The sequence below is a fragment of the Phaseolus vulgaris genome, chromosome 8 (assembly GCF_051622355.1).
Source record: "Phaseolus vulgaris cultivar YP4 chromosome 8, ASM5162235v1, whole genome shotgun sequence".
Lineage (NCBI taxonomy): Eukaryota > Viridiplantae > Streptophyta > Magnoliopsida > Fabales > Fabaceae > Phaseolus > Phaseolus vulgaris.
The window spans coordinates 17,455,531-17,727,718 of record NC_143505.1 but is presented as its reverse complement, the minus strand read 5'-3'; the positions used below and the strand labels follow the sequence as shown (position 1 = coordinate 17,727,718).

General features: G+C 32.9%; 11 protein-coding genes, 2 long non-coding RNA genes and 3 pseudogenes across 21 annotated transcripts; 7 read left to right on the top strand and 9 right to left on the bottom strand.

Annotated features, from left to right (window-relative positions):
* Window positions 1–54,762: 54,762 nt before the first annotated feature.
* LOC137826779 (putative receptor protein kinase ZmPK1) lies at window positions 54,763–57,204 on the bottom strand. The gene has a single exon (XM_068632917.2). It carries the CDS (start codon window positions 57,141–57,143, stop codon window positions 54,786–54,788), a length of 2,358 nt encoding a protein of 785 aa, XP_068489018.2. The 5' UTR covers window positions 57,144–57,204; the 3' UTR covers window positions 54,763–54,785.
* Window positions 57,205–88,710: 31,506 nt separating this feature from the next.
* On the bottom strand, window positions 88,711–91,395 carry LOC137826944 (putative serine/threonine-protein kinase PBL25). The gene is made up of 5 exons (XM_068633102.2): window positions 90,748–91,395; window positions 90,167–90,369; window positions 89,861–90,050; window positions 89,290–89,681; window positions 88,711–89,193 (listed from the first exon to the last, which is right to left on the bottom strand). The coding sequence occupies exons 1-5, from the start codon at window positions 90,869–90,871 to the stop codon at window positions 88,810–88,812; spliced, it is 1,293 nt and encodes a 430-aa protein (XP_068489203.1). The 5' UTR covers window positions 90,872–91,395; the 3' UTR covers window positions 88,711–88,809.
* A 33,445-nt stretch (window positions 91,396–124,840) lies between these two features.
* Window positions 124,841–125,804, bottom strand: LOC137824662 (CLAVATA3/ESR (CLE)-related protein TDIF). The gene has a single exon (XM_068630331.2). The coding sequence runs from the start codon at window positions 125,648–125,650 to the stop codon at window positions 125,294–125,296; it is 357 nt and encodes a 118-aa protein (XP_068486432.1). The 5' UTR covers window positions 125,651–125,804; the 3' UTR covers window positions 124,841–125,293.
* Window positions 125,805–127,771: 1,967 nt separating this feature from the next.
* LOC150025470 (uncharacterized) lies at window positions 127,772–138,579 on the top strand. The gene is made up of 5 exons (XM_090294050.1): window positions 127,772–127,996; window positions 128,295–128,447; window positions 136,879–137,269; window positions 137,707–138,507; window positions 138,563–138,579. The coding sequence occupies exons 1-5, from the start codon at window positions 127,772–127,774 to the stop codon at window positions 138,577–138,579; spliced, it is 1,587 nt and encodes a 528-aa protein (XP_090150176.1).
* Window positions 138,579–139,913, top strand: LOC150025469 (uncharacterized; annotated as a pseudogene).
* Window positions 139,914–140,063: 150 nt separating this feature from the next.
* Window positions 140,064–140,999, top strand: LOC150025468 (uncharacterized; annotated as a pseudogene).
* Window positions 141,000–158,168: 17,169 nt separating this feature from the next.
* On the bottom strand, window positions 158,169–160,837 carry LOC150025467 (uncharacterized). Of its 4 annotated transcripts, none has more exons than XR_016514566.1 (4): window positions 160,556–160,837; window positions 159,128–159,331; window positions 158,863–159,015; window positions 158,169–158,263 (listed from the first exon to the last, which is right to left on the bottom strand). It is a non-coding gene; the product is annotated as an uncharacterized LOC150025467 (long non-coding RNA). The 4 variants fall into 4 exon arrangements; XR_016514568.1 differs by having other exon boundaries at window positions 158,172–158,263; window positions 158,894–159,015; window positions 160,556–160,812; XR_016514567.1 differs by lacking the exons at window positions 158,169–158,263; window positions 160,556–160,837 and adding an exon at window positions 159,683–159,792 and having other exon boundaries at window positions 158,291–159,015.
* Window positions 160,838–171,247: 10,410 nt separating this feature from the next.
* On the bottom strand, window positions 171,248–179,873 carry LOC137823800 (phosphoglycolate phosphatase). 4 transcript variants are annotated; one of them, XM_068629073.2, is made up of 9 exons: window positions 179,686–179,873; window positions 179,040–179,214; window positions 178,297–178,572; window positions 177,952–178,162; window positions 177,265–177,411; window positions 176,021–176,145; window positions 175,310–175,514; window positions 174,257–174,510; window positions 171,248–171,569 (listed from the first exon to the last, which is right to left on the bottom strand). In XM_068629073.2, exons 2-9 carry the CDS (start codon window positions 179,147–179,149, stop codon window positions 171,401–171,403), a joined length of 1,497 nt encoding a protein of 498 aa, XP_068485174.2. In that variant the 5' UTR covers window positions 179,150–179,214; window positions 179,686–179,873; the 3' UTR covers window positions 171,248–171,400. The 4 variants fall into 4 exon arrangements, with proteins under 4 accessions (XP_068485174.2, XP_090150446.1, XP_068485175.2 ...); XM_090294320.1 differs by having other exon boundaries at window positions 178,291–178,572; window positions 179,686–179,844; XM_068629074.2 differs by having other exon boundaries at window positions 179,326–179,687.
* A 2,861-nt stretch (window positions 179,874–182,734) lies between these two features.
* Window positions 182,735–183,954, top strand: LOC150025466 (uncharacterized). Its single transcript, XR_016515174.1, has 3 exons — window positions 182,735–182,809; window positions 182,961–183,035; window positions 183,860–183,954. It is a non-coding gene; the product is annotated as an uncharacterized LOC150025466 (long non-coding RNA).
* A 671-nt stretch (window positions 183,955–184,625) lies between these two features.
* Window positions 184,626–190,769, top strand: LOC137823801 (vesicle-associated membrane protein 722). Its single transcript, XM_068629076.2, has 5 exons — window positions 184,626–185,014; window positions 188,504–188,645; window positions 188,757–188,877; window positions 189,085–189,147; window positions 190,375–190,769. Exons 1-5 carry the CDS (start codon window positions 184,822–184,824, stop codon window positions 190,522–190,524), a joined length of 669 nt encoding a protein of 222 aa, XP_068485177.2. The 5' UTR covers window positions 184,626–184,821; the 3' UTR covers window positions 190,525–190,769.
* Window positions 190,770–194,124: 3,355 nt separating this feature from the next.
* Window positions 194,125–197,672, top strand: LOC137827252 (vesicle-associated membrane protein 722). The gene is made up of 5 exons (XM_068633522.2): window positions 194,125–194,690; window positions 195,894–196,035; window positions 196,116–196,236; window positions 196,417–196,479; window positions 197,137–197,672. The coding sequence occupies exons 1-5, from the start codon at window positions 194,501–194,503 to the stop codon at window positions 197,284–197,286; spliced, it is 666 nt and encodes a 221-aa protein (XP_068489623.1). The 5' UTR covers window positions 194,125–194,500; the 3' UTR covers window positions 197,287–197,672.
* A 6,949-nt stretch (window positions 197,673–204,621) lies between these two features.
* LOC137825653 (protein SULFUR DEFICIENCY-INDUCED 1) lies at window positions 204,622–207,848 on the bottom strand. 2 transcript variants are annotated; one of them, XM_068631377.1, is made up of 4 exons: window positions 207,543–207,848; window positions 206,989–207,201; window positions 205,284–205,439; window positions 204,622–205,192 (listed from the first exon to the last, which is right to left on the bottom strand). In XM_068631377.1, exons 1-4 carry the CDS (start codon window positions 207,660–207,662, stop codon window positions 204,791–204,793), a joined length of 891 nt encoding a protein of 296 aa, XP_068487478.1. In that variant the 5' UTR covers window positions 207,663–207,848; the 3' UTR covers window positions 204,622–204,790. The 2 variants fall into 2 exon arrangements, with proteins under 2 accessions (XP_068487478.1, XP_090150582.1); XM_090294456.1 differs by having other exon boundaries at window positions 206,989–207,365; window positions 207,543–207,790.
* Window positions 207,849–212,476: 4,628 nt separating this feature from the next.
* LOC137825654 (protein SULFUR DEFICIENCY-INDUCED 1) lies at window positions 212,477–215,477 on the bottom strand. Its single transcript, XM_068631378.2, has 4 exons — window positions 215,177–215,477; window positions 213,975–214,187; window positions 213,661–213,816; window positions 212,477–213,122 (listed from the first exon to the last, which is right to left on the bottom strand). Exons 1-4 carry the CDS (start codon window positions 215,291–215,293, stop codon window positions 212,718–212,720), a joined length of 891 nt encoding a protein of 296 aa, XP_068487479.1. The 5' UTR covers window positions 215,294–215,477; the 3' UTR covers window positions 212,477–212,717.
* Window positions 215,478–233,285: 17,808 nt separating this feature from the next.
* Window positions 233,286–234,011, top strand: LOC137824663 (3-deoxy-manno-octulosonate cytidylyltransferase, mitochondrial pseudogene; annotated as a pseudogene).
* Window positions 234,012–234,226: 215 nt separating this feature from the next.
* On the bottom strand, window positions 234,227–240,100 carry LOC137826004 (Alba DNA/RNA-binding protein). Its single transcript, XM_068631841.2, has 8 exons — window positions 239,849–240,100; window positions 236,498–236,578; window positions 236,130–236,218; window positions 235,974–236,048; window positions 235,700–235,800; window positions 235,466–235,609; window positions 235,223–235,285; window positions 234,227–235,004 (listed from the first exon to the last, which is right to left on the bottom strand). Exons 1-8 carry the CDS (start codon window positions 239,969–239,971, stop codon window positions 234,535–234,537), a joined length of 1,146 nt encoding a protein of 381 aa, XP_068487942.2. The 5' UTR covers window positions 239,972–240,100; the 3' UTR covers window positions 234,227–234,534.
* A 19,794-nt stretch (window positions 240,101–259,894) lies between these two features.
* On the bottom strand, window positions 259,895–265,700 carry LOC137824024 (Galactose oxidase/kelch repeat superfamily protein). Of its 2 annotated transcripts, none has more exons than XM_068629445.2 (2): window positions 264,372–265,700; window positions 259,895–260,199 (listed from the first exon to the last, which is right to left on the bottom strand). In XM_068629445.2, the coding sequence occupies exon 1, from the start codon at window positions 265,521–265,523 to the stop codon at window positions 264,372–264,374; it is 1,152 nt and encodes a 383-aa protein (XP_068485546.1). In that variant the 5' UTR covers window positions 265,524–265,700; the 3' UTR covers window positions 259,895–260,199. The 2 variants fall into 2 exon arrangements, with proteins under 2 accessions (XP_068485546.1, XP_068485547.1); XM_068629446.2 differs by having other exon boundaries at window positions 259,895–260,134; window positions 264,372–265,638.
* Between the last annotated feature and the right edge of the window lie 6,488 nt (window positions 265,701–272,188).

The following is a 272,188-nucleotide window of genomic DNA, read 5'->3' as shown; positions in this document are numbered from 1 at the left end:
TGTCGGTGACTTGTCCTTTAAAGGCTCCGCAACGTCTAACTTTGCCTTCCGTAAGTCAGCGAACAAAACCACCAAAGAGTAGTTCACTCTGTGATCTCTGTAAGGACCGTGTTCTCTGTGAATTCTCTCTCTTCTCTCTGTGCGAAAACTAGCCACTTATCCGTATGAAAAGCGTACCCTAGAAATGAGCGTGGAACCCCTTTATATACCTTGTCACACCCCTAAGTTATTCGCGTACAAAGTAACTTAGCGTGTTTCATATGTTGGGTGTCTCGGGCAACCTCAATGTGAGTACCAGGTGCGGTTTGGACCAGCGCGCATACCAGGTATTCCCTGTCGCGTGAACGATCACCCCTTCTGCCCACGCACGCCATGGGCTACCGAGCGCCGACCGACTGCCAGCTTCCTCAGACCACTCTTGTGCATGGTACTGAAGGGCGTACGACTTCTCTGACTCCCGACGCCATGCCACACAAGGCTCGGCTGCAGCGCTCTCCCCGGGAATCCCCTCTCGTTCCCAGCTTAGCTGCGTGTGACACCACGACCGATCAGCCTCGTGGCTCACCTACTCGGTGATCGCGCATTCCCTCTGATCACCGATCTCCGCCTGATCGCTCTCTTCGAGATGCATCAGCTTCCCTGGCCCACGTGTCCCACTAAGAACGGCCCACGTGGCCATCAGTCGCTGACGTCACCCTAAACTGTGACCGACCGGATCAACATGCATTAAGTATGTTTCATCAAAGATCAATACTTTAATTTTTTTAATTTTTTTTTATATATTGAGCTCAACTATCCACAAGCTTATCACATAATCAAATGTACTAATGATACAAGAACTCCCTCACAACTTCTCACTACGTAATATTCTAATCTATGTAATTTAGACTATAAGTGAAACAAGACTATCTCCTTTCAATAATATATTTGTATGCTTAATACTATAAATCACTACAAATGACAAACTAACTCAACATATACCATCTAAGTATGTAACCTCAATAATATAATATAACATTGATGTAATTATCATATTTCATCTTAATATTCATGTTCAATTCATCCACGTAAACATTTATAATCATTTCAAATCATCAAACTCAATCAAAAATACCATATTAAAGTTGAGAAAATTCGTTAGACAAAGTATAATTTTAAATTTAGTTCATTACTCTTTGGTGAGATTTGCTAGGTGAATTCTCATAGTTGGACAAGAATAATGTAGAACAAAGAAAAAAACAAAACAATTGATTTCACAATATCACAAAGACAAAATAACGATTGTAAATTTAACAAATCAAAACTTTTAATCAATCAAAATATTCAAGCAATATAAATGATGAAAATCATTCAATCTTGAAACTTCCGGTTAATAAAATAGATGAAGATCGAGCTTTAACAGAATGATTGTAGAGTCTTTTTCTTCTTTTTAGCCTTGTAAAAATTGTATAGAGTGGTTAGGATTTATTGGGCCAAAGTAGAGTAGGATATAAATACAAAAGAGTAGGGTGTAAAATAGTAAAAGAGGGTGCAAATAGAAATGTAGGCAATGAAGACATGAAGATCCACATGTCCTCTTCTCAATGGAAAGTATTTTACTCCAATGAAGGCATGTCAATTGTCACTCTTCCAATGGATAGGATTTTCACCAATAAGGTGGTGACACTTGTCACATTCTCATTTGAGAGGTTTATAGATACTTTCTCTTATAAATTGGAGTCTCTTGTACATGTTTTTTAACTTTGATTTGAGTAAAGAAATGTTATCCAATTGTTGAGACGCTTCTACTTATTCAAAGTTTTCTCTAAAGTTGTCTTCTTATTGGAAAAAAATTTATACTCCTCCTAGTAGTGTTGGCTCAACCTCAATCTATAAACTAAGTGTTGGCCTAACCTCACTTAGATTCACAGTCATAATTTCCATCTCTTTCAAAAAATTTACCATTCTTCATGCTTCCATAATATCATTAATCATCTGTAGAAAATATTCAAATCAAAACAATGAAGAAGAAGAAAATTACAAATGAAGATACAAGTTAGGATTGCATCAATAAATAACATCACAATATTAATTTTGAACAAATATTCGAATATCAAACTCAACTACAACTTAATATATTCAAAATAAATCGCATACAACAATTAAGTTGTTGGAGCTCATACTCTTTAAGCCTTATTTACTTGTCATCTAATGTAGGATTACAACATTTAAATACAATGATAAAAACAAAGTTAAAAACACCACAAAAATATCTTTTGTTATTTACAATAATTAATTAGATCAAAACTAGATAAGAAAATCATATCAATTCCAAAAGCTTACATACACTTTAATCATATTTTGAAATCTCCCACAACAACAAAATAATAATAAAGTAGAGTCGGTAAAAAACAAACGTAAAGAGATGAAAGCCCGCATCTATGCATGTGCAATGCATCGACCCTTCTAGCATCAAAGTGGAAACCAATGCACATAGTGTTGGTCTAGTCCACACTAACTAGATATTAAATATTATAATATTTGGTTGATGCGTGGGCTTGGCAGACCAAACAAAAAGTAAAAAAAGTTAGAGTGGGCTTGACCCACGCATAAGCTCACACTAAAAAATGTAAAAAAAACAATTTAAATAGGTTTGACCCACGCATAAGTCGATGCTTAATTTTTTTTAAAAAAAATATTGTAATTTGGAACAAATCAATGGACACCTGAATATCTAAAAACAAAAAATTGAACATCCAAATATCAATTTCAACTCATCAAATTTTAATTTCAAACACCCAATTGAATTCAATCCTCCATCAAAATTCAATTGAATGTAAAATCTTAATTATAATACAAAATCCAGTAAATACTTTAAATCAAATCAAAATATAAGTATAAAAAATGAAGTTGTTATACTATTAGAATTCATATAATTGTAATTGTAAATTGAAAAGCAGTATGAAGCAACCATTAACTAAAATGTACAATTACATAAACAATTGTAAAAATTTAATTATATATAAATTTTAATTTAAAGTAAAATATAAAATGTACTAAAAGTAATAAAGAACCATTAGAAAATAGAAGAGAAGAGAAGTTTCATGCATTGGAATAAGCACTAATATGATCTATAAAACTAGCAAAATGCAAACCATTTTCATTTAGTACTGATATAAAATAATATAAAGTGTGAAATAATTAAACTTACATTTTAAGATTGAGTTGAAGGAAGGAGTTGGTGATCATATGGTCTTGTGCATAATGATGGTGGAATTAATTCTTTATTTGAAAGTAGTTGTCGTCTAGTGAAAAAAGAGAGTACATTATTAATCTATTGAAATAAATATATTTAAAACTTTTAATTTTAAAATATTAACTGAGATTAATTTTTTTAAAAAAATCATTTAAAGGTGTTTTGAAAATAATTTATTAAATTATGTGACTTAAAGAAATATAAATATAAATTAAAAAGTATTAAGTGCTATAAATTCTTAATATAGTTTGTATAATATTTTTAATTTTTTTTATAGAATTTAATACTGTCGAATTATACAATAAAAAGTCCTGCCATTTGAAGAAATAACCAATGACCTAAATTTACTACAATGATTTTATGATTGACATTATGTAAGAATAGTAGGTAACAAAGTTTTACCATTAATGTTTTTAAAATAAACTAACAAAGATTATTTGTTAAGAAAATACATAATAATTTTTTTAATATAAGCTTTTTTTTAGTTTTTTTTTTCTTAAAAAGATGGTCTGCAATTTGGAGAGCTAGGACAGCCCATCACTGACACACAATTAAGGCTTCTTCTTCCTACACCCCTACATGTTTCTTCCTGCACTCCCATAATTTTAAAAATATCGAAACTGGCATTCACCTTTTATTTGGAAAAGGGCACTGTGGTGGAGTATGTTACGGATTCATCAATCCGGAAGTGAATCAAGTTGTTTTCTAAATGAGGAGGTGTTCTTGAAGCAAATTGTTAATAAATTGTAGATTTTTGGATTGTTGAATCTGAAAGCCTAATTTATGTTATTGATTGATGGATCTGAAAGATTTACGGATTCCCCAATCCAAAAGATTTAGGATTCCCCAATCCAAAAGATTTAGGATTCCCCAATCCAGCGATTTACGGATTCCCCAATCCAGAAGATTTATGGATTTCCAAATCCGGAATATGAAAAAACAAATGTGAATTCTTGATTTCGTAAAATTACTGAACTTCATTGTCTGGAATACTAGATATAAACTGCGGAAACAATAATCCAAGACACTACCGACTACCAAAAAAAAAACACCTTCATGTGCTAAGAGTTGGAGCAATGTCATCAGTGTTCATAGAGAAATGGAATCCGTGTATGTAGTCTATGGACAAAGGAAGAAGAAAGAGTGGTGTGGGTTTTATGCGCATTTTAGGGTTTTTAAAAAATAATAGGATTATTTTTATCTTTGCATAATATTATGGGGTGCGGGATGCAGGAAGAAAAACGTAAGGTTGCAGTTAAAAACTGCCCACAATTAACTTATGAAAAGAAAGAGTGCATGTGTCGAAAAGCAAGTTTTCATTTCATTAATAGGTAAACCTAATATAATAATAATGAAGGCAAATATAGTGACCATAGGTAATGGCATCAGTGCAAAAATGTTTCACTAGGTTGTTGAGGGAGAGAATAAATTTAAATTGGAAATTTGGATTTTTTAATTTTTAAAATTTATTTAAGAAAAATAGAAATCTGATTTAAAAAATAAATAAAAATAAAAATTAAATTGAAATAAATGAATTTCTAATAGATTAGATTAGTGAAAAAATAGAGTAGTTTTGTCCTATTGAATTTTTTGCCCACTCCTCCTAATTAGAGGGCACAAACATTAATGTCAGATGTTATTTTGGCAATATCACTGCACCCGATCTTAGTGGAAAAGACGAAACTGTCCTTAAAAAAATTTCTGAAATATGTGTTTCGGATATTTTTTTCCAGAACGAAATTTTATATTACGGATTTTTTTATCTGGAATTGATTTTTTATTTTTGTTTCCGGATTTTTATTTCCGAAACACAATTATTTCTATTCTGGATTTTTATTTTCGGAATGTATTATTTTTCAATTCCAGATTTTTTTGTCCGAAATAGAATTTTAATTTTGGTTTCTGGATTTTTATTTCCGAAACTCAATAATTACTTCTGGATTTATTTTTCCGGAATATATTATTTTCAATTCCGGATTTTTATTTCCAGAATTAAGGGCATTTTTGGAAATTAAAAAAATATGTTGGGTGCAGGTTAAAAATGATTGGGTGCAGGGAGCATTTGCCTGTTATTTTTTGGTTAACTTTATTGTATTAGTGAGAGGGTTGCTTTTGGGCCCTTTTTTTTCTCAGTAGCCCATGATGGCTCTTACTGTGTTGCATCTGTTCATGTTGGACTATCATAATTTTGTTACTTGTTACACACACACACACACACATATATATATATATATATATATATATATATATAGATAAAATAAGAGCAATCTTATACAATTAAGCATTTAGAAAGTTCTTCTATACAAAAATGTGTTTGTTATTTAGGTAGGTCTCACAAGCCTTTTTTTTTAAACAACGATGTTTTATTCTTTTTCATTTGCATTTGGCCAATTTCATTTTAAATAACTTTTCATGCACATCAATGGAATGTGAGCGAATTATTAAAATAGAGGTTTGAGTGTGTGCGTTTCTGACTGACCCCAATGACATTAATTTTATGAAAAATATGAAGTTGAACACAGACACCTTTAAAATAAAATTTTTTATTCGGGTTCAGAATAAAACTAACAGTTATTTGTAAATTGAAAATTGTCAACCAAATTATCGTTTAAGTAACCAAAGTCTATAATGAACAGGACACAATACACCCACCCGAAATAACAGCTTTACTAAAGTTCGAATAGTGCAAAATAACTCTTCTAATCACATTTAAGCTAATCAAATAGTAGACAAGTTCAGTAACAACACTACAAAGAATAAAAATTGTTCAGATAAGTAACAACATACAAAATTCCTATGCTTTGGTTATTACCACTATAATTTTGATGCTCAAGTAACTAATATCTGAGTGAGAAATGAATGTTATCTCTAAGATTAGGCAGTGCATTTCAATTCCAAAATCAAATCAAATTTACAAGGATAAAAAATAAAAAATTTAAAATCACATTTAGAGGTAAAAAACAATTCCAAATGAAATCCACTGTAGCAACTCCTTAAGTCACTGCACCGCAAGAAATTATTTTTTCAAAAACCCAAATTTGGGGATGAACGGAACTGCAAATTTGGAGCTACAAGAAGGAGGAAATGGATGCTTAAAAAGCTCCCTTTGGAGGAAGAGAAGCTCACCACAGAGAGGAGGAAAAGATTAGAACAACAAAGGAGGAGTATAAGGCTGTTTTTCGAACACCTTGGAATGGTTGGGAATTTTGAGAATTTAGGGGAAAACAAATGTGGTTTATGAAAAATGGAATATAACTCTTAAAAGATGAGGCTTACTATTGTTTGACTTGAATGTGATTCTGTCTTCGTTTGAGCTGCGTTTACTGCTATGACTAATGTTCTGTGGATGTTTCGTAATCGATGAAATACTTGTCTTAATTACTGTGGAAAAATCACGTTAAGGGTTACTTATATTTTTCGTGAAGGGAACACGTGTGCTGATAAGTTGACTAATTTAAGATTTATTTATAAAATCATTTCATTGGTATAATAGACTTCCAGTTAATATGTTCTTAGAATTCTTTATGAATAGGTATAATTTACCTATGTATCGTTTTTGTTAACATATAGGTTTTGGTCTAGTCCTCCCATATATTTTTTGTATTTTTTTTAATAACTCTTTTCATGTGATGGCAGATGATTGTTGTTACTTGAGAGTTGAAATGTCAAGTTGCATAGTAATACCCAACATAAAAGTTTTTATAAAAAAAATTAAAAATAAAAATGAAATATAACACTTAATTTGTGTTATTCTAATCCACACATGTATTAATGTCGGTTTAACCCACATATATCTAATATCAACCATACACATTAGCATCGTACTAGCTCACAAATATATCTTGTTTCTATTTTATTTTTAATTACAATTCATTTTAATTGTAATTTAATAATATTATCAATAATAATAATATTAATATAAATAATACTACTACTAATATTATTAGTTATAATAATAATATCAGTAATACTAATTATATTAATTATAATAATATTAAAAAATATAATTATTATGAATAACAATAATAATATTAATAGTAATAATATAAATATTGATAATTATAATAATATTATCATTATTAAGAATAAAGGTGCACGAGATTCTTTTCTATTGTTAGCACTGTGAGTAAAGATGTCCGTGGATAGAATATTATCCTGTTGTTAGCACCCAAGCATGAAAGGTGCATGTGAGCAGGTGGTTTTCTGTTATTATTTTTACGCTTTCAGTAAAGATTATATTCTTGTGAGTGAATGCTGCTAGAGGAATAACTATAAAAGGGGTTTGAGACCCCCGGTAAAGGGACGCTGTTTTTGAGACTTAGACTCAAACTGATTACTATTTTTGAATGCTCTCACTGACTTATCGTCAGAGTGTGATTAACAGGTAGAGCCCCCTCTGTCCCAACAAAACGTTGTTCCAGTGCACCAAGAAGAGGCAGATTAGAAGCGGAGCTTACCCATCCAGGCAACCCGCAGGTCAACTGTGGGGCCTGATAAAACTTGATCCCATCCACATTTGTGTTTAAGCTTTTCAATGTGATGAGAAACACTAGGTAAGGCTCGCAGAGATCTGAAGGAAGTGATGCCTCCACTTTACACCAATTCGTGGAGACTATGAGGGCTCTTCAAGAGGCCAACGAGCAGTATAAACAAGAGCAAGAACGGATCCGAGAGGAAGCTAGAGCTAGTAAACACTTATACAGAATCGGCTGATGGTAGAGATCAAGGCCACCCGGGTAGCCAACAAGGAATTGCGCAAGTCCAATGAGGACTTTTGTAGAAATCTGCATTGTGAACGACGTTACACAAGGGAACAAGGTCTGAACTTGCCTTTGAGAGATAATCCCAAGCCATTTTCGTAGGCGATCATGGAAAAGCCCGTGCCAGCAGCTCATTACATCACACCCAAGATTGCCTCTTTCACAAGGATAAAGGACCTTGAAAATTATCTCTCGACATTCAATGCCCAGATCATTGTCTCTGGAGGAAAGAATGTCATCCGCTATAAGATGTTCATGAGTACTTTTACAGGTACAACCCTACAATGGTTCAGTGGACTTCCCGATGGTCACATCACCTTTTTCGCTCAGTTCTCAAGATTGTTTAGAGAACAGTTCTCTGTCAACCAGGTCAAGCCTCCTAAGTTGTATGACCTTTTCAATGTAAGGCAGAGGGAGGAAGAACCGTTGAAGGATTATCTGAATAGATTATGGTCACTGCTTTTGAGCAAGGGAACATGGTAGGATTGTTCAACGATTTGCTGATCAAAAATCCGGCGGATACATTTTCCGAGATACAAGAACGAGTTGTTTCCCACATTGAAGCAGAGAAGGTCGTAGTCAGAAAGAATGGCAACTCGCATTTAAAGCAATCTAGGTCTGAGGAAAGTGCTCGAGCTCAGCCCTTGCGAGTTAATGAAACCTCAACTGAGAAGAGAACAAACTCGAGGTACGTATCATACGTAGCCAAGAGGAACGAACCCAAGACAAAGGCTAGGGAGGAGTTGGTAACTCTACCCCAGTTCCGAGTATCATACAAGGAATTGTTAAGCATGCTAGGGGTAGTGGACAAGCTGAAGTTTCCCCAGAAGACCGACTAGAATCTGGGATCACTTAAAGATGTCTAGTGCGAGTTCCACAAGGCATGTGGGCATAATGTCGAGTGATGCATAGCCTTGGGCCACCAAATGGCTAGCTTGGTGGAGGAAGGGTTCCTGAGGAGTATCTTGTGGCTGACCAGGGAGAACCAAAAGGAGAGGTTGTTGAAAATGAAGCTTTAATGCCTCCAAATCCATGAAGACATCTTGAAGACTTTGTTGTTGTGTTTAGGGTTTAGTTCTAGGTGGTTTAGAATTTTCTATATCCACTCCTAATCAATTCACAACTGAATCAATCTGGTTTTTAAAAAGGGAAAATGTTTTTTAAAGCTAAGTGAAAAACAACCTGTTGATTTCTCGTTTTAATCGGTTGTTTTTCCTCAGCTTGTGTAAAGGGTCTTTGAAATGTTTTGGTTTTGGTTGACTTAACTTTCAAAACCAATTCAACCGGTTAAATCAACATTTCAACCGGTTAATTTATGAATTTCTTAACAACTTTTCATAAAACTGTTAAATTTGTTTTCAGTTATTTACAAACTGTTTTGACTCGTGTTTAACTAATTAAAACAACTAGTTTGATGAGCTATAAAATTGTGAGTACCCTTCCTATTTCAATATAGAAGAAGAGATTGAAAAAAGGTTTTAAGAGTGGAAAATTGATTCAAGAAAGCAAGATTGCCTTGAGTTGTGCTTTGGTTTAAGAGTGGATTGGGAGCAACTATGATTTCCTGTAATCATGTGTAATCTGTTCCATATTCTCTTGTAATTGTTCTTTAGTTTGAATTCTTGTAAAATGTGTAATCTGTAAGGTCAGAGGGTTGTTCTGACTCTGTGTGTGAAGTTAAAGAGGGTGTATGTTCTTGAGTGGTCAAGATCACCTCTTTGAGGTTGTTGTGTGATTGTAATCTGTTATTGGTTACTTAGTGAAATACCCAATGGTATTTTGGGGAATAGATGTAGCTCTGGTAAGGAGTGAACCAATATAATTTTTTGTGTGATCTCTCTCTCACACTCATTTAAAATCTGGTTGAATTGTGATTTTATCTCTGCTGCCATAAACAATCGGTTAAAACGTATTTTCAACCGGTTGTTTTTCTAATAACAGGTTTAACAGTTATGTTTTATTGGCTGATCTTATTCTTTTATCTATAAATCAATATCAATCTTCATTCTTAACTAGTATTTGCGAAAATCTTCCCTTAAACAATTCACCACCCATCTTGTTAAGGCCATTGATTCTTACAATTGGCATTAAGAGTTAGGTTCTTGAAATTTTCTTAAATTTTGTTTTTCAAATATGTTTTTTATGGCTGACAAGTTACCTTTTGGGGAAGGAGCTTCTATTAATATCCCACCTTTATTCTATGGTGTGAACTATCAATTCTGGAAAGTTATAATGAAATTTTTTATTCAATCTACAGATAAAGGAATTTGGGAAGCTATAGAGAATGAACCTTTTATTCCACAAGTAAAAAAAATGATGTGTTTATTGATAAACCTTGGTTTGAATGGACTGAGACAGATAGTAAGAAAGCCAAGTTTGACTGGATTGCAAAGAATATAATAACTTATTCTTTGAGTTGTGAGGAATTTTTCAAGATATTGTGCAACTGCATAAGAAATGTGGGACATTCTCGAAGTCACACATGAGGGTACAAATGATGTCAAGAGGGCAAGGAAGCATGCTCTCATTCAAGAATATGAAATGTTTAGAATGCAAAAGGGATAAACTATATCTGAAGTGCATAAAAGATTCTCTCACATTGTGAATCATCTTATGGGCCTTGGAAAGATCTTTGAGGAAGAGGATTTAAATATAAAGATTCTCAAATGTCTGGACAGAACATGACAGCCAAAGGTTATTACCATATCAGAATCAAAAGATCTAACATCAATATCTACAACCGCTTTGTTTGGTTAGCTAAGGGAACATGAATTGGAAATGAACAGACTGTTTGTTCAAGAAAATGAGGACAAACATGTCAAAGGCATAACTTTAAAGACAACTGAACATAGAAGGTGCCAAGAATCAAGTGATAGTGATGAAGATACACTTAGCTTGCTGTCCAAGAAATTTAGAACAACAACAAATATCAGTCTTCTATAAGGTATAATTCCAAGAAAGTGAATGATTTCAATGCTAACAAATACACATGCTTTGGCTATGGTGAGCAGGGACACATCAAGGCAGATTGTCCTAACAATGAGAACAAAGAGAAAACAAAATTCAAAGGAGAAAGAGGAGGCAAGACTAAGAAAGCCTATATAGCTTGGGATGACAATGAAGTGTCTTCTTCCAGTTCCTCTAAAGATGCAAAACCTAATATGTGTTTGAAGGCGTCAACATCAAGCATTGTAAGTTCAAATTCTTCCACCCAAGGTGATAGTTACTATCAACTTCTTGAGGTCTTTAAAGAGATTCATGAAGAGGCAAATAAGTTGGCTCTCACAAACAATAGATTAAAAGGTTTGAACAACTAGTTGGAAACTAGAGTTAAAAGCTTAGAAGAAGAGCTGGATAATTCCAGAAATGATTTTGAAAATCTTGAACTTATTTACAAAAACTCTGCTTGAGTATAACTCAAGTTCTTGTAAAAATTGCAAAATCCTTGAAAACAAAGTTTTTTATCTTGTGAAAATTGTGGATAAACTCACCAAAGGAAAATATAATTTTGAGAGTGTGTTATCATCTCAAAGTTGTGTATTTGGAAAATTAGATCTTGGTTTGTATAGACAAAATAAGAACAGTGAAAGTTCAAAACTGTTTTCAACCTTGGCAGAAAAACAATCAGTTAAAAACTCGAAACAACCGGTTGTTTCTTGTTTCTATTGTATGAAAATAGGGTATTCTGTTAGATATTGCAAACTAAGGAAGGTTCTTGTTCCAAGAAGCATATTAAAGTGCATTCCTAAGTTTCGTTAAGTTTCTTATGATCAAACTAACACTTATGGATCCAAATTTTTTAAAGGATCAAGTCTTGGCACTTAATATGACTTTCTTGTAGGATTATACTGTTGAATCAAGTGTGATCAAAAGTTTTGAAGAATCCAAATCCTAGTGTTTGATGGAAGGCTGAAGTTGCTTGGAGTTGCTGTTGTGTTTTAGAGTAGGATCTGAGTAGTTTATCGTTGTAATCCACTCTTTGTTGAATCTAAAGCTTAAGTGTTTTCAAATCCTTTAAGTTTAAAGTGTTTTTCAAACTAAGTGAAAAACAACCTGTTGTTTTGTCGAAACAACCGATTGTTGTACACTTAGGTGTTTTTGAAAAGGTTGAAAACTGTTTTGGTTGGTCGACTTGCTGTCAAACCAAAACAACCGATTGACTCGCACTTTCAATCAATTATTTGTTTGAAAATCCTAACAGAAACTGTTTTGTTAGTTAAGTGAGCTTTAAATGATTTTATAATTGAATACGCTCCTGATTTAAATGCATTGACCATTCTTTGAAAGCTATAAGTAGTTTGTTTAAGTTTTATAACAAACAATTAAGAAAGAAAAACAAATTTGAGTTTTTTACATATTGCTTTCAAGATTTTAGTTTTCACCTTTGAGCTTTGGTTTATCAAGAGAGAGTGGAATATGATTACATTTGTATTGATTTCAGTTCATTCTATAACAAGTGTAATTCGTTCTGAATACTTTGTACATTCTGGTGTTGTAAAGCCAAGAAGGGTTGTGTGCTCTTGAGGTTGTCAAGATCAACATTCTTGGTGTGTGTGCTGAGCCAAAGGAAATGTGTTTCTTGAGGGGATCAAGGTCATTTCTTTGGTGGTGTGTGTATGTAATCTGGTTTTGATTACTTAGTGGATTCCCCAGTGGTTTCTGGGAAACTGGATGTAGCTCTTGGTTTAAAAGTGAACCAGTATAAACTGTTTGTGCATCTCTCTCTTCCTTAAACTCTTTAGATTCAGTTGTTGTTGTTTTTATTGGTATAAACAACCGATTGTTTCTTCGAAACAACCGATTGTTTTTCTAGTGCTTTGCTGTTTTGAGCTTTGTTTCTTGGCTAACTGAATTCCTAATCTGGTTTTTTACAAAGAATTTCATTCTAGCTTAAAAAGTTTGTGAAAACCCCCTTTAAACAATTCACCCCCTCTCGTTTAAGGCCATACATTCTAACAATTGACATCAAGAGCTTGGTACTTGAAAAATACTAAAGTTTGATCCTAAAATCTTTTTCAATGGCTGGAGAACTATCATTTGAGGAAAGTGCTTCAATTAACAAACCACCTTTGTTCTGTTGTTTGAATTATAAGTATTGGGAGGCTAAAATGAAAATCTTTGTTGAATCCATTGATAAAGGGATTTGGGATGCAATTAAAAATGGCCCTTTCATTCCAAAGATTAAAAAGAATGGATCTTTTATTAAAAAAACCTTGGTCCCAATGGACCAATGAAGAAAGTGAAAAGGCCAAGTTTGATTGTTGTGCCAAAAACATAATAACATCTGCTTTGGATTCTAAAGAATTTTTCAGGATAGCTAAGTGTGAATCTACTAAGGAGATGTGGGATACACTTAAAGCAACTCATGAGATTACTACTGAATTAAAGAAATCGAAGACAAGAAGAAGAAGGAGGAAGAATAAAAAAGGTCTTGATCTATGCTTCATGGCCAAAAAGGAAGATGATTCAAGCCGTGTAAGTTCCTCTAATTCTTCAAATGCTGAAAATTACAGTCAATTGCTTCAAGCTTTTCAAGAAACACATGAAAAAGCTAACCGATTGGCTCTCTTGAACAACCGGTTGAAGGGAATGAACAACTTGCTTGAAAACAGAGTCAAATCACTGGAAGAAGAATTAGAAAATTCAAAAACAGATTTTGAAATCCTTTACAAAAACTCTTTTTGCAAGTGTGACACTCTTATTTGTGAAAATTGTGAAAATCTTGAAAAGAAAGTTCATTATCTTGTAAAGACTGTGGATAAGCTTTCAAAAGGAAAATCCAACTTTGAGAATGTCTTGGCATCTCAAAATTGTGTTTTGGAAAAGCTGGATTAGGTTTTAATCCACAGAACAAGCAAGACAAGTTTTCAAAGTCATTTTTTAAACTGCCAGAAAAACAACTGATTGTTCTGTCAAAACAACCGGTTGTTACATGCTTCAAGAACCATGAGTCTTGGTGGCAACTATTATGCTCTTGTCATTGTGGATGATTTATCTAGGTACACATGGACTCTCTTCTTAGAATCAAAGAGTGATGCCTTCTCTGCCTTCAAAAAGCTTGCTAGAAGGTTAAAAACACAAAAAACAACAACATTGGTTCTATAAAGAGTGATTATGGAGTGGAATTTCAAAATGAGAAATTCAGCAAATTCTGTGAGAAGATGGGGATCCTACACAACTTCTCTACACCAAGAACTCCTCAACAAAATGGTGTGGTGGAAAGAAAGAACGGATCTCTTGAAGAGTTAGCAAGAACCATGCTAAGTGAATCCTCCTTACCCAAGTATTTTTGGGTTGATGCTATTAGCACCTCTTGCTATATGATGAATAGAGTGCTAATAAGGCCAATCTTGAAGAAAACTCCCTATGAACTCTTCAATGGAAGGAAACCAAAAATTAGTCACCTTAGAGTATTTGGTTGCAGCTGCTTCATTCTAAATAATCGAAAGGAAAACGTAGGAAAGTTTGATGAAAAAGCTGATCTTGGAATCTTTATTGGTTATTCCCTCAATAGTCATGCATATAGGATCTACAACAAGAGGCTAATGACTGTAGAAGAATTTGTTCATGTGGTCTTTGATGAAGTTGATCGCAAAAGAATTCAAGTCTCAAAGAACAACACAAAAGAGTATGAGCAGAACATCAATCTAGAGAAGCTGGACTACTCTGCAGAAAAACAACTGGTTGAATGCTCGAAACAACCGATTGAAATTCTACAACAGAGTGAGTGACCTAAAGAATGGAGAATTCTTAGAGATCTGTTAGTGGAGAACATCATTGGGCAAATAAAAGAGGGTGTTTCTACACGTAGCTCTATCTCAAACTTCTGTATGCACACTGCTTTTGTCTCTCAAGTTGAATCAAAGTCTATTGAAGAAGCTCTCAAGATGAAAAATGGATGGAAGTTATGCATGAAGAACTGAATCAGTTTGCTAGAAATGATGTATGGTTTTTGGTTCCTAAAACAACTGAGATGAACATCATTGGATCTAAATGGGTTTTCAGAAACAAGCTTGATGAGGCTTAAGGTAAACTTGACATGATGGAATAACATGACTAAGACAAAACTTGACATGATTACAAAATTAAAAGACATATGATAAAAAATAACAACAAGTGAAAGGAAGCTTAAGGTAAACTCTAGGAAGGAGAATGCCATTCCAAAAGAGCAACCATACTTATATGAATAATGAGTGCCCTAAACCTTTTCACAAGCACTTGGTGTAACAAAAGAAAAAACAGCAAGAAAAACTCAATTAATACCTAAAACAGAAACTTAAATTGCAAGAAAAATAAAGAGCTCTTGAAATTAAAGTGCACACAACTCAACAATTAAACAAGAAGAACCTAAGACTCATGATACCACATGATGTGATTCCACTAGCCATATAGAGAATGATTCTTGACATTCTTAGGAATCACCTTGAGCTGGACATTATTTAGGCACTTTTCTTAGAGTTGGATCAATGTTCTAAGACAAGAACTCACCAAAAACTAGTACCAAATCCCAAACTATTTGGATGTTCCACATATTGTCAAATTGAACCAAAAGAAATGGAGGAAAGGCAAAAACACTAATTAACAAAACAAAACAGCAAGGTACCGAATAGAAATGCTGGAATTGAAGAAGAAAAGATGAAGAACAGCCAAGAACACAAATGAACCATAGCTACACATTAACAAGCTGAAATTGCCGAACCAAAACAACTAGGAAACAAGCTAAGACAAGGAAATTAACAAGAGAAGAAAGGAAGGAGAAGAGAATGCTCATGAAGATGGAAGAATGATGAATGATCTCGCCACTAGAAGTGTGGTTGCTCCTAGATGAGAGTGCTGCCGCCACTTGAGGACACCATGGATCCTTCAAGATAAGACTAGAGAAGAAGGCTCAAAAGCTCTCCAATGCTCACTCCAATTTTGAGTATAGTTTCTTTAGATAAATTCCAATCTGAATTTTACAAAGAGAGCACCTCTATTTATAGCCTAAGGTGCTGAAATGCAAGCAACACAAATTCAAAAATTTCCTCCTAAGAAACATCTAGAATCGACGCCAAAACCCAAGCATGAGGAAGGTGTGACTCCTTCCTTCACTTTGGCACCTCCTATTCTACTTCTACACCTATCTACTAACACACCCCCCCTAAAGCTCCTAACTAAAGACTAAAAGATGCTATAACAATAGAGGTTTCTAATGTTTCCCTCTAAGCACCTTCAACTAAAGAAATTACAAAAAGAGAAAATAAATGTCCCCTAGCTCCTAAAGCTTTGAACATGCTTCTTGTAAGCCTTTGAGGTGGGCTTTGACCTCCATGGGCGTCCTCTATTTGTGCCTCTACCTCTTCTTGATCTTGTTGATTGGCCTCCATGTCCTCTTGAGCTTGATCTCCGTCAGCAGTGGTATGAGAAGCTTAGCAATTTCCTTTTATCACATGGTTATGAAAGAGGAATGATTGACAAAAATCTCTTCATCAAGAAGTCAAATTCTGAAATTATCCTTGTACAAATCTATCTTGATGACATCATCTTTGGTGCTACACAAGATAGTTTGTGTGAAGAATTTGTGGTAGCTATGCAAGGTGAGTTTGAAATGTCTATGATGGGGGAAATTTCTTTCTTTCTTGGATTGCAGGTCAAGCAAACAAAGGATGGAATCTTTCTATGCCAATCAAAGTATTGCAAAGAAATTCTCAAGAAGTTTGAAATGGAAAGTTGCAAGGAAGCAAGCACACCTATGCCTTCAAGTTGTTATATGGATGCAGATGCTGCTGGAAAAAGGGTAGATCAAACAAAATACAGAGGTTTAATTGGTTCATTACTCTATCTTACAGCAAGTAGACCGTATATCATTTTTGTCATATGTCTTTGTGCAAGATATCAAGCAAATCCAAAGGAATCTCACTTCAAAGCTGCAAAGAGGATTCTTAAATATCTCAAAGGAACAACCAATGTTGGTCTATGGTATCCTTCTCACTCTCCTATACACTTAATTGGTTATTCAGATTCTGATTTTGCAGGGTGTAAGCTAGACAAAAAAAAAAACACAAGTGGCACTTGTCATCTTCTTGGATCAAGCCTCATCTCTTGGCATAGTAAGAAGCAAGCTTGTGTGGCTCTTTCTGTTGAATCAAGTGTGTTCATGCTTTGAAGAATCCAAACCCTTTTGAAGGTTGATGGAAGGCTGGATATGCTTGTTGTTGCTGAGTTGTCTTTAGATAGGATCCGGGGTAGATTAATTGTGTAAATCCACTCTTGATTGAGTCCAAAACTTAAGCATTCTCAAACCTTTTAAATGAAAAGTGTTGTTCAAACTAAGTGAAAAACAACCTGTTGTTTTGTCAAAACAACCGATTGTTTTATACTTAGGTGTTTTTAGAAAGGTTGAAAACTGTTTTTGATGGTTGACTTGCTGTCAAATCAAAACAACCGATTGATTCGAGCATTCAACCGATTGTTTGTTTTGTGACCATAACATAAAACTGTTTTGTGCTTTGACTGAGCATTAAATGATTTTATAACTAAATACGCTCCAATTTTAAATGCTTTGACCAGTCTTTGAATGCAATAAATAGTTTGTTCAGTTTATGTAACAAACAACAACTTAGTTTTAATCAAAGAAAAACATATTTGAGTTTTTCACTGATTTTGGTTTTGAAGAGTTGGAGATTGCTTTTGAGATTCCTTTGATCAAAGAGTGTGAGATAGGATTTTCATCTTCTATTGATTTCAGATCTTTTCTGTAACAAGTGTAATCCTTTGTACTTTGAAGAAACTCTGTGTGTGAAGCTGAGAAGTGCTGTGTGTTCTTGAGGTTGTCAAGATCAACATTCTTAGTGGTGTTTTGCTGAGCCAAAGGAAGTGTGTGTTTTGAGGGGATCAATGTCACTTCTTTGGTGGTGTTGTAAGTAATCTAGGGTCAATTGCTTAGTGGATTCCCCAGTGGTTTCTGGGAAGACTGGATGTAGCTCTTGGTTAAGAGTGAACCAGTATAAACCTCTGTGTGCATTCTCTCTATCCCTTGAACTCTTTAAATTCAGTTTTATATTTGTGAACTGGTATAAACAATCGATTGTTTCTGCGAAACAACCGATTGTTTTTCTAGTGTTGTGCTAAATTGCTTTATGTTTTTGGCAAACTGAATTCTGAATCAAGTTTTCTTGAAGTAATTTCATTCTATACTTAAAAGTTTGCGAAAACCCTCTTTAAACCATTCACCCCCCCTCTAGTTTAAAGCCATACATTCTTACACTTTCTACTGTAGAGGCTGAATACATTGCTGCTGGAAGCTGCTGTGCACAAATTCTTTGGCTCAAACAGCAACTTGCAGATTTTGGATTGAAAATCAGCAAGGTTCCTTTGCTTTGTGACAACACAAGTGCTATAAATCTCACCAAAAATCAGATTCAGCATTCAAGAACTAAGCACATTGAGATTCGCCATCACTTCATACGAGATCATGTGAACAATAGAGATTGTGAAGTGAAATGCATTGAAACAAAACTGCAACTGGCTGATATCTTCACAAAACCTCTACCAAAAGAAAGGTTTTTCTTCTTAAGAAATGAGTTAGGCATTCTTGACTCTCAAAATCTCTCTTAAATTTGTGCTTTAATTCTATTTGTGAAGACAAATAGGGGGAAAATTGGTTGGTTTTTGTGTTGTCTGTCCTTGATAATATGTTTCAAATTGTTAAAACTCTCAAAATTCTGAAATTAAAATTGTTTTCTACTTCTGCTGACAAAACAACCGATTGAATCGAGGAAACAACCAATTGTTTGTCTGATACAGTGCTTAGTAAATTGTTTTTCTAACCTACTGCTATAGATGTTGTATATTGCATAAAGTTTTGTTTTGCAGGAACTTCTTCAGATTCAAACAAGTCCAACACAAACAACCAGGGATTTGTCTTCATCAAATAGGGGGAGATTGTTGAATCAAGTGTGATCAAAAGCTTTGATGAATCCAAATCCTAGTGTTTGATGGACAGCTGAAGTTGCTTGGAGTTGCTGCTGTGTTTTTGAGTAGGATCTGGGTATTTTATCTTTGCAAATGTTGAATCTAAAGCTTAAGTGTTTTCAAATCTTTTAAGTTTAAAGTGTTTTTCAAACTAAGTGAAAAACAACCTGTTGTTTTGTCGAAACAACCGATTGTTGTATACTTAGGTGTTTTTGAAAAGGTTGAAAACTGTTTTGGTTGGTTGACTTGCTGTCAAACCAAAATAACCGATTGATTTGCACTTTCAATCGATTGTTTGTTTGAAAATCCTAACAAACTGTTTTGTTAGTTAAGTGAGCTTTCAATGATTTTATAACTGAATACGCTCCTGCTTTAAATGCATTGACCATTCTTTGAAAGCTATAAATAGTTTGTTTAAGTTTTATAACAAACAATTAAGAAAGAAAAACAAATTTGAGTTTTTCACAAATCGCTATCAAGATTTGAGTTTTCACTTTTGAGCTTTGGTTTATGAAGAGAGAGTGGAATAGGATTACATCTGTATTGATTTCAGTTCATTCTGTAACAAGTGTAATTCATTATGAATACTTTGTACATTCTGGTGTTGTAAAGCCAAGAAGGGTTGTGTGCTCTTGAGGTTGTCAACATCAACATTCTTGGTGTGTGTGCTGAGCTAAAGGTAGTGTGTTTCTTGAGGGGATCAAGGTCACTTCTTTGGTGGTGTGTGTATGTAATCTAGTTTTGATTACTTAGTGGATTCCCTAGTGGTTTCTGGGAAACTGGATGTAGCTCTTGGTTTAAGAGTGAACCAGTATAAACTGTTTGTGCATCTCTCTCCCTTAAACTCTTTAAATTCAGTTGTTGTTGTTTTTACTGGTATAAACAACCGATTGTTTCTTCGAAACCACCAATTGTTTCTCAGGTGCTTTGCTGTTTTGAGCTTTGTTTCTTGGCTAACTGAATTCCTAATCTGGTTTCTTGCAAAGAATTTCATTCTAGCTTAAAAAGTTTGCGAAAACCCCCTTTAAACAATTCAACACCCTCTCGTTTAAGGTCATACATTCTAACATATACTTCTAGGGTCAACAATTTGTAGAAGCTTGCTTGGAGTGGAAGTTGTTCAGAGTGAAGGTTTAACTCTGATGTTGTATGCAGTACCCCACATGATCTTTGGTTCTTGAACTTTTTTTATGAATTCTTTTTGTTGGAAAATTCCTTTTCAATCTATAATTTTCCTTAATCTTGCATATGGTTACTAACTATTTTAAGCATTTTTTTCCATATTCTTGCATTAAGTGTGTGTATATCACTGGATTTGTTTTTTGTCAAAGCTCTTTGGTTTACTAAAACTCATTTGCTGACACAGAAAAACAATCGATTGTTTTCACGAAACAACCGATTGTTTGTCTCCTGACAGTAATATGTTGTTAAAAGCTGCTTTAATTTTTTTTTTTTTTGTAGTGATTCGTGTCTCTGACTATTCTCAGGGTCGTTATAGGTCAAAGATGCATTTATTACTACTTTGAATAGGTTTCTTTTAATGCAATTACTACTCTTTATAGAATATATTCCTCTTTATATTCGAAATTAAAACCTTTTTAAGCCTGGTCAAATCATCATGTCATTTCTCTCTTTGTGCTTTCTGTTAGGGTCTGAGAGGTTACTTTATTGCCTATGATTTGATTCTTTTTTCGTTTGAATTTTAACCCACTAAATGCCAAAGTTTTGACTGCCTTTTTTGGTCATTAATAAGTTTGGTTATTAGTTGTTCTTTTTCACAAGAAACAACCAGTTATTTTCTCTTCTGCTCTAATATGTTTTTGCAGTTTGCCTACACTCTTTTTTCTCTCACTGAATCATGGAATCAACTCTTCCATCATCCAAAAGGATGAAAACAAGGGTTGTGAGAAGCGGAGGTAAAGTTGAAAGTTGGTTTGTGTGAGAAACAAAATTGATTGAGAAATACCTACATGAGACAAGTAGGAAAGTAATCAATACTCCAAAGTTGATTTCCTTCAGATGGATGAAGCAACAAAAGCTCATGGAAGTAAGGAACTTGTTGAAGGAGAAAATGTTGAAAAGATTTCTAGAAATGTCTGGAAACATATATCCAGATTTGGTAAAAGTCTTCTACACAAACCTTCAATTTGTTGGTGTTCTCATGTGAAACGGGTGGACATAAAAATTACCCATGATGTGTGGACTACCATAATTGGGCTAAAATATACTGGACTAAGGATCACAAAGGCAATATAGGAGTAGTTGAAGAATTCAACAAAATGCAGTTTTACAAAAGCTGTCTCAAGGATCCTCTCTCAAAGGTGAGGAAGTTTTTAGTATGAGGGCTAAAACTGAATGAGATGCTCACATCAAGGGGCAACAACCATTCCACTCTTTCAGAAGAAGATTTGGTTCTGATTTACTACATCATGAACAAAGTAAAGTTGAATTGGATCCACATCTTTAAGGACCACATGCAAAAAGCAACAAGGAGGAGACCAAGTTGGATCATCAAGTGGAGCACAAGCTGAGGAAGAAAATGAAGATGCTGCCACTAGAGACAAAACCTGCAGTTGAAAGTTTTGAAGTTGGACCAAGTGTTGCCACTAAACATGAAAGGATTACATCCATGACCCCATTTGAAAGGTTTATGGTGACTAGAATGGACAGCTTTGCAGACAACCAAAGGAGTCTTCATGAGTTATGTGATACAAGATTTCAGAACATGGATGCAAGATTTCTGACTTTGGATGAGCAAATTGAAGTTGTACAAAATCAACTTTTTGAATTGCAGTATGGCGAGGATGACTGAAGCCAGTTTATAGCTTTCTTTCCCATTTATGGTTTAAGTTTCTGAACAATTTATTTTCTTTTATATGGTGATTTTATCCTTCTTTCACTCTATTTGTGAAGAAAATAGGGGCCGACGTGTTTTGGGGTTGTAATGTTCTTATTCCTGCACTTATTCTGCTTGAACATTACCTTAACTATTTTTAGCTACTGCTATAACTCTTAATTTTTGTTGAAGCTGAAGGAAGCTTCTTCTCTACCAAGGCTTGATGTGTGTTTGATGAAGAAAATGGCTTGAGTGCTTTGAAGATTGTAATAGGTGTTTAGATTCATTTGTAATTAGGCTTGTAAGTGTGTATGATTGCCTTTTGCTGTGTAACCTATCCTAGATGCCTAACCAAGTCTAGATCAAGCACATGATGTGGTTAAATGGTTTTTGAAAAGCCTTTTGAAATGTTTTTAACAGTTTTAAAACAGTACACAAATAAATCTGTTTTATGGAGAAAGAATCTGTTTATTTCTTCTCTGTTAAAAAGGCTTTCGTTAAATAGTTTTTGAAAAGCTTTTTAAAATGTTTTTAACAGTTTTAAAACAGTACACAAATAAATCTGTTTTATGGAGAAAGAATCTGTTTATTTCTTCTCTGTTAAAAGGCTTTTCTAAATTTCTGTTAAGGCACCAAGGGAAAGCTCAGTTCGTTATTTCAGTTAAGCTGAGCTGGCCTGTGTGTTATACTTTAATCTGTTTTACTGTGAAAGAACAGGTTTATTCTTTGGTGTGCTGAAAAGGTTTTTCACAAGTTAGTTAGGGCACCAAAGGTACCACTCAGACAGTTATTTCTGTTAAGCTGAGTTGGCAGTTTTCACAAAATAAATCTGTTAAGTTCAAAACTGAATCTGTTGTTTTCTTAACTGCTTTTCAACTGTTTTTTGAAAAGAAGTTAGAAACTGTTTTCTATATAAACAATGTCTCTCTCACATGAATTAGTGCTGAGGAATTACGCTTTTGACAGAGATCAAACAATTTCCATGTGAGAAGAAGGATTGAAAGAGTTTTTGAAAGGCTTTCCAAAGAGATTTTCAAGTGTGCTTGTTCTAGGAAACCTTGAATCTTGGTGAAGGTGTTGGTGCAGTTCTGCAGCAAATTGAACTACTGGTTTTGAGTTCTTGCATCTTCTTTTCAGGTGTAATCTTTCCTTTATTCTGTTTTGTAAAGGTGTAAGTGTTAGTCACTCCTTGATAGAGTTTCTTGGAGTGCAAGGTGTGCTGAAATAGGGTTTTTCAGCATTGTGTGTGTTGTTCTTGTAGTGTTCAAGAATTGCTGGTTTTGTAAGTGATTGGTACTGTTTTTAGTGAATTCCACCTTGGGGTAAGGTGAGACTGGATGTAGCTCTGTATGAGTGAACCAGTATAAAAACGTGTGTATCTTGTATTCTCATCCCTGCACTCTTTTCTGGTTTTTTGCTTAATTCTGTAAAAAACTAAATCTGTTCTTTTTAAATTGAATCTGTTAATTCTGGGTTAAGTGAAAACTGTTCTTCCTGATTTGTTGAAGATTTCTGATTATAAACAAGGTTGCTGCATATAATGGTTTAAGTGAATTGTGAACAAACTGATTATTCATTAAAACCTAAGAAAGGATCATACTTCTTGAAATCTTGTGTTATGTAACTTTTATTGATTTCTAAGCATAGCTGTATCCTTCATCCTCACAATATTAAGCTGAGCTGGTTCTGTTATATTTCTTGTTGAACTAAATTTTACATTGAACAAAATTCAAATTGTGCCAAGACTGCTCTGAAGAATCAATCTGTTTCATGTAAAAACAATCTGTTCTTTTTGCCTCTGGAATACTGAAAAATTGTGTGTTCTTGAGAAAATTTTATAAGCTCAATTCACCCCTCCCCTCTTGAACTTAGACACTAATAGACCCAACAATTGGTATCAAGAGCTAGGGCTTGTATTTTGCTCAAGTGTGTGTATGATGTCTGAGTTTAAAATGTCTTTTGCTGAAGGTGCATCTATTAATAGACCTCCTATGTTTGGTGGTGTTAACTATGCTTTCTGGAAAATCAGGATGAAGATCTTTATGGAATCTATTGACATGGGAATCTGGGATGCAGTGGTCAGTGGACCTTTTATACCTATGCAGGTTGTCAAAGATGAAACAATAAAGAAGCCTTGGTCTGAATGGAGTGAAACTGAGAAGAAAAAGGCCCAATATGACTCCTTAGCCAAGAATATCATCACCTCTGCACTGAATATGGATCGGTTCTTTAGAGTCTCTCAATGTAACTCAGCAAAGGAGATGTGGGATGTACTAGAGGTGACTCATGAAGGAACTGATGATGTGAAACGGGCAAGGAAGCACTCACTCATTCAGGAGTATGAGCTGTTCAGAATGCAATCTGAAGAAAGTATTGCAGATGTGCAGAAACGATTTACACACATTGTAAATCACCTCACTGGCCTTGGTAAAGTCTTTGACAAGGAAGAGCTTAACATTAAGGTATTGAAATGTTTTGATAGGAGCTGGCAGCCTAAGGTAACAGCAATCTCAGAATCCAGAGATTTATCCAAGATGTCCACTGCTGCACTTTTTGGAAAGCTGATAGAACATGAAATTGAGCTGAAAAGATTGAAAGAACAAGAAACAGTGGAAAAGAAGGCCAAAGGAATTGCTCTGAAAACTACCATAGAACATGATACAAGTGAGGAAGAAGGTGATCCAGAACATGATGAGACTGTGAGTCTGCTCACCAGAAAATTCAGCAGATTTCTTAGAAAGAAAAACCGTGATAGAACTCAGCAGAGAAAGAGGTATTCCAAACAACCTATTGATTCAAATTCTTCCAATTACACGTGCTTTGGATGTGGTAAACCAGGTCATATAAAAGCTGATTGTCCAAACAATCAAAGTAAAGAAAAATCAGCAAGCAAGAGGAGTGACAAAGGGAAAGGTAGAAGAGCATATATCTCATGGGAAGAAAATGATGTATCCTCATCTAGTGATTCTTCAACTGAAAGTGAAAAAGCAAATCTTTGCTTCATGGTGAATGATGAGGGATCCAACTCTGACTCAGTAAGTAATTTCTCCACTGATTCCGAAAACTATGATCAACTGCTATTAGCCTTTAAGGAAACACATGATGAAGCAAACAGGTTGGCTGTTATGTGCAACAGATTAAATAAAGTAAATAAGGTACTTGAACCAAAGGTCAAAGCTCTTGAAGAAGAACTGCACAAAGCTAAAACTGAATTAATTAGTCTTGAATTGAAACTTGTGATAATTGCAAAAAGCTGGAAAAACAGGTTGAGTATTTGTTAAAAACACTTTCAAATTTCACTAAGGGAAGAGAAAATCTTGAAACATTATTAGGTTCACAGAATGCTGTTTTCAATAAAAATGGTTTAGGATATAATCCTGGAATGAAAGGCAATGTGAAAAAGCTGTCAAGTTTCTTTGTTCCTTCCAAAACAGGTTTTTCCTCTTTTAGTAATTCAAAAACAATGCATACTGCAACATGTTTTTATTGTATGAAATCTGGTCATGTATCTAGAACATGTAAGGCTAAGAAATATCTTGTTCCTAAAGGATTGGCCAAATGGCTTCCTAAGGAAAGGTGTTAATCATGCTGGACCCTAGACTAAAGGGGTACCATATATGCTAAATCTGTTTTGTTGCAGAAAAACAGCAGGAGAAACCAGTGGTACCTAGACAGTGGCTGCTCAAAGCACATGACTGGTGATGTGACTCAGTTTATAAATCTGAAACTCAAAGCTGAAGGGCATGTCACATATGGAGATAACAATAGAGGAAAAATTCTTGGAAGAGGAGATGTTGGTACTAAAGAGAATGTCCTATATGTGGAAGGGCTAAAACATAGTCTTCTAAGCATTAGCCAGCTGTGTGACAAGGGATACAAGGTCAATTTCGAAGCAAATACTTGTACAATTTCAAATGAAAATTCTGGTAAGGTGCTGTTCACTGGAAAAAGGGTAAACAACATTTATCTCCTAGACATTATAAAGAGCTGTTCTGAAAATGAGTGTTTGCTATCTAAAAATGATGAGTCATGGCTGTGGCATAGGAGACTAGCTCACATTCACACAAATCACTTGAATAAGCTAAAATCTAAAGAACTTGTTTCTGGTTTACCAAACATAAAGTTTCAAAATAACATATTGTGTGATGCCTGTGTAAAGGGAAAACAGATTAGAACTTTTTTTAAGTCAAAAGATATGGTTTCTTCAAATAAAGTTTTGGATGTTTTGCATATGGATTTGTTTGGACCATCTAGGACTGCTAGCTTAGCTGGAAATTACTATGCTTTGGTGATTGTTGATGACTTTTCAAGATATACATGGACTTTGTTTCTTGCTTCTAAAAATGATGCATATAAAGCCTTTAAGAAACTTGCTAAGGTTCTGCATAATGAGAATGAAAATAGGATAAAACAGATTCGTAGTGATCATGGGGGAGAATTTCAAAATGCAAAGTTTGATAAATATTGTGAAAAACATGGGATCATACATAGTTATTCTGCTCCTAGGACACCCCAACAAAATGGTGTTGTTGAAAGAAAGAATAGATCACTAGAAGAGTTAGCTAGGACTATGCTAAATGAATCTGGTTTACCTAAATATTTTTGGGCTGATGCTGTATATACTGCTTCTTATGTGCTTAACAGAACATTGATTAGACCATTTCTTAAGAAAACTCCCTATGAATTGTATAAAGGTAGGAAGCCTAGCATTAGTCATCTTAGGGTGTTTGGCTGCAAATGCTTTGTTTTAAATAATGGTAAAGATAATCTGGGGAAGTTTGATCCTAAATCAGATGAAGGAATACATATTGGTTATGCAATAAATGGTCATGCTTATAGAGTATATAACAAAAGATTGCTTGCTGTTGAAGAATCTATACATGTTGTGTTTGATGAAACAGATTTTTCTGTGCCCAAATCTGTTATGGATGAACCTGGTATGGATGATTTAAGAACAGTTATACAACAGAATCAATCCAGTGAGCTTGATGCTACTAATCCAAATTCTGTCAAAGAATCTACTGTGAATGCAGGACTGCCTAAAGAATGGAAAACTCCAAGGGATCTCACTCTTGACAATGTAATTGGTAAAATTGAGAAAGGAGTCTCAACAAGGAATTCACTCAACAACTTCTGCAGAACAGTAGCCTTTGTGTCACAGATTGAGCCTAAAAGCCTGGAAGAAGCACTGCAAGACAGCAATTGGATAACAGCAATGCAGGAAGAGCTGAACCAGTTTGAATACAATGAAGTGTGGACTTTGGTTCCAAGGAAGCATGAGATGAACATCATAGGAACCAAGTGGGTGTACAGGAACAAGATGGATGAACATGGAGCAATCACTAAAAATAAAGCAAGACTGGTTGCTAAAGGGTATAACCAAGAAGAAGGTATTGATTTTGGTGAAACCTATGCACCAGTAGCACGTCTTGAAGCTGTCAGACTTCTTCTAGCATTTTCCAGCATACAAGGTTTCAAGCTGTTTCAAATGGATGTCAAGAGTGCATTTCTAAATGGCTACATCGATGAAGAGGTGTTTGTATCTCAGCCTCCAGGGTTTGAAGATTACAAAAATCCAGAACATGTGTTCATGCTTAAGAAAGCCTTATATGGATTAAAGCAAGCACCTAGGCAATGGTATGAAAGACTAAGTGAATTTCTGCTGTCTCAAGGTTATAGCCGTGGCAATTCAGATAAAACTCTCTTTCTAAAGAAGAAAAGTGAAGATATCATACTTGTGCAAGTTTATGTAGATGATATTATCTTTGGATCCACAAATGAAGAGATGTGTGAAGACTTTGTGAAAACCATGAAAAGTGAGTTTGAGATGTCAATGTTAGGAGAAATGAATTTCTTCCTTGGTCTACAAGTTAAGCAACTCAAGGATGGGATTTTCATAAGCCAAGAAAAATACTGCAAGGAACTGCTCAAGAAGTTTGATATGAATCAATGCAAAGCAATCAACACTCCTATTTCAACAAGTTGTCAGCTGGATCAAGATTCTGCAGGAAAATCAGTGGATCAAACGAAATATAGGGGTTTAATTGGTTCCTTATTATATCTAACTGCCAGCAGGCCTGACATTATGTTTGTTGTATGTCTATGTGCTAGATATCAATCTGATCCAAAGGAATCACACTACAATGCAGCAAAGAGAATTCTGAAATATTTGCAAGGATCTAAAGATGTTGGATTGTGGTATCCTAACAAGGAAGCAAGCTTGTGTTGCTCTCTCCACAGCAGAAGCAGAATACATAGCTGCTGGAAGTTGTTGTGCTCAAACCTTATGGCTAAGGCAACAACTAAGTGATTTTGGTATTCTGTTAAATAACATACCTATAAATTGTGATAATACAAGTGCCATAAATCTGTCTAGGAATCCTGTCATGCACTCAAGAACTAAGCACATTGAAATTAAACATCACTTTCTAAGAGAACATATAGCTAATGGAACATGTGACATACAATTCATTGGTACTGAATTTCAACTAGCTGATCTATTCACTAAACCACTTGCTAAAGACAGGTTTCACTTTCTTTTAAATGAATTGGGTATTATTAGCTTGAATTGTCCTCTGCAGTGAAAATTTCAATCTGTTGTTTTATGTTTTAACATGTTTCGTTCCATGTTTCAGAAATCACAGCTGTGACTAGGAAAGAGAAAGATTTATTTTTCTCTCTCTCACTTTATTATTGACTGCTTTTACGGTTATTGACCAGCAGATTCATGCAAATTAGTGTGTGGGTATCCTAACTAATTGGATTTTGTGTAGATGCAACAGATTTGATGTACCCAAAATTAGGTTCCAAGATATTCTTACGTGAATCCACACCTAAACCTGCTGCACCATTGGAATAAAATCTGTAGCATATCTGTGGGATTTGATTTTTCTTCAAAATTCATTATTTCCAAAATCTGATTACATTGCCCTGAATTAAAATTTGTGCTTTTCAATTTTGGTTTAATAATTCTATATAAACCTAGCACAATTTAGCTCGTCTCTCACACCATCTCACTTGCACTATAAGCTGTCCAGGTGCACATTGCTTCACCACAGGTTTTGTTTCTGCTTTTGAATAATAATCTGTAATGTCTTTCTTCTAGAATTGCATGATAATGTGTTAATGCAGGGAAAAACAGATTAAGCATGGCATCCTCCTCACATAGAAAGAAGAAATCCAAGGAGCAATCTCAAAGCAGCCAAGGTATCCTGGAAAACTGGTTTGCTGGAAATTCAGAGGCAATGACAAGGTTCATACATGAAACTGGCAGGAAGCAAATCAATGTACCCAAGCTGCTTGAGTTCTCATGGCTGAGAGAGGAAAATTTGATAGAAGCCAAAGACTTGCTCAAACATCAAATTTCTGGAGATGAATGGAAATGTCTATCCAGATCTTGTGAAGGTGTTTTACTGCAACCTTGAACAGGATGGTAAAAATCTGGTTTCCCATGTAAAAGGAGTGAAGCTGAAGATCACTAGGGAAATCTGGAGCAGTGTGGGTGGAATCAAATATTCAGGACTGAAAGTGAGCAAAGGAAACACTGCTGGAATTCAAGGATTCAACAAATTGCAATTTTATAGAAGCTGTGTGAGGAATCCCACTGAACCAGTAGCTAGGTATCATGCAGGTAGCCTAACTCTAATTCCTAGACTCTTAACTCATATAATTGCTTGGCAGCTTACCCCTAGAGGAAGTAATCATGCTGTACTTCATGAGGAAGACTTGATATTGCTGTATTGCATCATGAACCAGCTTAAGGTAAATTGGGTAAGTACTATGGTTGAACATATGCTGAAATCTGCAAGACTACCTGATTATCGTCTTCCCTATGCAATATTTGTGTCAAAACTAATTGATCACTTTAAAGTGGACACTACCAATGAGAGGAATGACTCTATTAAGGCTACAAGTGAAATAGATAACTCCACACTCATGAAAATGGGATTCTATAAGGATGAAGATGGCTGGGTTTTTAGAAGGAATGCTGGACAAAGGGCTGAGCAAGAAGCTGCTCCTCAAGGAAATGAAGAAGAAGAAAATGCTGATGGTGTGCAACACATGGACGAATCACCAATACATTCTGCTGAACATGAAGATGTTGCTGCCACTAGTCAGAATGCAATAGTTGCATATGAGGCACCTGAGTACAGGGGTGAACCTCTGTCTATGTTTGAAAGACAGGTGCTAAGCAGGCTGGACACACTCACAGATGAGCAGAAGGCACACTATGAGATGACTTACGCCAGGTTTCAACACTTGGATGATCAACTTGAAGGAATTCAAGTGCAGCTAGCTGAGCTCTAGTACAACAACAAGTGATCCTATTCCTAAGTCTTTATCTTTCATATGTTGTTGAACAATTTGGGATTAATCTGTACTGTTTTTTTTCTGCACTGGTTTTTTAGTTGTTTTGTGGTTTGTAATGAACCTCTATGGTTTGTTGGTTTTATTTGAACTGTTATGTATGGCTATTATTTTTCTGTGGTATTTTGTGCTCCCATTCTGTTTGATGAATCCAAAGGGGGAGAAGAATAGCCTGGTACAGGTTCTGCTGATGATATTCACAGTGGCTGCTGATATGATTCAAATGTTAAATCTGCAGGTATATCATTTCTAAATCTGTTTGTTCTGTTTTGACATCTGTTTTCTTTGTATACAGTTCTGTACAGATTTGGTCATGATCCTTCTTCAAAGCTGTGCAAAGCAAAGGGAATTTGTCTCCATCAAACAGGGGGAGATTGTTGAAGCTGGAGGAAGCTTCTTCTCTACCAAGGCTTGATGTGTGTTTGATGAAGAAAATGGCTTGAGTGCTTTGAAGATTGTAATAGGTGTTTAGATTCATTTGTAATTAGGCTTGTAAGTGTGTATGATTGCCTTTTGCTGTGTAACCTATCCTAGATGCCTAACCAAGTCTAGATCAAGCACATGATGTGGTTAAATGGTTTTTGAAAAGCCTTTTGAAATGTTTTTAACAGTTTTAAAACAGTACACAAATAAATCTGTTTTATGGAGAAAGAATCTGTTTATTTCTTCTCTGTTAAAAAGGCTTTCGTTAAATAGTTTTTGAAAAGCTTTTTAAAATGTTTTTAACAGTTTTAAAACAGTACACAAATAAATCTGTTTTATGGAGAAAGAATCTGTTTATTTCTTCTCTGTTAAAAGGCTTTTCTAAATTTCTGTTAAGGCACCAAGGGAAAGCTCAGTTCGTTATTTCAGTTAAGCTGAGCTGGCCTGTGTGTTATACTTTAATCTGTTTTACTGTGAAAGAACAGGTTTATTCTTTGGTGTGCTGAAAAGGTTTTTCACAAGTTAGTTAGGGCACCAAAGGTACCACTCAGACAGTTATTTCTGTTAAGCTGAGTTGGCAGTTTTCACAAAATAAATCTGTTAAGTTCAAAACTGAATCTGTTGTTTTCTTAACTGCTTTTCAACTGTTTTTTGAAAAGAAGTTAGAAACTGTTTTCTATATAAACAATGTCTCTCTCACATGAATTAGTGCTGAGGAATTACGCTTTTGACAGAGATCAAACAATTTCCATGTGAGAAGAAGGATTGAAAGAGTTTTTGAAAGGCTTTCCAAAGAGATTTTCAAGTGTGCTTGTTCTAGGAAACCTTGAATCTTGGTGAAGGTGTTGGTGCAGTTCTGCAGCAAATTGAACTACTGGTTTTGAGTTCTTGCATCTTCTTTTCAGGTGTAATCTTTCCTTTATTCTGTTTTGTAAAGGTGTAAGTGTTAGTCACTCCTTGATAGAGTTTCTTGGAGTGCAAGGTGTGCTGAAATAGGGTTTTTCAGCATTGTGTGTGTTGTTCTTGTAGTGTTCAAGAACTGCTGGTTTTGTAAGTGATTGGTACTGTTTTTAGTGAATTCCACCTTGGGGTAAGGTGAGACTGGATGTAGCTCTGTATGAGTGAACCAGTATAAAAACGTGTGTATCTTGTATTCTCATCCCTGCACTCTTTTCTGGTTTTTTGCTTAATTCTGTAAAAAACTAAATCTGTTCTTTTTAAATTGAATCTGTTAATTCTGGGTTAAGTGAAAACTGTTCTTCCTGATTTGTTGAAGATTTCTGATTATAAACAAGGTTGCTGCATATAATGGTTTAAGTGAATTGTGAACAAACTGATTATTCATTAAAACCTAAGAAAGGATCATACTTCTTGAAATCTTGTGTTATGTAACTTTTGATTGATTTCTAAGCATAGCTGTATCCTTCATCCTCACAATATTAAGCTGATCTGGTTCTGTTATATTTCTTGTTGAAAACAATTTTACATTGAACAAAATTCAAATTGTGCCAAGACTGCTCTGAAGAATCAATCTGTTTCATGTAAAAACAATTTGTTCTTTTTGCCTCTGGAATACTGAAAAATTGTGTGTTCTTGCGAAAATTTTATAAGCTCAATTCACCCCTCCCCTCTTGAACTTAGACACTAATAGACCCAACAATTTTAACCGGTTAATCCTGTATTTTAATCGATTGTTTTTCTGTTGCTGAATGTTTGTGTGTGTAACTAGATTTTACACTGATTTGGTTGATGTTCCTCTTTGGAAATCACCTAGTGGAAACTGGTTATGTGATGCATGATATATTTAGAATAGATTATCTCTTGTACCTTCATCTTTTTGTGATTGCAGGTTGTGCCAAATTCTAAACAGAATTTCTCAAAGCAACCTAGGGATTTGTCTTCATCAAATAGGGGGAGAATGTTGAAAATTAAGCTTTGATGCCTCCAAATCCATGAAGACAACTTGAAGACTTTGTTGTTGTGTTTAAGGTTTAGTTCTAGGTGGTTTAGAATTTTCTAGATCCACTCCTAATCAATTCACAATTGAATCAATCTGGTTTTAAAAAGGGAAAATGTTTTTCAAATCTAAGGGAAAAACAACCTGTTGATTTCTCATTTTAATCGGTTGTTTTTCCTCAGCCTGTGTGAAGGGTCTCTGAAATGTTTTGGTTTTGGTTGACTTAACTGTCAAAACCAATTCAACTGATTAAATCGACATTTCAACCGGTTGGTTTTTGAATTTCTTAACATCTTTTCATAAAATTGTTAAATCTATTTTCAGTTATTTACAAACTGTTTGGCTCATGTTTAACGGATTAAAACGACTAATTTGATGAGATATAAAGTTGTGATTACCCTTCCTATTTCAACATAGAAGAAGAGATTCAAAAAAGGTTTTAAGAGTGGAAATATGATTCAAGAAAGCAAGATTTCCTTGGGTTGTGCTTTGGTTTAAGAATGGATTAGAAGCAACTGTGATTTCCTGTAATCAGGTGTAATCTGTTCCATATTCTCTTGTAATTGTTCTTTAGTTTGAATTCTTGTAAACTGTGTAATCTATAAGGTCAGAGGGTTCTTCTGACTGTGTGTGTTCTTGAGTGGTCAAGATCACCTCTTTGAGGTTGTTGTGTGATTGTAATCTATTGTTGGTTACTTAGTGAAATACCCAATGGTTTTCTGGGACTGGATGTAGCTCAGGGTAAGGAGTGAACTAGTATAATTGTTTGTGTGATTTTCTATCTCTCTCTCTCACTCATTTAAAATCTGGTTGAATTGTGATTTTATCTCTGCTGCCATAAACAATTGATTAAAACGTATTTTCAACCGGTTGTTTTTCTGATAACAGGTTTAACAATTATGTTTTCTGGCTGATCTGATTCTTTGATCTGTAAATCAATATCAATCTTCATTCTTAACCAGTATTTCCAAAAAATTTCCCTTAAACAATTCACTCCCCTCTTGTTAAGGTCAGTAATTCTTACAGAGGTCACTTTCAGAGACCAAGCACACGAGTTACCGACCCATGGAGATCTTTACACCATCTCGGGAGGATTTTTCAAGAGGAGGAAACTCTGCTTCCAAACGTAAGCGATATGCACGAGCAGTGATGTCTCTATAGGTGAGGAAACTTGATGACCCCTAAAGCCCACTCTCTACTTCACGAGCTCCGACTTGGAAGACATGGTTCCTCAAGAGAATGATCTGGTGGTGATATCTGTTGTCACCGTAGGAAGGAAGGTGCATAGAGTCCTGATTGATCAAGGGAGCTCGACTCATGTGATGTTCTGGGGAACATTCACTAGCCTGCAGTTATCCCCCGACCAGCTGAGCCCGTAGGATGGGTACTTGGTTGGTTTCGCAGGAGATCTGGTAGAAGTACGAGGTTACATTGAGTTAAGGACGATCTTCTCTGACGATATTGCAGCTAGGACGATCCCCATTACAATTTGCTTTTGGGGCGACCTTCCCTGAACAAATTGGGTGCAGTGGCCTCAACTATTCATATGAAGAGGAAGTTGCCTTCTTCTGAGGAAAGAGTTACTACCAAAAAAACCAACTAGAAGACAGTGCGGAAATGCTACAAGAGTAGCCTAAAGAATAGGAGAGGAACTTACGCAATTAGTGTTTAGGCAGGGGAGCCAGAATGGATTGTGGTGGCTGAAGTGGCCAATGAGAGGCGACCTGGACCTGCTGGACAGGTTCAGGAAAGGGAGATAAAAGGTAAGAATTTTATGCCCGTACTCAGAGGCTTTGTAGAGGAAGGTGAAGCTGAGGCAAAAGACCAAGACAAGACCTTGGCAATTCAAGGTTGACGACTTGGTAATGCGAAAGGCCCATCCTTACCAGTTAGAAAACAAGTTATCTTCGAAGTGGACTGGCCCGTTTCGCGTAGTCGAGGTACTCGGGAATGAAGCGTACAGGCTAGAAACCCTAGAGGGGGAGCCATTCCTTAAACGTGGAACGCGACAAACCTCAAGTTTTACTTCAGTTAAGATGTTTTGTTTTAATGATTTCTTTTTTAAGAATATGATGTTTAAGGTGATGCTCTTTTTCCCTTGAAGGGGTTTTTTAACGAGGTCATCTAATGATAAGTTTGTTCTTGGAATATGGTGCATTAGTTTTGTTGATTTACGTGAATGAGCACATGGGAAGACGACCTAGATCAGAATGAATAGAATCATTTGAGTATAGGTGCCTTGTGAAGATGAATTTGTTATTGAGCAAAAGGTAAGAAGACCTAGCTCGGAATGAATAGAGTCATCTGAGCATAGGCACTCTGTGAGATTGATCTGTTGTTGAGCACATGGTAAAAGACCTAGCTTGGAATGAATAGAGTCATCTGAGCATAGGCACCCTGTGAGATTGATTCGTTGTTGAGCACATGGTAAGATGACCTAGATCGGAATGAATAGAGTCATCAGAGCATAGGCGCCATGTGAGATTGATTTATTGTTGAGCACATGGTAAGATGACCTAGATCGGAATGAATAGAGTCATCCGAGTATAGGAGCCTTGTGAAGATGAATTTTGTGTTGAACACAAGGTAAGACGACCTAGCTCAGAATGAATAGAGTCATTCAAGTAAAGACGCCCTTTGAAGATGAATTTGTTGTTGAGCACCTGGTAAGATGACTTAGCTTGGAATCAATAGAGTTAGCTGAGTATAGGCGACTGATGGGATTAATTAACTCGGAACAGACCTAGTTACCCGAGTAGGCGCACAGTAAGATGACCTAACTTGGGAGCAAATACTATCAACGCTAATCGCTTGGTCGAGCATGAGTCCAGACTATCTCGATAAGGACGACGACATACCATTTTGTTGAGCCATAAGATAGGATATCTTGGCAGGGTGTGTGTATAAATGTCAAGATAAACAATGATACAGGTTAAGTTGAAGCAGCGAGTGGTTTGGTTGACCTAGAGGGGTGCCAACCATTAGAGATTTAACTTGTTTATTAAGAGATATTTTTGCCGCTTTGTACATTTCATCTCACTCAGATTAGCAAATTCGTATTATGCATTTAGTATGCGAAGTCAATTTGTTTGGCAAAGTATTTTTGCATGTATTTATACATCATAGGCAAGTCTGTTAACGCTCTAATAAGGCAGGGTAAGACATAACTCAGTCAGCCCAGTAGGCGCACTGCATTGACAAGTAATAAAGCACAGTAAGACGTAACTCGGTCACCCGAGTAGGCGCACTACATTGACAAGCAATAAGGCATGGTAAGACGTAACTCCGTCAACCGAGTAGGAACATTGCATTGGCAAGTAATAAGGCATGAAAGATGTAACTCGGTCAACTGAGTAGGCACATTGCATTGACAAGTAATAAGGCACGATAAAAAGTAACTCGGTCAGCCGAGTCAGGGCACTGCATTGGCAAGATATAAGGCATGGTAAGACGTAACTCGATTAGCCGAGTAGGCGCACTGCATTTGTACATAATAAGGCACACTAAGACGTAACTCGGTCAACCGAGTAGGTGCACTGCATTGACAAGCAATAAGGCACGGTAAGACGTAACTCGGTTAGCCGAGTAGGCACACTGCATTGGCCAGCAATGAGGCATGGTATGACGTAACTCGGTTAATCGAGTAGGCGCACTGCATTGGTAAACAATAAGGCATGGTAAGATGTCCTAGCCTAGAGTGAATAGAGTCATCCGAGCATAAACGCTTTGTGGAGGTAAGGTTATTGGAATTCATACATGGTAAGACGACCTAACTCAGTATCAATATGACTACCCGAGTATAGGCGCCCTGTGCGTGTAAATGGGTTATTTGGTGTCAGGTAAGTCAACCTAGCTCGGCGTAAGTACGTATACCCGAGCATAAGCGCCCTGTGAGATTATTTTGTTTATTGATCCACTTGAGTTAGCGCAGATAAGATGACCTAGCTCGATGTCAGTACGACCACCCGAGTATGGGCGCCCTGTGTGTAAACTGATTACCTAATGGCAGGTAAGATGACCTAGCTCGGTGTAAATATGATTACCCGAGTATAGGTGCCCTGCAAGATGAATTATTTGGTTTGGTGCTTAGCTCAGAATGAATAGAGTCATTCGAGTATAGGCGCCCTGTGATGAAAAATTTACTGTTGCATCATTTTGTTTGGTATATGGTAAGACGACCTAGCTAGAAATGAATAGAGTCATTCGAGTATAGGTGCCCTGTGAAGATGAGTTATTCAATTTGATTTGTGCTAAGACGATCTAGCTTGGAATGAATAGAGTCATTCAAGTATAGATTCTTTGAGAAGATGAGACTACTTTGTACGAAATATGATGAAGATGATCGAGCTTGAGATAAGTGGATCTACTTGAATGGGCACCCTGTGAAGTTAGGCATCGAGAAATCGATGCAGTAATTAGTTGAAGTAGAGAGTTGTTTTAACCACGAAGGCATCGCTACTTAGGGTAGATGTTCAGTCAAGGTAAATAAGTTATTACTTTCACGCTTAAGTTAGCAGAAAGTTGTTATATTACTTGTGTTAGGATGAAGAAAGTAAATTAAGTATTGGGGCATGCATTCATAGAGATGTAAGTAAACTCATCACCTACTCTCTGTGGAAGTGTAATGTCAGTTGCCAATGATAGTAAGACTCTTCGCCTAGGCAAGCTCGGCTCGTGCCTGGGGGCTTGTGTACTGGACAAGAGTGCCTGGGACCTCGGTCTAAGTATCTGGGTATGGTCAGCTCAGGTTTGGGCCCAAAAGCGGATCATGAGCTCGACCCAGTTTCGTTGGTAAGTCTGATGGAGAATAATTAAAATAGATAAAATAATAAGTTTGGTCATATATTAATATAAAGCTAATTAGTTAAATATATATGTTGATATATTAAGTTGTTAGAATAGGATATATGTGAATATACACAAAGTTGTCAGTTAAATAAATATATGCATAAAGTTGTTAGTTGAATATATAAAGTTGTTAAATAAGTGGAGAGCACCTCGAGAATAAAGGTGCACGAGATTCTCTTCTGTTGTTAGCACCGTGAGTAAAGGTGCCCGTGGACAAAATATTTTTTCCTGTTGTTAGCACCCAAGCATGAAAGGTGCATGTGAGCAGGTGGTTTTCTATTATTATTTTATGCTTTCAGTAGATATTATATTCTCGTGAGTGAAAGTTGCTAGAGGAATAACTATAAAAGGGACTTGAGACCCCTGGTAAAAGGACGTTGTTTTTGGGACTTAGACTGAAAATAATTACTATTTTTGAATGCTCTCACTGACTTGATCATTAGAGTGTGATCAACAGGTAGAGCCCCCTTTGTCCCAACGGAGCGTTGTTCCAGTGCACCAAGAAGAGACAGATTAGCAGCGGAGCTTGCCCATCCAGGTAACTCGAAGGTCAACCGGCAAGAACACACACACACAAATATATATATATATATATATATATATATATATATATATATATTTGGATAATCATCTAACTTATAAAAGACGATTTTGACAACAATCACTGTCTATTATGGTATTTTTTTTAACTAATTCTGATTTATGCGTTTCTTCTTCTTAATTAATCTGTTTATTTAAAAACTCAATCAGATATATATTCAGACATATTTTTTCAAACAATCAAATTATATATATTGATAAATCAATTACAAACACTAATATATTCCTATCTATCTAATTTATATACATTAGAAGCATGGTGTATCACTTAAATTTATATATTATTCATTAGCTATCTTAGAGTTATAGAAATTAACGAAGTATGTGGCCCAAACATTTATCACATAGTACAATGCTTCCAAATGTAGTGGTTGATCATCCGTAAAAAGCTGCATTACAAAATATGTTCAAATTACTGTTAAGGTACATATACTTTTATTATAAAGAATAATTTAAATATTATTATATGCTCCTAATCTTTTCGAATGCCTACTCTTATAATGGTAACCTTCCATTTTATAATGTAGTAGCCACACTCATAGCCTCCCGGTTATTTATTACACTACAATTCAATATAAATTAAAAGTTGACATTGATATTTTGATAAAAAATAAAGGGAGAGGAAAACATAAAATTACAAACCTTTAGGTTCAACCGTGTCGACTTTTGATAATTTGCAGTAGGTTGACATCTGAGTGAGTTATATCCACGACATGCCTTGATTAATAAAAAAACCTTGTTAGTAGACATTTACGTATTATACACAAGTAAGTTCATAATGTAATTACACTTCAACTATTTGCTTGAGATGTATGGTTGACTTCTTATGTAGTGAATAGAACCACACAACAGTGTTGTCAAGCACAAGTACCTGCAAGTGACCCCTACATCATCTATGAAAATAATTAGTAAATTAGTAAATATTTACAAGATAAAATACTAATAATTGACAACTTATAATTGAAGTTACTCATTAATATAAGGGAAAAGATATATTTGTTTTCCCTCTCCAATCAAAGTGTTGGTGATGTATGGGTGAGTTTTAACTTTCTACGCTCCAGTTGGATTAATGAAAAAGGGATCCAAGAATCCATAGACATCTTAATTCCCGTCATTAATAGAAACTCCAAACAAATACCTACAAGTAATTAGTTAAAGCATAATCAGTAATTTAATATAATAAAGTAAATTGAAATATAGGTGGAAGATAGTTATATCATAAAAAATTAAAAGATGGTTATATTCAGCTCTTGGTTTCGAGCTGCAAACTCTAACACATTTGTCATGTATGTTAGTGTTTCTTCAAAAAGAAGCGTCATCCCAAGGAACCTCCAATGAGTTTGTATCTATAGTCTTAGCAACCAATAATAAAGAGGTTATAAGATCGTCAATGGTAACCGAAAACTTCTTTTGTGGACCTGGTTTCCGACGAGGTTATTACAAAATAAAGAACATTTGTATTAAATTAAATATAATACATAAATATAAATTAATAAAATAAAATTAATTTCTTACCGGGGTTCTGGAATAACACGAATGAGGTGTTTGGGCCAGACTATGAATGTCAGAACTGCATCGACCACAATAGTTACCTCATTTGTAGGTAGAGGAACACGATCATTAACAACTTGTACTTTGTCCACCGTCACCTTCACCACATCAGGGGGAGAGCCACGTTATGTAATGTTGATGGCAAAGGCCCCAATATTTTTCCATCAAATGTAGTCCCTTCAAAGATTTTTCTAATGGCCACCATCCAAGGAATGAGGTCGTCCTCTAGAAGTAACTCACATTGGCTTATCTGGCCAATGACATCCCCTGATGTTGTAGGAGTTGCACAAATCCCCTCTGTGCTCTTGAGAATGGGGGCCACGAGCGGCTAAGTAGAAACCTGTTGCGATAGAAAATCCTGCCGCAACAACTGATTTTTCTCCTCAAACTTCTGTGGCATCTGTTCACTCTGCTAGTCAAAATTATGTTGCATCTTCTAACTTAAATCTTCCGTGATTTCTCGCCATAATTGATTCATCATTTCTTTGCTGGGCTCTGAAAAATTGTTGAATTCCAACCCTTTTCCAACTGCCTGTGCACGATCAGGGTGCTCAGGTTGTCCAATAGCTTCATGTTGGATATCTTGACGACCATGAGGTACAAAATTACCTTGGGTGCTTTGCTCAACCAAGGAATCCTGCAAGAGTCTAAAGTTATATAATTTTTTCATATAATTAATACTTTAAAAGAGATGCACAACTACATGAAAATAACTTATAATTTTTTAGACTATCCATGATTGTTGAGAACAATATGTATCCAATTTTTCATTCGCGCCATATTCCATTTTTGGTGGTGGATAGATGGAGATGGAGGTTCACTAACCCCTATATCATTTTCATAAGTTTGTTTGAATTGAAGGATCAATGTTATGTTCCAGCCATGCAAACAATACTGAGTTTGGCAACACAAAATGCATAAAAAATAAAAATAAAAATTACTACAAAAATTGAAAGAAAAATAGTAATAGTGAGGAACACTTTGAAGCATTTACACTATTTGGCTCATGGTTGGCCTTATCTTTGTTTTCCTTAACACAGCATTTATACTATTTGGCTCATGGTTGGCCTTATCTTTTTTTTCCTTAACACAGTCCAAAGAAACTTTGGCTAAAAGCTCCATCTTAGATTCATCATAATTTGTTTGGATTACAGGATCAATGATATGGTCTAGCCAAGATGTCCCTTTCCTTTTTTCTCTCACTCATGCCACCATCCTTCATTGTACCACTTTTAAGTAATTATCCTAGATGTGACAACCATTATAGTCAAATGTTAGAACACAAGATAAATTATCAATCAATTTTCCCTTAGAGCTTTGGTTGCTACATTTACCCATGGTTGAAGTTGTTACATCTACTTATAGAAGAAGTTGTTAATCCCTCACAAGATCTTTGTTCACCTTACTATGTTAGTTCATCTGATTATCCTTCCTTTCTCAATGTCCTGATTATTCTTGAGAGACCAAACTATCATCATTGATCTCGTTTATTTCAACTGAGCCTCATTTTAAAGAACAAGATAGGTTTCATTGATGGAACCATAGAAGCTCCCACTCATAACAAATTTAGAATCTAAATAATTGGTAGTTAAAACCTTGGTAGCTAATTAGATACCAATTTAGAAAATATTTATCAATAATAGAAACTAATTTAGAAATCAATCATTTTTTTAGTTTTTAAAATTATCTCTAATTTAGTCACTATAGCAACTAATTATATTTTGTCTCTAAATTAATTTCTATTTAATGATTTTCTTGTAGTGATTCCATGACTAATAAAATAAATATATAAAAAGGTTTTCCTATCATAATTATATTAACTATTAATTAGTTCCTAATGTCAAATATTTGAAATATCAATTACATATACCATGTTAAAATCAAAATTAGAAGTTTTAATACTTACCAAGAAATCTACAATCATAAATAAATTTTGATGATTCGCAATCAATATTTAACTTCTTTTTAACAGTAACTAACTCACTTTCAATCATCTAAATGAATTAGATTAAAACCATATTTCAAGACACTAGCCTCTTTCAATAAACAATTCCAATAAAAAATCAATTAATTTGGTTTCTCATAATATCTATCTAGTTACGAAAATTATAAAAATGGAAATCTCAAACGCGACTAGATTAAGTTAGAGGTAGAATTTAAAGTCATTCTCAATGTAAATTCAAAATCTGATAAATATTTTAGCTATGCAGAGAGTTTATATGAAAATATAATAATGTTTTTTATAAAATATATAATTCAAAAATTCAAGAGAATTCAAATCTCTTCTTTTTGCATTCTAATTTAAATAGTCTTCCAAATTAACACATGTACACTTAGAATAAAACATGCTAGAGAAAAAAAATATTAAATTAAAATAGGATCTATAATGTCAGAATAAACCAAAACAAGTGTATCCACCAAATAATAACTTAGGTTGTCTAAGCCAAAGCCAACATAAATCATAATAAATGAAACCTAAGACTAACACTTCTCCAATGCATATAAATAATTAAATAAATAAAAATTTAATCCTTCCCCTAATCTCAATTGCACATCTTATAGTAGATTTTCTTTTAGAAATGAGAATCTCTATCTTAGTAGATACAAAATATCTTGAGGACATACACTGTATAAGAGGAAAGTTGGATAAGTGGCTATGTATGAAATGGAAATAGGTAAATATGAAAAATAGAATGATATAAGACTAGTTATTTGGATCCCCTTCTTTGAAGAGGTATTTAATGACTGCCCAAGAATTGGTTCATGTTGCATATCTTTCTTTCGTATCTCTTATGGCATAATCATAGTGATCCAAGCTTGAAGCAGCAAAATACATTCAGTGGTTCCATATTCAGCAAATTGTCTGCTAAACAAAGTACAAGTCATTAAAAATTCAAAACCCAATACAAAGAAAATTCCAAATATGAATAATTAAAAATTAAAGATCCAGCCAAGAATCTGGGCCCAGCCGAAGAGGGTCTCTTCTACTCCTCTATATATATAGAATGTATTATTGTAAAACAGACAATATAATTAATATATATTCCTATTTGTATTTGTGTTTAATTACCAAATGAAAGTTATTGTCAATTATTTTGAAACTATTTTTCTCAATCAAAATTATGTCACATTTCTTGTTTCACTTTTATTCTTCTTTTAATAGCAAAATTGATATTAGCTTAGTTATAACAACTTTGTTAATAGCTTACTCTCGTATTTATTATTTATTGTTTCTATGTGAATTGTGATGAGTGAAAAAATATAAGTACAATTGCCGGAGGAATTTTGGGAAGAGATTGAAATAACATTATTTTATTTTAGTTCATTTTGTAAAATAATTTGTATATTTTAGATTGTTACAAAAATCAAGTGAGATTTACCAAGTTATATGATAAATTTTGAATATAAATTAAGATTCGTTTTAGGAGTGTGCATATAAGTAAATTAGAAGTAGATCTACAAGTATGATTATATAGGTATAACGTAATTAAACATTAATTCTGTATTATGTTTCTGTAATTTAATTTATACATTATCTAATCATATATTAGTACTATTTTGACTAGTTTAGCAGCACTGAGTTGAAAGCAGTCTTAGTTAGAGAAGTTTGGTCCAAACTACAGATCATGGATTCAAAACGTAGGAGTGAAGAAAGAGTTGTGACAGAAAATTCCGTGTCATTGGACAATTTATGGGCAAGACGTTTTGTTAACGTCCACCACATTTCCTTGAAACATCTATTTATATTCATTATTCATCATGCAAGGACCACAAGGGGTCAGTTACAACCTTCTACCAATTTGACCTTTAGTATATAGGTTAAGTTTCTCAATAAATAATTCTTAAGAAAAAAACTGTAACATCCAATTTTTTTAATACAGACCATTTTAAAATATATAAAAATAAAAAAATTTATTTATATTAGTTATAGAAATTAAAATCTTAATTATTTAGTTATTCATATACAAAATATCATTGTTTATTTAAATTTTTAGCATTTCATTCTTTCGCTTGTTTGAGATATTGATTCTTATTTTTTAAAGATTAGATATTAGTGAGATGATAACGAAGTAAATATCAATTTTTTTTTATTAACAAAGAATTAATTAAATTAAAGGGGATACTTCTGGGGTATCCCAACCCTTTACAAAACCTTCACAATCTATCCTAAAAAGCTTTAGGAAAACAAGGTAGAGAAGGTGTTCACATAAAGACCCTATAAACCAACTAACCAAGCATAAACTTCTATGTGCAGATAGGGACAAATCACATATAAAAGAGCAGAAACCTAGGCCCCCTTTCTCATAGCAGCATGGGATACAACCCCACTTCTCCACAAAGTCCACACGGGGTCCACTCTTCACTCACCTTTACACCTTGACCCATCCCACCTCCAAACCAACAAGGTCCATTTGCTGAACTGCTGTGACAAGTTTGGTGCAGTTCCACTCTTCAAATACAATTTTCTCCTTTCCAATTCACTCATTCAAGACTTCCCTACTTCGACACTTACCTCTTAAAGCTACACAGTTTCAAATAGCATTCAAGTATTGAAGACAGCTACACGGACAAGTTGGCTTCCATCATTAAGCTAATTGAAATTTGTTAGTTTTCAGCCTCAACCATTCTACTTTCCACTTGTAAACAGACTAAGCAATTGGAGCACACAACAGCACCACGTAAGCTTGAAGGCACTAAGGCATTCTTGCACCTTAACTCCCCAATGCAATACATCACCGAAAACCAGCACTTTGCTTCTAAAAACAGTGACCAAAATTCAAAAATCCCATACCATTCACATGGTTACCCTTTGCCTCACTTTTCACTGCAAAACCAAGGTCCTAACCAGAAAAAACAGAACCCAACTTTGGCACCTCAAAAGCTGCATCACACATCAGCAGGTTCAATAAAAACCTACTACAAATAGTGGCCCTTCCTAACAGGCAGCCCCTGCACCCTACAACAAAACCCATTCCAGCTGCCATCACATTTACTTTCATTAGTGTATAACTACAATTCCCATCCAAAATGAGTGAAACTCTCTTTGAGATTGATGATCCATGCTGCACAACAAATCCTACATGACCATTATCTTCCCCTGCATCCAACAAACATTACCCGCTCCTTCAACCATCTCATTCACTTCAACAACTTCTCAGAATTAAGAAGTAACGAAGAAACACCTTCCACATCCTATATTAATTGTTACTCCTTCTACTGCAGGTCCATGACTGCATCAAAATTTCTGATAAAATATCAATTATTGAAGCCCTAAACCCTAAACCCTAAACCATCACAATAATAACTGAAGTAAATATCAATTATTTCTAATAAAATTTACTTTTATGCTATAAATCTTCTCTTTAATATTTATAGTTTTATTGTGAGTGTTTATAGATTTCATGAGTTTTATGAGATGAGAAAATTTTCTTTCATAAGATCAATATTTGATTTTAATGCTTTGTCGTGTTGGATGTTTTTTAGATTATTAGAATCTTTCGAGTAATTTCATATTCTACCCAATCAAAGGACATACCTATAATTTAAAGAACATGAAAGTTATAATAACTTAACTTCTTCCTACTAGAGAGATGGGACCTAGAAAATTATTGAAGGTTTCGTCTTCTTCCTTCACTCGGGCAGGTTGCTAAGGCTTCACTATGATCCTTCTTGTCTTCGCGCTACTCCTTCGGCTCTCAGTCTCGGGTGAATGCCTAATGGGGGAGGTACCTGCAGAAGGCACTCCGACGCTCAAGTCAGTAAAGAGGGTATTCGGCACTCGGGTGTGTACAGTAATAATGGCGTACCTTTCTTCTTGGAATGTGTGTTATTTATATTATTTTAATGGGTTTACCTTATTAGGCTCGATTAGTGGAATGGATCACACTTATGGTTGCATTACCTAATTCTTAATGGTAGTTTAGCTTCACTGACCTTGGCTTGAGCGTTAATGGTTAAATGTGTCGGTCGACCAGGTCGTTTGTGGGGGTCTTAGTCAGCTCGGTCTCGTCCCATACTAGTACACTTGCCGCCTAGGCTCGAGGATGGATGTATCCGTTGAGTCTTTGATGGTGGGTGTCAGTCGGTTCCCCTTGGGTATGTACTGTTGGACTTCCCGAGGTGTGATGTGACCTCAGGCGGCGTGACATAACCCACATTAATGAGGGGTTTTTCGGGCGCGAGGCATTGTTGACCGTTGGATCCACGGTTGAGATAATATCGTTGTTTCGTATTCTGAGGTCCTTGGGCCCTATAAATAGTGGTCCCAACAGTGCCGAGACACTGTTCTTTTTATTTGTGAGTGCTCTGATAGCCGAGTGATCTCTCGCCCTTTGTTCTGTTAACCGAGTGCTCTATCGCCCTCCTGCTTTGCCTCAGTCTTCGACTCTGTTTAAGGTTAGTTATGTCAACCTTGTCTCGACCCACGTCCTCTTCTGATCCTCCTTCTCCTCCTCTCGTTCTTCCATCTTCTTCATCCTCTTCTTTTTCCTCTTCTTCTTCTGGGTCCTCCACTACCGACTCCTTGTCGGTCGGGGTGGCCGAGGTGCCACTCCAGGTGGAGGTTGTCAGGGGGATGATCCGGCCAATGCTATTGACCGGTCGGACTCTCCCCCGCTGGGTGTTTCTCTTGTGGACCTTAGTTGGGTGGACTCTAAGATAGTTGGGATCTCGTCCTCCTATAAGACCGAGGCTTTTGTATCCAAATTTTGGATAAGTGCCCAATTTTAAAGGCGGGCGGGCATTCTAGCTTCTTTAGCGTTGTGCCTTGCTCGTCCACCGAGAGTGTCTGTTTGGGGAGATCAGGTACCGGTCCCCCCTTCTTTACATGTATACCTGTCTCTTTTCACACTTGCATATTTTTCTTCCCTTTTACAAGTTCACAATGGGGGTCCTTCGGGCGCTCAATGTGGCTCCCACCCAAATTCACCCAAACACTTGGGCGTCCATTCAGGCCTTTCGCCTTCTGTGCAACGTCCTACGCCTTCACCCTTTTCCCTCTTCTAATCTCTCCTACTACACCTCTCACCCAGCCAGTCTTGTCTCTTGGCACTCCCTGATCGGTCGGTCAGGGAGTGTTCTCTTCAACTCCTTCGCCATCTCTTACAATAGATTCAAAGAGAGGTTTTTCAAAGTTATCATTCGGCCGGAGGCGACAACCTATTGTTTTGATGAGGCTGGTCGGTCACGGTTCCCTCTCTAGTGGACTAGCCAACCTCGTAACTCTAACGAGTGGCCGAGGTCGATGGGAGGTGCGGACGAGCTAGAGATTCTCTCGCTCTTTGATGCTCTTCCAAGGAAGCTTCCCACCAGGAGGCTGATCGGTGCATATGCCAAATTGGCGCGATGGGTGGCCGTTAAGGGTATGCGTCTTTATTTATGCTATCGGTCGATCTTGGTAGATCGTCTTCTAACACTTGTTCTTTTTTGCAGAAATCATGGCCCAAGAATGACCTGCCGGTGCCGATGTGTTGGACGCTTACAGAAAACAGGCGGCTGAGTGAAAGGGGCGTCACAACATTGACGCATTGGAAACCACAAAGGGCTCGGGTGCCCGTGTTGATAAGGGCTCAGTCGGCCCTTCCAGTAAGTCCAATAAGAGGTCAAGGGAGGGTGATAACACTGCTACCACCACTCGCTCCCCTGGCTCTCTGCCAACACGCCTCCTCGTCGGGACATGGTCGAGGTGGACTCGTCCTCACCGAAACGTGCGGCGAAGGTGGCTAGCAACTCCAACCTCTCAAAGAGGTTGGACTCTGAGATGGCCGAGAAGGAGAAGGCTTAGCAGGAGGTTGCTGAGGTCGAGCGTTGCCTGGGGGAGGTGAAGGCCGAGATGGCTAGGGTGGTGGCTAAGAACACCCAACTAAAGAAGATGGTCGAGGAGAGGAATGAGAAACTTTCATCCTCGGCGACTGAGATGGCCACCCTCAAAGTTGCTAGGGACGAGGCCGAGGCGGAGCTGGACCGCAACTTCGACCAGACCAAGGAGTTGCTAAAGTAGAGCTTCCTCCGCACTGTCCGCTAGGCCCATGTGCTTTATGGGGGTCACCGGCCTCTGGTGCCTCTTGATCATGAAGTGTACCAGGGTCGGATCATGCCCATTGCGAGATAAAGACTTTGGCGAGGCAGCAAGTTGGGCCAACCGAAGGCAAGGAAGACGAAGATAATCAAGATTAGCTTTCGACTTCAACCGTGTTGTGGCCTTTTGTTTTGTAATCTTTTTCCTTCGAGGCTAGGGTGTGGCCTCCCCCTTTTGCTATTATTAATATATCAGTTGTTTTTCTTATATCATGCCTTTGGTCTTAATGAATTTAAGTAAAACTTTCACAAGTTAAATATGTCAGTCTTCATTTGAACGGGCGATCGGCCTTTAACGCGAGTCTTTAATCAAGCAAGTTAAATTGGGCAATCGACATTTAACACGAGTCTTTAATCGAACGAGTTGTGTTAAGTTAAGAGGTTAACTTGGGTGTGTCGATCGATCTTCGCAGGGTATGCCGGTTAAGGCTACATCCACACCAAACCTAGTTGGGCGGTGTCGGTAGGGTATGCCGGTTAGGACTTCATTCAGACCGAATCGATTGAGAGGTGTTGGCAGGGTATGCCGATTAAGGCTTCATCCAGACCAAACCTAGTTGAACGGTGCTAGTAGGGTATGCCGGTTAGGGCTTCATCCAGACCGAACTGAGTGAGAGGTGTTGACAGGGTATGCTGGTTAAGGCTTCATCCAGACCAAACCTAGTTGAGTGGTGTCGGCAGGGTATGCCGGTTACAGATTCATCCAGACTGAACCGAGGCTTTGAAGGAGAGCAGTTCTAGTACTTTGAGAAAAACGCCTCATTAAAACCTCCCTGGTACTTTGAGAAAAACGCCTCATTATTTCTTTCAGCTGTAATAAAACTTAAAGTGCATGGCATTCCACGTCCTTGGTACAATTTTGCCCGATAGCCATTCTAAGTGATAAGCTCCCCCCTTTGCGACTTCTCGAACTCGGAATGGTCGCTCCCAGTTGGACAAGAACTTCCCTTTTGGAAGCTCCTTGGTCGAACTTTTGTATTGTACAGTCTTGACACCCGAAGCTTGCATGCGGTCTCCTGAATCTTGCTCTTGTCACGAAGCTCACTTACCAAGTCGAGGTTGACTAATAGGCTTTCCTCCTTTAGGGTGAGGTCGAACATTTGCCTCCGTATAGTGGGCTCGCCCACTTCGACCAGGATCATTGCCTCGGCCCCGTATGTCAAGCTGTATGGCGTTTCCTGTGTGGTTGTTTGGGGGGTGCATCTGTACGTTCATAGTACTTCTATCAACTTTTCTATCCATCGGCCTTTTGCTTTGTCGAGGCACTTCTTCAGCTCGTTCAGTATGACCTTATTTGCGGCCTCAACTTGCCCATTGGTTTGTGGGTGTTCAACCGAGGTCATGATTGATTTGATGTCGAGGTCTTCATAAAAGGACTAAAGTCCTCGGTCAATGAATTGTCACCCGTTGTCAGTTATTTTTGTGTTCGGAACGCCGAATCGACACACGATGCTTCTCCATACGAAATTTTTAATGTTTTTGGCCGAGATGGATGCAAGTGGCTCGGCCTCGATCCATTTTGTAAAATAGTCGACTCCCACTATGAGGAACTTGGTCTGTCCATTTCCTGGCGCGAAGGGGCCGATGATGTCCATGCCCCAGATGGTGAATGACCATGGAAAGATAAGACTATGCAACTCTTTTGGTTTAGCATGATGGAGGGGGCCAAACTCCTGGCATTTGGTGCATTTTTTCACGTACTCGGAATAGTCTCCCTGGACGGTCGGCCAGTAATAGCCTGCTCTCAAAACTTTGGAGGCCATCGTCCGTGCCCCTGAATGGTTTCCACAGACTCCTTGGTGTATCTCAGTCAGGACATACTCGGCTTGCTCTTTGGTGATGCACTTTACCAGGGGGGCCGAGTAGCCTCATCAGTATAAATTTTTGTTGATCATAGTGTACCGAGCACACTGTTGCTTCATTGTTTTTACTTCTTCTGGCTTACAAGTGTCGTCCTCGAGGTATTGGATGATGGGGGTCATCCAGTTATCAACCTCGGTCTGGGCTATTACCAGGAATTCGGTTTCTAACACACTGGGGTGTCTTAGCCATATTTGTATAACTGATCGTTGGTGGCTCTTTTTCTTTTTGACCGATAGCCTAGATAAGGCGTCGACCCTTTTGTTTTCCTACCTCAGTATGTGCTCCAAAGGTGCCTTGTTAAATCGAGCAATGCTGTTTCAGGCAACATGGTAGTAGCGTTGTAGTAGGGGTTCCTTTACTTCAAACTCTCCCTTGACTTGGCCGACCATAACTTGAGAGTCGCTTTTGCATACGACCTCGCGTGCTCCCATGTCGTAGGCTAGGTTTAGCCCAGCGAGCAAGGCCTCGTACTCGCCCTGGTTGTTGGTCACCTTAAACCCAAACTGGAGTGCTTGCTCTAGTAGGAGATCGCCCGGTCCTTCCAAGACGACTTCTGCTCCACATGTTATCTTGTTGGACGAGTCATCCACGTAGAGTGTCCACCCAGCCGACAAGGTGGGTAGCGCTGTGAGCTCGGCTAAGAAGTCGGCCAGGCACTGGGACTTGATACCCCCATTGGTTGATACTGAATGTCAAATTCGGACAGCTTGACCGACCATCCTATCATCCTTCCTGCAAGGTCGAGTTTAGATAAAATTTTAAAGATGGGGTAGTCAATCCTTACAGTGATTGAATGATTTTGGAAGTAGGGGCGCATCCTCCTTGTTGTGAGGACTAGGGCGAACGCCACCTTTTCGATCATCTAATACCTCGTCTCGGCTGCATGAAGCGTCCGGCTGACGAAGTATAATGGTCGTTCCTCGTTCTCGACCTCCTACACTAAGGCAGCACTGATTGCCTCCTCCGACTGCCAAGTAAACCAGGATGGGTTGGTCGGGTCTCGGCTTTTGTATGACCGATGGAGATGTTAGGAAATCCTTCATCTGCTTGAAGATTTCCTCGCATTTGTCGTCCCAACTAAACTTCACTGTCTTCCGAAGTAGTTGTACCATCTGTCTCGTCCGCTCGACCAGTCAAGGGACAAATCTTGAGTGGGTTGTCAAGTGCCCTCAGGAGTTGTTGCACCTCCTTGATATTCTTTGGACTTCTCATGCCGACTATGGCTTGACATTTGTCAGGATTGGCCTGTATCCCCCTATGGGTGAGCATAAAGCCCAAGAATTTCCCTCCCTCAACCCCGAATGTGCATTTTTCGGGGTTGAGCTTCATATTAGCCCCCCTAAGGGCCTTGAACACCTCCTCGAGGTCCTCCACGTGTTAATCGAAAGAGTCAGACTTCACCACTATGTCGTCCACATATACCTCTACACACCGGCCGATCAGCCCTTAGAAGATTTTGTCCATGAGGCGCTGGTAGGTTGCCCGTTCTTGAGGTCAAACGGCATGATCTCATAGTAGTTATTGGCATCGACCGTCATGAAGGCCGTTTTCTCTTTATCCTTGGGCTGCATACTTATCTGGTTATAGCCAGAATAAGCGTCTAGGAAGCTTAGAATTTTATGGCCGGCGCCCCATCTACCAAGCGGTCGATGTTCGGTAAGGGGTAGGAGTCTTTCGGACAACCACTGTTGAGGTTTCTGTAGTCGACACACATCCTCCAATTACTGTTTGACTTGGTGACCATGACGACGTTGACCAGCCAAGTCGTGTACTGGGTTTCACGTATGAACCCGACCAATATAAGCTTCTGGGCCTCTGCCTTTGCTACTAAAAGCTTCTCGTCGTCGTAATCCCTTTTCTTCTGGGAGATCGGTTGTGCTTCCTTAAACACTAATAACTTGTGGGTGATGATATTCGGGCTTATGCCCGGCATGTCAGATGGTGTCCACGCAAACATATCTACATTCTTCTTTAGCGTGGCATGCATTACCTCAGCCTCGGCTGCTACCATGGTTGTTCCAACAGCGGTACTGCGCTCTTCATCCAGAAGCGGTACTCGCCTTAGTTCTTCCTTAGCCACCAGCCTGTCTTCGGTCGCCCGTGGATCCAGGTCTACCAACGCAACGGTTGGCTCTACTAACATCGATCGGGCTTCCTAAGATGAACGGTCCTTCTAAGAGGATTTTCTCTTGGGAGAGATATCGTTCCTCAAAGGCTCCACTCGGAGGCTTTCGACATAACATTCTCGTGCCTCCTTCTGGTCCACATGGACTGTAAGGATATCCCCTGTTGATGACGGGAACTTCATTGCTAGGTGAGGAGTCGACATGATCGCCATCAGTCGGTTGATGGACGGTCGTCCGAGGAGAATGTTATAGAGGTATTCGTGTCGATTACCAAATATCGGATTCTTATCGTCTTGTTGTTCTTCTCCTGATTGAAGGTGGTGTAGAGCTTAATGTAGCCCTTGGTACCCACCCTTTTACCAGAGAACCCGACTACATGGTCATCGTAAGGCACCATCTCGGCCTCGGGTATCCTCATAGCTTTAAACGTTTTCCAGTAGAGGATGTCTATTGAACTCCCTTGGTCCACAAGGGTCTTCCTGATGGTGAATCGGTCTGTATCAACCGATATAACCATGGGATCGTCCTGCCGATAGTCTACGCCTTTGAATTCATCGTCTGTGAAGGTGATGGGTGGCATCCTCGGTCAGAATACTACCGCATTCACCTGGTGTACTGCCCGAAGGTGTTTCTTTCGGGCATTGTTTGTACTTCCTCCACCGGAAAAGCTGCTAGCTATGATGTTGATAACCTCTCGGTTTCCTCTTCTTTCGGCCTCCTGGGGAGGGTCCTCTCTCCAAGACCGACGGTGATCTTCTTCTCTAAGAGGACTCCTCTCTGCGAGGTGAGCACCCTCCGTCTCGGCCGTTTCCGACGAATCGGAATAGGTGCCCGGCTTGAATGAGTTCCTCAATTTTGTCTTTCAAAGTCTATCATTCCTCAGTGGAGTGTCCTTTGTTCTGATAACACCGACACTGCTTCCTTTGGTCGGCGTTGTTTGGGCTAGCCATCTTCCTGGGAGGAGGGATCAATTCGGCGTTGAGTCTTGTCCAGGATTCTTCCCTTCTCGACCGTCAAGGAGGTGTATCTCGAGAACCGACTTCCTCGATTCCTGTTATCTCTGCGTCTGTCACCCTACTGATTTGATCGGCCTTGGCGATCCTTATCTTCCTTGCTCTTCTCTCCACTGGCCTGGTTGCGGAAGTCCCTGAGCTCTTCCAGCTGCATATACTTAGCAGCTTTCTTCCTCAGCTCGTCCAGGGTGGCGGTTGGCTGCATGCACAAATTATCAGCAAAAGGCCCTGGGCGCAAGGCTGTCAGCATATGATGCATGGCAACGTCCGGGATGAGGTTCCGGATGCTCATTGTCACCTTGCTGAACCTATCAACAAAGGTTCTCAGCGAATCTCACTTCTCCTGGCGGATGCCTAATAGGGCGATGGGGGTTAGGTGATGCGACCTGCTGGTGGCAAACTAAGTCTCGAACTTCACCACGAGTGTGGCAAAACTATCAATGGAATTGGGTGGGAGTTTGATAAACCAGCTAAGGGTTGCTCTCTTCAACGATGTAGGAAACACTCGCCACAACACTGCATCGTCCGAGGTGTAGAGACTCATATGGGTGATATAGACATCCATATGCTCGTCCGGGTTAGTAGACATGTCGTATCGGTCTCGGTTGAAACCCTTCCACTGTCCGGTAGTGGAAGTTCAATGATAGTGTTGCTGAAAGGGTGTCGGCGGGCTGAGTCCACGGTGACAGTCGTCCTCGCCGACTTGTTAAGAAAGGATTCGCCATCCATCTCGTGGGTGGGGATCTTGTCCCTTGTGTCCTTCGCCGGTCTCGGGTTGGGAGGGGAGGTGAAGGACCTGCCGACAACGTTGGTCGATCCAGTGGATGGTCCTCCCTCCATCAGCTTCTTTTTCATTTCTTCGTTCTCCCTTCAGAGAGCTTGCATCTCTTGTCCATTCTTCTGGACAACTTCTTCTGTCCTCCTCTTCATCTCGACCATCTCTCTTTGCAGAGAAAACAACATCTTTTCCATGCTTCTGGTTGAGATCATCTACTTTCTCTCTTTAGCTAGTTTCTCTTGGCCCCACGGTGGGTGCCAATTGTTCCTGCTAGGGAGATGGGACCTGGAGAACTATTGAAGGCTTTGTCTTCTTCCTTCCCTCGGGCAGGTTTCTAAGGCTTCACTATGATCCTTCTGGTCTTCGCGCTACTCCTTCGGTTCTCAGTCTCGGGTGAATGCCAAATGGGGGAGGTACCTATAGAAGAGACTCCAGTTAAGAGGGTATTCAACACTCGAGTGTACAGTAATAATGACTTACCTTTCATCTTGAAATGTGCACTATTTATATTATTTTAATGGACTTACCTTATTGGGCCCGATTAGTAGAATGAATCACATTTATGGTTGCATTACCTAATTCTTAATGGTAGTTTAGCTTCACTGACCTTGGTTTGAGCGTTAATGGTTAAATGTGTTGGTCGGCCAAGCCATCCGTGAAAGTCTCAATCAGGAAGACCGAGTCTCAGTCACCTCGATCTCGTCCCATATACATAACTTATTTCAATTTGGTTTTAGAATTGAGATGAAGATTTAAATTAGAATTAGTTTTTGACATAGTACACAAAGCATGTCACAATTGCGTAAAAGATGTTTGGAATGAAAATGTTTGTTTGAAGTGGAATGATTTTTATTTTGAAAAAGACGAGAAAGAAAAAAATAAAAATAATTTTACAACATTAAAAAGTATATTAAAAAAATGAAAATGTATACATTAAAAAATAATCCTCTTTATATAGTGAAAAATAGGTAATAGTTCATATATTCTTACTAAAACAAAGTACTGTATAAGTCGTCAAAAACATCTATTAATTTCAAGAACATAGTTATATATCTTTATTTTCATAAATTAGTTGTTAAGTGATTTTCTGCTCCAAAAGGAAAAGTTATGATTATGGTGTGTTGACACAGTTCAAAACAATTACTCTCACTTTATAATTCATTATATTATTATTATTTGAATCTTTTATATTTTAATACAAATTATTAATATATATTATTAAAATATGTTGTAAATGAGAGTGTTTTGTCTTGTATGTGTCAAATAATTTTTTTCTATAATGATAAAATTTTAAAATAACAAAGTTTCTTTATTAAATTAAACAAGCATGCAAACAATAGAAGCATAAAAGAGAAAAATAAAAACTATTACAGAAATTGAAAGAAAAATAGTAATATTATTAGTGAGGAATACTTTGAAGCATTTCTACCACTTGGCTCATGGTGGGCCTTATATCTTTGTCTTCCTCAACACAGTCCAAAGCCACTTGGGTTAAAAGCTCCATCTTAGATTCATCATAATTTGTTTGGATTGCTGGATCAATGATATGGTCTAGCCAAGATGTCCCTTTCCTTTTTTCTCTCACCCATGCCACCACCCTTCCATTGTACAACTCTTCTCCATCAATGTTTTGAACACCCATTGTTGGGCTTTTCCCAGTTATCATCTCCAACAGAACAATTCCATAGCTGTAAACATCAACCTTGGAGGTGATTGCTAAGTTCAGAACCCACTCAGGTGCCATGTATCCTCTGGTTCCTCTTATCATTGAAAAACTTGAATTGTTCAGGCTGTTCCTGTTTTGCAGCTTGGAAAGCCCAAAATCTGCTACCTTGGGTTGATAATTAGCATCAAGAAGTATGTTCTGAGGTTTTATATCACAGTGCAGTATCCATTCTAAGCATTCTTCATGCAGATATGCTAGAACTCTTGCTGTTGCAATGGCAATGTTGTATCTCTTACTCCAATTGAGTGTGTTGGATGAGAGATTTTCTGCCAACGAACCCTTCTCCATATACTCATACACCAACAACCTATGCTTTCCCTCAGCACAATATCCCCACATTTCAATCAAGTTCATGTGGTTAAGCCTTCCAATGATGCTCACTTCAGCAAGGAATTCCCCTTCTCCTTGTTTGCATTCATTCAGTTTCTTAATTGCTGCATGTCTTTGATCTGGTAAAATACCCTTGTACACAATCCCTCCTGCACCCCTTCCAATCTCCTCGCTGAACCCCTTCGTCGCCTCCTTCAACTCAGAATAACTATATTTTCTGAATCTATCGGTCAGAGGATGGTAATCGTGTTCATCTGCACGAGACTTTTGGCGCGTCTTAACTATGAAGCCCCACACCACAAAACCGCAAACCAATTCAAGAGCACCAATGGCAGTGGCAACCCAAAGGAAAAACCTCACTATCTTGCTTACATGATATTCGTTGTACACTCTGTGAATTTTAACAGTACAAACATGCTCATTTGAACCAAAAGAGTCTTCCGTGAAAATGCTATGATTTTTAGGCACTTTCAAGGACATTGTTGCCTTGAAACTCGGTGTACGCCGCCCATTGAGCAGTTGCATCTTGGTGTAGCACGTGTAATAGTTCTTGTCCTCATTGTATGAGTACTGAAACCCCTTACAGTTACAGTCTTCTAAGCACAGATTCGTACAATTGCTATAGCTAATATTTGCAGTAAAGGTAGCATCATAACCATAAATCTCAACACCCGTCAACTCCAAGAAGGTAGACTCACTTCTATTGCAAGACAAAACGAACACCGGTTCACAGCCATAAGACCAATCGCTATGGTTCTTCACTCTATATCCCGGAAGACATGAGCACTTCCTTCCAAGTTTAGGATCATAACTGCACGCACTGTTACCTCCACAAATCCCGTGGATATTGCACAGATCACCTCTCAGTTGCCACGAAACAAACCATTCATCATGCAGTGTATACACTCTAAGGTTACCATCAGAATCAAGTTTCAATCTTCTCTGCTTCCTACCGCCATAATCAGATGTGGTGAAAGAAAAACCATCAGATGACATGAATCTTCCGAGTGAGTCCAACGTCGCGAGTCTACTGCTATTGTAAATAAACCTTCCAGCCTCCCAACTCACCAGCCATGGATTTGGCCAGTAAATGCTGGAAACATCAGGGCCATCGTAGAGAAGACGAAGAACGTTGTCATCGTCGAAGAAGAGCTTGTAGAAACCGGAGGAATGGTTAGTGCTGCTTCTTGCAGACACGAGTTGCGTGTGTCTCGTGAGGGGCTGTCCTGGAAGGAGAGTATCGGTGGGAAAATCAAAGCTTTGCCACAGAACGGTTCCTTGGAGGTCACTCAACACGAGATTGCCATTATCTTTGAGATACAACACTGGTGAAGCGAATGAATCAGTGTTTGAAGACCACACCGTTCGTTGAGCAGCATCATCCAAGACAAGGTTACCGGTTGGCGAGAGGGAGAGCTTGGAGCGTTTTCCGTTAACGGGGTCTTCGCGGTTCGCCATCCACACGATTGCGGGGTGGTTGTGGGAACAAGTTTGTGTGAAGCATATGGCGAAGGAGTAGGCGTTTGTACCAATGGCAACGAAGCGAGCGGAGAAAACGCCGTTTGGGGAGAGAATAACGTCTTGAGGTTTCTCTACCGAGAGGGATGAGCCCATGGCGAGTGATGAAGATGCAGAATGTGAAGTTGTCAGAGACAAGAATGGTAGGAACAAAAATAGTAAGATTGAGGAAGCCATGTTCATGGCACAATGCAAGCAAGATGTTACGATGTGGTGTGTGTGTAGGTGTGTCGATGGATACTGTATATAAGGCTTCGTTGACGGACTTTTATGGTCAAGATGACTGCTTAATTTTGGAAGGAAAAAATTTCATAGACACCACATCACATTATAATAATATTATAATATTTAAAATTAAAAAATAAATTAATATGATTAAAATATTATTTTATTGATTTATAAAGTGTATGTTTTTTACTGTTCATAGTGTTAACCTATCACCCCAATTTGGAAAGAATCAAGATGGAAAATACATTCAAACTTAATTAAGCCAAAATAATATACACATATATTGGTCCTATTATTTAAGAAACATGAAATGTATTCTCTAATCAAAATGCAAATTTTATAAAATCAAAATAAAAAAAAGTTAATCATTAGAATAAATATACTATAAGGATTATAAATATATTACACTTAAATTAAAAGTATAAAATCATTACAAAATACATATGAAATTAAAAAATTGTGATATAGAAGAAATAAATTAAATAATTGTCTTATAGAATGAATAAATAATAAATAAAATTGTCACTGTAGCTACACTAAGAAATAAAAAAAATATAGATTAGAAGATTTTTTGCTAGGCATTGTGTTAAGATTGGTCATCTAATCAATTTTATCTCATGTTGATGTTAAGATTTGTCCTACCCCTATCTTTACTCGTGAGAATTGAAAAGATAAAAGATATTCTTCATTAATTGTCCTATATACTTTTAGTAGGATTGTAGTAATTGTTTTGTAATCCAATATGAAAAGTTCATAATATTTAAAATTTTGAATTATCCTTCATTCCACTGGCTTTCAGTTGTTGGGTCCTTTAAGTGATAGACTCTATAACATTATCATCATTTAAAAAGAATATTAATAATTACTATATTTGATTAAATTATATATTATTTGAAAAATTAAAAAATTATTAATATTTAAAGTTATTTTTTATTTTTAATAAATAATTTTTAAATTTATATTTAATTAATTAACAAAATTTTAACTAACAAAGTTTTAGATTCTAAAACGGTTTTCCAACTACTTACACTAAAGGTCAAATTGGTAGAAGGTTGTCACCGACTCCTTTTGTGTGGTCCTTACATGATGAATAATGAATAAGTCGACGCTAACAATTTCCCACTATTAGACGGAAATTTTTTGTCTCGGTTGAATGGGTCACAACTAATTCTTCACTCCTTCGTTTTTTATTTTTATTCATAATCTATGGTTTGTGGTTTGGAAGAAACACAATCTTAAAAATACTATGAGTAAAGATAATGGATCGAAACGAAATCCGTCGTTGGATAAAATATGGTAGCATTTTCGTTATTAATTAAATATTTATAGTAAAATAATGATAGTTCTTTCTGAATTGTCATTAATATTGGTCTTGTGTGAAAATTGTGACGATTTTTTTCTGAACCGTCGTTACAAATGGATATTGTGTCGAAACTGCGACGGTCAGACACTTAACTGTCGTTATAAAACGAAAAATAAACTCATTCTGTGCACAACACAGGTTAACACAAAACGTGCCAACCATCAACTCCCCAACACGCCAAGCGTCTTCTTCTCTCCTCTGTGTGCACAAGCAAACACCTGCCTCCGCCTCCGTGTGCCAACCTTTCGCCTTCGCACGTCGGCAACACCTTCCGCAACGCCAACACCTCCACCACATGTTGCCACTGTGAACTTGGCTTTAGAAGGTGATACGACCCAAATTCATAAAGAGATGACCATGGATGCTAATCTTGAAGGGTCATCTCAACAAGCAAAAGAAGATGCCATTAATAGGAGGAATGGTCAAGGACCAAAACACTTGAAGTTCTTCCTATTAGTGTTCTTCCCAACAAAAGCCCAAGCCTAAACTGAGGTCCAAGCCCAACACATGATTTTCATCATCCTTCATGCCTCAAAAGATTACTAAGAGTAAGGGCACAAACATTAATAGATGAGCATCAATTGGTGTCTCTTTTTTGTAAATTCTTTAGAGTAAATTTAAATAAAACATAAAAGGGAGGTGTGGATAGGAGTTTAGGGCTTATGAGAAGAAGAAACAAAGTCACACCTTCCATGTGAAGTTACACCTTCCATGTGACATGTTTTTAGGCGCCATTTTTAAATAGTTTTCATTTGAATTTTCCCACCTAAATTTCAACCCTCTCACACTATAAATAGAGGTGTTTGGTTCATGTAAAATTACATTGAAATTGAAGTAAAGTTACTCTACTCAAATTGAGTGAGAATTTGTGAGACTTGTTTCTCATTTCCTAGTCTTATCTTGTGAGTCTTTGGGAGCTCTCAAGTGGCGGCAACCTTCACTCATCTTGGAGTCTGTTCATCTTCCAAGTGATGTGGACCTCTTCCCTTGCTTCAACCACTAAGTCTTTCTATCATTCATCTTCTCATTCCATTTTCACTCCATATCAAATTCTAAAACATGTCTTGTTCATTGTTCTTGATTTCAATCGATAGAATTGTGTTATTTCTTGAATCTAATCAGTTCATATGTTTTCTTTGATGATTCTATTCGGTTCATGTTAATTGCTTTGTGTTCTTGAATCCACTTCACTAATTTTCGTACATTCTTCACCTATACTTGTGTTTTTCCTTTGATCTTTGGAAATGAACCTTCTCATCTACTTACCACTTGTTTGTTAGAAAGTATGACTTTAAACTATAGGGGGTGAATGGTTTAAAGAGGTTTTTCAAAAACTTTTAAGCCTAGAATGAATTTACTTTGAGAATAACTTGATTAAGAAATCATTTTGTCAAAACACAAAGCAAAAGTATAACACCAGAAAAACAATCGGTTGTTTCGTAGAAACAATCGGTTGTTTATACCAGTTTGCAAATATAAAAACTGAATTTAAAAAGATTAAGGATAGAGAAAATGCACACAGAGATTTATACTGGTTCACTCTAAACCCAGAGCTATATCTAGTCTTCCCAGAAACCATTGGAGAATCCACTAAGCAATAAACCCTAGATTACTTACAACACAACCAAAGAAGTGACCTTGATCCCCTTAAGACACACACTTCCTTTGGTCCAACACAACAACACTAAGAATGATGATCTTGATCCCCTCAAGAACACACAACACTTCTCAGCAATACACACAAAGTTTCTTTCAACAGTACAAAGGATTACACTTGTTACAGAACAAATCTGAAATTAATACAAGATGAAAATTCTATCTCACACTCTTTGATCAATGCAATCTCTAAGCAATTCTCAACTTTTTTCAAAATCTCAAAAACTATTGAAAAAAACTCAAATATGTTTTTCTTTATTAAATCAAAGTTGTTTGTTGCATAATCTTAACAAACCATTAATTGCATTTAAAGATTGGTCAAAGCATTAAAAGCTGGAGCGTAAACAGTTAGAAAAACATTTAATGCTCAGTCAAAGCACAAAACAGTTTTCTGTTTATGGTCCCAAAACAAACAATCGGTTGTTTCCATGATTCAATCGGTTGTTTTGGTTTTGACAACAAGTCAACCATTGAAAACAATTTTTCAACCTTTCTAAAAACACCTAAGTATAAAATAATCGGTTGTTTCGACAAAACAACAGGTTGTTTTACACTTAGTTTGAAGAACACTTTTTTTTTAAAAGGTTTGAAAATGCTTATGCTTTGGATTCAATCAAGAGTGAATTATACATAAAATCTACCCTAGATCCTATCTAAAAGACAGCTCAGCCACAACAATAACATCTAGCCTTTCATCATCCTTCAAAGGGTTTGGATTCTTCAAAGCTTGAACACACTTGGTTCAACAATCTCCCCTATTTGATGAAGACAAATCCCTGGTGCTTGTGTTAGATTTGATTGAATTTGAAGCATTACTTGCAAAATTAGCTTATATATAGTCCAATGCTTCTTACAACAAAATGTTAGATTTTCACACATTGAAAGCATATTTCCAGACAAACAATCGGTTGTTTACACGAAACAATCGGTTGTTTCTATCAGCAGCAACAAAAACAGTTTTAATATAAGAGATTTCAACAGATTTAAACAGTTTTAAAGAAAGATACACAAGCACCAATCAATTATCCCCCTATTTGTCTTCACAAATAGACTCTAACATATATTAAAACAAATTTAGGAGAGATTATTAAGATCAAGGATACCTAGCTCATTTCTTAGAAAGAAGAACTTCTCTTTTGGTAATGGTTTAGGGAAGATATCAGCCAACTGCAGTTTTGTCTCTACAAACTTCACTTCACAGTCCCCATTGCTTACATGATCCCTGATGAAATGATGTCGTATCTCAATATGTTTGGTCCTTGAGTGCTGAATCTGATTTTTGGTAAGATTGATGACATTTGTGTTGTCACACATTAAAGGAACTTTGCTGATTTGTAATCCAAAGTCTGGAAGTTGTTGTTTGAGCCATAGAATCTGTGCGCAACAGCTTCCAGTAGCTATGTACTCAGCCTCAGCAGTAGAGAGAGCAACACATACTAGCTTCTTGCTATGCCATGAGATAAGGCTTGAACCAAGAAGGTGGCAAGTGCCACTTGTGCTCTTCCTATCTAGCTTGCATCCTGCAAAGTCAGAATCTGAATAACCAATTAAATGAATGGGAGAGTGAGAAGGATACCATAACCCAACAGTTGATGTTCCTTTGAGATATTTTAGAATTCTTTTTGTAGCTTTGATGTGTGACTCTTTAGGATTTGCTTGATATCTTGCACAAAGACACACTGCAAACATAATGTCTGGCCTACTAGCTGTTAGATATAGCAAAGAGCCAATCAATCCTCTGTATTTGGTTTGATCTACTCCCTTTCCAGCAGCATCTGTATCCATGTAGCAGCTTGATGGCATAGGAGTGCTTTCTTCTTTGCAACTTTTCATTTCAAATTTCTTGAGAATCTCCTTGCAATACTTTGATTGGCATAAAAAGATCCCATCCTTTGTTTGCTTAACCTGCAATCCAAGAAAGAAAGACAATTCTCCCATCATAGATATTTCAAACTCACCTTTCATGGCAGCCACAAACTCTTCACACAAACAATCTTGTGTAGCACCAAAGATGATGTCATCAACATAGATTTGCATAAGAATTATTTCTGAATTTGACTTTTTGATGAAGAGAGTCTTGTCTATCATTCCCCTTTCATAGCCATGAGACAGCAGAAAGTTGCTAAGCCTCTCATACCACTGCCTTGGAGCTTGCTTCAGTCCATACAAAGCCTTCTTCAACTTGAAGACATGGTTGGGATGTTGATGATCTTCAAAGCCCGGTGGTTGATCCACATACACTTCCTCATTGATGTAGCCATTCAAGAAAGCACTCTTGACATTCATTTGGAAGATTTTAAAACCACTCATACATGCAAAAGCCAGCAGCAGCCTCACAGCCTCCAAGCTTGCAACAGGGGAAAAGGTTTCACCATAATCAATGCCCTCCTCTTGATTGGAGCCTTTGGCAACTAGCCTTGCTTTGTTCCTTGTGATCACACCATCTTCATCCAACTTGTTTCTGAACACCCACTTCGAACCTATGATGTTCATCTCAGCTGCTTTAGGGACAAGAAACCATACATCATTCCTTGCAAACTGATTCAACTCTTCATGCATAGCTTCAACCCACTTTTCATCCTTGAGAGCTTCATCAATTGACTTTGGTTCAATTTGAGAGACAAAAGTTGTGTGCCTGCAAAAGTTTGAGATGGAGCTACGTGTAGAGACACCCTCCTTTATCTGCCCTATGATGTTTTCCACTGACAGATCTCTAGGAATCCTCCATTCTTTGGGCAACTCACTCTGCTGCAGAATTTCAATCGGTTGTTTCTGCGAATCAATCGGTTGTTTCTGCGAATCAACCGGTTGTTTTTCTGCACTGATGTTCAGCTTTTCCAAACTGATGCTCTGTTCATCCTCTTCAGCACTGGTCTTCGGGATGTGGATGCTTCTGCGATCTACCTCATCAAAGACAACATGAACAGACTCTTCTACAGTCATCAACGTCTTGTTGTAGATTTTGTATGCATGACTTGTGAGAGACTACCCTATGAAGATTCCAAGATCAACTTTTTCATCAAACTTCCCTAAGTTTTCCTTTCCATTGTTGAGAATGAAATAGCTGCACCCAAAATCTCTGAGAAGATTGATGTTAGGCTTCCTTCCATTGAAGAGTTCATAAGGAGTCTTCTTTAGAATAGGCCTAATTAGCACTATTTTCATCACATAACAAGAAGTGTTCACTGCATCAGCCCAAAAATGCTTAAGAAGAGAAGATTCACTAAGCATTGTTCTAGCTAGCTCTTCAAGGGACCTGTTCTTCCTCTCTACCACCCCATTCTATTGTGGAGTTCTTGGAGTAGAGAAATTATGCAAAATTCCCATCTTTTCAATGAACTTGCTGAACTTTTCATTTTGGAATTCTCCTCCATGATCACTTGTTATTGAGCCTATGTTGATGTTCTTTGTATTTTGCAACCTTCTTGCTAGCTACTTGAATGCAGAAAATGCATCACTTTTTGATTCCAAGAAGAGAGTCCAAGTGAACCTAGAAAAATCATCAACAATAACGAATTTCCACCAAGGCTCATAGTTCTTGAAGGTCCAAAAAGATCCATGTGAAGTAGCTCAAGAGGTTTTAAAGAAGAAACAACATTTTTAATTTTAAAAGAGCTTTTCACTTGTTTCCCCTTTTGGCAAGCTTCACAAATATGATCCTTCTCAAACTTGAGCTTTGGTAGCCCAATCACAAGATCCCTTGAAATTAACTTGTTCAAGTGATTCATGTGAATATGAGCAATTCTTCTATGCCAAAGCCAAGACTCATCTTGCTTGGATAGAAGACAACCAATTGAACATGGTGAAGAGATATCTAGAAGATAAACATTATTGATTCTCTTACCTACCAACATTACCTCTTTGGTGTTGGGTAGACAGATTTCACATGTGTTTGTCTTGAACATCACTTGATATCCCTTGTCACACAGTTGACTAATGCTCAGGAGATTGTGCTTTAATCCTTTTACATAGAGCACATCATGGATGACCAAGATATCTTTGTCTCCTATGGATCCTCTCCCAAGAATCCTTCCCTTGTTGTTGTCTCCATAGGTGACATGCCCTTCTTGCTTAAAGGAGATGCTCAGGAACTTTGATTTGTCCCCAGTCATGTGCTTGGAGCATCCACTGTCCAAGTACCATTGTTGCTTGCTCTCCTCCAAGTTTTCCTACAAAGAAGATTTTCAAGTACAATGATTTGGTCCCCTTATGAATGTGGGTCCATTTGGTTTACATTCATCAATTGAACCTTTACTGCACTTAGGAATCCACTTCATAAAGACCCTAGGAACAACATATTTTTTTTATTTTACAAAACCTCATAGAATGGCCTCTTCTAATGCAATAGAAGCATGTAATAACCGGTTGTTTCGATGGTCCAATCGGTTGTTTTTTGGGCATTTTCGAAAATGACTTTGAAAATCTATCTTGCTTGTTTTGTGGGTTAAAACCCAATCCAACTTTTCCAAAAACACAGTTTTGAGATGCCAAGACATTCTCAAAGTTGGATTGACCTTTAGAAAGCTTATCCACAGTTTTAACAAGATAGTGGACCTTCTTTTCAAGATTTTCGCAATTTTCACAAACAAAAGTATCACACTTGCAAGAGGAGTTTTTGTAAACAATTTCAAGGTTTTCAAAATCTGTTTTTGAATTTTCTAATTCCTCTTCCAGTGATTTGACTCTGTTTTCAAGCCAGCTATTCATTCCCTTTAACCGGTTGTTCAAGAGGGCCAATCAGTTGGCTTCTTCATGTGTTTCTTGAAAGGCTTGAAGCAATTGACTATAATTTTCAGAATTTGAGGAGTTAGATGAACTTACACTACTTGAGTCATCTTCCTTTCTGGCCATGAAGCAGAGGTTGAGGCTTTTCTTGTTTTGCCTTCTTTTCCTTCTTGCTTGAATTCTTGACCTTGCTTCCTTTGGTTCATTGAAGTTTCCATGAGTAGCCTTGAGTGTGTCCTACATCTCTTTAGCAGTTTTGCATTTTGATATCCTGAAAAACTCATTAGTGTCTAGTGCATAAGCTATTATGTTTTGAACAGTACAATCAAGCTTGACCATTTTACATTCTTCATTGGTCCATTGGGACCAAGGTTTTGCAATCAAAGAACCATTCCTTTTAAACTTTGGAATAAAAGGACCATTCTCAATTGAATCCCAAATTCCTTGATCAATAGATTCCACAAAGATTTTCATTCTGGCCTCCCAATACTTGTAATAAAGGTGCTTTGTAGATTGAAGCACCTTCCTCAAAAGATAGTTTTGCAGCCATAGAAAAAGATTTTCGGATCAAACTTGAATAACTTTCAAGAACCAAGCTCTTGATGCCAATTGTTAGAATGTATGGCTTTAACCTAGAGGGGGGTGAATTGTTTAAAGAGGTTTTCCAAAAACTTTTAAGCCTAGAATGAATTTACTTTGAGAATAACTTGATTAAGAAATCAGTTTGTCAAAACACAAAGGAAAAAGCACAGCACCAGAAAAACAATCGGTTGTTTCGTAGAAACAATCGGTTGTTTATACCAGTTTACAAATATAAAAACTGAATTTAAAGAGATTAAGGATAGAGAAAATGCACACAGAGATTTATACTGGTTCACTCTAAACCCAGAGCTACATCCAGTCTTCCCAAAAACCAGTGGGGAATCCACTAAGCAATCAACCCTAGATTACTTACAACACAACCAAAGAAGTGACCTTCATCCCCTCAAGACACACACTTCCTTTGGTCCAGCACAACAACACTAAGAATGCTGATCTTGATGCCCTCAAGAACACACAACACTTCTCAGCAATACACACAAAGTTTCTTTCAACAGTACAAAGGATTACACTTGTTACAGAACAAATCTGAAATCAATACAAGATGAAAATCCTATCTCACACTCTTTGATCAATGCAATCTCTAAGCAATTCTAAACTTTTTCAAAATCTCAAAAGCTCTTGAAAAAATCTCAAATATGTTTTTCTGTATTAAATCAAAGTTGGTTGTTGCATAATCTTAACAAACCATTAAGTGCATTTAAAGATTGGTCAAAACATTAAAAACTGGAGCGTAAACAGTTAGAAAAACATTTAATGCTCAGTCAAAGCACAAAACAGTTTTCTGTTTATGGTCCCAAAACAAACAATCGGTTGTTTCCACGATTCAATCGGTTGTTTTGGTTTTGACAGTAAGTCAACCATTGAAAACAGTTTTTCAACCTTTCTAAAACCACCTAAGTATAAAACAATCGGTTGTTTCGACAAAACAACAGGTTGTTTTTCACTTAGTTTGAAAAACACTTTTTTTTTTTAAAAAAAGGTTTGAGAATGCTTATGCTTTGGATTCAATCAAGAGTGGATTATACATAAAATCTACCCCAAATCCTATCTAAAAGACAGCTCAACCACAACAAGCACATCTAGCCTTTCATCATCCTTCAAAGGGTTTGGATTCTTCAAAGCTTGAACACACTTGGTTCAACATTGTTAAGTTAATGTGCAGTGGGGATTTTCCTTAGATTTCTCACCTTAATTGCTTAAGAATTTTGACCCTAATTCTAAAAAGTGTCACCTAATGAATCAACCTAAAATTAACTCACATCAGAAGGTTAGTATTTTTAGGATTTAGGGATTTAAATTTTTTAATTAATATTTGAATGTATGTGTTAATTAGTTAATAGTTTAGGGTTTGTGAGAACTTCATTTAGTGGATATTTGATGAAGGAGTCCTGACATTGAAGAGAAGAGTGGTAGATTTGGAGTTGGCAAAAATTAGCATGAAGAAACTTCAAACAACCATAACTTTTGATATAGAAGTCGAATGGAGATGCGTAAAAAATGAAAGTTGCTCGAAACGAGGTAACGAATCACGTGGCCAATACCCACCCTAAACCCTAAACCCTAAACCCAAAGGGTATTGGAGTCGACCAAAATTCCAAAAACCCGCCATTTACTATTATTTATTTATTTTTAAGTATTATTATTTTTTAGGTATTTTAAGGTTTTAGTTCCTATACTTTCACTTGTCAGAAAATTTTGAAATTTTGCATCATGTTTTCTAGTATAAATTAGAGATTTATCAAAGCATTATGATTATATTACATCCACAAATTTATTACTCATACATTTACATTACATGTGTTATAACATGAAATCTTATTTCAGTGCTTGTTCAGTGGGAGGGGAAGTGCAAATGAAAAACAAACTCAGTTGGATGCACCTTAAGGTAATTAAAGTATATTTGATCACTAAGTTTAATGTGTCTAATTCATTTAATAGAGGTTGACTATGAGTACGGTTACTATCTTACGTAGTGGATGTCGACTATTGTGCGAGCTGAAATTCATAGAGGTTGGGATCAGGTAATACCTTAATACAAAAACACTTTATTTTTATGGAAATTTGATATTTTATGCAGGTTTATAATAACATATTTATAACAACAGTTCTAGATGGAACCGTCTTTAAAAGTCTATTTTTAGGGTTATACGACGGTTCCAGCCTAGAATCGTCGTTATAATACATTTTTTTATTTTTCCTTTATTTGGCAGAATAACGACAATTTTTTGTATGTGTCATTAATGTAGTTTTATAATGACGATTCTAGAACCGTCTTTATATGACTTTTTTAACCGTCGTTAATGCACTATTTTGTACTAGTGAAAGATAATATCATTTACATAATGCCATCTTTCTTTTTCTTAATGAAAAAAGTCTTGTTTGTCTTGCCTCTTTCATATCCTTAAGATAGTACGGAAGAAATTACTTAACCTTTAATACCACAACCTTGGTTTTTGCTTCAAACCATACAAGACTTTCTTGAGTTTGTACACATGATGATAAAATTTATGATCTTCAAACCCATGTGGCTGTGATACAAATACTTATTTATTTATGCAACCATTCAGAAATGCACATTTAACATCCATTTGAAACAAATGCAACCCACTCATACACGCAAAAGCTAGGAGAAGTCAAACAACTTCCAACCTTGCTACAGGAGCATAGGTCACATCATAATCAATGCTTTTCTCTTGATTGTATCCTTTTGCAACAAGCCTTGTCTTGTTTCTAGTGATGATACCTTGCTCATCCATCTTGTTTCTGAAGACCCATGTTATGCCTATCATATTCATCTTATGTGTCCTTGAAATCAGAAACCACATGTCATTCCTAGTGAACTGATTCAACTCTTCTTACATGGCTAGAATCCACATCTTGCAATGATTTATCAATATTCTTTGGATCCACTTGAGACACAAATGCCATTGCTTCACATAAGTTGTTGAGAGAGTTTCTAGTTGATATTCCCAATGACATTTTCTAGACTCAAGTCTCTAAGAGTCTTCCATTCTCTGGGAAATTCTGGATTTATAGTAGGTTTTTTAGCAGGAATTCAATCGGTTGATTCTAAATCAATCAATTGATATTTATGAAGTGCAGTTCTTAAGTCACCCGATTCAAGTTCATCTTCAACAGGCTTAAATAGATAATTGTTAGTCTCATAAAAAATCATATGGACATATTCTTCAATAGTTAGAAGCCTTTTATTATAGATTCAAAATGCATGTCCATTCAAAGCAAAACTATTAAGAATACCTTCATCAAATTTTGCATCAAACTTTACAAGATTATCCTTACCATTATTGAGAACAAAGCATTTACAACCAAATACTCTAAGATGACTTATATTAGAGTTTCTATCCTTATACAATTAATAGGGTGTTTTCTTTAAGATAAACCTAATTAAAGTTCTATTCAAAATATATGCATCAATGATAGACCATCAACCCAAAAGTATATAGGAAGATCAGATTCATTTAAGATAGTCCTAGCAAAATTTTCTAGTCTATGCTTCCTCTCAACTACATCATTATGTTGTTCTAGGAGCAGAAAAACTATGTGAAATGCCATATTTTTCACAGAACCTATTAAAGCTTTCAGTTTGGAACTCTCCCCCATGACCACTTCTAATAGATTTAATACTACAATTGTTTTCATTTTGTAGAACCTTAGCCAATTTCTTAAACTCGTCAAATGCATCATTCTTATAAGCAATGAAAAAAGTCCAGGTATATCTAGAAAACTCATCAACAATTACCAATGCATAATAATTTCCAGCAAAACTAGCCTTTCTAAATGGTCCAAACAAGTCTATATCCATAATGTTTAAATGCTTGTTAGAGGAAATCACATCCTTTAGTTTAAAAGAAGATATAGTCTGCTTTCCTTTTAAACATGCATCACAAATTCTATTATTTTCAAACTTTATTTTAGGTAAACCAAAAACTAAATCTTTTACATTTAACCTATTTAGATTATCATTATGAATATTGCAAGTCTCCTATGCCACAACAAGGATTCACCAGCTTTTGAAATGAGACATTAATTCATAGAGATACTGTGATGAATATTAAGGAGATAGATATTATCGAACCTTTTACCACTAAAGACCACCTTACCAGTGTCTTCATTACAGATTTGACAATTTTTAGATTCAGAATTGACTAATGCTGAAAAGATTGTATTTCAACCCTTCAACAAAAAGAACATCCATTCCAATGGTTGATGTTTCAGTTCCTATGTCTCATCTTCTGATATGATTCCAATAACATGATAGGGATATTCTAAGGACATGTTATGGATTCAACTTGAGTTGGAATATTATTAGGCACCTTTATAATTGGATCAAGATTCTTTACCCATTCAAGAACTTAATCAAGAACACAAGAACCAAGTAAAACTCACATAGAAACCCATTTTGAACAACAAACCCATGGATAGAAACTCAAGAACACAACATATAGAAATTATACCCATGGAGGACGTGACAAAAATAGCAAGAACAACCAATTTGCACCGATTAAAATTGAATATAAGTGCAGCAAATGAAAGACGACATCATAAGGAAGAGATTGCACCGATTGAAAGTGAAAACAAACAAGTAGAATAAAAATGGGTAATTTGGAATGAAGGGAAAATGGATGAAGAAGATGAAATGAAATAGGGAACTTATGTGGTTGGAGTTCTTGGAGATAAACACGCCACTTGAAGGATGTAAGGCTCGAAGATGAGTGTAGATGCCGCCACTTGAGGTTCCAAGATGCACTCAAGATGAGACTAGAAGAAGAGAAGACACAAGTCTCTCAATGACTCACCAATTTGGGAGAATTTCTATACTCAAAATATCAAATTTGTATTAGAAAGACTCAAGCCCTCCTTTTATAGGAGAAGGACCGGTCCCGTACAAGAAGCTTACAAAGGAAGCTAACCAAGGTTACCTTGCAACTCTTCCACTTCTAGCGCCTAAAGTGGAGAAGGAAGAGATACCTTTCTAGATTTTTCTAAAGCTAATATCTAAAGATGCTTTACACAAGAGGTATTTTTAGGTTTCCCTCTTAGCACCTACCTAAACACTATTCTATATTATTTACAAATTTATACAAAAGAAACTATAAAGAGAGATATTAATTGAAGCCCATTCTTGAAAGCTTGTAGTCTTCTTTTGGATTTAGGCTTGGTCATCTCTTTATTTAAAATCTTCTTTAATTTTTGAGAAGACTAGAAGGAAGAACTTCAAATGTTTGGGTGAATGACCTCTTCCTCCATTAGTAAAATCCTTTCTTATTTGATCTCTATCATACTCCTCGAGTTGGAGAGAATTCGGCCACGAATTCTGAATCACTACATATAACAAAGTCAGTTTATTTTTACAATTAACAGTTGAATAAGAAAAAGGAAAACATGACTTAGAATTTGTAAGCAGTGGGAGTTCAGAAAAGGAGGTCCTATAAACAAACCAAGTTGGAAAAAATTGTTTGGGAATGATGATATTTTTTGGAAAAAGGCCTCTTAAATGGTGAAAACCATTAGGAGGTATGAAAAAATCATCCCTAACATTTTTTAACAAAGATGGTGTTGAAATAGGAACCTTGGGTAATGAAAAAGATAAAGAAGAAGAATACCTTTGAGGTTCAACTTGAGGCATAGCACGAGTCAACATGATTGATTTAGTGGATAAAGTGGTGTGACTCGGTTTAGAACTTACTTCTTTTGCTTTCTCATTTTCTCTTTTAGTTTTCATTTTTATTTGGTCCTCGTGAACCTCCTTGGAAGATAGGGGTTTTAAGATAACCTTGCGTCCTTGGAAGGAAAAAGACATTGTATTGGATAGGCCATCATGTAAAACATGTCTATCATATTGCCAAGGCCTTCCTGAAAGAAGATGAGTTGCTTCCATGGGCACAACATCACATAAAACCTCATCTTTATACTTTCCTATTGCAAAGTTAATGAGGACTTGTTTGTTAACCATGATTTCACCTTTGGTACATAACCATTGCAATTTATAAGGCTTGGTATGAGAGATAGTGGGTAAGGCTAACTTCTCCACAACTCTTGTACTAGCCACATTAGTGCAACTACCCCCATCAATAATCAAGGAACATAACTTGTTGTTGACAAGACAGCGGGTGTGAAAAATATTTTCTCTTTGGGTATCATCCAAAGATTTTGGAATTATGCCCAACATTCGCCTTATCATCAATAAGTCACCTTCACAAGGACTTTCGCTTTCAATCTTACTTGATGGCTTAGAAGGTGAAGAATGCCTAGATGAATTGGAATCTTGCTCACTAACTACTACCCCATTATGCACAAACATATTCCTTTTTGAAGGGCAATTAGAAGCTTTGTGACCATATCCCAAACATTTAAAACATTTAGTACTAGACGATTTGATTGGTGATATATGAGTAGAACTAGAAGGCTTAGACTCTTTAGGTTTGAAAGAAGAATCTTTAGAAGGAAGGTTTGAAAAAGTTTTTTTTTTTTCCAAGAATTTTTGTAGTAGCCATCATTGGGAGAAGTTTTAAAAGCATTTTTCTTTGCAAGTTGGGATTCAACCTTCATTGCAAGGTGAACCAAAGATCCCAAAGATGAATACTCTCGAAGTTCAACGATATCTTGAATATCCCTTCTTAGACCACTCACAAACCTAGCTATCAAAGCTTCCTCATTCTCTTTCAATTTTACTCTAAGTAAAAGCGTTTCTAACTCCTTAAAATAAGCATCCACACTTAGCGTGCCTTGTTGAAACCGTTGGAGCTTTAACATTAGGTCTTTCCTAAAGTGTGGTGGCACGAATCTAAGGCGCATACACTCTATCAAATCGTTCCAAGATACCACGGGAGGTCACTTGTTATAGCAAACGTCCGTTACAAGGCTATGCCACCATTTCATGGCATAATCTACAAATTCTAAGGCGGCTGTTTTCATCTTTTGGTCCTCCTCAACCTCATAGGCTTTAAAAATTTGTTCACATTTAGCCTCCCAATCTAAATACACATTAGGATCACTATCACCATTAAAGCTAGGTACTTTTACAAAAGAAAGTTGAGGCTTTGCTTCCTGGTAATGTCTTTGTTCACGGTGATGGCTTTCTCCATGAGAATGAAGATGATGCCTCCTTGTTCTATAATCTTCTCCATGGTCGTGTGAGCATTGGAAGAATCTTTGGAAGAATACCTAGAAGAATGATGTCTTCCATGAATGGAATGTGAAGATCTTTCTTGCTTCAATTCAACTTTTACTAATCTTTCTTCCAATCTTTTCATAACTTCATCTTTGAGAGCAAGGGCTTGTTTTGCTTCTTTTAACTCATTAAGAACATAAGCCTTATGAGTAGAATGTGGCTTGGAAGATTCAACACTTGAATATGTATCCATTTTACAAAGAAAACAACAAACACAATAGCAAACAATATTAAGAAAAACAAGGTTAGCAAAAAGAACAATTATAGAGATGTACTGAAAATTAAAAGTCACTCAAGTCACTCCAAGAAAGAATACTTCCCTACCCCAATCTGCTCTTGAGGCCTTAGTAACCTCAAATGAAAGATGTCAAAGCAAAAACACTCTATCTCAAAGCCAAAGCACCACAAAACTTAAAGAACAATAAAAGACAAACAAGAAAAGGTGTAAACAAGAAAGACTATAACAAAAGGAATACAAGATATATGACAAACTCAAAGATTAGTGAATAAAAGAAAAGCAAGAAAATAAGGTACTCAATGAAAAGGATGACACACAAAAGAAACCTAGAGAAAAGCACTAGAATAGATGAATAAAAACAAAAAACAACACTACTGGAAAATATTTTTGTGCAAATTGTGCGTGACTTCACAGATTTATCTGGAATTGTAGAAAGCGAACTGGATTATGAAATTGTAACCACAAAAATTTCAAGATCTTATCTCAATAATGGCACTTGTACCGTCCCGTACCCGGGCGTTGACTAAGTCAAGGTCAAAGTCAAAGTCAACACAAGGCGTGGCCTAGGTGAAGAGACGCTAGGTGCCAGCGTCGTCAAGAAGAGGCGTCGCCAAGGCAAGGCGTCGCCTGGGTGAAGGCGTCGCCCAACCAGGGCGTCGCCAGATCAAGCATTACGAAAGCTAGGCAATCACAGTGTGGTTCCCCGATACCCATGGGTAGGAAAGACCATGGAGGGGGCGACGCCGTGGGAAGGCCTCAAACCCTAGATAACCAGGGAACAGTAATAAAGAGGAGAGAAAGGTGGCTTCAAGGCCATAGTAACAACACCAGTGTAGGGCAGCCTGACTCGTGAAGTACCCCTGCCGCCCCAGAGACGCCTTTGGGACAGATACGACCCAAGAGGAAGGTCACGCCCAGGGTAGCCGGGTGCAGGGTACGAGAGGAAGGCAGATACGCTCTCAAAGTAAGTGACTAGATGATTGGGGGCATGAGTTGGCGCCCAAAAAGTCACCCCTAGCGCAGTAGCACTCCCAAGCAGGAGGACTCACACGTAGAAACGTCCCCAGATGGGCAGAAACGCCCCCAGATGGGGTCACGGCGTCGTGAGGCCCTTCACGTGTACGACAGCCATGTCAGAATAGAAACACCCTTCAGTCAGGTGTCAGGTAATTAAAGTCATTCGATACAGTTTCCGTTTCGAGCGTTCAGGTACTATAATGGCTCCCAAGCGTTTCAACGTCTTAAATGTGCTACGTTTTCTAATTAGATACGCTGATTGAGTGCGTTACATTTGTAATTAAAGGCGCTTTAAGGCGCTTTAAATGCTTGGGTAGTTTAAATAGCGTTGAGAATGTTGGAAACAGGGTTCGAACTTTTGGCAAATTGACCAGAACTCTCTAGTTGCTTGCTCGTGCTTTGAGGTTACGAACAAGGGACTGGGAAAAGATTTTTTCCTGAGGGAGAAGAACACACACACAATACACAGTTCTTTTTACCACCTTTAGAGTGCCACACGCGGTGCTCAGAAACGGAGGTGAATAGTTTTGGTGTTTCTTGCTGGCTGACTTGAGCGTCGGAGTGCAAACGGCCGCTAGGGCGCCTCTTTGTCCTCTTTTTTGCAGGAGTCCACAGGTAACCAGTGGGAAGGAGTCCCTAGCTGACGGTTGAGGTCGCGCACGAAGACGTCCCGGTCAACCGGACGGAACAACACTGTAATTACACAAAAACAGTAAGCCAATTAATTGCGATAAATTTTGCAAAATCACTGCTAGATTACCATATTTTTTTTCGGCAGAATTACACACTGAAGGTATTTCATTTATCATATTTAATGTACTTAGAATTTTGATGTACTTCTTTTTTCTAATTTTTTATAACAGTTTTAGAACTCAAATACAGAATTTCAGAAATTTCCAGTAAGCAAATAAATTGCAATAAATCGAAACAGTCAACATGTTTTCAAGAAAACAGAGGAAACCTAAGAGGAATGAAAAACAGAATTAAGAACTAGCAAAGACATAATAGAAATGATGTTTAAGAACTTGTATAGGTCTATTACACAAGTATGAACTCTATACTAAAAAGAAAATGCACCAAAGGACCAAGAAACAAACACAGAAAACTGTACTTAACACAAAATCAAGAAACAAAAATTACAACAAAAGGACCACAAAGAATTGATAACATTTTTGGAGAAACATGACTTTGACAAAACTTATAAGGATTCAAAAATCAAAATGACACAAACACAATGTAATAACAACAAGAAAACAACAAGAAATACCGAAAATAAACCTAAAACAGAAAGGTAACAACAAGAATGTAAAGTTCTTGAATTAAAAGTGCCAAAACAACTCAAACACAAAGAAGAACAAACCTAAGACTCATGATACCACATGATATGATTCCAATAACATGATAGGGATATTCTAAGGACATGTTATGGATTCAACTTGAGTTGGAATATTATTAGGCACCTTTAGAATTGGATCAAGATTCTTTACCCATTCAAGAACTTAATCAAGAACACAAGAACCAAGTCAAACTCACATAGAAACCCATTTTGAACAACAAACTCATGGATAGAAACTCAAGAACACAACATATAGAAATTATACCCATGAAGGACGTGACAAAAACAGCAAGAACAACCAATTTTCACCGATTAAAATTGAATATAAGTGCAGCAAATGAAAGAGGACATCATAAGGAAGAGATTGAACCGATTGAAAGTGAAAACAAACAAGTAGAACAAAAATGGGTAATTTGGAATGAAGGGAAAATGGATGAAGAAGATGAAATGAAATAGGGAACTTATGTGGTTGGAGTTCTTAGAGATAAACACGCCACTTGAAGGATGTAAGGCTCAAAGATGAGTGTAGATGCCGCCACTTGAGGTTCCAAGATGCACTCAAGATGAGACTAGAAGAAGAGAAGACACGAGTCTCTCAATGACTCACCAATTTGGGAGAATTTCTATACTCAAAATATCAAATCTGTATTAGAAATACTCAAGCCCTCCTTTTATAGGAGAAGGACCGGTCCCGTACAAGAAGCTTACAAAGGAAGCTAACCAAGGATACCTTGCAACTCTTCCACTTCTAGCGCCTAAAGTGGGGAAGGAAGGGATACCTTTCTAGATTTTTCTAAAGCTAATATCTAAAGATGCTTTACACAAGAGGTATCTTTAGGTTTCCTTCTTAGCACCTACCTAAACACTATTCTATATTATTTACAAATTTATACAAAAGAAACTATAAAGAGAGATATTACTTGAAGCCCATTCTTGAAAGCTTGTAGTCTTCTTTTGGCTTTAGGCTTGGTCCTCTCTTTATTTAAATTCTTCTTTAATTTTTTAGAAGACTAGAAGGAAGAACTTTAAATGTTTGGGTGAATGACCTCTTCCTCCATTAGTAAAATCCTCTCTTATTTGATCTCCATCATCTTCCAAGAATCCTCCCACGGTTGTTATAACCATATGTAACATATCCTTTTGATTTCAGCTTCAACACAACAAACTGAGATAAGTCACCTGTCATGTGCTTAGAACACCCATTATCAAGGTACTATTGGTTTCTTCATCTTCCTTTAGTTTTCTGCGGAACAGATGTAAACCAATACAAATGGTACCCTTAGTTTTGGGTCTAGATGAGTTACTACCTTTCCTTAGGTAGCCATTTGGTGAAGCCCTTTGGAATAAGATAATTTTTTAGCTTACAAGTCGTATAAATATGACCACTCTTCATGCAATAAAAGCAAGATATTGAATGCACATGTTTAGAACTGTTAAAAGAAGCATACTTTGTTTTAGGATGAATAAAAAAACTAGATAACTTTTTAACATTGTTTTTCTTTCTATATATCCTAAACCACTTTTACCAAACACAACATTTTGTGAACCTAGCTCAACTGTTTACAATTTTTAATTTTACTGGATTCAACACATTTACAAGAAGGATGCAAAAAAAAATCAATTCAAGATTAACAAGTTGTGTTTGAGCATCATGCAATTATTTTTCTAAAGGTTTCACTTTCGATTCAAGAAAACTATTTGCATTTTTTAACTTGTTACTTATAACAACAAACCTATTTGCCTTCCTCATGTGTTTCACATGCAATCAATAATTGATCATAATTATCAGAACATATACTTACTGAGTCACTCCTTGATCATTCATTATTGTCCATGAAACAAAAATTAGGCTCTTCACTCTTTACAGAGGTATCACTGGATGAGGAAATGTCATTGTCTTCCCATGATATGTAAGCTCTCTTGCCTCTTCTCTAGTCTGCTTTTCTACTCAGTGATTTATCCTTGCTTTGATTTTTTGGAAAATCTACCTTTATGTGTCCTAGCTTGCCACAAATAAAACAAGTAAAGTTAGAAGAACTAGATTCATTATGTTTAAAAGAATTTATCTTTTTAGGCTGAAACCTCTCACGACTTTTCTTCTTCAGAAATTTGTTAAACTTCTTTGTGAGCAGACTTTAGGTTTCAACCTGATCTGAATCCTCTTCATCTTCACTCAACTCCTTCTTCTGTGCAATGGACTTAAGAGCTATGATCTTCACTTTATTTTCAGAAGATTCCTGCTCTTTTATTCTGTTCAACTGCAACTCATGTTCTCTCAATTTTCTAAACAGAGCAGTTGTAGAAAGTCTTGACAAATCCTCGGATTCTAAGATTGTTGTCACTTTAGGTTTCCAACTTCTGTCCAAGCATTTCAACACTTTGATGTTCAACTCTTCCTTGTCAAAGACTTTGTCCATACTTGTAAAGTGATTCACTATGTGTGTGAACCTTTTTTGTACATCAGCTATGGTTTCTTCTTATTTCATCCTCAACATTTTATACACCTGGATAAGAGCATGCTTCCTTGCTCTTTTGACATCATCAGTTCCTTCATGAGTGACCTCCAGGATGTTCCACATCTCCTTGGCTGAAATGCACTAAGAAACCATAAAAAATTCATCCATGTTAAAAGCAAATGTAATAATATTTTTTGCCACAAAATCATGTTGAGCTTTTTTTCTTTTCACTTTCAGACCATTCAGACCACGCTTCTTAACATTTTCTTCTTTAACCACATGTATAGGAATAAAAGGACCATTCAAAATAACATCATATATACTCATATCATTAGAATGTAATAATCCTAACTTTCTAGAAAGCATAATTTACAACACCAAACATGGGAGGTCTATGAATAGATGCACCTTCAACAAACGACAACTTAAACTCAACCATATTTCAAAAAACTAGATTAACTTTCAAGCCACTCTAGCTCTGATACCAATTGTTGAACTAATGCGTGACTGAGTTCAAGAGGGGGGAGGGGTGAATTGTACTTAGGTAGATTTTCAAAAAAGGTAGTTTAGTCAATTCTATTAGAAGTTAAATTGATTCTTTTTCAAAAAAATTAATTGAAATTTTCGAAAAGAACATTGGTTTAGAAAAAGAACATGTTTTTATTAAAAAAATTGATTAAAAATTTCTTGGCACGCAGTTATTAAGATACAAATTATTTTAAGAAATAAATTTCAGAATTAATTTAAACAAATTATATTTGAGAACAACTGGTTGTTTTTCTAGTTTTAGAAACAGAGAAAAAATAATAGATTAAACTTGAAAATAACTTATTGTTAATCTGGTTATAATAACAAGAAAATATTAATAGATTAAACTTCAAAACAACTTATTGTTTTTCTAGTTACAATGACAGACATGAGATAGTTCAGCTTTCAAGAACCAATTCAAAAACAACAAAAATTAAACACAGTTTGTCAAGAAACTTTTTTATTCAAACAAATTGGAAACCAAGTAATAAATACAAGTGTATGCAGACAAAATCAATACACATAATTCTACACACAATTTCTTAACACATTAGTTTTGTTCAATTCAGAAAGCCATCCAGATCTACAGATAAAATCAACTGATTGATTTTAAACCATTGAGAATAATTATGCAGAAAAATAAAGTGCAGTGATAGAGAAAGGTTAAAGCACACCAAGATTTATACTGTTTCACTTACAATAAAGCTACATCAAATCTCACCTCACACCAAGATGAAATTCACTAGATCAAAAAATTATTTTCACAAAAGAAGATAAAAAATAGTTCTTGAACACTACAAGAACCAAACCACACATTGTAACACCCTGTCACAACTGTAATGCCCACCAGGAAACCCTATCTTGGCACTTACAAACACAAAATTACAATAAAGTAAAGAAAAGGAATGGATTCACCTTAACTATGAACCAAGAAACACAAAGGGATATCTCAATTTCCAAAAACACTTTGAATAACCTTTAAACTCAAGTTGGATGATGAAAATTAGGCCCCAAGAACACTTAAAGATTAACAAAGACTAATTTTCCTAAAAAAAACAACACACTATTGATTTTCTCTAATTGTAAAAATGTATTGTGTGTAAGCAATTCTCAGACCTTTTTCTTGAAAACATACTCAGCCTTTTATAGGAGTTAAAACAGAAACATATTTAAAACATAATAGGGTAATGTTAAGAAAATCAACTGGTTAAAAATCAAAACAATTCATTGATTTTACTTAAAACTCTTAGTTTGTTTCAAAACTGATTTTTCTTAAAAGGAATTTATTTAATTTGAAAATACTTGATATATTACATATTAAAATATATTTTTTTCAAACGTAAAACACACTATAGAAAAAAATTAAAACATTTCAGTATTTTCAATTAATTTATTTGAAAGATAATAGATTGAAAAACTACACCTTTCTAGAAAATATAATTATAACCAGTTGAAAATATTTTTAAATGTAACTTTCCAGAAAATTAATTATAACTAGTTGAAAACCTTTTTCATCAGTTGCAAACCTTTTTAACTAATTAAAAAACAGTTTAACCTTTTGAAAATTATTTTGTTCTTGGATCCTTCATCATTCCTAAAGGTAAAAGATAAATCAAGACAACCAAACCAAAACTTAAGCTACCTAGACCCACGAGGCAACAAGTCTTCAGTCAAGGCTTCAATCATGGCTTCATCAAACACTTTAAGTTGGGATCCTTAAGATGTCTAACAGTCTGTTTATGGAATCCCCTTTACCAAAAGGTAGATTTTCAACCATTTTCAGAAATGATTTACAATAACTTAACTCTGATACCAGCTGTTAGAATAGGTGGCTTGTAAAAAGAGGGGGAGTGTATTATTTTTGTAAGATTTTCACAAATATTGTTGTTAGATTGAAAACTCAATTAAATCAACTAATTGATTTACCTATTCCATTGATTATAAAAATCATAACATGTATATAACCAAAATATAAACTAGTTGTTTTGAGAACTCAATTGATTGATTTACATTCATAATACTTTAAAATTGATTATGTGGCAAATATTAGAGTAAGAGAAAGAGATAATGCACAAGAGAATTATATTGGTTCACTCTTAACCAAGAGTTACATCGAATCCTCAAAATACCACTGAGAATTCACTAAAGCAATCAAAGAATATTACAAGAACAACCAAAAGTGTTGATCTTGAACCCTTCAAGAACACACAACACTCATAACCACACACAAAATTCAAAAACCCTATCTAAATATGTTTACAACACAATACAGTAAAAAGAATGAAGTTCAAATACACCTGGGTTTAGTAAAAGTGAAGAACAACAAAATTTATAAACCAGAAACCCACTTCACATCACAACAATGATCCAAGATTCAAATGTAATCTCCAAGAATGATTTTACAACAATTTGTTTCTCTCTCTCAAGTGTTGTGTTAAATGATTAGAAAACATCTTCATATAAGCTAAGAAAACTTGTTAAAACAGTTTGATTATTTAATGAAATCAGTTAAATCAATTAAAAACAGTTTCATCAAGATAACAAAATTCTATTAAAATTATTTAATTGATTTATGAAAATAATTGATTGTTTTCTTTTAACAGATGAAATCATCAAATAAAAATCCAGTTCATTTATCAAAATAACTGGTTGATTTCACTTAACAAAAAAGAAAAAAAAAACAAATATTTATTAAATCCTATAAGAAAACTTAAATGTTTCAACCGGTTGATACAATAAATCAATTTGTTAAAATACTTACTATAGTCAACAAACTTGACTAGAAGAAATTTCAACTAAGTAATATACGAATCAACAAATAAAAATTAACAAAGATTTAAAAAACAAAAAAAATAAAGGAGATTTCAAATTAGGTTTACTTGGATCATAATGAGATGCAAATTTACATAACAAAATCTACCTTACTAGACACACACACAACAACAAGTCTTCAAGAAAGATTTGGAAATCATCAAAGCTTCCTTGTTCAACATGGATGACTTCTCATATGAACATCTATCTTTTCATTTTAGAGGATTTTGATAGACCGTCTAATGGACCATTTGATGGCCCAATATATGGTCTAGACAAATTATCTAATGTTTTTATATACCTTGTTGCATATGTGTTTCCACCCTTAGCCTTTAAATTTCAGTGAGATAAACTTAAAAGTTATTCCAAGTACTATGTTTGGGATGACCCACATTTGTGTAGTTTATGTAGTGATCAAGCTATTTGCATTTGCATCTTAGATCATGAAATATATCACTTTTCTCATGCCTCACTTGCTAGATGAAATCTTGGTGTGCAATAAGCGGGGAAAAAGGTGTTAGACTGTGGTTTTTGTACACCTATGAGTAGTGTCAAAAAAGTTAGAGTTGCTATATCTTGTAGGTAGCAGATGCTCCAACAACCTATGTTGTTCGATGAATTTTTCTATGTGTATGGTATTGATTTTATGGGAGCATTTTATGTTTCTTTTGAATTCACATATATTTTATTTATTATAGACTATGTCTCCAAGTGGGTGTAGGCTATAGCTACTATAACTAATAATGCTCGAGTTGTTGTGCATTTTTTCAAATCCCATATCTTTGCACATTTGAAATCCCTCAAGCCATTGTTAATGACCAAGGCTTTGTTGAAGAATATGGGGGTGGTCCACAAAATTTCTACATCATACCATAGCCAAACCAATGACCAGGCTGAGATATAAAATAGAAAGATTAAGTGAATTTTATAGAAGGAAAAAAGAAAGAAAGAAGACAAAAAATGAACAAAAGTATGTTGAACAAGATGACTTTGATGATTTCCAAAACTAGCTTGAAGAATCTGTTGTTATGTGTGTATAGTTAGGTAGATTTTAAGTTGTTAATTTTCACTTAGTTATGATCCAAGTTTGTATGATTTGAAATATCTTTTAAATGTTTTTTTTTTCAAATATGTGTTAATTTTAGCTAGTTGATTTGTGTTTTAAATCAGTTGAAAAAGCTTTTTTTTCAAGTCTGATGACTACATCAAGTTTTTCAACATGTTGACTTATCGCGACAACCGATTGAATAACACTTATGATTTTTAAAAGGATTTAAAATTATTTGTTTTCTTTTTTCTTTTTTGTAAAGCAAAATCAGCCAATTATTTTCATAAATAAATTGGTTTTTTATGTTGAGATTTTAAGAAAAAAAAGAAAATAACCAGTTTCTTTTAAAAATCAATTATGTAATTTTAACATAATGTTGTTATGATTTTCAAACTATTTTTAAAAGCTTTTAACATATTTCATTTAATGATCAAACTATTTTAACCATCTTTTAAAGTCTATATAAAAACTGTTTTCTGATCATTTTAAAAACACTAAAAGAATTTATTGAAAATGATTTTTCAAGATAGGAGATCAAAGAGCTTTGAACATCAATATTGTTATCTTGGATCATTGCTTCTGTTTGAAATAGGATTTCAAGTTATTTCATCTTCTGTTCTTCAATTGTGTAAGGCCCAAGTATATTCTTATTCGTATTTTAATTTGTATTGTGTTTTAAAACAGTTTTAGATATTGTTTTTGGAAACTGTGTTTTTGTTAAGAGTGTTGTGTGTTCTTGAAGGGTTTAAGACCAACACTCTTGATTGTTTTTTAACATGTTTCTGATTACTTAGTGATTTCTCAGTGGTGTGCTAAGTACTTGATGTAGCTCTTGGTTAAGACTGAACTAGTATAAATTTCTTTGTGTAATTCCCTCTTCTTTATATTTCGAGAAACTATTTTATATTTTGTATTATGTGTTCTACATAAAACAATAAGTTGATTTGTAAAAACTACAGATTTATATTTTTACAGAACTGTTAATCTGTTAAATAACTAGTTCAAAAGATAAATCAATTGATTGATTTAATTGATCTTGTCAATCTAACACCATTTTTTTTCAAAAACCTTGTGAAAACAATTCTACCCCGCTCTTGTTTCAGTCATACATTCTAACAAAGTATAGATATTGTTCCTGCTAGGGAGATGGAACCTAGAGAACTATTGACTAGCGTTGTCTCCTTCCTTGCTTCGGGCAGATTATTGGAACTTCACTGTGATTCTTCTCGTCTCGATACTACTCCTTCGGGTCCCGGTCGCTTAGCCTCAAGTGAATGCCGAATGGGGGGGTTACCTGTAGAAGGCACTCCGATGCACAAGTCAGTAAAAAGGGGATTTGGCCCTCGGAGGTGTATCGTGATAATGACGTACCTTGTTCTTGGAATGTGCGCTCTTTATATTATTTTAATGGGCTTACCTTATTGATTCGGATTGGTGGAGTGGATCACACTTAGAAGCGTATTACCTAGTTCTTAATGGTAGTTTAGCTTTACTGACCTTAATTTGAGGGTTAATAGTTTAAGTTGTTGAAGATGGAGGAAGTTTCTTCTCTACTCAGTCTTTGTGTGTGTTTGATGAAGAAAATGGCTAGTTTGCTTTGAAGTTGTAATGGGTTTAGATGATCTTGTATTTAGGCATGTGTATGTGTAAGGTTGCCTTTTGCTACATGACCTATCCTAGATGCCTAATCAAGCACATGAAGTGGTTAAAAGTTTTTTTCAAAAAGCTTTTTAATATTTTCTAAAAATTCAGGATACCGCACAAAAATAAATCTGTTTGCTTGAAAAACAATAGATTTATTTTTGTTCTGCTAAAAGGATTTTCGAAATTTTGTTAAGGCACCAAAGGTACAACTCAGTCAGTTATTTCAGTTAGGTGAGTTGGCAGTTTTACTAAAAATAAATTTGTTAGTTTATAAACTGAATCTGTTGTTTTCCTAACAGCTTTTTAACTGGTTTTTGAAAAGTGGTTAGAAATTTTTTTCTATATAAAGAAAAGCTTCTCTCACATGAAGGGTTGTTGATCAATCACGATTTTGACAGAGATTAAACACTTTCTGTGTGAGAAGAAGAATTGAATTGAGTTTTGAAAGGTTTTTCCAAAGGGATCTTCAAATGTGCTTGTTCTACGAGAACCTTGATCTTGGTGAAGGTGCTGACACTGTTTTTGCTGCGATAGGGACAACTGGTTTATGTTCTTGCATCTTCTTTTCAGGTGCTATCTTTCCTTTATCCTTTCTTGTAAAAGGTGTAAGTGTTAGTCACTCTTTGATAGGGTTTCTTGGAGTGCAAGGTGTGCTGAAATAGGGTTTTTCAGCTGAGTTTGTAGTGTTCTTGTAGGTTTTAAGAACTGCAGTGTTGTAATTGTTTGGAATTGGTTTTTAGTGTATTTCACCATGGAGTGAGGTGAAACTGGATGTAACTCTTTATGAGTGAACCAGTATAAACCGTGCTTGCATAAATCTTCTCATCCCTGCACTCGTTTCTGGTTTTTCTTTAATCTGTCAAGAACGAAATCTGTTTACTTGAAATTAAATCTGTTAATTCTGGGCTTAATAAAAACTATTCTTCTTGATCTGGAAAATTTCTTTAATCATAAACAAAGCTTTTGAATATAAGTTTGTAATTGGTTTAAGGACGAATAGTTTTCTTCATTAAAGCCTTGATAAAGATTTAGTGTCTTTGAAGCCCTGTGTTGAATATTTGTGATTGTTCTTTTGGTAAATTTTGTGTTCTTCAAAACTGTTAAAAGTGAATCAATCTGGTGTTTCTATTTTTCATTGTTTGATCTTAATCCTAATCTGGATATGCTTTGTTTGTGTTAAAGTGGTTTGAAGAATCAATCTGTTCATTCTAAAATCAATTTGTTCTTTTTCTTCTGTTAAACTATAAAACAGTTTGAGTTTGCGAAAATTTTATAACTTCAATTCACCCCTCCCAACATAAGTGTGTCGGTCGGCCTGCACGTCTGTGCAGGGCTCGGTTCAAGAGACCGAGCTATGGTATTTGACCAGTCGGTCCATACCAGTACAAATATATAGTTTAATGCACATGTTACACCGTTTACTACATAAAAAAAGACAATAAAAAGAGTGGTGTCTTGAAATTAAAAGAGGAGTTGAGTTGTAATGCTACAATATTTTTGGATTTATTGACCATTTTTCCTCTATTTTCTATGCGCTAAGTCTTTTTTCTGTAGTTTTTCCCACTTTTATCTTATCCCCACTATGCTTACATGTTTTTAAAATTTTGTAAATATTATAGTCTTAATAAGCATATGGTAGTGTTTGTCTGCATGAATGTTGAATATAAATACAAACCTAAACACTTGAGAATTGGATAGCGTCTAGTGTAATAGTGAATATATGCTTGGAGACGAGTGAGATACTAAATATATTAGTAAATACTTGTTTTGATTGATAAAGATTCTGTTGAATTTGATTAACATTTGTTTGATTAAGTTCAATTCTATGCGAGAATTGAAAGATGATGTAAAGAAAATCAATAATGAATTTATTGTAGAATGAACTTGATAGTCAAAATGCTTGCTTTATTATTTCTTAAGCATCTAATTTATTTTTTCTACATAAAAATTTGAAAAGGCCATTTTTATCTTTATTGTTATTTTTAACCTTTACTTATAGAAAAGTTTTGAACACTAATCAATTGAAATAATTATTGGGTTCATTGGACTAACCATACTTGTACTATCATCTCTTTGATGTTAGATGGTTTAGAATTTTGTTAGACAGTCTATGTTGATCTATTTTTAATTTGACTATTTAAAAAACAATGATAAACTCTCTCCAAAATGGGTAGGGTGGTCCTTTATATTTGACCACTATATCATCAAAATATACTTCGATTATGTCACCCATGAGTTTCCTAAAAACTCTCTCCACAAGAAATTGATATATTGCACTAACATTTTTTAACAAAAACAAGATGACTTTATAACAAAAATTAGCTCCCTCGGTCATGAAAGTTGGGTTGTCTTCATTGGATGGATACATTATGATTTGATTATATCCCAAGTATGCTTCAAGGAAACTAGGCAACTCATAACTCTTTGGGTTTTCAACAATTTGATCTATGTCTAATAGATGGTATGTGTCATTGGGGCATGCCTTGTTTATGTCTGTATAATTTGTATACATCCTTCTCTTGCCATTTGTATCTTTTACCATAATCATGTTTGCTAGCCACATGGTGTAGATGATTTTCCTAATAAAGCCAGCTTTAAGTGACTTCATGTTCCACAACTAAATGCCTTTCCTCACCAAGTTTCCTATTTCTTTGCATTGTAGGTTTAGCATGAGGAAGTATGACAATATTATGATACATGAAGTCTGAGTCAATGTCAGACATATCTATTGTATTCCATGCAAAAGGTCGGTATTCTTTACAAAGACTCATTCTATTTCATCTCTTAATAAGTGGCTAATCATCTTGCCCACCTTTATACATTAACTGGGTTGAGAATCCAATTGCACATTCATCAAGGGCTCATGAAAGGTAGGCTGATTCTTATCAAATTCGGCTTGTGGATTAAGTTCAACTCTACATTAATAATAAAAGCTCAAGTTATGTCTTCAATACTGTGACATGTTTGCACTTTGTTACTCAGTTTCATACTCTTCTGGGAAATTTAAGACCTCATCAATTTGGGTTGCACTACTGATGGGAGTTTTTAATGAATAAGGAATGACTTTGAGACTCTGTGCATAACATTCTCTTTCCATTATGGGATTAGCCTTTACCATGATAATCTTTTCATCCTTATAAAGGAACGGGTCATATCTGGTGTAGAAACAACGACTCCGAGCTAGTTGAAAGTTCTACACCTAATTAAAACATTATACAAAGAGTCAACCTCTACTAACTGGAAACGAGTGCTTGAAATGTTTCACCTATGTCAAATGTAGTAAGCAGTTTGACATATCCTCGGGTGTGTATGTTCCTTTATGAACCCTAATAACAAGTTGGAGTATGACTAAATGAGGGAAGTAGGTATGTCAAGCTTTAATAACATTGAACAGTAAAGCATGTCTATCGAGCCTCCATGGTTGATGAGAGCTTTTCAACACTCCAATTTGCTTGTAGAACTTGAATTGCCTCCCTCAACAAATCCTACCACTATAATGTTGATCGTCTCTCTAACGTCATTGGGGTTTTGTTGAGGTTTTTCCCTTTTTCTTGCTCGATCTCTGTAGTCACCTGATCCTGGTGATTTCCCCTTCCTTAACCATGAAAACTACCCGCCTCCTAGATAATAGCATCTCAACTAAGGTTCATGTAACTTTCATGCACTTACTAACAAACCTTCTCTTAAAGGCTTGTCTGGTATTTAAGACAAAGGTAGAAACAACTTTTCTTGCCTTTTTCCTTGTAGTAGAGTTCTTCTTTATGTTGATATATGGTGTTGCTCGATTGCAAAGCTCTTCCATATTGGTTGGTAGGTCATCGTACAACGTGTCAAAGAATTTTCATGGGCGAAGGTCCACCAAAAGCATATGCATGACAACCACTGGGTATAGTTTGAGAATATGTATTCCACAACAAGAAAGTATTCTCATTGAACTTTTGTATCTCATAGTTTATTTCCATGGATTTAATACCGACTTATGCACTTCGCACTATGAATAGTATTGTTTATTGGAATAATGACTATATACTATGAAATAGTACACCTGGTAAGTTCCTAGGAAAGAGCACTGGGACAACAATGGACAAACTTAAATACCAAGTATTTCTTTGTCAGAAGTTTCCAAGATATGGATTTTTACACTGTCACACTCTATATTCAGTAACAAAAGTAATTCTCTTTTGGTGTGAGAGATCAGACTAGCTACAATCACAGAGCATACTCAAATTTTTCTACAACACCTTTCTAGAAGCAATAGCAAAGGAATATAATCAAGAACTAAGCTCTGATACCACTATTGGATACTAAAGTAACAACATAAAAACTCAACTTAAAAAATGAAGAACCAAGAATTGAGTGGTCCATTATGATGATGATGATGAAGCAACAATTCTGCTTGTAGTGAGTGCCATAAGACTTCTGGTTTGGGAACAATTTTACCCATGTTCCATGATATGCGCAAAATGTTCTTACCATAAAAGAGTGTTGATCTCCCAAGGTGGAAAAAGGTGGTTTGCCTTGCAAGACGAGTTTTGACTCCGAAATATGATCATTGAGATTGTCGAAAACGATAAGGAGAGATCCACTAGCAGGAGCTTCTCTGACGTTGAAGTCAATAAGAGCATAAAAATTTATAAATATATAAGTGAATATGAGAATTGAGTGAATACTCCCTGTGCTTTTGGGCTTGGATTAAAATACATTTAAAATAAATAAGAGACATAATTGATTATTGAATATTTGTAATTCAATCAATTTTTACTATATAAATATTCCAAGTTATACCATTACATTTGATTTGATCGGATTGCATCTTATCTGATTATACCCGATTTGATTGAATTTTAAATTATTATGTATATATCCATATATCTTAATACTTGGATGTAGACATACAATTTAATATTTGTAGAAAGCATGAATTATTTGTGAAATTCAATTATGTACACTCTAGGTGTTATTTATATAGAGAGACGTAATTATATGAATATAATTGCAGTGGATTTACAAATAGGGAGAAGTTTGACGCTGTGGTGCTTTGTTCCTAGAATTTGTGCCCCATTCGATGGCTTCAGCAACTGCTCTTTGGCGTTCAATGGCAGTGATATCATGATGAAGAAGACTGAGAGGGGCATCGATGGCTTCTTGGTCTTGTGATGGGGTGGGTATGTGAACAGTTCCTGAGAGATCTTGACTCCGTGTGAGTGTCCCAAGGAAACTAAGAGCAGTCACAACATCACTGATAAAAGGTCTCACTGATGGCTCATCATTCAAACACATGGCTGCTACTGCCACTGCTTGATGCAAGGATCTCATTGGGAAGTTTCCTCCTAGAAGTGGGTCTGCTAATTCTGAATATCTGTTAGGGTCCTTCAATAATGGAGATGCCTGTTTCGTATCAAAACAATTAGGTTATAGTGAAATTTAATATATGCTAGTGACTCAAACATTCGTCCATTACAGAAGATGAACACGAAAACTGACCCAATCAATGAGATTTTGCTCCCGTCCTGGTCTTGAGTTATCAATGACTCTCCTTCCAGTGATCAATTCAAGCAAAACAACTCCATAGCTGTATACATCAGATTTTACTGTTAGTTGACCAGTTCTTTGATACTCAGGAGCACAATATCCATAAGTACCCATTACTCTTGAAGATACATGAGATTTGTCCCCTGTAGGACCCAACTTTGCTAATCCAAAATCAGACAGTTTTGCATTGAATTCTGTGTCTAATAAGATGTTTGATGATTTCAAGTCACGGTAGATCACTGGAGGATTCGCCTTGTCATGCAAATATTCTAGACCTTTTGCAGCATCCAAAGCTATTTTTATTCTATTGAACCATTCTAGAGGCTTTTGTCGTGGACCAAGATCTGCGCCAAAGTTCAATAAAATATTCATGATCTGCATCAACCTTTAGCTTCTAGCTCTTCTGTGTTTTGATTTTTCTCAAAAGGAAGTCTACTTTTTTGAACTCCATTGTTCTTGTTAAACTTTCTAACTTCTAATCTCAATGCTAAATATCAAATTTTAAATTTAAGGAGAATCTTACCAAGAAGATGGTCCTCAAGGGATCCCAGTGGCATGTACTCATATACCAATAATCTTTGATCTCCATCAGCACAATATCCAATTAGATTCACTAGATTTTTATGGTGCAAAAGACTCAACATTAAAACTTCAACAAGAAACTCTCTATTCCCTTGTAATCCATTCCTGTCGAGTTGTTTCACAGCTACTTCCTGTGCATTTAAATTACAAATGTCAATGGCTTGTCCTTCAAAAGTTTATCCATATCATCAGAGAAAAAGAACCAAGTACTTAATAATAAGTGCAAAATAAAGTGTCATTGTTCTACCTGTTTTGTTTTCTCAAGTCTTCCTTTGTAAACCCTCCCAAAACCACCTTCTCCTATTAGGCATTCCTGCCTAAAGTTCTTTGTGATATTAGCCAATTCCCTGTAGGTGAATGTTTGAGCAGCAATGTTGTTGTTCCTATTATCTTTATTGACCTCCTTGTTTATTTTAGGTTCTGTTTGGGGGTTTGTGTTTGCCTTGTTATCTGAAAATAAAAAAGGTACATCAAGAATCCCTCAAGAGGTAAATTTTTCATTACAAAATATATATTAATAAAACTTAGAAGAATTGGTAGAACCCTAGTAAAAAGATTAATCCAACCTTAAAATTTCGCATGCACCAAATTGTGTATAAAATGATGATCAAATTCATGGAGATGATGAACATAGGATTGAAATCACTAAAAATCATAAAAGGGGACAACAAGTGATTTGGTTTCGTAATTACAGAGCCACAATGGGGAAAATATACAAATGATTTTTATAGGTTTCAAGTAAAAGAGTTTTCCTCTTCGTTAAAGTTCATTAGGGAAAACTATATAATAAGAGTTCATGATTCATATTTCTTGTTCAAATGATTTTACCTGATCGTGGCTGAGTTGCTTGGGTTGGTTCTTTGGGAGAATGAGCAGCAACCTGTTGTATCTTCTTTCCGTTGTTAGAATTTTTTGGCACTTTATTGGATGAAAAACATGAAAAGCAACTCATTTCTCTACAATTTTGATTAAAATACTAAAAAATATATTTTTTTAAGGGGCAAAAAAGAAGGACCTTTAGATAGATTCAATTTAAAATCCTAGAGACTCCAAATTTTCAATCCATCAACAAAAGCTTCTTTATCTATTTACGTGCCCATAAGCGCAAAGAAAAATATATTTTACAAATTGAAAATGTTTTTAAAATTTTCAGGAGACTTCAATATCCTTGTCTTCTGAACTATGAAATCAAAAGAACAGAAGCTTCACAAATACTAATTTGGGTTGTTTAACACGAAGCTTTTAACAAATTATGAAAGGAAAGGAGAAAGAAAAATCTAATGGGGTTCAAGAACCAAAGGACAAAATAACAAGGACAACCCAATTGAAGATGCAAACCCCATCAAAACCCAAATGCCATGCATCTAATGGGGCTTAACAAACCAAGAAACAAAGAGACACCGTGGAGAGGTGTTGTCGTTTAGGTCAGTATGGGAACAAACTTAGATGATGATATTTCTTTATGTTCCCAACTAAGGTTCCGAGTAGAATGGAATGAAGTTTTAAACATTCTCTCAATTTGCATGAGAGAGAAAGAGAGACATAACCAATTCCAACGTGTGGAGTAAAGTTAATTATGTCGTTACACAAGACAATTATGTTCCATTATAGAATGAGAGATGACAAAAATAGATGCAATTCAATCTATATTTTGACATAGTACTATAGGACATGATGAATATTAATATCTTTCCTTGAATCATCTTAACAAAGTTTAGAGACTAACTATATGCTAATCAACTCACAAACCTTAACTATATGCTAATCAATAGTGAAGGACAATATCAACTTTAAAAATAAAAGAAATTCTAACTAAAGTTTTGAAAAATATCTCTCTTAAAATTTAGAGATATCAAAAGCACATAAATACTTAATCAAAGAAATGAAATTCACCAACCAATCATACTACACGTTTCATAAGACCAATCATGGCAATGATACAATGCATAGAACAATTCAAACACATTATACTTTAGAGCTATCAAAATTTACAACTATCCTATCGGTAGAGATAATGAAGCAACTAACATATTATAGATAATAAGAATTTCAATTATACATTTCTAATTAATTAAACTATTGAATTAAATATTAGATGACAAATTAATTTTGATTTTATATAATGTGGTAACCAATTTATTAAAAATTGTTAAATATTTTCATAATTATGATAATTTTATATCACACTACAAAATAAAGTCCATTTAGTAATTGAGTTTAATGACCAAAATTGTTTTTGCAAATTGTGATTGAAATAGCGATCGACTAACTTTTGTCATAAATCAGTAATTGAAATAGTGACAGAATAATTTTTTGGTGGTATTAATTGTGTATAGCGTCCAAATAATGTCTCGCAATGATGGTAGCTAAAGTTTAATCACTAAATCGATGGCTATATGAAGTAAAAAAAACAAGTTATGTTGTTGGCGACCGAAATGACGACTGAAACACAATTTATTTTAAAGATCAATTTTTGTTTCATTTCACTACAAGAAAATGATAGATTTGCGTGGGCCAGAAACGGACGCAAAACTTGAAAAACGGACGCTTATGCGTCCGTTTTGCCTCCGCTAAGCATCCCACGAAAAAACCCTGGAAGCAAATCGAAATTAGCGTGGGCCAGCAAATTGGACGCATTTTGCGTGGGCCAAGCCCACGCAAAAAGCGGACGCACCATGCGGCGGCTTTTGCGTGGGCCTATCCGACGCATAATTACAAAAATTTATTTTTAATTTTCTTATTATTACTAATTATATTTTTTATTGACGCTTATGAGTTATGTTATTGAACTCAAGTCCTTCCAGTAACCCAGGAAAGCATTAACCACTAGACCAAACAAATTCTTTGGTTATATTATCATTTTTATTATACTTATTATTAATATAATTTATACATATTAATATAATTATTATTAATAATAATAAAATAAATTATACTCATATTATTAAATTATTATTAATATTATTATTAACATTATTATTAATAATATTATTAACATTATAATTAATATTATAATTAACATTATAATTAATATTTTAATTAACATTATTATTAATATTATTATTAATATTATTATACATATTATACATATTATTAATATTATTAGTATTAATATTAATATTTAATAAATTTAATATTATTATCATCAATTTAATAAATTTAATTTAACTAATTTATATCATAATTTCAAAAATAAAATAGTTATGACAATATATAAATAAAATAAATTTAAAATAAATAATATTTAAAATAAACAAATATTTTATATAACATTTAAATAATTTAAATATATATTTTATTTTAGTCAATTAATTTTAAATCAAACGCTTATTTAATTTAATAAATCTAATTTAATTAATTTATATTCAAAATTGATAAATTAAATAATTTATTATAACATTAAAGAAATAATTCTAAAATAAATATAATAAAGAATTCAAAATTAAAATATTTATTATACATTAAAAATATTTAAATTTTAAAATTCTAAACATGCGTGGGCTATAGCGGACGCATATGCGTGGGTTCTGTGGGCTACGCAAAACGGACGCATATGCGTGGGCCGCGGCTGACGCAAAACCGACGCCTATGCGTGGGCCGCGGCCGACGCAAAATTTTTTTTTTAAAAAAAAATTAAATCAATATATGCGTCCGTTTTGTGTCCAATGTAAATTTTGCGTGGGCTTTTACTCATTTTGGCCGACGAGAGTAGCGTCCGCAAATGGCCCACGCAAAAATTTGGAAGCTAAATCAAGTTTTTCTTGTAGTGTTTGCTATGTTAAATAGTTTAATCTAGCGACCACATCTACGACCGAGGTGAGAGATTTTTTAGCAACCTAGTTTTATTCGGTTGCGGAGAATATTATTAAAATATTGAAGATTAAATTAATTGAGAGAGGACTATTATTTCTATTTATGTATTTATTCTCACAAAAAAAAATCATTGTGTTGCTGCGAAGAGAAGTGTCCTCTTGAGTGTTGTTGCTAAGAGAAAGTGTCCTTCTGAGGACTTTGCACCGATCGCCATCTTGTGCTACTATGCTATTGTGTGTTCCACGATATCAGGTTTCTTAGCTTATTCTTCTTAGTTTCGTTGCACCGCTGTAGTGTTTTTATTTTGTCTTTGTTTCCATATAACCCTAATTTCAAAATTCTTAAAATATCTCTTCCTTCTTTTTATTTTATACTCTGATTCTGGCATTTCTCATTCTTGGTGGAGAAAAGTTTGTAGTATGTTAACTGCTTAGGTAGATGGTGGTCGAAAATTGTATTTGGCAACTATGATAATGATTGTGGAAGGGTCCAATTTCCTGCTCATATTTTATCTTTTTTTTAGAATCTGACTATTCCCTTTATGTCAAGGCTCAAAACGAAATAATAGTGTACATGGTAGAAGTATTCAACTATAATGTGTATGTGGTGCGGATGACTCTGGTTGGAAGACAATTATGTACACACAACCTTAGGTAAAAGACTTTTGCCTAACTATATATAAATGTAGTATGGGAACTCAGAAGATAAATAGCTCAATAAGGGATCCCACCGGTCGTTATCAATTGACCTTTAATACTATGTAGAGTAACACTTTTTGGTGGTGTTTTTTATGTTAGTGGAGTCGAATGTTCCCGAAAATTATTGGCATATATTATTAGATGCTTAACATATTTTATACACTGGTGCAAAAAAAGGTGAAAAATGGTAGTTATTTTAGCATTAAAACGACGGCTATAGGACTGTTGTGTTTTAGCACATAGTTTATTCTCTCCAATCAAAGGCGATGACTATTTGACCACCATGTTAAATGCATTATAAAACAGCTACTATGGTAAAAGTCATCGTGTTATACCTTCCCATAAGTTTATACAATACATGCATGAAGTATAAAACGACAGTTATGGTAAAAACAGTCGTTTTATACCCTCTCTAACCTCAGCACAGATTGTGGCCTTAAACAACAATTATTACAATAACCACCATTTTACACCCCCACGAGAGGTATAAAACGATGGTTTTGGTCATAATCGCCATTTTTTATGGGAATTTTTTTAGTTCATTATGTTTAATACTAACTTCCATCTAAATTGACTTGTTCAATTAGATTCTAGCCAACCAAATACACAAATTCAGAGAATCAAATTATATATATTGATAAAAATGTATTACAAACACTAATAACATATTCCTATCTATCTATTTAATTCCTACATTATTGATTATTTATCCTAGAGTTATAGAAACTAAATAAATATGTGGCCCAAGCATGTCTCGCATAATTTGTGGCAGACAAAGGTAGTGGACTCTCATCTGTAAAGAACTGCATTACAAAATAAGGTTCAATTAGTATTAAGATTCATATATGCTAAAGAATTATAAAGAATAGTTTAAATATTATTACCTGCTCTCAATCCCTTCGAATGTCTACTCTTATAATGGTAATCATCCATTGCATAATGTAAACGCCATACTCGTATCCTCTCGGTTGTCTATTACAATATAATTCAATAAAAATTAAAAATTAATATTGATAAACATTGAAAAGAGAAAGACAAAAATTACAAACCCTTAGTGTCTATCATTTCAGATTTTGATCATTTGAATTGGATCGACCTTTGAGGATGTTATATCCATGCCATGAATTGATTAATACAAAACATTGCGTTAGTAGATATTTAAGTAACATACGCAGTCAAGTTTATAGTGTAATTATGTACACATTAATTATATTCTCCCGATATGTGGATGGCTTCTTGTGTAGGAAACAAAACCACACAGCAGTCTTATCAACCATGGATAAGACAAGAAATTGTCAATGACCCATATATCATCTATGAAAAGAGTTAGTGAATATTTAAAACATGAAATAGTAATAATTGACGACTTATAATTGAACTTACTCATTAATATAAGGGCATGATAAATTTATTTTCCCTCTTTTCCCTTATTGATGTATGATTGAGTTTCAAATTTCTTCGCTCCAATCGGATTAATATAATAGGGATCCAAGAATTCATAGACATTTTGATTCTCGTTATTGATAGAAACTCCATAGACAAATACCTACAAGTTATTAGTTAAAACATAATCAATAATAATTTAACATAAAGTAAATTGAAATATAGGTAAAGATACTTACTCATAAAAAATTGCATTATATTTATATTGAGCTTCTGATCTCTAGCTGCAAATTCTAACAAATCTAACATGCATATGTCAGTGTCATGTCAATGTCTCTTTCAAAAAACGTATCATCCCACAGAATGTCCACAGGGTTTTGACCAATCTTTTTAGCAGCTGCATCTAAGAAAGCTATAGGATCGTCAATGGGAACCTCATGCTTCTTTTTCATACTTGGTTTCCGATGAGGTTTCTATAAAATAGAGAACATTTGTATTAAATTATATGTAATATATAAATATAAATTAATATAATCAAATGAAATTATAACTGAAGGTTCTAGTATAATTCGAATGAGGTTTATGGACCAGGCTATGAATGTTTGAAATGCATCGGCCATAGTTGTTACCTCATCTGAAGGTAGTGGAACATGAGCATCAGCTACTCGTACTTTTTCCACCGTTACCTTCACCACATCAGGGGAGAGATGAACGTTATGTAAGGTGGTTGCCTCTTGATAGACTTTTCCAATGGCCACCACCTAAGGAAAGATGCCACCATCTACCACTAGCTTGCATTGGCTCATCTGGCCAATGACACCCCCTGATGTTGTAGGAGCTGCACAACTCCCCTTTGTGCTCTTGGGAGCGGGACTAACATGCGACTCAACACAATGTTGTTGTGATAGAAACACCTGTCACAACTCTAGCCGCATGCGTTCAGTCTCCTTTCACATTTCCTCCATTAATTCTTGATGTATCTTACTCGTCAGTTATGCTCTGGTCTCTGAGGCAGCGCAGGAGGATGAGTGTTGTGGTGTAACTCCGAAATAATGTTTAATTCCAACCCCTTTTCCAACTACATGTACACGATCACGGTGCTCAGGTTGTCCAATTACTTCAACCAGGATATCTTGACGACCTTGAGGTACAAAATTACCTTGGGAGCTTTGCTCAATCAAGGAATCCTGTAAGAGACCAAAATCATATAAGTTTTTAATATAATTAATGCTTTAAAATAAATGTAAAGAAGGATAAAAATAAGTTACAATTTTTTCTAAGACTATCTGTGATTGCTCAGAACTATATCCACCCAACTTTTTAATTTAGGCCATCTTCGATTTTTTGTGGTGGGAAGGGGATGATGGATGTTCACAGACCCCTGTATCAATCTCAAACGCAATCCCATGTCTGGATTTCTCCTTTTCCATCATCAATGATTGCTCAAGCTTTCGATACCTCGAACAAGACATTAGGTGAGGGGTAACATTCTTTAATGTTGTGACTTGAGCTTTCTTCCGACGACCCTGTCATGAATGAAATAAATAGAGTGAATCAAATAATATTAAGTTATTAATTTTATGATGCATGAATAAAATAGTTAAGTAACTTCACTTACCAACCACACTTCAGATTCATGACTTTGAACAAAAACACGTCATGTCTCTTCATCAATATTAGTGTACTTTAAACAAGGATTTTGGCCTTTATAATAGCCAAAAACATATTGTGTCGTCAGTGTTGACTTAAACTGACAGAAGTTAATGCTGATATTAGATATAATCTTTGATCTCAGTAGTTCCACATTAGAGATCTCAAAATATGTCTGCAAAATAATATCATGAAATTAAAATTGATCAATTAATATTAAAAAGCATTATATGATAACGATAATAATGTAAAGCTTACCAGGACATCCTCCTAGAGCATGTTCCAGTCGACCTCTGACACATCATCCCATGAATTAATCAATATGGAGAGCCTCTCACGAGCAACAACTCCAAGATAGTTGTTGGAAGTCTCAACATTAGGACTAGAAGCCACTCCAATGTTGAAATCTACGTCGATAGGTGTCTTCTTGGAACTAGCACATCTCAATGAGAGACGCTTCAGTCTAGTAGGTCCTTTTTCGGCTCGTACAGAAGGGGAGATAGAAAAAATCGGAGTCTAATCGTTAGCCATATCTGTGTTAAAAAATTAGGTAACAAACATTAGTTAAATTGCCTCTAAAGAAAATCATATAAAACATATACATAAAATTCTAAATTTGTATTATCAAAAATATTTCTAAATTTGTTACCATAGTGGATTGCATGTTCATATATAAATTCCTTCAATGTGGTCTTTACGGGTTGCATGTACATCATCAACTACATCGTCATCTTTATTCATTATCATTGGTGTGAATGAACAAGGGTCACCATTTTCAATATCATCAATGGCCTCCCCTTGTTTTTTCCCGTGTAAAACAACATACCAATATTCTGACGAAGGATCTTTGACGTAGAAAACCTAAGATGCTTGTTGAACCATTATAAATGGCTCACTTCGATAACCTATCATTCGAAAGTCCATTAATGTGAATCCTGATTCATCAATTTTAACCCCAATCTTATTGTCAACCCATTTACCGTTGACTGGAACAGAAAATTTAGTATAGTCAACCTCCCATATCTTCTATAATCCCATAATATGCCATTGATCCAACTACATGATTTGTATCTTTTGAAGTAGAAAACTGCATTGAATTAGCTTCAAGAGTAACACCACAATTTTGAATTGTACTCTTTTCATCCATAGACTTCATGTAAAATATACAATTGTTCACTTTGTAACCTGTACAAGAAATGACATCAAACTTCAATCCAACAACCAACAGGTCAATGTCTCTGATGCACTTGAATCCTTTAACACCTCGTCTTTAAACCAAGGCATGAAAGTTCTATTATGTTCCATCAAAACCCATTTCTCTGGTTGTCTTGGGTTATTTGCCTTCACAATGTCTTTATGAGAATCTATGTAAGGTATAACCTCATTTATGTTATTCAATATATATAAATGTGCTTGCTAGACTTCTGATCGAGATTTGCTTACCACATGTACAATGCCTAAACATTTACTTGTAGAATGCCTGTAGTGTCATGAGTTGGCTGGAAGACCTATTGGATTTGCTTTTGACATGTACTCTAAACAAAATTCAGTACTTTCTTCAGCTATGTACCTTTCAATCATTGAGGCTTCTGGACAATAATGATTTTTGACATACCCTTTCAAAATTTTCATATATCACTCAACAGGATACATCCATCTTAAGTACACTGGTCCACATAATCTAACATCTTTTGCCAGATGCACAACTAGATGAACCACAATGTAAAAAAAGGTGGAGGGAAAAATATCTCCAATTCACACAAGATAATAACAATTTCATTTAACTTTACTGGATCAATGACTTTACAACAGATGGAAGAGAAGAACGAGCACAAACAAGTTATTGTATTTTTTGTAAGATTCCACGAATAGCTACCACCAACAATTGTTGAATCAAGATGTGACAATCATGAGACTTCAATCCAATTAACTTCAAATATTGCATTGATACTAAGATCTTCAATTTTGAGGAATGTCCTTGTGGCACTTTCACACCCTTTAGACATTGATAAAAAAAAAACTTATTTTTTCATCTTTTGACATGGTGTAACAGGATGGGGGCAAATATGTATGTTTACCCATTTGTATCGGTGTCAACTCGCCTCGTATGTTCATCCTAATGAAATCTAAACGAGAATTTATATCATCCTTCATCTTCTCGATAATGTTCAGAAGTGTACCAATTAAACTATCACACAAAATTTCTCAACATGCATTACATCTATAGAATGTTTGACTTCTAACCTTGACCAGTACAGGAGATCAAAGAAGATTGATTTTTTTCTTCCATATGTTTTTCACAAATGACTTCCTTTTCGACTTACCGAAGGTGTGGTCTATGTTATTTACCTTTGTAAGGATCTAGAAAATAACCTTAGAGTAGAAGTGGTATATTTTAAATGATACCTGAATATTTTATTATTAAAATGAAAAAAAAGGACATATAAATAGAAAAATCAGTTATTCAAGTTTCATTTTTAAAAAAAAAAACCACCATCTCTAAAAGTTTCCCTTTTCCTTTCTCTCCCTTCTCTCTAAGATTTTGATCTCTTCACTCATCAGTTTGACGATCAGAGTATACCGTTAGACTCCTGGCAGCGAAGACTACAAGACTGACCGATCAGAATCTCTTTAAGTTCAGTTTTGTTCCTCTTTTTCCTTTTCTCTCCCTTTTCTTTAAGATTCTGACTTCCTCGCTTATCAGTTTGCCGATCGGAGTCTGCCGTTGGACTCCTAGTAGTGAACCCTATAAGTTTGTCGGATCAAAATCGCAGATAGAGTAAGTTCCTTCTTGACCCCTTTTTCTTTTGAGTTAATTTTGATCTTGTACGGGTTAGTTTTAGATTTTGTACAGGTTAATCTCTGTTAACTCAAGGTCCTAGTTATATAGTTAGATTTTGATTAGGACTATGTGGTGCAGGTTAATTACCTTTAAGCTTTTTGGTAGATTTGGAGCTCTTAGTAAGCATCAGCTAAAGTTCAGGTAAGGGAAACTAGTCTTATTATTTTCAATAAAACCCTAGGTTAGAAGATTCTGGATTTGGAGGTGACGTGGTCACCAATTCCAATTGTTTTTGCTTGCAGGATTGTCTCTTGTGAAGAGTAAAGTAATATATTGACTGAAATAGTTGATTTTGAATCTTTTATATTGATTTTAAGGTGAATAATTTGTTGAAACTGTTTGTGATTGAGAATTGAAAGTGTTTGAATGATAATATAAATGAGTTGAACTGTTCTTTTTTAATATTTTGCTGAATTACTTAAGTGAGATGTTTGATGAGAAGTGGTTGTGTGATTTTAGATGATGATTGATTTAAAGAGCATATATTTTGAATATTTCCTGATGATTCAGTTTATGAACTAAAACTGTTTGTGACAATTTTTAGAGTAAATTATGAGTGATTATTTTGAGAGCTATGTTGATTGTAATCTGAATTCTGGTGTTTTTGAGATAAGTTAGTTGTTGGGTTTAACAATTGGTGATCAAACTTTAATTTTCATGTTGTGGCTTCCTCCTCCTTTTTATTAAATAATGTTGGATATAGTTGTAGTTGAAAGATAATTTTATTTTATTCTCCTTTTATTGTCTCTCTTTTTGGATAGTAAAACTTGATGTTATTTAGATGCACTTTGGAATCCTTTTGATTCAAGAAAATTATATGATTAGTGAATGAATTGTTGTGTGTTTTGGAAATTCTAAATTGTGGAATGATTTGATTGTTTGATGTTGGAGATTTTAATGTTTAGAATATTTTTTTTAAACAAAACATTATTTTCAGGAAAGAAAATACCGTGTTAAATGGTTTAGGATGTGCATTGACTAGGGATTCGTCTAGAAGGAGATATCCTGACTCTCCTGAGATAATGAAATCATATAGATGAAGTTATTCAGGTGGTGAGAGTCGAAGGAGGTTCATATGAATGGGTAAGTTGTTTGAAAGATAACTAACTTGACATGTTATATGAGTTAACCCTGTCATACTAGGAGAGATATGATATTGAGATTCTTTATGCGCATAACTGTGTGGATTTCACAGTGAGATAGTATGACAGGTGCAGATCTCTGAGTCTAAGTCAACGCACGAGTCTTCCGGAAGTAGAGTCAAGAGTCTATGTGTTATGAGTCAGTAGAAGTCCAACATATGAAATATGAATTTTATGAATGTAATAGACACTTGATGGTTTGAGAAATCACATGAGAATTGATGAATTATGCTTATTAATTTAAAATTTGAATTATATCAAAACTTTTTATATAGATAGCTTACTCTGTTGTTTGTTTGTGTTTGTTTCTTTATCTGTGATGATCGTGTTTTACACGGGAGCAGATGAGATTGCAGGTAATAGAGCTCCTTAGTGAGCAGCTGGAGAATGAGATAGTTTTATTTGAATGCTTTGTTTTGTTGTTAAAACTTTTGATGTATATATTAAATCCCTATGAAGAGGGATATTTCTTTTGAGATACACATATGAGAAAGTAGTATATGTTATTTGTAATTAGATATTGCTTGTTTTACTTTTATTTCATTATATATGGGTAAAATTTAGGATGTTACAACCTTTTCGTAAACCTCAACACCATTTAATGGAGTTGGTGGACTACTAGCCTCTTGATATCCATTAAAGGCTTTTTTTCAACCTCCGGTAAGGATGATTACTTTTAAGAAACCTTCGATGCTGAAGATATATTATCTTCCTTCCATGTTTCAATTGTTGAGAAGCGGCATCTTCTTCACAAATTGGACATGCTTTATGACCCTTAACACGATACCCTGATAAGTTACCTTATGCCAGAAAGTCATTGATGGTGCAAAATAACATAGCATGCATCTTGAAAGTTTCATTAGCAAATTCGTCAAATACTTCAACACCCTAATCCCACATTAACTTAAAATCTTCAATTAGAGGACTCAGATAAATATCTATGTCATTTCTTGGTTGTCTTGGACCGGATATCATCATAGACAACATCATGTATTTTTGTTTCATGCTCAATCCAAGAGGTAAGTTGTAAATAACTAGTAAGGCCATGAATTGTGATTTGTACTCATATTACCAAACGAATTCATACCGTTTGTAGCTAAACCAAGTTGGATATTTCTTGATTCTTTACCAAACTCTAGAAACTTGTCATGAAAATTCTTCCATTGAACAAAATCAGTTGGATGTCGGTACATGCCATCACATTTCCTCTCATCTACATGTCATCTAAGATTCTTAGCATCATTTGGGTTTGCAAACAAACGCTTCATCCTTGAAATGATGGGAAGATACCACATAACCTTCATTGGGGGTCCATGCTTTTTTATCTCTTCAATAGTATCATCATCTTTTTGTTTCAACTTATGATGTGAGTTGATTTTAGGATTGCACATTTTAGAGGTTTCACTTTTGATTAAGCTTTTTGAGATTAACAATTATGGTGAGAACCCAAAGAAGATTCCCATTGAACACAAACTTAACTGAGGAGTTAAGTAAGTGTGAAGGTTCACTTCTAGAGGGCAAAGAGAAAAACACAATATGGTGAATATGATGAGATGGCTTGCGAAATTAATGAATACAATTATGAAGACAAGATAAAGATCGAAATTAAAAGGAGATGAGATTATAATGGAGGAAAGAAAAGTGGCGCAAAAGAAGAACATAAAGAAAGCTTATGGAGAAAGGGGAATGAAGCAAGCCACTTGGAGGATGGGTTACTCCAAACAACCAAATTTAGAAACCAAAAATAATTAGTCACTGTACTAACATACTATTTTAGAGACTAAAAATTATTAGTATCTAAAGTGGTTTCAATTATTAATAAAAAATTATAAAATGATTTTTAAATTGATATCTAAATTAGCTACCAAGGTTTTAGTTACTAATATTTAGATTCTAAATTGGTCTCAATTAGTCTTTTAGAGACTAATTTAGATTCTAAAATATTATTAGATAAAACTTTAGTAGTTAATAGTTAGATAACAATTTAAAAATTACTTTATAATTTTTATTAGTAATAAAAACTACTTTAGATACCAATAATTCTTTTAGTCTCTAAAATGATCTTTAATTTAATTCAATAATAATTAATTATTTTGATCTCTAAAATTAGTTGTAATTTGATGATTTTCTTGTAGTGACTTTTTTTAAAAAAATTCACTTCTTATTATATTCTTTATATTTTTATTTCGTTTTAAGGACATTGATTATGTTGTTCTAACTTGTTTTATTCAAATATATAGATTCAAACATCTGACTACGTAAACCTTATAAGAAACAAATATAGTTGTGATTGTGTCCTCTTGCTTTTAACACATAACAATCGATTTAAAATTTATTTAATGATTCTTGAATATTTTCTATAAAAATATCATTTTAATTTAAATAAACTTTAAGAACATGTTTAATATCACATTTCTTAAAAACTTAGAACTAAAAAAATATTTATTATAAATTTATTAATATTTTATGTAACATGTGAAATTAATTAGTAATTAATATTTTATTTTTTAATTAATATCTAGAACAACTATTTTTGTGACTGCGATTAACATTTTGAGTTTAGGGTTTGAGGATTTAGGAAAAAAATAAATTTTTTCGTAAATTAGGACAAAAGATTTATATTTTTTTTTTTAATAATGTTTACAAGAACTCGTCAGAATATATAAATCCTTAATTACTCATTTTTTATGATTAATTTAGGACCATTTCATTTTGCATCCCATAGTTTTCATGTATATCTTTATGGAATGATTAAAAGATTAAATTATTCCCTTGTTGTAGTCATTCTTTTGGTCAATATTTCTCCTTATGTATTGTGTCATGGATGGATTAAAAAATATATATACTTTGGATTGTAAAATCCAAATCCAAAAGACACTTTGAGATTGTGCAATCTAGAAGTAATTTATTGCATAAAAAAACTTTTGAAATGTGTAACCTAGACTTTCGGGTTACATAATAATTCAGAAGTTTTTCTTATAAAGAAAATTACTTTCAAATTTTGCAATCTAAAAAATCTGAAAATATTTTCATGAAAAAATGACTTATGAATTACATAATCTAGAAGTAAAAAAAATTTTAGATTGTAGAATCCAAAAATAAAAAATGTCTTTTGGAGTGAAAGTCAATTTTACATTAGTTTTTCATATTTCACAACTTGAATGACTTCTTTAAAAGTTATTTCCAATTTTACAGTCTGAACTTTTTTCAAGAAAAATAATTTTCACATTATGCATTTTGGAAACATTTTTTCTTAAAAGAAATAGATTATATAATATGAAATTATTTTTTTTAAGTTGAAATTTTCATAATTATGAAGTTGGAGAAGGAAATTCTGGAAATGCAAAAAGAAATCTCCATAATTTGACAATGAATAGTTTTTTTCAGGAGGCTTTCTCATCTCTGGCTGTTGTTGGAAGCTAAAGTGGGTTGGGCTTGAGCATATTTTCAAACATGGATTTGTTAATAATGTGAATGAAGCTTATTTGAACAATGATACACACTTACATGCTCATGGGTTGCTGATAAGATGATTTGGTTTGTGGTGGGGACTAAAGTCTCTGCTTGATGCTGACAACTAGGTCAGTTGCACATCAAGATTTTATGCATCTACAGAGATGTCACATTTTTTTTTCAAAATAATATTATTAGTGAAGAGAGTTGTCACATAACTTATTTTCTATGAATTTTGATAAAAAAAAAAAAAGCACAAGAATTTTTTCATGAAAAGAAATGTGTTTAAACACTTTTAATGAAAGGCTCTCTTTGTAATTAGTATAACATGAAAGATTGAAATAAAGTCCTTTTTGGGAAGAGAAATTTGGTTGAATTAAGAATTGGAAGGGCTAAATGCATGGGTCCCAGTGGTGTGCAGTTGTCAAATCTGTGGTTGGGAAAAAACAAGTGCCTCAGATTTTGGTTATTAGCTTTTGCAATAATTATGGCACAAAAAATTGAATAAACCCCACGGCAGGGATTATGTATTAGAAAACGACACAAGTCAAAAGATAGAAGAGCTTTACAGAAAGGCTATTTTCAATTCAAACCAACCCAGCTTTTTCACCCCCTTTAAATTACCAAACAAATCAACTACTGTATGCTATCACAATATAATATTAACAGTAAGACCAACACTGTTGTCTCCTCCTATTTATAAATATTAAATTAAAAGTTTTTATACAATTCAGTTTTAAATACCATGTGAATGCATCAGTATTTAAAAAAAAATGAATTTGCAATGATTAGATAGAAAAGTTTAAAGGAATTGAGGTTGTTTCTTTTAAATTATGTAGAATAAATTTTATTGAAATTTGTTAGTGATATGAAAGTTGTGTAGAAATTAATTGAAGGAAATAAGAGAAGACAAAAGGTTTTAGCAACTGATTAAACGTAATTGCACAAAATTGCAAAATTGATCTTATTCATTTTGATTTACTCAATCATATATATAAAAGCAAAGTGAATCAAATCTCCATTGTCATCAACTTCATCATCAAGATTTACTTCGCAATCTTGAAGATGTACAAGTTGTCGTTGTTGCCTTCTTGGTCGCTCCATCATAGTTGTAATTGGAGTTGCAACTTCAGGTTGAATTGCAGGTGCTTCAAGAGTGACTTCATCTTCCGCATCATCGTTCAAAATGTAAATATATCATTTTTTTGAATCCATTTCAACTGCTGCATTCCATTGCCATTCCTCATCTTCGGCAAATGTAACATCACGACTAACAATCACCTTCTTTGTCATTGGATTGTACAGTTTGTACATATCTAATGAAAATGGTCTTCACTGCCTTATCATCCAACTTCGATCTTGCTGCCTTGGGAACATGAGCATAAGTAATTGACCCAAATACCTTCAAGTGTTGCACATTGGGTTTGAATCCACTCCATGCCTCAATCGGAGTTGTGTTAGGAACACTCCGAGTGGGTGATCTGTTTATCAAATATACCACACATGTTACGGCCTCAGCTCAAAAATAATTTGGCATACCTTTCGCTTTAAGCATGCTCCTCGTCATGTCCATGATTATTCTATTCTTTCTCTCAGCAACTCCATTGTGTTGAGGTGTGTAGGGGCAAGTTATGTTATGTTGCAACCCAAGTTCTTCACAGTGTCTCTTGAATTCATTAGACTTGTACTCACCTCCTCCATCACTACGCACCATCTTAATTTGTTAGGTCACTCTCTCTTTCAACAAATGCTTTAAATATTTTAAAGCAGTGGAATACCTCATCCTTGCTTTTCAATACATAAATTCAGGTTTTCTTTGAAAAATCATCAATAAAGGTTAAAAAATACTTATTACCTCCAACTGATGATATGTTCATCGGGCCACAAACATCTGTATGAAAAACTCCAAAGGAAATTTTGCACGCCAAGGCTCCTTAACAAATGGTATCCTGTGATTCTTTTCAAAAATGCAAGTCTCACACAATTGATCAGGGTGATGAATATGGGGTAAACCATTCACTAAATTTCTTTTGGAAAGATTTTCCAAACTCTGAAAATTTAAGTCCCCAAAGCGTAAATGTCATAACCACGATTCATTATTCACTATTGCATTCAAGCACTTGAAATCACCCATATGAATATCTACTGGAAACATGCGGTTTTTTGATAAAAAGGTTTTAAGAATCAAATTACCTTTTTTATCAAAAAGTGAGAATTTATTTTCAACTATGTGCATCACGTAACCCTTTTCGGCAGCTGTTCCATACTCAACAAATTACTTTTCATATCAGGTACATAGAAAACATCATAGATGTACCTGTGATCACCATTTTTCAATGTGATAAGAATTCGCTCTTTTCCAGTCACCGAAACGAACCTGCATCACCAAATTTCACTTTTGTGCGAAATGAGTCATCCAAATCCCCAAACAGCTCATTTTGACCACACATATGATTCGTGCAACCTGTATCGAAATACCAAGTCTGATTGTTTGGGGTTTCATTTGATGTGGCTGCCATTAGTACGGTATGATAATTTTCATCTTGTACGTGATTATTATCTTCTTAAGCACAATTGGCAGCATGATTATCACCTTTTGATCTGCACTCATTTGCATAATGACGACGTTTATGGCAATTATAACACTCAACATTTGTTTTATTATAAATGCTTCCTCGTCCTCTGCGACCACGTTCCCCGCGCCAAGCGTCTCCATGATTCTGGCCACCATGACCTTTGCTGAAATAGCTACCATGTTTATGATAGGAGCTACCAATTGAGGCTTGTGCTTGTAAAGCCTGTTCAATTGGTTTTTCAATCTTATTTTCATTCATCCGTTTCTCATGCGCTCATAGATAACCAGACAATAACCTTACTATCATTTTTTTAAATGTTATTGGCCTCTTCAATTGCGGCAACAACATGTTCAAATCTGGAAGTTAAAGATCTCAAAATCTTCTCCAGCTTTGCCTGCTCCGAATGTGTTTCACCATTGGTCTTCATCTGATTTGTCAAGGCAAGAACTTTATTTATATAAACATCAATAGTAGTCTCTGTGGTTTCCATTTACAGCAGTTCATATTAGCGTCTTAGGGTTTGAAGACGCACCCTCTTTATCTTGTCATCACCTTTATAATTGGTTAACAAAATTGTCCAAGCCTCACTGGCAGTTGTTGCTCCTTCAATCTGCTCAAACAAAATTGTCCAAGTCTCATCATTCATCCCTTGATGGATGAGATACAAAGCCTTATTGTCCTTCTTCTTCTGATCACGATGCGCTACTCGTTGCGCCTCAATTGCATTAACAGCTAATGCAGACACTCCACTCTCAACGACATCCCATAACTCATGATAATTGGGTAGAATTCATGATAACAGACTGACTCTTCATACCAATTGTAGGAACTAACTGAAGGAAATAAGGGAAGACAAAAAGTTGTAGCAACTGATTAAACGTAATTGCACAAAATTGCAAAATTGATCTTATTCATTTTGATATACTCAATAATATATATATATATATATATAATAATAAAATTACTATTACTGAAAGTTATAAAATAGGAATACTAAAAGGCTGGTAAACTAACCATTAATGCAATATAACGGTAAAAATAGTTTAAGGGTAATAAAATCATAATTAATAATAATAAAATCTGAATTAATAAATTTGTGAAAATAAATTTAATTTTTTTAAAATATTTTTAAAATATAAATTTATAATTTTTTTTTTAATTTAGATAATGAAATATGAGATATTTTTATATAAATTTTAGTTAATTAAATATTTGTGCATTATTTTCAATACCGTTAAACATGAAAGAGGTCATAAAAACAAAATTTCAATTATTAAAAAAATATTAAATATTAAAAAAACATTAAAATAATAATTAATAATTGATGGATTAAGGTTAGAATTAGGGTTAGGTGTTGGCTTTATGATTAGGGTGACCTTAACAATTTTGAATTTAGATATGGAGATTATTTGAGTTAGGATTATGAATAAGTTTATGATTAGGGTTAGGGTTACCATTATAATTAATTATTAAAAAAATTATAAAAAAAATATAATATTAAAATAATATTCCTAAAATAATAACAATTATACTATAAATGTTTCGGTAAAAAAATACAAATAATATATTAAATAAAATTTAAATATTTATTATTATAAAGTTTTAATTAAAAAATATTTTTTATACTAAATTTAAATAATAATATTATTTTATATTTATTTTTTATAAATAATAATATTATTATATAAAAAAATTGTCATAAATAATTATATTATTTTTTATTATATTATAGTTATATTTTATTTTTATTATTAATTATTAATTATTTTTAATTATATTAGTAATATTATTATATAACTTTATTTAACATTATTTATTTATATTACATTATATAATAGTATATAATCGAGCCTACGTTAAACTTTATCATATAATCGATTATATATATATATAATCAATTATATGTTAAATTTTACTTATAATCGATATATAATTGACTCGATAAGTTAAGTTTTACATATAATTAATTATATTTTATATATATAATAATAATTAAGAAGTTAAAATATTTTATTCAATATTTGTTTTATTATTATATTATATAAATTTATTTTTTAATCAATATTTATATATTTTAAAAATTATTGTAGCTGGTAAGAAATATTGATTAAAAGGTATATAATTCAAGTAAACTTTGTGTAAATATAAAAGGTATCATGCTAAATAACTTCCTTCATACTTCTTTGCATATGAAAGCTATGTAGCACAAACACGATACGGACACTGATATCAAACGGACACGAAGATACGTGTAATACTAAAATGTAGGACACGGGTACACGGATCTATATATTATATAATTATGAATTGTATAAATTGACAATAAATATTTATATGCACAAATATGTTTCAAATTATTTTTTGGAACAGAAAAATGTTTTTCATAACTAGTTCATAAGGATTTGTTTCTTATTTTTTTATAATCATAATAAAAATTTATACAATAAATTTGAGTTTTTAAAAAATTAATATATTTTTGTTTTTTAAAATTGTATTAGAACTGTACTAGAATTGTCAGAAATCCAACAAATACTTTTTAAAATGAACATTTCACGGATATGTGTCTTACAAATATCATATGAATGTCGTTGTTCAATATGAGTATTCGACACTGACACGTCATTTAAGATAAGTGTTATAGTACGAAAATAGAAGAATAAAAATCACTCCCATTTTTTCTCTCCCTTAGATACTGCATTTATCTAGAAACAAACGGTTTAATAGTCTCTTTCATCGATTTTAACAATGCCAATAGGAAAGAAACAGGGGTTTAATGATGAATAAATTCTCTATATATATTAATAAGAAAAAACAAGTAGAATATAGTAACATATTTTGTTGCTTGAGAGTGCAATTTTTGCTTCATATACATAACATTTGGAAAATACATCAAGCTAATAAAATTAAATCAATTAGTATAATAAATTATGAGAGATTACGTAATTAAATTAAAATGAATCTTTAAAAAAACAAGAGCAAAACTGAAATGTTGGAGATAATTTTAGAAAATAAATATGACTTTAAGAAAAACTAATGCTACTACCTGATTTTCTTGGTTGCTCTCTTGTTCTATATCTGGTTCTCCTTAAGTCTAAGTATTTTTTTTATATCTATGGTTATTATTTTATTTTCAAACGCTCCAAGATTTTTGACATATTGGTAGTTAATCATTAATTTCTTTTTACTTATGATTTTTTTTTAATTGTGTAACTAATTATTGCATAATATTGAATTTTATATATTCTATAAATTATATATCTTATAAAAGAAAATTACAAATTTTAAACATTTTCCTCTTTTATGAGAATGATTTAATTGAATGCACCATTGTTATCATTAAAACAGCCATAGTTGACTTTGTTGCATATATATTTAAATATATAATTTAGATTGTCTATAATTTGCTTCAATTTTATGTTAGTAAGAATATGAGTATGAATTGATACATGATGTGGGATACTATTTTAATTGATATTATTTATATTAGTTTTTTTGTTAAATAAATCTATTGATATTCATAATAAGAAAATAAGAAAAGTGGGAATTAGCCACCACACATTATCATACTTCAAACGATGGGGCAAAAAAAATGTTTTCATCATCGGTCTATGAAACATTAAAAAATATAAATTTTAAATTAAATGGAAAATGTATCATTGACCTATGTCAGTTTGGGAAACGCATAATCATTATATGTAGGCTTAACCATTACTTAAAAATTTATTTATTTAAATAAGATTATTAATTACATTATATGTATTTAAATTAATTTAATGGAGTATCATCATTTTTATTACTTTTTAAATGTAATTAACAATAATTTATAATAATAAAATTAATAAAAATAAAAATAAAACAATTTAAAGAAGAAATGATAAAAAGACTTAAAAGTAATTTAATTAAAAATAATAGTTAAAAAGATTATTTAAAAATAAATAAAAATGAGTAGGGAAAGTAAATTTGAAAAGGGGCTTGCGTCGGCTTGGCCGACGCTAAACGCGTGTTGAATTTTGTGTGGACTTAACCAGTTGAACTTTGTGTGGACTTGATCGTCACTATTTAAGTGATATGTTTAGAGCTCATTCACTTTCTTCCTCTTCGCACTCACATTTCCCCAAATTAGACACTACAAGAAATAATGATGGTAGAGTTCCCAGAAGAGCGACGCAAAGACTAAAAAAGAGACTCTACATAGGATTAGTGTGAGCTTAACGTCCCAATAGAAATGGAAGTTAATGTTTTGGTGGTTATGCATTAGATACGACCTCCAAATACGACCCCCATTCTCGACGCAATATCATTTTGCAACTTATTTTTTTTATTGCATCTACTTTGTGTCCACATTCTAGACGTTAACTTATTATTATTTTAATAATTTTTAACTTGCATCCATTTTGTGTTCACATTTTAGACTCAATATTATTTTGTCACTTATTTTTTTTCATTGTATCTACTTTGTGTCCTCATTCTAGATGCTAACTTATTATTATTATTTTAATAATTTTTAGTGAGTTAAAGGTCTCCATTGTGGACACAATGTTTGACATTTATTTTTGTGTCCAACTTGAGTAGACTTCACCCATGCTAGTGACTTTTTTTTATAGCCCTCACTTTTTGTTGAAAGCTAAAGTGGATTTTTCTTGTAGTGAGTAAACCTAAGTTTAAGGGTTCTTGGCGGTGGCATCAACTCCTCTCATCTAATCCTCCCTACTGATGAGTTCCATATATTTTTATTTTTATTTTGATCAGCAAAGAATTAATTAAATTAAAAACTGGACACTTAAGGGGTGTCCCAACCCATATACAAAAAGCACTTATAACTAGGAACACAGGTGAAACTGTAAAAAACTTAGAGACATAGCTATAAAAGACTTCTTCCATCCAAAACCATTATCTGCATAAAGTCCATTGGCCTTCGGCAGCGTAGGTAGACACGGTCCCTCTCTTCCATTCATTCCTAGTACAAAGCCACCAATAGATATGGGCCTAGCCAAGACAGCAAAGAAGCAAAAACCAATATCTGCACACTGCTACATACCTTCGTATCCAATAAAACATCCACGAAAAATCTATGTTCCCATCAGCAAAGAGTGCACCTATTATCATTCCCTGTTATGGTATATAGCATTGGATGAGTATGACACGCCTACTATCCTTGCACCATTCCATTCCATATCTGCAGCATACCAATCCAAACCTGCACCTGAAAACTCCACAATTCCATCTTGTACCGGACCCAGCCACTGCAGCACCCTCATCAAAACAGGCCAATTCCGTTTCACCACAACGCCCATAAACAACACCTCCAATCAATATAGCACCTGCCAACAACCGATGCGCCCAGCTGCTGCACATCCTACAAACAGTCCAGTCTTCAGTATACCCTTCGACCTTTCCTGAACCGGATTACTCCTTGATGATCCTATACTTATAGCTTTTAATGCATAGCAAAGGATTCATGACCCAGTCCACGAACGAGTAATTGAACCTGGGTACCCTATACTTCATCCATAACCAAGATTTCAGTTGGGCTTGCTGGAATATCTCTTCAGCATCTACAACTCCTTGCTTGAACACTACCAAGTTCCTATGTTCCCATACACTCCTCACTATGGATGCCCATATGCCTTTCCAAACCATCTCTTGTTTGTTACTGACCTGAGTTAGAGAGAAACTTTCAAAATGATTATGCAATGCGTTATGTTGAACAGAGAGTATGCCAATCCATCTATGACACAGATCCCAAACGCGCACGACCACCTCACATTCCAACAATAAATGTTGGATGGATTCCACTTTAGAAAGGCAAAACACACATGATGTGGATTCCATCATCACCCCCTCCTACTCAAACATTCTCTAGTTGGTAGTCTATCCAGTATGAACCTCCATGCAGTAATCAGAACAGAGGGAAAGGCCAATCCAAAGGAGATCAAAGACCCCAATACTTGTGCCTTCGCCTCTTATGCTCTCATAAGCTGATTTCACTGAGAAACACCCCTTATTATTAACCCCCCACACCCGAATGTCTTGCTCATGCCTTCTAATAAAAGTCCTAGATATGTGAGAATATAGGTCCTTCTCCAATACTTCTTCCCACTCAAATCTAGCCCGCCTCCACCTTAAGTTCCATCCCTATACATCCCCTTCCCACCCGCCTACCTATTCCACTGTTTGAGTCTGATTGCATGATATGGAGTACAGCCTGGGAAATTCAGATTTGAGGTTGGTATTCCCGATCCATACGTCTTCCCAAAATTTTATTCTATCACCACATCCTATCCCCCAACTCATTTCTGCTTCGAACCAACCCTATCCTCCACCCTGCATGCATACTTTGCGGAGATCCCTCCACCACCAGGATTGCAGCCTAATTGGTAATTGCAACCCCTCACTTTCTTCTCCATATTTCGACTCCAAAATGTCCTTCCATCGTCCTTTTTCATTCGAGAGCCATCGTCATTTCCACTTAGCCAGCAAAGCATGAATGAAATCACGTACATCTAAAATCCCCAGTCCTCCTTCCTGTTTTGATTTGCACACATTCTTCCAACTGACCCATGAGACGGGCTTCTTCTCCTTCCCCCATCCCCATAGAAACCTTCTTTGAATACCGTTGATGTTTTTACAGACTGATTCCGGTGCTCTGAAAATAGATAGATAGTACAGGGGTACCGCCGTGAGCACAAATTTAATAATACAGAGTCTTCCTGCCATTGATAAAAACCTCCCTCTCCATGTGCTTAGCCTAGCTTCCAACTTATCAATGAATGACTGGCTCCCAAAACTTCTTCCTCCTCGGATTGCCTCCAACCTCAAGTCCTAGGTACTTAAAAGGAACTGTCATCTCCGCACAATTCAAGGTCTTCATATAGCAAAGGATATTATTCTTATGTACATTGATGCCTACAATATTTGATTTATGGAAGTTGATCTTGAGGCCAGAAGTTATCTCAAAACCCCTAAGGATAGCCTTCAAAGTTACTACATTGCTGAAAGAATCCTTACAGAAGAATAAAGTGTCATCAGCAAACTGTAAAATACTTATCTCAACCTCTTTCCTCCCGATCCTCAAACCGGATAATAAGTTATCCTTTACAGCTTGCCTTACCAACCCAGTCAAACCTTCCGCTACAATCAAGAAGAGAAACAGGGCCAGAGGGTCTTCCTGCCTCAGACCTCTCTCCGGTTTAAATTCATCTGTTGGGCTCCCGTTCACCAACACAGAGATAGAAGCACTTTCCAGACAACCCTGGATCCAACTGATCCACTTCATATGAAACCCCATCTTACGCATCATGTCATAGAGGAATTCCCATCTCACTGAATCATAGGCTTTTTCAAAGTCCACCTTTAGACATAACCCACTTTGTCTTCGTCGTCTGATGTCCTCAATCACCTCATTAGCCATTAGGACACTGTCTAAGATCCCCCTATTCTTTAGAAAAGCCGACTGACAATCATCAATAACCCTGGGCAACACTTTCTTGACCCTTTCAGCTAACACTTTGGATATAATTTTATACATAGCACCAACAAGTGAAATAGGTCTAAAATGGTCAAGAGAAACAAGGTTCCTACCTTTAGGAACTAGTGCAATGAACGACGCATTGCACCCTTTGGGAATAAAACCTGTTTCATGAAACAAATTCATCACTTCCATAAGATCTTCCTTCACAACCTCCCAACCTTTCTTCAAAAAATTGAAGTTAAACCCATCAGGTCCAGGACTTTTTGATCCTTCGCATTGCCACACAGCATCCCTTACTTCTGCCTTAGAGAATCCCTCTATCAGCCTCAAATTATCGGACAAAGATAAAGACTTAAACTCAACTGCATCGAGTCTTACCCGTAAATCTTTTGTTGCTCTAAATCTGTTTTCAAACCACCTTCTTGCTTCAGCACGAACTGTACTAGGATCGTCACACCACAATCCTCCTATCTCCACTCCCTTCACCTCATTCCTACTTCTTCTCCATCTCAGTGATGAGTAAAAGAATTTCGTGCAGGAGTCCCCATTCTTCAACCAGCTAACTCTAGTCTTCTGGAGCATAAGAGACTCAATTTTGTTATCAACCTCCTTCAGCTGGCCTACTAACTCGATCCTCTTCATTCTATCACAACCCAACAGATTATCAATGCAATCTTGGCAATCATAATCCTCTATCTCTTGTAGGATCCTCTTTTTAATCGTCTCCAAATTGCCGAAGATGTCCCTGTTCCTTACTTTTAAATCTCCCTTCAATCGTTTCAGTTTGTCTTTAACCTTCGTGAAACTACTCCCTTGTACTATGTATGAAGTCCATCTATCCTTCACCATTTCCATAAATCCTTTCTCTGCTAACCAGGCATCAATTGTTCTGAAGGGTTTAGGACCCCAATCCTTGTCCACAGATTTCACTACTAGCGCACAGTGGTCGGATACTTCCCTACGTTGCACATATTGTTTGCATAAAGGCCGCATTTGCATCCACTCTTCCGATACCAATACTCTGTCAAGCCTACTCTTCGCCTTCCCATTGGAATTGAACCAAGTAAAATTCTTACCGACAAAAGGGAGCTTGATCAGTAAGTTGGCGTCAATGAAACGATTGAACTCTCTTATTTCACTTAATTGAGAGCCCCTTTCCACCGTGCCTTTCCTTTCATAATGACTTCTTAATGCATTGAAGTCGCCACAGAAACACCAGATTAGATCATTGGATGCAGATTTGATGCGTGACAGCTCCCCCCACAAAATCTTCTTCTCCCTCAAGGAGCAAGCGACATAAATATTGACCACCACACACCAGCAATTAGCTTTCACATGCTGCCCAGACACTGCTATGTACCCCTTCCCCTTAATATGGCTGTCATAAATAAATGCATCTGTGCGACACATAGATAGCAGACTTCCCCCACCATTATCCCCTTCGTAATGCACCCATCCAACATTGTTATCTCCCCATAACGAAAAACACCTCGCATCTGAGATTTGAACCGCTTTAGTTTCTTGCAAACAGACAAAAACCGCATCTTCTTTAGCTATAATGTGTTTCAAGTATCTAGTTTTGATACCTCCCCCCAATCCTCTTATGTTGAGATTTATTATTATCATGACAACCTATCCTTATCCCCCTCCTTGGCCAGTTTCGCAACCCCATGTCTCGCTCTTCCATACACATATATTCTTGAATGACTTCTTCTTCAATCCCATGACAAAAAATCCCTGATATTTTTCCAATCTCCAACAACACTGTTGGTTCAGCCCCATTGCCTTGTTCGCACAGCCGAGAATTACAATTATAAATGTCTCCATCCGAGATTGAGGCAGAGATCTTACCTTCATGTTGATGTTTGGACGGTGCGGAGTGAGCTTGTTTCTCGTGTAACCTTACAGACCGCCTCCTTTGGGGTAGAGATGAATCCCCCAGATCAGTGAGCCCTTTTTTCTTGCGCTGGCGGATTGGAGGAGACCACAAGCCTGTAATTCGCTCCGAGTGGCCTCTTAGGTAGTTTCCCCCTTCAATCGATACGCCTTCTCCATTCCTCTGGTACTCATCTTTCTCCGTTGACCCATACTCCCCATTCTTGTCAAGCTGCACACCTTTCATTGACCGCTAATTTTCTTCAGTCTGCGAATTGCAGTCGTTAACACGTACGAGCGCCTCCTCTGTTTCCCCCTGCATCCCACACGCGTAACCTTCCTTTCCTTCATTTTTCCCACAGCACTCCCTATCGGGCCTTGGCCCACCTTCAAAGGTGGGGAGAGATTGGTCCCTTCCGGTCTCGGTTTGGGCCTCCAGATTTCCCACTTGGCCTAGACCGTTAATTTTAAAAGCTAAAGAAGATACTTCAATATCTACTACCACTTTAGCCAGGTCAGCATGTATATGACTACTGTTATAGGTCTCGGTGCACGCAATAGCTGTAAGCAGGCCTACTTCAGCACCTTCCATTTGTGTCCTTCTCTCACATACTTCTTTCATGAAAAAAGAGCAGCTTTTCCCCTGCTCATCTATGTACTCTGCATTTGATTCCTTAAAAAACTACTCTTTAGATGATGTTCCCAAAATGCCCCTTGACTTTGCTTCCCTTTCGTCCTCCTCCTTCCATGAACGGATGCACTCCCCTTCCCACTGGCGGAGCTCATCCTCACCACTTTTAACCGATAATGAAGATTCTTCTACGTATATCTCCGACGACGATTCATTAACTGTTGACTCATAGCTATTGCACTTGCACATGCCTCTTCCATCTGTAACAACTTCCTCCTCCATGACAATGCTACACCACATGTCGTTCAACCTCATACTTTTTGCCCACCTTAAACTATGACTTAGAGAGGTACGCACCTGAAATCTAGCGAACTCTACGTTCTCCCAGGATAACGTAGCATCATCGACAGACACCAGCTTTACCTCTTTGCCCACCACCTTCGTAAACCCATCCATATTCCACAAGGCTAAAGGCAGACCGTAGCACCTCACCCATACACGTTTATGGTCCACTACAAAAGTTGGCGTCCACGGCTTAATACTGACGAAAACACTATCCACCCATTGCTAGTTATCCAAGTAGAACATTTCGAAAACCATCCCTTCTTTCGGTGTCAATAAGGCAAAGTTATCCCTTAAGAACCTTACTTGCATCAAGTTTATGCCTCCTTTTATGAACTCCTCATCCACCTGGTCATAGCTTAATTCTTCCTTAAACTGGCCTATGCTACTTCTGACCATCCATGGTAGCGATTGCTGAAGACATTTGACCGAAGGTTCTTTCCAGCTTGCCTGGCTTGCCCCTGTAACCACTTCAATGAAAGACCTACTTCCTTGCTTCTCCACCCATACTTGTTTTCCATTCTCCCCCCATGCTTGCTTTCCATTCTTCTCCTTATTAGACCCGTTTTCCTTCTGTTGCTCCTTCCCTTCCCCACATCTATGTTTCTCAGAACCCTTCTACCATACCTTACGTTTTACTCCTGAGTCCTACGGTATTTCGGGATGTTAACATGTAGTTTCCGGTTACCAACGATTATTTGGTCAAGCTCACTTTCCAGCCATCTCACATTTCTAACGTCGAAAAATCTCACAAAGTCAAACCTTCTCCCCCATTTATTCAACCTTCGAGAGACAAACACTTCTTTCACTCTGGCCCATCTTTGAAACACTTTGAGCAAATCTGTTTCCGTATAACCATGTGGGAAGTTGGAGAAGAAAAATGTTGTGTAGTCCTGTGATGAACCATGGTCTCCATGCCACTTTCTGGTGTTTACGCCCCCTCTCATCCCTGTGATGTACTTTCACAAACACAAAAAAAAATTTTGGGTGGTATGATTCTTGATAATAAAACTATTGTCAATTTTACACTCGAACTAGTTGGAGACAACATGGGAAGACTAATGTTAAGAATTACACCAATTGGAAAGCACGATGAGTTCCATATATGTTTTTTCAGCTCACATTTATCATTCCTCCTCGTTCGCAACTCATCCTTTGTTATTTTCCAGCTTCTCGCTATTTTCATTCCTTCGCAGCTATTCATCTTCTTCCATAAGGAAATCCCGATGCACCTCCATTTTTCGTTCCACCACAGGTTCGTTTGAGTTCTTTCGTAGCTCCATTTGGTAAGGAAATCCCAATACACGTGTGTTGTGGTTATTTTGTTTATTTGTTTCTAAGTTCATTAAATGCATTTTTATGTCATTGCAGTGAGGTTGAAGGGGTGTGGTGGTGGTGTGCGCTGCTGATAAATGAAATTAGTTGAAAGGTGAGTTTGATGATTTTTTTTTTCAATTTAATGAGTTTCTAGACGAATCTAAAATTTGAGTGAATTTTCGAATACAGGTTAAGGAATTCTTGAAACTACTCAAAATTGTATATTGAATGACCACATTTTTTTGTTATTAGAATCTACGTTGGATACATCAAGTCAAGTGCAAGATGAGTGAAGTTAATGTGGGTACAATTTAAGGTATGTAATTTAATTATATACATGTTATTTATTTCCTTTTGAACATTATAATTAAATGCTTAGCTTATGTTCATATTGAATGCTTAACTTATGTTCATATTGAATTGTACTGTAATAAACAAAATTAGAGTGCTATATAATGCAATGAATGATGGTTATTATGTGAGCCAAAAAATGAAATATTTGAGATTAGAAACTTCACTGTCACTTGAGTAAAATCATTAAATAGAAAATAAGCTTAGAGACAAAAAATAACTAGTTATAATAGTAACTCTAAATTAATTTTTATTTAACAATTTTTTTAAAAATATGTTTCACTAATTTATTCATAAATTAACTATTTTTGTTTATGAACTAATATGAAATTACGACGCCTTACAGTATTTCAGGGATACACAATAATTTTACTTTGTGTACTAGTATGGCCGACCGATACGCTAACGTGGCTCGGTCTCCCTGACCGAGCTAGCCGAGACACCATGCACGGCCAGACTGATTGACACATATAACCATTAACGCTCAAACCAAGGTCAGTGAACCTAAACTACCATTAAGAATTAGGTAATGCAACCATAAGTGTGATTCATTCCACTAATCAGGCCCAATGAGGTAAGCCCATTAAAATAATATAAATAGAACACATTCCAAGGAGCAAAGTATGTCATTATTACTGAACACCTACCCGAGTGTCAAACACCCTTTACTGACTTGAGCGTCGAAGTGTCTTCTGCAGGTACCTCCCTCATTTGGCATTCACCCGAGACCGAGAGCCAAAGGAGTAGCACAAAGGAAAGAAGGATCCTAGTGAAGCCCTAGCAACCTTCCCGAAGGAAGGAGGAAGACAAAGACTTCAATAGTTGTCTAGGTCCCATCTCCCTAGCAGGAACACTTTGAAACACTTAACTACATCAAATTGGCATGTTAAATTAGTGAGGTATAACTAGTTTTTAAAGTTCAAAGTTGATTTTTTTTCCAGTATAATTTTTTTTTACAATAGTTGACCTATATCTTTGATAATATTAAATAATGTGGAGTCATGAATGTTATATCAATTTTATGATTTGATTATAAATAATAAGTTATTAGCGAATGTATAATTTATTTGATGCGGATTGATATTTTTTTTTATCAAAAAAGAATAATTAGATTCAATGAGACATTTTAGGAGTGTCCCAACCCTTTTACAAACTTCACCTGCAAAATATTCTATTAGCAAGCTAAACTAAAACTAAAGTACAATAGATAATAAGCTTAACCTATACGTGGAGTTGAGATTGAGAGCAAACTTTGTGGTTTGTGTGGGGGACTAGAGGAGTCGAATAGTTATTTGTTCTTTGGGTGTAAGGTTTTTTGGATAGTGTGAAAACTTTCCTACGCGCGTGGTTAGGAGTGAGTTCGATTAATCCTATTATATCTATCTCATATTTTATGCAGTTCATTTTTATTGATGCGCCTGTGTTTGTCAATCTTATCATGGATAATATTTGGATTGCGGTGGTTAGCGAGATTTGGAGATATAGGAATAATCATTTGTTTAAGGGCAGAGTGGTTGACCATTCCATAAAAATTTCTTTGGCACGACTAAAGGTTTGGTCCTGAATTTCTTCAAAGTTTTCTTTTATGGGTTTTTCCTTCTTCGATTGGTGCTTAGAACTACAAGTATGTATGCTCTCGATTAAAAAAGGTTTTTAGGGTGGCGGGTTGGTGTTTGTTTTGTTTGTTAGGGGATTTAACTATTGAGGCAGTTGGGGTGAGGTAGGGTTCAGCTATTTGGTTTTGCCAGTATTGGTACTGGACATTTCATGCGGGGATTGATGTATTCGGAGAATGGAGTGCTTGTTTCTATGTTCTTTATAAGGGTTGGACTACCCCTTAACTGGACCACATTTATTTATTTTTTCTTGCCGATAAAAAAACATAGATAACTCTACTACCCACTACCAGCACACCAATTTCTTATGAAAAAAAAATAGTAACTGATGGCTCAAACTGCATAATATTGATGCGAATTGATTCATGACAAATATAGCACAAGTGTCCCTTCATTCAGATAAGGAGGACTTATGGTTATCGAATGATTCACCCTCCTATAGCTTCTCGATAAAATCAACATATTCAAAGCTAGCATATTATGGTAATGGAAGTATAATTGGTCATTTTTTTGATCTTTGGAATCTAAAAGTAATGCCCTTACCTCAGTTTTACGTGTGGAGGGCCCTGTTGGATATGATTGCTACTAAGCAGAATCTTCACAAAAGGGGGATAATAATGAGTGATACATCATGTCCTCTATGCGGGAGGGAGGAAGAGTCAACTCCACACATCCTCATTATGTGTAATGTCTCAAATTCAGTATGGAATATGTGTAGTATATGGCTTGGGATTAGTACGGTGAACCACAATGTCTTGGAAAATCACTTTGACCAGTTTTTCTGTTTGTGCTTTAACAAAGAGGGTAATAAGTTGTGGAAAAGTTTGTGGATTTCCATGATTTGGTGCATTTGGAAGCATAGGAATAAGATTATTTTTAATCAAGCAAAGATTGATGCAGAGGAAATCTTTACCTTAGCACAGGTACAATCTTAGGCATGGATGAAACATAAAGTAAGGAAAGTAAACTTCTCTTTTTCTGATTGTATTTTATCCCCACAAATTTGCATTAACATGGTAATTAAATAACTTATTCGGTTTAATGCATGATTTACCTTGCCTTTGCTTTGCTTTTTGTCTAGTATTGCTGGTTTTGTGCTTTGGAAATCTGGTATATGAGATTTGTTTTGCATAGAGGTGTAGTTATGTTTAGTTGTTGTGATGGCTGTGAGGCGTGAGAGGTATGATCTTTTGGTGCAGGTCATCAACAAAAATGTCAGAATGGAATGACTATGTTTTTATTGTGGCTTTTCTTTGTCATCAAAGCTAGTTTACGCAACCTTGTAAAGGGTTATGGCACACGGAGCAAGGCAGTGTAGATTAACACATTGCAAAGTTCATCTTAAAATTGACAATTCAGAAGCAATACATTTCAACCAGATGGAGCAGATAAAGGAACAAATTCACAGAATGGATTCTGCCACTCACTTTTTAAAGCTCAATCTGACGAGGACAAGTTTTTTTAAGCAGTGTAAGTGGGAAGAGGTGCTAGTGGTGGGGCACTTCCAATATGGATTGTTCGATAGAAATCAAAATTTGTTTCTGGGGTTGGAGTGAAGATTAATGATGTACTCAAGCTTTTGGTGAGAGTGGTGAAAAGGAGTTCAAGCTAGTGTTGTTGTTGCAACTCCTTTTATATGCACCACTCTTATGTATCAACACTTTTTTGGATTTGGAGCTCAACAAACCTGATGGGGATCATACTAAGGGGGAGTTGTGGTGGTGGGTATTGGAAGTTTTGGTGCGTGAGAGTGGGATGAAGTTGTTGGCAGCAAGTGCCATTCATATGACTGCAGTTTTAAGTGCGGTGGCTGGCCTTATCATGTGGCACTTTAGAGCATCTTTTTTTAGGTTACTTTTGAAGGAATTGGTGTTGATCCAAAGTTTCTTTGGAGTAAAGATTTTTGTAGGGTGAGCCCAAATATGATTTGTGTTTGATCTAAGATCTGATCTATGTTATGCTGTAATTGTATTGTTTAAATCTTTAAGCATATTTAACTTTGCTAGACATTTTAGCATGGACTTTTTCTTTCTGGTATGAGTACTGGTGTAATCAGGGTTGTGACACCCCTAATGTGTCCCATTTTTTAATTCTTTTATATTCTTTGCCAAAAAAAATCACAAATTAGAATAAGTATTGTGGGGGCTATGCATTGTTTCCTCTATCAAAATATTGTATATATTTTTTACATGGATTGGTACATCCTAAATATATTATTTTATTTTATTTTATTTTCAATAAAAAATAATCAATATAAAAGAAATAGATAAAAACAATAATAAATATAATGTAAATCATGGTTGTATGTGTAATTTGATAAGTATTAGGAATTACATGTAACTAATTTAGAAAATGGATATACCGCATACAACGCTTCACTATAGAATTGTCATCGTAGGTAAAATTATAATATTCATTGTATCTATGACAACAATTTGAAATTTTCAACAAATACCTCTCAAACCACCATTAAATGTTATTAAAATATTTTTTCAGTTGTAAGAATTTTTTTATTCAGAAAAAACAAAAATACTAAATATTTACACAATATTTTAGCTATTTGATAGGGAAAAATAGTTATTTTAGTCTTTTTACAAAAGAAAAACTATTTAACACTTTTTTTCTCCAATTTGAATGGATTGAAGATTGCACACATGTCATATTTTTCTTCCTCCACATGTTACACGAAATAAAGGAGGAAAATAAAATACTATTAAAAAGTTTTCAGTCTTTTCCTATCGGTTTCCCTTTTAGACTTAATCAAATAGTGTATAAAATTATGTGATTTTAATCTCTCATTACATCATAGAGTAACTATATTTCAAAATATTTCAAACACAAAAATTATCTGTTACCAATGATATGATCAAGAAAGGTATGTGATGGCATGTGTATTCCTACTTCACACAACTCCTTGACTTGCAAATAAATATGGATGATATGGCTGCAACATATTAGTGAAATGGATGTGTAGTTGCAATTAAAAGAAGTTACAGGGAATGAATTGCAATTTTGAAAAGAAAAAAAGTCAGAAAGAGAGAGTGGAGAGGGTTATGGTAAAGTTTATATGATTGGAATATAAGCTGATTCAGCACTAGGAAATGATACTGTTATAATTATCAAATCATGGGCTCACTCATGACCTTTGGTTGGTACCAGCTTTCTTGATAAATGTGTTTGAGAAGACAAAAGCAAAGTTCAAAGACAGAAAAAAATAATTTTGCTCAGGCAAAACAAAAGGTACCAAGTTCTCTCACTGTTCTGTCATAGATCTGACACCACTGCCTCACTGTGTGCCTCAGATTCCGTTCTTATCTGCATCTTTTCCTTCCTCCTCAGTTTTGAAACCCAATAGAATCCACTGGAAGAGCCATGCAAACCTCACTCACACTTACCACCCACCTACTGCTCCTTGTTTCTTCTTCTGGTTTCTTCTTAATTTCAACTCTAGTAGTGTTTCAAATAGTGATTTCTAGTATGAATTTCTTGGCAAAACAACTTCTTTTTGATTCACAAAGAAATGAATTACTTTCCTTTACACCTTCTAAATCACTAAGCCAAAAGGGCACAATAATTGCTGACTTCTTCTTCAAAGTACCAAGATTTTTATAAAATACTTAATGGTTAAGATAAGTTACCAAGTAAGGAAGAAGATGAAGAGTACGTCCAGGAGAAAAATAAGCCACAATCAGTCAAAATGTTAAGGGAAAGAAAAGTGCAGGATCTAAAGAAACAGTGAAAGATAAAATAATAGATACATGTCACACAACTCAACCACATAAATTTGAACTCTTTGTACTTAATTTTGAATACAAACATGGTAGAAAGCCAAAAGCAATTACCACACAGAAGAAGATGGTTTTAAATGCTTATGCCATCACCAACACCATTTTGTCACCATCTATGTAAGAAAGAAATAGGTAGGTACATACATAGATATAGAAAATAGAATATCTCTTTCTATACATTTCCAGCCAAAAAGGGAGATATTTAATTTTGCTAAAGATGATGACAACAACAATACTAACAAAGATCTCACTGAGACAGGCAATATATTAATGGTGATGAACTAAAATAAGAACTATGAAGATGACCATTACAATAGTGACTATGCCCATACATCGATCTCCTTGTCATCTTCAATTTTTAGCTAGCTCTAGCTATATATGGTTCATATATGTGCTGGTATATGCCTCTGAGTTCTGACTTACCGGTTAATTTGATATAGGGTTTGGACCACTTGGAACTTCATGAGCCTCAGCTCCAAATTCTCTTCTAGCAGCATCCTTAGAAGATGGAGTACGGGATTTGTGGCTATTCTGAGGGTGCATGGCTGTGGTAGACATGGTTGATTCTGATGCTTTGGTGCTTTCCCAGGAGGCCATGGTAGAAGGGTGTGGTTGGTGGGATAGATTGATGAGGAGGAGGAGGATGAAGAAAAGTGTGAGAAAGTGAAGAAAAGAGGGTGATTTTGAGCAAGGTTCTGAGATTGGTGATGATGATTTAGGTTCTGCCATGCAATTTGAAAGAGAAGACCACCCCCCAATACCCCACAAGGGTTCAATATCCATCAACCAGCTCCAAGGCTAAGAAGAGGGAGAAAGAACAATAGTGGCAGAATAGTAGAGAGAAACAGAGAGAGAAAGTGAAGAGAGGATGAGAAGCTTCAGCAAAAGTGATTTTGGTTGGAGGTAGTGAAATTCGATGCACATTTGTCCAAGAACCAAGACCAACTTATTATGGAAGTTTTTACATGAAAGGTGTTCATCATAGGTCACTGAATTTACCAAAATGACCATGCCTGATATTATGGAAATAAAAGTTGTGATTATTATTTTAAAAGAGAAGGGTAACCTTAATATATCAAACAATGATGACTCAGAATAAGATTCAACCAATATTTCTCAATTATCATTAAGTATACTTTCTTTATACTATGATTACATAATTGGTTTTCTGTTGCTGAATTTCAACTCATTTAAGCTAATTAACCTTTTTTCTCTAATTGAATTTTGTAACTAGTCACATCCCTTGTGGAAATAAAATAATATTCTTAACCAAATTTCATCTTTGATTACTTTTTTGTTCAGAATATAGAATCTCCATGTACATAAAATTTGAAAGCAGATTAATGTTAGTGTAGAGTTGATTTATTGAAAGCAAAGATGGACCATTTAATTTGGAGTTTTAAGGAAACTATAACAGCATAATATTGAAGTCCCTAGCAAAATATTAATAAGAATTTTTTGGCTGGGACCATTGTGTAGTTGAAAATGAAATATTATATAAAGAATCCAGAAAGGTAAAGCCATTGGCACGAGAAGGAAAGAAGGAGCAGAGTGTGGTAAAAGGAGGTGTGGTGGCTTTTTCTTGTTTGGCTGCTTCTGCAAGAAATCTTTCTTTGACTTGGAGAACCCTAAGAAAAGAAAAAAATATCGATTATGTTCCTTCAATGCTTCACCTTTTCCCCATGCAAACACAAGGTTTCAAAACCCTCCTTTTTTTTCTTTTACTTTTCTTTTAATGCTCCATGAGAGTCAAGATACGCCATGTTATTGGTATATATAGTATGTATTTGTACATACAATACTCTAAGCTAAAAAAATGGAGTTATTATATATTATTAGATATCCTACCTCAACTAATATGAGTAAAATTAAGTATAAAAAGTTAATTTTAATTGAATGTATTGAATCATTTGGTAAATATTTAATTGTACAAGATTCATATTTAAAATATTTATTTTCTTGATATAAGTGAATCACAAAAATTAGTTTGAATCTAAATGTTAAAATATACGTATACCTATACTATTGCAGAAATAAATAATAAAGAATTGAAGGATTCAACTCCATCTTCTATTTGATAAAGAAAAAACAAAATCTTGTGTGCTTTCTTTAGTTTTTTTATAAAATACTATTATAAAAGAAAGGAATATTGTGAACGCATTAGACACTCTAGAGATGGTTTGAAAACAATGAACTTGATTAGAAACAAAGTAGTATTCCCAGGAAAGGAATGGTAATTTGCTTTATGTTTAAGATTCGATCGAAATATATTCTTCCAAACTCAAATCCATATCACTCCCTTGTTCTTTTTGTTTCTTTTCATGTCAAAAAAAGAAAGGTGGAGAATCCATATTCCATGATATTGGTTTATAGTAAAACTGTTCCAGCAAAAGGTTTCTATTATCACGTAATCATTATTCCATAGTCACAGATTACGAAAATCACAGTTATTTGATAAATGGTTACATAAAATATAATATATTATAGGTTATAGATTCAGAATGATTAAAGGATAAAAACATTTTACAATAAGTAAATATAGTCTTATAAATAAAATCCATTTTTTAATATTATATTTTAGAAAGCCAAAGAAAGAACTTCACTTTATTGAAGTACATATATACCAGACACAGTTAAAGAGATGGAAACAATGGCTCCTTGCAAAGCTCAGAAAACTTTTATTTAACAAAAGTTGGACCACTGATAAGTTTAGATAAAATGAGTGATACCAGAAATATTAGAGTTATTTTTATTGTAACTTTAATAAACCAAGATATGAATACCCAGATGAAAGAAAAGAATAAGGGGTTTTTGATTGATTAAAACAAAGGTTATTGGTATGAAAAGATGTTAAGAAAACCTAAGGAAAAGCGAGGAAGAAACGCTGAAAAGGGGTGTGGGCACATGGAAGAAGCATACACAGTTTTGCTTTTGGAAATTAGAATTGGGAAAGAGAGACGGAAAGTAAAGCACATAGATATACTCCTTACGAAATATAAGCAAATTTTCTCATTTAACAGTGAAAGAAGCCAAACAAGCAGTGACACTATGTCTCCCATGAAGGGTGTGCATGGGTCCCCACAACCTACTATCCTTGTTACAGAGATATGGAGACTCATAGATAGTATAGTACGTTAAGGTCTTGTTTGGTATTTCACTATTTATCCATCATTTTCACTCCTCTTAATTACTTTTATTCATTAATCATTTTGTTTCTATAGTTTTGGCTTTTGTCCCACCATATTTGTTTAACTTGAGAAGAATTTGAGAAGGGGAAGATTAGAGTGGAAAGAAAAAAGAAAGGTAAATGCATATCTTTCCAAAAATCCAGGCTATATTCTCTCCATTTCTATAAAAACATTTTATATTAATTTAATTTGTTAAGGCACATGAATTGGGTACTATTTAATTTATTGAGTTTGTTCAGTGTATTTTGGGTATAGATTACATGATTTTAGGAATCTTGAGGGTTGGGGTGGGTGAGAATCAAGAGGGAATGTACTCATATTTGTTTGGTCTTGCTGTCCTTAACTGTGCATGTCTGGTAGCTGGAAGTCTCAACCATTGGATCACAAAGCAGGTAAGTTTTTTCATAAGCTTTTCAAAAAGAAAATAAGAGAAAACAAACATAAATGAACTCCTTATAATATAAAATTAATTTATATACAAGTTAAAGTAATTTTATAACTTATTTAAAAGAATGTGTAAAAAGATAAGAAATTATATTAAATAGGTTAATTTGGAGATGTGAAATTTGGAGATAATTTTGATTTTGGTTCTTAATTTTTTTTTTTTAAAATAGTCTCTTGAAAAAAATATATATATAAAAAAATAATATATATATATATATATATGATGTTTTCTTATGTAAATATGATTAGTGAGGAATATAATGAACAAGGAGAAAAAGAACTTCAAGATTTAATTAAAGAAGCATGAAAAGAAAATAATAAAAAAGAAATTTTCGATGATTTTACAGGAGAAAGACTCGAAAAAATAGAAGAAGCAAGAAAGTTCTCAAATTTTGTAACTCAATCACAAAATATTTTTTTTTCTTAGAATATTCTAGAATTCAAGAGTCATCAAAGGACATATGTTAAACCAAATTACGCTTGTTGAAAAGTCACATGAAGAGCTTCTAACTAATACATGTCGCTTTCATTTATTTTATCAGCAATAAAGAATATATAAAATGGGAGTACTATGAGGTACTTGAACCTACATACAAAACACAATGACAACTGAACATGATCCATAAGAGGACCAAATTGTACCCAAAACTCTATTAAAACCTACCATCATTATGTATCATATAATACCCAAAGTACCATTGTTGTCCACACACAAAATCAAAGATTCAAAACAACAAATGGTTGTAACTTTCATCATGATAGTTATAACTACTTCACTTGGATTTTGATCATTCCATGCGCCACATGTACTTCTTGGAAGTGTAATGATAAATTTTTCCTTAATTTTTAGAACTACCATATGCACTACAAGAAAAAACTGTATTTCCCATGGATTTACCCATGAACTTTTTTTGGTATGTAAATAGGTTTTTATCTACCAAAGATCTCGTAGGTAATGTTATTGAACATAAAAAAGAAAAGCTAAAATGAGACACACGAAAGTTAGGTGGTAGGAAAGTTTTTAATGTATTTTAAAGTATTTTTTAAAAAATAAATTATGTTTTTTCCTCCTGAGAAACATAGTTTCCCTCCACCGAAACACTCACACTCTCTCACGGTAACACTCTTGCTCCCTTGACTAAAACAACTTTCCTAAACTGAAACACTGGAGGTTTTCTTTGAAAATGTCAATGGAGGTTCTCAAATCCAAATCCAAACCATCCAAACCGTGAGAATGTAAAAATCAAAACTGTAACACCTTCAAAGCTCTGAAACGCCCAAAGAATGAAACTTTAAAGTTCTGATTTTTGTCTGTGTTCCCAGTCTCGGTTTCGTTCCAAAATTTGAACCCAAATTCGTTTCTTCCCAAATCTCTACACTGAAATCCCCAATTCTTGGTTTCAATTTGTGAAACCAAAAGCCCTAATCTGGTGTTGGTGATTGTAAACCTAAATCCTGAATGGTGACTTCGAAAATGTAGTGAAAGCGTCGTCGTGGTGGCCTGAAGCGCAAGCAATTCAAGGGAGATTTACGGAGGCTTATTCATCCAGTATTGAGAAAGGTATTGATTTTTTTTTCTTTTGTTTATTGTACGATAATGTTCAGGTGGATTACTTTACATTTAAAGTGAGCGGTGCGGTGATGAGTGGTGCGGTGGCTCACTGCTTCCACCGTTTAGCACCTATGAATAATACCTAATGTAATGGAAGAAATATAATAAGCAATAATACACATATTCCCTTACCTCTACTTCCTTCTCTATTCACTATTCTGTTCTTTTCTCTGTTCGGAATTCCCAATTGGGTTTCCTTCCTTCAGCTTTATCTTGGATTCAATTGGCAACCCTATATGACATTTTTGTTCTATCAGTTTAGGGTATTTTACAATATACTTTAAATGTATTGATATTGATAACCTATTGTGATCTCATAGTTATTGTTTCATATGAGACCTTGAAGTGGAGAAGTTGGTATTCTGTGACCTTGAAGTGGAGAAGCTGGTATTCTGTTTTCTATAGTGCAGGATCAAAATTTGGATGTAAGTCTTCTTTTCCAAGTAGTTAAAACATTCGTACTGGCTCCTTCATATTTGGCTATTCAGCTACACTAGTTTACAGTAATGAAGGGTATGACATGATGAACAAGGGCAATGTATGGGCATGGAATTTTGTAGCAATATATTTCTAATATATTACATATTCTTTCAGGTCTTTATATATTTCTTTCCTTTTTGTCAGATGTTGGTATGTTACAATGTTTAGTCTATAGACTTTTGTGTTCATAAGCAAAGTTGCTCTAACAAATGGAAGTGGGCTAGCCTTTTGTACTTTGAAGACTAAACATTTATCTTAAAACTAGGTGTTATCAAATGATTTGGATTGGAAGTGACATTAGTAAGAATACTATCTTCTAGATAAATAGTCCTTTTTTATTGTCAATGATAAAGTGTTTTAGATATTGGGGTTAAATATTTTATGTTGACACAGATCTCTGAGATAAAGATTTGAAGTTCCTGATGTTGACTTATCGAAAGTTGGGGTTACAAAGTTTGGAAGCTTCAGTGTGGAAGTAATAGACTAGTCTTTGACTATCTGGAGTTACTGAAGGTGAAAATAATTTGTTTGCATCGTTATAATGTTTCAGTTACATACCACTATAATGTATAAATGTAATAGAATATTTCACTTGAATTAGATCTCATTCTTTTGATTTTTACTTAATTTATTTATTGGTTTGTTATATTCCCTGCAGACAGTATTTGATTTTTAGCTAATCCAAGGGTCTTCTTTCTCGTCCAGATTGTAGGTAGTCATCTTACTGAAGGTGAAAATAATTTGTTCATTCTTGTGATTTTTACTTAATTTATTTATTGGTTTGTTATATTTCCTGCAGATAGTATTTGATTGTTAGCTAATCCAAGGTCTTCTTTCTCATCCAGATTGTAGGTTCATCTTGTTCCCTAAATATTGCAAATATTGAGTTATTTGGGATTAGATGTTGCTTTGGATTTTATTCCTTTTAGTGTACTTGTTTATTTTGGTCTTAGAGGTCAAAGTCACTCTACAAATAATGGCTTTTGTACATAGTTTACTTTGTCCCACAACCCTCTTCACATTACTATATAGTCTCTTCACATTGCATGAACCAAAAAGCTTCAACATCACCCAAAAGAATCCTTGGTTTTCTATGCTACTTCAACATCACCCAAGGTCGTTGGATCCAAACATAGTCGTTGCCTATGACATAGAGAAGAAGAAAGGATTGATGGGATGTTAAATGTTGATCATTGTATTTGTGATGGGAATATTGAATTGCTATTTCATTATGATATATGTTTTTCATGCTCTTTTCTGTGATTAATTTGTCCTATCTTTTCAATTTGTCATCTGAATCAACTTAGTTGTACTTCAAAAAATTTGTAGTTTGATGAGATTGTTTTGTATTAGCAGTGAGTATTATCTTAATTGCATTACTCTTGCAGTCTCACATTCATTATTTATACCTTAATCCCCCTTGTATTTTTTAAATGCAAATAGAATGAGTAAATATGAGTTATTAAGACCTTTATATCTCGATGAATTCTTTTTTACAGTAAAATATAAAGTTAAAGAATTAAGAGTCCAAATTGTAGTGCAAATGGTTAATGATTTATTGTTATGAACTTACATGTCATCTACATCTTCATGATCTTACTGGCGTTATTGTATTCTAATTTCTGAAGAAGGATGAGTAAATACAATAAAATGGAAGTACTTGAGAAAGCTGAAAAGGACTTAGTAGTTGTGACAGATCAGTATGTGTCACGATAGTGGAATAATAAGTAGCATTGTTTCACTAATTCGAGTTTTAAGGCTTTATGGAATGAGTAGTTTATGCAAAGAAATAGCTTCTAAGAATATGTTATAGGTGTTTGGAATGAATGTGTAAGTTATAGGTCTGACATGTGTCTTTTCTTTTTCTGTCTTGAATATTTAGGAACTCTTAATGTCTACCCTCTATTGTAATTTGGTAATACTAGTGCAAAACATTAAAATGATTTATTGAGAGATATGGTCATCAAATATGGAATCATTTAAAGGATCTTGCAATCTTGTATGTGTTTTCCCCTTGTTATGTGAGACTGTTCACTTCCTTGAAACTCTTCTCCCTTCACTTCCTTATATCTTCTAACAACATGACAAAGTTGTTCCTCTGCTCCCAGCTGTTTTCAATAGGGGCCAAAGTAGTGCTTTTCACATGTTATGGTAGTGCTACCATGATTTAGATTTCAAAATTCAATTTCTACCACTAAAGCATCATTGTTAGGGTTTTCCGGATACAACTGCAGTTTCTCTCCCATTTTGTATTACATTTTTCGCTTAATAGATATAGTATTTGAATCAGTTCCCTGTTTACCATTCCATGAAAAGGTACCTTTGTTCCTTCCTACTTTATTACAATTTTTTTTCTTCCTGTGCTATGTTCTTCCTGATTCACACTGTAAATTTTTATCTAATTAATCTTTTATTTTATTTTCATTTTATTACTATGCTCTTATACCTGATTGATGGTGATTGTGTGTATAAATTGTGACTAATTATTTATCTTGAGTTTCTTTATTTTTCTTTGAGTATTCATTTGTCTAATATATGAACTATTTGTTCGTATTTAAAATGATGATCATCCTGCTATAGTGATTTCAGAGTTGACCACTATGTGACATATGAGATCTAAAACTGTGGTTGCCACATTGTTTGCTCCCAAAAAATTTCAGTACCAATGTTCCTTCTATCTGTGCTCCCAGCTTTTGTACCACCTTAACCAACACCTGGAAAAACCAGTACCAATGTTCCTTCTATCTGCTTCCTTTTCCTGTTACTTCAACCAATGAGACACACCAAGGCTGAATAGCTCTAAAGGACCTGAATCATTTACACACAGCTCTAGCACACCCTTGCCTATGAAGAGAAAATCTTTAAAAAAAAACAACCCTCTCCAGCACCTACTTCTCTGACTTGCAGACACACCAAGGTTGAATAGCTCTAAAGGACCTGAATCATTTACACACAGCTCTAGCACACACTTGCCTATGAAGAGAAAATATTCAAAAAAAACAACCCTTTTCAGCACCTACTTCTCTGACCTGCCCTTGTATGATCACATCTGACAGATATACTGACTTGCTTCTTCCTTCCTTGACCAAAAAATGAGTACTAAGATTCATATACTCATTCATACCAATCTCCCAACAACAACTCAAACCCTTGTCACAGATTTTTCTCCAACCAAAGAGTGGACCTCAAAATAAACCACTTCAACAGTCTAGCTCCCACTCCTCCTCAAATATGAGGAGAACTTAGTCTGCATATTGCGGAACCTACTAGGATGTGTAGCAATTTAAGCTCAAGCTAAACCAAAAGAGCATCAGAGAAAAACCTTGCCTTTCAACAAGGAACCATTTTAAAAAAAAAAACATTTTTAACCTTACATAAGCCTGCTGCCAATTCTTAAAAAACCGTAGGCTTATTGCTCTTGATTCTGCTTAGATTACTTTAAATCAAAACATCATTCCAATCTCAAAAAGACACTTTTAGCCTTACATAAGCCTGCTGCCAGTTCTTAGAAAACTGTACGCTTATTGCTCCTAATTCTGCTTAGATTACTCTAAATCAAAACATCATTCCAATCTCAAAAATACACTTTTAGTCTTACATAAGCCCGTTGTCAGTTCTTAAAAAACCGTAGGCTTATTGCTCCTGATTGTGCTTAGATTACTCTAAATCAGAGCATCATTCGAGTACAGAGCAAGAAAATTATACCACATAGATACCACCTTATAGAAGGCTTATTGTGCATGCCTTCAATGTGGTTCTGCTATACCTCATAGATGGTTTAGGTAGCAGCACATCAACCTCTGACCACACCTTTTCCACCCTTAGCCACTCCAGTTTGTTTCTTGCATCTCCATTTTATCAAATTTCCTTACACCAAGTCCTCATACCACACATTTTCCACCCTTAGCCATTCCAGTTTGTTTCTTGCATCTCCATCTTGTCAAATTTCCTTACACCTAGTCCTTAGAGACTGCTTCAACTCATATTATAGAGATTTATTCAATATTATTGTTTTGTCCTTCGTAGGAGTAGTTTCATATTAATAACTAATATAAATTATTGAAGTTGGACGATAGTTGAGAAAAAAAGATATTGAAGCTAGATTGTAGTTGAGAAAAGAAGATATTGAAATTGGACTGTAGTTGAGAAAAAAAGATATTGAAGGTGCACTTTTGGTGAATATGAAAGTTGGGCCAGAAAAGCATGTGAGTATGTTTATATCACAATTTATTTATATTATTACAATTTATTTATGTTGATAGTAATGATAGGCTAAGAGTTAGGTACTGCATGTTAGATTACAAATTAATTTTTTTTATGAACTAAGTTTATTTTGTAGAGAAATTCATTTCATTTTCTTTAATTTTTTTTCTATACATACAGAACTGTTCCTGAGAGAATGTCATCCTTCTTTGGGGTCTGAAGTCACAAGTTTCATGTTTGATGTTTGTAGTTGTGTGATCAGCTTCACCAGCTAATAGCAAACAAGGTTGGATAAGCATGTGGGTATGTTTATATCACAATTTATTTATATTATATTACAATTTATTTATGTTGATAGTAATGATTAGGCTAAGAGTTAGGTACTACAGGTTAGATTACAAATTAATTTTTTTATGAACTAAGTTTATTTTGTAGAGAAGTTCATTTCATTTTCTTTTATTTTCTTTCTATACATATAGAAGTGTTCTTGAGAGAATGTCATCCTTTTTTGGGGTCTGAAGTCACAAGTTTCATGTTTGATGTTTGTAGTTGTGTGATCAACTTCACCAGCTAATAGCAAACAAGGATGAATATAGTAGAAATTCATAAACTGTAACATTAGGTAAGTGGATGAAAATGAAACACTAACACTAGGTCTGTAACATTGGATATACGTTAATGAAGACAATGATGTTAAAGAAAATGATCCCTTTCAGCCAAATCGTTTTAGCGTTTCGATTTAAATATTATTATGATATGTTAGAGTAGAAATTAAAATATTAGTCTCAATTAATTATCTTTAATTACCTTTAATCTGGGTCTAACTAACGAAAGAAATTTACAAAATTTACATCACACAATCATGGGTCCATGTCTTATTGTTTGTAAACATTTGAAAGCAAGAAAACCAAATGGGTCAATCCTAGTTTTGCTCTCAAATTTTCAGCCACCTCATGCACAACTACACATTTACCAAAGTCTTCTAAAATAAGGAAATTCTAAATTCTAAACTCCATTTTTGTGATTTTATTTTGTAAATTTTGAATATACCCTATTTTTTCCTACAATATTGTTATGGCTATTTAAAAATTTAGAAACCAAAAATGAATTTCTTAGATACAAAAACTTTTAATAATCACTTGAAGCGAATTTTGTAAAGATATAAATCAAACAAATTTTATATTTGTGGTATAAAATTCCTATACAAATTTGCTATAAAATCATTATAAGCATAATTAAGAGCAAATAAGGAAATTTTTTAGCATTAATTACTATATATTACAATTTGACAGTATACAATTTGACAATTGATTGATAAAGATTTTTTTTTTATTGTTGGTTGTTGGGATATCATTTATCTATTTTTGTTTCTCAACTTCTCTTAGTAGATAGTATCTTGAGCAAATATTTTCAAAACAAACTAATATTTTTGTATTATAATTTTGACTGTACTTTTAAAATTGTAGGATGTTGCTTTGAAGGTTTTAAACAGTTAAGGATTTTTATCATATCAGTTGAAATGATTTCTATGAGGTAAGTCTTTCCGAAATAGATTAAATAAGTATACTCATATGCGTATCCATTGCAATTTATTAGGATCTACATTATTTTCACTGATTGTTGACATGTTGAACCTCTCTTAGTAGAATAAGTGGGTCCAAAATTTGCTTTATTTTTTGTTTTTTGTTGTTTTGTAAATGGTACTAACTAAAATTACATACTACATAGACTTGTAGTTTATGATAATTGTTTGTTTATATCATAATGGAGAAATGTAGATTAGGAAGTGATTGATGTCATGCATAGAACTTATATAAGTACTTGATGTTGTCTTATAATGCAATAATTTAGGAAACTCTTTATTATTAAGAGATATCTTTATATTGGTTTAAGAGATGCTTTGTTCATAGATATAACCCTGAACAAGATACAAGCCAACATTTTTTAACACAATTGATTGTTACATTACTTGCTAGTTCAACTTAAATACAAATTTGAAATAATTCATAATACTCTTTTTTAATACATTAAAGGGCTAAAAGCATCTTTGTGGCAACTTCAATCCTTAGTTGTCATTGCTTCAGAACATGGAATGGTTTCATGTAAATCGTAGTTGGATGTACGATAGATGCTATATTGGCATAGGGGGTTTAAAACAAAGTCTTGTGAATGGGGTTGAAGAGTTTGTCATTAAAGCTTGTCAACAACAGTCTTATTTGAATGAAAGGAAGCTTAGATGTCCATGCAATAAATGTGAATGTACAAAGATTTTTCCAATTGAAATGGTCAAGCTTCACCTCTATAAAAACGGTTTCATGTATGATTATTATGTTTGGATTCATCATGGTGAACAAGTGCCACATGTTAATGACAATCACGATGACGTTCGTGTTTCAAGTAGTGATGTACATGTGGATGAAAGTGAACAATTTGTAGCAATGCAAGACATGGTGTATGATGCTCTTGGGCAACATGAGAGATTTTCTTTTTTTGATCAGCAAAGAATAAAATTAAATTAAGAAAGGGGTACTTCAGGGGTATCCCAACCCTTATACAAGGCTCACACCCTTAACCTAAGATCTCCATCTCACCAGGTAACCCAATGCATGAGGATGATTGTTATTTACACAAAGATCATAGGCCCAACACGTACAAATTTCCTGCTGCCTCAAGCAACCTATTAAGAGGATTGCAACCTGCCTAAATGGGCTACTCCTTTTTAGCAGTACAATCCACCAGCATAAGTATTCCAACAGTAACTGATTTGTGTTCACCCACATAACAGTATACCTTCCCAATGTTCTTTCTTTTCAAAGACAGTCCTTTGGCTTGAGTTCCCTTCAAGATCAGACTCGCAACCTCCCCTTGACCATGAACACTAACACTTCTTACAAATCTTTATTGGTTAGAGATGTCCAGCAGCGACATTAATAATAAAGAGGAGCCACCCAATGAAGAAGCTCAGAGATTTTATGATCTGTTGTTAGAGGCTAATGAGCCATTGTTTGAAGGGGCTATAGATTCTAAATTATCGATGTGTATGAAATTGTTATCTTGCAAGTGTAATTGGAATGTTCATAACAAATGCTTAGATTTTATCACAACAATGTTGTCGAATGCTACACCAATAAAAGAGGGTTTGCCAAAAAGTTATTATGATGCTAAGAGGTTAGTGTCAATGTTAGGGTTGAAGGCTAAGACGATAGATTGTTGTGTAAAAGGTTGTATGCTTTTTTATGACAATGAATATGGGAAAAATTATGGACGACTATTACAATGTAAATTTTGTCATCATGCACGATATCATGACCCAAAAGTTGGAACAAGTAAAAGAAAACCAATTCCTCTGAAAAGAATGTTCTATTTTCCTATAATTCCAAGATTACAAATATTGTTTGCATCCATGCAAACTGCAGGACAAATGACATGGCACTATGATAATAGAAGGCCTTTGGGTGTGCTACGACATCCCTCAGATGGTGAAGCTTGGAAACATTTTGATCAATTACATCCTGAATTTGTTGTTGAGCCACGTAATATACAACTTGGTTTATGCTCTGATGGATTTAATCCATATATTCAAGCATCAACAAAACCTTACTCTTGTTGGCTAGTAATTGTCACCCCATATAATCTACCTCATGAAATGTGTATGTCTAAACCCTATATGTTTTTGAGTTATCTCATTCCCGGTCCACATAATCCCAAGGCTCGTATCGATGATCTTAAAAAGTTGTGGAGTGGTGTTCAAACATACGATATTTCAAGGAAGCAAAACTTTATGATGCGAGAAAGTCTAATGTGGACAATTAATGACTTCCCTGCATATGGCATGTTGTCTGGTTGGGGGACTCAAGGTAAATTGGCTTGCCCGTATTGCATGGAGCACACAAAGGCCTTTAGATTAGAACATGGAAAAAAATAGTTGGTTTGACTCACACCGTAGGTTTTTCTTGCCTGATGATCATACATTTAGGAGGAATAAAAAGGCTTTCAAAAAGGACAAAGTTGAAATGGGTAGACCACCACCTATGTTGACATTTAAAAAGGTTTGGAATACAGTCAGGAATCTACCAACAGTCATAGATGAGCCTCACATGTCTAAATTACCATGTTATGGAGAATGGCATAATTGGACAAAAAGAAGTATCTTTTGGGATCTTCCATATTGGAAAGATAATTTATTGAGACACAATCTTCATGTTATGCATATAGAGTAAAATTTCTTCGACAATATATTTAACATCGTCATGGATGTAAAAAGTAAAACAAAGGACAATGATAAGGCAAAAAAAGATCTAACATTGCATTGTAGGAGACCTGATTTGGAGTTAAAGTTGCAAGCTAATGGGAAGATTCTAAAACCAAAAGCAAATTACACTTTAACTACAGGGGAATCAAAGTTAGTTTATCAATGGATAAAAGAACTTCGTATGCCTGATGGTTATTCTTCAAATTTGACAAGATGTGTGGATGTAGACAAGGGGAAGATGCTTGGGATGAAAAGTCATGATTGTCATATATTCATGGAGTGTTTACTTCCTATTGCATTTCATTCATTACCAGTGCATGTTTTGAATCCACTTATCGAAGTCAGCCATTTCTTCAAAGATTTGTGCTCGACAACAATAAAGGATCATGACTTGGTTAGAATGGAAGAAAAATATTTCAATGATTCTTTGCAAGTTGGAGAGAGTATTCCCCCCTGCATTCTTTGATTCAATGGAACACCTTCCAATTCATCTTGCAAATGAAGCAAGACTTGGTGGACCAGTTCAATATAGATGGATGTAACCATTTGAAAGGTAAGAAAAATATTATTGTTATTATGTCAAAATACTTCATTTATTTGTCTAAATCCATCTCCAATTTACTTAATTATAGGTTTATGGGTGATTCTAAACGCTCAGTGAAAAATAAGGCTCAAGTTGAAGGATCAATTTCTACATCTTACTTGCACCAAGAAAGAATTCACTTTTGTTCCCACTATTTCAAGAACTTCATGTAGTCACCACGAAATCGTAGAAATGAAATACCTCATGGAATTGAAAGTTTTCCATCAATGTTATCCATCTTTAACCATCCTGGTCGTTCTTCAGGAAAAAAGTTAATCCATTGATTCAACCATAAAGAATGGAACTCTGTCCATGTTCATGTTTTGATCAATTGCAACGAAGTAAAACCATACCTCGAGTGAGTATATAAAATAATTGGCTTCAATTTTTGACAAAACTGATCCTCTAAATAAACCATTCTTGATTGTGTTAATATGTTTCACAGTTTATTCTTGCAATATAAACAAATAAGCTCATCAAATGCATCATATGATATACATGCACATTTCCCTGAATGGTTTACGGGTCAGGTATGATCAACTCAATGTGATTAAGTTATGTGTTATATAACCTAAAAAAATATAAATAAGTCAGTATCTCTTGCCTTTGTAGGTTGCAAATGAGCCTTTAAATGTAAGAAACATACACTTAAGGGAATTGTCATATGGCCCTTTCACATGTGCTAACGAATGGCATACTTACTTCGTCAATGGGTACAAATTTCACACTCATGCATGGAGCAAGGGAAAAAAACAATAAATAATGGTGTTTATGTAAAGGGGCTCATGGAAGGAGGCCATGATGATTTCTATGGAATCATTGAACACATATATGAGCTAGAGTACAATTCTTCGAGCTCCCCAAAGAAAGTGGTGGTATTTTATTGTCAGTGGTTTGATCCATCACATAGAGGTACAATAGTGGATCCTAAAAATGGAATTGTGGACATTCACACGGAGAAAAGGTATTTACCCTTTGATCCATTTATCCTTGCATATAATATAAGACAAGTATATTATGTCCCCTATCCAACATCAAGAAAGGACAAAAAAAGTTTGTATGTTGCAATTAAAACAAAGCCTAGAGGTCGCATTGAATCTCTTGATATGGAAGATGATGTTCCTTACCAAATAGATGAAATATCACATGTAAATGAAGTAATTGAAGTTGAAGGTATTTCGGGATTCCAACATTCGCAGGTTCATGTTGAAGAAGTGGAAGAAGATAATGAATTTCAAGATTTTCAAGAAGAAGACAATGAAGAGGAGTTTGAAGATAGTGAAAATGGGGACACTGAAGATGATTATACTAGAGAGGATAGTGAAGATGGACAACTTGAACGAAATGATGCAGAAGAAGACAATGAATAACACGAATTTGATGATGATTGAATTATGTGTTATGATTACATTAGGTGATTGTTAGTATTGCTATTTTCTTGTTTATGTAATAACATAATGATTCTTCTCTGAAGGAAATTTTTATTATGTTGTGTGTTTTTAATTGCAGTATGTTCCTTTCGTTTACAATTGATAATATAATTTTTTTTGTTATAGATGTCTTCAAGAGGATGTGACCAACCAAAACCTTACTTATCTACTCAAAATAAGGGGAAAAGGGTAATGAAGCGTAAAAGGCCACGATATGTGCTTAAAGTAAATATCACACCCCTACCAAATGCACCTATTGCACATGTACCTTCCCCATCCCCAACTCCTGCACATACATCCCCAATTTTATTTATTTCAAACTTGTATAACTTGTTTATTTTGTATCATTGTCTAAAATTTATCCATTCATTTAGTCCACACGTGAAACTTCTTGGATAATGAAAGGGAAATTGCAGGAAGTTGGTAGACTTACAGAGAGTATGGTTTGAGGAGTTCTAAATATACTCATATTTTTCTTAATCTTGTTTTTATGAAACAATATTGGATACATATTAGCAATGTTCAATATTTATAATGTAGAGAAAATACAAGTGGTTGTTTGCCCACAACACACGACTTTGAAGTATATAAGAACATAAGGTGTCTAAAGGTTTTTCAAATGTTATGCATAGAGTTCGATGTGGCATTGATATGGGTGCTTGGATTCCTAATGCAAAGAGGCAATAATTACAACAAAAAATGGACCAACCATGATTGGGAAATAGGGCACACACTAAATGATGGAAGAGGGCCAAACACAACCTTTCATGAAAGGCAAGAACCAAGTCAAGAACATTCAAGACCAAGCTAGGAGCGTCTAAGACAAGTTAGGAGCGTCTAGGACAAGAAGACCAAGCTAGGAAGCATCTAAGACAAGCTAGGAGCGTCTAGGACAAGAAGACCAAGCTAGGAAGCGTCTAGGACAAGCTAGGAGCTTCTAGGACAAGAAGACTTGTATCAAAGCTATAAATGGGATAGTGGCTTACTAGCACAAATTCCGTGAAGGCCCAACAAGTGTAGTTTAGCTTTAATTGGGGTGTAAATAGCATAGCCATGTGGACAAATGTTTATTTTTCTGCACATTAGAATTAAGGAGGAGTTAACCTTGATTAGCAAAGGTTTCTAGAAGCCTTCACTAATCAAGGGACGATTTTGGTAGCCATGTGAACCCATGTGCACCCATGTGCTCCATGTACCCATGTGCCTCACATTTACATTTCATTTGGCTTACATTTCATCTTCTCTTAGCTTAGGATTTACGGCCTCCTTAGCCTATAAAAGGAGATGCCTAGCTCTTGTATTTTGGAAGATTAATGAGAGTAATGTTATGCTGCCAACATTGTGCCATACATTTCTTTTCCCTAGTTTCTAGGATCTAATCTTCATCTTCATCACCTACCATAGGGTTGGCCGAACCTCCCTCTTTCCATACACATCATGCACCTTCAAGATCACCATAGCTCCTAGGAGGATCTTGCACATTTCAATCCATAGCTTTCGCACCCATTGATCGTGATTCCGAGAAGAGCTCCATGAATTTGTCATCACTAAAGCCCATAATAAAAAAAAATTATGATGATTCATTACATAAAGGACACAAAGTTGTGGGAAGTATTACTCCTCTTCTTATTAGTTTCGCTCTTGTCGGCACTTTTCCTTTCAGAATTCTCCAAGCTAATAATAAAACATTTGGAATAGCTTTGATTTCTCAAAGGACTTCCAAAGTTAAAATGTATTCAGTATTTATGGAATAATGTAAGACCTCATATGCCGATTTCCCTAAATAAATATCTTCTTCATCAGCTTGCCAAACTAACCTATCTTGCAAAAGTTGTTGTAGCACCTCCACATTCACATCTAACACTAATTGTGAGAGATGTTCACTTTTCCATATAAAAGTGTTCCTTCTCCACTCCAAATTTCATTCCCATTTCTCATTCTATCTTTATTATACCCACATGCTGGATGCATTTATATTTATCATTCGAAATAAGGTATAATCTCGGATAATTTTTTTCAAAGTATAATTTCCTAATTTCCATAAAATAATATTTTCTCCTCCCCAAACCTTTCAGAGGAGACACAGTGATATTCCAATTCTTACAAAATAAAAATAAAAATTACTAAACTTAAAAACCTTTAAATATCTCAAAAGAAAACAACAATAGTCCTAATTACAAATAATACACATCCGAGTGAACACCACTCGCAATGAATTCTACCAATAACATCTTTTCAAATATGGTGTTTCTACATATGGTTAGAAAATGGAGGGTAGACTTTTAGCCCGTTTAATAATTTGGGTGAGGGTAGGTTGAATGAGTGGTGACAAACAAAAGAATACAAAGATGTTTCTTACTCTTTAGAAAGATGATATTGCAATGATTCTCTACCAATTGATATACAATATTTTAGGTTGTCCGAGTCTACATCAAATGATCGACATATCATACTTTCCTTGAAAATATGTAAGAAACAGGTTCTGAATTTTCTTAATCTTTAATTTAAATTATATAGTTCTCACATTATTTGTTTAGCATATAGTATCTTATTATAAAGGCATAAAATGTGGAATTTTAATTTCAATCATGACGCTGTGCCAATCAAAATGTTTAGCATGCATCATTTGCACCATCATGCCCACGTCAACAAAACAATAATTATGATATGATATAAATTTGTACCTCACGATTTGCCAAAAGGTACTGTAATTAGCATTAATAGTGTGGTATACACACAAGTCAAGCACTGACCAGTGTTAGAAGATTAAAAGAAATATACTATGTGTTCAATATGTTTTTATAATTTTAATTTATATTAAAATATTGTACGTATCAATGATAATTAAATAAATAATTTAAAGTGGATGTCAGTTTTAAGGATCGTTAATGGATTGGATTTTTCTAAATCCAAATAAATGAATTAGAATTTAAAATTTATATTTATATTTTAACTAGATTAAATTTAGATTTTTTTAAATTTATTTAAAATGAATTAAAGTTAAATTAAATTTATTTTGTCAATTAGATTAAATTCATTTTGATTTCGACATAGGTTAACCTAACTTGAGGTCTAAGTCGACTAGATCTAAACTTAAACCGATTCGACTAGATCTATATGTGAGCTGACTCGACTAGATCTATATGCGAGCCGACTCGACTAGATCTATATGCGAGCTGACTCGGCTAGACCTGGACCCGGACTAACTCGGTTAGACTTGGACCTGGGTCAAATCGGGCCAATCTAGGCCCTGGGCAACTCGACTCGACATGGGTTGGGACCGACTCGAATCCACATTGGTCAGGGCCACCTCGGCTCAAAATCAGCCCGGCCGACTCGGCTCGACATCGACCCGGACCGACCAGGCTCGAAATCGATCACGACTACTGGCATGACATGGACCAGGACCGACTCAGTTCTACATGGACCCGTGTCGACTCGCCTCAACATCAGCTCAGGCCAACTTGCCTCGACATGGGTCCGGACCGACTCGGCTCGACATGCGTTCGGGTCAACTCACCTCAACATGGGCTCGGGACTACTCCACTTCGGCCCGGACTGACTCGGATCGTCATTGGTTCAAATTTACTTGAATCGAAATCGACATGAGCTGACTCGGCTCAACTTCGGCCCTTACCGACACGGCTCGAAATATGCCTGGGTCGTTGCTGTCAGCTCCGCATTAGCTTGGGCCAACTCAACTCAACATCAATCCGGGCCGACTCGGCTCGACATCGGCTCAGGCCACCTCGGCTCCACATGAGCCCAGGCAGACTCAGCTCGACTTCGACCCGAACCGACTCGGCTTGACATCGATCAGAACTGACTCTGCTCGACAACGCCTTAACATGAGCTCGGACTGACATGGCTCGACATCGACCTGGACCGACATGGCTCGACATGGACACAGGCCGACTCGGCTCGAACTCGACTCGAACTCGGCTAGGACCGACTCGGCTCAAAATCGTTCGGACAGACTCGACTCAACATCAACGAGGACTAACTCAACTCGACAAGGCCTCAACATCGACCAGGACCAACTCGACTCGACATGAACTCGAGCCACCAATGTCAGCTAGACATCGGCCCTGGACGGACTCAGCTCGACATGGCCCGAGTCAACTTGATTCGACATAGGCTAGGCTGGACTCAGCTCAACATCGCCCCGGGTGAACTCGGCTCGGTATGGGCTCCGGCTGCCTCGGCTCGACATTGGCTCAGGTCGTATCATCTCAACTTCGGTCCGGAATGACTTGGCTCAACATCGATCAGGACTAACTCAACTCTACAATGGCTCGACATCAATCCGGACCGACTCGGCTAGACATGGCCCAGGCCGAATCTTCACGACATGTGCCTTGGCTAACTCAGCTCTACATCGGTCTTAGCTGGCTCGGCTCAACTTGGGCCCGATCCAACTCGACTTGACATTGGCTCGGGTGGACTCGGCTCAACATCTTCTGGGGCGGACTCGGCTCGACATTGGCCCAAGCCAACTCGGCTCGATGGGGACACTAGCTGACTTGGCTCGACATGGTCCTGGATGGACTTGGCTCGACATGGGTCTAGGTCGAATCGGCTCAACATGGGCCTGGGTTGACTTGGCGTGATATGGGCCTGATACCAACTTGACTTGGGCTTTGGCCGACTCTACTAGACTTGGGCCAGGGTTTACTTGGCTCAACTTCGGCCTGGGTCGACTTTTACCTGGGCCGACTCGGCTCGAGTTTGGCTCGAACCGACTTGACTCGACTTTGGCCTTGATCGAATCGACTCGACCTTGGTTCGGACCGACTCGGCTCGACATGAATTCGAGCTGACTTTGCTCGACTTGGGATCGAATTGACTTCGCACAACCTAGGTCGGGGTCAATTCAAAATCCAATCTAAAATTCATTTTGGATAATCCAAAAATATATCTAATCCATATCAATTAAATGGATTAGACTTAAAATCCAAAAATATGAATTTGAATTTGAGATAAATTCATTTAAATATATTAAAAGTAATATGGATTGGATAATTATAAATTGAATTTCGCAATTGGATTTTTTTTTTCACTCTTAATCAGATGCAGTATATAATTGTCACTTGTGAAATCAACTCATACCTAATGCTAAAATTATTTTCACATCTACTTTAGGTAGCATAACTCTACTTTTGATCCACATTAAGTTGTTTAATATTTTATTATATTTTTTGTAATGATGCTAAAAACACACTGAAAAAAAAATATATTTGTTTCTCTCTTTCACATATTTATTTTAACTTTTCTTTCTTTATATCTCATTTATTTCAAAATTTAATCACACTATAGCTTAAACATTAAGAATTATGCTTATTTTATCATATTTTTAAGCAGAGTAAAGCATTTTAAGTATGAAACCTAACTTTAACTTTTTAATAGTATCCTAGACTAAAGCATCTGGATGTCAAAGTAACGTGATTACAAGTCCCAAATTTCTCTTGAAAAATGTTATTTGAAAAATGATTTGAATCTATATCTTTTGAAAATGTAGAGATATTAGATTTGATAGTTTGGTATTCAAATGTTTTTTTTTTATGTTCAAAATGTTATTGAATGTTGTTGAGTTGTGTTATGAATTGTTTGAAGTTTAAATAATAATGAAAGTTGGTTGTTTGAGTTTGAATTTGAGTTGAGTCCCGTTTAATATATATATATATATATATATATATATATATATATATATATATATATATGAATCCAATAAGAGTACAAGTTAAATCCTGAGCCTTGTAATATCATATTGATCTTATAGATTATATAAAGTACAAATTGAAGTATTAATTTTGGATGAAGATTTGAAAGTAAGATAGTTATGTTACTTAATTTTTTTATATTTTCTCTCAAGTGGAGATTTTCACTCAAACAAAAATATAACACAAAACTTATATTGCTCTCTAGTCCATTTTCACTCAAGCCAAAATGGAGTGGAAATTGTCTCTCTTATTTTCGTTCAAGCGAGAACAGTACTGTAACTAAATCTAATATCAGTTATGTTTTCTCTTAAAGGAAGTAATTGTTGGTCAAACGCGAGTTATTTTCAGTTAAGCGAAATTATTTTTGTTTGAGATAAAAAAAACTTTTTTTTTCTTTTTTTTTTTGTCTCTTCAATGAATTGTATGTATGTTTTTATACATGTAAAATGAATATTAGTTTATATGTGAAAATTTTAAATGATATGTATTATATGAAAATCACTGTAAGAATGATAAAATTATGAAATTAAAGTTATACATTTAGAATATGAGAGTCATTGATTATTATTAAGTATTAAAATTTATGGTGTAAGAAAAGTAATGTAAATTTGAATTTCAATCCAATTATTTTGAATTTAAATTTATAAAAATCCAAAATAATTTAAAAATATATATAAATTTGAAAGTTCCAATCTAAATCATTTGACTTTATTTTATTAATTTAATAATAAATCAAATGCAATTTTATGGATTTTTTTACTCACTCCTAAAAAGAAGAGATGTGACTAAAGAGAGAGTGGAACCCACCTCCAATGTTGGTCAAAATATTACAAACCAAACCTTTACTTGAATAGTGATTCAAACCTAAGCAAACTTAGAGACATAATAAAGAAAAATCCTCCACTCACTGTGGCATTACTGCCTTCAAATCAACCCATCTCATCCACTCAAAGAGTTATTTTCTCCTTCTATGCAAGACCTCCATGTGCACCTTTTCTGTGCTTCCATGCAAGTTTGTGCTTAAAGTCAAAGGAGTGGACCTTATAACTCTTTATATTAGTTGTAGAGATAGGTCACCCACCCTAAAGTGAGGAAAGTCATTTCATAAATTAATAGATTTGTTCCCTCTCATGCCATGTATATGTGATTATTTGTTCTACAAAAGAAAAAAGTCATTAAATTGAGCAAATAATACATCTTATTACTTATGGCCAATCTTTTTCAACCAAGTCTTTTTGTAGAAATTTGTTTAAGATCTTTCGGCGATAATTCAGGTGAATAATGAACCAAATAATGGAAGCTAAGCATTTCACTTTCAATAATCTTTGAAATATTAAGTCAGTCAACACACAACAAAGAAATCATTTGTTAAGATTACGAGAGGATAGAAACATGCCCTTATTACTTAATTATGTTAAATTTTTATAAAGGTGTTATATTCTTAGAAACATTCAACAGGTTAGTGTTAGGGGTGTCTTTTAATTGAGCACTAACCTATTTGAGACATAAAAGTTATGGAAATAAAAAAATTTCACTTATTTTACCAAAGCTTTTTCATATCCAGTTACTCTATGCAACATGGAAGTAGATGAATTTAAATTAAAATTTCAACTAGAGAGACTCTGAAGAGTAGTATAATGTATTGTGAAGTAATTTAAAACAAGTTATTTCTTACTTATGTACTACCAGATGACCGAGAGTCAAGAGATCGTACAATTCTTTTGGCCGATCAGTCTTATCGGTATATTGAGTACTCACAATCTTCAATTCCCAACGAGATCTAACAGCGTTATTAATCAACTAATCACATTAAGTAACACAAACATGATTAAGAGACAATTGGACCATATTAGGCTGAAGAAATCATTTGTACGATCCAAGCCCAATAGCACCACTATAAATAGATGAACATTCCAAACCATAAGGTATCATAATTCCCTAAAAACATGCCTACTCAAACCAAAACTGACTTGAACATCAGAGTGTCATTACAGATATCTTTACTACCGAAAAGACCTAGTAAACCAAGACATATAGGACATAGGAAGATAAAAGGAGTGAAGGCCGAGAAGTTATAGTGGACTCGCCTCAATAAACTTGACTAGAACACCTTACTTTTTTTAATTTCACTCAATTTCATATTTAACCCTTAAGAAAGAGTGAAAATTGAGAATAAAAAGTTTTTTTTTCTTAAATTTATTCTTACACTTTGTTTACATAAGGATTAACTTTTATTAAGGATAACAAAACAGGTAAGTATGACACATCGTCTTGTCAACCTATCATAGTTTGGTAGATTGAGTTAGTATTTTTTTAGTTTTTCAGTTTACTCTAATTTATTTTACCTGACATGTCAACCTCGTGGTCCAGAGACAAGGTGGTATGGTGACTTACAAACCTGCGTATATTTTTTAAATTAAAATAAAAAAAATAGTTTAAAAAATTTACAGTTTTGTATTATATTATTTGAAGAATATAAATATACAATAATATTATTCTTTAAATTTTAATATTTATAAATTAAGTTTCAATTATTAATTATAATAAAATAATTTAATGTACATAAAAATAATAATTATTTTAATTTATCTAATTAGAAATATTGACTAATTAATTCAAAACTTAATAAATATTTACATGATTAAATTTGTTATATATACTAAAATTAAAAAAAGTTATGAAAAAATCAAAATTATAAAAGAACAAAATTTTAGAAAATTGGTCGACTAACTAGAAAAGACAAGCCAAGATTTCTTCTCCACCTATCCATTACGGGTTACCTTGTCTCACCTCACTTTCATGCCAATTAACATATTTTGTAATCCTTACCTTTTAGCATATGGAAAAGAAAATATTTAAATGTAATCAATTTGGAGACATTCATAATTAATTAAGAGTGTTTTTTTTTCTCTTATAATAATAACATAATTAAAATTATTGTATTGGTTGAGGTTGAATGATCTTATAATCGCCAGAATTGGATGTCATGTGACCGATTAGTATGAATACATCAAGATAATAAGGAATACATGATAAATCAGTTAATATCATTTTTATAATTATACACATTAAATATTGTCCATCAATAATAGAGTCCATTACAACAATATAAATAAACGCATCAAACAAAGTAAAGGTACGTCATTATTACAGTATACGGTATTAATAGCACCCAGATACTGAATACTCACTTGAGTTGTTGAAGAACCTTTTGCGGGTTCACTTTCAATCGAGAACTGAAGTCCAAACGTGTGAAGAAGAAAAGGAAGGAAAGCACGATCGAGGTAGCAAATATTGTCTTAACCCCTTACAAGTACAATTGGTACCACGTCCAACTTTAAAATCTCAATAATTAGTAGCTATAAAACCTTAATAGTTAATTAGATACCAATATAAAAATTATTTATCAATAATAAAAAACTAATTTAGATACAAGTAATTTGTTTAGTCTCCTAATTTAGTCAATATAATAATTAATATTTTTTATTTTTATAATTAATTTCTATTGAATAATTTTCTAGTGAATATAGTCTGGAATACTTCTTCGAAAAAGAAAAATAAAATTTGTCCTTATTCATCAATATCATTTCTTCAAATAAAACTTTGAAACGGTGGAGTCGACAACCCTTTGGACTTTTCACTTCTCTCAAAATCAAGCAAAGAAAAATGACTAATTTTTAGAACCCTTTAATTCTATAAAAGGATACTCATGAAGAAGAGAATAAAACCCTATTTTTTTAAATAGAGACCAAGACTTGATGTCATTTTCTCTTTGTAAAAGTCTCTTTCAAGATGAGAAGAAAGAAATATTTAATAAGAAGCACGCTTAACATGTAGAAAAGAGTGAGAAGGAAGAGAAGGGTGAGTGTGAAAGAGAGTAGACAATAAAAGTATTGGAGAAGGCATTAAAAAAAGTGACACCTCATTTTTTTGATAAGAATGTATCTTGAAATTGAGAAGTAAAGAATATGAATAAGCTGACTTTATCTTCCTCGCACTCTCTCTTTTCTTGGTGGCAACAGAATTTCCAAATTTCACCCTAGAGAATTGCTTTCGGGAGCATAATTGCTACAATTTACTTTTAACTTTTAATGTTTTATATTCTTTTCCCAATTCAACTCTAATTTAATTCAACTCTAATTTATTAGTGTATTTCATAACAGGTTTTTTTTTAAGCGAAAAACAAATAAATAAATAAGAGGTATTTTAACGATACATCAATCCTTATACAATACAAGTATGAGAATTTAATCTTATAACCTCTTAACAAAAACTTATCTTTTAGGAATTTTAACTGATCTCATACAAAACAAAGACTCAAGACACCAATAATGAAAAACTTACACTGCACGCTTTAGACGTAATCCAAGACCAAGTCTTCATTTGAGACATAGTGAAAATTTCTATGTGATCTATCATGTCTCCTCTGAAAATCCTCTTATTCCTGTGTGACCACAATTCTCCTACAACTGCTATCCACACGCCATCCCAAATCTGATTTACACTTTCCTTGACACCACTCATCCTAAAGCTTTTAAAATGGTTTTTTGGCTTCCTATGATCTGTCTGTCAATCTCATCCACTCGTAACACTTAGACCACACGAGTCAAGTTACTCTACATGTGCAGAAAAGATGGGACGTGGCTTCCTCTTCCTCCCCACACAGATAACTCGCTTTTGTAGCTTAATTAAAAATGACTTTATTTAATATACAATTTATTTTAATAGTTTTTAATTTATTTTTATAAATTATTTTTCAACTGACTTATCACCTATGTATAGCCTACTAGCTTTTTTTCTCTGTCTATTTTTATTCACACCCATTTACTTGAAATCTCTTTACTTTTTTTAATATAAAAACTTTTTTTTGTCTATTCTATCATTTTCAGTTATCTAATTAAGTTTGCGTGTCTTAGATTTTTCTGTTCTCACATGTAAACAGATATGAACTGCATCTTTTATAATATCCATGACAAGCTTGCAAATTAGAAATACTTCACATCATGTTGAAATTATTTTATTTAACAGAAGAACAAACTATTCATTGGATCGTAATCCAAAATTCTGAAATTTAAGAGTGGGATAATCACTAAGATAAATAATTTGTTTTTAAATTACATGCTCTTATCATTTTACTATAGGTTAAATTAAAGCTCACGGTATTTAGGTAAAAGAATGTGATAACCTATCTAACTTTTGATAATATTTTTTGTCTTATTTTGTAACAATTTCATATCTTGTCATGCAGTTTATTGTTTGATTTTGATTTAAAATATTTTATTTGAATTGGTTGATTTAGACTTGATTTATGGAACACTTGAAATGTGTAAATTGTACATGTCAATTTTTTTAAGCATATTTTCGTGAGGCAACCCAAGTACCCAACTCTGTTTAATGTTTAATGGGGGTGGATTAGTATAATTTTTAAAACACTTTTCTAATTAGCTTCAAGCGTAAGAGAGATAAAGAAAGAAAGATTGCACGATATTGAATTAATGATGTATTATTTGATGAATGCAACTGCTCATAGAAGAAATTTGAAGATTTTGTGAAGATCTATTTGTGAAGACATAAAATGTTATTGTATGGTTTGTATTGCATAGGATATGTGCCGATAAAAAAATATTGCATAGGATATATTATATGATATATTGTAAGATTTTCCCACCTTGATTTGATCTTGTATTGCATTTAAGCTTCTTCAAAAAAATTTAAGACTTCGTCTTCTTCAAAGACTTCTCTATCTTTTGTAGACATTGTTTGTCTTTTGAAGACTTTATTTATCTTTTAAGTCTTCATCTATCTTTCAAAGTCTACATCTGTCTTTTGAAGACATTGTTTCTCTATTAAATACTTCTATTTTAATCCATTAAAAAGACATTATCAATTAAAACCACTTACATGTGATTTTAATTTATTAAAATGATGCTTTAATTGGTTAAAAATCCGAGACTTTATTTTAATTGATTACAAAGGTATAATTAATTAAAATAATTTAAATTGAGATTATATGAATATTTTTCTCGTTCTCAATATCAAATGTCAAAAATTAATTGAGATCTTTTGAGAAAAATATTTCTATTTTTGAGAGAGAATTTATGTTGTATTACATTCTCCTTGGAGTTTTCTTTGAGCAAATTGTGATCAATATCTTAGTTTGTGCAAAAAAAACATAGTTTCTAACATGGAGTATTTTATTACTCGTGTTCTTATCTCTTGTCCAAATGATAATCTTTTTTTTAGTGTTTCTACGTTAGCTTTGCAACTTGTCTAGAGTTTTCAAGTTACTCTTGAATAAGGGGTTGCAAGGTGTGGAATTGAGTCTTGTAAGGTTCCATACTTAAGTTCTAGTGTGTTTTTATTGCTTTATTAAGCGTTTGTAAAACTTGAAAGTATACTGTGTGACACTTAGCTGATATGACAAAGCAATTGGACGTAGATCTTTTAATTGAGTAAAACAATATATATCTTGTTGTATCCTTTTTTGTCTCTCTCTCCTTATATTTTAAAAATATCTTGTATCTAGAAATTTCTTGGATCTATTTTAGACTATTTTTAATCAATCAATTCTATATTTAACATCAATCAACTCAACTTTAGAGTGATTGTTTTTATTATCTTGAAATGTCTAGATTACAACCATGCTACATATGAAACATGTGATAGCACTCAAGATAATGCACTTACAACTCCCTTAAACAACCCACAAGAGAAAATAGCAAGAAATGCGAATAAAGTCTATAATCAATACACTAAGCAAATATATTACAATAAATTACGAGATTTAAGAAAAATATCATTTTATTGTGATGGACTTACAAATATGATAATCAATTAATTAACAAGCAAAAGTTCACCAAACAACCTTGAATGTAATCATATATAACAAGAGATGTTTTCATAGAGATTTTAGCTTGTTGGAGAGTTTCTTGATGTTTGTACCTACTAACCTTGAAATAATTGTTGTTCTTTGAAATAAAACTCAAAAAACCTTTAATAGAAAACATATTATATATAACTTAATCAATTACATTAAGTAACAATCCATTATTTTGTTTTGATTTATTTCTCGAAAAACAATTGGAATAGTATAATCAATTATGCTTCTAGTTGATCAACTATTTCCACAAGCAGACATAAGATAATACAAATGGAATTTGTGACACATGAAAATGCGATTCACGTTTAGACATAGCAGAAACAAATAATGCACACTATATAGTAGTAGACACAATTGGCTTATAAGACAACCTTCAATCAGATGAACGTACAACATGTGCTCCATCAAAAGGGTGGACAAGACGCTCTTCACTAGTAGATGGGACATTATTTACCAAACAGATAAAGTAGGAACTCCTTCCTGGATAAGTAGACGAGATGTTCTCTAACAAACAAGACATTATTCACTCCATAAGTGTATCAAACACCTTTCACTAGACAAACCTCATAGAGTAAATGATAATATATTATTTGACATACTTGTTCAGTTGGATGATCTTTGAATATGTTTTCTTAAACCAATTTCTATATCTACTGACCCTAGAGGACACAAAATAACTTAAGTACCTAAATCTTTTATTTAATTATTTTTGTAGGACGAGTGGCATCAGTGTGGTATTGATGACTTTTCTACGACACGTGCATCGTGATGTCAGAAGTAATACTTTGTTCCTAAGGACAGATATCGAACCCACAAGGAACAGTTGAATAATCAAGTAAAAGATTCACTAAATAGAAAACAAAATAATAAAGTTTGTTGGGGTTTTGTTATGAGTGCAATGATTAATAAGAAAACAAGTCAAAGAGTTTGTTGCTTCAATTGGAAAAATAGGGATTGGGGTTCTTCTTTCTCAATATTTTATATTTTGATTAGCATGACAATATTGTGTCATTTGATTAATATTGATGTATGTATAAAAACCATTTATTGTGATTCCTCGGATATAAAATTATTAAGATGTTTTCTAAATATTGATTTCTCGCATATTTATAAAAACTTCTTATCAGTAAGATCAGACGTTGATAGCAATTAACATTTCAAATCTATTCATAGCATTCAAATATGTTAAGCATTATCATTTGGGTCAGAAACTTAGAATTACTTTCTAGTCAAATCTAAATTTCAATATCAAGGCAAACAAGCATTACTAACAAAATGATAATACCAATCATCAATAAAGAAAAAAATATTATCTTTAGATATCACCTAATACATAAGAGTTTGAAGAGATTACTCTCAATCCTAAATGGTAGAATTAGCCACACATGATGGTTGTTACAAACAGGGAGAGCAAGAAAAGAAGATTTTGGATGTTTCTCCTTGACGGCTGCCTCCTTTAGGGTTTCTAACACCTCCTATTCTCCCAATTGGATTACAATTCACTCAATGGTGTTTTCCTCTCAATCTTGCACACCTAGGGTTGTGCCTCAAGCCTCCTATTTAACCTAATTTGTTTGGGTTAAGTGTCTTATCGTTTGGGCGTTATTGAACTCGCCTAGGTGAGAAGCACGAAAAAAGGCCCAACGTTACTGAAGCAAACTCGCTTGGGCGAGATTGAGCTTGCTTGAGCGAGATTCTCTGGTGGCGTCTGGCTTAGGCGAGTTTGGGCGGGCTTTGGTGAGTCCATGGTGCACTCTAATTTTCCCTTTTTAGCTTTGTATATTATCCTTCTGCCCAATCATCTTCATTCTTTACTAGAATCCTAAAATTAACACAAATTTGGGAATAAATAATTCTTATTCAAATTAAAATCACAAAATATGTAAAAAGGTATAAATTCATAAATTTGGGGTTATTTTATGTTTATTTTATCGATTAATACTCATAAGTGTTTGTATTTTAATATGAAATACTACTGAAATCTGACAGTTATCATGTATATTGATAGTGCTTATTTGAGACACATGATTGGTGACAAAAATAAGTTTATAGACATTACATTAAATGATAATGATTATGTCACCTACATTGATAATAATGTTAGAATGTTTGACTCTATAATGGGAGTTGAATAGAGTTTGAGGTCTCCTCATAGCACAAACAACACAGACAAATTTTATACTAGTTCACCCAAACTCATGGACTACGTGTAGTTCTCCTTAAGCCAATTACTCAAGAGGTTTCACTAATCAAATCAATTGATTAAACCTAGTACACAAACAACTCCATCTATGACATAAATCACTCTTGATTAGATTGTCTTAACCTCTCCCTAAGATTAAAACCTCACAAAAAGAAACAAGAACAATTCTCAAGGAGAGAACAATTAAGGCTCACTAGGATTACTTCACAAAGTGAAGAATTACAATAATTTTCACTCACCCACAAAGAATATTTAGCATTATATGATCACTAAAAGATATAAAGAATTGCATATTATTGTTGTGTATTTCTTCTTCGTCTTCAGTCCTTTATATAGAATTGTAAGATGATCGTTGTAAAACTTCTTTGGCTAAGATATCAACTTTGACTGATTTTCTTCGTCTGCACATGATCTTCTACAAAAATCCATTCATCAATGCTTTAATAAGAACCTTTATATAGAAAAATATTGTATACTTCTTCACTTGGGCTTTTGTTTCCAATTGTAATGAAAACAGTTCAAACAACATGTGTATATATAATAATTAATCTCGTTTAATCACAATTGCTCAAATATTTTATTTCTTCATTTTGTATAATTTATTGATCATTTGTTAAATAATTTTTTTCCAAAACTTATATATATATATATATATATATATAATATTGAAGGAATTGTCTCAAATATGTTTTAAAACACTTGTTATATATTTAGAAAACATTTTCATTACGGCTTGATTACTTATTTAATTCAAAGTGTTAGATCGTTTATCATCAATCTAGTGATACTACGGGATGGTCTAAAGATCCTTTAGTTAGTACAAAACACATATTAGAATGTTCAAATAATAAATTCAAATGACCAAGTAAATCACGTTGAGTTTTTTGTTATCATCAAAAATCATAGATAGTTTGTTGGTATTAGACCTTCCATAAGGGTTTTATGGCTTCTAGGGTCTCAACAAATAACAAAGAAAAAAATTTGGAGTAGGAGATGTAGGTGATTCATCTATGGAAATATAGAATGTGTTTCTTGTTAAAGGTTTGAAGCATAATTTGTTGAGTATTAGTCAAATATATGATAAGGCCTTAAAGGTAACATTTGAGGTAAATAATTGTTTAATTCTAGATAAAAATTCCCACCAAGTAGTGTTAATTTCTAAAAGATTTCACAACATTTGCATGATAGATTTAGATCATGCATCATCATGTCATATTTATTATTTCATTTTCAAGAAAGAGGATTTGTAACTATGGTCACTACAAAAAAAAGTGTAAATTGTGGCGGTTATTTTCGTATATTGTGGCGGTTATAACCGCCACAATATACGCTTGTGGCGGTTTCCCAAACCGCCATAGAACTGGCCGCCACAAAGTTTAATGTGGCGGTTTTACGCTACCCGCCGCAACACCCGCCACTTTCAACATAGTGTAAGTAGTGGCGGTTTTTATATGTAAGTAATGTCAGTTATAACTGTCGCAATTTACATTCATTGAAGAAGATTGACACCATAATATACGTAAATAGTGTCAGTTATAACTGTCACAATTTACATTCATTGAATAAGATTTTGGCGCCATAATATACGTAAATAGTAGCGTTTTTAACTAACGTAATTTTAATTCTGAATAAATAAAATTTAACCACGACTTTTTTATAATCTTTTTTATAATCTGTTTTATACAATTATGAAATTTAACCACCACTTTTTCATAATAAAATAAAATAATGTATAAAGTTATAATCATCCATTCATTTCATTGAAAAATTAAAACACACATAGTAATGTTCAAAAGTTTATATGTAATTGAAAATTAAAACACACATAATAATGTTCAAAAGTTTATATGTAATTGAAAATTAAAACACATAAAAATTTCATACATCCCTAATCAAGTTTAAAATTAAAACATACATCCCTAATTAGTTTTGCTTCCAGCACTTGATCATATTACTTGATTAGGTGATGGAGCACCACTTCCATAATTTGATGCCTGAAATAAATAATTTTAAGTTAATGAATTTGTATGTTTATAATTATAAAATAAAAGACACCAATAAATATTTAAATATATTAATACCTCATTGGTGGATGCATGAACCAAATTAGTTGCCCTTGCAGCAAAATGTTCTGGAATATCTTTTCTTGAAGCAATATATGCAAGCAAAGTGTTGGTGAATTAAGTCACTTTAAATGAAAATGAAAACAAAAATAGAGAGCGACTTTTGGTGAATTATATGAATTGTATTAAGCAATATTCAAAATACATTAATTTATAAAATTTGATATTCAAACGTACCCTTTTGGTGCTGCCTAGCAATTCCCGCCCTTGCTATGACTCTAAGTTATCCAAACTTCTCTTTTCACTTTTATTGTTCATCACTTTGTGGGGTCCAACCTCTGCAATAAATCTGTTATATATAAAATCAAAGCCTTTTTTCTTTGCTGCAAGCATGTAGTTACTAACATTTTAAAATTTTAATAATTAAATATTAATTTATAAATTATTTATAAATTTTTATTAATAATAAAAATTATTTTAAATAAGTTTATAAAATGATTTCTAAATTAATTAATATAATAACTAATTATTTTTATCTTTATTTAATGATTTTTTTAGTGAAACCCTTGCATGCATGGCTAGAATTCCTTCTTCATTTCTTGGTAATTCATGAACACCCTTCCAAATGATTAAACTAGAAGCCAAGACTCTTTAACGTAATAACTGGTCATACTTACCTAAAATGAAAATTGCAGAATCAATAAAAAAAAGCTTGAAAAATCCACCAGATCAATTCAAATCAAACCCATCATTAACCCAAACCACCCATTTTTTGTTTTTGTCAATTTCACTAGAGGAATACAAAACAAAAGTGGTGGGATGGGTATATAAACATTATAGGAACGAGTGAGGGATAAGGGAGATAATTAAATAAAGTAGAAGTATACTATTGACCAAGATGCAAGGTCACACTGCAGAAAAGGAAACTAAAACTCACTCTACCATGCCACCGCTCTCTCAAATCCCACCTTCTTTTCTTCACCCTTCAACCATTGCTGAAAACACTGCTAGCACCACCTCCAGAAAGCAAGAGTAGGGATATGATTTTTTTGGAATTTTCAAATGATGATACTATTAATTGAAAGACCTCCTGCAAGAAAAATTCATCGATAAGATTCAATTGATTTACTGATTTTTTTTCTGTAAAGAGCATGATAATAGTCAAGTGCATTCATAAACTGTGGTAAAAAAATTATGCACACCTTCATTTGATCATCATCATAAGGAGCTTCAGGTGCAGTAATTCTTGTTATTTCACTGAAGCAAGAGGCAACTACAACTTTGACATCCTTATCTGAGTGCCTTAAAAGTTGGTCAGCAATCAATGCTTTCAATGATGGAGAGAGTGCATTTTGCATAGAATCTGTCGGTGACTGTTCAACCCTTGATATACAACTTTCTACTTGCTGCCGTGTAAAGGAAAATACAATATATAAAGTAAAATAACTTTAATACTTTGACTAGCCATTTAGTTAGGACTATTTTCTTATAATCACATATCTTTTATGAGAAAGGAAATTTTCCTCTTCACCTCACTTCAAAGTTCAAACTCATGCTGTACTTTATGGTTTTTATATGATAAAACTACAAAATCAATTTTTCCTTGAATTGCCTAGATTCAGAGACATTATTTATATCAGAATAATTCTTCATCACTTGTGAAGCTAAAGAGTATATAGATTACACATTAAACAATGCCGCTCTTTCACACTACTGTAATTTACAATAGATGCTAAATAACTAAAAAAAATACAAACCCAATGCAACACCAACAAAGCAGAGAGGGCAACCAAAGTATGTAAGAACATGGAACAGAAGTCTCAAATCCAACACCTGACTATTTGAGATTTATGTAAGATCAGCTACGATATAAAGTGTTTAGTAATTAGCATAAAAAAAAAACATAAGGCAAAGACAGCTAGGGAACACAACCAGATGTGTATATGAAGAGTCTCTAAATTCAGAATATAGTATATTGGTCACTAACAAAAACTAGTGACAGAGGATTATTGCTAATTTTATATTTGTAAACAACCCCTGTTGTACCATAGCAATATTAGACCATGTATTGCAATATAATTTACTTCCTTTGTAAATATATTCACAAAACCCAGGATTGTGAAACCAATATATGAAAAATATGCCACAACTATAGTATAGTTTTAACCATGAATTCAACAGATATTGCTAATATGCTATTAAATTGTCCAGAGCAATAAAATATATTCAACTTATAAGTGAACAGGGATGTATCCAATGATTTCCAGCGAAAATCTGAAGGGATAATTAGTTCTTTTTTAATATTTTGATATTCCTTTCTTCAATCTCACATAAGAAATCCCTCCACAGTTGCAACTCCCCTGCCAACACCACTACAACCAAGCTCGACATTCTCAAACATGGAATCACTGTTGCCAGTTGCCACCTCTCCAAACCCTCAATTACTACACTCACCAGCGAACCAGTTTTCACCTCACTTCACACTAACACAGTAAATTTATCACAGTAGCAAAGCCATACACAATATTTGCTTCACAAATTAAGAACAACAAATTAAGAACAACGATAGATTACACTCGGTTTTGAACAATAGATTTTGAAGATAGAGTTTAGGGCGCGCGAGCACAAACCTGAACAAACGATTGATTGTGTTGAATCCTTGCATGGAGGTGGTGATGGCGGACCCGAGAGTGAGCTTTAGTTTCGTGAAGAACAGAGGGTTTTGTGAGAAGACATAGACATTAGGGTTTCGTGTGGAGTAGCCATATGGAAGAGGCGTTAGGGTTTCGTGTGAAGCAGAGAGAAAGAGAAGAGGCATTAGGGTGTGGAGCAAGAAAGGGAAGAGCGTTAGGGTGTGGAGCGGAGAGAGGAAAGAGGTGTTAAGGTTTGGTTTCCAAACTAAGTAAATTTTCAAAAAAATATTATTTTCCAATGTAAAGTAAGTTTTAAAAAAATAATAATAATTTCTGAAAGCAAGTTTAAAAAAAAATGAATAATGAGAAAGGGTGTATGGAGGGAAAAAACTGGGGAACTTTAGGGTAATTGCGACAGTTAAAAATGTCATATTATACTGAAATGACGTATTATACAAAGATAATTGTGGCGGTTAATCAAATGACGTATTATACTGAAATTTGTGGCGGTTATTAATAACTGCCATAATAAAACCGTCATTTTTTACACTATTTTTTGTAGTGGGTATAGAAAAGTTGATCATATTCACATTTCACATCTAAGTAAGTCCATCCATAAAAAGTTAGTAATTGATCTACCACTACAAGAAAATTATGAAATAGAAATCACTTTTTAGAGACAAAAAATAATTAGTTGCTATAGTGACTAAATTAGAAATTATTTTAGAAACTAAAAAAAATATTGGTTTCTAAATTAGTTTCTATTATTGTTAAATAGTTTCTAAATTGGTATCTAATTAGTTACCAAGGTTTAAATTACTAATTATTTAGATTCCAAATTTGGTAGCAAAAACGTTGGTAGTTAATTAGATACCAATTTAAAAATTATTTAACAATAATAGAAAATAATTTAGAAATCAAAAAAAAAATTAGCCTCTAAAATGGTCTCTAATTTAGTCACTATAGCAACTAATTATTTTTTGTCTCTAAAATTGGTTTCTAGATTTTCTTGTAGTGTACCTACACTTAAATTTGAAAATGATAAGGTTTGTGATGCTTATAAAAAGGAAAACAAACTAAAGTTTCTTTAAAATCAAAGAAAATTGTTTCTACTAAAAAAACATTTGGAATTAGATCATATGGATTTGTTTAGTCCATCAAGAACTAAAAGTGTGGGTAGAAACTATTGTTGAACCTTGTGATATTCAATGTTTTGAAGAATCCAAATTCTTTGAAGGATGTTGAAGCCTCTGCTTTGCTTGTTGTTGTTGTGCTTGTTTAAGCTTTGTTCTGGGGTAGTTTATATGTTGTAATCCACCCTTGTATTAAATCTCAAGCAATTAGCATCTCAATTCTTATCAAAGTAAAATGTTTTTCAAACTAAGTTGAAACAACCGATTGTTTTGTCGAAACAACTGATTGTTTATACTTAGGTGTTTTGAGAAAGATTGAAAACTGTTTTTGAATGGTTAAAACTGTTAAGTACCAAAACAACCGATTGATTCGAGGAAACAACCGATTGTTTATTTTGGAACCATAACAGAAAAACTATTTTTGTGTTTGACTGAGCTTTAAATGATTTAACTGAATACGCTCTAGTCATTAAATGCTTTGACCAATCTTTTAAAGCAATTTAAGAGTTTGTTAAGATTTGATAACAAACTATATCTTTGTATATATTCATAAAAACATATTTGATGATTAAGAATCTTTTGACAAAGTTTTTCTAAAGAGTTTTTCAAAGTGCTGAGATTGCTTAAGAGTTTGTGATTGATCAAGGTGCTGGAATAGGATTCTACTTGTATTGATTTCAGATATTCATCTGTAACAAGTGTAATCTTTGTAATCTGTTGAACAATTCGTTTCTGTGTTTGTTGAGATTGGTTGTGTGTTCTTGAGGTGTTCAAGATCAGCAATCTTAGTGTTGGCCAAGGAGAGTGTGTTTCTTGAGGTGTTCAAGGTCATTCTCTTGGTTGTTGTGTAAGTGATCAAGTGGTGATTGCTTAGTGGATATCCTCAGGGTTTCTGAGAAGACTGGATGTAGCTCTAGTTTGGAGTGAACCAGTATAAACAACTGTGTACAATCTCTCTATCTCTAACTCTTTAAATTCAGTTTATTTGTTGTTTGCTAGTATAAACAACCGATTGTTTCTACGAAACAACCAATTATTTTTCTGGTAGTACAGCTTTTGCTTGCTGTTTTGGCTAACTGAGTTGCTGAATCAATTGGTTTCTGAGATAAATTCATTCTAGCTTTGAAAAGTTTGTGAAAACTCTTTTAAACAATTCAACCCCCCCCCCCCCTTCCTCTAGTTTAAAGCCATCTTTTCTAACAACTATTGTCCACTAATTTTAGTGGATGACTACTTTATATGTACATAAAGTCTTTTTTCAAGTTTCTAAAAGTGGTGCTTTTAAAAGTTTCAATAAATTTTGTAAAATTATCTAAAATGAAAAATATTTGAAAATTAAGTCTTTAAAGAAGTATTATGGTAGTGAATTTCAAAATGAGTCCTTAAAAAAATTGTGAAGAATGTGATATTTCACACAATTTCTCAATTCTAAGAACATCACAACAAAATGGTTTTATTGAAAAGAAAATTAGATAATTGGAAGAGTTAGCAAGAACCATATTGAATGAAACTATTTTACTAAAATATTTTTGAGTTGATATTGTAAATACAACTTATTATGTTTTAAATAAATTTTTAATTAGGCCTATCTTCAAATTTACACCATATGAAGTTTTTAAAGGAAGAAGATGATAATGTTAATTTTTACCTTTATTTTAGTCAATTTTTGTATTAACATAATCAACTCTTCTTCAACTTTTAACTTACTTAGTCCCCATTTTGATATCTTTCTTAAAGAAATTAGATTTTGGTTACTATCATCTAATTATACCACTAATTCCATTAATATTTTGTTTAACAATTGAACATGATGTGTGGAAGAGGAAATAAAAGGTTAAAGGTTGAATTTTCAAAATATCACATTACTCGCGTTGAGCGCCACATTACTCACGTTGAGAACTAGTTGGATCGAGAGTTACTCTTGGTTATAGTGCCCAACGTATAATGTCACGCGTTGCACGTTGCTTTTGCTGACGTGGCATCCTAAGCTTATTTCTCCCTTCTCCTTCGAGTGAAGGGGATTTTTTGGTTTTGGAAGAGAGAAAAATGTGTGTTTGGACACAGAGATCTATGTTAGGGTTTGGGAGTCTTCCTTTCTTTTCTTTTATTTTCCATCACCTCCATTGTTCATCTTTACTTTCTGGGATCTTCATGACAATGAAGAGCTAAACCCATTTTGTTGGGGTTAGATGTAACCAACTAAAATATCATGTAATTGGTATTGTTTATATTGATATATGTTTTTTCCATTCAATGTTAGTATTTTATTTTTATGCTTAATGCTTGTTGTGGTTTGATAATCCATAACTTGATATTTGGTTCATTGGACACTAGAAAATATCTTTTAGGGAAGGTAAAGGTACTAAACCCGAAGAAGGCAAAGCCAATTTGGACAGCTAGGACCGATAACACCCAAAAAACTTCTTTTTTTTAATTCATCCCATTTTATTTGGGCGAGAGGGGGTTGTGACTCACCTGGGCTACGGATTTGTCGGTTGGTTGATTCTCAAAATCACCTCTTGATAATCTAGAATTGAATCAAAATACCTAATGAAGCTTGTGTCTGGAATGGAACTTGACTCATTAGTTGTCTTAAACCCTTGTTGTGAACGCAAGTTTGCTTATTAAGTGCTCAAAGAATTGACTCTTAATAGGAAAACTTAGGCTCATTCTACTAAGGAATTAGGGTTTGAGTATACTTGTGGGTTGACTTTAGCATTAAATTGGAAAGAAGTTGAGTTATTAGATGCATGAGAGTGAGGTTTGGTGAAGTCAAACCCTAACAATAACATATCATATCATTTCTAATGTATTCCGCATTCTAATTGTTTGATAAAATCCCAAAAAAAATTGATTATTTTTTCATAGTATTAATTTCTTGAATAAAAACACAATTAATGAAAATATCATTTGTCTAATTTTGTTATCAATTGCAAGTATTGTTTTGTATTGCACAAGTTCTTTGGGAGAATGAAAATTACTTACTACTTGTTATTATGTGATTGGTACATTTGCCATTGAACGAATCGTGCTAACAAGTTTTTGTTTCCGTTGCCAGGGACTAGTGTTCCAATACAAGGAAATTGTGCATTTATAACTCTTTTAGACTTTATTCTTTTGTTCTTACTTTTTTTTTTCTCGTATACAATTTATTTGGACTAACTTGTTCTAGTTTTATGTGTGTTCTTGTGTATGCAAGGTACCATCCGAATAAGGAGGATTGTTTCTTCAGAACCCTTACTTTTCGATCCAAAAATATAAAAGACTGCAAATCTTCCATTCTTGTATCAAATGTTGAGATTGCAATGTTCTGGTATGAGCTGTGAATACATATTTGTCACATGATTTCTTTTAGAATGAATTTGTTGTGTGTGCTTCCTCTAAGAAGTGACTGAATGACACTTTAATGCTTGATCGTAGTAATCTTGTTCATCAACTTTCATGGTATCTCAATCAGATGCTGAGTATGGAAACTATGAATATTGTCTTTGTACATGTCTTTGTGTTCTTAAAACACATTTAGAAACTCCTCACGAATCTCAACAATCAATATAACCTTTATATTAGAGCATGAGTATCACTAAAAATAATATATTCTAATATCTTTGAATTATCATCTCTTTCTATTCTCATGTATTAATTCAGAAACATATTATCAAGATTTTCCAGGTTAACTTAAATTAAACACTTAAGCGTAAATAAATTTAATTTGATTTATATATCATTTGAAAAACTATTTAATATATTATCAATTATATACTCTATTTTTTGAAATCTTTCTTATACATATTTGAATAAGATCCATAAGGCATAATTGTATTCATAAACAATTTATGATTACATAGGAAACTATATTTCTTCTTTGAAATATTAAAGCACATGCATAGAAATAGTTTTGCATTGTATTTCAAATCAATTTCGCAAACACATTTTATTCTTAGTTTCAACTATTCGTTTTGATTTAAATCGTTTTCAATGATTTCACTATATCAAAACAAGTATGAAAATATTTGATAATCATTTGAACATATATAAAATGTAAATACTGAGTTTGTGAACTTCCCTTTGAAGATCGTCCAACGCTCATCATCATTTGTCACATGTATAACTTGATCATTGTCTAACGCACTATAGAGATTTTAGCGTCTATCAATTGTGTTAGCTCTCTCTAACACTATATAACGAGTTTGGTCCATTAAGTTTTTATGTAGACATCATCTATCATCTTTATAATATCTTTGTATAGCTTTTTCATAGTTTGAACATCGTCTAGCGAGTTCCTGTAAGATATCGTGTGTCTCTTTCAAACTAAGACTTCTTCTAGCACGATTTTGTTCGCTCAACATCATCATCTATCATGGATATATAGTATTTGACAATGTCAAATAGATTTTGTGTAACGTCATCTTTCTTCCTTCTAAGACATCATCTATTGTGCATTCATGGTATAGTCTAGAACTTTTATTCTTTGCATTGTCTTAAATGTTTATCCTTTTGTCAGTTTCAGTTCTTTGATAATGTCTACCATGCCTAAAGCATCGTCTGTCATATTGAATCTTCACAACGTGTATCATCTGATATGTTCTTTGTGAAACCTATTAGTTCATATCATATGCTTGGCTCTCATGATCGTCTAATATATTATTTGTGAAGTCTATTAGTTCATATCATCTGCTTCGATCTCATGATCGTCTAATATATAATTTCCAATTGTCATGTACATGAGTGAGCTTGGTTATAAACCAAAACACATCTTATAGTATTTGTTATCATCAAAATCTTACACTCTCAATTTGATGGGTGATAGATTGTCTGATATCTTTACAATTGAATGTGAAGATCAATGGTAAGGCAAGCCAAGAAAATCAAGTTATACAAGTGATCTTGCTGAAAATACTAGAGTGTCTAGTCTTCTGGATTGTGTGTGAAATCATTGTAATTCTTCACTTTGTGAAGATGTACTAGTGTGAGCTTTCTTTGAAAGTATTTTTTGTTTCTTTTGAGAGTACTTAATCTTAGGGAAAGTTAAGTATAACCTAAAGAGGTAGGAATACTCGTTATAACCTAGAAATATGAGAATACTTGTGTAACTAGTTGGTTAGTGAAAGCTCTTAAGAAGTTACTTAAGGAGACTAAACGTAGCTCAGATTTAGGTAAAGTAAGATAAAATTCTTGTGTTGATATCACATTACTCTTATTATTATTTATACTTTGATTTTTATTGTTAGATAGTCTACTAAACAGTCTAATTATTTTATTAATGGTAAAACTAGAGTCTTATTCTTCTCCAAGAAAATATGCATGAAAAACTCAGAAAACAACTAGCAACTTTTTTGCTTCTAATATGTAAACTCAAATGAAAAAACAAATAAATAATAAGAAAAAGTATAGTAAAATTCATATAAATTTTGTGCAAAACCATTTTGAAAAAAAAAAACAAATTGATAACAGTTTGGTGCAAATTATTATTCATAGCAAAATTTATAAGTATTTCCTATAAAAAAAAAATTAACAGGAAATATGTGTTTTTTAATAGTGTTAATTTAATAAATATTAATGACTAATTATTTTGTATCTTTAAATTAATTTATATTTAATAAAAATTTTATAGTGAAATAATGATTTAAAAAATACAAAGAAATTGTATTCTATTTCATTTTATTTTATTTATTTAATTAAAAAAGTTATTTTAGTACATTTTAAAGAAAATAATATTATATATTAGCTTAATTTTACTTATAATAATATTTCTATATAAAATATAACACTTTATGTTTATATTATTTATAGTAACATTTATATGAAAAATGTTACAACAATAATTGAAATTTGTTTATTATAATATTTTAAATATAATTACGAAACTGTTACTAAAAATAATAAATGGTCATATCATTTTGATAACCTCTTTGGTTCAAAATGCCAAGTCATTGAATTTTTTATATTAGAAAAAGGTAGATGTGCATTCAACACAGTCTCAACACACATCCATTATAAGTGACTAGAAAATTAATAAACAAAAAATTAAAAATAATGAATTAATTATTCATTCATTCTTAATAGTCAATTAGTGTGCAATCTTTCTTGATAATGAATCTTTTACCTTGTTATTGGCAACATATTTTATTCTATTATAAAATATTGTGGGTAAAATTTTGTTCTCAGTTGACTAAATTACACAAAGGAAAGGACAAAAGGAAAATACAAAAAGTGACAATGGCCATAAATGTTTGCTCCATTAGTGGACATTACACACTACACAAAGTTAAGGTCCTACAATTCTCCTTCTAAGTTTGAAATGGGTATAAAAACTAATTTAGTTATTCAAATTGTATCTCTTTTGATGTATTAGTTAAAACCCAAGAAAAATTTGAAGAAGTTCATCAAAATTTTAACATTTTATCTAAGTTTGTAAAAATAATATTACTAATTAAGTCGTTGGAGTAATGACCAGAATGAAAATAAAAATTAAAGACTTTAATGAAACTCTGAAAAATTTCTTAGATTCTAGGAATTAATATAAAAATGTAATACAATTCTATAAAGACTAAATTAATCATTTATTCCAAAAAAAAAGTGTCCCTTTTCAAAAGAAAAGATTTGATGGAAACTGTTTGATAGCTAAACGAGTATTCTGTACCTTGTGTTAATACTTAAATGCAGTAAACTCATTAGTTACCATGTTAAAAAGAAAATGATGATATGTACAATCATAAATATTTTAAATATTAAAAGATGTTTTAAAAGGACTAATAAGAATATAATGAAGATTTTAAAATTTATTTATATCGTGGTGAAATCATCTTTATGAAAGTAATTTGACATTTCTTTACAATCTTCATATTCAAGGTCCACTATCCTCAAAATGGGTGAATATTAAGCATTTATAGACCTTTATATATAATCCGAATAAAAAAATATATTAAATGTTCTAGCTTTAAGTTTCTCAAAAAAAAATTGCAAAAAAATAAAACCACATCTTTTTTTGGATTTTTTTATCTCAAATTAAACAACATTCTATGACTATCATGTAAATGTTAAGTATATTAACATAATTAAAATTATCACATCTAAAATATCTAAAGTTTTAATCATGAGAGGGTATCATATTTTGTAGCATTGATAAGATCCAGTTTAAAAATGTTTGATGTTATAATTTTAGAAAGAGAAAAAGCAAAATTCACTTTTAAAATTGTAGTGTTGGTTTTTCTGTAGCAGATTTGATTTTATTACCTAGACAATATATGAACATGAATTGACTACAGTTTGATTATGCGCAACCGTGCAATAAAGACAGTAAAGTGGTTACTTCTTGTGGTCCACACAAACCACAATAATTTCCGACATCAGATGATATTATAATTATGTTTGATTACAAAGCATTCTTCTAATGTGACCTAAAGAGATGTCCATTTCCCTATAATCAAATTTTGGTTTCTTTCCAAACTTTGGATAGTGATGCTTCATCAACCACTTAATCATACCTCCAATCAAAATTTTGTTCGAAATGAAAAAAAAAAAAAAACTGAGATGTAGTACAATACTCTATAATTATAATATGATTATAGTCATTTTTAGAAGGTTTTGTCTTTGATAATTCACAGTGCACTAATTATGGAGGACTGTTTCTTCCTGCACCTCCATCTAGCACCCCATATAAAATATAGCACCCCATATATATGAAAATATTTTTTTATCTTTTTGTGTCACCTTCATATTTTAGATTATATAATTCAGAATTATATAATCCGAAAGTCTAAATTTGATAATAGTTTTTGGATTATATAATTCATGTATTTAAAAAAAAAAAACTTTCAAATTACATAATCTGAAAGTTAGAAAAAAAATTTCGGATTATGTATTCGGAAAAAAAAAAGACTTTTGGATTATGTAATACAGAAGCTAATTACGAATTTTAAAAATAACTTTTGAAGTATATAATTTAGAATATTACGTAAGAATATTTTTTGAAATACGAAAATTTATGAAAGAGAGAAGAATATATAAAAAATACAAGAAGAAACACTCGTTATTATGGAGGGTGAAGCCCTAGTAATTGCCCTTAAAGATTTTTAGGCATGTCAAAAAAGTGGGCTTATCATTTTATAATCTTCTTCCAAAGTTATCAAAGTTAATTCTTCCTGCACCCCGATGAATTATGACATGCACTCGATATATTTTAAAATTTTCAAAGTTACCTTTTGTTTTGGAATTAAAAATCTAAAATATAAAAAAAATTAAAAAAGTAAATCTATAATAGATTTTTGTATTTTATAAATAAAATTTCAGAATAAAATTGGGAAATCAAAATTTCTGAAAAACAATTTCAAAATATAAAAATATAGTTCAAGAAATAAATTCCAAAAAATTAAATCTGAAAATAAATTTCAAAAAAATGATTGCATAATCTAAAAAAAATGTTTTCTAAATCTGTCTACATTTTCTCTTTCATCTGGATCTATTTCTCTTCTATGCTCTTCGATGAAAAAAAAATATATAATCCAAATAGGACTGACAAAAGGACTATTGCTAGAGTGAATCAATCACCCATCAGAGTGTGATCATGTTACATTTAAGACGTTGATAGTGCTTAAAATTGAATTTGCACGTCTTACGTTTAACAAGTTTGGTCGTGATCTTATCTTATACATGAGATATTGGTTGGTGTTGAAAATTTAAATTTAATTGGAACATCTGAAAAAGTATTTGTCAACAAAATTATCTTAATTATAGTGGGTTAAAAGAAATATCAGCACAAAATTATCTTTTGTTATAGTTTAAACAAGTCAAGATAAAATTCTTGACATTTTGTAAATTGGGAGACAATTTGCAAAGATACAATTCCTTTTGCAACTTTAAAAAGCAAAAAGTTTTAAGCCTTTTTTAAATATTTTATGAACTAATAAACATTATATTATATTTATGTTAAAAGCAATCTATTGGTTCATCAACCATTTTTAAAAACAATTAATTAGATCTCTTTGATATTTGCAATGTTATTTGATTGTTGAGTAAGCTGAATCGGTTTAAAAATTGCAGATATTGCAAAATAAATTGAAGAAAAAGCCTCCATATTCTACTATATTGATATCCCGTCCAACTTTGAACCTTTAATAACAAATTTGGCATTATCTCGAAATAAATAAGCTTTCATGATTATCAAGCCAGTTAAATAAATAATAAATACCTATAGCGATCACAAGTTTCTGTTTCAAACTACAATTAAATTAAATAAATAGAAATATATAAATTAAATACATATTTTAACTATAAATTAAAAAAAAATCACATTTTCATTATTCAAACTAATGGAACATAAATGTGTCTAATAGGAAAACAAAAACAGTTACCAAAATAAATAAATAAATAGAAATAGTTACAACAATACAAGCAAAATAGCAAGAAAAATGTTAACATTAAAATAGTATCCTCATTCATGTGTAGGAGTATAGATATAGATAAGAAAACCTATTTTGCTTGCATTGTATTGAAAATGTAAAACCGGAAATAGAATATAAATAAATAATAACTATGCATGAGACGACCGAAAAGGAGATGAATGGAAATAATGAAATATTTTCCATTTGATGGAATCTAAACCACAATTCTGTTGTAAATGCCACTGTGGAATGAAGCAAAAAGAAAGATAAAACAATGATGAAAAATTGATGGCACTACAAGACAACACAACACAAGTGTACCGGTTATCTCACTTCCATTTGAGAGACTGCCTAATGCCTGTATAAATGAGTCCTAAAGATCTCCCAATCAAGCTAACTAAAAAGAATGAGATAGCATCACTCACTTTATCAATAACTGCTCTGATTATGGGCATGGTGATGTCAGACAACTCCAGGAAAAGGCTGAAGGAATATCGCCTACAATACATAAAAATTAACACCAATTATACTTACTGAATGAAAGTTTCTCCAAAACGAGTGTTTCTAAAGTGAGAAAGGGTGGGAGCGTGTACCTTTATTTCTTGTAAAGTATCAAGATCTTAACAGGCTAAAATTTAAGAGTAGATATACCCGAATTGCTCAAATTAAAAGAGCCTTGTTTAATTATAACAGGAAGATAGATATATAAGCTACTCTGATCCATTTTAGTCCACCTTTAAATGAACTACACGGGGCTAACCTGCTAACCAATAGGACGATATTTTGCATGGATTGCATCCAACACACTTCATCCACAGACTAATAATATGGTCCACGGGCCAAAAACAATATAAAAGTTTTGAAAATATGTAAGAAAAAATATAAAAAGAAAATAGAAGCAGATGGTTAAACCTGAATTTCCTTAAAAAAATTATAAAAACCAAAAAAAGTCTAAAATTCAATTAAAAAAACATGGATTAATGAAATAGTACAACAGAAAATAGCCAATACACTCAAAGTAATGGTTTACGACTGCTATACAATTTTAATTATAAGCAGTATTTAAGTTAATCCAAACACTATTATGCTCATCTTAGTTTCTAACCTTCGTCACATTTAGACACTGCCAACTGCGTTTCAATGTAATTCCTACAATCAACTACCATCCAAATTTGACAGTTAACAGTTTTGTCTTGCATGCCGACGATGTCTCATTTTAACCTTGCAAATATGGCAACCTCTGTTTTGAAAACAGGACCAGCCAATTCGAAAATAAGACCAGGAGTTGATCTGGTCACCGGTCAGTTAATTCGAAAATAAGAAACAAATCTTCCCAAAACCAGTGCAAATCGCTTCAAACCAGACCAAAACCAGTGCAGAAAACCACATTGCACCGGCCTTTAAAAAAAATCATAATTTAATTTTTTTAATTTAATGTAAAATATTTTAAGATAAAAAAACGCATTTAAAAATTATGCATTGATATAAATTATTTTACCAGTTATTATTATTTTTTTCTCTTGTAAAACATAATTTAGTTATTTTTAGTAATTTACAATTTTTGTATCTAGATTTTCTTAGAATTTTATATTATTTTATTATTTAAAATATTAATTTAATTACTACTGGTTCAACTAATAAATCATTAACCAATGCAGTGCTTGTACAATTTCAATTACTCATTCGATTCAAAACCATTCCTTCCAGCTGACAGAAGCTAAAATATATCATTTGCTAAGCATTTAGAAGTCTAATTTGGACCCAACAGTAGAAAAGGGACCTTATTTTCCAAGTTAAACCCAACAATATATTAGCAAAGCATGTGCCAAACAATCTAATTTAGATAATAGTTGGCAATAACGACTACATTATGCACACACAAAATGTGGAACTCAGTTGAAAAAATTGGACAGGCAGGGTCTGATAGATTTGAAGGTATGATTTGATGTCTCCAACCATTTGAAGATGAAGAATTGAAGTTTGCTTCAACCTTGATACAGATTTGATGATTTTATTGTTCGAGTCTTGTTGAATTATAATTCTTAGGTTTAAGGTTTGTTTGAGGGAGGGTGTGATGTGATGCTTGACATTCATATATTATGTGCTAAAATTGTTTTCAAGAATTTTTACATTATTTCACTTGGTTTAAATGAAAGTCAAGAAATTTTAATTAATTGAAATATACCCTGCTTAGTAAAAAAACACAAGTTTAAACATTTCAATCTATTAAAACAAGTTTTAAATTGGTCAAAATCTTGGAATTTTTGTTAAAAACCAAATTCGTACTGTTTCAACCAATTAGAATTTGAATCAATCGATTATAATCACTAAAGAAGTCAATTCAAGTGAATTCAATGGATTGAAACTCGTTTTAACCGATTGAAAATTCTTTTCAAACTCAATTCACAGTGTTTCAATGGATTGAAACAGATTTTCTACTAGTTGAAAATATCAGTTAAGCCAAATTGATTTCTACCTTTTCTCTTCAAATAGAAAACTCAAAAATAGTTTTTCAAGTAACTTCTTTACAAATTGAATTGAAGACTTTATTATTGAAGAACTTTCTTGGAGCTCTCATTTTGAAAAATCTTTCTAAAGATCAGGTTTTAAGTGTTGCATCTCATTCTTGGTGTGAATCACTAAGCATTGCTTCTAGAGGGAATTTTCTTAAACTTCATTGTCCAGGTGATTTTGTTCCAAATTTGTTTTCTTTGATTAGGGTTATCAAGACTTGCCAGTGGAAAGGTTTCACAAGTGTTGTATGATCTTGTAGGATTCAATAGTGTAAAGTGTTGAAAAACTTGAAGTGTCTGTAAAAACTTGAAGTTAGTGGACTGCCTTAATTAGGGTTCTTTGGGAAGTGAACCTGTATAAACTTCTGCATTTTTCTTCTTGATCTCCAACTCTTTCACATTTGAGCATATGAATTTTATTGTTTGTACATCTAGGATATAAACAAATTGATAATACATCTCAAAGATCTTGATCAAGACTTTCCTGAGTTAATTGATCCAAAGAAAATCTGAATTTAGTTTTCTTTCTGAGAAAGTGTTAAGTTTTTAAATTTCAATTCACCCCTCATGAAGTCAAACCTATTTTTCTAACAGTGTCTAAACAAACATAATGAGAAATGCAGTGACAAGATTTAATTAAGCATGAATATAACGGGTGAAGAGAAAATATACCATCCTGTTAGGGCTCTTAATTCCTTGGTCCGCTTCACAGGCATTGAGAAATGGCTAATCTCAATGCAATGTAATTCAGGTGACGTTGTTTTTGAATTTTGCTGGGTAAGCTTCTTCCACCAATTTTGCTCTTCGATCTGAATACTGTCTGTTAGATCAATGGGTTTGCTCTCAAGAGTACACAGGTCGAAACGATCCTCATACATTGACACTACTGTGTCCATGTTGTGGCACAACCACTGATTCAAAGCCACCTGATAACAAGAATATCACCGAAAGTCTGTGAAATTTCATACAAAATTTAAAATAAATAATAAATGTATGCCGCCAGAAATAGGTAAATCTCACAATACATTTGACTCTCCACTTTATTGGGTTTGGGTGCCAAAAAAGAGTTTAGTAAGAAATGAATCACCAAAAGCTAGTTAAAATGTATCATTTTATCCGACATTAATTTTTAAAAGTAATGCAAGAAATACATATTTTGTGTCGATAAAGAATTATTTTAATAAACTTTGTCATTATCTACTTATCTATCTCACACACCACGTATATCATGTAATAAATTTCAGGTTACAAAATTCGTGATTTTAAAGATGTATATTTTGGTTGGTAGGATAAGAATAAAAAAAAACATGTAAGTTAACCATGACTAAATGAGCAGATATAAACTGTCAATATTACCTGTTCTCTCCCTATACTACTAAATATCAGGAAAACAAAGTTATGGGAATATCAAATAAAACAGGGATAATATCAGGAAAACATAAGTTGTGGGAATATCAAAATAGAACAGTGACAATTTCAGTTCAGTTGATTTTCTGAAAATAATTTTGCTATAACTCCAAAACACATTCTTCAACAAAAGATGGAGAACTTTATTTTAAGTGAATAATTACTTTTTACAGAGGAGTTGAGGAACCATAGTGGAAACTTCTCTCAGAAAAGTATTACACATTCAGTTCTTACAACTCATTGTGGGCAGCCAATGACCATGGGCAAAAAACAGAAATGAGACCCCCACGCTTGAAATTTGAAAACTACATTAAGTACCTCGTTACGTAGCTTTTGGAGTTCTCTGGTGGATAAAGCACATAATGACATATCCAAGCTATTGGTTTTACTTGACACATCACTATCAACCGAATTGAACTCCAGATATATGCTTGCAACCCCATCTGCTAGAGCTACCACTAAGTCTTCTAAAATTGAAATCCCATGCACAGCAAATATACACGAATCATAATAACAATCCTCCCTGATAATAGATGGATGACTGGTGAGTCTCTTAAATCAGAAGATTACTTTTAAGAAAGGAATATTCAAATTCGTCCATCACAGTTACACATCAGCACAGTAGTCTGCCAAAGATTTTTGTTCTAAACTAGTCTTTCCTCAAAGTTAGTCACTTAAAGACAAACTTGGTTGTTTTAAATTGAGGGACTAGCTTGGATTATAAATCTTCGAAAGACTTATGAGCTCATGCACACATAACTTAGGAGGACCAACTTGAGGGTTTACCCTACAACAATATAATTTCAAAACTTAAAGTGGATTAAAAGAAAAAATGGCATAAGGGGGGGGTGCTCCTCAAAGGAAAATGGCAAGCCATGGACACAAAATATGTCAATATGGACACTAATCATTGATCTAAAACAGATTTCCTGAGTATACAAGGCCAGATTTGTAGATCCTGAATTTAGAAAATGCACACGAAATAGATAAACAATGAATAAAAAAAATAGATAATAAGGTTGCTTTTACCTGGGAGAATCAAAAGTAAGATACCAAAGTAATTCTGAATACAGATCTTTCTTGCCAGACCTTGCAATGCTCTCAACAACAGTGTTATCTCCTTTCACTTTTTCAAGTATCATAGATGCAAGTTCCTAAAAACAATGTCAAACTATAGTTTCACTATCTGTTTAATGGAAGGAAATAGGAAGGATAGGCCTTTCTCTGAGAACCCAAAAAGAATCAACCCCCAAGTTGGAGAGAAAGTGGGCAGAAGAGCCCCAAGTTTTCACTTTTTTGTTTTGTTATTTAAAAACTTAATAAATTATATTGGATAACAGTTTTTAATAATAAATAATTCGTGTTAGGGAAAAAATAATAAAGTTAAAAGTTTGAAGTTTTTGGATTAAATTTATTTCTTTAATTAGTATAAAAATATCATATAATTTAGTTATTTATTTCCACTCTCTTCTACTCATCCAAACAAGAGCAATTTATCCACTTCTTTCTTTCATTTTTCTGTCCACCCAAACCCAATGATTTCTATTCTATTTTTTTCATTTCTGTCCCACTTATTTCTCTCTTCCTTGATTTATTCCTGATCCAAACAAAGCATAAAAAGAGAAGCACCTCCCGTTAGCTTCAATAGAAGTTGTACCTTTTGCACTTGTATTCATTAAGGGTAAGAAAAAACTTATCTAGAATTGTAATTGACCTACCTTCTCCTTTCAAGGAAAGTACAAGCCTCAAAACGGTTGGGTCAAACACTCCCTAAATGAAACAAATTGTTCCACCCCTTCAAATCTTGTGCCCTCTTCATATATCCATTCTTACATTGAATTCAGCTCTTCTAAGCGTTCTTTATGTGTAGAGTTATAGTCCTTGATTGCAAAATCAATGCAATATTTTATCTTGAGAATTGCTATATACATGCACATGCATAATACCGCAATCTCAATTAATAATTTTCAAATCAATGATTATAATTCTACACTTTTTCTCCATCTAAAGTAAACTCCTGACTTTGGAAAACCCGAATTGGACTATCTGATATTTTTTGGAATTTTGTCCAAAACCTGAAATTAGAACATTGTTGAAATAGCATTTATCTTACTTACTTGTCTTATGTTTTATATTTCTATATAATATATCCTCCCACTCGCACCCTTATTGTACTTTTAGAGTTTTAGCTGTACCCATATATATGCAACCTAGACTTCTAGCTGTAACGACAAAAGTTAAGTATTGAGTAATATTATACTTTCAATAAATACCTTGTCAGCATTTCCCTTTAGAAGGAAAAATTCCTTTTCCAGCCACGCAGCACAGATAGGGTGACAGGACCGCTGAATTATTTCTGAAAACCTTCCAAACAGACCATCCATACCAACAGCTCTGGAAATGCTTATGATATTGTTGACCTGGAAAACAATTTTAAACAATTGATAATAGCAATAAAATAATTGAAAAAATAGCATACACCTACTTAATCATTTAGGCCTGCATTTTAATTTTGTTCATAAAAATATTACAAGGGGGAAAATTAGCAATAGAGAATCAAACTTTGGGAGTATTATTTTTAATTTCGAGATAACATATGGTAGTCAAGTTTTGTAGGCAAGTTAAAAATTGAGAATTCATCTATATATTAGAACGAAGCAACTGAATCACTAAAGGAGTTATTTGGATATTAGTAAAAATAGTTATATAGCATTCATTAAGATTTCATTCAAATAAATACGTATAGAAGAAAGATATTCCCCAATATATTAATCTTATTCAGACGTTTGAACACTAGCTCAATAAAAAGGTATGGTATCCAAGACATGTTTAGAAAAAACATTTCAAAGATTAATTAGAACAGATCCAATGTTCACTCCAATTTGTCAAAATTCTATATTATACCAAAACAACATAATATAGCATATGACAATATTGAAGAAAATAAAGACAATTCCTACCTCTTCTTCAACTTGCTGAAAAGCAGCCCAAAGCAACCTTAACTTTGGACCCCTAGCAACAGCACTTAAACTCAAGGGTTTCTTGGCAGATTGAAGGATGATGTCTCCAGAATAAGCCTTGTCCTCCAAGGCATTTAGAGAATTCAAAATTTTTCCTCTCACCACATTTAGTACATACTTTGACTCAAGTCCATAATTTTGCTTTGCTGAACTGCAAAAGACACAAAAGCTCTCCTGTAGTTAGAAATAGACAATAGGTCTTTCTCAACCCACCAAACAAAATATTCATCAAATTAAACTGATAAAAACAATTCAACCTTGACATCTTGGTGTGCTTACCCTTACCTACCAGAAATGTCTGAGCTTTCAGGAAAAACATTTTTATCAGAATTAGTCTTTTGATAACTAGCATGAGATCTCTCAACAGGAATTACTCCAGCCATATAAGTAAGAAATATACTGCCCATCAAAAGCATCTGGTCAACAACTGGAACCAATTTAGAGGTTGTTGCACCATCAAAGTCAACCAAAGCCCCTAAACCAATGCACTTTAAAGGAAGCTCCCGAGTACGTGTAGTGAATTTCAAATATGTGACCCTAAATACACTTCTGGAACACTTTCTGAACAAGAGAAATATTAAAAGGTCAGACTGCCAAATTCAAAATAGCTGGCATGAAAAGCAACAAGGATCACTGTTTATTGCATTATTGGGAAACTGATCCTTCCCACCAATCAACATTACATATAACTAAAAACAGGGTGAATTAGCAGAATCATCAATGTGGAATGTATTTAGAATCTACTATAGGCAAAAAACCATGCAACGAAATGAAATCCAGGTTTCTATGAAACGCACTATAATTTTCTATCCACACTATGAAGGCGAATTCGAACTTTAAGAATTCACTTTTAAATGTCTAAAAATGTGCTAGCCAAGATTTACGACAAGCTAATTCTCAGAATTCTCATTAATGTGCCTCCTTCAAGTGCTGGAGGGAGGAAATAGAAGACCTAAAAACACATGTAAGGAGAAAAAAAAAACAGTAGGAAAACTCTTTAAAAAATGTATGATTGAGAGGAGTGAAACCTTGGAACAGTCTTGAGATTTGTAATCTGACCCGAGAAGCCTCTCCCAGTAACTAGCCTTCTCTGAGTATTCAGCTTAACACAGAATGCGGAAGCCACACATTCTGCCATTGATAGAAACGTTGTGGCTCCACACTCAACACATTGCACTACCCCTACAGGCGTATTTGATCAACCTGAACCCCAAAAAAAACAGAAAGTATGTAAAAAAAAGCAAAAATCAAAAACCAAACAACCATAAACTCAAGAACAATTCAATATTCAAATAGTAAACTAGGATGAATTACCCCTGACAGGCACACTAGTGAAGTTAACAGCGAAAAAGAAACAAAAGGAGACATTCGCATTCTAAGTGTGAAACAATTACAACAACTCCGGAAGCCTCAAGAATCCTAGTAAATAACGCGTAATCCACTAATCGTAACTAAAACGTACAAAACAAAATAGATATTGGGGGAAACAATGGCGGTGAAACAAAATTGAGGTTCGTTGCAATGATAGTAGGAAAAGAGAAGGCAAAATTGAAAGGAGAACGAAAGAATGCGAGTGAGAGAGCGAAGAGTGAAGGTAACGAAGTCATAGGTTGACGGGGAAAGGGAGCACGTAGGTTTGGAAATTGATGAGATGAGGATTGAATTTGTGCGTACCTGATTCGTTTCTTCTTGGAGACCGTTTTCAGAGTACAGTGAAATGGCTGGTAACTAACGGCCAGATTAGGGCTTTAAACCTTCCAAAACCTGCGATGCTGACTAGTTTTCGTAGTTGTAAGAACCGCACCGGGTAAGGATTTTGATCCTATGCCACCCACACTAAGATCATATTGCTATACTATGTTGTAAAAAATATCACATCATCACTATTTTAAGATGTCCTAATTTAAGTTTTATAAGTTTTATAAGTTTTATAGTCCCACATTATCTTTAAGATATTTTGTAATTTTTTCTTTAATATAACAAAATTTAAACTCTTTCATTAATATTTTATTTGATTTTGAACATAATATATATATATAAGATAAAAATAGTTTTATTTTTATTTTTTACTTTATACTTTATATTATGTTAACATATATTTAATAGAGAGATCTTACATGAGTTATTTTTAATTTCTTTAATTTAAGAAAAATAATTTTATAAGAAAAGGTTCATTCAATAAAAATATAAATTTTTTAACAAAAATTTAAATAAAAATTATCTAAATCTCAAGAGCACACGACTATATCACAGATTTCTCTAAAGATGTGCTAAAAGTTGCTTCATGCCATCAACCATTTTGCATGCGCTTCCTCACAATTCTAAAAAGGTTATCTAGCTTATATGGTCTCATGTTTTTGTCCAGTTTGGGAAAAAACACTCTGAATGACTCATTAGTTATGAACCTCTAATCACGTTAGGTTTTCAAAATAAAACTAAGTTTTTCCTAAAGTGGTATAGGATCAATCTAGGTCACTTTAGAAACATGTCATACAAGAATCATTGTGTGTATTCTTTATTTCACAAATTGATAAGGGAGGAATTGAAATTGAAATGTAAGATGAACTAAAAAGTTAAGCATATATATTGAAGACTATATCGTATATAGACAATCGTCTAATGAACCGTCTAGCAACACCTAAGAATGTAATGACTAAAATGTAAATGACAGAATATTAAAAATATGAAAATAAAATTCAATGTAAACTAAAGACACAAAAACTTAAATGAAAATGATGAAATACAGTTGTTAGACGATTTGGTCTACAATCGCTTGTTAAACTGTTTAACTACTGTTATGAAGAAAATAAAATGGATTATGTTTGGAGGGGTTAACTATCACTTTTGAAAAGTTAGAATGAAAATCTTTATTAAATACATTCATAGAGAGATCTCGTATTAAAAAAAATGATCATTTATTCCTAAGCATGTTGTTTGAACTGTTGAAAGAACCTTGGTTTGATTGGTCTGAAATTGAAAATAAAAATATTCAATATGATTGCATAGACAAAGACATTGTATTTGAGTCTTTTTCCTTATATATTCTTAACTTTGTCATTTTTACTCAATGTAAGACTCAAACTCACACTTAAATTTTTAATAATAGTAGTTTATATATATGTTAAACAACTTTACTTAATGTTAATTGATGAAATCTAATAATAATATCATTTTATGAATTCATCCAAAGTCTTAATATCCTTCTTAACCTTTTCTAATTTGTTCTACATATTTATTTGAAAAAAAAAGGAAAGGAATTACATTATTTAATTCTATGATCACAAATCACAAATGTATTTGAAAGGTCGGCCTACACACTAGTCTCAGTTAAACAATCAATCAATATTTATATAAAAGAGTTTTTATAATTCAACCTAAGTTATAATTTAATATATATGTATCATTTGATCCTACCCTATTTGATATCCTTGTTAAGGAATTAAAACATTAAAGTAGTGGTTGATGGTTGTTTCTCTTTATTCATCACAAATAATAGTACTTAAAAGTGGTTCCAAAGTGTTGATATAATCCTAATTAGATATGGTTCAATTGAAACTACTGGAGAAAACATAAATTTTTGACTTCTAAGAAAAGCTTTGGTTTGATTCTAGAAAGTAAAAAAAAATAAAAATCAATTAAGTTTCTTCATAAATTGAATCTTAAATCGGCTTATACATATGTTAAAAATAAAAATTTATAAAACTTCTGTAAATTACATTTTTTCTCTCCTATAAAAACTTGTCCAAAGAAGCTCTTGGAATAAATTCTAAGAGAAGCTTATGTACCTAAAATGTCCTTTATTTCTTGGTCAAACGCTATAAAACTAAAGATATAACTAAACATTCATACTACTATTCTTATAACCAAACAAGAAGCTTATTCCAAAATATACTAAAAAATAAAACCCTAATTTTAAAAATAGAAAATTTATTATCTATTCTAATTGTCTTGTTAGTCTTTCTCAACTCTTCTTCAAGCTTCCTAATATTATTTTTAGTAATTCTAACTCTTCTTGTAATTATTAGATTCTTATTTCCAATCCATGTTGACACCAATTTTTGTACGAGTAAGACTTTACGTTCTCTAGAAAGTGCATTTTGAGTATTTCAAGTGTTTTTATTCAATCTTTGTAAAGTTTGTTTTTTGAAATTGTAGATTAGATGTAAATTTGAGTAAAATCCAACTATTAAAATTAATTTTATATTTTATTCTACTCCTTTTATCTTAAAAGTTTTTTTTTTAAATATCTGTGTATGTAAGGATATTAATTCTGCACTTAAAATTTGATTGATTCAAGAAATAGCCTTTTTCAAAGTTTAAACAAAATGTCTTGATTTTTACCAATTCCATTTTCTCTTGCTAATTTTCTAACCATCATATATTCTACCATGATAATTAAATATATCATGATTATGACTACCTAGGACCCACGAGAAAACAGGAGCCTATTTTTCATAATATTATATAATTGTATAATCAATTTTATTATTTTATGTTATTTTTATTAATTAATCGAAACTATTATTTTACTGTATTTTTTTTTTCAAATTAAAATGACTTATATGATTAAAAAAATAGTATATATATATATATGTAACAGCGTGCCTTTTTTAAAACCAACCGAAATATTCTTCCCACCACCAGAGTACCATTTTTCTTCTTTTTCTCTCTCTATATTCTCTTCTCTCCCTCTCTCCTAATTTTCTCTCCCAAACTTCATCTATTTTTGAATATGATCTTACCACGCTGTAGCAGAGGAGTTAAGGAACATTTCTATCCGATCAGATTTTCAAACAGAGTAAGTTCATTTTTACTCTAAATATCCTTTGTTCTCTGTTTTTCCTTAGGATTTAATCATCAATCTTGGTGGGGTCAATTGAAAAGTTTAATCCTCTCAACTTATTCTATTATATACTGAATTTTTGTTCTGTTTGGATAATTTGCATTAGGCCCGTAAATCTTGAAGCTTATCCAAACGGTGGGGAATAAAATTCTAAAAGTTGCTTGAAAAGCAAGCAATTGAGGTAAGGGAAGCTAAATTTAATTTTTAATAGCCCCCTAGGATAGAAGATCTGAATGCGAAAGGGACGTGGTCCCAATATTCAATTTCTCTTGCAGGGATGTTGTGTGTTTATTTATATTGGGTTGTTTGTTTATATATTATTTAAATTTGTGGAAATATTGGGTTTTGATGATTTAGTATTAAAGTGTATTTTTTTATGTCAAATAAACTTTTGAATATTGTGGATAACTTTTTGAATGATATTGTATGACGAAATGGTATGAAATTGAATTCATACATTTGGGATAATGTATGGACTGATGTTTGTTGTGTATTAAGTATTGATGTCGAGATAATGTATGGACTGATGTTTGCTGTGTATTAAGTATTGATGCCTATGTGGTAACAGAGATCTCCGAGCTTCACTGATGATCTAAGTCACATAGACTAAGATATCAGGTGGTGAGAAGCTGATGGGGGAGTTCATGCACACCGTGACATATGAGATGCACGGCTTGGGTTGTATTGAACTTACCCTGATCCTTTCTGTTGGATTCGCTGGTAATCTTTGGATCAGGTGTTAGTCTCTGGTAGGACTTACTTAATACGAGTCTTCCGGAAGACGTTGTTTGTTGAATATCTTAGATGTGTAGATCCATGTGAGATCTATGTGATTGTTTTAATGTTGGGATTTGAAGAAGATTGTATAATTTTAGAAATTGATCATGTAACTTGGTTTTCTCTTTTGATTTAATTGCGTATATTATAAAATTCTATTTTCACTAGCTTACCCTTGTTTTTCTTGCTGTGTTTGAATTGCGATGACTGTACTACGTACACAAGCAGATGATCTTACAGGTTTCTGAGGATCAGAAGAGTTTTAAGGCGTTGATTTTGAAACTTATATTGTAAATATTTGTATTTCCATATGTTCTAATCACGTATTAGGAATGTTTTGAAAAACTGTAAGTTTGTACAGAAATATGTAGAACCGGTTTGTAATAGTTATATGTAAATTATGGGGTGTTAATATACATATATATATATAAAAGTTGACAGTTTTTATTAATGAATTATATTTATAAATTTGTATTATATGAATTTTTAGTTCATTGTAACATATCAAAGTGTAATTGATCTAAGATAATATATATTTTGATAAGATAGAAAACATAAATGAAAAGTTAAACTACGGAAAAAAGAACTAAAAGTTAGTATATATTAATAAAGAACAAAAAAAATTGTAAGTTATGAAATAATAATATATGGGTATAATAAAAATAAAAACTCAAATATTCAATGTCTTAAAGTTTCGGAAGAAAAGTGAATTTTGACTTTTTAATATGATGCAGAATTAGATTTAATCATAAAAATTCTAATTATATATATATATATATGTGTATGTAATTTTTTGAAAATGCAAATTAACACAATACGAAATGTAAATGAATAAAAAGTTTACAATAATCTACTAAAAATTATTAGAACTATATTATTTCTTTAATATAATAAATCAAAAGTTTTGTTAAATAAGTCAGAGAAGAGAAGGTGCAAGGGAAGTACGTTTACGTGTTCAATGACGTGTTTACTATATAATATTATTGGTTTTAGAATTCCCGGAAGGAAAGAGTCTTGTGGTGTGCCTCCTTCTCTTCTCTGTGACGTTTCCTTCTCCGTTTCCCAAATTTTGAAAAACCCACACACGCTTTTTCTCCTTCACCTTAAAACCCTTCTTCTACAACCCACCACTATTCAACTCCTTTCTCTCTCTCTTTCTGAGTTGTTAATTTGTTTCCTTCATTGATCTCATGTCGAGGCAGCAATCGCTGATATACAGCTTCGTGGCGCGGGGCACGGTGATTCTGGCGGAGCACACCGACTTCAATGGAAACTTCACGAAGGTAGCTTTGGACTGCCTTCTCAGGCTCCCTGCTTCCAACGCCAAATTCACCTATAACGCCGATGCTCACACCTTCAACTACCTCACCGATAATGGATTCAGTAATCTCTCTTCCTCTATAGCTTTTATTATTTTCATTCCCGCAGATTTTCGTCTTTTTCTTCTGTTATGTTTTTTTTATTCACAATTTTAATTACTTTTATAAGTTCTTTCTAAGCATGTAAATATAAACAATCTCAATTACGACTTTAATTTTCACTATTTTTTTTAAATTAGTAAGTCTAAATCACCTTACATATAATTTTAGAAATAGTTACTATATAAATTTTTTATTCCTAGTACGTATAACAACATGTTATTGAGAAATATGTTTGATAAACTTAACTTCCAACTAATAAGATAGTTTTTAATTTCTAATTGATAAGTTATAAATTTTAAAAATATTGTATTTTCGGACAAAAATATATTATCTTACAATTATAATTTAAATTTCAAATAATTAAACTTTTTTATTACTTTGATTTATTTTTTAAATATTGTATATACTTTTTTGTATTTAGATGTTTTTTTCTTTTTAAATTAATTGATTTAATAAGTATTAATTAAGTTTACTTTTTATTTTTTTGTCTAAACTTTTATTGTATTGATTTTTTTTATATATTTTTATTCTGTATAATTTTCATATAACACTATAAAATGGGATTAATTATTTTAATTCGTGATATTAAATATTTTTTCATGTGAACATTATTATGTTGATTTGCCCCTAGTTAATTTCTATATTAGTAATTAATTTATTAATTTTATTGAATATATTTTTAATAATATAAAAGTTGTATAAATTCAATGTATTTAAACTAAATTAAAAAAAATTCTTCTTCAAGATTTTGGGAGATTAACTTTCATATTTTATCTTCACCTCCAACCAAAAAAAAAAATTATGCTATCAATGTATAAAAAACATCGTATAATAAACAATCAAAATTAATTTTATTCGTGAAATTTATTATAATTATTACGAAAATTAATAAATTTCTCATATATATAACTAAATAATGATATAAAATTTATAATTATTTCTATATTTTAATTACTTTTTTTGAGAAAACTATATATGAACTGAGTTTAAATAATATTTTTTATTATCATTCGATTCCAAATTATATATATGCGTATAATAATTTTATTATAATTTTTAATAATTATCTTAAAACATATTAATATTAATCTTAGAAGTTATATTCAGTGTAGGTGTCATTTTGTGCCGGTTTTTCCTTCTTTTTTTTTGGCTGCGGATATACTTTGAATTGCTCGGTGGTAGAAACGGTCTTAAGGAACTTTCTAATTTCCACATTTTCATATAGTTGACTCGTCTTCATTTGTGTTCTATCATATGGACTTTCACTAACATTGTATTATTAACTAAATTTTATAAGACTTTAACAAATTTTGGGAAGCTCACTATTTATTTAATATGATTTTTTTCTTATTCTATAATTTTAATAAATTTTAACCCTTTATTAGATACAAGAAAGTATAAGAAAGTATGTATTCCTAATATTTAAAGAATAATTATAAAACAAATTCTCTTTTTTTTTTCCCAAACTTCATATTTATATTTATCTATACCTATATATAAAGGGATTTTCCTATTTTATTGCTATCAATTTTTTTCTTAATTTATTCTTATATCAATATTTAATTTTATTATTATATTATGAACATGGTGTCATTTTTTATTTTTTTCTAAAACATATTAAAACTGTATCAGAAACAATTTTGAATGTTGAGCGGTTTTTTTGTTTTAATTTAATTTTCTAAAATATATCTTCATTTCTTCAATTTTCACAGACGATTGCTCCTTTTCAATTTCAATTTTTGAATTTTTGGTATTTTATCACCGTTTTTTTTCTCTGCGCTCTTTCTCACTTTATTTCTCTTCTTCTTCAAATCTTTTGAAATTCAATACCACGACTCTCATATTCTTTGTATCTCTCATACATACGAATAATTCTAGTTTTAAAATTAATTCTATCACGTGAAACAATTTATGTAACAGAAAAATTATATTTGATTTTTTGTCAAGTGGATTAAAATTTGTGATTAAAATTAATCTTTGACTTAGTAGCCTTAAAAAACATGTAACATGACTAAAAATAAAAAGTAAAATCAATTCTTATAATTAGTTGAGAATTAAATAAACTATAGCGACATTCAAACTAAATTAACCATTCTTTATCACCAAACTTTACATCGCCAGCCTCCACCCCAGATTATAGGATAGTTGTTTTAGATTGCTGGTTGTGAAACCTAATCCAATATTCATCACTTGTTTTGTCTTAATGTATTCGAATTGATGTTAAGTCATTTTAAATTATATTAAAATATTAGCTAATATAATTTTACAGTTAAATGGTTAACTTCATGTTAAAGAATTTATTTATGTCTAAATTTTGAATTTGATATAATTTTTTAAGTAGCTTTTATACTGAATGAATAATTTTATACTAAATTCCATTATTGACTACTTTTGTTTTAGAATAAAATTATTCAAATATTACTTCTCTTCAAAATCGATTTTAATCCAAATCAGATCTTAATTTTTTTTGGAAATGAAAAGCATGTATGTATCATGTGGTTTGCTTACGAGCATATAGCGACTTTTAGTTAAAATTATAATTCTTTATTATCTAATAATATACATGGTGTTAACCAAAAACAGCTATGATGCGATACATAAATACGACAAGCTAGTGGTTGAAAGATTAAGATATAATAAGTACGACATATTAAGATAAACAAAAACATTATCGTGTACGCTTTGTTTGTTGTCAGTCTAAGAAATGCAAAAAAAAAAATGATTTCGGCCAAAAGTTATTTTTGTATATTTTTAATTAATGTTCATCTTTAAAATTTTGTTAAGCTTATGTTTCCTGTTCGTCCTTTTTGTATTTATCTGTCAGTATTGAATAACCAGTTGTGAGGAAAAATATAACTTTACATATTTCTTACATTTTATTAATTTATTTATATTTCTTTATTTGTTATTAATATAGATTCTATTTATATTGGGTTGTCATTATTATAAGTTCTTATTTTGAAAAGATTAAAAATAAGATTAAATTATAATATATTAGTAAGGTAATCTCATTTTCAAGTTGATTTTTGCAATTAAATTAAATATAAATTCACTTCTTAACATAATATTAAAGTATATTATAAAAAGTTTATTAGATTCAATTACCTAATTTCATTTTTTAAGATATTCATTTCACAATTAATGTGAAGGATATGTTACATTGACTAAATATTAAAATCAAATATAAATGAGATACATATTTTACCTTACAAATTAATTTTATAAAATTAAATTAAATATAAATCTAGTTACTAAAACCTCATGAGATGGTAGTAAAATTTAGATAAAAGTGTTAAGAGTAAAGTTTTGATACCAACATGCATGGTCAAATTATTTTTTTATTTAAGTAGAATATGGTTAACCTCTACTGAAATGTATGTTTATAATTTGTATATGTTTGCTTGTGAATTAAACCACAAATAGTTGGACTCACATGATCTATTATTTTTAGCTTACTGTGTTGTGGCAGTGGAGTCCATTGGTCGCCAACTTGCAATGGCATTTCTTGAACGCATCAAGGATGATTTTAGCAAGAGATATGGTGGAGGAAAAGCTACAACAGCCACTTCTAAAAGCTTAAACAAAGAATTCGGGTATTACTTACTGTGTTTACCATGTTGTGTAAAGCAAATTCAAATGGGGCGTCTATGTATTGAAGAATTGTACTAATAAATGAAGCCTTTAATTGTTGTGTGTGGTTTTAGACCCAAGTTGAAGGAACATATGCAATATTGTGTGGAACACCCAGAAGAAGTTAGCAAGCTAGCGAAAGTGAAAGCTCAGGTTTCTGAAGTCCAACAAGTTATGAGGGCAAACATTGATCAGGTATATGGTAGAAAAATTATACTTTCACACGGAGTTGTATAAAAAAAATTAATAGAATAATTGAATTTATATATATATATATATATAATAATAATAATAAAAGATAAATTTATAATTAAATTATATATAAAATTATTAAAATAATAATATTTAGAGTTATATGGATGTATAATAATATTTGTGCTAATCAATGTAATATGTGTTTAGGTTCTTGATCGTCAAGTTAAGATTGATGTTTTGGTGGGCCAAACTGAGGATCTTCGCAATCAGGTACTTCTAGATTATCACACAAATTAAATAAATGTGTATTTGGTTTTATGTTATCTCATCTTAAGTCGAAGTATAAATAAACATAATTATATTCGGTTGACACAAGTGAAGTGGTAGTAATTTGTGTTTTTTAACTAAGTGAATTAAGGTTCCAATAATAATAATTAAAAAACATTCTTTTTAATAATTTTATCACTTACTCTATTATGGATTGAAATTTATTGAAACTCGTCTAATTTATGATTTCATTTTCATATTAACAGCTAACCAATGATATATTAATAGCTAACCAAAAATAACATAATATTTGTGGATTTAAAAAAAAATTATGTGTCCACTTACATGTTTTATTTTCTGTTAAAGAATTAATAACAAGTTTAAAATTATTTTAAATTAAAACAATTTTGAATAACTTTTTCTTTAAATTGCAAACTTTAAACGAAACTTAATGTTTACTTACTTTTAGAATAAAAGCGCTTAAATTCAAGTTACTTACTTCACTTCAAAGTCATATTCAGTAGAAATCAATTTCTAAAACAGTAGCTCAAACACACTAAGTCTATGAAAAATTGAACTAAATGATTTTAGATCAAGCAGGTTAGTTAATCCTTTTTAGTTAAATAATGTCGTGAGCTGGGAAAAACTTAAAATAGAACATCACTAGCTAGTAAAAGTTTAATAATATTTTTAAATATTAAAAATTTATAATATTAAATTTAAAGATAGATGTTGATAAATTAAAGAGGATTATCTCAATAGTTTTCTTTACTTTATAAGCACCTTCTTCAAATTTAAAGTACGAGAATCACATTAAAATAAATTTTTTATTTATAAACCATTTTCCACGTAAATGAAGGGTTCAGTTGGCCTAATGTATCTAAAGTGAATAATTGTATAGCATGGTCACTTTGCCACGAAAGTATCACAAAAAAACTATCATAGATGACTACATGTTATTTCAATAGATTCTTCCTATGCTGCATTTATGTTGTAGCCCAAATGTACTTGTCAAGGCAAATTAATTGTGGCAAAAATGTACTTGTCAAGGAAAATGAAAGTGGTTGAAGTCATTTTGAAAGAAGATACTAGTCGACTAAAAATATCATACTATATCAGAATCTAGCTATTAGATGTATTAAGTAGTGTTATATGCACATTGTATTTTCATGGATCAAAACTTGCATTAAAAATTCGTGGGATGTAATTGGTATGTGTATGGTTTTGCAGAGTGAAGATTTCCGGCGGCAGGGAGGGCAGTTAAGGAGAAAAATGTGGTACCAGAACATGAAGATAAAGCTTATAGTACTTGCTATCATTATTGCCATCATTCTCATAGTTGTTCTTTCAGTGTGTGGTGGGTTCAATTGTGGTGGATGATACTTACCAATCACCTACAATGGTTATAAAACTCTCCCACTTTTGTAATTTAATATACTTGCATAACATGAACATTATATAAAATTTGTTTATTTCATTAGCATCATAAGGTTTCATGTAGGGTGAGGGAATGACATGCCTTGGCACCTTTAGCACATTGGTAGTTTCCCTTTTGTTTTTCAGCCAAACCACAGATTTTAATGTATATTCATGAGTTTCATTTTGATACATAGTTATTTTAATAATTTCTTCTTATGATAACTTCATTTTAATTATTTTTTTTTGAAGTATTTTGATGTCACATCTCTAGTATGTGAATGAATAAAATTAAGTTTAAAATATATAATAGTATATTAAAAAATGACTAATTATGTTTTTCACCTATTATACCAATGAAATGATTCTCTATGAATAAATCCTAAATTAGCCAACTTATCAGCACATGCATTCCCTTCACGAAAAATATGAGTAACCCTAAACCTGATTTTCCCAAGGTAATTAAGACAAGTATTCCATCGATTACGAAACATCCAAGGAACATTGGTCCTAGCAGTAAACACTTACACAAACCAAAGCAAAATCACATTCTAGCCAGACATTAGTAAGCCCCATCTTTTGAGCTTCCTCCATAACATGTATAACCTCATTAAACTCAGCAACCAGAGTAGTCTGAACTTCAAGAAACACAGAGAAAGCTCCAATAAATTCCCCCATACTTCCATGGAAAATACCTCCACAAGTAGCAAGACCAAGATATCCCCTAGCAGCCCCATCAGTGTTAACTTTAACCCAGCTTGGTGAAGGAAACTCCCATATAACATGAAGAGGACGAATAATTTTACCAATACGAGTATTAATACCAAAAAACTTGATCATGTTAAAATCCAACATATCATTCTTTATTGAAGCTTTACACGAATTACTCACTAGACGAGTTAGATATTTAATAACCGAAATAACCCTAGAAACTTCAATCTTATCCTGAAAATGAGCATAATTCCTCATACGCCATAACATCCAAATAGAAAAAGTTATCACAACAAGTTTAATCTATTTAACCAAAGATCTACCATTATTCTTAATAAAAGATAGAAGACCGACCATCCTTATTAGAGAAATGAAAAGTAGAAAAAATCTGCCGAACCCAACTCCAAATACGCAAAGCATTAGAACATTCAAAACATAAATGATGAATAGATTCCTCGTGTTTTTTACAAAGCGTACACATAGAACAAATATGCAGACTTTTATCTTGAATATGTTGATCTGTAGGAAACCGCCCATGAAAAACTTTTCAAAGGACAAGAGTTTTGGAAGGCAGAAGATATGAAGACCAAATAAATTTACTCCAACCACAGGGAACTTCTGGATCCAAGAAAAAGTACTAGCTGATTTAAGAGTGAAACAACTAGACTCATATAGAATCCAATTAGGAATATCCTGTTCCGCCCTAACCATGATATGACTAAAAAGACGAGGCATCTACTGTAAAGACAATGGAATATTCCAATCACCACATGTCCAAAACTGAGAGACGATATTCGGAATGCTAGCACCGTTAGATAATCCTACAATATTTGCTAAAGAAGTAGTACCACACCATTTATCATTCCAAAAATTAATAAAAGAACCTGTACCAACAATCTGAGAAGTATAATCAAATATAGTAGAATAAAACTGTTTAATTCCAGGCCAAAGAGATGAGGATCTATAATCGAAACTCGTATTTTGATTTAAGAACCCTGGCTTTCAAGAGCAAAGACCAAGGCTTGTTGCTTTAAGCAAAATTCCAAGCAAGCTTATGAAGATATGTATTATTTTCATGGTGAAGGTTAATAATCTTCAAACCTCCATTTTCAAGGGGAGAATAAATCGTAGCCCAATTAACAATAGTTATACCTTTTTTCATAATATCACCAGTCCAAATAAAATTTTCACACCATTGCTCAACTTGCTTAAGAAGAGAAACATGCCATTTATACAAATTAAAACTATAAGTTAGAACACCCGTAATCACCGTATTGACCAACTGAACCCGACCCATCATGCTAAGAGATTTGCCCTTCCAAGAAGCAAGTTTCAATTTGATTTTATCAACTAAAGGTTGAAGAAAATGACCCCTTGGAGCACCAACAAAGATAGGTACTCCTAAATAAGTGAAAGGCAAACAACCATGATTACAAGAAAGAATACACTGAATTTTGGTGACAAATCTTGCACAATTATCCATGGTGAAAAAACTACTCTTAGAATTATTAACATATTGACCCAAGAAATCACCATATGTTTTTAAGAAAAATACTCAAATTTCTAAGAGACTTATTATCTGCCTGACAGAAAACAAAAAATGTCATCCACATATAAAATATGAGAGGGAGTGAGAAAACCTTACGGACTAGCCATATGTAGTATATTCTTATCATTCACAATTTTTGAGATACCTCTACTAAGAACTTCCTCTGCAAGACAGAAAAGTAGAGGAGACAAAGGATCACCTTGTCTAACACCTCTACTACAAGGAAAAAAATCCACCAAACTACCATTTATTATGACAGAAAGCATAGCTGAACGGAGAATAATAATAATTCAACCGAAAAACGAGGGGTGAAAACCAAAGTGTGACAAAACTAATAATAAAAACTTTTAACTCGGAGTGTCAAAGGCTTTGTGAATATCAACTTTGTAAGCCACGTTATCTCCATGAACCTTTTAAGAAAGCAAGTTAATAGCTTCAGAAGCAATACCATTACAATCCTGAATTTGATTGCCCTGCATAAACCCATACTGATTAGGAGAAATAATTATGGTAGCCACAAGAGCAAGCCGATCAGCCAAAATCTTAGAAATAATCTTAAATTTAAAATTGGCAATAACAATTGACATGTAATCTTTAATGATTCAACACCCTGAATCATAGGAAGAAGAGATACCACATTATTGTTCATTCTAGGAAGAACCCAGTTTTGTATAAAAAAAACTATTGGACAACATTACAAACATCTGTCCCAATAATTTCTCAACAAGAATGATATAAAATACCACCAAAACCATCAAGAACACTATTACCATTAAGGTTAAAAACAACATTCTTGATTTTCAAAATTACTTATATGAATTAGTTAATGGTTTATTTACAAGTTTTTCTTAATTATTAAAATTTAATATAATCAAAAATGTAAAATTTCTTATCAAACTAACTCTTCTTTAAAGACTAAGATATCATTCTATATAAAGAAATTAAATTCTCTTAACTAGATCTTTTAATATCTTACACTATCATCTAAGTTTAACATGGTTTTATATAGTTTTTATATATTTTTTATTATATTCTTATGTGTTACTTGTAATAACTGTATACTAAGACCGCGATCTAATTAGAAATTGCTCATCAATTTTATAAAAAATCTATTATAAAAAAATATCTAAAATTAAATTATTAGTATATGCAAAATATCTAATCAAATATGCCAATAATTACACGTATTTAGTATGAATAGAAACATTTTTAAGGGAGAAGAAAAAAGAGAGACATATAAACTTTTTCTAAGAAAATAAATTTAAAAACTCAGGTATAAATGTAACGTTCTTCTAGAAAAGGACACCGTTCTTCCAAAACTCACGACTAATTTGAAAATGTATGGCAGCAAAATTTGAAAAGCAAGAAACTCTACGGTACGGCGTGGCACTTCCGTAATAAAAAACAAACCCGAGGGTATTTGAACAAGCCCTCTTTCTTCCATTTCACGCTTGCTTTACATCTAAGCCAACAAAATCAAACCCACTTCTTCTCTCTCTCTCTCTCTTTTCAACGCTCTGTGTACAGCGGAAGAACGAAGCCTCCTCGTTCTTCTTCTGCGCTTTCTCTCTCTACAACCGTAGCCGTTCCTTCATTCTTTCGTTCTCCTCAGCCTGCCACGTCACCTTCCTCTCATACTCTCTCGGCGTTGTTCCTTCTGCTACGGTTGTGGTTCCGGCGATGGGACAGCAATCGTTGATCTACAGCTTCGTTGCTCGCGGTACTGTGATCCTGGCCGAGTTCACCGAGTTCACCGGAAACTTCACGGGCGTGGCGGCGCAGTGCCTCCAGAAACTCCCTTCCTCCAACAACAAGTTCACTTATAACTGCGATGGCCACACCTTCAACTACCTCGTCGATAACGGATTCAGTAACTCTTCTCTCTCTCTCTCTCTATATATGTATATATATATATATATCTACTTGTTATCTTGTTTTGCTGATCTGCTTCCGTTTTCTGATATTATTGTGTTCGTTCTCGGAACCGGATTCTGTGCGTTTAAGCGCTCGCGCTGTTGTCAACCAGCGCCGTTTGATGAAGATCGGACGGGTCAAATCTCGGATTGATGTTTCAAATATGATTTGCCCGATCTTCATCAACTTTGGATGTGCGATGTCCGTAACCTCTTGATCTGTGTGCTGGTAATGAAAAAAGAAACAGAAATAGCGTTCGACACACGGCGTGTGTTGCGTGATTGATCAGGTTAACGCTTGGGGATCGAACTTTGTTGCTCGAATGCGAAAAACTAAAAGTAAAGGCGGAAATGGAAGCAGTGAAGTAAATTTGTGTAACTGAGAATTGGATCATTTATATGTTATGTTTATATGCATATATGATAGTTTCTAGAGTTGTGTCTGTTGTTGCCGTTCTGTTGCTCGCTGGCTTATGACAAAGCAGTATTTGTAATTTTAGTAAAGCTATTTTTGGATAGTAAGGGATATAGAGGAATTTTTCCATTATTTTAGTAGCCGTTGGAAAGGATGCTTAAGGTTTTAAATTTCAGTTGTGGTTTCATCACAATTCTTGACTTGTGGAAAATTGTGATTGATGTGGCCACAGTTGCGGTTGCACTGAGATTCGACCATTGTGGAGAGTCCAAAAACCTTGATGTTGCTAAATCACGGTCAGGGATCTCTCTTAAAACCATTTAGATGATTGAGGAAAACTTAGTAGTGCTGTAAGGGTTTTGAATAGAAATCCTTTGTTTTTTCTGGCGATGGACTATATGGAATTAAAAAGGTTTAATTCGGGCTTTATTGCTAGTAGCTTTGTTAAAACAATCCTTCTCTTTATCTGCTGCCCAGCTTTTCATAAAGCTGTTTTTTCATGTATTATCTAGAAGGGTCATAGGCTATACCCTATTGCCTTTTCTTTTTTTTCTCTTGTACGCCTACCTTTTATGAGTAAAATATACACACAAGTGAGGAGCAAGAGACTCACTAGGTTCTGTCTCAAATTGCTTGACTGTTTTTTGAAATTCCTGCTTTCTGTTCTGATACTTTGTTTTGTTTTATTGACTGAAGTAATAGTTACAGTTAGTTAGGACTAACTAAATGCCGCTGAATATTGTAGCTTATTGTGTGGTTGCTGTTGAATCTGCTGGACGGCAGATTCCAATTGCTTTCCTTGAACGAATCAAGGAGGATTTTACCAAAAAGTATGCTGGAGGAAAAGCGGCAACAGCTGCCGCTCAGAGCCTCAACAGAGAGTTTGGGTATGTATGTGTACTGGAAATTTGTATTTATAATCTTCTGTAATGAGATCAATTATTGTGAAATATTTGTTGTAGTATAGACCTAAGTTGAAGGAGCAGATGCAGTACTGTGTTGATCATCCAGAGGAAGTTAGCAAGCTTGCTAAAGTGAAAGCTCAGGTTTCAGAAGTCAAAGGGGTTATGATGGAGAATATCGAAAAGGTAAGCCAATAATCTTTTTTGAGCTGAGTGGGTGGAAAGCGTTATTATGAGGGTAAAATTATCCCCTAGTTTATTTTTTGCTGTGGTAGGCATATTTGTCTGTAGGGGATTTGAATTTAAACTTGTATATTCTTGTAATGTTTTACTAAGTTGCTGTGACGTTTATATCTAATTTGGCAGGTTCTTGACCGTGGGGAGAAAATTGAGCTTTTGGTGGATAAAACAGAGAACCTGCGTTCTCAGGTCCATTTTTTTGCCATTGAACTGATATTTTATTGATTCAGTAAATTCGAAGTAATAGATTATTAGAGATTGAAGTGTGGGAACCTTGTGCGCACTGCATTCTATTTAAACCCCACTTTTTTATTGGTATTTTTTGTTGTCAATGTAATAGAAATAATTATATATTAGACATAGGCATCTACAAACTGACTAGGGAATGCTAATTTGCTGTTTATATCACCAGTTTGAGGAAACTATAAAAACATAATAATCTATTAGTGTGATATGGTCTTGGAGACAGATACAGCAAATAATCTATGTATTATTCATTTTTGGTCACATTTACATTATTAGAATAATAAATGGACAATTTTCGGCGAATTTGGTCTCTTATGATAAAACTGTCTTACTTACTATTCTGCCCTTTGATGCGTGTATGTTTCTAAATAGAAGTCATCAGTTAGGCAAGCCTATCACACTGTCAAAGTATTGTTAAGTATTGTGGGATGCAACTCTTGTTCATTCATGTTTTGTTGTATTTTTCCTTAATGTTTCCTTTGTAAACATTGAATTTGTTTTATGCGTGCTGACGTAGAGCAATTGGTAGTTTTATTGTACTGTATTTATGTCTTTCAAATAAAATTTTTCTGTGCCTCATCAGTTAAATTGATCTTGCAGGCTCAGGATTTCAGGCAGCAGGGAACCAAGATTAGGAGAAAGATGTGGTTCCAAAACATGAAGATAAAGCTAATCGTTCTGGGTATCATAATTGCCTTGATTCTCATTATTGTTCTTTCCGTTTGTGGTGGCTTTAACTGTGGTAAATGAGTCTTCCCACGTCTTGGCTTCAACTGTGGTATTTGTCTCCTCACTCGATAAGATTTTGCCACTGTGCGTGTCGACATGGTGCTTTTGAGTTTTTGGGATTTACATTCTTCCAAATTCGATGATCAATATTACATGGCATTGCTTGTATAGTGTGTAATGCATTTAGTCCTTTTCTTATTGTCTCCCATAGCGTAATGCTAGTTTGCCATTTTCTATAGTTTAGGTGGGAGTATTACATTTGGTTTTCAAGATTATGCTGTTTTATTTATGACACATTTAAGAAACCAACCCTTACGTAGTTGAGCTATTATTACCATAGTTTTTGGTTAGACTTGCATTTTGTGTGAACCTAATGTGCTAATTCTAAACGCTGGTGTTTGGTTGAATTGCTGGTTTTTAATTCATTCATTAGGTTTGCTCAATTAACTGAGTATTTCGTTATTAGCTAGCACCAAACAAAAACAAGCAAACGGACGTCAAACACGAACAATACAAATGGTGTTTGGGAAAACGTTGGGATAATCAGATGCACATTTTTTCCAGCCCATTTTTCCAGACCATTTACAAATGGTGTCTCTCGTAAACCAAGCACGTAAAATATTGCTTTTCAGTTTCATGCATTCGAAGAGTTGTTGGCATAATTCGTTTGCTGTACATTCAATTGTCCCAAATGTTCTTGTAATTTTCTTATGCAAAATTCAACGTCGTGAAATTTTGGTGAGCTGTAAGATTAGTTTCTTGTGATAACAAGAGGTCGTTCTTTCTGCTTGAGTCGCCAAATTTATTTAAGGTCCGTAGGTAAGTGAGTTTGTTGAGAACTCTAAGGAATTAATAAACATTTGAATGAATGTTGTGAAATTTAATTTGACCAGCGTAGTTCTGACAAAGATATTCTGGTAATCGAGCTAAGATCCTTGCAATAGGGAACGCAAGTTGAACGACAGACTCTTGGGAGATCATAAACTGGAACCTCACGGGAAAGTGATTTATGCTTCCCCTCCGATACTGGAACATGATGAGGAAAAATAATCCAAGAAAAATTATTTAAGATTATCCATTATTTTCACACCAGTAAGATATTTCAAAATTTACTGAAGGGTGTGTATGAATATACGTTGGAATGAGTTGAACGGGAAAATTGCATTTTCAATGCTAAATGAAGAAGTAACGTGCAAGTTGGGTTGAGTTAAAAGTATAGGATGAAATAGATAAAGTTAAATCTATACACACACTAAATGTATCCTACCAAATGACAAGTTAACCATTAATTTTACACATATGCTCTTTCTAGACCTAGAATAGAAGGAAAAAAAACCTAAATTTTGATTAAGAATGTAAAATAGTTCTAATTATTCTTGACTAATTTATTGAAGATGGATTTTAAAAAAATTCAAAATAATGACATTAAACAAGATTAAATTGATTATGTTTATGTTCATAGGAAGTTATATTGATAATGCATTTTATTTATATTATAATTCAATCCTGTATTTTTATTTTTAGTAAGATGATGTACTTTTATAATATTTTTTTTTTCATTTAAGATGATTTCTAAATATTCGACAATGAACATGTTAAGATTAGTAATATAGAAATTAAAATTTTAATTTATATGGAGTTTGATGCAATATAGTATTTAGAACGGTTTATACACTATTAATATAAAATATTTTTGCGGACATACACTAAAAATTTATATTTCATCAAGTTATTAATGAATGCATGTAATATAAATATTTTTGCGCACATGCAATATATTAATGAATAAAACGATATAGTAGAGTGATCCAATCTTATTATTGTGATCACAAAGTATGAACATGATAATTATTTTAAAAGTTACAACAAAGACAATTTTTTATTGATTAATTAACTGAATAATTTGATAATGCATGCATGTTAAAGAATTTACACGAATATACTAATTATTTTAAGTGTTGCTCATTTTGTGTCCACAGTTTGCAGTATATAAATGCATGACTTGCATCATATTTTCCTTTCTTTCGTCTGATATGACACATTTGGTTGAAGCATAAAAGTTTCTAGCATGAGAAAGGTGAGTTATTATCACAACAAAGCTTAGAGATGTTTTCTCTTCATCATATAACAGGGAACTGCCACAACTGTTAAAGCATGTGGTCCATGTCTGAGATGATAGAAGGTGACTAAACGAAGTTGATCTCCATGTTGTCTATGAGTGTGACTTTCCCAAACCATGCACCGATACAGAAGACAACAGGACCCTTCATCTGTTCCACTATCCCCAAATTATTTTGATCAACAAACTGCAGAAATATGCATGTAGTTGCATTTAACAATACCTTCTATTATTAATAACTTCTTCATTTGGGTCCAAATATATTTTAGTAAGCCATAAAGTAACTTTGGCATTGCTTCATTAATTGTGTGCTTTCAAATTAAGCGCAGAAAAATATGTAGCATCTTATATTATATAACACTTTTTTTAAAACAGTTAGTAGTTAGTTTTGGTTATGTTTTAAAAAAAATAGTTGCGTTGTAATAGAAGGTGAACGTATTTATAAGGGATTGTGCTTTGGTGAAAAATGGGATAAGAACTAGGGTTTGGACAAATTAAATGCTATTTTTATTTTTTAAGATTAGATGGAGGAGAAGGATGATTTAGACAAAGATGAGGAGATGAATTTAATAACACATAGTCTGGAATTGTTGTCTGAGTCGCAATACATGTTTCTTTACATGCACTTCAAGGAGTGAATGGTAGAAGTACTTTATAACTAACGAGTATGATTAGAGAGGGTTTCACTTTTAATGGACACAGGTAACACCCACAACTTTATTAGTGAGAAGTTGATGAAATAATTCGGTTTAAAGATAATTCTTATCAATGATTTTTCAATAATTGTGACTTTGGATAGATAATTCAGAATTACTAAAAAGTGTCTTGGTGTTGAATGCCAGTTTCATAATCAGACTTTCCAGCCTGACTTTTTGGTATTACCTAGTACTAATTTTGGAGTTATTCTGGACATGCAATGGTTTCAAACATTAGGGGAGATTATATGGAATTGTGCACAACTAACTATACCTTCAATCATAAGGGAGATAAGGTGACTTTAGTGGGAGAAAAGCAAAAAAATGATAATGTTCAGATTTCTAGTAAAGTTAAGCTTGCAGAGGGTCACCCAATTTTATTGGCCATACAAGGTGCAACTACTTTTCAGATTGCATCACATTCTCAGTTTCTGCATTTGACTACACAACAACAACAACTGGATGAATTATTAAATCAGTTTGAAGATGTTTTTCAAAAACCTACCCAACTTCCACCACCTAGAAGGTATGACTATAAAATCATTATACCTAGAAGGTATGACTATAAAATCATTTTAAATAATGATGTTCCTGTTTCTTTGAAACCATATAGGTATTCTCATAACCAAAAATCTGAAATTGAAAGACAAATAAAACAATTATTATCAACTGGATTTATTAGGGAGAGTTCTAGTTGTTATGCTTCTCCCTTGGTTCTAGTTAAAAAAAGAATGATTCTTGGCATTGTTGCACTGATTTAAGACACTACAAGAAAATCATGAAATAGAAACCAAATGTTAGAGACCAAAATAATTAGTTACAATAAGAACTAAAATAGAGACCATTTTAGAAACTAAAAAAAAAATTGGTTTCTAAATTAGTTTCTATTGTTTTCTATTATTGTTAAATAGTTTCTAAATTGGTATCTAATTAGCAACTAAGGTTTTAACTACCAATTATTTAGTTTCTAAATTTGGTAGCAAAAACCTTGGTTGCTAATTAGATACCAATTTAGAAACTATTTAAGAATAATAGAAAATAATAGAAACTAATTTAGATACCAAATTTCTTTTTAGTTTCTAAAATGGTCTCTAATTTAGTTACTATTGCAACTAATTATTTTGGTTTCTACAAATTGGTTTCTATTTCATAGTTTTCTTGTAGTGAGAAAATATAATATTATGACTATTAAAAATGACGGATTGGGTGGAGCTACAACGTTATAGAAAATGAGAATGATAGAATGCACATCAACCTATTTTTCACCATTACTCATAAACTTCTTCTTAAAGCCACAAGGTAAAACTTCATCAAAATTATGGACAAAATTAAAATAAATGTAGATAAACCTATCGTCACCAGAAACATAAACATCCTAATTTAAGAAAATTTGAATTCAAATTAATTAAAAAATTTGGGTGAATCATAAATACTCTTTAAATTGATAAATTTGTTTTGGTTTGTTTAGGAAATTTCTGGTTGGCAACCATTCCCAATTGGATAATGCTTTAAAACATGATGGGTTGCTATTAAAATAGTTAGAACATATAATAAAAATAGAAAATAAATTTTCTGTTTTTGGTATACAACCACCGTCCAATGATTCTAAAAGATATGTTTTCCTTTTACTACTTCACAAATACGATATGGTTTCACCGAAAATATTAACCGTAATATGATCAATACATGCTAATTATTTTCATTATGCCTTATTAAAAATCTTACAAAAACAAGATGTAAAAAATCTATAAGAAAAAGAGTACATAACTTAAACATGAAGGTTTTGATATTTCACAACCAAGATTTGATGTATTGTCTCTCATTTCTTTGTGTCATCGTTCTTCCTGTCACTTGCATTTCTAAAAATGATGCATGATTGATTTACCTGCCCCATGGTGGGTGTCAAAATGTTATAGCCAAGTAGGATGTCTCTCAACTAGAGCATTTAGTTTAGTCAGAAACAGTGGTTCCTAGTCGAGTTGTTGTTCTCCTTTACCAGGTCACCCCCTTCCCCCTTATATCTAGTAGTGCTCCCCCTTCTCCTTGTACTTGATTTTATTTTCAGCTACATTCCCAAATTAATTACAATCCCATATATCTAGTCAATCTCTACAATCGTTGTCCCTAATCGAGAAGTAAATGGGATGTTTTCACTATTGCAAGAGATTGGCGTCAGGTTCGTTTTACCCTATTATTAGGTTCGACCATGATCTCGCAGTCTCCAGCCTCAGACATAAGTGAATGAGGCTGATAAGTTTAAAAAGTAATTGATTTTGAGACATATCCTAGAGATTGATTGAAACTCATACCATTGACCTAAAAAAAAAATGAATTTTAATAAAATTTTGAGTCTCTTTAAATCTCTTCTAGGTGTACCATATAAATCTTCTCTTTAGTGAATTAGTTGAAGCACATTCCATTTTAATCCATATTAAACCTCAGTTATATTTCATAAAAGATAAATATAGAAAAGCTTGTGCTTAAAGATCAATATCATTGAATATTTTCATTGTAAAAGCTACACCTCAATGGAAAATTTATTGATAAAAATATATAAATATTAAACATAATTAAGTTTTGAGTCACTCATAAATTTAGGGTATTTTCAATATTGGAATTTGTCGGCAAGTGAAGTGAAGTGACTGTTTAATTTTGTGTCTCAAGCGTAATATCACGAACTTAAAAAATAATAAAAATAGTTATTTAGAACCCTAATTATTTTTACTAAAATGACATCATTTCATTTTTTAATTAAATTGTAAAACAATGTAGAGATACAAAACAAAGTTGTTTGGTAAAAATAATTAAAGTTTCATAATTTCATTCTTTTTATTGTTCAAGTTCGTGTTATTGTACTTGAAATTACAAAATCAAATGATCACGTAATTCATTCTAATGCATGGTAGGAACTCAATTCAAAAATATAAAAATTTTAAACACTCAATTTTTTTAATAGAAACTCAATTAAAATTACAAAATTTATAAAAGACTTCAAACTTAATTATATTTATTTTTACTTTTATGTGAAAACACTTTAACAATGATGATGCAATGTAATAATGACGTCAACCAAATTGATGGTAGAATTAAATGACAAAAAGTCAATTAAAAAATATAAAATTTTTGTACACTCTATTTAGCAAAAAAAATCATAAAAACTTAATTGAAAATAGTCAAATTGGTGAGAAATTTAAAACTTAATTAAGCTTAAATATTAAAAGTAAAATAAAAGAGTATTATGAAAATGTAATTAATAAAAAAAATTATTAATTACGAAAATTACATTTCATGCTCTGATGTGAAGCTATAATATATTTTTTCTATTTTATTATTTTTTATTATAAAGAAATTGTTATTATTCTTTTAGCGGATGCATAGAGTATATAAGTAAATACAAATTTATTTTTTGATTAAAAAAATATTTTTGATTATAAATAAACAAAATAATTTAATATTATTCTTGAGTAATTAGAAGTGTATGTTAAACCTTTTATTTAGTCTAAGTTTGGTGTTATTTTAAGTAGTACTCAGTCCTTCAATGAAAAAAAATGCAAGTTTTAGTGCTTCCATACATACTATTGGGTGGGCCTTGGACTTAGAATGAAGGGCAACGACCTACACATAATAAGATAAAAAAAATGTCCAAATAATTATATAGTAAGATCTTTTTTATCTTGTCTGTGTTGTTTTCATAAATAAATTGAAATATTTATCTTGTTTCATATCTAGTTATTTACATTCAAATTAAAATCTGACATATAATATAAGTGCAATTTATATACTTGGTCAGCTTTTTATGTGTTCATTTATACATTATTATTAAATAGTTATTTTAACTCAAACATGAAACGGATCAACATATAATATATCTTGTGAACACTAAAATGGATTACATTTAAAAAATAAATTTCAACCCAAACATTAAATTATAGAGAAATTAATGTGACACTATAGATTTCACAATTATTTGATTGAATTACTTATGAGTAATGAATATTATGGCATTGGTCAAGCTAAAGTTCAGATTTTGCATTCCAAATTACACTTTAATTAATCAAAATCCAATTTGAGCGTGCACCTTCATACCTTCTTATCGCAACCCATACTTCTTAAAATACAATAAACATCCTTTACTTTATTGATGTTTTTTTATTTATTTTGGAATGGATGGTATGAAACAATTTCAAATTCTCTAGGTATTTTTGGATTGGGAATACTTTCAAGATTCTATAATATAGAAAAAATACATTTCAGAAGATTATGAGATTCAAAAGGTATTTTTGAATTATAAAATTTGAAAGTTATTTTCAGATCCCATGATATTTTTTGAAATTTGTAATCTAGAATGTGATTTTAAGAAAAACAAATTAGATATTATAGAATAGAATACCTTCCAAATTCTACAATCCGAAATATGTAAATAGAAAAAAATATACATTCGGATTATAGAATTCAAAATATATTGTTTTAGAACAAAAGTTCCTATGGGAAACAACCTCCAATTGGTTAATGTAGAAAGGATTTCATCTTCGCTTCCAATAATTCTATCAATCAAAAGTGGGCTTCCAAAATTCTCATTGAAGTTCTTAAAAACAATTGACTTATTGTTTTGTTCTCACTATTAATTTACATCTAGATCTCCACTCCATTCAATTCCTCACAAAAAAGTAACTTCTCCAACACATTAAAAATCTACACAAAGTATATGAATTTAACAAGCTAATTGATCTCTAAATGAAGAAATCTCCTCAAAAATTGGAAGTCTCTTTGATCTAATTGGACCCCATTCATTAACCAACCGTTCCAGGCCTTTGATGAACTCATCATCCAGGCCCAAAAGATCTGACAATTGAGGAGGAGGTAGCATGGACCTCAACTCTTTTAGCAAATCTTGGGCCCGTTTCCTTGACTTGCTATCGTCTGAGCCCGGAAGATTTCCTTTTAACACAGCTTCAAGGAAAAACTGGGCCTCCTCAAATTTGGCCTGTTTAACGAGGCACAGGCCCAAGTTATAGGCCTTGTTACAATCTGGATCAATCATTTGGGCTTTCCGATACACCACTTCGGCCATCATGTAGTTCGTCTTTTGCATGTAGGCCCAGCCCAGGTTTCCCTGTAGAAAAACAATGGTAATAATCTTAAAAGTGAAAACATAGGAGTTGAATAATAAGTAAAAATAAAGGTTTTTGTTTGAGATAAAATACCAGTAATCTTGAGGTTTCTTGTTTAATAGAAACTTGGAACTTTTTGCCATGAGAGCGTGCTGTCTTGGTGGGTTTTCCATTGAAGGCCTCACCTTGGTAGATCAACTTCAACTTTCTCTTCAGCAATTCTATTTGTTCATCTATTTTCCCACATTTCTACCATTTCAACAAATCAATTTTTATGTATAAACAATCCTATTTATAGCACCAACAAAGAATAAAACACATAAAATTCTACCAAAAAAAATAGACATATGATAAGTATAAGCAATGAAATAAATTAATTAACTTAGTCCTTTTATGTTTGAAACTTTTAAGGTTTTCACACGATTAACAATGAATGAATATGTCACTTATTAAAACTATACTATTAAAATAGTATTACTCTCTCAATATTTCATTTCTTCTGCAAATACAAACTTCGATGTTGTTTACTTGGAGTCAAAATAAAATAAAAAAAACTCAGAATATCAATAAATTTGAATTTTGTTTAAAGCTTACAACTGCAATCATTTTCAGAAGTGAGTTTTAGATGGAGGGAGTAAATAAAAAAAGAAAAAAGAAAAGTAAATAACATGGACTTCATTTTTGGAGATATTACTTCACTTGCACACAAATATAAGTTAAAAAGTTTATATTTAGTGGACTTAAATATAATTAAATTGTAACTAACTTGATCCTATTTAATGCCATTCTTATGTTTAAAATTAAGACCATCCCAATAAGTATGATTGAGTATCATTGATAAAATATAGTTATAGTTATTTATTTTATAAAGTCAGGAGCATTAAATAAATTAAACTAACATTCTTAAGCATAGTAAAATCAGATAGTTTTATCTATATTTAAATCCAAAGAGACATCATATAGTCTTAATGAGCAAAATAATATAATAAAATATTACTATTTTGTTCTCGCAAAATAAAAAATAAAAAAACTTAAAACACTTGTCATCAGAGAAATGGTTGGATCATGAAAAAAAATATTCATCCTAAGAGGATATTCAACAGTATCACATCATTCTTAAAAAATACATATAATCATTGTAAATAATTTTTTTACTTAAATATGTTTTAAATAAATTTTATTTAACTTTACATGAAAATTTGTGTTTTTACTGTAAAGAAGCAAAAAATTCTATGTGTCGCACTTAGTTTCAAATAAACTAGACATGGCACGTAAAATCCCTCTAATGGCAAATTTATTAAAAGATTTTGTTTGTTCAAGTTAAAATAAAATTGAGGAAGAAACTTTAACACTAAAAAAAATCATCCAATAGAAACCAATATTTAAATACCAAAATAATTAGTTGTAACAGTAACTAAGTAACTAAATTAGAGACCATTCTAAAAACTAAAAAAAATATTTTTAAATTAGTTTATATTATTGTTAAATAGTTTCTAAATTGGTATATAATTAGATACCAAGGTTTTAACTACCAATTATTTAAATTATAAATTTGATAGCAAAAATCTTAGTTGCTAATTAGATACCATTTAACAATTATAGAAATTAAAATTTCTTTTTCTCTAAAATGTTCTCTACTTTAATCCCTATAACAACTAATTATTTTTTTTTTCTAAAATTAATTTATATATTTTTTTTTAGTGTAATTGAAGATGCATTTAAGTTAAAAGTTGAAATTTGTGAGTGTGATTAGCAATTTGAGAGAAAGGTGAGCTACAAAATAGACATAAAGGTATACCTTGTAGAGATCTATGAGTACATTATCAAGGGACTCTTGGGATTGTTTGGAGCAAAGAGCTCTAAATGAAGAAATGGCTTCAATGGCTTCTTCAGATCTCTCCAATTGCTTCATCACCACTGCCATGTCCTTCAGAGCACTGTCCACTTTGTCCCCACTGTTTATTGCTTTCCAAAACAACACAATTGCAGCTTCCAAATCCTTCACTACCAGCTTCACAATTCACATCATTGTTCATTACCACAACAAAATCCATTATTATATGCCTAATAACTTCACTTGTGCTTTAACAAAAACACACAAAGATCAATCAGATTCATATGCTTCTTGAATCAAACAACCAAATCATGAATCACCATAATTATCAATCTCAATCTCTGTATCAACATCAAATACACAAACACAAGTGGTGTAATTTAGAAATCAATCAATGAATTAATCAAAAAAGGAAAAACACCTTAGAGTTAACCAGAATCACGTTTACTACATCCATAACCTCCTTAAAGAATGATTGAAAAGAAATTGAGATTAAAGCAAAGAAAGAGGTTATGTACCTGGGCATGTTTTGCTCTGACATAAGGGGTGTCCCCATAAGGAAGCTTGTGAAGTACATGGTAAAGGTCTTCTTTTTTTCCTCTTGAGGAACTGTTGTTGGAGCCACTTGTTTCTTCCATCACTGTTGTGAGACACACAGAAACACACACAAAATAAGAAACAACAACAAAATTGGCTGTTCTTCTTTTCTTTCTTCTTTCGTTAGTTAGGATTTTTACGCGTTCGAGTTTCAACGCACAATTGTGTTGAGGTTGAAACAGAGGGTGAGAGAACAACGTTGTGAACCTGGACGCCTTCGCGTCCTTGTTCCTTTTTCTGTCACTTTTCACGCTGTTGAGTCAATCGACGACTGTGAGCAAACTACTTTGCTTTCTGGGACACGTGGCGGCCTGTGATTTCGCCTTCGGAAACAACGTGCACCCAGCTTCAACCCTTTACAGAAAAAGCCAAGAAAAAAAAAAGCTACTTTGTTTTCTGTGATCTTTTTTTTTTCACAATAGACCCAAATAAAAATAAACCTTTTTCTCCTACACCCCAATTCAGATCATGCTTTTCTTTTGTATGGATGTTTTTTCTGTTATTTAAAAGAATTTACTAAACTATTTCTGTTTAATAAAAATCATATAAATTTGACAATTAGTAAAAAATAATTTTGATCAGAATTAGTATTAAATGACATTGTTCAAAGTGGTTATACTAATAATTATTATTTAATTTAAAACTATGATGGTTATTAAGAAATAATGTTAACTATGTTTATAAGTAATAATAATTAAAAAGAAAAATATTATAAGATTTGAGTATTTAAAGTTAATTATTATCATTCATTAACTGTATTTTTAATAGAAAATTATATATATATATTTTTTGTATAAGTTATAGTTAATTAATTTATTAGAAGGGATTGCTTGGATAGTAGTAATTAGAAATCAATATAATAAATGTAAATAAGATAGCATAAAAGTAGGAAAATATGGATTTGATTGATTGAATAGTTAAAATGATCATAATGCAAGATACTTGAATTTAATTGATAAGTTGTTTAATGATCGGAAGTTGATGTTTTAAGATTTATGGAATAGTTATTTTTAGTATGACCAGGTAAGGTATGTGATAATAGAAATAACTTTTTTCTTTTTCTTTGATTTCCATATATATTCTTTATTTGCTTGATTTTGAGTGATCCTTAAATGCTCTCTACATTTTAAGGACACAATATTCATCTCGTGTATGGTGCTCAATAGTTTTCATGCTTCAATTCACTAAACAATTTATTATAAACCTTAAATACTTGTTTTAACCTGTTCAAAATATTATATAAAAATATAATAATTCATACCATAATTTATTCAGCCTCACAATGAATTTGTTAATTGATCACACTTTAGTGGATTTATAGTTTCTCTAACTAGAATTTTTGGGTTAAACATATCAAATTCAAGTACATAATGAGTATTTGTCTTTGACTATAACATACAAGAATGAATCTTTGAATTTTGTTTTAATTTTTTTTAAAATTAAAGAATTTTTAACCTCCAAATTCTTTTATCATATTATATTATAATTTTTATTATACTTATTCTTATTATTAGTATTAATATTATTAATATAATTTATATTATTAATATCATTTATATTATTAATATTATTAATTTTTAATACATTACATAACACTTTTTATTATTTTTAAATTAAATTTGAAATAAGTTACATTCAGATTATATTCGTATGTAACATTTTTTTTAATTAAATTTTTAATACATTACATATGGATATAATTTGTATGTAACACTTTTTATTATTTTTTAATTAAATTTGAAATAAGTTACATATGGATTATATCTGTATGTAACAATTTTTTTAATAAATATTTAAATGTCTTACATACGGATTATATCAGTACGTAATAATTTATTTATTTTAATTAAATTTTAGATATCTTACCTACGGATTATATCCATATGTAATTATTTTCGTTTCATGACACCAAAGATACATGATTATAACCGTATGTAATTTACCTTTGGTTTACATACGGAAAAATCTGTATGTAATGTCTATTTACATACTGAATAGAATCCGTATGTAAATATATGTATGTAACGTTCACTTTACATACGAATTTTTATTCGTATGTAATTCTAGATTTTCTTGTAGTGTTAATTCTTTCTTGGAGGAATCATTTGATGTGACTTGTTCTTGCAAACAAATCTCTTTAATAGAAAAAAGTATCAAACATTTATTGCAACATAGAATAAGTACAAAGATATTCGTGTTGTATGAGGTTAGCTTAGATTATGTGTGTATTGTCTACGCAACAAATATGCTTATTAGACGTAAAGATAAACTGCATAATGTTTTATAGTTTGTTAGATATATTGTCTTACATGCAAAGTATATCCATGTTAAACTTATTTTCAACATTTCATCAAAATTATTAGGTGTTGATATTTTGCTCTGACATGTGCATTCTCCAATGATTTGACTATTATTATTTGTTATAATCATTGTTGCAACCTCTCTTCCTCTTTTCATTGATGAAAAAAATTAAAAAATTATTACATAGTAAATATTTACTAATAACTCTAACTTTGTTCTATTTTTACATGTTTATTGTATCTTCTAAGTGTTTTTAGTTGTTTTATTCTTAGTTTTCAGTAGAAATTTATATTTTTGAAGGTAATTAGAGATTTTAATTCAAACTGAATTAATACCGAATTTTTAGGCTAAACTTCTGGTCTTTCCCGTAGATACTTGTTTCAGCTTATTTTAAGAGCTATATTGTGGAAAATTAGATCATAATGTTTTGAGTCCATAGCTAATTAAAATAAATCACAAAACTTGTAGCAAATTAGAAGTTTTAGTAGATTTACTTAGGGGTACTTTTGTAATTTTATTCACTGTAGTGTGGGCCCATTTCGGTGCAACTTAGGCCCCTATTTTTCTTTTCTTCAAGATTATAAATATAAGATAATGTAAGACAATTAAGAAAAAGGAGAATTAGAATTTTACAGCTTATTTAGTTTAGTTTAGAAAGTTAGTTATAGTTTACAATTTTCAGCTTATATCCATTCAAGTTTTTTTTCTTCTTCTTCTTCTTCTATTTTCTCCCATGCTTTTGTTTTTGTTTCAAAAAAATCACTTTACTAAATTTAAATTAAAAAAAATATAAAATTATGTTTCAAAATATCACTTCTTTATTTTAATGTTTTAGAAACATAATTTACCCATTTATATTTTTTTAAAAATTTTACGTTTCTGCATTGTAAAAAACCCATTATGATAGTATATTAACAATTATAATGAAATTGGAAAAGAAAAAGTAATACTAGTAAATTAAAGTAATTTTAATTTTAGTGGATATCAAATAGTTAGAGGCACAATAAATTTTATATTTTCTCGGCTCAATTAATAACACGGCAGAGTAAAATCTTGGACTTTTGATAGGTCAAGTAAACAAATTATTAATAAATATTTGATGTTGAAATATTTTTTTTTATATTTCTTGATAATTGAAATACTTTATTGAAATGAGAAAATTAAAAGTTTATAAATTTAAGTTGTATTATCAAGCAAAATAATTGAAAAATTAAAAAATTGAAATGAAACTAATTCAAATTTAATATAATTAAATATTTTATTAGAAAGTTCATTGATGAGAAAGGTTTATTTGTGCTTTGACAAACTTTTTTTTATAGAGTTAGGTACATATAAACTTTCAATCAATATGCCAAACTTATTGAATGTTTTTAAAAGAAGTTCCATAACTATTCATGATAAATCACCCGCTTGATTTCCCACAATTTATGTTGCTTGAGGTATTTTTATTTACTGTGTTGCAAGAGTTACTAATACTACACTAATTTAGAATAAGATAAATCAATGATTATTTTGCTATATTTTCATATTAAGTTTTTATTTTTAGAATATTAATACATATTTTTATCATTTTTAGAAATTTAACACATATAAAAAAGAATAGTGGAAGCTAATTTCACTGAAAAATGTTTAATTCTAGAATTATATCTTTCATTTTTTATGTTGTGTTATTATTATTTAAAAAATAAATCATATGTTAAATCAGTATTTTATTAAATTTTTAAGTAAAATAGTATTAACGAATATGATAATTAACACAAACACAAGTGTGTAATTGTTTAATTAAACTTATGCTCTTTTCCTTATTTGAATAATAAATAAAATAGTAAATGATTAAATTATTAAGAAGTTTAATTTATCATTTATTAACTTTTGTTTATGAAATGCGACTTACTTTCATGTAATAAAAGAGTAAATGTCAAAATTGTAAAAAAGTTCAAATTGTTTAAAAAAGTGTAAGTATATTTATTATTCATGACAAGACGTAGAAGTCAATAACCATTACTTGAATAAAAGAAAAAATGCTTAAAATATTGAAAGAAAACTTATGGATACACCAGAAAAAACTATATCACAAAATTACTGGAATCAAATTTGAATTGTACATTCTCCATAAAAAAAAACAAGATATTGGAATGAATGCCCAACCAAAAACATATATCATAATCATAATTTATCACCAACCAATATTACACGGTTGATAGATAATTTTATCTATGACTTGATTACCAATATTGCATTATTATTAAGCAATTTCATATTTTAATTCAATATCTCTAAATAAATAATTTTATGTCTAATTTAATCTCAGAAAATTGATTTGTAAAATAAAATTGTACATTTACCTTATATATTATTATAATTTGATTATTTCTATCCATCTTTATTATATTTTGAAAATATTTATTAATAGGTATCAACATCTTGAATATAAAATTTTAGTTGAGATTCAACTCGATTAGAAATTAAATCAAATTTAACTGATTTTGTAAAGTTATATTATTAATATTAATATGATTTTGTCTAATCTCATAAATTAAAAAAATATCACAACTTAAACAAACTCATATATTATATAAACCCATTACACTCTTGTTTATTGAGTGCTATATTTTATTATTAAATTACAAGATACAAGCAAAGCTTATTCTAGTTTTTTTTCTCTGACCATTTTAGGAAGAAAAAGGGTAGAGGGAGAAAAGGCAACAAGAGAAGAGAAGGAGGTGGATATACATACTTGCAAGAAGTTAAAGCTAAGATGAAGAATAAACAAGAGAAAAGAAAAGGAGAAGTTATTAACATGCCAATTGATCTCTAAAGGAAGAGATTTGCTCAAAGATTGGAAGCCTTCTTGTTCTGTTTGTGTTCCATGCATTTACCATATCATCTATCCCTTTCACAAACTCATCATCAAGCCCCAAAGAATCAATAAACTCATCATCTTGTGGAAGATTTCCATTCAACTCTTGAACCAATTCCTCTGCTCTTTTCCTTGACTTCATCTCATCACACCCTGCAACTTTTCCTTGCAAAACCTCTTCAAGGATGTAATATGCTTCCTCATAACGAGATTGTCTCATAAGGCACAGGCCCAAGTTGCAAGCCTTGTTCGCATCAGCTTCCACCATTTGGGCTTTCTTGAACACAACCTCTGCCATCATGTAGTTCTCCTTTTGCATGTAGGCCCACCCCAAGTTTCCCTGCACCATCATCATCATTCAATGTTATACCAAAACCTTTTACACATTCAACTAATGCTATGGTATGGCTAATTAATGGCTTGATTAATTGCCTAAATCACACGTAATGGACCATTGAGTTATTATCTTTTATTACTCAATTATGTATTTCTTGTGATTACTAAATTAGATAAAATAAATAAAAATAAAATAAGTTGACTTTATTTTGTTATTGTTTATTATTCTTGGGTTAAGGGTCACAATTATGCTATTCCCATGAAAAGTTAAAACTATGAAGTATTTTTCAGAGCTTTGGTTTTAGCACGATGCTTTCAAAGAGAATTCACACCAGATTCAAAGCTGGCATAAGTAATTTAAATATGTAGAGCTAAGAAATGGTCAACAATCATGTAGTGTAGTACCTATAAAAACCTAAATTATGTTAGCCATATTCTCTTGAAATGTTCATGATGCAATATTTTTTTCTTCTTTTGAAGTTTCAATATCTAAGCAAAATAATTGTCAAAGTCTATATATATATAAGAAATAATTTAAGTACCAATAATCTTGCAGTTTCTTGCTTGACGGAAACTTGGAACTTCTTGCCATGAGAGCGAGCAGTTCTTGTGGTTCTTCCATTGAAGGCCTCTCCTTGGTAGATTAGTCTTAGCTTTCTCTTTAACAATTCAATTTGCTCTTCTATTTTTCCACATTTCTGTTTTTCAGGAAAAAGAAATTAGATTTACCATACAGTTTTTCATGATTGATCATTATGAAATGAAAATTATGCGTTTATATATGGATCATTGACCTTAAAAAATCATACAAATTCCACTAAAAGAAGCATATAAATTGTATTGAAGGGATTCATACCTTGTAAAGGTCAAGAAGAACATTATCAAGTGACTCTTGTGAGTGTTTGGAACAAAGGCCTCTAAAAGATTTGATGGCTTCAATAGCTTCTTCAGATCTATCCAATTGCTTCATCACAACTGCCATGTCCTTTAGGGCACTGTCCACTTTATCTCCTGCATTTATTGCCTTCCAAAACCACACTATAGCTGTTTCTGGGTCCTTATCAACCAACTGACCTCATATGTACAAAATGGTAAGTATTCATTCAAATTCAAATATATTGAAAGTCCTATCAGAATAAAATACATCAACTGATATATAGTGAAGAGGCTTGGCTAATTAGTTTTAGTTGTTTATTACTGTGTTTGCATCCTCAAGTGAAACTAGATCTGATATAATGATGAAGCAAGATTATCATTTAGCTCATATTATTCTCATTATTAAGGGATAATCATGTTTCAAGGATTAATGCATGATAATGTAAATGTATCTTTGAAAATAAATAACATTGTTACTCAGTTTTTATCCCTCTTTTTTTTTCTCTTGCTCTATTAGATCTCACAGTCAGTGCTGTACTGAGAACTAAACTTCAAAGGTTGACCACCAGAAGAAAAAGAGATAAAACTTTATATCATATAAATAGCTTCAAAAACAAAAAGGAAATATATTCCTAGAATTTGTAAAATTTTATGGAAGTTAGAGAAGCACCAGATCTAAAATCCGTGATAGAAAAGGAATGTGGAAGTTATAATAGTACTTTACTGTGTAGATGTTAACCCTCTAAAAGTCAACAAAACAAATAGCTCATTACATGTCCATGCTTCTGAATATGTTTTTGGGAAACAAACAGAGTAACTTGTTATAGCATGATGCCATACACACAGTGGTCAATTCAGAATGACCCTATTTACACTAAAGCACTAAAGCCCTATTTCACAGCCCCAAAAGTACAAAAACAGCAGAATACACTTTCAATCACTCCTAATACTGTGAATCATAAAAATTCCTGCAAAAGAAACTTAAAATTAAGGTCAAATTCAAGAAGAACAAAGATGGTGCAGTATATGATGCATGTGGACAAAAATGATTTTAACTTAGTATTTCAGCCACCAAACCACAGGCTCTGAGCAGCAGCAAAAAGTGAACTAGAATTGAGAGGTGTAAGCATATATATATATATATATATATATATATATATATATATATATATATACACATACCTGAGCATGTTTGGCTTTGACATAAGGAGAATCTCCATAAGGCACCTTATGAATAACATGGTAGAGGTCATCTTTCTTTCCTTTTGAACCTTTCTTGCAGGCACTAACTCCTTCCATCTTTCTCACAGAGTTTCACACAACAAACAGTTTTAATTGTTGGTCCTGTCTCTATGAATTGTGATGAGATGAGAGAGAGAAAGGATGTGAAGGGAGAGTGTATTCTCATAAAGAGAAACCGAAGACATAAAGAGGATAATATATAGAAAAGAATCTGTGACATAGAAGTGAATCTAGATGGAAATGCGACCACGACCACATTTCGTTGTGCATAGTATAACACAAAACAACTAATCATGTAACCCCTCAAACCTAATAGCCATGCGCCACGTAGCATCTAGTAATAAATATTGTTTCACGTGTCCTTTTGCAGTGAGGATAGAGTGCCAAATTCGTACCACGTTCACTCGTCACCAGTATCCTCTTCAGTCTTCACTACAAGAAATAATTAAGGATGGTGTTTTCTCTTTTTCAGATATTTTAAGCACTCCTTATTTTCATAATGGTTATGCTAAATTTGATGTATACCAAAGATTAATTTTAAAAAAAAGATTGACCCAGATAATAATCTATGGAATATTGGAGATACTAGGAGAACATTGGTTCCATATCTTTAAAATTGTAATTTTATTTTGGATTCTTTACTTGAGATTAATTATTTTTGTGCACCTGTAATGTGAAGGTTAGATTTAAGAATTATTGAAATATTTTATTCCATAAGTTCCTTAAAAACAAAAACAATTCTGAAGTTCTTATCTAATGTTTTTGTCGTATTTTTTTTGTTGGTTAATAGAATTCACCTTGTATCTTTATATATTCTCTTTCTATTTCAATTTAAATACTATTGTATTTTGTATTATAAGTTTTGAAATAGGCGAGAAATAGAAAGATATTAAAATCAATACAATTTTACTTTATTTGTGAGAACAAATAAAAAATAATCAGAAATACATACCAATTTATTTATGAATAAAATATAATTAGTTAAATAATGAATAGTAATTACATTTTTATGAATTGGGTTTTTGTGTAATACATTGGGTTCCACAACCAAATTCACAAATTTCAAATATGATAAACTCAACATAATTACATAATAAATATATAAAAAAATATTAATTATCCAATAATTTTGGTATGAAATAATAGTTTCATGTTTTATTATTTGTTATATAACCTAATTAATTTTATTATTTTAATAATAATTTTTTTTGTGCATTAAAACCTAAATACTTTTATTATAAAAAATAAGAATATTTAAAATTTTAATTTTAATTTTTATTAAGAGTTAAAGAAATGATAATATCATTTTAATTACTCAAATTGGTGAAATTACTGAACAAAATTGTTCAATACAATTTTCATGTCTTTTTTATAACCAAATACATGGATGATAAGATGTTAATGTTGGTATTCTTCAAACTCAATATAAAAACTCATTGATTCTTTAGTTCCAATTTTATTTATATGGTATCCAATAGATTTTTTAGTTCCAATTTTATTTATATGGTATCCAATATATGTTAGAGCAGCATTTGTACACTCATTTCCAAATAAGTGATAGAAATTTTCATTGATTTTTTATTATTTTATATATTCATCTACATTATTAGGACTACCAAGAAAGTCTCAGTATTTCATATATATTCTTTATAATTTAATATTTATATTATACATTATATCTGTATCAAACATTATATCTTCTTGAAAATATCATTAAAAAGTTAATGTGTTCACTCCTTACACATGCATAATCAATTTTTTTAAATAAAATATATTATTAAAATTATAAGCACGCAAAGGAGTATGAGAATATCATTTGGATGAGGATTGCTCGCTTGAGTAATATTTCTCTAGTAAAATTAAATTACTTATGACACTCTCCTTAATTAAGTTGTATTATTATTTTTCTACTTAAGTTTTAACTTCTTTATAATATCACTTGAATAAGAATTTTTTTCTTTCAATAAAATTTATAAATATAGAAAAATTCAAAACATCCCAAAATCCCCGAAAACTATTAAATACTAATCACGAACCTGTACTATATTATTTATACTCCAAAATCTATTATAAACTAATATGGTTCTAAAGTTCAGCCAACAATGATGTCATTTTACTTTGTATCATCCATCAAACAAAAAATCATAGCAAATATTTAATTATAAAATATACCTCACTTATTCTCAAATTAAACTATGGAAATGTTTCAATTTTTTTATAAAAAGGTTTTTACACAAGTTTATAAGTTATTTTCGTATATTCAAATTATAAAATATTTCTTATAAAGTTATTAATTGCACCAAAACCAGACATTGCTTTAAGATAACATCAAAACTAAAACCAATAAATAGGATTACTATGATTACATTTTTTTAAGTCAAACTAAAGCTATATTAGTATCTCATTAGGTCAAAAATAAACTTATCAACATGTATCAACTCATAACTAAATGGTTAAAATTAAAGAAAAAAAAGTTGTCCTAACTTTAGGCTGCTTGTGCTCTAAGGTATCTAAGACTTATATAGAACATAATCAAGTAAAATCTTATGAATTTTCTTAAAAACTTCAAAAATCCTAACTCAAACCATAACCAACACAAAATAAACTCAAAAGTGTAAAATCCCCATGCATTTCAAAAACCTAAATCATCCATGTGATACTTTTAAGAGAAGGAAATAAAAAAAATTGTATGCTTAAAAACTCTACAACTCTAAATTGATGATAAAAGAAAAATTAGTTTTAAAAACTTATTTATTAGTCTCTAAAATCTTGATAATAAATAACTAAAATTTTGATAATTAATATTAAATACCAATTCAAAAATTACTTTTTAAATATTTATTAATAATAGAAATTATTTTATATTTTAATAATTTTTTAATTTATACAATAATATTTAATTGAATCAATATAATAATTAATTATTTTTTCTGTAAAATTAATTGATATTTAATAATTTTTTAGTAGCTCGACTAAAAGATCTTGACAAGGAGAATAAGAAAGATAAAAGTTGTAAAGAGTAATAAAAGGAAAAAAATTAATAGAAAAAGAAGAAGGAGGATAAAAATTAATGAAAAAGTTGGTATCTCAAGTTAATAAATTTTCTATTTGCTACCTATATCTCTCTTATTTACTACTATAATCCATAGTTTCAAGTCAAACTGCTCTCACTCAATCTATCACTTAATATCTCATCTTATAAACTAAACATAGATAAATATATTTACTATTAGGTTTCTACCTATAATTCACCCACATGAAAAATCCAACAACTAATAAAAATTCTATGATCTACAATACCCATATAAAACACACACTCTACATAAAACATATATACCCATATAAAACACACTCTACATAAAACAATAGATCAAATAGAGATAATTTTAAACACAAATTAAATTTAATTATCGTATTTTAAATAAATCCACAAACTTATTTACTAACACACAATTCTTAAAAAAATATATTAAATAGAATGACTTAATTATCTTATCTTATATATATTATATATATTGAGATTAAAGTATTAGAATAATTTCATTATACATTAGTACAAAATATCAAAATAATGATCCTAGAGAAACAAAAGAGATGGCCCAGAGCTCGTAAAAGCTCTGATTTCTTTAATAGAAAATTGATTATTCGTCAAACTAGTTGTGTAGAAACCCCACAACACAATAATGTTGTTGAACGCAAACATCCATATATTATGAATGTCGCTCATGCACTCATTTTTTAGTCTCAATTACCTTTTTGTTTTTTTGTCATATGCTATCAAACACTTTGTTCATTTAATTAATAGAACCCCTACTTCTCTTTTACGTGATAAATCACCATATCAAATGGTTTACAATGAAATACCAGATTTATCTTATAAAAAATTTTAGTTGCTTGTCTTTTGCTACTACTACTAGTGTTCAAAGAACAAAGTTTAGTTCTAAAGCAAAAAAAATGTGTTTTTCTCGATTACAAATATGTGATAAAAGGTTTTCCCTCCTTTTGATATGAATCAAAATAATATTTTTGTGACACGTGATGATATTTTTTATTAATAAAAAAATAGATTATTACAAGAAAAATCCATTTTAGTTACCAACAAAAAGTGGAGGCTATAAAAAAAGAAGTCACTAGTCAGGGTGAAGTCTACTCAAGTTGGACACAAAAATAAATGTCAAATATTGTGTTCACAATGGATACCTTTAACTCACACTAAAAATTATCAAAATAATAATAAGTTGGTGTCTAGAATGAGGACACAAAGTAGATGCAATGAAAAAAAAATTAAGTGATAGACTAATATTTGGGTCTAGAATGGGGACACAAAGTGAATGCATGTTAAAAATTATTAAAATAATAATAATAAGTTAGCGTATAGAATGAGGACACAAAGTAGATGCAATCAAAAAAATAAGTTGTAGAATGATACTGCGTCGAGAATGGAGACACAAAGTGAATGTAAGTTAATATTTTATTACATTCAGCGTAGGTCTAGGCGACACTAATATTTGTTTCCCAGGTAGTGTCCCCAATGACTACAATTTACTCACATTTGCTTTCTCACGTAGTGTCCCCAACCACAACACTAAGTTTAATTATTGTTGGAGATCCCACATCAATTAGAGATTAGAACATTTCATAGTATATAAGTGGGTGCAAACCTCACCTTATAAGCCAGTTTTATGAGGTTGATTTAGGCTTAAAATCCACTTCTTAATATGGTATCAAAGTCATCTCGAGCCTATCCTAGTGATTGTTTGTTGGGCTTATCAGATCACTTGCTATCAGTCTGTTATTAGACCACCCATAATATATAGTCCCACATACGAGTTGGTAGCCTCGGCGTGAGGGAGGTATGAGGTTGAGTTAAGCTTAAAGTCCACTTCTTAATAATTATTTAATTTTATATTCATTTTAGTGTCCCTTAAACCTACGTTATAGTTAAATAATACATTTTTCTTTATGTATGCTTACCCAACACTACCTTGTAAATTTGTGCCTCATTGGAGGTCGTCTCTAATGCATAGCCACCAAAAGCTTTCATTTCTATTGGGACACTAAGCTCGCATTAGCCCATGTATCATCTCTCTTTTACTGTTTGTGTCACTCTTTTGCGGACTCTACCATCATTATTTCTTGTAGTGTTATTTTATTATTTACTTAAAATAATATTAGAAAAAAATGTAATTATTGCATTAAAAGAAACAAACAAAAATAAATTTAAAAATTATTAAAAAGGTTTAAATAAAACATGAAGTGAAATGTAAGTATGATTTATTAAATGTAGTTTAACTTGAACTAATCTCGGTTAGCAACTCGAGTTAAACATTTAATTGGTTGATTCAAGTCAGGAAAGTCCATTATTAATCACAAAAAATTTTCATCAATTAATTTTAACTCAAATAATCTCTATCAAATTTTATATAAATACCTTTTTATTACACTGCTTAATGTTTTGCGATTCCCTTGTGTAAACAGTTTCAGCAACCGGTTAGTTACCACCTTACTTAGGTTTAGATTCTAATCTTTGAAAAGGACGACAATTGAATTTAGATTTAAGTATTTACTGTAAAGATTTTTATAATATTTTAATATTAGACATATGATCTCATCGTGCTTATTAATTGTGACAAATTAAATTATTGTCAGTAATTTTTTCATTAAAAATAATTTTATTTTTTCAGTAAAAATAATATTTATATGGAAATGCATTCTGTGACAATTATTGTTATTAATTGTGACAAATTAAAAATATAGATCTAAGTCATATAATTAAGTGGTCATTAAAAGTTAGTCTCTATTTATAACTTGGGTTATTTTTATGTAATCTGAAATATTCTTTTTATGCAAAAGCTTTTGATTGTTTTTCACTATAATTGAAAAAAAATATTTAATGATTTTCAGAGGTTTATTTTCCGCGGAATTAAACCAGTTATATTAAGTAGGTTGATAATTGTTTATGTTGTAGTTTTTAAGTAGATAATTAAAAAGTTTGGAGAATTTTCGTTTGTACTACGACAACATTTTATGGATTTTGTTTCTAATACATTGGTTAAAATTTGACTGATCTCGGTAGGTCACGTTTTGGTCTCTCAATGGTTTAATGTATTATTTCAATTATTGTCATCAAATAGTAATGTGTTGTTAGATTTAATAATTAATATTGTATTAGGTTTAGTCACAATTAATTTTCTAACGATAATTATCTTCTAAAAAATATTTATTAAAAGTAAAACAAATTCTAGAGACTTAAAACTACCAAAACAAATTAATAGCAAACAACACTTATTCAATTATTCAATTTAGTCTTAAGAATAAAAAACAAAAGGCTAATATTCAACGGGTCAAAATCAATTTCTTTTCTTTTTTTTTAGTCATTTCCAAATTCAAATTACTAATGGAAGAAGTTACTGGTTAAAAAAGTCATTAAATGGTCAAGGAAATTATCTAAAATTGATCTCAGAAATTAATATATGATATAAAACAATAAAAAAATGGCAATAACACTGGTGCATTAGATTTCCTCCACCCACCTCATATGTTATTATTTGGTGCCATTAACCCATAAAACATGTCAAATAAATAATTGTCACATCAGTTTTATTCATATCAAAATATTAATTTCACAATTGTGGAATCTAAGACTTTTAAGTAGTTTTGTTAGTTTAGGTGAAAGCCACAAGTTATTAGATAGAGTTATACTAAGTGCCAAATTTAAACATTAGGATGATTATAAGGTGAGTTCCAATCCAAAGTGTCAAAACTGCAATAACTAATCAACTTGTAAAAAAAATCATAAATTCAATTTGCTTTATTGAGTATCTTTGCTAGTAGAATATGTCTATTAAAACCACTCATCACATCTCTTCCATTATATTATATATATATATATATTTTTTTTTTCTGTGAATTGACTTTCCATTTTCAAAAAGAATATAACTAATAACTTGAAGTTTCATATTATCTCTCTCTTGCAACCTATTTTGGAGAATTTTTTTTGATTAAATTGATCTACTGTTTCATATAAAATTACCGGTGGAACCGAAATAATTTTTTTTTTAATTGTGATCCATTGGGCATAGATTCAATTTTTTATTTTTTTTTTATCTATTTGAATTTTTCTTTACAGTTCTCGGTGATATCAACATGCCATTGTGTCTGGATATCTTATCCATCTCTCGGGAAAATAGATATTTCAAAAAATATTTTTAATTGTGTATCTATTTCAACCTATTTTAATCATACTATTGTTCCGTATCATTATGAAAGAAAATTATGGTAAAATATAATTTTTTTGGAAATGAAAAAAAAAAATTGATCTACCTTAATTTGATATTTTGTCTTAAATTCTTTAACTTCAGGATACTCATTAAAAAATCCTCTCTTTTTTAAAAATATAATTGATGCAATAGTCTTATATTTAGTAATTCCCCAACTCTATGTTCGGTATTGAGATAATCAAAATAAGTAAAAAAAAATACTATTTTTACGAAAAAGACCGGTATTTCTTTTATTTGAGAGATTTCAATTGGTTTAGTTTATTTTTTCTTTTTATTTGATCCATTGTGTTGTTCTTTGGATTTGTGTTTGAGTTTGGTAATCCTTTTTATAACTCAAATATATCATATTTGTGATGGCTGATTAAAAAATATACTTATTAAAAATTAGGTATCTACCATATATGGAAATAACAACTTTTAAGATAATAATTTACATTGAATTGTGTGAAAATATGAAAAAAAAAAAACACAAGTAGGAGTGTCAAACTGTGATTTTTTTGAACTTTTTGTAGTTTTTTAAGATATTATCTAATGTGCAACGAGACAGTAATTTTACTTGATAGAGGATATTATTACGAAGTGAACTTTAAACCTAACTCAACCCCATAAAACCGGTTTAATGGGATGAGGTTTGCACCCATTTATATATTATGAAATGTCCTTATCTCTAGTCGATGTGGGATCTCCAACACACCCCCCTCACGCCGAGAGTGATAGATAGAAGCTCGTGCGTGGGACTATATATTTTGGGTGGTCCGATAGCGGGTGGCACGATAGGCCCAACAAATACTCGCTAGGATAGGCTCAAAATGGCTCTGATACCATATTACGAAGTGGACTTTAAGCCTAACTCAACCCCATAAAACCGGCTCGATAAGGTTGAGGTTTGCACCCACTTATATATTATGAAATGCTTTCATCTCTAGTCGATGTGGGATCTCCAACACACCCCCTCACGCCGAGAGTGATAGATAGAAGCTCGTGCGTGGGACTATATATTATGGGTGGTCCGATAGCGGCCCGATAGTGGGTGACACGATAGGCCCAACACAAACACTCGCTAGGATAGGCTCGAAATGGCTCTGATACCATATTACGAATTGGGCTTTAAGCCTAACTCTACCCCATAAAACTGGCTCATAGGGTTGAGGTTTGCACCCACTTATATACAATGAAAGGCTCTAATCTCTAGTCGATGTGGGATCTCCAACAGATATGTTAAAGCTTTTATAAAAAAATAGTTTGTAAAACTCTCATTCTTTCGTTACTGAAATATAATTATGCAATAAAGAAAAAAGAAAAAAAGATTTACATTATGATATTTATACTAGTTCATTTGATAGTAAATACTATGTCTCATTTGATAGTAAATAATATGTTAAGATCTCAATCAACTAATTGAATTTTACTATGAAAAGTACCACTCTAAGATACAACAAAATATTATTTGGAACTTAGTTATTCATGGCTAGATTAACCCAAGAATTATTTGGAACGCAACCACTATGAGCATTTTTTGGAATACATTCATTCTTGGCTAAACAATCCAAAATATTTTTTGGACAATAGTCACTTCGATCTAAAATAGAGTATTATTTGGTGTCATATTTCATATTAAAATACAGACACTTATGGGTATTTATTGATAAAATAACTATAATTTAACCCCTAATTTATTAATTTAAACTTTTTTTATATATTTTATGATTATAATATGAATAAGAATGATTTATTCCCAAATTTGAATTAATTTCATAATTATAGGAGAAAATGGAGATGAAATGGCTAAAAGAGAATAAACAATATGAAATGGAAAGGTTGGAACGCTTAAAACTCACCCAAAAACCCGCCTAAGCTAGAAGCACTCCAGAGGAACTCGTCCAAGCGAGCCTAATCTCGCCTAAGCGAGATCACTCCAAAGAAGTTAGGTTTTTTCTTGTCCAACTCGCCTAGGCGAGCCTAATCATGCTCAAACGAGAAGTCACTTAACCCAAGCTCAACTAGATTAAATATGAGCTGCGAGACACAACCCTAGACATCAATGGAGAATAAAAGGTGATAGAAAACCCTAGAAGAGGCATGTGTCAAGGAGAAACATCATGTATCTTCTTTTCTTGATTTTAGTGCTTGTAATGACCAACATGAGTGACTAATTCTACATTTTGGGATTGAGAGTAATTTGTTCAAACATTTATGTATTGAGGTGATATTTAAATATAATATTTTGTTCTTCATTGATGATTGGTATTGTCATTTTATTCTTAAGACTTGTTTATCATGATTTTGATTCTTAGATTTGACCGAAAAGTACTTCTAAGTTTATGATCTAAGTGATAATGCTTAACATATTTGAGTGCTAATAATATATTTGAAATGTTAATTGCTATCAACATCTAATCGTAAGGATAAGAAATTTTTATAAATATGCGAGGAAAATATATTTAGGAGACTATCTTAATAATTTTATATGCAAGAAATCAATATAAATGAATTTTATATGGGCATCAATACCAATCAAATGATAGAATATTATTATGCTTTTCAAAATACAAAAGAGTAAGAAAGATGAATCCCAATTCCAATTTTCCCAATTGAATCAACAACCCTTTACTTTGCTTTATTTACGTTCTTGCAATCATATACAACAAACATCCTACAAACTTTTACTTATTTGTTTCTATTTAGTGAATCATATACTTGATAATTCAATTGTTCCTTGTAGATTTGATATCCATCATTAGGAACAAATTATTGTTTTTGACACGGTACACCTACTGGAAAAAAATCATCAGACATCAACCGCTCATGGATAAACAAACATAATTATTAAAAAGTGTGATTTAAATTATCAAAGGGTTCGTTGAGTAGAGAGAGGATTAACATCTTTCAACGTATACAAAGAATAAAAATCTTATAGATTGCTAAACAAACACAATAATGTTTTACAAGGCTTTTTATGAGCATAGAAAGATTTTCTAGCAATAGCACTTACCAATTTGTTCTCTCTTTCCTTTACATGAAAGGGTGGCTTTATATAGAGTCTAGAAGAAAAAGCCATTTCAAAGCTTTTTCTGGCCATTGAGAACTTCAAGATATTACATTTTCTTGCTCTAACAAACGAGAATGTATAAATGTATTAAATTTGTTTCATGAAACATTAAATGTTAATCTCCTTTTCAAACAATATCTGAAAGCACTACTTGCAAGGCTTAGGTTAGAGAACTTTTTACTCAAAATTAAGTAAAATTGCAGATTGTATTTGACAGATAGATGGACTAGAGTTAACGCAAGCTTGTATTAGGATGATTGTTGAAACCAAACAATTTTAGCTTGTTTCCTAAGGGATACTGATATAGACATATGCTCATGAGAATCATTTTGCTATGTAGAATTTTAACATTTATAGATCCACAATTTTAATTTGACAACTTGTGTAAATTTGTTTGATAACATTCTTTTCTCTTATGTATGTCAAGTTTGAGTCAAATTGTAAGTTTAAACATATTCCTACCGAAGTTGGTTCATCAGTCTCTAAGCTTATCTAACTTAATTAAAAAATAACCAAAATTTTATCGATAATTGATTCTATCAAATTTAAAAAGTGTTTAAACAATTCAACTTTGTATTTAATACATTAACTACTTGTGGTAACCCTTTTTGATTAAATAAGTAACCCTTTTTGATTAAATTCACAACTCTATGGACATATAGATATAAATTACACTTAATGTAAATGTAAGAAATTTTGTATTTAATTACTTATTAATTACTCTTAAATATGAAAGTGATCCTTTTTAATATATTAATTTTATCATTTTGGTTTCTTAAATATTTTTTAATCTCTTTGGTCCATATAATATGAAAATTTACTATTTTAAATCTCTAATCTCATAGTCTTATCGTTAAATGACGTAATAAATGAAATATAATATCATTAAGACATTTGACGTCACATATTATAAAGTATTTCACTTTTAGTACCATAATAAAATAGTTTAATTAATTAAAATATAAAAAATAAAAATAAATAAAGTATAAATCACAAAAGAAAATATAAGAAGACCGAAATTATAGATTTGAAATTAAAGAATATCAAATTTGTAATTTAGATTTTACTTTTATAATTTAATGACGGTATATATAAAAAATTTACACTTGCTACCAATAAAATAATGATTGATAAAACATTAAAAGATATTGTAAAAGTCAACATTTAGATTATTCTAAACTACTGTTCCTAAAGAATAAAAGTTAGTAAAAAATGTGTGTGTGACTTTAACTGTTAAAAATGAAAATATTGAATTAAATGTACACAAAAGTATACTATTTACTACAGATATATATTCCTCCAACACATGGATGGAATATTACTGTAGTAAGAGAAGATAGAATAGAAGTGTGATATTAGTGACAAGAATGATATGATAAAGGTTTGTTGTTTTGTCTTGAACGATGTGACGATGGGATGCCACTACTGCGAACCAGAATGAATAAAAACATCATTCGCAGTTAGAGTAGGAAACAAAAGAAGAGATAGAGGAAGATTGAGTTGCCATTTTCTTGACGTCACCACATTTTTAGGGTTTATGCAATGGAATCTGGACAGGAATGAAGCTTCATTCACTGAGATACTTTGGATGAAATTGTCAACAGCTTATGCACAAGAGTTGTGACCAGATACACTTGGTATGAGTAAAGTGTCTATTCACGTTTCATAAATCCAAATCATTGGATGAATGTTTAAGTGTATTAGTGTTAATCTAATTTGTTTAAATTTAAGTTATTGTTCAAATTGTATGCAACAATTGAATTCTTTTTATCATTATTAGTCTCATGATAACTTTTATTTATTTATTAAAGACTTATTGGTTACTGTTTATGAAGTCCTGGAAATTTTAATCTAAAACCTTTAAATAAGTATAATTTTGGGTTTTATTATTCTGGGTCTGTTTTTCTTTTTTAGTCCACTTGGGTTGTATTATGTATATAATGTATTTTTTTAAACTTTCAACAACTTTTAACAATATTGTTTTATGTTCTTCTTTTATATGAACCCATTATAGTATTAGAATGGGCTTGACTCGTTATGTTTTGCTACGCTCTAATCTTTCTATTTCATTTGCATTCTTCTTCTTCTTCTTTTTCGTTTTCTCTTTTTTCTCTATCTTGCTATTGTTTTGTTTTTCTTTTCTCATATCTTCATGGATTTGTCACAAAACCTATCAAGCACGTATTATTTGCACTCAAGTGAGAATACGGGAATGATACTTACCATACCTCAACTTGATGGTACCAATTACCATACTTAGAATAAAGCCATGAAGAGAGCCCTTATCTCCAAGAACAAGATCAAATTTGTGGAATCCCTCAACCATCGCGTGATGATGACCTATATGAAGCATGGGAGCACTGCAATGTTATGGTAATATTATGGATCACACGCATATTGTTTGCACAGATCATGCAAAGCACATTATACATAGATAATTGTTGGAGATCCCATATCGACTAGAGATTAGAGCCTTTCATTGTATATAAGTGGGTGCAAACCTCACCCCATTGAGCCGGTTTTATGGGGTTGAGTTAGGCTTAAAGTCCACTCTGTAATAATAATGTCAAATATTTGTAGGAGGATTTGAAGGAAAGATTCTCCAAGAGTAATCATTTTCACATCTCTAATCTTCTACAGAATTGGACTTTCTACGGCCAATCCCAGCGTGCATTTGCAGTGTAAAATGTTCTTGTAGTCTTTCAAGAATTATTCTTTAATGGAGAGGGGCTCATAGAAGGATATAATGATGTAAAAACATAAATATTACTTCTTGAACCACTGCCTAACATAAACCACATTCTTTCTTTGAGTTTTGCAACAAGAAAGGCAAGATAGACAGTTTCAAGAACCAATGTGAATGAAAACCAAAGGCTCATTCAACAATGCTAGTCAGCAAGCACAAAGATTCAACAACAAAAACAATAGCAATATGGAATGGAAAAATAATAAAAGAGGAATAGGAGATAACTTTGGGAAAAATTGTTCATATTGTAATAAAAAGAATCTTACAACAGACGAGTGATATTTCAAGCATGATTTTCCCCCATGGATGAAGCAGAAAAGCAATCATGTTGTTAATGCTATGGAAAATATGGAGGAACATGTTGCAAATAAGGAATATCCACAAGATAAGTACAATAATGAACACTTTGAGCATTGCACAACTACAAAAAATCGTTGACATTTTGTAATTTCCCAATGATAAAGAGAAAACGAATGGTGAATCTTCTATTCAAACTCTTGAGAAAGATAATATGTTTACAATCTTTTGGGTTCTAAATACTGGTGCTACTGACCATGTATCTTGTAATATCTCTTTTTTTCCTGACTTATCATAAGATTAAACCTATGAGAATTAAGTTGCCTAACAACACCTATGTCAGAGCCAATCAAGTTGGGATTGTATACTTGTCAAAGGATTTTGTGATACATAATGTTTTATATATAGCAGACTTTACTCTAAACATCCTCTTTATGCATCATCTTGTTTCATCTTTGAAATACAAACTTATATTTTTCCCATGATGCTTGTGAAATACAAAAAATGAATTTATGGAGGATGATTGGATGAGCTAAAGTACAGTGTGGCTTATATCATATTAATTATATTGCAAGAACAAATGTCATTCTTTCCATACAATCTGAAAAACTTTTTAAACATGCAAAAGATCTTGTGGCATTGCAGAGTTGGTCATCCATCACACAAATTTCTTGAGTGTTTGAGTAAGAATTACACTTATATACACTTTGATAAAAAAATGTTTATATTCCTTATTACTTGGTCAAACAACATAAGCTTCCTTTTCCTTTAAGTAATAGTGTTTCTGAGAATGCCTTTGATATAATTCACATAGATATCTTCCGTTTAGCATTCCCTCTATACATGGTCATAAGTTTGTTCTCACTATGGTAGACGATTACACTAGGTATACATGGACATATCTTATGAAGAATAAATCTAAAACCAGAAACCTGCTAATTAGTTTTGTCACTGTCGTTCAAAATCAATTTAGTAAGAATATCAAAACAATTAAAATAGACAATGGTCAAGAGTTTTGATGGAAAGAATTCTATTATAAATATGATATCATGTATCATACTATTTGTGTTGAGACTCCACAACAAAACTCGATGGTGGAGAGAAAACACCAACACATTCTTAACATCATGAGAAGTCTCATGTTTCAATCAAATTGCCTAAGGTTTTTAGGAACAACATCATTGCTCATGTAGTATATCTTATAAAACATATTACCTTCCCCTGTTATTCAAAATAAAAGTCCATATGAAATGTTACATAATTCTATGACTAATTTCAATAATCTTTGTATCTTTGAGTGCTTGTGTTTTGCTTATACATTAGAAAATAATAGGAATAAGCTTGACCCTAGATCTAGGAAATGCCTTTTTCTTGGTTTCAAAAGCGGAATCAAAGGTTATATTGTTATTGATATCAATACCATAGTTTTTTTTTCTCTCAAGAAATGTTATCTTTCATGAATGCTTCTTCTGTCAAATTATCAATAACAAAGTTCAGAATGAAGACAAATATGATCAAGGTTTCCTTTAACATATCCTCGATTATACGCATGCTAGAAATGACATAACCGCTTTCAATGATAATAAACCCTCTAGAGAAGACTCTGATAGAAATTTCAAATTCACAAGGATACGTAATACTCCTTCTTATCTTGAAGATTATCATCATCAACCAATAATGTCTTCATAAAGAAAGAACATCAACAACAATGACAAGGTTCGTTATCCACTTAATTCAGTTATGTCATACACAAAGTTATCTTATACACATCTTAATTATATTATTTCTTTGTCTTCACAAACTGAACTGAGAACGTATGAAGAAGCCACACAATCATCAGAATAGATAAAAGGCCATGGACAATGAAATCAAAGCTCTTGAAAGAAACAATACGTGAAATATTGTAGATCTCTTTACTGGAAAGAAACCCATTGGATGCAAATGGGTGTATAAAATCAATTGAAAGGCAGATGGAAATATAGAAAGATACAAAGCTCAGTTGGTCATGAAAGGATATCCACAATGCAAGGGTATTGATTTCACTAACACTTACTCTCTAGTCACGAAACTAACTAATATAGTGTTCTTCTCGCTATCGTAGCAATCAAAGATTGGTTTATAGAGCAATTGGACGTTGGAGAGTTGGGTGAGGAGAAGTGTATGTGGAAGTACCTCCTAGCATCAAGAAAAAGAAAGCCACTCAGATTTGCCACTTAGTTAAGTCTCTGTATGGATTGAAACATGCAAGTCGACAATGGTATGAAAAATTAGCATCATATTTGTTTACCATTACTTTTTCCCAGTAGTTTAATGTTGACCATTCCTTGTTCATTAGAAAAACTGAAACTTCGGTCATAACTCTCCTCTTATATATAGACGATATTGTGCTTGCTAGAAATAACATAGATGATATTACTATTGTCAATAATTCATTAAATACAACTTTTAAGATTAAAGATCTAGGAAAATTGAAGTTCTTCTTAGGATTGCAAATTGCTCGTTCGCAAGACAGAATACATATATGTAAAAGAAACTACACTCTTGATATCATAAAGGATATTGGTATGCTTGGTGTCAAATCTACTACCATTCCCATGTAGAAGAAGAATGATAAATTTTTTTATCAAAACGACAACGTGCATAATGCTTCAATGTATCGAAGAACCATAAAACGACTATTATATCTTGTCAACACGCAACTAGACATTTACTTTATTGTCCAATTTGTCCAAAGACCGTCTACACATCATCACCAACCATACAACGTATTCTAGATACATTAAAGCATCTCCTGTCTAAGGTATATTATCTAAATCATCCATCCTACATTTAAAAACTTTCAGTGATTCGGATTGGGCTTCATGCTCTATAACTTGTCACTCTACAACTGATTTTTGCATATATTTAGGAGAATCCTTACTTTCTTGGAAAATAACAAAACAAAGAATCATCTCCAAATCCTCCTTAGAGTAGAGTATCACACTCTTATTTCCACTTCATGTGAGATACAATGGCTTACATATTTGTTAAACGATCTCCAAGTTGGCACTGCTAGGAACATCGCATAGAACAATAGTTTTCGTGAACACACAAAGCATATCAACATCAAAACAATCCACAAATCTTTTCACGAAAGCATCAGAATGAGAGGTTTTTGTTACGATTATTTTCAAGCTTGGAATTTTTTCTATCCACAATTTAGCTTGAGGGAGGATTTTGAGTTTTGTTGTTATGGACATATTGGGTTGGTTTCCTCTTTTTTATCCCACTTGGGTTTGAATCATGTATAAAAGAAATTTCTTTTTGCACCTCTATAGTTTCTTCCATAATTATTATAATTCCAAAAATAATCTTCTAAATTTATATTTTCAATTTTATAATTTGAAAGTCATTTTTTGGATTCAAAAGTGACTTCCAAAGTGTAAAATTCAGAAGATTGTTGTATTCTGAATTCTAGTATTCAGAAGTCATTTTCTAGATTTAAAAATAACTTTTAAATTCTACAATTTGAAATGCAAAGTTGGCTTATGAATTCTACAATTCAGAAATAATTTTTTAGATTTAGAAATGACTTCCAAATTATAGAATTCAGAGTTGAACTTTATATTCCAAATTTTAAATTCAAAAAGTCACATATTCTATAAAATTGGAAACCATATGCACAACAAATAAATTATTTAACCATTTTTCTTTACAATATTTAACATATTTATTGCAACTTTGTCATGAATCATCTGCTACAACTTATCTTGCAACACATACCCATTAGTTGAACACCATAATTTCATCATTAAAACATATCTCATTTCTTTAAAAATTTCTAATATCTCAAAATAATTCCATATATTGAGTTCATAAGACTATGTAGATGTTTTGTCAACATATTTCATTTTCTTTATATGTACAAACTTTATCATGGTCACAATTACAGCTTTGACAAATAATAAATATATAACCCTCTCAAATAAGAGAATGCACAAGTAAACTAGAAATATTATAAACAAAATTGGCACATACACTCACAAGTAAATAGTGGATCAATGACAAAAAGCATTTGCATGTGGTGGGAAAAAACCCTAATCAAATCACAAAGTGCACAACCAAAATCCTATTTATACAATATTTTAATCTCTTTGTCAATAATTAAACACAACAACATTAATCAAATAATAGTGAATATCATTGACCTTAAGTAAATGCAAAACCAACGAACTCCACCAATCCACCAATCCATAGCGACTCAAATGAGAAGCAACCACTACCAATGTATTCTTCAAAAGTCACATCTTCAAATTTCACCAACAAACCATCGATCCAAAATGCATGCAGTCAACTAATTTTCACTGAGAAAACAATGTCCAGCTTAAAAGATAATTATCAAATTAAAATCATGATTGTTCTTCGTTAACTAATATAATGAACTTAAAAAATTGCATTGACTCCTTTTATATTAAATTGAACGAAGTTGAGACTTTTTTTATAAATAATCAAACTAAATTGGAAAAAAATAACAAATAGAGGGGGGAAAACTATTTAACCTATTTTTTATCTTTAGAAAATGGACTTGTGCCAAAAAAAGTCCTTTTCTACCTGTCATGTGCTAATGATTGATCTGCATGTAGTTTTTATGCCGTATCTTAGTTCAAGACAGTCTCAGTCACTAAATTTCCAAATTCTTCTATTTGTTTGGATCATGGGAATTTGTCCCTCACCGTCGTCATCGTCTTCTACGGCGTCGTCTGATTCTTCAACCAGCGCAAAGGCGTGGATTGTCCATGGAATTGTGGCAGCAGTGGTGATTGCAGCGGCGGGTGGGTACATGCGCTTACTTGACGTGATTTAACAACTTTCGGAGGTGGGTTTGGGTTCTGGGCATTATACCCGACCGATATGCCTCTTCTCGGTGTTTGGGAAAGCCTCTCGTTCAAATCCTTGGCAAGCCCATCACACAGAACAAGGGAGAGGGTAAAGCTGGCGGCAACCTCGGTTCAGGTTGTGGCAGCCGATGAAAACATTGCTCACAACTGTCAAGAATTTGGAGATGATGTTACTATGAAATCAGAATCTTGCAGAAATGGTACTGAGCGCTGCAATGAAGCCAAAGAGAAGCCTGGGGAAAATTATGGTATTGTTGTCAAAAATTGAGGGTGATGAACCAACTTATTGAACCTGAGAAAATTGACGGTGTTCTGAAACCTTTGCGGGGAGCTCCAGATGCAGTGTTCAGCAATGCAGTAAAATCTTTAAAGCCTGAAGATGCTGATGACCCAAATAGAGTGAAATGTGCGGTAGATAATGGTGGTTATGCAATCACGAGGATTAGTCCCATTCAGCAAGTCAGGGATTAATCCCGTATTTGCTTCATTTGGGATTCAGAGCTATAATGCAAATCTTTGCAATTAAAGGAGGAATTTTAGCCTCGTCTTTCTTCACATGGCTATTTTTATTATTATCAAATATTATACACATTTATGAGCACTATGAATCACTTTCATGCACTATGAATCTTAAACTCCTTTTGCAGATGGAATTCACAATTTACAATCTCCAGCATACATGAAGTCTGTTGTCAACGTAAAAAATAGGCATATACTTGGATTTATTTGAACCCCGCAAGCTTATCAAAGAAAAAGCTACTTTTGATTAAAATAAAAGCCATATATAAACCAGATACAGATAAAAATATGGTATTGGCAACCATAAAAGTTGAAATGAATTACAGCAATCATAACCAAGATGCTTTGCAACTAAATCTAAACATGAACAAAACCTTGCCCACTTCAATTTCATGACAAAAGAAACATAAAATACTGCCTAATAATGCTGGATCATGAGCCACATCACACTATCAACACAGTATTCTTAAAACATTAACCCCACTGTCAAGGCAAGCATTTACCAAGAATGACTAGAGCACCCTTCGCAATCATGCCTGGTTTGCACCACCCCTTGTACGTCCACCCATTCGGCCCCTGCCACGTCCATAACCCCTTCCTCCACCTCTGCCTCTTTCATACCCACCACCTCTGCCACCTTCATACCCACCACCCCTGCCACCCTCATAACCACCACCCCTGCCACCCTCATACCCACCACCCCTGCCACCCTCATAACCACCACCCCTCCCACCCTCATAACCACCACCACCCCTACCACCTTCATAACCACCACCACCCCTACCACCTTCATAACCACCACCACCCCTCCCACCTTCATAACCACCACCACCACCCCTCCCACCTTCATAACCACCACCACCACCCCTCCCACCTTCATAACCACTGCCACCCCTCCCACCTTCATAACCACTGCCACCCCTCCCACCTTCATAACCACCACCACCCCTCCCACCTTCATACCCAGCACCTCCACCCCTGCCACCATCATAACCCGTACCTGTTGCAAAATGCGACAGTTTAAGGATAAGATTAAACCTGGACAAGCATCTTCCAAGACACATACTTCAGACACTGACACAAGACCAGATAAAGAGTAGACAAAACGCTTTTCCATAGACGAGAAGAAAATAAACCCACATTAGCTCTTTACACCACCAAAGATAGAAAATCTCATCATCACAAAAAATGAAGAGAATAAGTATCAAATAAACTTACCACGATAACCCCAACCTCTACCTCGCCCACCACCTCGTCCCCTATTTGAATACCCCCCATTATCTGTAAAGGACAAAGCACAAATAAAAAGTCTAATAAAAAAGAAAAGTATATAAACATTCCAAAAATAAGATGAACAATTAAAGTAAATGAAATGCTTAATCAAAAAGAAAAGTATATAAACTTCCAAAAATAATATGAACCACCAAAGCATTACAACTCAGTGAACAGAATGGATAATACCTTGATAATTTGCATAACCCCCCTGGTAGTATCCATATCCACCTTGATAATTTCCATAACCACCTTGATAGCCATAACCACCCCTTCCCCAATTCCTTCCTCTTCCTCTACCCCGACCCCGACCTCGTCCTCTTCCATATGAGTCTAATTAAGATATTAGATGTGCTGAAAGTTAGAAATTATTGTATTTAACATTTTCACCATTAATTATTGTAGTAGCTATATGCAGATCACCTTCATTTCCAGCATTATATGGAACACGTGCTGGTTTTATAGGTTGCTGCTGATAATTGGAGTGTGGCTTTGGTTGTTCCACGTTACTTGGAGATTGATAACTGTAAACAAATCCCAATCGTATAGACAACAGCCCCAGATTTTTCAGATCAAACAGCCAGAAAAGGATTCCAAATATAGGCTTGAAAATTATCTTTAAAGGCCATTTTCAAAGGCAATAAATCAACTGAATAAAAAGATTGAAAATAGGATACCAATTTTGTTAAAAACTCACCCAGGAGAATTTTTGTTTAATTCTCTAGCTGATAAGGTGATTGAGATCATAGATACATGTCGAGTCATTTCCACACTGCATTAAATGTTGATGTTCAATCTTAGCCACCAAATATACAAAGATTGTGTGCAGATTAAAACTTCATATAACACTTACGGTACAAGACCCTCTTCAATGGGTTCCCACACATCGGTTATACTAACTGAGCTGATGCCAGTATCTTGGTGCAGCCTGGGAATTCTCTTCTGTTTAAGATGACAGATAGCCAACAATGAAAAAAACAAACTGAATTTTAATTTAGCTCATTCTCTATATTATATTATATTATATTAACTTTAAAGCAACCAGTTATCATAGATTTATATGTCAGGTAACCTTCTCGTTTTTACTACCAATTATCTTAGGGATATTTGCAATTTTTGCATGTTCAACTCTTACTAAAAACATAAGCCAGACAGTCATTTGCATGCATTTGAAAGTATATTCAAGAGGCACAACAAGAACATCTTTCAAGGAAATATAACCTTTAAAATCTCGGCAATGGCAACTGTCTTGCTGATTGCTTGTCCCATTGCCTTTAATACAATCTCTTTTGCATGCTTTTCCTGGATAAATTACAACAGAAAAGAAAGCATAAGAAAGCATAAAAGGACCAATGACTTGATGAAGCATGTAAATCATGATAATAAAAGATGGGGAGATGCACATATATTAGTGTAAATAGTTTTAGTTATTCATGACTTATACATAGTTAACAAAAATAGTTAAAAATAACTCAGACAGATTACATTTACTACAAGAACCATGACAATTTTTTTAACTAACCAGGCCAATCACAAGCTTCAACAAGTCAACCAAAACTATAAATTTTGTCCATTTAAAAGGTGAGAGAAGCTTGAATCAATATATTCTCACAATCTAACTAAGCAAAACGTTCTCACAATCAAACTAATATCTTGAACATAAATGTGAGTGATAAACTAACTAGAAATGTTCCCTGAATGGAGAAATGAAACTTATATAACAGGTTAACAAAAGGATATATAAATTATAAATTAAAGTACATATATTAGTATCTAGAGATAAAGTGAACAAAAGCCATTAATTCACAATAGCACCAATAACAACACATTACACTGGACCAAATATATAGCAAAACAGGTTTAAACAAGTTTGGCGTATGTCAAAACATGCATTCATAAATCATAAAATAAAGCAACATGCATGAATCTCAAGCAAAATTTGCATTATGTTAAATATAAAACAATATTAAACAATGCAATGTCAACAAAAGAGTTGGATGATCTCATTTTTAAGAGGATTTGAAAATAACACAGCAGCCAGATTCTTTTTATTGCAAACTAAATGTTGTCAGTTGTGGCACAGTGTGGGTTGGAATTGATGAAACAATTTAAAGCACTGTGGAATCTACCCACCATAACATGCACAGAACCATCATGATTACAATTTATAAAAGATTTCTAATTGAATTTGGGATTGGAATTGTAAATTACCAATTACTATGGTTCTTGTTATAAGTGAAACTGTTGAGTGAGCAAGAAAAATAAAGATAACATAATATTGGGAAAGAATTCAATCAGAAGAATGTAGAATAAACACCTATAATGTGAAGATGATACCAGCTCATAATAGAAAGTGTTGTAATGATAGAGAACCAACAAAGGCACCAGAGCAAAAAATAAATAAATGGAAGATAACATGGTTAAAATGGTCATTAACAATACAAAAGAGCATACTAATTTGATCTTGTGTATTTCGTGGCAGAGCTCAAGGCATTGTTTGATATATGTAGCCAATCTCATCAAGTGCAATAACGATTGACAATATGATTTCCTAACTATTTCAAGTCCTTATATTTCTATAACATAACTTTCTAATTAACAAACACAACATACTTCATTTATACCATACTCGTTTAAATTCTCAGTATGTTTGTATACATATATGTGGATATATGTATGTGTATATAAATATGTATATATTTATGTGTGCGTGTAAATAACACATAATTGAAGATATTCGTAATTAATAAGATGAAATCTTAGAAAAACGTAATAGAAGTGAGGGTTGAGTAAAGGAACAGAGGGTAACTAGTGGACTGCACAGAGCTTGGTCAATTTTAAGTAGCAGGGGTAGCAATCAATGGTGTTGTAGAGACCAGATAAATGAAGGGATTAGCCATAAATAGCAAGGTGATCGCAGGAGTTCTTGAAGATGGATGAAATTTGATGCAGTTGGCTTTAAATGTTAATAGGGGAGGAAAATGAACAACTCAAGGCCTCGGGTTTTCTGGTGCCATATATGCTGGGGAAACTAAAAAAATAATAGAGTAAGGTCAGTGGGAGAAAAATATGGGTTCAGAAAGGATGCAATAGCATCGCAAACAGCTCTAAAAGGATACAATTAGTGTGACGAACAAAACCTCTAAATGCTTCCAGACTGAAAATCCATGGCGGCCACCAGCCACAAAGAGCTGCAATGGTGCTATTAAATTTGCATGTAATTGGTGACACGTTTTAGCATGCTTCAATAGTTTGAAAAGCTAGGGTAATCTACAAAAACCTAGTACATATCCGTAGCACAGCTTTTTAGTGTGCTTCCCCAAAGTTTTCAAATTGAAGCCACAACACTATGATTTTGAAGGTTATGGTGGACATTGTCATTCTCCTCTTCATTCTCATAATCCTCTTCATTCTCATAATCCTCTATTTTGTTCAATATATTGTCTTTATCTACTGTATATTCTCATAATCCTCTATTTTGTCCAATATATTGCATGGATGAGGTCAATTGATATTCCATCAAATTTGAATTTCATAACTGTGTTGCATCTTTTATTTATCTGTGGGGATTAGTTTAGCCCATTTTCATCGAGTTTAATGATGCAGGTTCATGGTACTGGTGCTGACTTGGACACAATATGCATTAGACCTTCCTAGGTGAATCGGGAGGGAAGTTGGGAATGCAAATATTTTTGTTGGTGTGGTCCATCAAAATATTATGTTTTTGTAACTGACTTTTCATGTTTTCATTAACATGAGGATTTTTTCTACGCATTGCATGATATCCTAGCTAACATGGAGGAGGTCTCTAAATTGCAACCAATTCCAAATGCTCATGTCCCAGTTATTAAATTCAAGTTTGATGGAATATCTATTGACCTCATCCATGCAATATATGTATATAAGCAAATATACAGTAGGTTAAAGACAATGTATTGAACAGAATGACGAGGATTATGAGAATGAAGAGGCAGTGTCCACCATAACCTTCAAAATCATAGTGTTGTAACTTCAAACCTTGACTTTTCCTATTGCATGGAATAACCACCAATCAAAGCCAATTTAAATCAGTCCTGGAACAAAAGGCATAACACATGCATAGTACATCACCCCATTCCATAATTACAACATTAAGCACCATGTTTGTTACATCATAATAAAACAAGACACATCGATCATCGATCATCAAAACATAAACCCCAAATAGTGAAACAAAACAAAAACACCATCAAAGCATATAGCCAACAAACAGAACAATCCAGAAACTGAGAATATCTCAATACTCAATCCACAGTAAATGCATTCTATCGCAAATAAAGGTTTCCATAACCAAAGGCCAAACGAAAACAAACGCAAACACAAAATGCCACCAATCACAAACCAAACCTCATCAATCAAAACCACCACACACCAGCATTCAGCAAATAACCAAAAAAACAATGACCAAAACCGAATCCCAAAGCCCGAAAATGCAACCCTGGAAGAAAACCCCAATCAGCAGAAAATGCAAGGGTTTCTCATTCTGCGGAATCATCGACGCATTCACGAAACGGTAAGTGAACATCAAAGGACCTGAAGAAGCGAAGAGGCATAGGTGATGTAGTTGCGAATAGCACCCTGAGTCGTGATTCGGATCTCATTCTCGTTGATAGGAGACTCTGGCTTCGGCTTCTCCACCTTCTGATACCTATCCATGGCTATGCCAAGAGAGAGAGAAACAGAATAAAAGATGAATAGAACGTGAAACACTGAGACTGAAACCCTAGCGTTAAAACCCTAGGGAAGAAGAAGAGAAAAGAAAATAGAATAGAATAAAAGGGTAAAGTGTTTTCTTAAACCTCAGGCTCCGTATTATGCTCAGGTTTGTTCACTCTATTCTGCAGGTGCACGCGCCTATCTTATACTCCTCTCTCATCCTCCCCCGTGCATTGCACGCACGGCTGCGATTGATTTTCTTCGGACCTTCTTTTTTTGTTTTCGGATAAAGAACCTTTTCTTTCCTTTTGCAAAAACGGGTAACGGGATAGGTTGTTTCGCAAGCGTGGTACATGTGCTTTCCTTGTTAAGCACATAGTTTTTTTTTTTATTATTTATGCATATAATATATTTTTCAATTAAAGATAAACTAATAATCCAATTCAATTAAATATAAAAATTGACTTAACTTAGGATGATGAGATATATATAAAAATTAAAAAACATTAATTAACCACTTACGTAATTTGACTCAATTTTCACAATAAGAGCCAAAATCTAAAGAAAACATTTTTTGTTGTTAGGTTTCTCTAATAAAATGGTTTGGTTCAATTTGAGTATCCCTATTTTAACATATTTTTTCCAGAATTTTCTTGAACGTAAAAAACACTTGTGAAAATTTTGCCCCTCCTTTAATTTTATGTGAATCCCACTTTTTTATTTAATTAATTGCACATATAGTTTTCTAATTTCAACTTGTAATTTTAACTAAGAGGATATAATCATTTAAAAATGTTATTAACGCCATTAATTTAAGTAATATATTGAAATAATAAAACAGAAAAAAGGTATACTATAATCTCTCTAACTCAATATTTTCAACTATCTATTATTGACTTGATGAATCTTATTTCTTATCTAATTATTCTCTATTATGATTTCTTTTTAATTTTTAATAATTTTAAATGTCAATACAGATAACTTAGAAGAAATGTGTTTAGAAAGCATGATATGCTAACATTTTTCATTTATATATATATATATATATATATATATATATATATAAAAGTTAAATTCAAAGGACAAAAATTTATTAAATAAAAAATAGTTTTGATAGTGTATACATAATATTTAAGATGAAAAAGAAATTCAATATAAAAATGTGAAACATGATTAAAATTGAGATTTGAGACTTTAAATTCTCAAAATAAAATAAAGTTCAATGTGAAAAAAAGTATAACAAACAAATTTGAAATAATAAATAATTTAAAAATTTAAATAAAAATAAAATATCTTATTATTGTTCATAGTTTTATAATATTGGTTACATAATATTATATATATATATATATATTATATTATGAAAAGTAAATTTTACAATTTTTTAAGTATTTCACTTTTACTAATTTTTTTATAACCCAAGTATCCCATGTGATGAACAATTTTGCATGAGCTAAATAAGATAATTTTTAATAATTCTTATATTAATTCATCTATATTTCAAAGAACTTTAGTCTATATCATTTTCATAATATTATAAAATAATTTACTACTTTTGAAAAAATATTTAACTTTAAATTTGGGTTTAATGCTTTTTTTTAACATTATTAGGTTTTTATTTTACATTTTTATCATATTATTTTAAAAAGATAGTATAGAACTTAATTAATACTATATGGTATTGGAAAGCTTTACAAAATACAAAATAAATTAGTAAGATTATATATAATAAATATTAATAATATTTAATAAAATTTATATATTTTATCAAGTCAATTTTAATACTGACATACTATATTTAGATTTTTCTTCTTTATTTCATAATTTTTTTTTCTTTTTGTCATAAATAATTTCATAACATAACAAGGATCAACCAACTTCTTATGCAATATATGTGACGTCAAAAACAGCTCAAAACATAATAAAATAATATTTTAAATTCTTTTGTAAATTTTCATAAATATTTTATGAAAATGTACAATCAAAAGACAATTTTACACTTAGAAATACAATTTATTAAAGAACTTCAAAAACTTAGTTTAAAAGTCATTTAAGTTGGCACAAATGCAATACACATGTAGGTTTAACTAGATATGAAAAAAAAAAAATACTCCAAGATTTTCACATAAGATAGTTTAATAGCACAAATTACATCAAATTTAAACATATTGAGTTTTCCTAGGCAGATTAACTTACAACATTAGAACTAGGTTACTCATTATAAAAGATTGTCTCTGTATACAAGGTTTAAGCTCTCTCTTCTAGTTAGTTGTTAATGAACAAAACAACCTTGTTATAAACCTTTTAAGGCATAGAAAATTTGTAACAGCTCATAAGATCGTCTTCTTTATCATCTAACCCTGAGTCTGAATCTTCCCAGGTTACTATTAGACTTTTTTTTTCTTAAACTTGGATTTTCTCTTAAATTTAGGACCTTAATCTGCATATGCCCAGTTTTCTTATCGTCAAAGTGATATCTTGTGAGGCTTCATTTTTTATTTGTTGAACAAAGTTTCCTTTCTCCTTTGAAGAACTATCTTGTTTCCTTGTCCTCTTTATTTAAGTATATGCTTAAATTTTCAGGGACCTAAGAGATACGTCCTCTTCTTCTATTAGACTTTTGAGAGTTTTAATCTCCTTTACATAACAAGAGTAAATTGACCTTAGCTTTAAGACCTCTATCAGATCAGGTTGGGCTTCGTTCTAGCTTTGATCTTGTAGATGCCCCTCATGCACTCTTAAGATTTCTAGAAGTTCATCCCACATGAGCTTCTTTAGATCGTGTGTAACACCCCATAAATACATCTAACTATTACAATACAAATCCTACATGCTTATATACAAGCTTAGAGTTTCTCAAAATATTCCTAATACATGATTAGGACTTATAGAAATATAAATATTTAAAATAGAAGGTTCAAAAGAACATCTTAAAGCCCTCAAGAACCTCCAACACCTGTATAATCATCTGCTTGTGTATATAGTACCGTCATCGCAGTTCACAACCCAATAAGAAAAACAAGGGTAAGCTAGTGAAAATAAAATTTTATAATATACATAATTAAATCAAAGAGAAAGCCAAATTATATGGATCAATTTCTCAATTATTAAATCTTCTTCAAATCCCAACATAAAACAATCACATAAATCCCACATGGATCTACACATCCAGGATATTCAACAAACATAATAACAATTGACGCCTTTCGGAAGACCCGTATTAAGTAAGTCCTACCAGAGACTAACACCTAATCCAAAGATTACCAACAAATCCAAGAGAAATGATTAGGGTAAGTTCAATACAACCCAAGTCGTACATCTCATATGTCACGGTGTGCATGAACTCCCCCATCAGCTTCTCACCACCTGATATCTTAGTCTATGTGACTTAGATCATCAGTGAAGCTTGGAGATCTCTGTTACCACATAGGCATCAATACTTAATACACAAACGAATATCAGTCCATACATTCTCCCAAATGTATGAATTAAATTCCATACCATTTTCATCATAAAGTATCATTCAAAATGCGATCAACAACATTTAAAGTCTATTTAACATAAAAAAACAACACTTAAATACTAAACCATCAAAATCTAATATTTCTATAAGTTTAAATAATGTATAAACAAACAACACAATATATAAACACACAACATCCCTGCAAGAGAAATTGAATATGGGGACCACGTCCCCTACACATCCAGATCTTCTAGCCTAAGGTGTTATTAAAAATTAAATTTAGGTTCTCTTACCTAAAATTCCTTATTCTGACATAAATTCTACCTCAAACAGGGGAACCACTCCAAGAGCAAGTTATCCAAACATTACCATATATTTAGTATGGGTTTATTCAAGTTGAGAGAAACATTTTTCTTAACTGGCCCCACTAAGATTGATGACTAAATCATAGAGAAAAACAGAGAATAAATGATCTTTAGAGTAAAAATGAACTTACTCTGTTTGAAAATATGATTGGGTAGAAATGTTTCTTAACTCCTTAGTTACAACGTGGTGCGATCAAATTCTAAAATAGATGATGTATGGGGTGAGAAATGAAGAGAGAAGGGAGAGAGAAAGAAGGAAATGACCGTGGTGTTGAGGGGGGGGGGGGGGGGGGAAGGGAGGTCTGCATAATTTTTTTACAGAGTTACAGTATCTCCAACTACAAAAAATTTCTTCCTAAAAAATGAACTTACTAAGAAAGAGATTAGGTACGATTCTCGTATCTCCTTTTCAATTTCTCAAGTGGAATCTTCAGATACAAGATCCCACAATACATTCACCAAGGGAATACTTCTCCCATGAAGTTATTTCACTTGTGAATCTAAAATTCTGATTGGTTTCATTTCAACTAAAAAAATTTCTTTCACCTGGATTAAATCGGACTCTAGAATGTGGCTAGGATGAGGTGTGCCCTTTCTTAGCTGGGATACATGGAAAATATTGTGAATGTTAGCTAAGGGAGGAGGAAAAGCAATTTCATAAGCCATAGGGCCTATTCTCCTGAGAATTTGATAAAGTCCTGTGAATTTAGGAGTCAATTTCTTCGATTTGATTGTTCTTCCTACACTAGTGAATGGTGTAACTCTATGAGGATTTATTGCTAATTTACATATAAAATAATCCAAAATTTATGAATTTATACCTTTTTTTATGAGCTTTATTTGAATAAGAGCATTTTATTCCCAAATTTGGTGTTAATTGCAGACTTTTAGAGAGGATTGAAGATTTGGAGTAAAGGAGAATAATTTGAGCTAAAAAAAATAAAGTTGAAAGGTCCCAGAATGGAAAAAGATGCAAAGAAAGATTGTGCATTTTTTATGTTTTATCACTTAGCCCATTAGCGCGACATAGGAAGCGACCTAACCCTAGAAAACTAGGATAAATAGAGGGTTAGAGGCTCAACCCTAGTGTGCCAGATTGAGAGGAAAACACCATAGAGTGAATTGTAATCCAATTGGAAAAATGGAAGGTGCTAGAAGTATGCATGGCTAATTCTACCCTTTGGGATTGGGAGTAATATGCTCAAACTCTTATGTATTGAGGTGATATCTTATATATTAATATTCAGTTCTTGATTGATTATTGGTATTGTTGTTTTACTTTTAATTTTCCATGACAAATTGAGAATCTTAAATCTGATCGGGAGGTATTTTTAGGGTTTGGACCTAAACAACAATACTTAACATATTTGAGTGCTAGGGATAGACTTGAAATGTTAATTGCCATTAACGTCTGAGCTTCGTTCTAAGTTGTTCTTATAATTATGCGAGGGGTCGATAGTTAAGGAACATTCTTAAGGATTTTATATGCGAGAAATCGATATAAATGATTTTTATACGAGCATCAATTTCAATCAAAGAACTTAATATTGACATGCTAATCAAAATACATAAGAGTGAGAAAGATGAAACCTAATCCCTATTTTTCCAACTTGAAGCAACCAATTCTTTGTCTGTTGTCTTATTGATCAGTGCCAACACAATTAATTCAAAACCCTTTTTATTGTTCTGTTTTTATATTTAGCGATTATTGTACTCAATAATTCACTGTTCCTTGTGGGATTGATATCTGTCCTTAGGGACAATTATTACTTCTGACAAACGCGATGCACTTGCCGTAGAAAGTCATCAGTAACTATTATTGTAAGTGAACTCTACTAAAGGTAGAATTTCATCCCAAGTGCCCAAATGATCCAACACACAAGTCCTAAGCAAATCCTCTAAGGACTGGATAGTTCTCTCCGATTATCCATCAGTCTAAGGATGGTATGTTGAATTGAGTCTGAGTCTAGTCCCCAAAGCTTCTTGAAGTGTTTGTTAGAATCTGGGATCTCTATCTTATGTTGGATGGTACACCATGCAATCTGACTATTTTATTTATATAAAATTGGGCCAACTTCTGCATAAAGATTCTCAAATCTATAGGTAGGAAGTGTGCCGTCTTTGTCAACCTGTCCACTATGACCCAAACAGAGTCATGGTTCCTCAAAATACGTGGTAAGTGGGTAACAAAATCCATTGAGATATTGTCTCATTTTCACACTAGAATGTCTAACTTAGTTAACATACCTCCAGACCATTGATTGTCAATCTTTGATTTTTGATAAGTCAATCAAACAACTAGAAACTTGGCTACATCATTCTTCATGCCATACCACCAATAAGACTTCTTAAGTTGGTCATTTCTGGATGTAAACTGATTTTTCTTTTATGATCTTCAGATAACACTGATTGCTTTAGTTCATTATCCTCTGGTATGCATATTCTATTTTTGAATCTCAAAATACCATCAACTCTTAAAGAGAAGTCTTTAGCTTTGTCAGTATTTAATAAGCTCATTATGTTCTTCAATTTTGAATCTTCCAACTGCTTCTCCTTCATCTTCTCCAGAAATTCATTAATTATAACAAATATATTACAACTAATGCAATTTGAAGACATGGAAACCTCCAAATTCATACTCCTGAAATCTTCAATCAATGCTAGCTCTCTAATCATAAGCGAAGACATCTAAATCTTTTAACGACTCAACACATCTACAACAACATTTTTCTTCCCAAGATGATATATCAATTGCAAATTATAGTCTTTCAAAAATTCAATCCACCCCCTCTACCTCATATTCAACTCCTTCTGATCAAACAAATACTTCAAGCTTTTATGATCACTGGACACATTAAAAATAACTCCATAAAGAAAATGTCTTCATATTTTTAAAGCAAAGACAATTGTTGTCAATTCTAGATTATGAGTTGGATAGTTTCTTTCATGCACCTTTAACTGACGAGAAGCGTAGGCAACAACTTTCTTATTCTACATAAGAACACAACCTAATCCCTGATAGGAAGCATCACAAAAAACTTCAAAAGACTGATTGGTATCAGGGATTGTCAATACAGGAGCGTTACTCAACCTTCTTTTCAACTCTTCAAAGCTCATCTCACATTGTTCAGTCCATGCAAAAAGGATGATCATTTCTACTCAATTGGGTCAAAGGAGCCACTATTTTAGGAAAACCTTATATGAATCTCCTGTAATATCTTGCTAACCCCACAAAGCTTCTAATTTATGTAACAGTTTTAGGACATTCTCACTGAAGTACAACCTCCACTTTAGAATGATCTACTGATATTCCATGTGCAGAGATAACATGTCCAAAAAATTGTATTTTTGACACCTAGAAGTCACATTTTGAAAGTTTAGCATATCAATGTTTTTTCTCTCAAAATGTTCAGGACAGTTCTAAGATGTTTTACATGTTCTTCCCTTGTATGAGAATAGATTAAGATATCATCTATGAACGCTGCCACAATCCACATTCCATTATGTACTTTCATTGTCTGTGGAAAAGAAAACACACATATAACAACACAACTTTACTTCTACTTAGTCACGTCCAATGGTTGTAACATTATCCCAGGTCTACTTCAATCTTTTATAGGTCAGACAAACAAGGACCTATAGAGCTACTTCCTTTTTATGTTGAACCATCACAAAACTTCTTCAAATATTATCTTAGTTATGTGTGATGCACATTAAATCATTTTTATAATTTTTATACTAGACTATGTTCTCTAACTTCTTGTTTGCAAATACAAACAACTTATCCTAAACCTCATAATTCCCCCTTTACTTCCATAATGAAATTCTCAGTCCACTTAGTTCTTAATTCTCCATTAATTTTAGTCTTTAACCATTACATAAGACACTTGAAATATCTCTTTGCTCATGGTAGTTTCAACCAAATTTTCCTTCCCCCGATGTTACACAAACTTGAAATCTTACTCCTTTAATAACTTCACCAATATCTTTTGTCTCATGTTTAGTCTCGTTTGATCAAACAAGTACTTAAGATTTTTACAATATTGAATGTAACTAATCAACCTTCTCTATAAATTAATTACACATGATTTTTCATTTCCATGATAGCCTTGTAACAACATCATTACTCACTCTTACCAATCATATTTAGATCTATTTAGATCTATAGGTTGTCTTATACACGTTTTCACTTTTTACTTAAAGTATTTGGATACCCGAATCTCATGTCTACTTTGAAAACATTGATGTTTCATGCACTTTGATCCATCATACCATCATCCCTCAACAATCTCGTTTATCTTTAAAAAATCCACACATAATCTAGATTCCTCATCCTTCTTCTTTACCAACAATATTGATATTCCTCATGATAGCATACTCAACACAACAATCTATTTTCTCTAATTTAATTTTTCAACTTTATTACTTAGATGAAGTCATTTTGTAAGGTGTCATTAACACCAATCTTGCTCAAGCACCAGACCAAAGAAAATTCAACTTTTATCTTTGAAGACAACCTTGACACTTACTCTGGAAAACTATGTATAAAACTTCACTTTGTCGAAGTACTACTTATCTAACCTATATTATTTATCTCTATTCGAAGTCGAATTATGAAACAAGTTACTCTAATTCGTGACTCGTTCCATACCCATTTCGCAACTACTCATTCCATATTATTGGAATTTAAAGATGTCACATTTCTATTCATCATAATTTTAAAAAAAAGTGATTCACATAAATTCAATTCATCTCCAAAGATTATATCTAGGTCCTCCAAAGACAGGCATCTCAAACTCATTTAGAATTTGAGTCCATCGGTAATAAAAACCACCTACCCTGTATATATAAAAAATACTACACTAAAACAAATGTTGGTGTAAAACTATTATCTGAAAAGATCGCTTTAAAACTTAAAACCAAATACTTACACTGATTAAATTTATTTCCCTAAAATAAACCTGTGTTCAATACCAACTTCACGTAATATAAAAATAACCATCCCAAAAAATAAAATAAAAAAGTATATTCTACTTTTAGAATTAAGATAGAAAATAATCTTGATTTAGTTATGAGTGTGCACCCTCGCCACTCTATCAAGATTCTTTTTATTCTTAATACTTTCATCTTTATTCATAACAACTAGTTTGTCTCAAACACAAATAAGATTTCAAGAAAACAACTTTGTCAAACACTTTTTTAAAAACTTTTAACTAAGCCTTGAGGCTAGACTTAAACAAAAAATCTACATGCAGGATAAATAGAATAAACCCACTACTCTTGGGTTATCCTAAGGATGAACCATTAAATGTAACACCCCAAAAATACATCTAACTATTACAATACAAATCCTACATGTTTATATACAAGCTTAGAGTTTTTCAAGACATTCCAAATACATAATTAAGACTTATAGAAATACAAATATTTACAACATAAGGTTCAAAAGAACATCATAAAGCCCTCTAGAACCTCTAACACTTGTTTGATCATTTGTTCATGTACATAGTACGTTCATTGCAATTCACAACACATCAAGAAAAACAAGGGTATGTTAGTGAAAATAAAATTAATTGGAACCTATCTTTAGCATTGAGGTTGTAATATAGAAGGGACTGAAATAAATTATAATGATTTATGGATGTAATATAAGTTTTCAGTTTTATTTCACAGAAATTTGTTTTAGAGGTGCAAATATTAAGTTTTTCTTTTCTGTTTTGAAATATAATTGGCATTCTTGAAAGAAATTAAAACATATATTCATTATGCTGTAGTTTAGAATCTTCAAGAATGCTTCAACATGCTATAGAAATTACATTATTTTTTTAGTGAAAGGAGATGTCCAAATAATGTCTAATTTGTAAGCCTATTATGCTAGCAAATCAGGTCTGTTGTTGTCCTGGATTTCTGTTGTTGAATTATTAGGATTCTTACAATCCTACAATGTTATTAAGTTGTGCCAAGCTTGTACTAGTTGTTGTGCCGCATTTCTTCTTGATTTCATAAATTGATTTTGTGGTACTCAAGGTTTAAATTACAAGATTAATGTTTCTTTTTTCTTTCTGTTATAGTAATTTCTATTATAATATAATTTAAAGAATAATCTCTATGGCATTGTGACTAAAGTTAATCATTCACAATTTAGAACTGTTGGATGGTTATTTCTTTGTTATTTCTTGGTGTGAGTGAGTCTACCGTGAAATTGGTTTTCATTATTGATTTATATATTTACCAAATTTAATACTTGTGGGGGCCATGAGTTTTTTGGGTTTAAAACAATTCCATTTCAGTCTGTGATGTTTTGATGCATGTGAGACACTCAATCTTGAAATAATACATGTGGGGTTCATATTTTTATTGCTCGTAAATTACTATTTAGTGCCTATTTGTAATTTGAAATTTTAAGTGAAAATATGAATTTTGTTTCACATTAACATTAATAAAATTCTAGGTTCATAATATACAAGTGTGGTTGTCATTAATGTATTTAGGTGCTGCATGACCATCTACAATTGTGTTAAAATTGCTATTTCATTCTTGTTTGTAAGTTGAAATTGTTGAATTGTAACTTTGAACTGGTTTAGGTACAAATGTTGCTATTTGTACACTATATTGGTTTCAGAATATTTATTATTATTTTAAATTTTATTAAGGAAAAAATTGATGAGCTAATGTTAATTATATATTGATCATCAGGAAGATCAATGATGTATTAGTATACTTAAGCCTATATATTGCTTCGAGAAAAGATGTTCCAGAATATTTTGTTGTAATGGCGGCTAATTTGGTTCATGCATCCATCAATGAGGTATGTATATATTTAAATATTTATTGGTGTCTTTTATTCTATAATTATAAACATTAACTTAAAATTATTTATTTCAGGCATCAAATACTGGAAGTGGTGCTCCATCACCTAATCAAATAATAGGATTAAGTGCTGGAAGCAAAACTGATTAGGGATGTGTGTTTTAATTCTACACTTGATTAGGGATGATGTATGAACTTTTGAACAATTATGTGTTTTCATTTCAATTATGTATCAACTTTTGAACAATATTATGTGTGTTTTAATTTTCAATGAAATGAGTGGATGCTTATAAGTTTTATATATTATTTCATTTTATTAGTATATTTTCTTTTTTTATTATGAAAATATATTATGTTTAGTTAATTGTGCAAACCATATTATAAAAAATATTATAAAAAAGAATATAAAAAAATTAAAAATATATATATTTAAAAAAAGGATAAAAAAAAGGCGGTTAAAATTTATTTATTTAGAAATAAAATTATGACAATTAAAAATGCCACATTATGCCCTACATAATGGCGCCATAATCTTCTTCAATGAATTAAATTGTGTCAGTTATAACTGACACTATTTATATATAAAAATCGCCACTTTAAACATAGTGTTAAAGTGGCGGGTGTTGTGGCGGGTAGTGTGAAACCACCACATTAAACTTTGTGGCGGTCAGTTCTATGGCGGTTTGGGAAACCGCCACACGCGTATATTGTGGCGGTTATAAACATCACTTTATACAAAATAACTGCCACAATATACACTGTTTTTTTGTAGTGATTATATAATATACACAATTAAGTAAAAAGAGAATACCAAATTACATGGATCAATTTCTCAATTATTCAATCTTCTTCAAATCCCAACATAAAACAATCACATAAATCTCACATTGATCTACAAATCTAGGATATTCATCAAACAAAATAACAATTGACGTCTTTCGAAAGACTTGTATTAAGTAAGTCCTACCAGAGACTAACACCTGATCCAAAGATTACCAACAAATTCATGAGAAAGGATCAGGGTAAGTTCAATACAACTCAAGTCGTGCATCTCATTTGTCACGGTATGCATGAACTCCCCATCAGCTTCTCACCACCTAATATCTTAGTCTATGTGACTTAGATAATCAGTGAAGCTCAGAGAACTTTGTTACCACATATACATCAATACTTAAAACACAAACAAACATCAGTCCATATATTATCCCAAATGTATGAATTCAATTCCACACCATTTTCATCATACAGTATCATTCAAAATGCAATCCACAACATTCAAAAGTCTATTTAACATGAAAAAACAACACTTAAATACTTAACCATCAAAATCTAATATTTCTACAATTTTAAATAATATATAAACAAACAACACAATATATAAACACATAACATCCCTGCAATAGAAATTGAATATTGGGACCACGTCCCCTCCACATCTAGATCTTCTAGCCTAGGGTGCTATTAAAAATTAAAGTTAGTTTCTCTTACCTGAAATTTCTTATTCTTACGGAAATTATACCTCAAACAGGGAAACTACTCCAAACTTTAGGAACCTAGAGCAAGTTATTCAAACAATACCATATTTTAGTATGAGTTTAATCAAGTTGAGAGAAACACTTTTCTCAACTGGCCCCACTAAGATTGATGAATAAATTATAGAGAAAAACAGAGAATAAGGGATCTCTAGAGTAAAAATGAACTTACTCTGTTTGAAAATTTGATCAGGTAGAAATGTTCCTTAACTCCTCAGTTATAGTGTGGTGCGATCAAATTCTAAAATAGATGATGTATAGAGTGAGAAATGAAGAGAGAAGAGAGAGAGAAAGAAGGAAATGACCTTAGGGGGGGGGGGGGGGAGGGGAGGGGGGGGGGTCTACATAATTTTTGTACGTTGTTACATCATGGGCCTTTATAATGGTCATTGTCTTAGGCTCCCAAGTATTTGACATCCTATCTAGCAACTTTAGGTAGATATGAACCTTAGAGAAACTTTTTTTCGGGAGCTTTTGCTCATTTAGAAGAATTTGCATTCTTTAAACTTGTCATTTATGCTTTCACCTTCTTTCATGGTGAAAAATTTATTGGTGTGTGGGTCGTAACTTTTTTGAGTTCTACATCTTTATTTCCCTCATAATTGATTATCAATGAGTTCTATATCTCCTTGGTGGTCTTTAACCTACAAACATATTTATATTCATTTTTGGATAAAGCACATGTAAGAGTGTACCTACTTTTTTTTATTTAACTACATTTGATTAAACTTTTCTTCTTCCCAGTCTTCCTTTGGGGATGTGATCTCAATGTCACCACGGGTGATGATTTCCCACATCTAATAGTGTGTGGACTTCATGTACATCTCCATCTCATCTTTTCAGTAAGGAAAATATTGTTCAAGGAAAGCTAAATGGTTAAAGAAGGAAGCTCCTTCATAAATCAAATGTGATTCCCTTCATACTATCTTGTTGGATCATTTCCTTTGGCAGTTGTTAGACGCTAAACCCTTTTGTTACCAACTGTGAAAAATAGGTCAAACGCAAGAAATGATGTTTAAATTTTAATTATTTTTGTTGCATATTTTCACAAATATTATTTGTTGATACATAATGAAACAATAGTTTTCCACTTAACAGATAATTTGTCAAAGACCTTCAAAAGCTTAGTTTTAAAATCTCCTTATTAATTTACCACAGATGCAAAAATATGAAATTTTAACAAGATAGCAAAAGAAGAAAATACTCACATATTTTTATACTAATTCGTCTAACAATGCAGACTACACATAGTTTTCAATCAATAGATTGACTTCTACTTTGCAGACTAACTTTGTTAGTTACGAAACGAGTATTATTTTAGCTTTTAGTTACTCCTAGCTAACATGTTTGAGTATTGTTTCAAAACATAGTCATTCCTCACTAACCCATCAAGTATTGTTTAAACACTTATCCATTCTTGATTAAAAACCCGAGTATTGTTTTAGAATGTAGCCACATGGCTAACCCATAAAGTATTCTTTAACAAGTAACGACTCCTGGATAAGACAAGGTTTTTCTAACATGTGATAAAAAAAAGTATGACAAAAGGTCACTCAGTAGAAAGGGTAACGTCTTTCAAAATATACATGGTTTAAACTCTTTCTTTTAGTTTGCTAATGAACATAATAGTGTTCTTATAAAGCTTTTAGGGCAAAAAAAAAAAATCTTAACAATGTTTTGGCACTTTGAAAATCAAACTTTTCTACTTCTCTTCTTGAAGAATAATTTTATATAGGTGTTTAAGAAAATAGCCATTTTAAATCCCTTCTAGCCATTGAGCAACTTCAGCTAATAAGATAATCTTCCTTACATTTGAGCAACTTGATCGTAAAAGATGTATTAAATGTGTTCATGCATGCATTAAATGCTCTTCTCCTCTTTAAGTAACAACTCAATAGCTGGTACAATTTATCAGGCCTTGGTCAGAGAGCCTTTACTCAAAATTGTGTAAAGCGTTGAACCATACAAGGTAGATAGTATTTTCCATAGTTAACAAAGCAAATGTTAGGCAGTTGTTGAAGCATAACAATTTTAGCTCGTTTTCCAAGAGATTATCGATGTGACATATGCTTTTATGAATCTTCTTGGCAGATGGAGGAAGTGAACAATCTCTACAACAGAATAAATATAAATATATTTTTTTGAACTACAATGTTAACTTAATATTATGTATGTATCATCTGACCACAACAATGCTTATCGGGCATAATATTATATTGTTTGTTAGACGAAACACTTGCATCTTACATGATCTGTTGTGAACAAAAATCTTTTGTTTTACAAACAAAGTAGGATCATGTTCTACACTTTGTTGGTTAAGATCACTTAATCAAAACCTGGACTATTGGATTTCTCTATAAAACGAGCCATAAAAGATAGATGTTGTAGACATATATTAAACACTATGAGTAAGGTGTTGTGTATTAGATGATCGGTCACATTGTTTAGATGACATGATACAAAACAAATGACATATTCAACAAACTTCATTTTAACTTTAGTCTTCCATCAAAACCAACTTTAATTAGAGTTGCCAATTTTATAGTGATATAAACTCTTGTCTACTTTTATAAATCTTTACTTGTTATTTGATTATACATGGTATTGACGTGGGAAACATTAATATAATTTTTTTCAAGTAATGTTTAGATTAAGGTGCATGTTGTTGTACAATGCATCTTGTTGTTGAATTTTAAACTTTAGACTTTTGGACAATGATATATCATGATTTTTTGTATGGATAAATTGTAATCTTTTTTTAGTTTTTAATTAGGAAAAATGGTTCATTGGCTCATAGGCCTAGCATATGGTCAGACTAGCCCAAAAATTATGGTATGTCTTAAAATATACAATAAAATGGCATGTCAAAATTATTTAACTTCGCTGATATGGTTGGGTTAAAGTAAGACTAGACCACCCGTTTTAACAGCCTTACCCTAATACCCATAGTTTTACAAAGATTATCATCTTGACCAGACGTTGGACCATCTTGAGTCGTAACAGCTAAATTTTTTTTGACCTGTCTCTTGGGATAATTTTTTTCCCAATGACTTGGTTCTTTGTAGTGATTACAAAAGTCTCTTTTAGCCTTCCCTTTCTTCTTGTTTATTTCCCCTTCAGAAAATTAAACATTATCAACCTAAATGACCCAACCATTTATTCCTCCATCTGCCTAGTGCCAAATCTCACAATTATAGAGGCAAAACTTTAATCCTTCTAGTGGGATGCAATCCTTGTTAACTCTCAACTAATTGATGAAATTTTCAAACTAAAAGGAAAATTTTCCCAAAATGTTACTGATAAATCATTATTTTCCATATTCACGTCCATGTCTCGTAGTCTTATAAAGATGCTTTTTCAACAATCATTTCTTAAAGAACAACTCATTACAAATGGACTTAGTCATGAATAACTTTTCGAACTTCAACCATAACTCAAAAACATACTCTCCACTCATAACTTCATAAAGAACTTCATTTAATAGAGAAAAGAGACACTAGTGCAAAAAGGCCCATTTATGACAATACAATTACAACACTTTTATAGATAGACTCTGTTCTTCAAAACACAGTGACATTTTTGAAATTAAATTTGTTTAAAATGACGACTTCAAAACATAGTTGGCGTTTTCTATGAAACACTTTCATGTAAAATGGCGATTTTACCTCATAACCACCCTTTTAGAGTCTTTTTATTACCTAACTCAAAGCGCGCCAGTTACGCTTTCATATTTCCTTGTCTTCTGACACTTCATTTTCCTCTTCTTCTTTGTGCTTTTTCTTCATCTCGAGCCATTGTTATCTTCGTGTCGTTGGGTAAGTTGCTTTCGAGCTCTCTACTTCTTCTTCACCATTGTTTTTTGTTTTTTTTTGTTTTTGTTTCTCTTATTTGTTTCTTTTCTCTCATTGTTGTGAAGGTTCTTCACCATTCCTACTATTTCATTTCCTTGCACTATTCTTTGGGTTTTCGCTGCCTCCATTTGCTACTTTGTCGCTGTCGTTCGCTATAGTCGCTGCTGCCGTTAACCCGTTGTTGTCGTTGTCGCCGCTCTTCACCACCACCGTTGCCTTCACGCACAAGGTTGATGGTGTTTTAATTTTTGTTAAATATTTTTTAGTGTTATTAATTTGTTTATTTATTATAATTTGTATTTTTTTTTAAATTTAAATTTATATTATGTTTGTTTTTAAGTTAGAATAGAACTATTAAATTATTAGATTGTAGATAGATTTATATTATTTAGTATTTATAATTAATTTAATGATTTTTAATTTGTATATTTAGTATTTATTATAATTTTTATTTATTATTAATTTATATTATGTTAGTTGTTAGGTTAGAATAAAATTATTGTTTTGGTATTGAGTCCGAGGGTATTTGACCCTCGACAATTGATATCTGTTGGTATTGATGGCGAGGGTGTTCGACCCTTGACAATTGATATGTTTTGGTATTAATTCGAGGGTGTTCAACCTTCGGAAATTGATACGTGTTGGTATTGAGTATGGGGGTGTTCGACGCTCGACAAACGTGAAATTTCACACTTATTAGTAAACACCTGAATGACTATTGCAAAATATAATGGATAGAAATTGGATTAATTTTGTTTGCTTAAGTGATGAGTACGAAAGAGGAGTGAATAATTTATACAATTTGCGCAACGTAACACCAATAATAGTGATCATGATGGAGTAATGATTAGGTGTTCGTGGATTAACTGTCTAAACGGAAGGGGACTGGATGTTAAGAAAATTAGGGAGTACCTTCTATGTGATGGGTTTCTTCGATCTTATACAACTTGGACATGACATAGTGAATTATTAAATTTACCAAGAAAAAAATCAATTTATAATAAAACAAAAGTTATAGAAATTAAATTTACAAAAAATATTAAATTTAATGAATGAAATATTTATATTTAGTTGTTTATGTTAACAACCATCATTAAGACAATTAGCTTTATATTTTCACAACATTTTAAGTTTTTAAATTTCATGGACAATAATTAAAAAAATATCTATGTAAATTTATTCTAATTTTATTTTATCTTTTAATAATAATTTACTCATTGTTTGTGCATATATGTTATATGTGTGCGTTTTGTTAAAAGTACGAATAATCTATACAATATTTATTTTTGAATATTCTAATGCATTGCATATTTGGAGTTGAAGTCGACAAATTTGTCTTACTTCTCATTTCTCTAATAAGGATGATCTTCTTTCTTTTATTAAGAGTGATGGTAGTCCTTTGGTTAAATTGATTATGCTTACTATGACAACTTTTTTTTTTATTTGGATATGACGTATAAGAATTATGCTAGATAAGATTGAGGTTTCTAGGGCTATCTCGGTCATTAAAAATTTAACTTATCTAGTGAGAAATTCGTCTAAAGCTTCCATGAAGAATGGTATGTTGGATTTCAACGTGGTTAAGTTTTTTTCGTATTAATATTTGTAGTGGTAAAGTTCTTCGTCCTCTTCCTGTTAGATAAGAGTTTCCTTCGCCAGACTGTGTTAAAATTAATACTTATGGGGCTGGTGGGGTGTATCCTGGTTTTGCTACTTGTGGAGGTATTTTTTGTGAAAACATGGAAGAATTTATTGGTGCTTTATCTGCATTTCTTGAAGTTCAGATTGCTATTGTTGCCGAGTTTTATGGAGTTATACATGCTATAGAGGAAGCTCAAAAGATGGAGCTTACTAATGTCTGACTTGAATGTGATTCTGCATTGGTTTGTGATGCGTTCACTACTTAGACTAATGTTATGTGAATGCTTTGTAATCGACGAAATACTTGTCTTAATTACTGTGAAAAAATCAGATTTAGGGTTACTCATATTTTTCGTGAAGGGAATGCGTGTGCTGATAAGTTGGCTAATTTAAGATTTATTCATAAAGAATCATTTCATTGGTATAATAGACTTCCATTTAGTTTGTTTTTAGAATTCTTTATGAATAGGTATAATCTGACTATGTATAGTTTTTGTTAACATACGAGTTTTGGTCTAATTTCCCCTTATTTTTATATATTTTTTTCTTTTCTTTTAATAATACTTTTTTCGTATGGTGGCAAATGATTGTTGTTACTTAAGATGTCAACATAACTGAGATGTCAAGTTATATAATGATACCTAACATGAAAACTTTTAAATAAAAAAAAATATTTTTTGAATGAGAAACATTTTCATAATAGAGTTAATAATAATTATTTTTACCTATTCATTAGATTTTTGAAGAAAACTTGACCTGAAATGAAGCCGTTCTTATGTTTCATGTGAATGTCATATTCTTACCCAATATAGAAATATGGTTTTCCAAATTCATATTTATGAAAGCTAAAAGCCTTTCTTTCATCAAAATCTTTCATGAGATTATTCAAAGAAAATTATATATAAATACTAATGATGGTAATAATAATAATTATAATTGTGATACATGCACATAATTTTATTCCTTTATTTAAATTCTATCTTACTTTTTCTTTGATTAACTATTTTACAATTATTATTTTTATATAATTTGTTTCTAATACTTAACCTATATCATACGGGATCAATGATCAAGAAGGCCCATGGTTTAGGACAGTGACCTCCAAGTGGCGGGGACGTAAGAAAAAGGAAAAATAAAATAATATATATATACTTATTTTCTAACTATCATTAAAAATATTAGTTATCTGACATTTAGAATTTCAAAATAGTATTTTGTTTTCAGATGACTTTTATAATCAGTTTTATTGTTCTATATTGTTACAAATTTGTTTTCTATTTTATTTAATAATAATGCATTAAAATCACTAAACTAGAAACTAACCTGTGTATTTTTATTACATTCAAATAGTAACTAATTTTACCTTTCTAAAGTAGTTATAAAAGATAAACAAAAATCCATTAAACTCTGCCTTTCATTTAGTTTAATAATTAATTATGTTTCGAACTTAAAATCATAAACTTTAGCCTCTTACTCTTTTTTTTTTCTCTCTGGACATTGTTTAATTATGCCAAGTATTTGTAGTTTATTATTTTTATCACAGAACAAAAAAACAAGTTAAAAAAGAAAGAGAAAATGATACCAAATTTCAATATCTTCAAATTAAAAAGAGGAGCATTATTGTTGACAGGTAGAATCAAGAGGAACCAGTCTTAATAAAAATGGACTGTTTCTCCCCGCACCACCATAGGTTATTTTATCACCCCTATACAAAATATAAAAATATCTTTTTATCCATTAACTTCTCTCTTCTGTTACCCCTATACAAAATATAAAAAATACCTTTTTATCCTTCTTATGTCACCCCCATATAGTAACTTTCAGATTAATCCGAACATGTATTTGAAAAAAAGACTTTCGAATTATATAATCCAGAAGCTAAAAAAGACTTCTAGATTACATAATCCAAAAACTAATCATGCATATGAAAAAAGATTTCTGGATTATGTAATCCAGAAGCTAATTACGAATTTGAAAAAAACTTACGGATTTACAAAATATTACAGAAGGGTATTTTTGGAAATACGAAAATTTATGGAGGGGTGAGAATAATATATGGAGGTACAGGAAGAAACAGTCATGAAAATGTGATATCTAAGATTGAGCATGGACACCTATGGAGAGATTCAACTATGTTACTAACAGCATTAACCAAAGATGATTTGAGAAATACTGTTTTTATTGCAAGCTCAAGCTTTCTATTGAATAGTCTTTGAAATGGTGATATAAGAAAATGGATCATTCTTGAAAGAAATGCAACATGAAACAAAATAATTCACATGATTATTAATTAAAATTACAAAAAGCTATTACAGAATAGAGTTTGCCAATATCAGTAGGAAAAATTGTTAACATCCATACTTTGTAACAGCTATACTATACATACAACACATATAGGACTATTATCTATAACATACTTTATGTCAGCTTCTGTTCCTGCTTGATATCAATGTTGCACATACTTTTGGTACAGCAACATGCCAGCATCTGGATACTACCATCTGCAGCAAATAATTCTTCAAACTGATATTTTCTTCTTTCAGAAGTTGTGTGTTCCCTTTGTTTTCTATTAATTGAAAATCACGGGGTCACACGGATAGAGATAAAAGGAAACAGCATCATATTATTGAATGTTGAACAATTGAAATTAGATTAGTGAAGAAGTAGAAAATGGAAAATCTCAATAATGGTAATCAACTTGTAGACAAAAAGTAACTTCCTGACACCACCAATCAATAGAAGAACTTCAATTAAAATAAAGTTTGAACTTGTGAAAGCTGCAAAACTTACTTTAAATTCAACATTTCAATATATAGATAGAGAATAAACCAAGAAACAGCTTATGGGCAATGGAGAAACTATGATCATAAACTTTCAAAATGGAGTTCTTGTCTTAAAAAAACCAAGCGCTATAGTACAGACCAGAAACATCAATGTAGAAGATAATAAACAAAATTCATACACAGTCCATTAACAATTCAAACCTCTAAATCTTATAACTATTATGCTAAAAAGTGCAACTAAGTTTGTAAGGGGTCAATTAACTATATTAAGTAATCACGACACTGACACTGAATGATGATAAGGGCTGAAGCTCAAACGGGTAAGAACCTCTTTTGGTGCAATATGAAACTCATGTTACTAACCAAGAACCAATCATACAAAGAGATGAGAAGAACAAGACAAACCCAACTGACACACAAGTCAGTCAGTTATAGTATATAAATAGCAATGTTATTACTGTAGTAGCAGGTTTTGGAAACTGGGAGTGCTGAGACTCTCACATTCTCAGTAATCAATACAAATTCACAATTTACCTTTTCCTCTCTATTCTTTCTCTTTACCTCTACTTCAGTGTATTGTGTCGTAAATTCTTTTCATTCTTGGTACCAGCTGTATCAACTGGTAGCAAAGCTCTGATCTTAGGGCTGTGGGTATCAAGAATGGATGCAAGTGAGGCAAGTAAAATACTTCAATGACTAGGAAGAAAATGGAAGGAAAAATGGAAATTGTAGAGAAAACACAAAATGAACGCTCCAGTTTGCAAACACCAGAAGAAGAAAATAAGCCTGGAGGAGGAGTCATAAATATCTTTAGCCAAATCACGGTAAAGAAAGACATTCTTCACATCCATTTGATGAAATTACCAGCCTTTGGAGGCTGCAAATAGAGAGAATAGTTCTAACAATGTCATTATGGCAACTGGAGCTAACATCTTTAGTGTGGAGATTCGTGATACCACGTCAATAAAATTTGCTTTTGATGCCTTATTTGATTTTCCTTCCCTCTATATATAATGCAAGCACATTTACGGCTAATCATTACAATTTATTTCTAATTCAAAATTGATAGGCAGACTAGTACGCTATCAAATTAATAGGAAGGATTAATAATGGATTTCCTTGATTATGATTTAACGTGATTACCTTATTAACACAAAAGGCCTAACCACAAGCTTATTAACACAAAATACCTAACCACAAGCTTTGTCCTCGTTTTTATGGTCCTTTTCAGATTTTGGATAGAATTGGTAAGGTAGCCTATAAGCTGAATTAACCAGAGGATAGCAGGATTCACCTGGATTTCATGTGTTTATCCTGAAGAAGATAGTCAGCTCACCACAATTGTGAACATAGAGCATCAACTCTACCTCATTTTCACATCAAGGACAAGGTGGATCTTTTTATTTCTGGGAGAGAGAGAGGAGGGGGTTGTTTTGTTAGGAACTCAAGAAATAAGAACAAAACAAACCCAACTGACCCACAAGTCAGTCAGTTATAGTGTATAAACAGCAATTTTATTACTGTATGGTTTTGGAAACTCACTATGAGAGTGCTGAGACTCTCAAATTTTCACTATCCAATACATATTCACAGTTCCTTTTTTCTCCCTATTCTCCCTCTTTAACTTTACCTATGTGTTGTAGTGTAAATTCTTTTAATTCTTGGTACCAGCTATCTCAAAAGGCACTTATAAATTATTGTAAAACAAAAAAAACAGAACAGAATAGTATAATAAAAAAAAGAACCTCAATTATGAGTGAGATAGTGTGAAGTAGAAAATGGTAGGTAATGGAATAGCTCAATAATCGTAATCAATTTGTACACAGAAATAAGTTTATGACACCTTCAATCAATCATTAAAATAAACTTTGAACATTATTAATATAACGGACTTAGCCCATAGTTTCTATTATTATTTTCATCTGTAAATAAACAACCCTGTGTGTGTATTTTACACAAGGGATATTAATCCTATATTTATTCTCTTTAGTCTTAATATGGTATCTAGAACATAGGATTAGAGTTCAATTTTTTTTTCTGGTAAACCCACCATTCACGGTATTTTCCAGCTGCTGCCGTACTCCTAACAAATGTACTTTAAGTTTAACTCAACCTTACAAAACTGGCTTGTAAGGTGAGGTTTGCATCTACTTATATACTATGAATTGACCTTATTTCTAGTCGATATGAAGTCTTTAACACAGTTCCTCACGCCAAGGCTGCCAACTCATTTATGGGTAGTCTGATAGTAGTCCGATAGTGGGTGACATGATAGTTCCAACACAAACTCTCACTAGGACAGACTCCAAATGACTCTGATATCATCTTAAGAAGTGAACTTTAAACTCAACCCTAAAAACCGACTTGTAAGGTGAGTGAGGAACTATGAATTAGTCTTATCTCTAGTCGATGTGAAATCTCCAACAAACATATTGAAAACTGTAAACATAATTTAAATTCAATATATGTGTTTATGCGTGTAGAAAATGAACCGCATAAGACAACTAAGCTTCTATCTATGCTGACATCACAAAGTGTGGGTCTCTAGACCACCACCAAGGAAGATACTAGTTCCATCATGATTGTTTTACTTAAGTATAATCTTGATCAATTATTTAATTGTATAGTCAAGATTAACTCCTCCCATCTTATGCTTTCACTAGTTATTATGAAAAATAATGAATCTTCACCATATTTTGAGCACAAAAGGATGTTGATGATCAAGATTCGATTTAGTCAATTCTAATTTTGACCAGCCCTGTACAGTAAGGTAGTCAAGATTAATTGTTCCTATGATAACAAGTGGAAACAATACCCACTTAATTTGCATACACTTTATCTAACTAGAGTCAGGATCCATTTGAACTGTCAACCATTTGACCTTGACAGTTTACTCACTACTAAGGCTTGATACTTAATAACAAAAAGAAAGCTTACTCCTAATTAGAGAACTTCCTCTTAACTTTCTGCATCACAATTTTTTTAAATATGCTTATTTAACTTGAAGTTCTATAACACGAATAACAAGATGGTTATAAAAGTATGAATTCGAGCATCAGCAAGAACTGAAAATAGGGTATTATACCATAAAGGAGAAAAGTATCTGTTTCAAAAATTTCAACAATATTTCTGAGCTTGATCAAATTATGAAACTTTGTAATGCTAATTAGTCTAATTATGCAGCTAAACTGCTTAATATGTCAGTTCAGCTAGCATTTCTGTTTATCAGAACCATAACATGTTAAACAGATAAATAAAAAAGAACAACAGCGTTTTTCCTTTCCTAACTTTCACTTGCAATCTTAACCAGAAGAGGTAAGCGAGACATAAATACATAAACATCCACTCACAGCAATAGGATAAAAAAGGTAAAAAAAAATACAAAATCAAGCAGCATAGTAGAATCCTTACTAGCCAATGTAAAAGGCAATAAACAAAAAAAGTGTTGCATACAGCCCATCAACAACTCCAACCTTATGCATGTTAACCAACTAATTTTGTAAGGGGCGAATAACTATTATACACACAGTTAAGAGACAGTAGTTAGTACATTTAATAGTTAGTACAGTTACGAGAAAAATGCAAACACCACACTGGGTTTGATAACTGAAAGCTCAAACAATTAAGACGCATTTGGTGCAATACCCTCAAGCCAACCAATATGAAACTTATCTATATTTGACCCAAAGAGCCAATCAACCAAAGAGATGATAAGATAATTGGGACTATAAATGATTTCATGACCAAAAGAAGCAAACAAATTATTGTAAAACAAACAACATAAAACAAGCAAGGCCAAAAGAATACACATTAACTTAATTTCATAATCACAAGCCACTATAATCATTCGTAAAACAGACAAAAAGAAGAAAACAAAACCAATTTATAAGGTTAAATTAAGTGCTCCTTAAGAAACTATGAACCGAAAATTGGTAATGTCAAGAAACAAAGATACCTAGTATTGAAGATCAGGGCCATGACGTTCACGCAGAATACTATGCAGTGAAACAGTTGAACAAAAGCTAATAACTTTGTGAAACCTGTTCATCAGTGATGGCAACGGGGGCACTTTCCTCCACACACACCTCCCACTCTCCCCATCAATCTCACACACACAAGCAGGGTACATCCTATGGTAATCCTCATTGTAAACATATATAAGATCCCCCAACCCAACACACTTCAAGCTTGCAAATTTATCATCCTCATCACCATCAAACAAGCTACAGAGCAAATCATGTGGCATCACAGCAATCTGGCTGAACCTCATGGTCCTCTCATCAACCTTCCAAAGCACAAAGGAAGAAGATCCGTGGGGTAAACTGCACACCCCAGCAAGCACAAGCATCTCCCTACAAGCAACCAAGAAGGAGAACACAACCCCATGAGGTCTAAGGGTGTGAACCTCACTCCAAACCCTATGATGCAAGTCAAAAGACGAAACAAAGCAAGAGTATATTTCAAAGACATAAAATTTCCCTTTGAAGAGGGCAGAGGATAGGGAAGAGGAGGAGTTTCCTGATCTGAAATCAGGAGGGAGAGGAGGCCCAAGGTCCCAATTCCCCAGAAGAGGGTCATAAATCTCGACATCCAAACGGTCCTCTATGTCAACAAGGTTCCCAATGAACTTGACCCCACCGACAACAATGAACTTGGGGTGACTAATGGTGGTACCTTTAGCATCATGGAAGACACCCAATAGAGGGTTGATCCTGGGAAAGTGGAGGGGAGGGGTGGCGTGCCAGGAAGGGTGGAGGATAGGGGTGTAGAGGAAGTTGGGGGCAGTGATGAAGAAGAAGGAGTTGGTGCCAATGAAGGAAGTGTTGGGTTGGTGTGGATGGTGGTGTTGGGGGGTGGGGAGGAGGAACCAGGAGTTGGAGGAAGGGTCAAAGGCAAAGGACTGGTTGTTCTTGGAGGAGATGTTGTGGATGCCATGGAGGAAGAACCATGGGTGGTTGGAGTGATTAGAGAGTATGGAGAAGGAAGGGGAGGAGATGATGGAGTGCCATAGCTTGCAGACTGTTGAGACTCTGATGAGGGTGGGGATTGGGAGCAGAGAGAGGATGAGCTGGATGAGGTCAGAGCTTAGGTTTGTGATTTCTGTCATCTCATCTTCATCAGATATTGCATCTCAGAAAAGGGAAGAAGGAAACAGAAGAGTAATAGTTAGTGGTTGAAGCGTTGACGGGGTGATCAGTGCCGTGTGTTGAGACTTTATCCATAAAACTCACTCTTCTTTCCGACAAGTTCTCTTATTAGAGATCACACGTGTCTTTGTTAGTATGCATAGTGGGCCATGAGAGAGTAAAGAAAACAAAAGAATTATTATTGAAAGATATCACTATAAAAGTATATATACATAGCCCATGCAAATAACAACTAACTACAAGGGAGGACGTTACAAGAGAATCCCTAACACTCCTCGTAAATTTATGGTGGCTTATTGATCAAAGTGAATTTAGTTCAGATGGGTTTTGTAAAGGGATCTACAACTTGATAGCGAGCACAGATGTGAAGGAGTTTAACATGTTGTTGGATATGGTCTCTAACAAAATGCAAATCAAGTTCAAAGTGTTTTGATTTGGAGTGCATAATAGGATTAGCACTAAGGAGAACTGCACCAAGGTTGTCAGAGTAAATTTGCGGAGTAGATGTGGGAATGTGTAACTCACAAAGAAGGGATTGAAGCCAAAGAATTTTAGTCATAACAGCAGCGATGGCATGATACTCAGCCTCTGTGCTGCTACGAGACACATTTTTTTGCTTGTGAGTGGACCATGAAACGAGATTGGAACCAAGGTAGACACAATAGCCGGTTGTGGATTTACGGTCATCAACATCAGCAACCCAATTAGCGTTTGAGAAGGCTAGAATAAACGAGGAGGAATGAGGATGAAGCATGATGCCATGATCAAGGGTACCTGCAAGATATCGAAGGATGCGTTTGACGGTTTGCCAGTGATGAACATGAGGGTCATGCATGAACTGAGAAACTTTGTTGACAAAGTATGATAACTTTGGTCGAGTGACAAGAAGATACTGCAACGCTCCAATAATGGATTTGTACAATGTAGGATCATAGAAGACTTCAGATGAGGAGGAGGATTGTTTAAGACGAAGGGAGGAAATCATAGGACTGGCTTGCGGGTTGGAAGTTAGCATGTTGGTTTTGCGTAGAATGTCACGAATATACTGAGTATGAGAGAGATGCATTTCGCCACTTGGGGTGCAAGAGACTTGAATCCCAAAGAAATGATGAATACGACCCAAGTCTTTTAGAGAAGAGAAGGAGTTAAGACGAGTCATGAGATCGGTGATAGCTGTCTCAGAGGATCTTGTGATGAGAATGTCATTAACATACACGAGTACAAAAAGAGTATATGAGGAGGCAAACTTAACAAAGAGCGAGGTATCACTTTTAATGGAATGAAAACCAAGTTGTTGTAAGGTAGTACTTATCTTTCGAAACCAAGATCGAGGTGCTTGCTTCAGGCCATAAATGGCTTTATGAAGATGGCATACAAGGTGGGGATCGGTGGAAGTGAAGCCAGGAGGTTGTTGCATGTAAACACGCTCGATTTGTCGGATAGGCCAATGAGATGCAACAACATAAGCAAGAACAAGACGAATGGTACTGTGCCAAACAACTGGACTGAAGCTCTCAACATAGTAAATACCTTCAGTTTGATGGAAACCTTTTGCCACCAGTTGTGCCTTGCATCGTTGGAAAGAACCATCTGCATTAAGTTTAGTTTTAAAAACCCATTTGCAACCAACAAAGGGTGCGCCTGGGGGAAGAGAGGTTAAAGTCCAAGTGTTATTTGAGAGTAAGACATTGTATTCGTCATGCATAGCAGTGAACCAAATGGAAGACGCAATAGCATCTTTGACCGAGGTGGGATGGGAGGGGATAGAGGGTAGAGAAGTATGATAAACTCTTGGTTTAAAAATGCCAAGTTTGTCACGGGTGACCATAGGGTGAGTATTTGTAGAAATAGGGGTTTGGGAGGGGAGAGTAGGTGAAGCAGAGTGATTATGGGGTGAGGGAGAGGGAGAAAGAGAGTCATTGTTTATTACTAATGATGGAGAAGACATAGAGCATGATTGCATAACAGTTATAGAGGGAAGAGGTTCAGAAGAAACCTGAGAAGAAGCATATTCAATTTCAAACCTGTTGGTGTGATCATTGCAGGGGAACACAAATTCGTTGAATATCACATGCCGCGAGATGATGGTTTTCCCTTCAGGAGTAAGACAAATATAACCTGCATGTTGAATACTATATCCCAAAAACAAATAGCAAGAAGAACGAAAAGAAAATTTACGTTTATTATAAGGTCTTAGGCTAGGATAACAAGCACAACCAAAATTTTTAAATTTGTTATAATCTGGTTGTCGTTGAAACAAGAGATGATAAGGATTATTACCACTTAACACTTCTGTGGGGAGAACATTTATAATGTGAACAAAGGCAATGAAAGCTTTAGCCCAGAAACTAAGAGGAAGAGACGTAGTAGCAAGCAATGTGAGCCCCATATCAACAATGTGGCGATGCTTGCGCTCAACAGAATCGTTTTTCTCATGAGTGTAAGGACATATGAGACGATGATGTATACCATGTTGATGGAGAAAAGGAGTTAGAGAGAGGTATTCACGCGCATAATCAGTTTGCAGAGCACAAATTTTATGACCCGTTTGATTTTCAACCAGCGTTTTAAAAGTTTTAAAAATATTGATTACTTGAGTTTTTTATGCATGACATAGATCCAAGTAAATTTAGTGTAGGCATCTAAAAAGGAAACATAATAACAGACACCATTGGAAGCCATGACAAGAGAGGGGCCCCATACATCAGTATAAGTCAATTCAAGAGGTTTAATGCAAGTATTTAAAGACTGATGAAAAGGTAACTGATGACATTTCCCACGAACACAGGCAGAGCAAAAATGAACATCATTGCAAGCACGAATATTACATTGAGAAAGAATTTGTTTAAGAACTTTAAAACTACAGTGGCCAAAACGTTCATGCTAAGTGTTTACAGTGAGTTTATCAGTAGTAAAGAATATTGTATTTACAGAACAGGTAGGAACAAATTTTAATGCAAGAAAAATGTACAATTCATCCTTAAGAATGCCTTGAAGAAGAACTCTTTTCGTGACCTGATGAATAACATAACATGCATTAGAATGAAACTAAAAAATGACATTATTATCACGACAGAATTTCGAAACACTGATAAGGTTCTTAGTGATGTCAGAGACATGAAGAAGGTCAGTTAAAACAAGATCATGATTGGAAGTAGAAGAACGAAGATTAGTAGAGCCAATAGCAGAAATTTTCAAACCTGTGCCATTACCCATTTTTACTGTGTCAGTGCCATCATAGGGATTCTTGATAGTGTAGGCAGAGGAGTTGTTGGTAATATGATGTGTGGCACCGCAATCTGGGTACCACAGAGGATCTTCTACAGAGGAAGGAACGCCCAACAGAGAAGACGCCCAACAGAGAAGAAGTGTGGGACTCATTGTCTTGTAAAGACAAATGAGTGAAATTGGTGTGAGCTTGATTGGAAGGATGTGGATCGTACCGTTGCCAGCAGTGCTCAGCGGAATGCCCAAGTTTCTTGCAGATTTGACAAGTGGGGCAAGAGGATGTTGAAACAGAGTGCCAAGAGTCTGGAGGTGGCGGTCGAAAACTAAAGGAGCGAGCCCCATGCAAGGAACTGAAACGAGAGGAGCCACGTTGGCCACGATAATTGGAAAACTTGGTCTTAGATTTGGCAGTTGTGGAATTTACTGGATTCCAGGAAGCTACAACAACCGTAACAGGAGATGTTAGAGGATCAAGAAGGCGATGTTTTTCGAGCTGTCCTTCTTGTGCTAACAAAAGAGCCTCTATCTCATTGGTAGTGTAGGGTTTAGATCTGGACATTATTAAAGCCACGAAAGGGTCATAGTCCTCAGAAAGACCATCAAGAATAACCTCCACGTGATCTTCAACCGTGACCGGAATCAATGATTTTCTTTATTTCTAAAAGATAAGCACTTACAGTCCGATCATTCTTGGAAGTCTTCAGGTGTAACTTGTATTTCTTAATCTGGGCACGAGTGTTGGAAGCAAAATACGTATTTAGGGTAGACCAGATTTGAGAAGATGATTCAAGACCTACCATTTTTGTCAAGAAGGGCACAATCATAGAAGCTAACAGCCAAGCAATGATGAGATTGTCTTGTTGCTTGTAGAAGGAGTACACAAAATTGGAGGAAGGAGGAGATCCATCCGCAGCAGCAAGAGAGCATGAGGGTAGTGCATAACCATCAAGATATGCGGTTAACAGAAGACCGTCAGTAGTTGTAAGTACCTGTAGCTTCCATAATAGAAAATTATCATCTGAAAGTTTGAGAGAAATTGGTGTGGTGAAATGATGTAGAGTGGGAGCAGAGCGCTGCGTGGAGTCTAGGGACATGGCTTGAGTGGAGGTAGCGAACGACATTTCGAAGAGGAGAGGGAAGAAAAAGAAGAAGCTCTGGATACCATGTTAGTGTGCATAGTGGGCCATGAGAGAGAGTGAAGAAAACAAAAGAATTATTATTGAAAGATATCTCACTTACATTGCAAAGCCACTATAAAAGTATATACATATACAGAGCCCATGCAAATAACAACTAACTGCAAGGGAGGATGTTAAAACAGAATCACTAACAGTCTTTTAAGGAAGCAGTTGGGTACGTGTCTTTAAGGAAGCAGTTGGATCTAAGTTCATCTAAATCACCATAAACATTATCTCATAGAAAAGTGATAGATGTACTTCAGTGACAATTAGGGATCGGAACCTCTCTTTGCACCCTCATCGAAAAAACACAGTGCAGTTAAAGTATGTTTAGACTAATTATCTTAATATAGTGATTAATTTAGGTCCATTCCACATAATTTCTAGCTTGGGTGAGTTAGTTATGGAACCGAGCGATTACTCCCTATAATTTATATAATATTTTATTTGTTTCAATTCTAACCAATATTATTAAAATAATAATAATAATATTTTTGAAGTGAACAAAAGATCACATTTAATTATCTTTTTTTTTTAAGTTTAAACAATATTTTATTGAAATATAAAAATATATAGCTTTGACATTTGACATTTATTATTTTTTTAAAGTTTAAACAATATTTTATTGAAATATAAAAATATATAGCTTTGACATTTTACATTTATTTAATATAGATGTTAATTTTATGTTTATTTAGTTGATTTAAATTTTGTTGTTAAAGATAGATTCATGGTATACAATAAAAATGTAAAACATTAAAATAAGATATAATTATATGAATATTTTTTTAAAAATGTTTTGCTTATGTAGGCTCACTTATTTTTTCATGGGTCATTCCTTATGCGAAGCATGTCAACAAAACCAATTCCTATTAGTTCTTATACGTGGCAAAATAATGATAAGTGTCATATTTCAATAATATTTCATATTAAAATATAGATATTTATGAATATTTATTGATAAAAAAACTCTAATTTATAAATTTAAACATTTTTACATGTTTTTTTATTATAACACGAATAAGAAAGATTTATTCCCAAATTTGTATTAATTTCGGGATTCTAGGAGAAAATGGAGATGAAAGGGCTAAAGGAAAATATACAAGATAAAAAGGGAAAGTTGGAACGTTCCAACACTCGTCCAAACTCGCCTAAGCCAGAAGCCTTCCAGAGGAACTTGCTCAAGCGAACTCAATCTCACCCAGGCGAGACCGCTTTAGAGAGGTTGGACTTTCTCTTGGCCCAATCACACCCAGGCAAGAAGTCACTTAGCCCAAACCCAACTAGGTTAAATATGAGGCGTGAGACACAACCCTAGACATCATTTGATAGAATAGGAGGTGATAGAAAATCCTAGAGGAGGCAACCGTCAAGGAGAAACATCTTGGGTCGTTTTTTCTTGCTTTCCATGCTTGTAATGACCAACATGAGTGGCTAATTCTACCATTTTGGATGAGAAGTAATTTGAATGCTAGGAATAAATTTTAAATGTTAATTGCTATCAACATCTAATCTTAAGAATAAAGAGTTTTTATAAATATGTGAGAAATTAATATTTAGGAGACTATCCTAATAATTTTATATCCATGAAATCGATATAAATAAATTTTATATGGGCATCAATATCAATCAAATGATAGAATATTATTATGATTTTCAAAATAGAAAAGAGTAAGAAGGATAAACCCCAATCCCAATTTTCTCATTTGAATAAACAATTCTTTACTTTGCTTTATTTACATTATTTGCAACACAACAAACATCCTACAAACTTTTATTGATTGTTTTTTATTTAGTGAATCTTATACTTGATAATTCAACTGTTTCTTGTGAGTTCGATATTAGGGAAAAATTATTACTTCTAACACGGTACACTTGTTGGATAGTCATCAGCTAACCCGACTTGCTTTTTGTGGAGCGGGCTAAATTGTTTTAGCCTGCATTATCATCCTAATAGGCGAGGAAATTTTTTTTTTCTAAAAACAATAAATCATGATTTTGTGATGGCGCATGATGAATTAGAGGAGTGTAAGTTATGCAAATAAGAAAGAAATAAATGAAGTGAGAAGGGTTTGCAAACAAAGGAAAGTGTTTTGCATTGTAGCATGTGGCTCAATAGTTTGAGAATTAGTTTTGGATCAATCAATGACTGTACAACAGTGATGCGAGAGAGTTTTTTGTAGACGTTCCATGTATGTCGAGGTCGATAAAATGCAGTT

What these genes read in the sequence shown, in the direction of transcription:
- LOC137826779 (XM_068632917.2), bottom strand. Translation starts at nt 57,143, where the DNA reads ATGAACATGGCTTCCTCAATCTTACTATTTTTGTTCCTACCATTCTTG.
- LOC137826944 (XM_068633102.2), bottom strand. Translation starts at nt 90,871, where the DNA reads ATGAGTTGCTTTTCATGTTTTTCATCCAATAAAGTGCCAAAAAATTCT. An exon ending in GACTTGAGAAAACAAAACAG is followed by an intron (nt 90,051 to 90,166) that starts GTAGAACAATGA and finishes TTAAATGCACAG; the next exon opens with GAAGTAGCTGTGAAACAACT. An exon ending in AGCAAAATCTCATTGATTGG is followed by an intron (nt 89,194 to 89,289) that starts GTCAGTTTTCGT and finishes GATACGAAACAG; the next exon opens with GCATCTCCATTATTGAAGGA.
- LOC137824662 (XM_068630331.2), bottom strand. Translation starts at nt 125,650, where the DNA reads ATGGATATTGAACCCTTGTGGGGTATTGGGGGGTGGTCTTCTCTTTCA.
- LOC150025470 (XM_090294050.1), top strand. Translation starts at nt 127,772, where the DNA reads ATGGAAGAAGCATACACAGTTTTGCTTTTGGAAATTAGAATTGGGAAA. An exon ending in GGAGACTCATAGATAGTATA is followed by an intron (nt 127,997 to 128,294) that starts GTACGTTAAGGT and finishes GAGTTTGTTCAG; the next exon opens with TGTATTTTGGGTATAGATTA. An exon ending in ACCATTGGATCACAAAGCAG is followed by an intron (nt 128,448 to 136,878) that starts GTAAGTTTTTTC and finishes TCATTGCTTCAG; the next exon opens with AACATGGAATGGTTTCATGT.
- LOC137823800 (XM_068629073.2), bottom strand. Translation starts at nt 179,149, where the DNA reads ATGGCAGAATGTGTGGCTTCCGCATTCTGTGTTAAGCTGAATACTCAG. An exon ending in CTTACTTTTGATTCTCCCAG is followed by an intron (nt 175,515 to 176,020) that starts GTAAAAGCAACC and finishes ATCTATTATCAG; the next exon opens with GGAGGATTGTTATTATGATT. An exon ending in TCCAAAAGCTACGTAACGAG is followed by an intron (nt 174,511 to 175,309) that starts GTACTTAATGTA and finishes TCTTGTTATCAG; the next exon opens with GTGGCTTTGAATCAGTGGTT.
- LOC137823801 (XM_068629076.2), top strand. Translation starts at nt 184,822, where the DNA reads ATGTCGAGGCAGCAATCGCTGATATACAGCTTCGTGGCGCGGGGCACG. An exon ending in AGCTTAAACAAAGAATTCGG is followed by an intron (nt 188,646 to 188,756) that starts GTATTACTTACT and finishes GTGTGGTTTTAG; the next exon opens with ACCCAAGTTGAAGGAACATA. An exon ending in TGAGGGCAAACATTGATCAG is followed by an intron (nt 188,878 to 189,084) that starts GTATATGGTAGA and finishes ATATGTGTTTAG; the next exon opens with GTTCTTGATCGTCAAGTTAA.
- LOC137827252 (XM_068633522.2), top strand. Translation starts at nt 194,501, where the DNA reads ATGGGACAGCAATCGTTGATCTACAGCTTCGTTGCTCGCGGTACTGTG. An exon ending in CCTCGTCGATAACGGATTCA is followed by an intron (nt 194,691 to 195,893) that starts GTAACTCTTCTC and finishes TGAATATTGTAG; the next exon opens with CTTATTGTGTGGTTGCTGTT. An exon ending in AGCCTCAACAGAGAGTTTGG is followed by an intron (nt 196,036 to 196,115) that starts GTATGTATGTGT and finishes GTTGTAGTATAG; the next exon opens with ACCTAAGTTGAAGGAGCAGA.
- LOC137825653 (XM_068631377.1), bottom strand. Translation starts at nt 207,662, where the DNA reads ATGGAAGAAACAAGTGGCTCCAACAACAGTTCCTCAAGAGGAAAAAAA. An exon ending in TCAGAGCAAAACATGCCCAG is followed by an intron (nt 207,202 to 207,542) that starts GTACATAACCTC and finishes TGAATTGTGAAG; the next exon opens with CTGGTAGTGAAGGATTTGGA. An exon ending in TACTCATAGATCTCTACAAG is followed by an intron (nt 205,440 to 206,988) that starts GTATACCTTTAT and finishes TTGAAATGGTAG; the next exon opens with AAATGTGGGAAAATAGATGA.
- LOC137825654 (XM_068631378.2), bottom strand. Translation starts at nt 215,293, where the DNA reads ATGGAAGGAGTTAGTGCCTGCAAGAAAGGTTCAAAAGGAAAGAAAGAT. An exon ending in TTCTTCTTGACCTTTACAAG is followed by an intron (nt 213,817 to 213,974) that starts GTATGAATCCCT and finishes CCTGAAAAACAG; the next exon opens with AAATGTGGAAAAATAGAAGA. An exon ending in AAGAAACTGCAAGATTATTG is followed by an intron (nt 213,123 to 213,660) that starts GTACTTAAATTA and finishes ATGATGGTGCAG; the next exon opens with GGAAACTTGGGGTGGGCCTA.
- LOC137826004 (XM_068631841.2), bottom strand. Translation starts at nt 239,971, where the DNA reads ATGGATAGGTATCAGAAGGTGGAGAAGCCGAAGCCAGAGTCTCCTATC. An exon ending in ATGCCTCTTCGCTTCTTCAG is followed by an intron (nt 236,579 to 239,848) that starts GTCCTTTGATGT and finishes TAATTTATCCAG; the next exon opens with GAAAAGCATGCAAAAGAGAT. An exon ending in TAGAGGTTGGGGTTATCGTG is followed by an intron (nt 235,005 to 235,222) that starts GTAAGTTTATTT and finishes ATTTTGCAACAG; the next exon opens with GTACGGGTTATGATGGTGGC.
- LOC137824024 (XM_068629445.2), bottom strand. Translation starts at nt 265,523, where the DNA reads ATGACAGAAATCACAAACCTAAGCTCTGACCTCATCCAGCTCATCCTC.